General features: G+C 45.1%; 7 protein-coding genes, 1 long non-coding RNA gene and 1 pseudogene across 19 annotated transcripts in view; 5 read left to right on the top strand and 4 right to left on the bottom strand.

Annotated features, from left to right (window-relative positions):
- FKBP1A (FKBP prolyl isomerase 1A) overlaps positions 1 to 24,077 on the top strand; it is a 25,575-nt gene extending 1,498 nt beyond the window's left edge. The window contains exons 3-5 of the mRNA XM_082643755.1: positions 17,230 to 17,342; positions 20,892 to 21,056; positions 22,985 to 24,077. Coding sequence (XP_082499881.1) covers positions 17,230 to 17,342; positions 20,892 to 21,020 — 242 coding nt within the window. The 3' untranslated portion in view covers positions 21,021 to 21,056; positions 22,985 to 24,077. The remainder of the gene's footprint in view (positions 1 to 17,229; positions 17,343 to 20,891; positions 21,057 to 22,984) is intronic.
- Positions 24,078 to 52,019: 27,942 nt separating this feature from the next.
- On the top strand, positions 52,020 to 70,966 carry SDCBP2 (syndecan binding protein 2). Of its 5 annotated transcripts, XR_014295991.1 has the most exons (10): positions 52,020 to 52,077; positions 61,069 to 61,141; positions 61,809 to 61,875; positions 62,498 to 62,598; positions 66,744 to 66,902; positions 67,557 to 67,732; positions 67,812 to 67,983; positions 68,420 to 68,681; positions 70,010 to 70,101; positions 70,359 to 70,405. XR_014295991.1 is itself a non-coding variant. In XM_082643545.1 (9 exons), the coding sequence occupies exons 2-9, from the start codon at positions 61,088 to 61,090 to the stop codon at positions 70,411 to 70,413; spliced, it is 876 nt and encodes a 291-aa protein (XP_082499671.1). In that variant the 5' UTR covers positions 52,020 to 52,077; positions 61,069 to 61,087; the 3' UTR covers positions 70,414 to 70,966. The 5 variants fall into 5 exon arrangements, 2 of the variants coding, with proteins under 2 accessions (XP_082499671.1, XP_082499672.1); XR_014295990.1 differs by having other exon boundaries at positions 67,812 to 68,681; positions 68,773 to 70,101; positions 70,359 to 70,416; XR_014295992.1 differs by having other exon boundaries at positions 67,812 to 68,681.
- Positions 70,967 to 74,632: 3,666 nt separating this feature from the next.
- Positions 74,633 to 112,783, bottom strand: SNPH (syntaphilin; the record flags this gene model as incomplete). Of its 4 annotated transcripts, XM_082644741.1 has the most annotated exons (6): positions 74,633 to 75,862; positions 78,998 to 79,147; positions 83,478 to 83,585; positions 84,273 to 84,369; positions 112,404 to 112,510; positions 112,755 to 112,783. In XM_082644741.1, 4 exons carry the CDS (start codon positions 84,320 to 84,322, stop codon positions 74,674 to 74,676), a joined length of 1,497 nt encoding a protein of 498 aa, XP_082500867.1. In that variant the 3' UTR covers positions 74,633 to 74,673. The 4 variants fall into 4 exon arrangements, with proteins under 4 accessions (XP_082500867.1, XP_082500864.1, XP_082500865.1 ...); XM_082644738.1 differs by lacking the exons at positions 112,404 to 112,510; positions 112,755 to 112,783 and having other exon boundaries at positions 83,478 to 83,684; positions 84,273 to 84,454; XM_082644739.1 differs by lacking the exons at positions 112,404 to 112,510; positions 112,755 to 112,783 and having other exon boundaries at positions 84,273 to 84,454.
- A 16,637-nt stretch (positions 112,784 to 129,420) lies between these two features.
- On the bottom strand, positions 129,421 to 157,076 carry RAD21L1 (RAD21 cohesin complex component like 1; the record flags this gene model as incomplete). Of its 3 annotated transcripts, none has more annotated exons than XM_082645317.1 (13): positions 129,421 to 129,609; positions 137,470 to 137,547; positions 140,093 to 140,188; positions 142,393 to 142,517; positions 143,753 to 143,852; positions 144,085 to 144,311; positions 145,640 to 145,750; positions 146,720 to 146,815; positions 147,761 to 147,931; positions 152,171 to 152,277; positions 153,947 to 154,040; positions 155,614 to 155,743; positions 156,933 to 157,076. In XM_082645317.1, 13 exons carry the CDS (start codon positions 157,074 to 157,076, stop codon positions 129,421 to 129,423), a joined length of 1,668 nt encoding a protein of 555 aa, XP_082501443.1. The 3 variants fall into 3 exon arrangements, with proteins under 3 accessions (XP_082501443.1, XP_082501444.1, XP_082501445.1); XM_082645318.1 differs by having other exon boundaries at positions 140,093 to 140,185; XM_082645319.1 differs by lacking the exon at positions 145,640 to 145,750.
- On the top strand, positions 131,566 to 131,743 carry LOC309817207 (small ribosomal subunit protein eS27-like; annotated as a pseudogene). The gene has a single exon. The product of its transcript is annotated as a small ribosomal subunit protein eS27-like (transcript).
- A 21,074-nt stretch (positions 157,077 to 178,150) lies between the features above and the next one.
- Positions 178,151 to 180,515, bottom strand: LOC309817321 (uncharacterized protein C20orf202; the record flags this gene model as incomplete). The annotated part of the gene is made up of 2 exons (XM_082645520.1): positions 178,151 to 178,534; positions 180,450 to 180,515. The coding sequence occupies 2 exons, from the start codon at positions 180,513 to 180,515 to the stop codon at positions 178,301 to 178,303; spliced, it is 300 nt and encodes a 99-aa protein (XP_082501646.1). The 3' UTR covers positions 178,151 to 178,300.
- Positions 180,516 to 199,267: 18,752 nt separating this feature from the next.
- On the top strand, positions 199,268 to 200,087 carry TMEM74B (transmembrane protein 74B). The gene has a single exon (XM_082644737.1). The coding sequence runs from the start codon at positions 199,304 to 199,306 to the stop codon at positions 200,000 to 200,002; it is 699 nt and encodes a 232-aa protein (XP_082500863.1). The 5' UTR covers positions 199,268 to 199,303; the 3' UTR covers positions 200,003 to 200,087.
- Positions 200,088 to 213,999: 13,912 nt separating this feature from the next.
- On the bottom strand, positions 214,000 to 260,295 carry PSMF1 (proteasome inhibitor subunit 1). Of its 2 annotated transcripts, none has more exons than XM_082600355.1 (7): positions 260,020 to 260,295; positions 253,598 to 253,750; positions 251,996 to 252,078; positions 240,012 to 240,194; positions 216,826 to 216,879; positions 215,539 to 215,697; positions 214,000 to 214,996 (listed from the first exon to the last, which is right to left on the bottom strand). In XM_082600355.1, the coding sequence occupies exons 1-7, from the start codon at positions 260,146 to 260,148 to the stop codon at positions 214,945 to 214,947; spliced, it is 813 nt and encodes a 270-aa protein (XP_082456481.1). In that variant the 5' UTR covers positions 260,149 to 260,295; the 3' UTR covers positions 214,000 to 214,944. The 2 variants fall into 2 exon arrangements, with proteins under 2 accessions (XP_082456481.1, XP_082456482.1); XM_082600356.1 differs by having other exon boundaries at positions 260,134 to 260,295.
- A 105-nt stretch (positions 260,296 to 260,400) lies between these two features.
- On the top strand, positions 260,401 to 261,289 carry LOC309791532. The gene is made up of 3 exons (XR_014291517.1): positions 260,401 to 260,473; positions 260,933 to 261,027; positions 261,110 to 261,289. It is a non-coding gene; the product is annotated as an uncharacterized lncRNA (long non-coding RNA).
- Positions 261,290 to 287,870: the final 26,581 nt, after the last annotated feature.

Genomic DNA, 287,870 nt, shown 5'->3' with positions numbered 1-287,870 from the left:
CGACTAACATTCCCACCTCCTGTGTGCTTTTAGTTCTCTGGCTTTTTTATTCCTCTGGCCCTTCTCCATGTGTAGAAAAAGGGGCCGGGGGTGGAGGGAGTTAGGGACTTGAACTTCTAAAAAGGCTACCAGAGGAGGAGGAGGTACTGAAACCTGTCTTCATGGGGAACGATCTCATGCCTGCAAACGAAGCTGGAAAGTGGTTTTGATGTTTTAAATGGCTGTCTTTGTAGACCCCAGTCAGCACCTAGGAGGTCTGCTGGAGGAGAACCTGCTAGTTTGGTTGTTTTTGATCTGCAGGATGAGAAGGGTAACAGTTGCCTTTTACAGTGCTGGGTGAGTGGGCAGTTCATTCAGTTCCCACAGCCAACTGGGGCAGAGACTGGGACTCAGAGAGATGATGAGGTGACTTCTGACCCCTTCTCCTCCCAGTTTGTAGGTAGACACATTAGGATAATTGGCTACACCTGTCCCACTCCCAAGTCTGTGCCTCTTGTCCTTGGATCACCCATCTTCTGGTGCTGATGGTAGGACTGGACACCCACATATAGGCAGAACAGCATTTCACTGTGCCTCTTGGTGAAGTGTCCCCACACAGCATGTCTGGAGCCTTTTCCTAAGAGAACAGATGGTCGTGGGACCCAGAGCACCATCAGGGCTCCCAGTGCCTCTTCTCCAAGTCTGTGTTTTCCTCGAGGGCGGCACCCACCCACATGTTCCCAGAACAGCAGCAGGACCCTGGCATGCGTTAGGACAAAAGCTTTCTTTTTTATTTCATTTTGATAAGCCCTACAGAGACGCCCTGGTGAGAAGCCAGCCCTGCCTCTCATACTCACAGAATAGGCTGTTCTTGGGCAGGCGGCTTTGTTCCTGTGGGTCTTTGCCACCAGCCTCCCAGAAAGAACCCATTTGAGACCTGTGGGGGCGTGAGAGGAATGAGTAGGCGCTTTGAGATTTCATCTAGAGCAGTTATGGCTTTGAAGGCACTGGGAACAGAATCCATCTCGAGGGAACATGGTGGGGAGTATCATAAAAATCTGGGGGTCCTCAAAGGCAAGAGGCCCACTGGACCTTGAGAACGGAGAAATTCTCATGATGCTCCTACTTTTCATCTGTGTTTTCCTCTACCTGCCTGCCTCAGTAGTCTCCTGTTACAGCTTTCTGTTTTCCTGCTTCTCCCAAGTCGTAGATGGTGGACGTTCCTGCCTGCCCACCCACCCTCCTCCCACCCCTGTGCCCCGTTCCTGTCTTCTTTTGCAGAGCTAGCTCAGATTGCTTGGCTGTGTGGCTCCAGTGGTTACAGTTCCTAGGAGGGAGAATCTCATTGGTTCAGGTCGGGTGAATACTCTAGATCCAGTCCGCTCTGGCCAGGTGTCTGCTACAGCTGATTTGGGGGCAGCTTCTAAGAATTAGCATTGGAAGTAAGGAAGCCACAACCTTCTCTCGGTCACCAGAGATATGATTATCACAGACTGACTTTGACCACATGGATGTTTTAAATGCTACTGGTGGCTGCCAGTTGTATCCTGGATGCTACTCTCTGGGCTCCCTCTGGTGCCTTCTGTGGCCTCTAGCAGAGCACAGCATGAGCACCGCCCCAAAAAAGGCCTGTGCCGCCTCATCGTAGTGCCAGAAGGGAAAATGCAAACTGTACTGTCACCAGCCAAGCACCTCCTAGTAGCATGACAGGTGGGCATTGAGGTGGCAGGACGGAGGTGGAATGGTAATCTGCCACATACGTGCTTTGAGCATCACGTGGATCCTCATGGCTCTCTCCTTGCCTCCGGTAACTTCATCATCTTTATAGTTGAGCTTGTCCTGACACACAGCTAGCCTTATGTCCCTTTTACTCACATCAGCAGGCCACATGCCTGCCATTGTCAGAGCAGCCTCAAGTGGATTGAAGAATTCTTTTTTTATAGTTGACATCTTGTCCTTGGGATCGGATTTAAGTTGTCTATAGCCTGGCACTGACTGAGAAAAACCAAGGCTCTCTTGGCTCCATCTCCTCAGGAGGTCCACTTGGAGGGATGATGCAGCTCCCAGGGCAGGTGTGGTCCCTTTCCTGCAGCCCCTCTCCCCACCCCAGCCCCTTGCTTTTCTTTAGCCTCTGTCTCCCCTCTCCTCTCTGCTTTATTCCACCCACTCCCCTGCTGGGTGTTTCTTGGCTGATGATCTGATGTCTGGAGGAAGGCTCGCCCCCAGCAGAGACTGCTCAGATGGATTCCACGATGTGTGGCGGCTTCAGGCAGACAGGCTGTAACTGTTTGGGCAGGGCCACAACAGGACCCTTTTCCTTCCGATAGCAGATTGAGCAACAGCAACCAGCCAGGCGCAGGGACACGGCCAATGATCTAAACAAAGACCTGATCTGGTGGGGATGAGAGTAATAGCACGAAGGTGTGACACGTCAGGTGGTGAGAAGCTCTGTGGAGAGAGACTAAAGCAGAGGACCTGGGAAGGGGCTTTGCTGCTTTTAGTGAGGGTGGTTGGAAGAGGCCTCTGACAAAATGACATTTTAATATTTGCCCAAAGGAAGTTGGGGAGTGAGCAGTGTGGCTGTCTAGGGACCAGTGTTCCAGGCAGAGGGAGGAGCTCCAGCAGAGGCCCTGAGGCTGGAGCATGCTTGGTGTGTGAGAGGGACAGTGAGGAGGCCAGCGTGGCTGGAGTGGATTGTGTGAGGGAGAAAGTGGCAGGAGATGAGGTGATGGTGGGGCCTTGTAGGTTGTTATCAAAACACTGGCTTTCTCTCTGAGATGAACCATTAGAGGGTCATGAGCTGATTTGGACTTTTAACAGGACACACTGCATTCTGGCTACTATGTGGACTCCTGGTGGCAAGTACAGAAACAGGGCCCTGGTTGTGTCCTGGGTGTATAGCGTGTGCAGAGGTGGTACCAGGTGGACAGTGATCCCCAAAGAAGATGTGGGTCCTTTGCTGGGTTCAGATCTTAGCTTGGGCGAATTGACCTGCTTTTCTCAGCTTCCATGTGCCATCTGTAAAATGGGAGTAACAGTGCCTGCTGTGAGGAGTTGCTGGGGGCAGGTGCATTCTGGGATGGGCAGCAACAGTGACGCTGTTACTGCACACAATCTCATTAAAGGTCCCCGCGTCTTAGGCACTAAGTGGTGTATTGTCCCTGCAGTTTAGCACTGGCAGAGTTGGATAGGCTGAGACCTTATCACCCTTCCATTTCACAGATGGGGAAATAGGTAATTATAAAAAAGAGATGAATCTGAGTGAGGATTCACCTCAAAACAGGCCTACACATTGCCTACAGAATACATTGGCTAAGAAAGCTGCAGTTGTTCTCTTCAATTTGGGGACCAAGGGAGGTTTTTAGTGTTTGTTGTTGTTTCTAGGTGGGTATGAGAGGGGCAGGGTTGGGCTACACCAGCTTGGCTGTGTGAGCAAGTTAAGGTGTCAGCCCTTTTTCTCCTCAAGTTTCCTTAACATAACTGGATTTTAACATTTTGAAAATAGACCTTGCTATGGAAGCATTATTTTCTTTCCTCTGGGACTGTGATTACCAAAAAACAGAATCACACAGATGCCGAGCTCTCTTCTTCCACAGGTGAGAGCAGAAGAAGGCTCACTTGCTTTAAGTGAACCAAAGACCTCATAGTATTGTTGCATCTATGTGCAACTCTTATTTGTGAAGTTGTCAGACATAGAGAAAAATCAAAAAAGAATAATAGGGCTTCCCTGGTGGCGCAGTGGTTGGGAGCCTGCCGATGCAGGGGACGTGGGTTCGTGCCCCGGTCAGGGAAGATCCCACATGCCGTGGAGCGGCTGGGCCCGTGAGCCATGGCCGCTGGGCCTGCGCATCCGGAGCCTGTGTTCCACAATGGGAGAGGCCACAACAGTGAGAGACCCGTGTACCGCAAAAAAAAAAAAAAAAAAAGAATAAATACCATGTGCTCACTACCTAGATTCCACGATGGTTGACATTTTGTCATATTTGCCATTTCTCTCTACTTATAGGTATATGTAGGTAGATATCTATGTCGGGTTTTTTGCTGAGCCATGTAATTTGCAGACATCATGATACTTCTCCGCTAAGTTCCTGAGCATGCTGTAAGAATGAGAGTATTCTCCCTATCCTGCTACTGGTCACATCTGAGAAAATTTTAAATGATTCAGTAGTATCTAAAGCCAAATTCATATTGAATCTACCCCAGTTGTCTTCACAGTGAAAACCAGATTTCAGTTGAGGTTCAGTTGGGTATTATGTCTATAGTAACAATCTAGAAGAGTCTTCACACCTCACACTGCTTTTCCAAAGAGAGAAGGCTTATTATCTTATAGAATACCCCATGTCTGTCTCATTGTTTTCTCTTGGTTGTTGTCTAACTCCTTCCACTGCCTTGATTTCCAGTAAACTAGGAGTTGAAATGTCTAACTAGTTTCTGGTTAAAACATTTTAATGTGAAGACTTCTTACAGAATGTTGTGCACTTTGTACTCAGCACACCGTGGGGAACATCACTATTTGTAATGCTAAATTTGATCTTTTTTGTGAAGGTGCATTTTACCCTTTGCAATTAGTGGGCTGTCTGTGAAGTGCTTGGACATCCTCCACGTTCTCTGCTCCTCATCAACCTTTCACCTACTGGTTTTTACATCAGTTGATGATTCTTACCAGAAGAAACTATTTCATTGGCATTTACAAAGTGGTAATTTAAATTTTTTTTCATATCTTCTACATTTATTAACTACCATTCTACTATTACACAGAGTAAAACTTAATTCTTTAATCACCAATCACCAAGGTCAGGAATTGGCTTTATAGTCATCCCGCATGGTGACAAGGGACTTTCCCCCCCCCCCATCTATTTATTTGTTTGTTTTTAGTATACTAGGAACTCACATATTTTACTTGGAGCCTTAAAATCATAGATATTCATTATTCTTTTTGATACTCACATTGTCCCAAAATTGGCCAGTAGGAGCCTCTTCAGGCAGGCTCCAGTACCTTTTTGACATGCTCCCACTATTTTTTTTTTTTTTTTTTTTTTTGCGGTACGCGGGCCTCTCACTGTTGTGGCCTCTCGCGTTGCGGAGCACAGGCTCCGGACGCGCAGCACCAGCGGCCATGGCTCACGGGCCCAGCTGCTCCGCGGCATGTGGGATCCTCCCGGACCGGGGCACGAACCCGCGTCCCCTGCATTGGCAGGTGGACTCGCAACCACTGCGCCACCAGGGAAGCCTGCTTCCACTATTTTTAATCATTTCCTTGTTTTACTTCTCTGATACTGGCATCAGTCACCTCTCCAAAGAGCTCTGGTTCCTTTCAGTGGGTCTCATAGACTTTTCTTTTTTTTTTTTTCCATTAACAACTTTATTGGCTATAACTTATACCATAAAAATTTTAACTTGAACGTGTTTGGTGGTTAAAAACTGACTTTTGTAAAGTACTGATTGAGTTCATTGTATCTATAAACTCATTTGTCTGCCTTGGAGTTTTCTCTAAAAATAGTATTGTCACCTGCTATTTCCCATGGAAAAGGCCAGGGGTGTTTTGGATAACTTAGGCATGTATTATCCATTTCTCCCTTTGGTGCTCATGGCAGTACTTGTTGATTCATATTTCTGTTTTTCCTATTTTTTTTTTTTACCTACTGAGGAACTCAAGTGAGTCCTTGCAGTTCTTCCCTCAGGCCCCTTTAACTCTGGCCCGATAAACTCTAGCAGTATAAAGAGCAGGAGGAGGAAAGGGAGAGAAAGGGGGATAATCAGCTCCTGGATGCTGCTATCTCTGCTCTCATTGCCTTTACTTTTCCCTTCCCAGGAGCTCAGGCCACCCTGGCCTGCATTCAGTTCCCCAAACACACCAAGCTTTCCCCCCAGGAAGGTCTCTGCCCCTGTGCTTAGGTGCAGCCACACTGCCCCCGCTTCCCACCACATGGCAGGCTCTTCTTGCAGCTTAAATGACACCCCCTCAGTGGGTCTCCCCTGACCCTTGACTAAAGTGTGTCTTCGCACATGCACACACACTCACGCCTCTGTCTCCAACAAGGCTCCCGTCCTTTGCTTTCCTCACAGTCAGGCTGTGTGTAGTTACATCTACCCTTTCCCCAGGAGACTGCAGGCTGCAGGAGGCCAGACCCACACAAGTGGTGTTCTCCAGGTTCTCTCCCCGTTGGTGCCTGGCATGGAGTAGGTACTCAGTGACCATTTTGAGTGGTCAGTTAGGACCTGGCATTACACTCCAGCTGGAGTGTGGAAAGCCCACATTCCTGTTATGATTGGTATCCTACTTCTGTTGCCTTTGGGTTAGAATAAGAAAGAGAATATTTACAACATTTTGGACTTTGCCCAGTCCCTGTGGATTGATAAAGTTGTAACCACTCCTTCCTCTCTCACCCACACACACAGGTCAGCACACCAAACCTTTCCCTCAGTCATTCAACAAATGTGTTAGGAGCTGGGCAGGGCAGGGAAGCCTCAGCCTTGCCCTGGAGGTGCCTACCTTGTAGGGAGTGCCTTCCCTTGTGCTTAACATTATAAGGGAAGTGCCTTGAGCAGCCCACACTTGGGGCTAGAAGTACGACATGGTCTTGGATGTGTGTGGCTCAGTCAGGGGCTTGCCAGGTGTGTGCAAGGCCTGGTGGGGGCAAAGGTGCCTTTGATTTTTCTACAAGTGTTGTTGACCATCTGTTATATGCAAGGCACTGTTCTGGGAACCAGGAATACAGGCGTGAAGAAGACAGAGTCCCTGCCTTCATAGATCTTAAACTGTAATGGGAAAGACAGATGATAAATAGGATTAATAAGCAAACATTAGACATTAGCCAATAGTGCTGAGGGAACAGGAACAGTTGAAACTTTAGATAGAACAATGAAGGTGACATTTGAACAAAGACCTGAAGGAGGTAAGGGAGTAATCCGTGTGACTGGGTAAGAGCATTTTAGGCAGAGGGAACAGCAAGGTCAGAGGCCCTATGGTGGGAGTATTCCTGGTGTGTGTATACAGAACATAAGAAAACAGTGTTCTTGAGTGGAGAAGTGTGAGAGGAATCAGAGATGAAGTCAGAGAGGTGGTGCTGTGGGGTGGCAGCTCTTACAGGGCCTTGTAGGCCGTTGTAAGGACTTCAGCTTCTCTTCTGAGTGAAATGAAGAACTAGGGGAGGGTTTTGAACACAAGGGTAATAGGGTCTGACCTGTGTTTTAAAAGAATGTCACTCTGGCTGCCATGTCAAATTTATTTATTTGTTTGTTTGTTTGTTTGTTTGCGGTACACGGGCCCCTCACTGCTGTGGCCTCTCCCGCCACAGAGCACGGGCTCCGGATGCGCAGGCTCAGCGGCCATGGCTCACGGGCCCAGCCGCTCTGCAGCATGTGGGATCCTCCCGGACCGGGGCACGAACCCGTGTCCCCTGCATCGGCAGGTGGACTCCCAACCACTGCGCCACCAGGGAGGCCCTGCCATGTCAAATTTAAACTGTAGGAGAGCAAGGGCAGAAACAGGGAGACCAGCAGGGACTTACTGTAATAATCTGGAGCCAACCTCCAGGATTCATGCCTTTAACCATTATACCTGACAGCTCCTGCCTCTGTGTTTTCTGGAAAACAGAAAAAAGAAAAAATTCAAGATCATGCATATTTCTACCATTTCCAGATAGCCACTGTTAAGTAGTGTTTCCTTTTGTGCATCTCTTCCCTACCCCCATGAGACATAATGTGGCAGTCTTCTTATATTGTGATAAAATAGAAAATGGAAAGGCATGCCCACCAGAGCTTGCATTCTGGTTTGCATCCTGCAATTCTGCGCATGGGCCTTCCTTTGAAAATATACTTTTGGTCATAGAACCTAAAGGAATTTAACCAAAGGTTAGAAGCATTTTCAGAAAACAGATAAGAAATGTTCTTGCACTTTGTGTGAAGGGGAAGCAGAAGCTGGTTCTCTCTTTGGGTCGGAATTTGACTCGTGATCATAGCATGTGCATGGGGTTCTCAGAATTCTAGTTCAGGAAGGCTACCCTGAGTTCAACTGCAGAGGCCCGGAAGTGGAACAAAGACATAAGCTTTGAATTAATGCCTCATTGTGTAGAATCTCACCCATCATGATTGGGACAAGGGGATAGTTGATATGTTAATCATAAAAGTGACTTGGTTTCTCTAAACATTTTATTTAAATCCAAACATAAATCATTTACTAAAGGGCAGGGTCTTTCTTTTAGGGTGGGTCTTCTGGTGGAGTTTCCTATCAAGGTTCTTGCAAAAACTAATTTTGGCTTCTTTAAAGTAGAGCAAGGACTGTTGTGAGGTCACCTAAGTGCCAAACCTTTCCAGGTTTTTAAGACTTCTTTCTCCGAACATACATTTGGTCTCATCCACACACAGTTATTCACTAGCAATATTTTTTAGTGAATTGCCTTATTGAGTATTTCCAAAATATCAGCTAGGACTGCTCTTTTTCTGTTCACACTCATATTTCATTTATTTATATTATCTATCTTCAGTAAGTATAACTGACATAAATGGATTTGGGAATAAACATAGCTGATTGACCCTTGGAAAGCATAAAACTCGCGTGGGAAAGATGGAGTGAGGATGAGCTAGAGACTGGGGCACGAAGGAGCTTTCACAGCCCGAGGCTGTGCAGGCTGTGGTTTCTATAAGAGTCTCTGGCCAGGCAGCTCAGTAAACGGTAGTTGAGAGAGCTTCTGTATATAGTAAGGAGGAAGGGAGGCAGCTCAGCCTAGGTCAGTGTGCCCATCTGTGCCTAGGTCAGTACATCCATTTGGGGATGTTCCAAGTGGCTTCAAAGGCAAATCTTCAGAAAAATTGGTGATTTTCAGTTTGGTTCCCCTACCACCATTCAACCATTGCACTTTTTGTACTCAAGAAACTACCTGGTATTGAGTTAAAAGTAGAAATCCTTTCTCCTCCCAACTGTAAATGGCAAGAATTTTAATATAGTTTTGAAAGTTTGGGGTTTGGGATATTCTGTTTTGTTGTTGTTGTCATTGTCTGGTTTAGGTTTGGGTTTTTTGTTTTTTAGTTTTAAAACTTGCCATATTTAGGGCCCTGTAGAATGCTGCCTGTGAAAACCACCTGCAAAGATTCATCAGCTACTGAAAACCACATTGTGAGTCATGAGCTTTAACTACAAGTGGTGAGGCCATAGCTTCAGTGCCTTCTCAAGTCATCTTCCTTTACCCGGTAGAGGGTATTTGCGGACTCTGCCTTCTACAAAGCAGGGTGCCCTAGAGGTGGCTCCTTTTCTGTTGGATTGTAAATGAAATGATAAGCCAGGGGTGCTCCTTGGGTCTTGTGGGGTTTTTTTAAGATTTTTTTGTTTATTTTATTTATTTATTTATTTTTAAATTTTAAATTTTTTTTCTACTTTTTGGCTGTGCAGCATGTGGGATATTAGTTCCCTGATCAGGGATCGAACCGGGGCCCTTGGCAATGAGAGACATAAGGACTTCACCTTCTATTCTGAGTGAAATGAAGAACTAGGGGAGGGTTTTGAACACAAGGGTAATAGGGTCTGACCTGTATTTTAAAAGAATGTCACTCTGGCTGCCATGTCACATTTAAACTGTAGGAGAGCAAGGGCAGAAACAGAGAGACCAGCAGGGACTTACTGTAATAATCTGGAGCCAGCCTCCAGGATTCATGCCTTTAACCATTATACCTGACAGCTCCTGCCACTGTGTTTTCTGGAAAACAGAAGAAATAGGATTAATAAGCAAACATTGGACATGAATAGGAGAGCAATGAGAGCATGGAGTCCTAACCACTGGACAGGCAGGGAATTCCCTGGCCTTGGGTCTTAACCACTGCTTCTATGACATGGGCTGAGCATCAGAGACACAGTCCGAGGGACCTTTGCACAGCAGCTGCTGGCCAAGTCTGCCTCTGCTGGTTCATTTGGAGCAAGAAAGAACCCTCCCTAACAGATGAGCAGCAGAAAGAGCCTAAAGAGCCAAGCTGTGGGAGGAATGCTGCCGGGGAGAGGACCTGGAGACTTCCCCACACTCATGCGCGCGCTCTCTCTGTTTTTTTAAAGCCCTCCTGCTCCCTCTCCAGGGATTTGAGTCTGGTTCTTCCCCCAAAGAACAGCTAAAACAGTTTGGGAGGAGACCCAGGCGAAGGTGATGTCAACTGCCTTCCAGCCAGAGGCTGCTTTAACAGTCCCTCAGGCAGCCATAGCTTTCACTCTTTTCATGGCCTTGTGCTTTTAACTGGAGACCCCCCAAATTTTCACATTTTTCTTACTGACTAGTAATTTAAAAGTGCCAAAAGTAAAATCTGCCATTCTGGGACTATCCCTCAGATTCTTCTTACCATATAGGGAAGAGGTCCAGAAATGGAAGCCTCATGCTTGTCCTGCTCATTCTTAAAAATCATGCAAATGAAGCAAATCGAAAAGTGCTCATGAGTGCCAGTGTTGTGAGTGCCAGGGGCTGAGCTGAGTGCCACAGGGACATAGAACTCTGAGTCCAGGTCTGTGACCTTGAGCTGCGTTCAGGAGAGACGAGAATTAATTCTTGAAATCGAGAATACTTGGCTATCCTAGGCAATTTCTGGGTCATGAGGTATATAGATTTGTGTGGAATCAGAAGTGGAATCAGTCAGTTCTGCAGATAGAAGGTCATGCTGGTGATCCAGGTTTTTGCTAAGAGTGGCTGTCATGTCTGAACTGTAACCTCAGTTGCCTTCTCTCAGCAGAGCGTGCTTTCTCTAGGAAATTACAGTACTAACTTGGCAGGTGGTTTCGCTGTTCAAGGGCTCCAGGTCCTGGCACGGAGATGTCCAGAGTTAAAATGGGAGCAACTGCTGAGGCTTGACTTGCTGCCTGCTTTACCTGCTCCTTCCCAGACAGAGGAAGCACCTGCCATCCACTGCCAGGTTGGGTGAAGGAGGTAAACATACGTAGGATTTTAGTAAATCTCACTTGTTTCCCTTTCTCCCCGTTTTTTTAAAATAACAGTTTTACAGAGGCATAATTGACATGCAGTAAACTGCTGCTACTTAGCGTGTACAGCTTCATAAGTTTGGGTATGTTTCTTTGTTCCTCTTTGAAACCTCCCCCTTCTTCCCATCGCCAGCAACCCCTGATATGCTTTCTGTCAGCATAGGTCAGTTTGCATTTTTCTGAAGTTTTTTATAAGTGGAATCATATAGTATGTACTGTTTTGTCTGGCTTCTTCCACTCAGCATAATTATGTTGAGATTATGTTGTTCCATGTGTCGATAATTCATTCGTTTTTATTGCCAAATAATTTTCTATTGTATGGATATATTTGGTTATCTGTTCACCAGTTGGCAGATGTTTGGGTTGTTCCAGTTATTGGCTATTACAGGTAAGTCTGCTGTGAACGTTTGTGTATATAAGTCTTTTTGTATAGCCATAAGTGTCATTTCTCTAAATATCCAGGAGTAGAATGGCTGGGTCAAATGGGAGGTGTATGTTTAACTTAAACGGCCAAACTTTTCCAAAGTGCTTGTTCTGTTTTAAGTTGCCACCAGCCATGTGTGGGAATTCCAGTTCCTCGATATCCTCACCAGTACATACGTAATATGATGAGTCTTTTTAGTTGTGCTCATTCTAATCGGTAGTAGTTAAACCACTCCTAGTGGTTTTAACTTGCATTTTTGTAATGATGATAAGGTTGAACATCTTCATGTGCTTACTTGCCATTTTTTAATCTTTTTCAGTGAAATCTATTCAAATCTTTTGCCCTTTTTTTTTTTTTCTGCGGTACACGGGCCTCTCACCGTTGCGGCCTCTCCCATTGCGGAGCACAGGCTCTGGACGCACAGGCTCAGCGGCCATGGCTCACGGGCCCAGGCGCTCCGCGGCATGCGGGATCCCCCCGGACCAGGGCACGAACCCGTGTCCCCTGCACCAGCAGGCGGACTCCCAACCACTGCGCCACCAGGGAAGCCCTGCCCTTTTTTAATTAAGTTGTTTTCTTGTTGAGTTTTGAGGGCTTTTTATGTATTCTGGACACAAGTCCTTTATGAGATATATGCTTCTTAAAGATTTTCTCCCAGTCTGTGGCTTGACTTTTCATTCTCTTAAAAGTATTTTTTAAAGTGCAGAAGTTTTCATTTTTGATGAAGTTCATTTTATCCTTTATGGATTGTGCTTTTTAACCTCATAATCTAAGAACTCTTTGCCTAACCCACAGTCACCAAGATTATTTCCCTATGTTTTCGTCTAGAAGTTTTATAGTGTTCATTTAGAGTTGATTTTTAGTTGATATTTGATTATGATGTGAAGTATAGATCCAGGTTTTTACTTTTTGCCTACGGATATCCAGTTGTTCTAAAAGCCCACTGTATTTTTCATCTCGGGCATTGTAGTTTTCATCCCTGGAAGTTTGACTTAAATCTTATTGTCCTTCTCTGCTAATTCTAACCTCTGTATCAGTTCTGAGTTGTTTTCAATTGATTGATTAGTTGCATTGTGGGTTGTGTTTTCCTGCCTCTTTGCATGCTTGGTCATCTTTGGATGCTAGACGTTGTGAATTCTATGTTTTGGGGTGCTGGATATTTTTATTCCTAAAAATATTCTTGAGCTTTGTACTGGGAAGCACTTAAGTTACTTGGAAATAGTTTGATCCTTTAGGGTCCTGCTTTTTTTTTTTTTAATTTTAATTCTTCCTTTCTTCCTTCATTTTTTAGCCGCACCACGCGGCATGCGGGATCTTAGTTCCCCATCAGGGATCAAACTCACGCCCCCTTCAGTGGAAGCAGGGAGTCTTAATCACTGGCCTGTCAGGGAAGTCCCTGGGGTCTTGCTTTTACGATTTGCTAGGAGGGTCCCGAGCAGTGCTCAGTTTGGGGCTGATTATTCCTCACTGCTGAGGCAAGATCTTCCTGGGTTTCCTATCCAGTGCCTCATGAACCATGACTTTCTTCAGTCTGGCTGATGGGAACAGGCACTGACCCCAGCCCTGTGTAAGCTCTGAGCACTGTTTCTTCTAAACCTTTTGGATGCTCTTCCAGGCCTTGAGAAGCTTCCTCAAACACATGCATTGATTAGTACTGTACTGAATACCCAAGGGGGACCTTCTGTATACCTCTCGGGGTCTTCCTCTACAGCTCTCTCCTCCCTGGTACTTGTCTTGTGGACTTGAGCTCCGTCCCACTTTCTTCTCCCTGGAAACTCCCAAGGATATAAGCTGGGGCAGTCATAGGGCTCGCCTTGTTAGTTTCCCATCTCTCAGGGATCACAGTTTTTCATTGCAGTGTCCAGTGTCTTAAGTGTTTTAACTATTGTCTGGGTTGTTTCTCTCTCTTCTTTTCATTTCATTTCGTTTCTTTTCTTTTGTTAGTTTGTTGTTTTTTGTTTTTGTTTTAATTTTTGGTTGTTTAGTTAGGAGGGTAAATCTGATCCCTTTTCCTCCATCTTGGCCGAAACTACTGGTTTTGATGTCACAGCTTCTCTTATGTTCTGCATTCAGTACCGACAAACCTAATTCCAACTCCAGAAAGCCTTGTATGCACATTCATTCCTGCTTCTTAATGGACATTGCTTCCTCTCTTGCATCACCTCCTTCCTCACCCTGCAAATTATAGCCATATAGAAGGTGGTCTCTTCCTCTGCATTGGAGAAGCCTTTTTTCTAGCACCTCCTGGCCCCTTTAGCCTGTGCCAGTTGTGTGACATCCTGCTCAGATCTTTGGATATCGTTTACCCTTTGGACTTAGATTATAGGAAATTCCCTCCTCACATGTAAGGAACGCATTACCAACGCCACCACCTAACCGTCCCTGTGAAGATTTCTTCTCCGAGGAAGTAGGTGAGATTGACAGAGGATGACCATGCTCTCAAGTTCTGGAATGAGGCTCATGTCCTCTTCCCAGGGACAACAGCTCATCCGAAATAGGGTAGGAGAATAAGGATCCTTGGCAAAGCTCCTGCTTAAAGCCCCTTTACTTAGAAATCCTGTATCTTGGCTTTTATGGTTTCTTTTTGCCCCTCAGTGTCCCAGAAAAGCTTAAGGGGGACATTTTCCCAGACCCACAGTCTCTGCACTGAAGAGCATCCACTTCTCCAGTTTGGCTCAGCAGCAGGTAGAGGCTGAGTCTCACCTGTGCCCCCAGCCTGGTACCAGTCAGACAGTTGAAACATCTCACCTTCAGGCAAAGCAGGATGGATGCATGTAACATCTAGAAGTTGCTTGGCAATGCATTTGATCAGGAATAAAAGGAAAGTGTAGGGAGTCTGTCTCAGTACCCAGTGGTTTTTATTGCAATCAAAATACGATCTTGGGCTTCCCTGGTGGCACAGTGGTTTAGAATCTGACTGTCAGTGCAGGGGACACAGGTTCGAGCCCTGGTCTGGGAAGATCCCACATGCCGTGGAGCAGCTGGGCCCGTGAACCACAACTACTGAGCCTGCGCATCTGGAGCCCGTGCTCCGCAACAGGAGAGGCCCGCGCACCGCAATGAAGAGCGGCCCCCGCTCGCTGCAACTAGAGGAAGCCCTTGCACAGAAACGAAGACCCAACACAGCCAAAAATAAATAAATAAATAAATAAAATTCAAAATACGATCTTGCTCTGATTAGGCACATGTTCAAATTTGGTAGGAAATAGTATAATTCTTTTGTAGGTATACTGTATTTTTTTAAACTGTGAGTTGCAACCCATTAATGTATCATGAAATAAATCTAGGGAGTCAAAATCAGCAGTCTTTTTAGAAATGAGAAGTGTGTCCCACATAGTAACTGTTACATGTAAATTTTGCTTCATTTATACACATTTATGTGTGTACTGGGTCCTGACATAACACACTGGTCTGTCGTCACAGTGATAGCTCTTACTGATGTGGGTTGTTGAGTTCCATTTCTTTGTTACTTCTCTCATGGCAGCGCTACAGTGGGGTGTACTAAGTAAATGTCAAATAAAATATTTACCTCATTCCAATTAGGTTACTTTCAGTTGCAAGTAACTGGAAATCTGACTTAAGGCAAAGCAGATTTTTAATCACCTCAGAATGCACGTCTTAAAGGAGGTGGTTTGGGGCTGGTTCAGAGCAATGGGACTACCATTCTGGGGTTCCTGGCTGACTTTGTGGATACAAGGTGGCTGCCATGGCTCCAGACATCACATCCTTACATGACAGCATGCAACAGGAAGGGAGGGCAGGAACTTTCTTCCTGGATGTGTTTCTTTTTTTTTACCAGTGAGGCAGGTCTTTCCTGCAAGATTCCAGTAGACTTCACAGTTGGTCCAAGTGCCCAAACTGGCCCATACGGCCACCTCACACCAACTCTGGCATAGGAGGAAGGCTTGGATTGATTCCAGTTCGTCTCCTGGGCCAGGCTGTTGCTGCTCCTGGAAATTTGATGTTAGGATGGGGGGTGGGGGCGCTGGGTCTGGGTTTTCCAAGGGTCTGGAATGTGCTACAGCCTGTGTTTCAGGTGCCCCTCTGGGCAGGTTTTCTCTTTGAGTTTGTCCAGCCAGCTTTGCAGATAGTCAGGACTTAGAGGCCAGGGACCACCCTCCCATCCTTGGCTCTTTCCCACGTGGCTTCCTCACCTAGTAGTTACCTGTCTACCGTGGCTGCTCAGGAAGCCCTGGGGCTCTACTCAGGATCTGCTCTAAAGAGCATAGACCAGGAAGAGGCTAGTTCTGGTCTTCAGTCTCCTCTCACCCTTAATGCTGAGTTCAGTTGGGGTGGGGTCAGTGTATGAAGAACTTGAAATGGGTTAAAGGGAATGTCCGTAGTATTATGGAAAGTGGAGACCTGGTCTTCTCCCAGTTTCTCATTTATAAAAAACTATTCAAGTCCTGCCGTTTGTCATTCCTTTTATCAGGTAGTGATTGTGTTCTGGTAAAGGAGGAGCTACATGTACACCCCAGCTTGTTAGTTCTGGGGTGCCAGTTCCTGGCTCTGCACTGACTTGGCAGGGGTAGATCTCCATCCTCCTGTCTCCCTCTCAGTCCTCAGCTCCAGGCTTCAGGCAGTGCCAGCACCCACTCTGCACCCAGGACATCTGTCTCCCCTCCTATTCTGTTAGGACGGCAGTTCCTTCCCCCCTCCCCCACCCCATTTCCTATTTTGTCAAAATACAGAAAGTCTGGTAGCTGTGATAAAGCTGTCAATTGAGCTCTGCTTCCCCATTCCACCTACCAGTGTTGACATTGTTTTTTAGGCTGGGATTTCCCTCCACCTCTGAAAACATACAAACACAACAGACTTCTGTGTTTTGCTGGGTCTTCTGAGTGTTGCTTAATTTAGAACCATGGTGGCTGCCCAATCTCTGTCTCCAATGAAATCAGCTTTGTGTTAGTTACATGTCAGCAACTGGCTGGCCCCTTCCAGTCTAGGATCCTGGTGTGAGTTTTCAGGACCTCAGTGACAGCTATCACAATTGGCTGATACTGGCTTCCAGAGAAACCAATGTGATGGTCTTTTTTGAGCAAGGAGTTGCAGGTGTCTATTCATCTTTTGTCGTGGCACTCACCCACTGGCATCTCCATCTCTGGAATGCCCCCTTTTAGTTGAGGTTGACATTATGGGTTGTCTCGCTTCTGGGAAACTGGAATAGTAGAATGAACTTGGTTTTTGGATTTATAGCCTAGCTTAACAAGTTCACTTCTCTCTGCCTCAGTTCTGTGAAACGGGGACAGTGCTGTGGGAAGGATTGAATAAGTTCATATGTGGAGAGTGCCTAGCCCAGTCTCTTACTCGTAGTGGAAACACTGCCCACAGTTTAGCGTCATTAGCAGTTCACTGGTGAAAAGTTTTTGGTGTCTTCCAATGCCACTTCTCCGATTCTCTGATTCTGCGACACCAACTGGTATCCTACAGTTCAGTTAAGTTCTGACACTACCCACATTTCTGTAAAAGATGACTAATGAATTGAGGAAGGAATATGGCTTCTTGCACATGGAGTGACTTTGAGCTGTTGTGTATGCCTAAAGGGCCCACAGTTACTCTCTCTGGGAGGAAACCCACAGGGTGCTGGGAATTCCTGCTAGGAGTGTGTCCACTTCCCCATTCTCCAGAACAAGGTAGACTGCTGCCTGCCTCTGTATCAACTTACTGCTTGGAGCTGGGGAAGAGCGTTCACAAGCCTGGAGTAGAGGGACTACCCCAGCTCCTCAGAGGCCCACTGAGGACACAGGAAATCCTCCTAGGACACCCTGCCAGGCCCTCCAGTGCTGGCCCATGGGACCGGCACTCTGCTGCTGACTCTGACTTGCCTCATGTCATTACTCCTCGTTGCTCATGTTACAACTGCCCTTTTCCACAGGGATGCTTGAAGATGGAAAGAAATTCGATTCCTCCCGGGACAGAAACAAGCCCTTTAAGTTTGTGCTGGGTAAGCAGGAGGTGATCCGAGGCTGGGAAGAAGGGGTTGCCCAGGTATGCTCTCCGTTGTTTCGTTGTGTTTCCTAGTGTCTACTTCTTAAATTACGTTTATAGGTAGGAAAATTTTCACTCCTACCTCTCTCACCCAAATAACTCCTTTTATTAATGTGTCTTGTAGAATTTCTTTAAGTGCCCCCCCTTTTTCTTTTAGACCCACACACACATTGTTCTGTGCTTTGCTTTTTCACTTAATCCATCTCTGATACTTTATATACCAGGACATAAAAGAGGAGGAAGCTCTCCTCCTCATAGAGCTACATAGTGTAGGCAGACCTCAGAGATATTGCAGGTTCGGTTCCAGACCACCACAATAAAGCAAATCTTGCAATAAAACAAGTCACGTGAAGTTTTTGGTTTCCGAGGGCATATTAAAGTTATGTTCATACCGTACTGTAGTCTGTTAAGTGTGCAATAGCATCATGTCTAAAAACACAACGGACAGTTTACCCTTGAACAATGTGGGGGTAGGGGCATCCCTCCCCCACCCCCTGAACAGTTGAACATCCACGTATAACTTTACAGTCGGCCCTCTGTGTCTACAGTTCTTCATCCAGGGATTCAACCAACCACGGATCACGTGGTATTTAGTATTGAAAAAAATTCACGTTTAAGTGGACCCACGCAGTTCAAACCCGTGTTGTTCAAGGGTCAACTGTACATACCTTAATTAAAAAATATTTTATCGCAAAGAAATGCTAACCATCATCTGAGCCTTCAACAAGTCATAATCTTTTTGCAGTAGTAACATCAAAGATCACAGATTGCCATCCAAATAATAATAATGAAAAGGTTGGAAATACTGAGTGAATTACCAAAATGTGGCAGACATGAAGCGAGCAAATGCTATGGGAAAAATGGCACCGGTAGATTTACTCAACACAGGGTTGCCACAAACCTTCAATTTGTAAAAAACACAGTATCTGTGAGGCACAGTAAAATGAGGTATGCCTGTATTCCCTGTATTCCCTTGGGTGTGCTGTAATTTATTTGACCAGTACCCTGTTGATGGCCATTTGGGTCATTTCCAGTATTTTGATATTGTAAACAATACTGCAGTGACTCATCTTGAATGGACTTTATTTTACGTTTGTGCAAGTGTTGCCAAAGGCAAATTCTTAAAAGTGGAGTGAGTGGTTCAGTGGCTGTGTGCACTGGATTTTGACATACTGCCAGGTTGCCATCTGTGGGGATTACTCTGAGTTGCCACCAGCGGGCTGTGAAGGTGCCTGCTCCTCCCAGGCCCTCCAGCACGGTGTGTTGTTAAAAACTTTTGGCTTCAGGACAATATAATGAGTGAAAAATGTTATCTCGGTATCATTTTAATTTGTGTTTGTCTTATTGTTGACCATGTTGTGTAGGACCACTTCTGCGAGGTCAGACTCATGGAGAAAGTCATTGTGCTTGTTTTAAGTGTGTTTCTTCACCTCTCACCTCTCACCTCCAAAGTTGTGTAAACAGCTTTTGTTCTGCCAACTCTTCAAAATTCCAAGTAGATAGTAGGGGACCCAGGGTTGCCAAATTTCAGTTGGATTTTATCCTTCCACTAAGCCCAGGAATTTTCTTCTTGGCACTAGCCAGGTGAAGGGATGTTTACGGTGGCCTGAGACCCAGCGAGCTTTATAATAGGCCCTGCCACGATGGACAAATTATCTATTTCCTCTCACCAAAGAGAATTGGAGATTTAACCAGTGTGGAGAGAAGGATTTGTCTTTCTCTTTTCCAGAATACACTTTGCTCTACTTCCTCTATAAAATATCACTGATTTATCTCCAAATAAACTGCTGAACTTTCAGAAACTTTAAGCTATCCCATTCCCAGGTGTCTAGATTTTTGTTCCAGCATGACTGAGGGTTGGCAGTACAAAAAGGAGAGGATCTTTGTGGCTTACTTCCCTTTGGAAACCTCTTCAACTATACCTTTCTGTCCCGTCCTGTTCCCACCCCAGAAGTCTGGCAGGCTCTTGGGTCTGTAGCCCATCCCCCATCTCCCGTGCCAACCGTTGTCCACCCCACAACTCATCTTCTGTGGCTGTTCCAGCACTGGAACAATCATTGTGTTGTGTGTTCCAGGAGCCATAGCTGCCACCAAGATAGTGTTACCAGTCTATTTCACATCCCAGGCTTGGTGAGGCATGGTGGGGTGTTGGGGAGATGCCCAGTCTCTCCCTGCACCCAGGGTTCTTTGGGTCAGTCACAGCTCTGTTACTTGTGAGAAGTCTGGGTGGTCTGAGACCTACATAGAGCATCTTCTTTTAAACTCCTCTGTAGAATATTTATTTAACAACTAAGTTAAAAGCACAGGAAGAAGGGGGGTTGTCTTGTGCCCCTTTTCCTATTCTTTTGATATTGTGTTCTGGTTTTCTGTGTTTACAGGTCTGCAATCCTGCCACATGTACTATTTTGGCAGCTTGCTTTTTTCATCTAACGATGTGTCTTGGACATCTTTCCATGTTAGTATAATTAAGGCCACTGTATTCTTTCTGTTGGCTAACCCGTGGTGCACATGTGCTGTGAAACCACTCCCCTTGCAGTGGGCATTTGGGTTGCTAGCAGATTCTGGAAGTGGAATTGCTGGGTAAAAGGATATGATTGTTTTGAATTTTATTAGATTAAGCCATATGCTTTCAACTGTCCTTACTACCTTGGTCCAACATGTCCCAGTTTCTGAGGGGAGCTGTAGGAAGTAAGCCTGCAGCTTTCTCTTCAGTCACCATCTCTTGTTCTGGGTCAGAGAGCCAGGAACGCACACATGGAGACTTAAAAAAGATAGGTAAAGGGTGGGAATAGAGCAGAGAACCTGCTCACTATTCAGAAAATAAATATTTAAGCTTGTGTATTTGATTAGAAAAATGAAAAACTACAAATACATTTTAATAAGTGAAAATTTTCCCTCCACCCTCTGTTCTCCCCATAGAGAAATGGTGGTATTATTTGTGTCCTTCCAAAGATGTTTTCTATTTATACAGGCAGGTATAAATATATACTTTCCTCTTTTTCACACAGTTGGTAGCATGCTGCTTTGTACAGTGTAGTTTGTACCCCAGAATATCATACTGTCTTTTTTAGTTTTTCTGTATTTCTGAGTACAAGTATAAATCTAGAAAGTATAGAAAAGTAGACTGCCTCAAATATTACTTTCTGTGTGTTTTCTTTTAAAGCAAAGTTTTGATCAAAGCACTCCTTTTTGAAGAGCATAGATGCCTCTAGTGACAGGCCACTGAAGGATTAGGTGGTGACACTTCTAGAGTGATGGCTGCCCAGAGTCAGATCAGTGAGGCCTGGACAGAAAGCTTGAGAGCCTGATGGTTCTGGAGTCGAGAGGGATTTTCATCTGCTGTCGGCTACCTTGGAGCCAGATATAGGGCTCATCCAGCCTGATCGCCTACCTCCACATCCCATAGAGGGTGTGCCCGCTGCCCAGGCAGCCGTGCAGTCACTGGAATGTCCTAGTCACACCGTCCTGGCAGGTAACCACAGCTCTGCTTCTTAAGGAGACATTTGGGGGGTGCCTCAGCTCATTCATTCTACCTTGCTCTTTTCACAGATGAGCGTGGGTCAGAGAGCCAAGCTGACTATCTCCCCAGACTATGCCTATGGCGCCACTGGGCACCCAGGCATCATCCCACCAAATGCCACTCTCGTCTTTGATGTGGAGCTTCTAAAACTGGAATGACAGGAATGGCCTCCTCCCTGAGCTCCCCATTCTTGGGTAAGGAACTTTGTGCTGAAGGACCTTCCTTTAACTCCCTTTGCTCCTCCCACGTCACGCACAGTGTTTGATGAGCATCAGAGAGAACCAAAAATGCCATGGTTTTTTTTTTTCCGTTTACATTCTTCCTCTATTGGCTATCCTTTCAGTTTTAAGTGTACACCTTGGAAAGGGACGGCATGTGCTCTTGAAAGAACTCGTGGGGATGGGGCAGCTGATGGTAGCTGTTTAAGTATTTTTATATGTAGCCTGTAAACTAAAACTGAGTTGGGAACTGGAAATATAGGCCAAATTTTTAGTGCCAGCATTTTAGTTCTTTAGAGGTAAGATTGGGATGACTGACTTTGCTTGCCCTGCCTAGTCTCTGCAGCTCCCTCATCCATACAGTCTGTGGTTACTGCCTGTTAGAGGATATGAGAGAGGCATTACCACCTGGGCCACCTGCCTCGGGGAGCAAGCCCAGGACACACGAGGACAGACAGCAGGCCAGCTTGTTATCAGTGGGTTGAAAGGTGAGGCCTAAGGATGCTTGTGAAGTGTAAAGGATGCTCTCAGTCTAGGAGAGGCTCTTAGGGACCTAAGTCAGCGTTTCTGTGCAACAAGTGAGGAGACTGAGGCCCAGAGAGAGAGGCCTTACTCAAGGTCACATCCAGACAGTGGCAAATTAGGACAGAACCCTTTCCTGCATCTCCTTCCTGGACCTTTTTTTCCTTCCTCTACCCTCATTTCTAGGCAACCAAACTCAATATCCTAATGGCACCTAACTTTTCGTGTGGGTATTAGAATCATAAAACACATGAATGTTTGTCATCTTCTTTCCACATGGCCCCAGACCTCTGCATTTGCTCCCCTCCCGCCCCTGGAACCAGAGGGCCACAGCCAGGGGCTGGGTGAGAATGCTTTTGTTTGAAAATGGTAGCAAGTGGCAGCCAGCCTGTTATGGAGTACCTTTGTCCTACTATGGACTTTTTTAAATAGAGGAGCCTTTTTTATTATTAGCTGTTTCCTCCCAGTGGTTTGATCCCTAAACACCTGGGTCATCCAGGCCTGGTCAGGTTTGAGGACTCTGGCTACTCCACTTGTCATTCCAGCCGGGAGGGAATTCTGACACTTTACAGAGCCTCTCTCTGCCCAGAGGTCTACACCTAGTCCCCACCCTGGAAAGCTGAGTCCTTTGAACATAATATACTTGAGGAAGCCTTGGAGTTACCCTGATTTGGGAACAGGCTTTCTGGAAATCTGGAAGGACAGGGGAAGGGGAGAAAGAGGGGAGAGAGGGCTGAATGGCTATGAGTCACCCTGGCCTAAGCCTCCCCACACACTGCCGAAGCACAGCTCAGAGCTTCTCGAAAGGGTCTTGAGGGAAAGCCCAAGGGCAAACCCAGAAGGTTACAGGTTCGAGTGAGTGAATGAAGACTGCAGACGTTTTCTCAGTCTGTTCAACATGAGGAAAACCAGCTTCGGGCTGTGCACATTAAAGCCCCTGGGAAGCTTTAAAGACTCTCTTGATGCCCAGGCCACCCCCCAGACCAGTTAACCGCCACCACTGGGAGTGGGGTCCAAGTGTTCAGGTTTTTTAAAGCCCCCAGGTGATTCCTATATGCAGCCAGGTTGGAGACTCATTGATAATGGGAAACTGTATTGTCAGCTGCATTGGTGGGCTTTGCCTCTCCTGCTATCCTCAGCAACAGAAATGTGACCTTAGGTTTAAAAAAACACAACCAAGGTGAGCAGGAAGGAGGCTGCTCACCTGGGAAACCAGCCCGAGCCCAGTGGGCCCTCCCCAGCTGGAGCAGAAGGGGCGAGGGCCAAGTCAGACCTCACAGCTGTTAGGGAGGGGACTTGGTGTGGCAGCAGCCTGTGGCTGTCCCTACTGCACCCAAAAAGCATTGAGTTGCTGGAACTCACCAACTTTCTGTCCCCAACAGATGTGCCATGGAAGGATCTGGCGCCTCCAGATGCGCACAGCGAGTCCGTACGGAGCTTTTCCTGATGTTCCACTACACTCTTTGTATAAACATCTTCCCTGACTGAATGTGTTCTGTCACCGGCTTTGCTCTTCCCCTTTCTCCTCGTATGTGTGTTGACCTGAACTATATGCCATAAACCTCAAGTTACCCATTTTAGTTTGTTTTCGTTTTGGGGTGAAGATTGAGTTTCAGTCCTTTGGATCTAGGTTTCCAGTTAAGTACTAGTCAAGTATTAACAGCACAAATAATGGGTTAACTTTAGAGTAGGAATTGGTGTTGGGGGGAGTGCAAGAATCTTTATTTTATTTTATTTTTTTTTGGATGAAAGTTTTATCTATTATATATTAAACATTCTTGCTGCTGCGCTGCAAAGCCATAGCAGATTTGAGGCGCTTTTGAGGGCCGAATTATTCTCCAAGTTGAGAGATGTCCTCGGGTTGAATTAAAAGCCCTACCCAAAACTAAAGTGGGAAGGGGAGAGCCTTTGCCTCCACTGTCCCACTCCCACCCTCCCCTTAACCCTCTGCCTTTTGAACGCAGATCATTTTCACTGAGATGTTGGACACTACAGGTGTGTGTCACCAGGCCAGCAGGGACCTCTGAAGCCTTCTTCATGGCCTGGCTTTTTTTTTTTTTTTCCATCCTGTGGTTTTTCTAATGGATATTCAGGACTTTTGTAATCTCATAGCGATCCAGGCTCCACTTCCTAAATTTTAAGAACTTTAATCGAAAGTTAAATTGAAGGTGCTGTTTGTAGACACTTAACACCCATGAAAGCCCAGCCATCATGACAAATCCTTGAATGTTGTCTTAAGAAAATGATGCTGGTCATCACAGCTTCAGCATCTCCTGTTTTTTGATGCTCAGCTCCCCCTGCTGATCTCAGAGTTTCCTGGCTTCTCCTTCTTCCCTCTCACCCTCTGCTGTCCTGTGTAGTGATTTGGTGAGAGAAATTGCTGCCTACTCGCCCACCCCCACCCCACCCCCTGCACTACATATGAGTTTCAAGTTTTATTATTGCAATAAAAGTGCTTTATGCTGGCTTTTCTCAGCTCTGCGTGATGGTGGTTACTTTTAGGTGCCTCCCCCTGCCCTTTGGTGCAAGGGGATGGGGTTGGGGTGTGGCAGTGGGGGTGCAGTGCTGGAGGCTGTGTCTTAGCAGAAGAACTGCAGCAGGAACATCCTTCCCCGTTGCCCTCTTGGGAGATGGGATGGGGGGCAGTAGATCTGCATCTTCACCCATGGAGGGAACTTTGTGGAGGTCAGGCTGGGGTCCTCAGGGAGCCCCACCCCCTTGGTCAGGCTGGGGTCCTCAGGGAGCCCCACCCCCTTTCCCATATTCAGATGTTCATTAAATGTGTGGTCTGGGTAGAGTTCTATGCTGGGTTCCCTGGGGTTGCCAAGAAGTCAGGGATGCAACCAGCAGAAGAACTAAGCCACCACCCATTTGGAGATGTGCTACCAGCAAATTGATGAAATGTTACGAAGGGAAGATTTGGGTTTTAAATAGGTGTTCCTTGGTGACACTTGGTGTGGAGGCTTTTTGTCACGTGGACAGTCTGGTTGCAGTAGCTTCCCTGGCCCTACCCTGTATATGCTAGTAATATTCCCCTCCTCTGGTCATGGACACCAAAAATTGTGGTGTCCCACACCTTTCTAGACACCTTCCACAATTTCCCTGGTTGAGAGCCTTTGATTTTAAATAAAGAGATGGTTTAAAGACTTGCTTAATGCTTTTCCAAATCCATCCTTTTATTAATTTAAGTCACCAGAGTATCATTTCAGGGTTATGTCTTATTTTCCCCAAAATTCTCTTATAAAAATTGCCAAACAACAAATAAAAGATTTTTCCCGTGAATATCCATATACCCACCGCCTAGATTCTGCCATAAACATGTTACTCTGTACCTATTTATCACATATTTATTCATCCCTCTGTTAGTCTGTCCCTTTATGTCACATTTCAGAATAAACAGACATCGCTACAATTTACCCTAAATAGGTATCATTAGAATTTAATGTTTGTCTACACTTTTGTACCCTAAAACCCTATCAAAATACAGAAAATCATCTCAGAAAGTTCCCTTATGCCCTTTCCCAGTCAGTCCCCACCCCACTCCCAGAGGCAACAGTTGTTTTGTTTTTTCTACCATAGTGTTGCCTGTTACAGAATTAAATTTCAGTATGATCTTAAATGCTATGTCTTCCTGCACTCAGACACATAGGGAAGCTTTTAGTTCTCACTGAACTTAAAAGTTCAAAGAAATCATCTGGATCAGGGTCAGGTATCTGTGACAGGCAGAACTCACGGCACTCAGACATATAGGGAAGCTTTTAGTTCTCACCGAACTTAAAAGTTCAAAGAAATCATCTGGATCAGGGTCAGGTATCTGTGACAGGCAGAACTCATGGCCCCAAAGATGCACACATCCTGATTCCCAGAGCCTGTGAGTACCTTACATGGCAAAAGGGATTTTGCAGATGTGATTACATTAAGGGCCTTGGTGTGGGGAGACTGTCACAGATTACATTGGTGGGTCTAGTGTAATCACAGGGGTCCTTAAATGAGTCAGAGATGTGAGGACGGAAAGACATCTGAAGATGCCATGCTGCTGCCTTTGAAGATGGAGGAAGGGGCCACAAGCCAAGGAATGCTGGCAGTCTCTAGGAGCTGGAAAAGGTGAGGAGAAGAATCCTCCCCTAGGACCTGAAAGAACCAACCCTGCCAACACTTGGATTTTAACCCTGTGAGACCCATTTTGGACTTCTGACCTCCAGAACTGTAAGATGATAAATCTGTGTTATTTTAAGCCACTAAGTTTGTGGTGATTTGTTACAGTGGCAGTTTGAGCAAGAGGAAACTCATACAGGGTCTTTGTTTCTTTTAATGTATAACAGAACAGAATAATAACAAATCAGGATTTTTAAAAAATCTCCAGGATGCTACAGCTCTAACAAATCAGACTTCAGTTTTCTTTCCTTCTTCCCCTCTAGTTCTTGCCCTAGGCACCTGCCATTTTTAGTTCTAGTCACACAGCCTAGTATAAATTTTGCATTCTGGTTTTTTCTCCACTGAATGTTTTTGATTAAGAATATTTGTTCTTGTTGCTGTAAGGTCTTTATAACTATTTTAAGAGGGCTATAAATAAAATCAAATGAATACACTAAATTTAACTGCCTTTTTTTTTTTTTTTTTTTTTTTGTCCACGGCTTGCAGGATCTTAGTTCCTCGACCAGGGTTTGAACCTGGGCCCCGGCAGTGAAAGCACCAAGTCCTAACCACTGGTCCGCCAGGGAATTTCCCTTAACCACCTTGTTAAAGGACAAATGTTTTTAGGAAGTAAAATCATGACTCAAATACAAAATGAACATGTGAAAGATTTTAGTTAACTCATTAATTAATGAGAGAACCGGTAAGACGTTTTAATAATAAGCCCAGTAGGAATGCTGAAATGAATTTGCTTAATAGATACAAAACTGGCAAAATTGGCCAGTATCCACACACAATGAGTTAAATTCCACTGGATGAAATCTGCATTTCTCTGCACAAGAATCATCTGCATTATCAAGTTTCCCTCAATGTACATCATTGTAAAGTAGCTTAAAGAGAGTGAAAGGTGGAGACAACCCAGAAGCGGGTGGAGGGTGGATGGATAAATAGAACACCCAGTAACTGGGGAGGGAGGGAAGCTCTTTCAAAGTCTTTCACATTTCCTGACACCCTACTGTTGGTTACTTAGGTTATTTCCAATCTTCTGCTTTTATTAAAACGAAAGGTCAATATACATCTTTAAACATGTAGTTTTTTTCTTTCCTAAATATCTTGATTCTATAGGATAAAACACTAGAAGGAGGACTGTAGGGTCAAAAGAGATTTTTATGACTTTCAGTTTGTGTTGCCAAGTTGTATAAGCCTTTTCCCACACACCGAAAACAAACCCCACCTACGTTGCATGGCAGAAAATGGGTTGTCCCTCCCATGGTCTCCTTAAAAAACAAGTACTTTCTTTTTCGAGACACCCACCCACCCACCCACCCACTTTTCCCTCATGTTCCTTGGTCAGAATTAAATCTGTGGAGAATTGACTGATCTGGACCAGAGACACATCACCCCTTCCCCAGTGCTGGCTCCCCTGAAGCCCAGAGCCTCTGAGCCCCACCCAGAACAGTATCCAGGATCTTCTGACTTTATTTTCCTTTTCTTCATTTTTGTTTTATTTTTGAGAAGCATGACGGTTATATTCACAGTTCTAAGATTCAGGAGAACTCTAATTCTGCTTCTGACCTTTCCTACAGCTTAGACACTGAACTACCCTGTGTCTGAGTGTTTCCATTTGTTGAATGGATTCAGGGTGGGGGCTGGGGCATGCATGGTAGGTCAGAGTGACCAGGTGAACTTTAAGATAACTTCCAACTCTAAAACTGTAATTATCATTTGGCCACACACTCCCCCGCCCCCTAATAACCAGGATGACAGTTCTGAATATAAAAAAGCATTCTACTGACCCCTATTTGTTCCAGGAAAGGGCTGGCCACACACCCTCTCCCCTTATTTGAAATGTCCCCAAACTGCCTGGCCCCTTGCAGCTAACCGAGGATGGCCAAATGTACTTGACTGGTTAGTCTGTCCCTCGTTCCACAAATCCTGCCTTAGGGAACGTTTTCCAATGAGATACTGCGTCAGTATTTCCTTTTTATTCAATAAAATATACTCCCTGACACCTTTGAACCGCTGCTGAAGCAAAGGTGACAGCAAGAGTTCCCATGCTGCAAGTTTCTGAATAAACAGGCTTTATTAACTTTATCTTGGACTTACTTAGATTTGTCTTTGACACATGTGGGATGTGTGTCTGTAAGAATTCTGCCCTCAGCATGCACCTGCTTCCTGGATAAATGTGGGTTCACTTTGGTTGACAGCCTTGGACTGAACCGTGTTCTTAGGAACCACCGAGAAAGCAGAGTTTAGGGATTCTTGTTCAGCTCTCTAATTAAATTCAGTGAATTAATAAGAGACAGCTGACACCAAAAATGCATTAAAATTAAAATGCCAAGGGCAGCACTCCCCTGGCTTCTGCCCAGAGTGGGTCTTCTGAGTTCCCCGAGTTCCCTACATGCATCGGGCAGATTGATTACAGACCATCAGAAGCCAGGCTTTGCAGCAGCTGCCCTATAGAGTACACGGGAAAACAGCTGTCAGCTTTTATTAGGAAGGTGGAAATATTTGCTAGTCAGTATGTAGGTCTGATATATTGTTGGATCTGTCTGCCAAATGCCACTGTAGTTTTTCCTAGTTGAGAATTAATTTGTATATTTCTCAAAGCAATAGATGCCCAAGATTTAGGGAAATAAATTCAGTTAATCACAGAGTATATTTATGGTATGCCATCCCTGTGATCAGTGCTGTTCTAGGTGTTAGAAGTGAGTACAGGATAGGAAAGAGAAAGGTGCCACCTGCAAGGACCTTCCATTCTAGTGGAGTTCCAGAACATGAACAAATAAATAATGTCAGGTATCCAGAGTGTGACAGTGAGGAGAGTGGTGAAGTAGCCAGCTGAAGGCTGGGAGGAAAACTGTTCCAGGATAATGGAACAGCAAGTACAGAGGCTCTGAGGGGTGGTGAACTAGGGGTGCCGGGAAAACAGTAAGACCTTTTGAGGAGAGCAGAGGTGTGAGGGGAGGAGTTGGGCAAGGGCCAGGTAAGGCAGGGTGTTATGTTACAGGTTTATATAGTGAGCATGGTGGTGGCACTCGTGGATTTCAGCCGGGGAGTGATGTCTTTGTTTTTAGAAGATGTCTCTGGAAACTGGAAAATTGAAGGAGGTCATGGTAGCTGGTCTCCACAGACGGCCCCCAGTGATTCCTATACTCCCCCTGATTCTGGGCTGGCCTCGTGACTGCTTTCACCATTAGCAGGCAGTGGAAGGGATGTTCTGGGACTTCCAACCCCAGACCTTAATAGGACTGCCAGCTTCCACTTCCTTCCTCTTGGAAGCTACACGGAAAGGCCAAATGGAGGAGAATTGAGGCCTGCAGCCCACAGTCCCAGCTGGTGACCCAGCCAACTTCCAGCACCAACTGCCAGCCAGGTTGAGTGAGCCACACCTAGACATTCCACCCAGCCAAGGCCCCAGCAACAGCACGTAAACGATCAACCACCTCAGCTCAGGGAAACCACAGAACCGTGAGACTTAAGACCCGGTTTCAAAGTGGTTTATTTCACAGCCATGGATAATTGAAACGGGGTTAAGGAGGGAAGCACACACCAAGGAGCTGGCTGTTGGGGTTGCTTCGGCCAGAGATGAAGGAGGCCTTGACCCGACTGGTAGGAGCGAGGGTAGTAAGGAAGCGGTCAGGTTCAGGACACACTTTATCAGTGTGACTTTCAGGCTGGACTGTGAGGGAAGGAGTTCTCCTTTCCTGCCTGGCCCTTACTCCAGCCAATCCATAGAGACAACTAGTTCAAACTCCTCACTGTCTCTTCTACAGTTACCACCATGTTGCACCAATTGCTTATATTGTTGTTGTTGAAGAATATAAGATTAAAGTAAATCTTTAGAAAGAGCCTGCTTAATCAAGAAACAGAATCTCAGAGACATAAGGGAAATTACTGATAGATGTGACCACCTAAAAATGAAATAAAGAACAAAAGTTCTGTATCACAAATACCATAAGCAAGAGAGCCATAATGGAGAGAAAATTTTTGCAAAATACAACAAAAATCTCATACCCTAAATATATAAATAATTCTAAAGAAAAAGGCAATTTAGTAGAAAATAACATTAAGCTACTCTAAGAATTTTACATTACATTTCTGTGTCTCGACCTATCACTTTTAGATATCTTCTCATGTGGCCTCTTGTCCTCCAGTAGACATGCCCAGGCCTCTTCACAGCATGGTGGTCTCAGCTTCACCCTGCACTAATGTGATCAGGGTGGGGGGGCAGGGGGACACCCCTGCCGCCCCACACACACTCCACAGTGTGCTATGGACAGCGCAGGGTGGAGCCCTGTCATTCTCCTTGCTCTGCACTAAGCAAAGGTGACAAAGGGGCAGCACCCACCCCCTCACAGCCAGAGTGTGTGGGGAGGGTTACAGAGAAGGGGGAGCTGCAGAAAGATTCTTTCAGTTTGTGTATGAAGTCCTGGGCACACACTCAAGTGTCCTATGCGTGAAACCCACCAGAATTAACATACAAAAATCGTTGAGAACTGAACTGTGAAGTGGAATACTGCATGGTTTCAGATTGGCCTCTGGGTAGCGCACAAGCGAGGCAGACCAAAATAGCCCTGAATTTGGAACTAAATTGACATTCAAACACACAGACCACAAAAGTGAGCCATGATGTGCATTCTGAACTGAAACAGGTTGAATGCATGCTAAAATGGAAGGTTTTAAAAGGGAACAGAGTCTTGTAACATAATACCCAAAGAAGTCCAGGATAAAATCAAATATTACCAGTCTGAACTGGAATGAGAAAAGGCAATCAACAGATGCCAATATCAAGATGACACAGATGTTGGGATCATCTGACAAGGATTTTAAAGCAGCCATCATAAGAAAAAAGGAAGAGGGGAGGGGGAGAAAGGAAAAGGATCAACAAGCAACTATTAACACCCTTGAAACACAGAAATACAAGATATAAAGGAAAACCAAATGGAAATTTTAGAACTAAAAAATACAAAAATAAAAAACTCGTTGGATGGACACAGTGGCAGAATAGAGATAACAGAGGAAAGAAGCAGTGAACCTGAAGATGTACCAATACAAATTATATAACCTGAACAAAGAAACAATAGATGAGAAAAACAAACAGAACTTTAGGAGCCTGTGGGACAATACCCAATCCGCCAATACTTATGTCATTGGAGTCCCAGAGGAGAGGAGAAAGAGTGCAGTGCAGAAAATATACAAACAAATAATAACAGGAAAATCCCCAAATTTGGCAAAAGAACATAATAAACCTTCAGATTTAAGAAGCTGAGTGAACCCCAAACTGAGAAGACATAACAGTCCTAAAATAGTATGCACTAAAAGCCAAATTCATAGAGACAGACAGTAGAATGGTGGATTCCAGGGGCTGGAGATGGAAGAAACTGGGAGGTATTGGTCAAAGGGTACAAACTTCCAGTTGTAAGATGAATAAATTTTGAGATCTAAAGTACTGCATGGTGACTATAGTTAACAATACTGTATTATGTACTTGAAAGTTACTAAGAATGTTTTCACCACAAAAAAAGAAATGGTAGTTATGTGAAGTGATGGAGGTATTATCTAATGCTACTGTGGTAATCATTTTGCAATACATAAGTGTATCAAATGGTCACATTGTATACCTTAAACTTACACAATGTTATACATCAACTATATCTCAATAAAGCTGGAAAAAATGCAAAGTGGAAAAAAAATCTAGAACAGAATATCTATGAATTGTGGGACATTTACAAAAGATATAACATACACATAATGAGAAAATGAGAAGGAGAAGAGAGAAAGAAGCAGAAGACATATCTGAAGTAGTAATGACTTACAATTTTCCAAAATTAATGATAGACACCAGACTACAAATCCAGGAAGCTCAAAAATACCAAAGCAGGATAAATACCAAAAAATATACAATTAAGCATATCATATTCAAACTACAGGAAACCAAAGACAAGAGAAAATCTTGAAAGAAACCATAGGGTCGGGGGGACATCTTACTAACAGAGGAACAAGGATGAAAATTACACTGGACTTTCTCATCAGAAACCATGCAAGCAAGAAGAGAGTGGAGTGAGATATCCAAGTGCTGAAAGAAAATAACCACCAACCTAGAATGTTGTATCCAGCAAAATTATCATTCAAAAATGGAAAAGCAAACCCTTTCTCAGACAAAAAAGTGAAGGAATTTGTGCCAAGTAGACCTGCCCTGCAAGAAATGTTAAAAGAAGTTCTTCAGAGAGAAGGAAAATGATACAAGTTGGAAACTCAGATCTACATAAGGAAGGAAGAGTATCAGAGAAGGAAGACATGAAGGTAAAATAAAATCTTTGCTCCTAATCTTTGCTCCTAGTCTTAGAGATAATTATTTGTCCAAAGTAATAATAGCAAGAATGAACTGGGTGATTATAGCATATGGAAAGTGAAATGAATGGCAGCAATGTTACAAGGGATGAGAGGGAGGAATTGGGAATACACTGTTATAAGGCACCTGTACTGTATACCCATGAAGTGGTATAGTGTTATTTGAAAGTGGACTTATAAACAAATATCAAATCATTATGTTATACACCTTTCAGGTAATATAATGTTATATGTCAGTTGTATCAATAATTAAAAACATAAAAGAAAGTGGACTTAGATTAGTTGCAAACATATATTGCACACTCTATGGAAACCGTTAACAACTTTTTTAAAGAAGTAATTGAGAGAAGAGAGAAAATGGAATCATAAAATTAAAACCCAGAGAAAGTCAGGAAAAGAGGGGAAAATTTTAAAAGAAAAAGCAGAATGAATACAAAACAGTTACAAAACAGTAATAGCAATAATTACTTTAAATGTGAATGGTTTAAATACACTAACTAAAAGATCAATTCAAATCCATTGTCAGCGTGGATGAAAGAACAAGACTCAGCTATATGTTTTCTACAGGAAACCCACTTTATAAAGACACACATGGATTAAAAAGTAAAGGGATGGAGAAGGATATACCATGCCAACATCAATCAAAGGAAATCTGGAGTAGCTATATTAATTTCAGACAAAGCAGACCAGAGCAAGAAAAATTATCAGGGATAGAGAGGGGCATTACATAATGATGGAGTCATTCTATAAGAAGCAATAAAAATCCTTAATTTGTATGCACTTAACAACAGAGCAAAAAAGAATATGCAAGGCAAAAACTGATAGGACTGTAAAGAGAAACAAATGAGTCCACTGTTAGAGTTGGAGATATCAACACCTCTCAATCAGTAATTGACAGATCCAGCCGGCAAAAAATCAGTAAGGATATAATTGAACTGAATAGCACCAATGATCAACTAGATCTTACTGATGTTTACAAAATACTTAACAGCAGCTAAACTCACATTCTTGTGAAGTTCACATGGAACATTCACCAAGACAGACTACATTCTGGGCCATAAACACACCTTAAAATTTTGAAAGAATAGAAATCATACAAAGGTTGCTTATAGACCACAATGGAATTAGTTAGAAATCAATAACAGAAAGACAACTAGAAAATCTCAAACTATTTAGAGACTAAACAACACACTTCTAAATCGCACATGGCTCAAAGAAGCCTTGAGAAATTTTAAAATATTTTGAGCTAAACGAAAGTGAAAATACAACTTATCAAATTTGGGGGATGCAGTAAAAGCAGTGCTTAGGGGGAAATTTATAACATTAAATACATACTTTAGAAAAGACTATTGATTAATCTTTTTGCTTAATTATTGATTAAGCAATTATCTGAGCTTCCACCTCAATAAATGAAAGAAGAGTAATATAGGCAGAAGAAAAGAGATAATAAAAAATTAGACTAGAAATCAATGAAATTGAAAACAGGAAATCAACAGAGATCAATGAAACCAAAACTGGTTCTTTGAAAAAAAATCAAGAAAAAAAGAAAGAAAACACAAATTACAAATATCAGAAATGAAGGAGGGGTCACGTTTATTGATCGTGTGGACATTGAAAGGATAGTAAAGGAATATTATGAATAGCTTTATGCCTACAAATTTGATAACGGGTGAAATGGACCAATTCCTTAAAAAACAAAAACTACCAAAACTTATAAAAAGAGAAATAGATAATCTGAATAGACCTATATCTATTAAAGAAATTGAATCGATGATTAATAACCTCGCAAAACAAAAAGCACAAGGCACAGATGGTTTCACTGGCTAATTCTACCAGACATTTAAGGAATAAATGATATCAGTTCTCTATAATCTCTTCCAGAAAATACTTATAGAAGCAGAGGTAATACTTCCTAACTCATTCTGTGAGGCCAGTGTTACCCCAATACTAAAAGCAGATTAAGACATTTATAAGAAAGGAATATGACAGACCCATATCTCTCATAAACACAGATGCAAAGATCCTCAAAAAAATCAGCAAATTGAATCCAACAATGTATAGGAAATTATACAGCATGACCAAGTGAGATTTATTCTAGGTATGGAAATCTGGTTCACCGTTCAAAAATCAGTTATTATAATCCCTCACATCGATAGGCTGAAGGAGAAAAATCATACGATCGTATCAATAGATGCAGAAAAAGCACTTGACAAAATTTAACACCCATTAATGATAAAAACTCAACGACCTAGGAATAATAGGGAACGTTCTCAAACATTGATAAAGGGCATTTACAATAATCCTACAGTTAGCATCATACTTAGTGGTGAGAAATTGGATGCTTTCCTCCTAAGGTTAGGAAATGCAAAGATGTCCTCTCTCACCACTCCTATTCAGCATCATACTGGACATCCTAGCTAATGCAATAAGTAAAAGAAAGGTATACAGATTGGCAAGAAAGAAATAAAACTGTCTGTGGACAGATGACATGATTATCTATTTATAAAATCATAAAGACCAAAAAAAACTAGAACTAATAAATGATTATAGCAAGGTCACAGGATATAAAATTAATATGTAAAAATTGATTGCTTTCCTATACACCAGCAATGAACAGTTGGAATTTGAAATTAGAAACACAATACCACTTACATTAGCACCAAAAGTGATTAAATACCTAGGCATAAATCTAACAAAATATGTACAGGGCCTACATGAGGAAAGTTATAAAACTCTGATGAAAGAAATAAATAAATGGAGAGATATTCCCTGTACATGGATAAAAAGATTCAATATTTCTAAGGTGTAAGTTCTCCCCAGTTCAATCTATAGATTCAACACAATCTGAATAAAAACCCCAGTAAAGGGCTTCCCTGGTGGCGCAGTGGTTGAGAGTCCGCCTGCCGATGCAGGGGACACGGGTTCGTACCCCGATCCCGGAAGATCCCACATGCCGCGGAGCGGCTGGGCCCGCGAGCCATGGCCGCGGAGCCTGTGTGTCCGGAGCCTGTGCTCCGCAACGGGAGAGGCCACAGCAGTGAGAGGCCCGCGTACAGCAAAAAAAAAAAAAAAAAAAAAAAACCCCAGTAAATTTTTTTGTTGACATTGACAAACTGATTCTAAGTATATATGAAAAGGCAGAAGATCCAGAACGGCCAGCACAATACTAAAGAAAAGTCAGAGGATTGACACCACCTGACTTTGAAGCCTTATTATAAAGCCACAGTAATTAAGACAGTGTGGTATTGGTGAAGGAATAGACAGATTGATCTATGAAACAGAATAAATAGCCCAGAAATAGACCCACACAAATATAGTCAACTGATCGTTGACAAAGGAGCAAAGGCAATTCAATAAGGGAAAGGATAGTCTTTTTAACAAATGGTGCTAGAAGTCTTTTTAACAAATGGTGCTAGAATAATTTGACATCCATAGGCAAAAAAAGTGAAGCTAGACATAGCCTTTACATTTACTGCAGAAGTAAATTAAAAATGGATCTTAGACCTAAATGTAAAATGCAACACTATAAAACTTATAGAAGATAAATTTGAGCAAATCCAAGTGAACTTGGGTTTGATGATGAATTTTAAATTCAGCACCAAAAGCACGATCCATAGAAGAAAAATTGATTACACTGGACTTTATTAAAAGTAAAAACTTCTGCTCTGTGTTAGAATGTTAAGAGAATGAAGAGGTAAGTCACAGATTGGGAGAAGATATTTGCAAAACACATATCTGATAAAGGACTGGTATCCAAAATATACAAAGAACATTTTAAACTCAACAGTAAGAAAACAAACAACCCAATTCAAAAATGGGCAAAAGATCTGAACAGACACCTCACCAAAGAAAATGTACAGGTGCAAAATAAGCATGTGAAAAAATGCTCAACATCATATGTCATTAGGGGATTGCAAATTAAAATGAGATATCACTCCATACCTTTTGGAATGGCTAAAATCCACCAAACTGACAATACTAAATGCTGACAAGGATACAGACCAAAAAGAACACTTATTCACTGCTGATGCAACTGCAAAACAGTACAGCCACTTTGGAAGACGATTAGCAGTTTCTTACAAAACTAACATATTCTTACCATACGATCCAGCAATTGTGCTCCTAGGTATTACCCAACTGAATGGAAAACATGTCTACACAAAAAACTGCACATGCATGTTTATAGCAGCTTTATTCATAATCTCCAAAAACTGGAAGCAACCAAAATGTCCTTCCGTTGGTGAAAGGATAAACAAACTTTAGTAACAAACCTTGGTAACCATTCCTTTTGGGGAACTACCTATATTACTATATTGGTTCTCCTGGAATTCGAGGGAATGTGAATGTGAAAGACCTTGTGGCATAGCAAGCACTCAGCCTTTTTCTCTGCTCTGGAAGGATCCTACCCACTCAGAGAAAGTAGCAACAACTGCCAGGTCCTACAGGGAAAGGGAGAAGCCCAGCCACCACCTGCTGCATCTGCTCTTGCCCCTGTGGTCACCTTGCTTCCATGAGATCTGTACCCTTGGCTAAATCCTTTTGATATTAGGGTGTGCATTTGAGTGTGTATTCTCTTCCAGGCAGCCTGGTGTCCCCACAGCCATCAGATTAAAAGTGGAAAGGGAGCAGATGTTCGGAGCAGGGAATGAGGCTGCCTCTTAACCAACCTCCCCTGCAGCACAGCCTACAAGAAAGCAGACGGCCGAGTGACAGGATTGAAAGAGGAGGTCTTTTGGGGCCCCAGTCCGGGGCTGTGGGGCCTCTGCAACAGCTGGACACTGGGAGGACATTTCTGTACAGGCTGGGAAAGAGGTGGCCACAGTGGCAACCATGTGGCAACTCCAGTGGCAGGGGTCACTGGCAGTTGGGGGCATCCAGGGCACTGGAGATCAGCCCCTTCACGTGGCGGGGGGCATTAAAGGCCTACGGATAGCTAGGCAGCTGAAGCAGGACGGGTAACAGCAAGCGAGGCTGTGCCAGCGTGGGTTCGACTCCTAGAGAGGTGTCCAGGGTTGGAGCAGGCATGCATTTGTCACTTGCTTCTGCCCCTAGGCCCGACCTCTCCATCACCCAGGCTGAGTAAAGCAGGGGAGGGATAACCCATCCCGTTGGAAGCACAGAGAGGGTGTGACTTCTTAAAGACACACAGCTTGTTATAATGAGTCAGGCCTGGGACTCAAGAGGCGATGGCTCCCTGTTCTGGGCTCCCTCCCTGGGGATGCCCAATGGTTAAAGCTTGCGTTGATCATCAAAATGACACTTACCAGGGAATGAGCACAGTGGAGGGCCAAGGGTGGGCAAAGGCAGGCTGCGCAGTGCAGGCAATGAGCGGGGTGTTATCTGTAGAGAGTTCAGAAGCAATAATGAAAGCACTGAAAGTTGCCTGCTTTTTGTTATCACCCTGCACTGGCAATTCTAACCGAAGTCAGTGATTAAATTTCTCCTCCTGGTAAAAATTTTTTGTTAGTCTAGGTTCTAAATAGTCACTGTAGTTACTGTTAAGTTTTAATAATAGGCTATTAGCACATTTTAAAACTACTTTTCCTGTAATAAACACTGTGTTCTGCATGGAAGCTAATGCAGAGAACTTCATCATACACTTGGCTCCCAACACACCCAGATTCAACTACAGGCATCTGTTTCAAGTTTGGTAACATTTTGTAACGGTTAAACTCAACTCCAGACACAGCTGGTGCACCCTCCGGTGTTCTGCACACCCCTGCACCTGAACAGCAAGTGAATAAGCAGTGACAGCGCTGTGACCGTGAGGGGCAGAAACAGAGCCCGAATGACCTCACACCATCGCTCCATGTGCAGATCACACTCCAAACTTCTCGGATTCACTTTTTTGGAAGCATTTCTTAATGTGTTGTTTTTTGTAAAAACAACAGCAACAAAAAAACACATTAATATGACTTAAAAGTATTAATTCATTACTGTTTTCCTTTTTTTTGTACTATAATACTGTATTTGTTGATTTAGTTCATTTTTTCACTGCCACAATTATATAAATGTGAAGTCTAATAAAAGAACATTTTCACACTGAATTTCTTTTCTGTACATTATTCTTATTATTTATTTTATTTTGTGATCATTAATGACAATAACTATGTTGCATACAGGAGCGGGTAGTGAGAAAACAGCTGATCATGAAGGCTAATTACTAGTCAGGCTGTGCTCAGCCCTGACCTCAGCCGAAATTTTACATCGACCCCATGAGATGGGCTTTTGTAGCCCATTTTACAGGTGAGGAAACTGAGGTTCAGAGAGCGGGGGGAAAGAACCCAGGATTACACAGGTAATAAGTGGCAAGAAGAGGATTCAAATCCAAGCTTGGCCTGACTCCAGAGGCCATGTCTGAAATGCCAGCAAGTATTGAGACCCTGCCAGAGAAATGAACAGGGACATGGACTAGGGTGGTCAGGGAGGGCTTCTTGGAGGACGTGGTGCCAGGAGGGTCTATAGGGAGCAGTGAAGCATGAGGACCATGTGAGGAGTCAGAGAACAGGGGTTCCAGCCTGAACCCAGGTCACTCCCTGGCCATATGGCCTTGGACAAGTCCCTGGACCTTGGTGTTTCCTCTCTGGAGTTTACAAAGGCCCAGGATTCATGAATCAGGCTGAGACAGTGGTCTGGGCAGTGAGCTTGGCTGGTGAGCGAGTATGATCTTTCCCTGCCCCGGCTAAGAACTGGACCCACAAGCCCTCCCTGGCCCACCCCACCCCAAACCTCTGGGGTTAGGAGCCCCGCTCCTGGCTGGAAGTCCAGGTGGCATTAGTTACAAACATAAGGCTGGGGACTGGACAGGCCTGGCTTTGAGTCCCAGATCCACCACCTCCTTCTCAGATGAGTGACCCTGGACTTGACACTTCTTGTCCCTGTTCTTAGTGTCCTAAACCTTAAAGTAGATCATATTGCTCTCAAAGAGCAGTTGTGAGAATGAAACAAAATGATAAGACCTGATATTTATTGGGCAATTCTGATATGCCAAAACTGCTCTAAGAGTTTTACATTGATTTTTCTCATTAAATCTTCCCAACGACCCTGTGAAACTATTATTCTCATTTACAGATGTGGCAGTTGTGGAAGAGTGATGTTACTTGTCCAAGGTCCCACCTCATTCTGCTTAGCTCAGTGCCTGTCCCACAGCAAATGTCTCATAGTTATGATCGTAACTACAGTAGTTCTGACACATGGGTCCCACACACACATTTCACCGGTTCTGGAATGAGGAGGTGTCCCACAACTGATGTCCAAGGAACATGACAGCCAGCAGGCAGAGAGGGAGTTTGGTGTCCTCACTGTCTGCTTCCAGTTGCTCGGGTGGCTGAAATCCAAGCCTGATGGAATTTTACCAGATTGGATCCTTAATTATCACTTAAAGTGACTTCTGAAGTGATGCCACATGGAAATAAAAGGTTACTGAGTGTTCAAAAGGCTATCATCAGCCAGGAAAAATAAGAATTGTGGAATTCATCCAAAGAATGTGAAGAAGTTTGATCAAGTCACCAAAGAGACTTGATGTGCAATTTTAGAAATAAAAACATACTACTGTCCATTTTTAAAGGGCACACCTAATATGCTTCTTTTTTTTACCAAGAAGTTATTAAATACTGTAGATATATTTTTCTTAAAAAAAAAATCTTACAGTTGATGGTGTCATAGAATCAAGTAAACCCCAAAATGGTCATGATTCTTTAGGTTGTGAGCACCAGAAAACCCACTTCAAAAGGGCTTAAGTGGAAAAGGTATTTTATTGGCTCTTGGACAAGGAAAACCTAAGGGTAGGCAGTAGGCTTCTGGCACAGCTGGACTGGAGGGATGAGGCTACAGCGCCAAGCCCTGACGCCCCAGTCCCCAGCTCTGCCTGCTCTGCAAAGGCTCCATTCCCAGCAGAGGCAACTCCAGCCGCCAGCCCTCCCAGGTTTGATGCTTCCATTCTTCTCAACATTTGGGACAAGTCCTAAGCCCGACTGCTGGTGACTGGACCAGGGCTGCATGACTACCCCCTGGACAGTTCACCAGAGCCTCGGGGAATGGAACTCGGATGCCGGCCTGGCCTGGTCACTCTTGTCCCCTTGTAGTCAGGGATAGACTCAACTCCACCCACTGCATGAGGCTGAGGTGGGAGGAGGAAGGCTTCCCCTGAAGAAAATTGGGGGTTGATACCATAAGAAGGGGAAGTGGATGCTGGGTGACCCCCAAATTACAGCCATGTTTGGAAGATAATAATTGGTGATGAAAGGAAGATTCAGAGAGGTGACTTGTACCAGATCATACACCTGGGCAGCTCAGGTGGCCCCAGAAAGGGAAAGTGCTGTTGTCAGACCACCTGTCAGAGTGGGAAGAGTCCTTGGAGGTTCCTGGTGTGGTAGGGATGGGAAGCTAGAGGCCCAGAGAGGGAGAATGACTGGTCCAAGGCCATACAGCAGCCCCCAGAGGGGATAAAACCAGAACACAGATCTCAGGTATCCTGGTTCCCCATCCAGTGCTCCCAGCTGACCTTGTGAGGGCAAGAAGGCTTCGGGAGGGGGGCCTCCAGCTGGTTCATCATTTTTGGAGGAGAAGCCCCATCAGCCTCTTTGGGAAAAGGGCTTTCTCCCAGCAGATGTAGTGGAGTGGCTTTAACAATCCCCCGCCTCATCCCTGCTGCACGTGGGGATCCCAGTCTGTCTCTGTTGGGAGTAAGAGGTGCCCTAGATTCTCACGTGCCCTCCCAGTCGTTGGCGGTGCCAATTTGACGCCTTTATCTTGTATAAAGTGCAAGCCCCAGCCCAGCGCCTCTACCCGCTCCAGCTACCCAGGCCTTCTGGAGATTCTGGAGCCACCACCGCTGGCCAGGCTGGGTCTTCCTGTGTCTCCCACGGCTCTGGGAAGGGCCGGTCTTCACCCAACCGGATCCTAAGAAACCTGCAGTGTTTCCTCACCTTGTGTTCAAAGCTGGGAACCGGGCAAGCACGAACCCACCAGCCTGCTGTCTCCGGAAATTCTCTGTGGGAGGAGCTTGGGTGCAGCAGTCTAATTGGAGTGGGAAGGAGGCGGGTCTTAAAGTTTCATTTGCGTAATAAACACGTCATTTTATCTAGATGGTGCGTCTTTTTAGGTGGTGAAGGTGCTTCTGATGGAGATTAGGAGGTTCTTAAGCACCCACGAGCCCACCCCTGGGTGCCACCAATTTAAGTTAGAGGAACCAAACCTAACTCAATGATAGGGCACCAGTGGTGGAAATCCAGGCGCCTCAAATGGTGGGAAAGACGTAGGGGGTGGGGGCAGGACGCATGGACAACATCTCCCCAGAATGTTAGGACTTTAAACAAGGCTAACTGAGGACTATATTTATGACATAGAAAGCTGTTAATGCTTTAAGTGAAAAAAGGAAATTTACGAGAAAATGTGGGGGTCGGGTGGGGTAGGGTGTATAGTTTATGGTGGTTAAAAGCATAGGATTTGGAGCCACACTGACTAGGTTCAAATCTCGCTTTCACCTCTTACTTACCTTGGGCATTTTATTTAAACTCTCTGTGCCTCAATTTCTTCATCTGTAAAATGGGGCTAAATAGGGATAAGGTGTGGATCCCTCTAAAGGGTTGAAGGCAGGTCCTGGCATACAGTGAGTGCTGAAAAGATGTTAGTCGTTAATCTCATTAGTCTCCTGCTCAGGGATCTCGTTCCCACAGTCTTTGTGGCCGCCAGGCCCCAGCCCGCCCCACCCCTGCTCCGGAAACCAGCAGCCCCGCTGCAGCCGCGGCCCATTGTTCCCACCTTCCTGCTCAGCCCTGCTCTGGGAACCCGGCGGAGCAGCTCCAGCCGGCTGAGGGCGCATCCGGGATGAGGGGCCCGGCCCCGCGCCCCGCCCCGTGTGGCGCTCCGCCAGGCCCCTCCCGCGTTGAGCGCCGTGGGTTGGAGCACTGGACTGCGAGTCCCGAGGCCTTGGTCATACTCACCATAGTTTCCTCTCTGGAAAAATCGAAAAGAGCGGAGGTGCTCAACTCACAGGGTCGCCTGAGGGTTCAGTGAGATCACACGTGCAGAAGACCGAGCCCCAGGCCTGGCTTCCCACCCTGAGCACAGCTGTCCTCGCAGGTACTGTCTCTCTGGGGTCGGCTCGCCAGGATGCAAGGGGGACCGGTTCAGTCCTAGTGTCTGGACCTGAGTGGAGTTCTTAGATCACGCTGCCTCTCCTCATCCCACCCGCTCCACCTCTCCCCCAGCACAGGCCAAAAGTGGGTGAAAGGGCTGGGCAGCTTTCCCAGGCTGGCAGCCAGAACAGATAGGACCTGGAGTCCCTGCATCCTGTCTCTGCTATGGAATTGCTGTGTGACCTTGGGCAAGGCCTTCCCCTCTCTGTGCTCCAGTTTCTATCCTCCAATGGCTGTAGACCCCTGGCTGTACCACTGGCTGGCCGGGTTACTGTGGGAAAGCGGGGCCCTCCAGGACTCCGTTTGTCCTATCTGCCACATGGCCTGCACACCTAGATTAACGGGATAACTCCAGATCTCGGGAAGTTTCTTTCTTGTCTTTCTGCCACCCTGTCCCCCATTTCTCCGCTCAGAGGAGGAGCTGTGCCACCACACTGGGGCTGGCCATTTGAGGCTTCTGGAAGTGTACGTACAAGCCTTATCGACGTGTCTCTCTGTGCTGGGCAGGACCAGGATCCCGTTTTTGATATGCTTTCTCACCATCCTCTGCCCAGGAAGCAGAGCAGGCCTCCATGTCCAGCGGTTGGCTTTGATGTGACATGGACAACACAAAGCAGCATGTTGAGTGACCACTGTGCAGGAGTGAGCCTCCTGTCATCAGAAGGAGTTTGCTCAAAGCCTGAGGAGTGGGAAGGAACTGGGGCTTACATCACATCTCACCTTCAAAGCCTCACCCTATTCTGAGAGTAGCCTCCTGCTGCCTTCATGCACCCAGAGGACTCCCCTGGCGGTTATGTACACGCCACCCTCTGTCATCACGCTGCCTTCCCTCTCCTGCTCCCCTCTTTTTGCTCCCCCATCTTGTGGACTGCCTCAGGAACTCCCAAATCTTCTCTTCCTGTTATCCAGAACAATTGATCTGTTCCCAATTTCGATAGGGGCAGTTGTGGGAGCTTGGATGCCCCCATAATCTCCATCAACTCCCCCCAAACCATCCCATATAAACAAGGTCACCCCCAAAGAAATCTTAGGAATATTTTGTGCTTTTTAAGCACAGTTTTTAAAATAAGCCCCTTCCAACCTGCCTCCCGCAAGCTCCATTTTGCCAAGCTCCTGCTCTCAGATTTCCCCACAAGAGTTCATCAAAGGGCTCAGAGGGCAGAGGGTCTTCCACTGAAAAGTTCTTTCCTTCCGTGGAAGGCTGCTGGGAGTATAAAGGCACATTTCCCCATGTTACTCATGTATTTTAATTAATCTTCACTAAAATCTGCCGGATGGGAAATACTATTCCAATTTTGCAGAAGAGGAACCTGCCTCCTGGCTGGATTGGAAGGCCTGTCTGGCATGACAACCCCAGGCTCTGGGGTGTCAGATGTCTTTCATCTCTTCAGCCCCCTCACGCCGGGTGGGTCCCCGCTGGGCTCAGTGCAGCACCGCCCCACCCCCAAGACAGAGCTGCTCCCTCTGCCCCTGCACAGGTGACCACAGCTGCCTGGCACACACCCCAGACAGAGGCCTGAGGTGGTCCTTACTGTCATTCTCCATATTATTTCCCAGGCTCTGCCCTCCAGGCATGTGAGTAGGTGGCACTTCCTGTCCCCTTGTGATCGAGTGGGGTCATATGTCCAGCCCTGGCCGATGAGGTGTGAGTAGAAGTGACTTGTGTCACGTCAGGCTGGAGCATTCAATTGCCAGGTGGAGACCCTCTTCCTCCGCTGTGGCTTCGCACAGCCTTTGATGTGGTGGCTGCTCCATCGCCTGGGCCCTGGGGGGAGCCCCGCCAGCCCTCCGTCGACGTGCAGGTGCCTGGGAAATAACTTCATGTTGGGAGCCTCTAAGACTTGGGTTATTTGTTATTATTGCAGTACGACCTCGCCTACTTTGACTAGTACAGATCTCTGGAAAGGAAAACCAAGATGGAGCTGAGAAATGGCGTGGAGGACTTCTGTCTCTGGAGACGTATTCTTTTATGAGATGGCCCATCAGCTGCGGCCACAGAGGAGACAGAGGAGAGGCTCAGGAAAACAAAGGTTCTTCTACGCACAGGTCCTAGAGATAGGAGGCACGCGTGCCACATGTGGAAAAACCCAGGGTGCTCAGGAGGGGCAGGGGAGAATGCTTAGGCCACAGCCTTTATTGGGGTTTCCATGGGAAAGACAAGACAGGGCAGGGTGAACAGTTTGGGCTAGACTGGTCTGAATAATTATAGTGGGCTCTGGGCTGTAGGGGTCTTTAGCTGCTGGGCCCCTGGCCCTGGGGTGTTTAAGGCAGAGGAGTATGGCCTCCTGGGGTGCACGGCCTGATAGAGGTCTGGCTCAGCATGTGTGATGCCAAAAGCCAAGGCTGGATACCTATGGTGTCTCGGCCCAGCAGGGACCAGGTGATGCTGAGTTGGCCCTTTGTTGGGTCTTAGCACATCTTGACATGAGTGATTGAGGTTGCTTGTTGCCTACCCAGTACCCATGCTTCCGTTGTCCTTTGTAACAGAGCCCCAATATTATCTGGCAACATGCCCCGCCTCGCATGCCACTGCGTGGCCGCGTGATTAGATTCTTGCCGCCTAAGTAAGTTGAAGTCCACGTGGACTTCTTGGTGGGCTTCCTACGGGGGCTGACTCGGCTGGAGGTCCTTCCGCCTCCTCCTTCCTGCTACTGGAAACAGAGCTGTCGAGGCTGCAGCCCCAGCAGCTGTCTTGGGTGGTGCAGGCGGTAGACGGTGAGCGTGAAAATTGTGAAGACTGGGAAGACGTGTCAATATCTAATGAAGGCGTCATAAAATCTCCTATAAAAATTGACTGTCCCGGAAGATGGGCCACAATTCCCATGTGGCTTTGTACCCAGCTAGCAAAGCCCTACTGTATCAAGTATGTCACAGAAGGGGCTGGAAGAGATATCTCTGGGTGGGCTGAAGGCACTGGGGACATTTCTCCAGCCCTGGAGGAGGGCAATTCTTTGGCAGAGCAACTCAAACAACTGGAGAAGCAGGGCTTTGAACGTACATTCTAGGGCTCTCTTCACCTTCCTTCTCCGGCCCAAGTTGCACCAGGGCCTCCGTACTCCCACCCCACAGCCTCCCCCAGAAGCTGGCTCTCTGCCAGGCAAAGGTAGGGGGGAGGGGTGTTCCCAGCTGGCTCTCCAAGCCGCCTTCAGAAGAGCAGCTGGCCCTCCCCAGGAAATGGGGCAGAGAGTAAGTGAGAGAAGGCCGGTGTGGGGAGACCCCAGACCTACAATGACTGCTTCCTGGTCTAGACAAATCCCTTCCCCCAACTTAGGTTCCTTATCTATAAAATGGGATAATAGTACTCACCCTGCCTCCCTCCCAGGGATGCTGAGGGGTCAGCCTGCTGAGCTAGGAGGCACGCAGGAGGCAGGTGAAAGGCAGGTGTGCAGTCTGGAGGGGTGGGGGGCTGGTCCCAGTCACAGGAAGCAGAAAGCAATGACGTATGTCCTGGTGGTCCCCAGCCCTGGCTCAGGTGTCTGATGGACCCAGCCTCAATAGCATGACCTGTCACTCATGCATCTTATGATCCTGGACCTGAGCTTTCTCATCTGTAAACTGGGCATTATTTCTGTAGCTAAAGATTGAAGCTAACAGATGTGAACCCCTTGGCACAGTGCCTGGTTCATGGCAGCCCTCAGCAACTGGTGGGTCTTTGACCACCCGTTCCTGGTCTCAGTTGGACATCTGCATTCTTACTGGATGCCCTGTTTGCAAGCCACCTTCCCATGTCTGGTGAATGCCCCACCTAATGACACTTCCGACAGAGCTGCCTCAATTTACCAGCACGCTTTGTATAAGGGCTGAGCACAGGACCTAGACTCCCCCACTCACACCCCCCAGCACAGAGCTTTGAGGGAATCCATGGCCACAGAGGCAGGGGCACACAGACCCACTTTGGCAGTGCCTACATCCAGTGTCTGGAGTCACCAGGGACAGAGGTTCTGCAGGAACTGGCCAAGGTCTGGGTGTCAGCGGGACAGGCTGCCATGTCAGTGCCTCATGGTGGGGGGCTGAGGGGTGATCTGGCCATGGGACCCCCAGGTTGGGCTCACTGAGTCTCTCAGAGGTTATGGGCTCCCCAGTAACCTTTAAGGGAACCTTAAGTTCCCTTCCTGCTTAAGTAACCCACAGCCGGTTTCTGTTGATGGGTGATCACAAACCCCAGCTGACTCCCCTCCTCAGGCCCAAATGCTGACACTTTCCCTACCCCAAGTTGCCCGTGTATATTTAGATGCTCCTCCTGTGCCTCTGGCCAAGAAGCTTGGCTGTAGCAACCAGCTTTCACCAGCAAATTACAGTTAGACCCCGGCCCAGACTAATGAGGGTACTCAGTCACAGCCACATTTATGGGAGAGCAGCATTTGCAAGGGGAAAGCGGACAGATTCTGGGTTCAAATCCCAGTTCCACGGCTTACCACATGTGATCATGGGCCCACAGCATACCTCTCTGAGCCTCAGTTTCTTTATCTGTCACAACACCCCAATGGTCATTTTTTGTATGTTTTAGGGGTTTAAAGGAGGTAAGGGATGGAAAGCCCCTTGCCTCATGCTTAGCTCACTGTAGGCATTGGATCTGAGAAGAAACTGGGTCAGGAAGGAGCAAGACATCCGTTCTCACGTTATAGTTCACATCTCAGTCACCTGGAAAGGTAAGTCAAATGCAGAGCCGGATGCAGCAAGCCTGGCTGTGCCCCTGGGATCTGTATTTTTAGCAAGTGTTCCCTGCCCAGAGGTGTTTGTTGCAGGTGGCTGGGGTCAGTACACTTGGAGAAATACAGGATCCAAGGGCAAGAACAGAGGAGGGGAGGGCGCAGATAGCTGGGCCACCACAGCAGTGGGGCCTCTGAGGACCTTAGCTTCCCTCTTGCTGGAAGCTTCTACAGTGACCGTCTCAGGGAGGATCCAACCTGGATTTATGTTCCAGAAAGGATCCAAGTAATTTCTGTTTGTTTGATCTTTGATCACATTTAGAACAGTAGTGGATACATTTTTCTCACCTGGATAATGCAAAAATCCAATAATGTGCATATTATAATAGTTCAAATTTAGCTGGCTCTTCCCATGAGCCCCACAGTACTTTGTCTGTGCTAATACATACAAAGTGAAATCATTCTCCCCATCTCACAGGTGAGGAAACTGAGGCCCAGAGAGGCAAAGTGACCTGCCCAAGGTCACATAGCCTAAGTGTAGGGAATTAAGCCCAGGCAGGCTGGGATTCCACAGCCATACAATATGCTGTGGCCCCTTTAGGATATCACTTTGGGGTACTGTAAGGGTATTATAGGTTGTGGTCTCTGGCAGGTGCCTGTGCTTCCAAGCAAGGGGCTGGGGTCCTGGGCAGGACTAAGTGGGGTGAAGTGTGAGGGGGTCTGCCCCCCGCCAGGCCTCTGAGTCACCAGGGCCCTTGGCCACCACCTGGGAAATCCATAACTCAGCTGCGTGGGGATGGGAAAGGCTCCCGGAGCCCCAGTGGCTCCATTCAGTTCACAGCCAAGGCCTGTTCACACACTCAGGCTGTGTGACCTTGGGCAAGGTGCTCCACTCTCTGAATCTGGGGGCTGCTGGGAACAGTGTGAGACCGGGTTCTACCCCATGCCCAGCAGAGTGCCCAGCATGCAGACAGAGCACTTCCTGCTGTCATTCAGTTACCATGTAACTTGGGTTTTCTACACCATATGCCGATTCCATGCAGAGGGTGGAGGTGCATAGCTGGTGCTTCTCTCTGCCCAGCAGCCGTTCCCCCTTCTTCCCCAAAAAGCACCCCCGTTTTCACTTGAACTGATGACTTTTGTTTCTGTAACTTGTAGCTGGACTCACTCCAAGAGGAAGTTGGAAACTTACATTTATTGAGTGCCAGCTATGTCCTAGGCACTGCGCATGATTCATTTAATCCACAGGACAAGCCTGTAAAGCAGGTACCAATACTCCATTTGTACATGTGGAAACCGAAGCTCAGAGAGGTTTAATAACTTGTGCAATGTCACAGATCTGGGACACAGATCTGATGCCCCAGCCCAACCCATATTTTATTTATTTATTTTTATTTTATTTTTTTTAAGTTTATTTATTTATTAATTTATTGGCTGTGTTGGGTCTTCGTTGCTGTGCGCGGGCTTTCTCTAGTTGCGGCAAGCGGGGGCTTGCAGAGCACGGGCTCTAGGCGCACAGGCTTCAGAAGTTGCAGCATGCAGACTCAGTAGTCATGGCTCACGGGCTCTAGAGCACGGGCTCAGTAGTTGTGGCACACGGGCTTAGCTGTTCCGCGGCATGTAGGATCTTCCCAGGGCAGGGCTCAAACCCGTGTCTCCTGCGTCAGCAGGCAGATTCTTAACCATTGTGCCACCAGGGAAGTCCTTCAACCCATATTTTAAATGTTAGCCATTACATTTATAACTGTGATTGACTTTTCTAGGAGGGGCATTCATTCACTCAGTAGATACTTACTGAGAGCCTGCTATGTGCCAGGCATGATGCTAGGCCCTATGGTTAAGAACCCCACAGACAAGTCCCTGCCCTCAGGGAGTGCCCATTCCAGATGGCACAGAGGTTTCATCTCACAGGCCAAATCCAGGTGGCACTAGCTACCTGCAACATTACTGTGAGAGAATTCTGAGCCGCCTCTGGGCTCAGCAGGAAGGGGTGAAGTGGCTGATTACTCAGATCTGTGAAGGGTGCTGTTAGAGAGTTTCCAAGTATATGGTCCATATTGGATACCCATGGTTTAGACTTTTGAAGACTGTTCATACAAATGTATAACAAAGCAGAAACATATCCTGGTCAGAGCACAGGTTCCAGTTTTCATTTTGAAAATAGCCACTGTAGATCTAATAACTAGGCCATACCCTCAAGGAACTTAGGGTCTAATTTGTAGCCTAAGACAGATGAACAATACAAGATGATTACTATGAAAGAACGGAACGGAACAGCACAGTCTGATCCAGCGCTCAGAGGCGGGACAGGCCACGTGGATGGGGGTGACAGGGAGACTTCCCGGAAGACGAGCTCAGTGGATTTGGCTAGGTGGAATGGGGGCGGGGGAAGGCATTCCAGGAGAAGCAGCAGCACAGGCAAAGGTATGGAAGTGTGAGGTGGGAGTGGAGAGGATTGTGGCTTGGCTGGGGTAGAAGCACTGGGGGAACAAGGCTGAAATGGTAATGTTGGGGCTGGACCGTGAGTGTCAATGTCAGGCCCGGGAATTTAGTCCTGATCCTCACCCTCCCTCCTTCCCCCTTTAGTAGGAAGCCACTGAAGACTTTGAGCAAGGGCATGCCAACAGAAAGTACTTCTTGGGGCTTCCCTGGTGGCGCAGTGGTTGAGGGTCCGCCTGCCGATGCAGGGGACACGGGTTCGTGCCCCGGTCCGGGAGGATCCCACATGCCGCGGAGCGGCTGGGCCCGTGAGCCATGGCCGCTGAGCCTGCGCATCCGGAGCCTGTGCTCCACAAGGGGAGAGGCCTCAAGAATGAGAGGCCCGTGTACCGCAAAAAAAAAGTACTTCTTGTTGGCTGGAACAGGGGAGAAGTCAGAGGTGGAGGTGGCTGTAACACCAGGGCATGGAGTGAGTGCCCCTGCACGTAGGTGGAGGTGAGGGGATGTGGGTTCTAGTCCCAGATCTGTGCCAATGTGCTGTGTGACCGCGGGCAAGTTCCATACCCTTCTGGAAAAGGCCCCTTTTAGACCTCGGCTGAGTGAACTGAGGTATGTATGGGGGAAGGGGGTGTCACTTGGTTCAGTTAGGGTCTCTATTTTCTACTTTTCTTTGGTCTTTGGAGACCTGACCTAAGGTGGGTCCATCACTCATGGTTTACTACATGCTTCAGGACCATATGGCTCAGCCCTTGGGTGTGTCCACACCTCAGCTGCAAGTGCATTTGTCTCACAGAAGAGAAAACAGAACCTTGGAGGCACTCTGCAGCGGTGTTACTTGAGAGAGGGACTTTGCCTCTCACCTGCTTCACAGGGATGGCAGGAGCCGCTGACATAATGACTGTGAAGCACCTGGGGCAGGCCATGAGGGCTCCATCATTGGCCACTGCCTTTCTTGCTATTGTTCCTGTTTCTTGCTGTTGTCTCCAGCGTGGGCCTCTTGGCTGTAAGCCCCTGAGGCTGGCAGTGTCTCCTGCATGGGCTGAACACCAGCTGGGCCCCGGTCGGGATCTGACGCCCAAGGCTAGTGCCCCTCTGCCCAGGATCGTCCCGGGGACTGTGACGTGGGCCCGCCTGGCCTGCCGAGCAGCCCCGATGCTCACCCCACCCTGGGCGGCTGCCCTGCGTCATTCCTCCCGGGACCACCCAGCACAGGGGGTGCGGCCCTCCCCAGGCACCAGGTGTGACAGGCATCTCTATACCACCAGACCCACCAGGACCTCAACTAAATTCCTCCCCCTTTTCTGTTTAATTTTATATGATCATTTGGGGGGATAGTCAAAAGAAAATTTTTTCAAAAATTAAAAGGCACCAAAAAGTGCGCTATTCAAAAATCCCCTCCCACCTCAGCACACAGCCCCCTAGTTCTCCTTCCTGGAGACAATGCATCTAAATTCCTTTTTAAAACAATTAACCTGGGCTTCCCTGGTGGCGCAGTGGTTGAGAGTTCGCCTGCCGATGCAGGGCACACGGGTTCGTGCCCCGGTCCTGGAAAATCCCACATGCCGCGGAGCGGCTGGGCCCGTGAGCCACGGCCGCTGAGCCTGCGCGTCCGGAACCTGTGCTCCGCAACGGGAGAGGCCGCAACAGGGAGAGGCCCGCGTACCGCAAAAAAAAAAAAACCCCAAAAAACCAAAACAATTAACCTTAATTTGATCCCCCCGATTACAAAAATCATAAACATTCAAAGCAAAAACTAACTTCAAAAGAAAACAAAACAAACCCCCACCACCTTGAAACAGACACAAAAGTACAAACCAAAACCCCACCCACAACCCCACCATCCGGATTTCCAGCGTTTTAGGATATGCCCTCCCAGACTGTTTTCAGTGCATACTCACTTTTCAAAAAATGAAGACAAAACACAAGATGGTTATCACAATATTGATTTTTCAATATCTTGCCGGAACATTTCCTCATGGCTTCTTCCTTAAATGACGTTGATAGCTTTGTGATCTTCCACAGATGCTGCCTTATTTAACTGACCCTAGCGATGGGCATTTGGGGATTTCTAGATTTCTCTGTTATAAGAAACACGGTGATGGGCCCTGAGACCTCACTGCCTACTTGTGTATTTTCTTGTAACAAATTCCTAGAAGAGGAAACGCCGGGTCACAAGGTACGGCCATTTTTTTTGTTGTTGTTGTTGCGGTACGCGGGCCTCTCACTGTTGTGGCCCCTCCCACCGCGGAGCACAGGCTCCGGACGCGCAGGCTCAGCGGCCATGGCTCACGGGCCCAGCCGCTCCGCGGCATGTGGGATCTTCCCGGACAGGGGCACGAGCCCGTGTCCCCTGCATCGGCAGGCGGACTCTCAACCACTGCGCCACCAGGGAAGCCCAGGTACGGCCATTTTTTAAGACCCATCAAACTGCCCTCAATGAGTTCAGCAGGACTGGTTGTCCAATCCAAATCCGATTTCCTCAAAGCCAAGAAGTCTTGGTTCATAGCCCTCTCAACAGGAGCTGTGAGCCCCTAACCCCACCTCCACATCCAGACTAAGGCCAAAGCCCTCCTCTGAGCCCAGTGACCTAGGGGCAGGCTGACTCAGCTGCAGGTCCTTACCTGGGCCCATCCTAGTCCTGGGTGAGTCAGCTGACCAGGGAGCAGGAACCCAGCTGGGACAAGGGCCACCACCTTCCAGGGAGGGGACCAGACTCCGTCAGCAGTGGCTAGAGGACGGGCAGCAGCACCTGGCCTGCAGGTAAGAGCGGGGCAAGGGGCCCCTAGAGGTGGGGACAGGGATAAGGGAGACCTGCTCTCACCTGTCTTCTTCCCTCCCTGTCCTGACCCTTCTGGGACTTCCAGGCCTTTTTCTCTCAAGGTGCTTTTCTCTGGCAGTGAAATGTGAACTGGGGTTTCCTCTTCCGAGCCCAGCCCTGGGCCAGGTTCGAGGGCTGGGTGATATTTATCCAGACATCACTAGGGCTCCAGGCTCCTCCTCACTGCCTGGGTCAGTTCTCACGGAGATGGGACCCACACTTTGCTCCTTGAAATGGGCCCCTGGAAAGCCAAAGAGCAACTCCTACAAGGAACTGAGTGCGGGCCTCAGTTTCTGTCACTTACTTCTCTGCCTGAAGCTGCTTCCATTAACAAGCTCCCTCCCACGGGCAAGGAGAACCTGCTGGGGGAACTCAGCCAGTGGCCTGACCTGAACACTGGTTTCCTCCTGTGGGGACTCCCATGCAGTCAGGGGAACTGAATGAGGTAATGGATATAAGGGGCTGGAACATGCCCTCCACACAACAAGCCTCAGAAAAGGGTGCTTAAGATGGGGCTGCTGTGTGCTGGGCCAGCACTGCGCTGGCTGCTGTACATACGGTGGCCCCAGCTACTAACAGCTGCACCGCCATCACTTCTCGCCTGGGCTCCCTGTCCACCCGTGCCCCCCAGTCTATCCTCCAGATGAAAGTCAGACCATGTTACTCTGCTGCTCACAATTCTCCAGGGGCTCCCATCTCATCAGGGTAAATGCCAAGCCCTCAGCATGACCCACAGGCCCCACAGGATCTAGTCCCTCTCGCTACCTCTCCAATCTCCTCTCCTGCTACTTCCCCTATGAACAACTGGCTTCAGTCTCACTGGTCAGATGTTCCCTAAACAGAGGGCAGTGGCTTGTCCTCAGCCTCAATGCTTCTCCCTCCCCACTTAGGCTTTTACTCAAAAGCCACCTGTCACCCCCCCACCCACCCCCTGGCAGTGAGGCTCTTCCAGACCTCCAGGCTCTACCCTCCACTCTGCTTTATCTTTCTCCCCATCACTTCCCACCACCTAACATGGCATAAGCGCTTATTTAATCCAGCTAGAAAGTGACACTCAAGGACAGGTTTTTCTTTTGTTCCCTGCCTTATTACTGGTACTTAGAACAGTACTGGGACTTAGGTGCCCAGTAAATGTACTGAATGAACAATAGCTAACAATTATTGCATGCCCCTTACGTACTAGTGCTTTCTGTACATACCTCTTTTATTTAAGAATCTTTTAATTAATCTCCACAATAACTCTGTGATACAAGTATTGTTACCCATATTACAAAGGAATAAATGACATGCCAAAGGGACTTGTCCGTGCTTGGGCTCCTGAGTCAGAGGCAGCAGTCTGAACCCATCCTGCCTGCCTCCAAGGTCCTCGGCTCCCACTCTGCCTCTCCTGGGCCTGAGTTCAGGAGTGTCCGCACTCCTTGAAGAAGTCCACAGCTTTTCTCCAGCAGGTAGTACAGCCTGAGAGAGGGAGGGGAGTGTATGCTGGTGGCTTAGCAACAGCCTCTTCCTTTCCTACTCACCACATCCCTGGGCTAATTTGGCCTTCCAGGAGCTATTCCTCTGACACTCTAACCCACGCTTCCCTCCCGCACACTGTCTTCTGAAGGATGGATGAGCTGTCCACAGGAACAAGTGGGCGTCCCGTAGTTTCAGCTCTTTGGAACAAAGTGTTCCAAAGGAGTGTTCTCATTCCGAAGTCCAAAGATGGGGGCTGGCGACCCCTTTTCAATCCTGCCGGTCCAGCCCTGCTGGACCTGATTGCTGCTTTGTTGTGGGAGTTGTTATTGCTCAGAACATTACAAAGTACATCAGCTCAGGGATGGAAATCCTGGAAAATGCAGTGGGAGAGGAAAATTTCTCTGGGTGAGATAGGTTAGATGGGTTCCTTTCTTTTCAGAGGAGCCAGTTAATTTCGGGAAGTCATCAGCACCGAACTGAGCAAACTCTTCCATTGTCAGACTGCAGGAGCCAGCCTTTCAATCTGCCTCATCAGGGCACCGTTTTTACTCCCCTTCTAGGCCAGGGTTTTTCTTCAAAGGACTTTTTGGGGCTTTCTCTTTTGGGTCTGCTTTTCTACTTCTTTAAGGAACAGTAACTGGATGCCTGCTGTGTAGCAGGCAGTGGGCACAGCACTGGGGCTTCAGAAATGAGTGACATTCCTGACCAAAGAGGGAGACAGGCAAACAAATACAGCTCAGTGGAAATCCAACCCAGGAAATGCAGAAGACCTTGCTCACAGCGGGTGCTTAATAAACAGTAGTGGGATGAATGATGAATACGCGAATATGAGATTCTGTGGTCTACAGAAGGGAGGCTTGCCTAACTCTGTGTTTGGTTTTGGGGATTTGGGGGGGGAAAAGAAGAGGAGTTCACCAGATGAACAAGGTGGTGGTGGCTGGGGGGAGGTGTGAATGGCATTCAAGACAGAGGGAACAGCACCTGTAAAAGCACAGAGGCATGAACTAGCAGGGTGAGCTTTAGGATCAGCAAGCAGTCTGGAATGAATGAAATGCAGGGTGAGTGTGCAAGAGTGAGGAGGTCACCAGGAGTCAGTGGAGAAGGTACCAGGAGTCACGTCCTAGAGACTGGAATGTCAAGTTGAAGTCCCATCATATTTTCTCCTGAGGGCAAGAGCTGGGTATGGCTGGAGAGCAGGAGCTAAGGACAACTCCCAGATTTCTGGCTCAGACCATGAGGTGCATTTCGTGGTGTCACTGTAGAGGGGCAGCAAAGCTGGGGAAAAATGAATGCAGTTTGAATAAACTGCAGGAGGTAGTAAAGATCTGGACTCTTGGGCCCGGGCCTCCTTATCCCTGGAGTAACATACTCCACTCTCACCCTGCTGAACCTCCATCCTTCACGGTCCACTCGGCGTCTCCTACCTTCCTCCAGGCCTTCCCCGTTGCCCTAGACTTTTATCCTGCACCCCGCAAACCCAACTGCCTGTATCTCTAAAAATGTGCAGTGGGTCCATTGTTGCTGTGGAAAGTGATCTGCCTGGCCGAGCCCAAGACCTCTATCTACCCTGGGGGTCAGGCAGTCATTCCTGGGTGGGATCCCAGAGTAAATCTTCGTGGAGTGGGGCGGGGCACGTGCAGCTCAGCACTAGGACTGGAAGTCAGGGCCGGGCAAGAAACCTGGGACGGTGGGAAGGACGGTGACGTCACAACGGTAGGGCATACTCGGGATCCAAGGAGCTGCCTCTTCATTATGAGCAACAGGCAGCCCGCAGCGCAGGCGTGTCAACTTTGCCCTCCTCCCTCCCACAGCTGCCTTATAATGGAATCTTATCAGCCAGCAGGGGGCGGCTCAACCGCACCCTCGCCCCTTCGGGAAGCCGTTAATGCACCAGGGGTCGGGGGCGTGGGGAGGCGAAGGGACACTCGCCCCTTTAAAGCGCGATTTGATCCGCGTAGACTCCAGGCGCGTAAAGAGCGGACGCGGACCCTGACCGAGACTTCCCATCTCTTACTCTGCTGCTTTACCTGATTTTGTGTGTGTGTGTGTGTGTGTGCGCGCGCGCGCGCCAGCCACGAGCGCCTGGAAAAAGCAAGAGGCCGGGTGAGTTTAGCCGGCCAGCAACCCGCGGGGCACGGAGACCGCCATTTGCCATCCCGCAATCGCGGGATACTCTGGGAAACGCCGGTAGCCACGCGCAGCCCTGTGTGGGTGACACGCATGCGCCCTAGCGGCCGCAGCGCGTTCTAGCGGCTTGGCGGGGTTTCTGCGCAGGCGCCGTAACCCATAGCAACCAGGAGACGTCGCCTCAAGCGGACTGTGGAGCTCCCGGAGCGTCAGGGTGGGGAGTCGTTTGGAGAGCTTTGATCCAAGATCGTTGGACAGATTGGGAAACTGAGGCCTGGGGTGAAGAACAGGCCCTAGGAACCGTTGGGGCTTTCTCCGGTGCCCGAGTGCTCGGAGTTTTGTGCCTGGCTGCATCAAAAAGCGGGAAATTAAGGCTGAGGGAGGGGGCGGGTTCGTCTTGAGTGGTGGTTCAGTGTGCCCCCCACCCCGGGTTAAAAAAAAATCAACGTGATGCCCTCTCTGTACTATAAAGGAGAAATGAGAGCAATGAAAGTAATTTATAATAAATGAATATGCCCTACACTATGTAAAAGCTCAGACTGGATGACACCCGGTCACGTCTGTACCTAACTTAAAATGAGAAAGTTTGGATTTAATAGATAGTATTCAACTAAATTTTGCCAAAGTTTACATTCGGCATCTTTTTTGTTTGTTTGTTTGTTTGGCTGCGTGGGGTATTAGTTCCCCGACCAGGGATGGAATCTTCCCTGCGTTGGAAGGCGGATTCTTTACCACTGGACCACTAGGGAAGTCCCTATATGTGGCATCTTGAGTCAAAGGTTAAATGTATTTGTATACAGGCGTGCCGTCACTGTGACAGCTACAAACGCAGACACACATGGGTGCGTTCTGGTGACTCACCTGTTCTCGGAAGGATTGACAGTGATTTTCCACAATGGTGAACAAAACAAAGAATAACTTCCTCGGTTAAGCTGGTGTATACATTTCTGGATAATATATTGTATATTAAAACCAGGGAAAGTTTCATTGTATTTGTATATAAAACAGGTTATAAACAGGTTTTTTGCCTCCATGAAGGTTTGGCAGGGTATTGGAAAGTTGTGCAGGACAGCTTTGTCGTGTGACACCCAAAAATGCCCCCATATATTTCCAATCTGTTCCTTGGAAAACCACTGATTTATTCAGTCGAATCCCAATTTTTGCCGGCATCCATGTGCTGGGTGCTGTTTTGGTGGGGAGGCACAGGGTGGTGAACAGGACACAGTCCCCACCCTTCTGAGTTGGGGCCCAGTATGAGGAAATACCCAGATAATAATCATACAATATGATAAATAACTTGACAATAGGGGTAGTACAAGTCAGTTTGGGAACACATGAAGACCCGGCCAACAAGCAGGGGGTCCCATGGTCTGAAAAAGCCAACCAGAGAAGAAACTTTTGAGCTGAGCCTTGAAAGAGCACCACGCAGAGAAGGGTGGTGTGCCAAGCAGAGGGATTAGCATAACTGAAACAGATCCAGTGTTGCTAGCACGCGGTGGACACCTAAATGTTGTCAATGAGTAGATGCATGACTGAATGAGACACGCATACTTGCTGGCAGGGAGCCATTCCCCACTGTATCATGAACCGCTAAATGGCAGGGGAATACCTGCCTCTTGATTCCACCCAGAGCCCAAACCTTAGTTGAGACCCAGAGTAGATGGCAATGGTGAAAGGGTCCCAGACACAGAGGAAGGGTTGTGTGGTCTTAGCCTGGGAGTGATTTCCAGGAAGTAGATCTCTGATTCTGCTCTCCCAGAGGGCAGCTGCTAAAGCTATAACCGGCTCTGCTGCTTCAGTGTTTGAAAAAGCAGGGCAGGGGTGCCTCTTATTTTCACACCTGTCGTTCATGTGTGATCCTGGTAGCAGGGCATGTTTTTGGCACATGGTACCTCCTGAGGACTGTCCCGAGATAAAAGTCTCCCAGAGTGTGTGCACAGTGGGGAAGACCACAGACAAAGTGGTCTCTTCCCCCAGCTGATTTAAAGGAGGTCAGGGCCAGTCTCTCCCCCTAGGACAGTCCCTGTCCTCTTGAGATGATCATTCCTGCCCCAAAGGCTAAGGCAAAGATCTGCAGCTGCCTGCCTGCAGGAGCCAAGCAGGCAGCGTAAGTCAGCTGGATGGGCACTTCGGGAAACAAGGAGGTGCGTGCAGCCCCATGTTATGGCAGGCTGCGACTTGGGCCTGGCTGACTGTTGCCGTGTATGATTCCTGCTCTTGCATTGCCAAATAGTGTGATTTTTCTTTTCTGTACAAGTTAGAAGTGAAGAATTTTATATTTCCAGATTTTAAAATGTTGGCACTAATTCAAATGAAAATAAAAAACAAGGCTGTGAGAGGCGAACAAAACCTGTTTGGGACCTCTCATCCCTGTTTCCATCCTAGGAAGGTGCATGTCCATAGGATGTCAGAGCTTTACTTTACAAGGAGAAAAGTGGGAGCCCGGGCAGAATGCATTGCTTCTGGAAATATTATTGCGTTGGTGTCCATGCTAGGGGCTAGGAGTTCCATAGCAAATTAGAAGGTCCAGTTCCTGCCCTTCTGGAACTCCCAATAGGTAGACAAAGAGGCAACTACAGGAGTAGTGAATGATCAACAGAGTAAGAACATGAGTTGGGTGAGGAGGGGGGTTTGGGGGCGGGGGGAGCACAAATCAAGGCAAGCTTCCTAAAAGAAGAGCCCTCTGGTCTGGGACTTGAAAATAATTGGGAGTTAGCTAGGTAGGGAGTGGAGGGGGTAGAAAGGTATTCCAAATAGAGGGAATAATAATATGTGCAAAGGCCTGGGGACATGAGAAAATTCGATTAATTCCAGGATCTGAAAGCAGCTCATTATGGCTGAAGCTGAGGGTGGGGGTTGGGAAAAGGACATGTGGAAAGAAAGAAAGCAGGAGAATTAGGCAGGGGGGTGCAAGCAAATGTCTATATGGTCTCAGTGCCAGTGAGTAAAGCGGTCTTGATGTAAGAGACAGCGGAGGCTGGTGGGGTCTGGGGCGCCCGGGAGTCAGCTGCGACTCAGCTGTAGCCACTCAGCAGCGGTCCAGGGTTGCCAGAGTGTCCTGTTTTTCAGGAGCAATGTGAAGTTAGATTATTAAAAACAGCGTCTTGGACTTCCCTGTTGGAGCAGTGGTTGGGAATCTGCCTGCCAATGCAGGGGACATGGGTTCGAGCCCTGGTCCAGGAAGATCCCACAGGCCTCGGAGCAACTAAGCCCGTGCGCCACAACTACTGAGCCTGCGCTCTAGAGCCCCTGAGCCACAACTACGGTGCCCGCGTGCCTAGAGCCCGTGCTCCGCAACAAGAGAAGCCACCGCAATGAGAAGCCTGCGCACCACAATGAAAAGCAGACCCTACTCGCCGCAACTAGAGAAAGCCTGCGTGCAGCAATGAAGACCCAACACAGCCAAAAATAAAATTAATTAATTAATTAATTAATTAAAAAAGCGTCTTGGGCCTCCCTGGTGGCGCAGTGGTTGAGAGTCCGCCTGCCGATGCAGGGGATACGGGTTCGTGCCCCGGTCTGGGAGGATCCCATATGCCGCGGAGCGGCTGGGCCCGTGAGCCATGGCCGCTGGGCCTGCGCATCCGGAGCCTGTGCTCCGCAACGGGAGAGGCCACAACAGTGAGAGGCCCGCATACAGCAAAAAGAAAAAAAAAAAAAAAAAAAAAAGCGTCTTGAGTTCTGCATTTGGGGGCTACTTTGAATGTATAAAGCACTTGGCAACAGATTTTTTTTAAAAACATCTTTATTGGAGTATAACTGCTTTACAATGTTTGCATCTGGCCTTTGAGCCACCTGTTCCAATCTTTGGAGGAAACGTAAAGGGAACGTGGGCTCGATTCTGAGAGCGTGGAGCCACTGGGGGCTTTCAGCAGGGCGTGACATTCCAGGCTCATGCAGAAAGGGCCTGTTGGCTGGAGAACAACAATAGAGGAGCTAGGACTCACTGGAGATGTTGTGGTACCTGCAGAAGGGCGGGGAGATGGTGGAGGTCTGCAGACAGCATGGGGATTAGGGATGGGTTGTGGGAGAGATGGGATTTGACGGCAGATTAGGAGGGATGGGGGAGGTCGTTGGGGAGTGTTAAGGTTGATACAAGGGTCAAGGCAGCAGGTACAGGGGAAGGACGAGGAACAGTGATGGATGAAGATGACCTCAGCCCCTGTGGGTCACTCAGGGGAGATGCCCAGAGGATCTGGACCTGGTGCAGAGAATGTGGGCCCAGTGGGGTGAATAGGACACCCCTTGACCCCAAGGAACTGCAGTTCAGGTGGGAAGAGAGACTGAGGATGATTGAAGAGTCCAGGGCCGGAGGCCGGCCCAGAGTCTCTTCTGAGGGCAGGGCCCTTGGGAGCAGCAGTGACCTCATTGTCTGAGGAGCCAGGGTGGGAGGGCGGGGCAGAGACACCAGCTAGTGACGACTGGCCCAACAAAGGCCCGGAGATGTGACAGAGACAATGTGTTAGTGTGTAAATGGAAAAGATTCCAGAAAGACAAACTGTTCCTTCCTCACATTTCAACTAGGAAGGAAATAAAGCATTTCTGTGAGGTAATTTCTTTGCATTTCTTTTGGTACCTTGCTCCGAGGTCCTACTGGTTCTCCTCTGGGCAGGTAGAAGGCGTTCAGTAAATGTTTATCGTGCTTCCCCCCATTTCCTTCTCCCTCTGCAGCAATACTCTGCTGAGTGTATAAATTCTGCTAGTTTGTGTGCATGTTTTTAAGAGTTTCCTTTGGTCTTACCTCACTGTGGTCAAGATCAAGAGTCACCAGCAAGACTGGAAATGGCTGGTATGCAGTAGGAGCTCAAATGCCCAGAGATGGAGAGGTGTGTGGGGGGCTGGAGAGGACTTCTAAAGTGCCTGCTGCCTTTCTGTTGTAATCTTAAGTCCCCGCCCACTTGACAGTGGGCTGAATCCTGCGTAGTTGTGGGATGATGCTGTGCAAACCCTTAACGGTGGCCGGGTATACAGCAGGTGCTCACTACCCACCAGCTGGACTGGATTTAGGTCTTGTGTGATCAGACCTCATAAGCCTGTCTGACCTTTGAAACAGGACAGGGAAGGACATGGCCCCCAGTCCTGCTTTGCCTGGTCAGCATGTGCTAGGTGACCCCGGGTCTCAGGTTCTAAAGCCTAGAGTCAGCTGAACACGGTGGGATGGGATTTTTGCGGGGTTGAGAGCACGGGCTGGGGAACCAAACAGACTTTGGGTCAAATCCCAGCTCCCCCATCTCTAAAATGGGGATAATAATACCTTTGTGACGTCTTTCTCGTCCCGAGAGTGCTGAGTGGCACACATCCGTGCCTCCTCTCAGCCCTCAGCCCTCCTCACCCTCTGTGCCCTGCAGGGTGTTCCAAAGAGCAGCCATGTCCACCCTGTACCCATCTCTGGAGGACCTGAAGGTGGACCAAGCCATGCAGGTAAACTGCCAGGCTATCAGCCTGGGGTCCCCTGACGGGGTCTTCTGGATTACGTCACGGTAGCTAAGGGAGGCTAGTCTTGGGTCAAGTGTTGGGGACCCCTGGGAGTTCCTGACTGGCCCTAGGGCATGCAGGTCCCCACTGCAGGGCCTGCTGGGCAGAGCAGGTGTCCAGAGGCCAAGGCAATGGAATTACAGCAGGTGGAGAAGACCAAGCAGCTGCAGACCGGCCCGTCTGGTGCCTGCTCTATCCCAGTGCTTCCTCCATCCGGGTTCGTGTAGAACCCATGCTCTAGGACAAGCTTCCAGAGTAAACCCCGTGGCCGTGGCGTTTGGCCTACTCAGCCCCCAGAAGCCCTTTTCTCCTTCCATCCCGCATGAGGTCCTAGTGGGTTTTGAGAATTGGGGGCTTTTTGACTGGAAATTTGCCTTAGCTGCCTCAGGTAGTAAACGAGTTGTGACATTTGGTGGGTCGCGGGCCCCTGGGAGAACCTGCCTCCAGAAGCGTGGACATCTGCAGAGGCCACATTTACTCCAAGGGTCATGGACACCCCCCCTCAGGCCGCCAGCATACCTAATGCCCTGAGCCCCAGCCTCAAGGAGCCCCAGGCCTCAAGGGCTCTGGGGCTCATGGCCACAGCTGACCGGCACTCCCCATCCATCCCCAGGCCGAGGCCAGAGCCGTACCCAGGAAGCCCGCCCTGCCGGGACAGGGAACAGACTCCCAGCCTTCAGGTGAGTGAATGGACTGCGGTTCTCCTGGCTAAGAGTGACCTCTGCTGGACATTTCCAAGAGCCTGCCTCCTTCCTGCCTCTGAGCTGTGGGCACTATGTAGGCTGACCCTCCCTAGAACCCTTTGAGGGGGACACTGAGAAAGCTGCCCTTTGTGAGGGCACTGACTGCCCTGACTTGGGGCCACCAAGGAAGGCTGGAGACCAGGATGTGTGTGGTGGCCCTGGAGCTGCTCGTGGCCCTCTTGATTCAGGCCCTGTGGTAGCAAACTTGAACTCAGGCCCAGCTCTTCTCCTCACCGTGCAGTTCCCCAGAGCTGCCCTCGGGTCTGGCCGATGCCAAATAAAGTCAGTTAAATTGAACACCAAAGTGATACACGAGGTACTCGGTGTCCCAGGCTGCTCCTGGAGAAAGCAGACCGTCTGAGGGGAGGACCCACAGTGCCAGTGAGCGTTCCTGGGAGTGCAGAGCCATCTCAGGGGTATACTACATTCTTGGGAGTAAACAGCATCCCCAGGCCCTGTTTCTTAATAAAAATGAGTGACCACCTGGGAGCCAGGCAGGTGTGGCTAATCTCAGGCCCGGAGTAACACCTTTCTTCTTCCTTCCTTCCCTTCCCATCAGTTTTGTACCCAAACCTGGCGGAATTGGAAGGTTATATGGGTCTTTCGTTCTCCAGCCACGAAGTCCAGCAGAACCTGCCTCAGATTCCAGAAGGTGCCAGTGTAGGTATTTGTCTCTTGCCTGATGTGGGTCCTCCTTCTTGGTCTTACCATTTAAACAGACTTGAATCTCCTCTTTCCCCAGCGTTGCTGCGCCTCTGTTTTTTGATGGCACTTTGTATTTTCAGCCTTCATTAAAAGTGCTGTGAGGGGCTTCCCTGGTGGCTCAGTGGTTGAGAGTCCGCCTGCCGATGCAGGGGACTCGGGTTCATGCCCCGGTCCAGGAAGATCCCACATGCCACGGAGCGGCTAGGCCCATGAGCCATGGCTGCTGAGCCTGCGCGTCCGGAGCCTGTGCTCCGCAACGGGAGAGGCCACAGCAGTGAGAGGCCCGCGTATCGCAAAAAAAAAAAAAAAAAAAAAAAAGTGCTGTGGGGTTTCGTGGTTTCCCGCGGGCCTTGGGGCTGAAGGGCCACTGCCTGTTGACCTCTGACCTGCTGGCCTGAGCCTTCTGGATGAGAAGGGAGGACATTAAACCCGGCCTGAGCCTGGGCGCTTCTAATGAAGGGCTGCCTGTGACTTGACAGCAGCTGCATGGTTAGGCAGAGCTCAGTGGGGAGGAGCTTGTCATCCAGCCCCACTCCCCAAATTAAACAGTAATGCTTGATTCCTGCTCCCCATGGCTTCAGAGAGCAAAGGAAATCGTAACAGAGAAATATTCACTCCTGAAAATGTATTCACCTATAGAATCAGTCCCAAACCCTCTCCCAATCAGCTCCAGCCTCCCCGCGGGCCATCTGTCAGTTGTCCTTGTCTGCCAGCCCCTCCCTGGTCCAGTGCAAATCGATTGCAGAGTGCAAATGCAAATCTTACTAAGGCTGCAGGATTTCATGAAATTGATGGAAATGAGGGTGAGAACTGCCACACTGACAAATGAGGATTTCATAGGAAAAATCAGAAAGGATGAGGACATGTGGGACCCTGAGAAAAACTGGGGACACCCTGGGGTGTTTCTCCAAAATGACCCTCTTGACAGTCATGTAGGGAAGTACACACATGAAGCAAAGTAGGTCATGTTGTAGATAGTCCAATTTTAATCTATCGACTTAATCCCTCTTTGGTCCAATAATTAGGACAACCTAAATTTTGATAAAAAATGACAGATAATGCATTTTTATAATTAAAAGTTTTAAATTATTTTTCTTTCATTTAAACTTTTTATTTTTAAGTAATCATAAATTCATAGGAAGTTGTGAAGATAGAGAAGTCCTTTGTACTCTTCACTCAGTTTTCCCAGTGGTTCCATTTTATGTAGCTACACTATAACGTCAAAACCGGGCATTTTACATTGGTACAATGTGTGTCTGTGGTTCAATGTCATTTTATCACCTGCAATCACCAGCGCAATCAAGATAGAGAACTATGTCATCACCACAAAGGTATCTCTAGTGTTGCCCCTTCATAATCGTTCCCAGCCTCCCCCTCACCATCCGCAGCCCCTTGGCAACCACTAGCGTGTTTTTGTCCCTATAACTTTGCCATTTCAGAAGGTTATGTAAGTGGAATCACACGGTGTGTGACTTTTTCAGGTGGACTCTACACTCAGCATCATGCCCTGGAGATCCTTCGAGGCTGTTGCCTGTATCAACAGTTCATTCCTTTTTATCGCTGGGTTGTGTTCCATGGTGTGTCTGTACCCCCAGTTTGTTTAACCTCTTGAAGGACATTTTAGTTGTTTCCAGTTTTTGTCTGTTATAAACTAAGCTATTATGGATGTTTGTGTACAGATCGGATATAAGTTTTTGTTTCTCTGGGATAAACGCCCAGGAGTGCAATTCCTAGGTAGTGTTATAAATGTATGGTTAATTTTTTTTTTTTTGGCGGTACGCGGGCCTCTCACTGTTGTGGCCTCTCCCGTTGCGGAGCACGGGCTCTGGACGCGCAGGCTCAGCGGCCATGGCTCACGGGCCCAGCCGCTCCGCAGCATGTGGGATCTTCCCGGACCGGGGCACAAACCCGTGTCCCCTGCATCGGCAGGTGGACTCTCAACCACTGCCCCACCAGGGAAGCCGCATGTATGGTTAATTTTTTAAAAAAGAAACTGCCAAACTATTTCCAGAATGGCCGTACTATTTTATTTTCCTGCCAGCAATGCATGAGTGTTTTCAGTTTTTTCACATCCTTGCCAGCATTTGGTATTATCACTATTTTAAATTTTAATCATTATGGTAGGTGTGTAGCAATGCTTTATCATTGTCTTAATTTGCATTTCCCTAATGCTAGTGATGCTGAACATCTTTTCATGTGCTCATTTACCAGCTGTATATTCTTTTCGGTAAAATGTTCCTTCATATCTTTTGCTCATTTTCTAAATGGATTGTTTTTTTAAGTCAACTTTTGAGACTTTATTCTAGAGTCCTTTGTCAGGTATTTGGTTTGTAAATATTTTCTCCCACTGTGTAGCTTCTCCTTTCATCATATTAAAAGGGTTTCTTGCAGAGCAAAAAGTTTTTAGTTTTGATGAGGTCCAATTTATTGATTTTTTTCTTTTGTGGATTATGCTTTGGTGTCCTAAGAAATTTCACTGAGCCCTGGTTCCTAAAGATTGTCCCTTTTACTTTCTTCTAAAACTGCTATAGTTTTATGTTTAAATTTATGATTGAATTTGAGTTAATTTTTTGTATAAGGTGTGAAGTCAGTGCTCATACTTTGCCCACGGATGTTCAATTGCTCCCACACCATTTGTTGAAAAAACTCTTCTTTCTCCAATGAATTGCTCTTGCACCTCTGTTAAGAAGCAGTTGCCCCTCCTTGTGTGAGGCTATTTCTGGATTCTCTCTTCTGCTCCATGATCCATGTCTGTCGCTCCCCAATACCACACTGTCTTAATTACTGTAGCTATATAATAAATCTGGAAATTTGGTAGAGTTATTTCTCCTGTTTTATTCTTTTTATCAGAATAGTTTTAGCTATTCTAGTTCCTTTGTCTTTTCATATAAAGTTTAGATTAACCTTGCATGTATCTACAAAACATCTTGTAGAGATTGTGAAAGGAATTGCATTAAATCTGTATATCAATCTGGGGGCAGTTGACAGCTTTACTATGTTTTCCCAATCCATGAATACAGAATATCTCTCTATTTATTTAGATCTTCTTTGATATCTTTTATCAGTGGTTTTTCATTTCCAGCATACAATTCCTGAATATGTCTGATTAGATTTACACCTAAGTATTTCTTTTTTTTTTTTGAGTGATTGTAAGTGGTATTGTATTTTTAATTTTAGCTTCTACATGTTCATTGTTAGTACTTAGAAGTACAATTGAGGCTTCCCTGGTGGCGCAGTGGTTGAGAGTCTGCCTGCCAATGCAGGGGACATGGGTTCGTACCCCGGTCCGGGAAGATCCCACATGCCGCGGAGCGGCTAGGCCCGTGAGCCATGGCTGCTGAGCCTGCACGTCCGGAGCCTGTGCTCCACAACGGGAGAGGCCACAACAGTGAGAGGCCCGCGTACTGCAAAAAAAAAAAAAAGTACAAATGATTTTTTTGTATATGTTGGTCTTGTATCCTGTGACCTTGTTGAACTCACTTATGAGTTCTAGGAGTTTACTTGTAGATTCCTTGGAATTTTCTAGTGAAGTATCATCTCATCTGCAAATAGAGACCATTTTATGTCTTCTTTTCCAATCTATATGCCTTTTATTTCCTTTTCTTGCCTTATTGCTCTGGCTAGTTCTTCCATTACTGTATTTAATAGTAGTGGTACGAGTGGACATCCTGTCCTTGTTCCAGATCTTAGGGGGGAAAGCACTCACTCATTTTGGTACTTTTACCTTATTTTTTTTCAAGGCAGAGATCAAATTGAGCCCATTTCCCCCCATCGTTCACTATTTTCTGTGGAACTTTTATTTTTAAGTGGATTTGAAAGGGCTCTTCTCCTGACACCAGTTTCCCTTTCCTATTTACCTGTCCTCTCTTCTCGCCCTACTTTCCTGGCTGTTTTTCAGGGGTGTGGACTTTGACGCCCCCTAGTGGCATCATTGAGCCATGTTCCCTCTCGTCCGCATGCGGAAAAGTGTGTGGGCTGGGGTGGACTGCGGCCCAGGGTCCACTCCATTCTCCTTACCCCCTCCCTGCTCCCACCCCGGGGACTCTTGTGGCACGAGGCCCCAGGCGCTGGCTGACCGCCTGCTCTCCTGATGTCCGCAGGCAGCGGTCTCGGGACCCTCACCGGACCAGGTGGTGGCGCTGGTGTCCGGGAACAGCTTGGGCGTGCTGCCTGGGGAGGTGAAGCCCGGGGTGCGCGAGATCCACCTGTGCAAGGACGAGCGCGGCAAGACGGGGCTGCGGCTGCGGGCCATCGACAAGGTGGGGCTGGGGGTCGGGGGGGAGAGGAGGGGCCCCGCGGAGGAGGGCGAGCCCGCGTGCTGGACAGCGCCCGCCCGCAGCCCGAGCTGTCCGCCCTCCTCCGCGCGCCTCTGGGGTTCTGGCCGCCTCGTCCACCAGCGGGAGAGGAGGCAGCGCGGGGAGCCCCATCCACAGTAAGGAAGGGGCTGCGCGGGCTGGGAGCCGAGGCCCACCTGACCCCTAGGCCAGGCTCTTCTTCTCAATCCCCTCCTACAAGGCCCTAGGGCTGGCTCTGGGTTGTGCCAGGGGTCCTCTACCTGCCCCTCCGTGGGCTCCTTGCATCCTTGCCCCCCAGTCAAAGGGATCTGGCTTCTGGGCAGCTGTCTGCAGACTGTGGAAGCCGGGGGCCCTGGATGCCAGTGTGAGAGGCCTTGTAGTCCAGTGGTTGGGGGTGCAGCCTCCAGTTGGGGTTGAATTCCTGACCCCGTTGCTTCCTAGCTGTGTGGCCTGGAGCGTTTCCTCTCCAGGAAAATGGGATTGCCTGTGTGTGCTGCACAGAGCTGCAGTCCCAGTGCCCTGCAGGCTCCGAGGATCCGGAGGCAAACAGCAGCTTGGAGGAGGGACCTGGGCTCATGGTGGGCGGGGAGAACTGACTGTGGGGACTGCCTCCCCCAGGGGCTCTTTGTGCAGCTGGTCCAGGCCAACACCCCCGCGTCCCTGGTGGGGCTGCGCTTTGGGGACCAGATCCGACAGATTGACGGGCGCAACTGTGTCGGGTGGAGCACAGACAAAGCCCACCGGGTGGTGAAGAAGGCGTCAGCTGAGAAGATTGTCATGGTTATTCGGGACAGGTGAGTAGTTGGGTCCCAGGAGCCTCTCTGTCCACCCCCAGCCACGCCCCAGGCCCAGCTCACTGTCCCTCCCTGCCAGGCCATTCCAGCGGACCGTCACCATGCACAAGGACAGCACAGGCCACGTCGGCTTCGTCATCAGGAAGGGGAAGATCATCTCTTTGGTCAAAGGGAGTTCTGCGGCCCGCAACGGCCTCCTCATCAACCACTACGTGTGCGAGGTGAACGGGCAGAACGTCGTTGGGCTGAAGGTAAGCAGCGGCTCTGTCCCGGGACATCGGGGGCTGGGACACGCCAGGTGGTGGGCAGGTTCGTGTCTGCGGGTGGGCTGCTGCCCCCACCCCAGCCTCAGTTCCTCATCCTAAGGCTGCTACAGGGATTCAAAGTGACAAGGTACCCAGAGCTTCGAGCGCAGTGCAGGCACAAAGTAAGTGCTCAGTAAATATAAGCTATTGTTACTTACACATGGAGGCCAGAGGTGTGACTGGGAGCTGGGGGGTGTGTGGGGGTAGGGGTTAATGACCTGTGTAAGGACATAGGTGCCCAGGTGGCTCCTGGCTGCATGGACACCTCCTTACTCTGTGTGGCACTTCTGTTTGTATCCTGGATCTTGTTCAGTAATAGGAATATTTTAGAAAATTGCTCTTCAGAAGTCCATTTCTTACCTCTTTTTTTTGCCCTCCCAAGGGGATCTGCGTGGCGAGTTTTATCTTTAAATACAAGAAGGAGCAAGTGGTCTAGGCCCAGTGCTGTGACCTGGACTCGGGGATGGGTGCTTTTGGGGAATGGACCCCGGCGGAGGATGAGTCACGCCGCTTCTGGTCCCTGGATAAGCGAGAGTGGTTTATCCCGACTTGATGCCACCAGGACCGAGAGTGCTTCTCAATCCCAGCTGTGATCTAGAGTGAGGGTCCCTGCCCTCCTGCAGCCAGGGCTTCGGGGCTCGCAGGTAGGGCTCCCGGGTAGAGGTGGCTTGGGCGGTGGCTTCTCACTCCACAGGTGGCACCGTCTTTTAAGCCAGTTCTCCTCCCCTTCACAAGGGCCACCACCATCGCCATCCCTGTCGCACATCGTCCTCTCTGTGCCTCACGGTCTCCCCACCTTCCCTGGAGGCTTATTCTGCTGCCTCATGAGCACTGTGATCAGCAAGTTCTTCCTAACGTCTGTCTGACGTCCCTCCTGCTGCATCTCTCCCCTTCCTTGGGGATCAGGCATGACAATCCAAAGGGAATCCATTGTAGCTAAAAAGCTGAGTACGGTAATACCAGTTCTGAGTGGCTGGCTCTACTGGGTGTCAGGGAACTCACTCCTTCCAAAGCATGACCGTTGCTTGATCTTAACTGTTCTGGAGAGCAGTCATCTGCTTGATCTTAACTGTTCTGGAGAGCAGTCATCTGCTGCAGATTCTCTCGTCCTCACTGATGGCTCAAGGCTTCACTATGAACCTATCAGTTATCCTACCAAACAATGGTGTAAGGCTCTAAGGACTGGGCCTGACCCTTTGCTGAATGGCCCCAGAGAGCTATGCTTCTTGAGCTCACTTATCTTCTCAAAGGTCTGTCTATTTCTACTCCGTGGCCATCACTACTCCCACCTCGCACATCTTCTCCCATTTATCCTGGAACAGCTAAGAAAACACATACCTGGGTTAGACATCTGTGTAAAGTAAAGATCATGGTGTCTGAGTAAGGGCCAGAGGCTCTTCTAATGGCCATAGCGTTTGTCTTTGGACTGTTTGGCGCACTTTGTGTGGATGCCTTTTGTTTCTTGTTCTCCCCATGATCTGAATGGCTTCTGCGGGCCTCTCTTTTCACTAGTCGACAAGATGTAAGAGGAAGAAGTACCATACGGGCTCGGCTCAGGCTGACAGGCGCCCAGTGAAGGGGGTGGGGGGGAGCCCCTGCTGTCCCCCCACCGCACGGTTATTCTCTTTGTGCTTTGGGTCCAGAACCCGAGTGTGACGGGGTCCTGGGAAACGGCATACATGTGTGCTTGGTGAGATTCCCAGGGCTCTTTGGGCGAAGTCACGTTTGTGAGGCCCTGTTAGGTGTCAAGCCCAGACAGGCCCTCGAGCTGAGGGTGGGAGGGGCACGCTCATTTTACTGACAGGGCCTCAGGTGGGAGGCCCACGTTCTTGCTCACCTGAGGGGCAGCCCTGTCCCTGACGTCAGAATGTCAGTGGCATCCTTCAGCGGGGGCCGTGCTGACCTCTCCACAGAGATGCCTTCAGAGTTGCCCCTGGCCCCCAGGTTGACCGCTCACTCACCCCTTCTCCAGGACAAAGAAGTCACGGAGATTCTGGCCACAGCTGGGAACGTCATCAACCTGGCCATCATCCCCACTGTGATCTATGAGCAGATGGTCAGAAAGTAAGGCTGGTCCCCTCCTGCCTCCCCCTTCACCTCCCCACCTCCCGTCCACCCCGGCTTCCTCAAGGCTCTTGCAGAGCCCAGACCAGCCTGCCCTCTGCTCTCCTGCCCTTGCCTCCCTTCACGCTAGCCAGTGGCTTCTGGTGATTTGAAAGTCTTAGACTCGGAAGTGAGGGCCTACAAGGCATGCACAGGCTTTGCGGGGAGGGGGAGAATGTGCTGCCAGTGTTGGCGACTGTCCTTGTTGCTGTATCTAGGTTGTCCCCAGCCCTGCTCCACCACACCATGGACCACTCCATTCCTGACACCTGAAGCCACGGGAGAGCAGCTCAGCCCTCTCATCCTTCAGCAGGAAAGGGAAAGTCCTCAGGGGACAGGCTGTGGAGGCCTCTGCCTGGGGGCAGGGCTGTCTCTCGAGGTGGGCGTGTTCTGGGTGGGGCAACATTGGATCACATGGGCCTGTCATTTATACACACTGGCCTCCTTGGAGCCTCAGCCTCTTAACTGGGCTAAGGCAGGGGCAGGGCCCACAGGCAGTGATTCTCTGAGCCGATTTAAATGCTGGGCACGTAGGCAGGCCGACTAAACACTTCCTAAAGTTGCAGCTGGGTCCCTTTCAAACTTTTGCCTCTACCAGTAAAACATTTCCACGGTTTGAGAGAACAAATACATTTTTGGGGGAGAACTGTTTCTTTTTCCTTTACTTGTTCTTTGTCACAAACTGTATTTAGTTATAACCCGTCACTGTCTTTTGAATAAAGATTTGGTTTTACATAAAATCCCTTCCTCGTAAGTAACTGAAATTCCAGAATCTTCTGTCTCGTGACATGCCAGAGCTGGTTTTCTTTTAAGCAGTGGTGAGACCAAGGCCTTTGCTATGTATTGCCTCTGAGAGCAATGACTGTGCTTTGCCACCGTCACATGCCGCCGGTCTGGGACATGGATGACTAGAGGGGGACGGTGTGGGGCCCTGGAAGGGGGCCCTCGCTTTCGCGCACCCCCTGCTCAGCGACTGCAGCTGGCTTCCTTATGTGCAGAACGGGCGTGAGGACCACTTCAAGGGTGCTGGAGAGGATGGAACACGTGCACTTACAGGGCCCCGCGGGTCTGACGGGAGGGCGTGGGGTGCGCCAAGTGACCCCCTGGAGGGGAGTCAGAAGCACGGCAGAGCTGAGCCAGCACGCAGCTCTCTGGTTCCCTCAACCTCAGGAAAGATCTCTGTCTGCTCAGCTTTTCCCAGGATGCGTGTTATGATGCCCGTGCAGGTGGGGACAGGTGTGAGCCCCCTTTATCCCCCTCGCCCCCACCCCCAAAAGACACAGTATAAAGAAAACAGGCCAAGGATCTTGTGTTTTCATGCTTTAATTCAGAGCTGTCTGCTGTAGGTACAACTCTGTCTGACCAAAAGGACAAAGAAGACAAAAGTGAAGACCCCTCCCCACCTCCCCCCTTCCTGTGTCCCCTGAATTCTCTGTCAAGGGCATGGCTGAATGTGGCAGTGCACCGTGACTTGTGTGCACTGATTCCTAGGTCAGAGGGGGTCATGATTTCCCTGGGCAGAGGCCCCTCTGTAGGCCTTTACCCCAGAACCTTGTCATCTGCCCCCACCCCACCCCCCAAGGTGCTGCCAGATACCCCTGTGCTAGTGGCGACTGGGAAGGGTATTCAGTGAAAAGCTAAGTTATCCCCTTGGGAGATATTGGGGATAAACTCCATTTGAGGCCAGCTCTCTGAGCAGAGTCCCGGCCCCAGACTGATTTCTGCTTTGAGCCTGGACAAGAGGAGCAGCAAAGCAGCTCTGGCCTGGACCCTATAACTTAGGAGAAGCCACTTCTGGAGGTGGGACCCCAAGGGACCAGCAGTTCCAGAAGGTGGTTCCTAAGAACACGGTCCCTTAGGATCTAATCAGCTCTGGCCAGAGGCTGGGGAGAGGGGAGACCCCAAAGATTTCTGCTGCAGAAGCAGAGGGCAGGAGGGAAAGGTCACAGCCCAGCAGGAGGTGGTATTAAGCAGGAAGGAAAAGGGGAGCCTTGGAGGATGAGCACTCAGCGGGAGGCCCCCGGGCCCTGGCCTTGCTTCATGGTCCCACATCCTGTGTCCTGCAGTCAGGGCTTGGAGCCTGAGCCCGTGGGCCGCTGCGCCTTCCGCCTCCGCCCTGGGAGCTGCCTCTTTTGCATAGATGCAGGATACCGAGCACACACACGCACACACACACAAGCCGGGGCCTGGCTGACACGGTCCCAGCATCTGTCCCAGGCCTGGGCCAGAGAGCTGCCTCCTCCACCGACAAGAGGCAAAGCCCGTCAAGGTCCCACAAGACCCCCCAAAAGAGAGGCACCCCCAACACTGTGGGCTGGAGCCCCTCTGACCAGACAGGCAGGTCTTGAGCCATAGCAGGAGCAGAGGGTGGCGCCAGCTCCGCTCAGCTTGTCCACAGTCCTCGGTCCACGCTCTTCACGAGTGGCTCCTGCAGCATCAGGGACAGAACGGACCACAGCCCCGGCCCTGACCACGTCCATCAAAACACAAGACACAGTAGGAAGGCCACAGACAGCAAGACGCAGACCGGAGCACAGGGGCTACGCAGCTCGACTAGATTCCAGTGGAGAAAAATATATAGATTTTATGTTGTCAAATATAACAGTCATTTATTTTCTCAGCAAAGCTTTTGACTATTTCTAAGGAGACACCACGCAGCTCCGTGAGTACGCGGCACGGGAGGCGGGGTCCGCAGCCAGTCCTGGCTTGGCTTTGGATTGGGTTTGTCCACTGCCCCTCCACGTCACGACCCCCCAGGTCCTGTGGGGCAGCCCAGCCCGGCCCCCAGAGTTTGGGTTTGGTTCGACTGGGGTGGAGGGGTGCTCCACAAAGGATGGCAGGTGTGAGGCCCAGAGCGAGGAAGGGGAGCTTTGGAGGCACAAAGCGCGTGGCAGAGGGGCTCTCCCCACGACGGCTGGGCCGGCTGCCCACCCCCAGTGCATGCAGGCATCCCCCCTCCAGCAGGGGGCACAGAGAGGAAGGGCAGAGCCCCTGCGTCAGGCAACAGCTGTCGGAGCAGCGGGGGTGGGCAAGCAAACTTGCCAGAACCAGAGTGGCCCCTAGGCCCGAGGGGTGAGTGAGACACAGGGTCCCACCAACACCCCCCTCCTCCACTGCAATTTAGGGCCTAACTCTGAAGAGTGGGTGGGATGACGAGATAGGTATAAGCCCTGCAGAGGAAGAGGAATGGGTTTACTCTGTAAAATAATAATGCAAATAAAATGTCAGCAGCTTTGCAGGGGGACCTAGATGTGGTCCCGGGGAAGGAGGGGGGCCAGTGAATCTTCCCAGGCTGACTGGGCTTGGGCTGGGAGCCCCACTCCACCCCCTACCTGGGAAACATCCCAGGACATGCTTAGGCCTGGACGGACATCATGGCTTCAAAACCTCATCTTGCCATTCATCCTGCTGGAATTCCCCTCAGAGGCAGAAAGGTGTAAGATCTAGGAATCCTCATCCTAGAAAGCAAGCAGCCACCTCACAGGAGACCCTGGGATGCGTGAGAAGCAAGCCCCAAAGTGAACACAGTGCAAAGCAGAAGTTGGTCCTAAGGTCCCCGGGAAAACGAGGGCAAGCTCCAGGGCAGTCAAACCTGGAGCGGTCGCTGGCGGTTGCTGAGTCCAGCCCTGCCTCCCAGGCTGCAGGGCCCTGTCTCAGAAGGCCGGAGGTGCCCCCTTAAGCTGCCAGCCCCCGCCGCCTCCTTTCCTGCTGGCAGCGTCTCCAGACAGGAGCTGGGCTCAGGCCAGCGTTCACACCCCGGCACTCGCCTGTCTGGCTCTCACAAAATTATGTGACACACTCAGAAGCGCCAGGAGGAAAACAGATGTGGGGAAGCTCTGGGATGAACAGACAGACACAGAACCCACATTGCCCTCTGCCCATCACCATCTTTCCTCCAGCCCATGGCCTTGACTGTGCTCCCGAATCCCAAAGTGGGGAGCAGCCTGAAGGGGATGGAACTCAGCCCAGGCCAAGTGGTTCCAGACCCACTCGGAGGCCCGGTCAGTTGCCTGTACTTTGGGTCGCAGCTGCCTCCACATGAGGAGGTAATACCGGCCCAGAAGCCTGGGCTGAGGGCAAGGGGTGGCTTGGGAGAGAAGGCTTGGGGTGAACAGGGAACTGGACAGGACATGGGGGTGGGGGACGGGGGAGGCTTGGCAGACAAGTCAAGCCCGGCCTCCCCAGATCAGCACACCAGAGACTTCCTGAGCAGGGGCTGCCCTGTGTGAGAGGCCAGGTGGGCTGGCGGGGGGGCCAGGCTGGGGGCCTCACCACCTTCTTTCTCTGCAGTGTGTCCCATGCCTGTGCCTCCCTGCCCTGGGTCTCTCTTCCCTTCTCTCCTGTTGAAGTTTTGGGACACCTTCCCCCAACCCCCACTCCCAGCCCCTGACACTGTTACCATTCTGAAAACACCACCTCCAAACCCAAAACTAAATAAATAAGATGATGCCCCAAGGGAAGGTGCGAGAGGGAGGACGGCACCCCTACAATCGGTAGTCAGGCCGCCGGAGCCCGGGCCGGGATGGGGCCTCCTCAGAGCTGGGAGCTGCCGCCTGCAGCAGTGCTGGCGCTTGGGCCCTGCTGGCTCAGCGAGCGACAGCTGATCCTGCGGATGGAGTGCAAGGCCACGGTGCAGCAGCCCCGCAGCAGGGAGCTGATGTTGTAGATGGGCTGGCCCTGGCGCCGCTGGGAGCGGCAGAGCCAGGCCACCGTGGGCACGGCCGGCACCACCACCGCCAGCAGATCCACGATGTAGTGGCGGCTCCAGTAGCTCTTGGGCTCCTTCTCGGCTGCGGCCGCCTCCTCCTCCTCTTCCACGGGGCACGCCACGCTCACCGACGGGCTGGGGTTGGGGTTGGCACCAGGGTGGTGTGGGGTGGGCCCCCGCGTGATGGGCTCTGGGGCCTCGAGCTCGTCACCCACCATCACCACCACTGCAGAGTTGGGGTCTCTGGGCCCCAGGGGGTGGGGATCCGACTCCGGGCACCTGTCCCCTGACTTGGGGACTGTCCCGCAGACCTGGGCCTTGGTCACTTTCTCCAGGATGGTGTCCAGGTCCGGCTGGTACTGCACGAAGTCCGTCTGGATGGCGCGCTCCTGCATGCAGCTGGCCTGCACGCCGGCCTCCGTGCCGCACAGCAGCTTCTCGTAGGTGTTGCTGGCGGGGAAGCGGGGGCCCAGGCTGAAGGAGCCGTGCAGCGAGGAGCCCTCCTCGGGGCCGCAGTCCACCCCCGAAGACAGCAGGCTGCTGGCCTCCAGTGCATCCGTCCGGCTCAGAGTGTCATCGGTCACCACGAAGCCACTGTCAGCCCCGTCCTCCACAGAGGTGCCTGGGTGGTCACCTGGCAGGCGGTCGCCGCAGACAGCGGGGTCACTCAGCTTTGTGTAGGTGGAGCTACGGGTAAGGGAGCGGGCGGGGGACCCGCCGGCCGACTCGGCGGCGCCGTCCTCCTTGGCGAAGCCGTTCTGGGCCACCTCCATGCTGTGCAGCAGCGTCTCCAGCTTCTTGTTCTGGATGTTGATGTCCACAAAGTACTTCTGCAGCCCCTTGTCCTTGTCAATCAGGTTGTTCTTGACGGTGTCGATGACCTGCTTGAGCTGCTTGATCTCCTTGCGGGCCTCCTTCAGGGCCAGCTGGGCCTCCACGCGGTGGCACTCCTCCTCGATCCAGTCCTCCTGCATGCGCGACAGCTGCATCTTCAGGTCATCGATCTCCGTGTCCCTGTGAGCAGATGAGACACACGTGCTCACCGCCTGGCCTGTCACTGCCACCAAGGACAGACAAGGAGGGGGCTGTGCCCAAGGACACAGGCCTGTGCTTCTGCCCCTCAGAGCTGAAAACAAAGGAAAGACTCAGAGCTCCTTCCTCACCCTCCTTATTCCATCGGGGAAGCAGTGGGGACAGGAGAGGGGCCAGGGCTCAGGACACGAGAGGCCTCCTCTTCAGGGACAAGAATGAGCCACCACCTCATTCCCACCCCCTAGAGCCAAAATGTAGACGACTGTCCACATTGACATCCACTACCCAAAGAAGACAGCAGACGATAAAGATTCTCAGTTTAAAGATGCTACCGCTATAAAAACTTAATACATCCATTTAAAAATCTTAACATAAAACAACAAGAACTAAACCTAAAATCTCTGCAGAAAGGGATGTTGCCTCCTACAAAAGCAGGTGGTGGAAATTTTCAGTGGAGGGCTATTTGGCCAGAGACCAGGGGGAGAGGGTGATGAGCCACTTTGTTTTTATGAGAGAAATTACTGCCTTGAATGTAGCTGATAATTTTACATCTTCCCTCAAGTGGAGGGATGAGAAGTGGTGGATGAATCAGAGGAGAATGATGAGAACAGAGTGGCTGTCTTTTATCCATGCTAGATGTTTCCTCTCTGTATCTACTGTAGAGAGGGAAGACCCAGAAGATTGCCGAAAAAGGCACAGAGCTATTCCCGAAAGAAGAGGCAAGAGCAGGCAAACTAGATGGTCAGAGGACGCTTGTCCAGAAACTCTCAGGCTTTTAAAATCCCTGAGGCATAGATGAATCCGGGGGGTGCAGGGGAAGGAGGTGAAGTAGAAAATGATGCCATCGAGTCCAGAGGTAAAGCCAGGGTGAGACTGAACAGGATGGACCAAAAGCAGTTAGAAAGGAGGAGACTCATTCATGGGACTGAACTCCCACCCTGGGTGTTCCTCCTTCAGCAAACGTCTTAGTGATCCGGCCCACACGCAGCCACTCAGCCCAAACCCTACATTCACGTAAATAAAATCCAAAATGGCACGACCATCACTTTGGATTTTATGAGTCCAGCAGAGCAACCGACCCAGATCAAGCACCATGCACTTTTCAAAGTCAAATTAGAAATTCAGGAAATGGGCCCAGGAATCTCACTCCACAAAACACTGAAGGGACTGGGCCTGCGGGGCTGCAGTGGCCACAAGGTCAGCAATGGCATCAACTGGAAGGGGAAGGAGGGGAAGGGCTGCCCAACAGGATACAGCTTGGTGATGGACGTGGGATGGCAGCAGGGACCTGGAGCTGCTCAAGAGCCACGATAACAGACATCCCCACAGGTGTGGGGATAATGTTCATTCCTCCTGCTTCAGGGTGGGGGGCTCATTCTAGGATAACCCTCCTCACTGACTCTGAGCCCTGGCAGGAAGACTGAGTTTGAAAGGAGGGACTGGGCATGCTCAGCTCAGCTGGGCCCCACTCCTCCTGGGAGCCAGCAGGACCCCAGAGCTATGGCTTCCCAGCCCTGCCTAGGTCTCAGGGGGCTGCAGATGTTACATTTGAACTGGGTCTTATAGGATGAGTTTTCCAAGGAAGCAAGATGAGAGAAAGGGTATCTTAGAAGTGGGGACACAATATATGAAAGCACAGAGTGTAAAAGCAGAGCTCCTTCTTTGAGGAGGAAGTAGGCTACTGCGGGAATGAGAGGCATCAGACTGAATGTTCAGAACCTGTGAGGAGGTTGACAATACAGCAAGTACAGAACGGCCACAGGTACTGCAAGAGTATCAGGCGGAGAGGCCGGGGAGCTGAGGTGCAGGCGTGTCCACTACAGGGCATCCTGCCTAAACCACACAGGGCAGACTGTCTGCTCTGAGCCACAGGGCGGCCCTAGAAAGGAAGCAGGGAGATGGGCTGTCTGCTTCCTGAGGACATCAGTGTAAATGGCCAAGCAGACGCAGGGCATCAGTGAGAAGACAGTGGGAAATATAAATAGAAATCCTAGCTCTACAGACAAGGAGGTCCACAGAATGCCACCTCTACCCTCCCCAAGTTCAAAAGCACAACAGATACAAACTGGACCAGCTACCTGGCAGAGCTCTGGTCAAGAAAGACACAGTCACGCTCACTGTGTGCTCCAGTTTACATGGAATATAATAGACAAATCCACAGAGGCAGAAAGATTAGTGGTTGCCAGGGACGGGGTGGCTGGGGAGAGATGGAGCGTGATTGTTACTGGGAACAGGGTTTCTTTCTGGAGTGATGGAACTGTTCTAGAATTAGATACTGTTGATGGTTGTACCGTTCTGTGAATAGACTAAAAATCACTGAATTGTTTACTTTAGATAGGTGAATTGTATGGTATGTGAATCATATCTCAATAAAGCAATTATATTACAAAGAAAGAAAGAAAAGATGAAGGCAGGCGTGGTAGCGGTGGGCTCCCCGCCTGCCCTCCAGCGCCCTGCACGGCACCCTGTCCAGCTCACAGTCGGCTGCGTATCCGAATTGACACAGTCTGGAGAAGACGGGTAGGTGATGAAGAGATCAGAGGGCAGCCCTGAAGCTTCGACCATAAAGATGAAGCCACCAGCCTGGAAAAGGGGAGGCCAGGAGGATCAGGTCTGGAGAATGAGCTCAGACGGGCCCACGGGGGCTCCTGGGAGACCCCTGGGCTGGGTGGGAGCTCAGAGGAAGGTTTCTCACGATCTTACATCATCTATACGTGGATGAGGAGGAAGGCTTCTGGGGCCTGAACTGGTGGGTCACGAGCCCCTGGTGACCCCCTGGGAGGAAACAAAGGAGGGCTAAGGGGTTGTTTCTCCCCCACAGAGACAGGTCAGCCAGGAAGAATGCCCTGTGCTGCTCTTCCCCAGGTAGAAAGGAGCCAGGGCATGAGAAGTGGCCAAAAGGGGCTGCCAGGCTACAACTGGGAGAGCACTGCCGCGGGTGGGAGGCCCGATAGACCTTCACAGGGGAAACTGCTCCCAGCCTGGCCCCAAGCAGCTACCTGATGCTTCGAGGAGCAGCTGAGGGGAGGGCAGGGACAGCTGAGGCTTTGCTGACAGAGGAGCCCCCAGCCACGCCTTCCTCCCAGAGATACTGCAGGGCCCTGGCCACCCGCTTACCGGTCCTGGAGCCGGTCCTGCGTGTCCTTCAGCCGGGCCTTCAGATGCCGGATGCACACCTCCTTCTGCTGCAGGGGGGTCAGGTACTGCTCCGGGGTGGGGGGCTTGATGCCATGGTTGTCACTGCACAGTGTGTACTTCATGGCGCGCCTGCCGGGGACGCTCGTCAGCAGGGAGGGAGGAAGGGGCCTGGCGAGGCGCTGTGCCTCCAGGAGCTAGGGGCCCCGCCTACCCATCGTGGTCCCCTGGCCACTGGAGCGCTGCAGGCCAGGCCTCCCCCACGGGGCCCCTGTGGGCACGAGAACACGCAGCCCCTTTGGGAGGTAGGTTTTATTAAGGCTCTTTCGAGCACAGCGTCAGGGTGGGGAGCTCAGGGCTCCTCTAGCTCGGGCTGGGGAGACACGTCACAGAACGCGTGCACCAGCCTGGCACCATCCGGGGCGGTGCCCCCTCCGCCAGCCCAGTCCCGGCGCCGCAGCCCAGAGCTCAGGTGTCCACTCCCCCAACCCAGAGACCAAGGCTGAGGGTGGGAGAGGTCTCCCCCTCCATGTAATTATCCTGGGGCCTGCATGGTGGGCCAGGATTTATCTGCTGTGTATGTGTATGAGTGATTGTGTGTGAAAATCTAGTAACTGTATGGCAGCAACCGTTTGAGCCTTTTCTGTGTTGTCATCATCACCACCACCTCAGCATTCATCGTGTAGAACACTGTGTGCAAGATTGGTCCTAAAGTGGCAGCCTGTCCTTACACTGGCATAAGGTGGGTGATAGTTGATATAAAATTAATAATGCGTTCGTTTTCTTAGTGTTCTACAACTTTGCTTTCAAAGAATCACATTACCCTATAGTATGCCTTTCTCTCCCAATTGGAGAAAATGCCTATCAGCCTATCATCACAGGTAAGAGGTTTTTAGAAAAATGTAACAATGTTTCTAATACCATATTTTGAATATGACTGTAATACTGTATGCCATAAAAATTTTATAATGATTCATTCATTAGATAAGCTAGGCAACCATTGCTAGCTTCTCTGTTATCAATGCATGCACACTATACCTGTAAATAAATACAAATTCCTTTTTCACATGATCTTTTCATTTTTTGATGCCTAGTCTTAGTAATACATGTAACGGCTACAGTGTTTTGTATCTTGTAAGACAATATTGATGTACCGATAGATGATTCATTTTAAAAACAATGTAAACTTACAGTATCAATAAATACAGTATATTGCTGTAAATGTATTTTCTCTTCCTTATAATTTTCTTAACATTTTCTTTTCTCTAGCTTACTTTATTGTAAGAATACAGTAAGTCCCCTACATATGAACCTTCAAGTTGCAAACTTTCAAAGATGAACGTGTGTTCCCATGTCCAATCACATAAGTTAGTTCACATGGCTGGTGTACTTTTCCAGGTACTATACTGTAAGATTAAAAATGTTTTCTTTATTTTTTGTGTTTGTTTGTTTTTATGTATTATTTGTGTGAAAAGTGTTATAAACCTATTACAGTACAGTACTATATAGCCAATTGTGTTAGTTGGGTACCTAGGCTAACTTTGTGGGACTTATGAACAAATTGGACTTAACGAATGCGCTCTTGGAACAGAACTCGTTTGTATGTAGGGGGCTTACTGTATAGTTTATAATACATATAACACACCAAATACATGTCAGTCAACTAATTACTTAATCAGGAAGGCTTCTGGCCAACAGTAGGATATTAGCAGTTACATTTTGCAGGAGTAAGAAGTTATACGCGGATTTTCAACTGCATGAGGGATCAGTACCCCAACCCCCTTGTTGGTTCAGGGTCAACTGCTCTAGGACACCAGCCCATGAACACGCTCACACAAACGCAGGCAGACCCTTTCCATCTGCATGTGCACGCTCTGAGGGCACACGTGAGCACACATGGGAACACTGGCTGTCTCTGGCATCGCCCTGTTCACAGCTGTACCCTGCAGCCACAAACACCCTAGCACAGGGTGGTGCAGATGTGTGTGTGTGTGTGTGTGTGTGTGTGTGTGTGTGTGTGTGTGTAGTGAGCACGCCCTGGTCCCACCAGGGCCGAGGAGGAGGAATTCCCACCCAGTGGAGGAGGGAGGGCCGAGGCTTTCACCCAGGGAAGGGGAGCACCCCAATGCCACCAGCAGACCACGGCCAGGCCACCTCAACTCACAGCTTCCTGCCGGCTGTTCTGTTTGGGAAGAAACCTCCTTGGATTTTGGCTTAAACACCTGGGCGTGTTCTCACACAATTTGGCAGAGGCCTTGCTGCCATCCAACTCTGTTCCTTTAGGGGACGGGGAGTCCCAGGTCTAGCAAGAGGCAATCACATTTTATGGGTGTAGAAAAGACAGGCCCTGGTGGGGCCCATTTGCTGAAGGAGCCAAGTTGGAGGCAGTTTTAAAAGTTTTGGGGAAGCTGTCTAACGTTTACCGAGGAAAAAGTATTTGTAAATCGCAAACTGTTGAAGAGAAAGTGTGGACAGAAGTGGAGGGAAAGAGAAATGATTCTCTTCTCCTCACACAGCTCCTGGCCTCTAAGTTTAACTCAAGTCAAGTCACACACTGGCTTGTTTTCTGCGTGGCAAGGGGCAGAGAGGTGCAGTATCGGGTGGGACCTTGGGGTCCCCTCTGATGGGCTCTAAGAAATCTCCTTCCAAAAGAGAGGAAGCCAGCAAGGGCCCTGAGCCCCACGTGTTAGGCCAGTAGACATCCTGGTGCCCTGCAAAGGTTTTGGCGAGAGGGACCCAGAGCTGTGGTGAGAAAAAGAGGCCTTTTCCCTGTGCCGGGGTGGAGGAACCAGGATTACTTAAACTAGTAAGAGCTGAGGATTATAAAGGAAGTAACTATTTTAACTTTTTTCCATACGCTTTCACGAGTTTTCCTTCTCAATATAACATTTAACACTCACATATTTTTAGTCACTAGCTCTTTGTGGGAAAAAATATTTTTTAATATAGTATATATTTACATATATACTATACGTACCTGAGAAGAGAAGTATAATACAATTCATGTCCCTCAGCTATTCACACCTTGGAACACGTGGCTACTTATAGTGAGGCCAGAGCCGAGGCACTGCTCACCAGCAACTCTGATGGTGGCAAGGAGACCCTTGCAGGGAAGCAGCTCTCAGCCTCAGGGTTGGGACTGCCCCCATGGGCTGCAGTTATGACATGTGTGGCAAAAATCTGCTACCAATAAAAAAGTATTAAAGTTGCCAATTATACACTTTTCAAAAGGTAAATTAATGCATCATCGATCTCACTCACACACCACCCCACCCCCCATTCTGGGGGCAGTTACAGACAGGATGCTGGGGCATGGGTCCAGCACATGTGTGTCACCCATCATGCGTGTCATGGTGGAAAACTCAGAACTAATGCCTCAGTGTGATCTGGTCACACAAATGACACTCACTCAAGACAAGCCTTCCCAGGAGGAGCTCTGGCCATGGGAGCTGCAGACCAGAGTCTCCTGGCCTTCTCTTGCCTACGATTCTCAAGTTGAACCAAAGTCCTAATGAGAGCGGTTACGCGTTACGGGCCAGCAGCAGTGTGTGGTGGGTGCAGATATCAACTCCCTGAAGCCTCCGGGTTGTAAGCTCCACTTTACAGATGAGGGAGTGGAGACTCAGACTGAATCACACCCTAAGCCCGTGCTCCCCCCTCGCGCTCCTTGTATTTCAACGCAGGGAAGCAGGGTGGGCGCTGCCATCACAGCCTGCACGTCCTGGTCTCTGAGGACCCACTGTTCTCCTTACCCGTCTCCCCAGCCCGATCCTGCCTTTCCTCTTTGCTGAGAGCCCAAAGCACATGCTGCGCTCGTGACACGCTTCACATTCTGAACCGACTCCACTCTGCCACCCTCACGGTGTACCGCCCAGAAGAGCAGGCTGGCGGACGCCATGAGTTGCCTCCCAATATCCGTTCTTGCCTTTTCTCCAACAGAACTCCCAGTTTGCTTGGGTGGCCCTACACTGGGAACCACTAGCTCCCCCTGTAGCCAGTCATACCTGGCACCAGCCAGCACAGTATAGACAGAATTTCCTGGGCAATGTGTCCTGACTCAAAAACACGAGTCTCTGGGGGTTCAGGGGCTTTGGCCTTTCTACCTTCTTCCTTCCTGGATGCTGACCTGATGCCTGGAGGTGTAGGAGCCAGCTGTACACCAAGGATGGTGGAGATGGGGTCCCTGACACTTCGGGGAGCTGCCCGCCTCTGGCCCCTTGTTCTGAAAGCATCATCCCCAGTTTGTCTCAACTACTGACTTTGGTTACGTGCAGCTGGGTATGATCATACCCATCTTACAGATGGGAACGGAGGCTCAGAGAGAAGTGACCTGCTCACGGTCACACAGCAGGGAAGTGTGCTAGAGTTGGGGATGGTTAGAACGCCCACCTCCCCCGAGCCCCAGGGCACTCAGGGTCCCAGCCAGCTCGGCCGGGCCGGGTGGGAGGGAGTGGCTGGTTACCTGGGCGTGGGGCTGCTGTCGCTGCCCTTGCAGGAGCCCGAGTTACTGCTGCTGCTGAGGGAAGAGGTGCCGTGGGCATCCCGCACGCTCACGGGGGGAGAGGTGCGCCTGGAGGCAGGAAGAAGAGGCAGGTGCTCGTTCTGGCTGGTGGGCAGCTGCGGACACTGGGCGAACACCGCCAGGCCGCTGCGGCCCAAAGGGCCCCCACTTCAGGGTCACCGCCGGGGAGAGAAGCGTGGCAGGGGGATGCACAGACAGGGGTGACAGAACAGACAGTGCAAATCAAGGTGGAAAACCAGAAGGAGGCCGGACCTCGGGACTCCCCAGAAGGCTGAGCAGGGCTGCGGGCCAAGGGTGGGGTCCCATCTACCCCTACCAAGGGTCCTCAACTTCCAGGGTCCCCCAAGCCCCAGAGGGAAAGGTCCCTGCACGGACTGGAACAGAGGTGGAGAGGAATGGGGCAGGCAGCAGGAGGGACAGAAGGAGGGGCACACGGGGAGGCCAGGGGAGCCTGGGTGGAAGGCTGCATGCCGTCCCTGCAGTAACTGTGAAGATCGAACAACAGTACTGGTGACGGTAGGGATCCAGTGGTTTAAGTCTTCAGAGAACTTTTATACCCACTGTGTCATTTGAGCCCATAAATAGTTCCTGAGGCCAGTGTCAGCAAGCCCATTTTAAAGATGGCAAAACTGGGGCAATGACTTGCTCAAAAACAAGCCGGTGGTGGACTGGAGACAGAGACCCTCCCTGCCCCCACCTTCAGAGGCCAAGGCTCCGGGCATTGGGGAGACTCACCTGCGGGATCCAGCAGAGGCCCGTCTACTGCCTGGCAGGGACATGGCCATGAGGCTGTGGGTCCGGGTGAGGGGCGGGATGGGCGGTGTCCCCGGGGCTGAGGAGAGAGGGCGGGTTGGGGGGGCCGCGGGGGTGGCCGGGCCCGGCCACGTCATCCTCTCGCTGGGGTCGCTGCCCGGCATGGCTTCTCCTCTCACCCTTCGGCAGGACACCCAGGACCAAGTGGGGGGCTGGCAGGCCAGGCTCTGGCCACAGCTGCCTCCACCGACAAATTTAGCAGGCTTTCACCCCACCACCCGACTTAAAATCATGATCATCAGAGCCTCAGGGCGGGCAGAAATCATCAGTCCAACCCCGTGTCCTCCACATGAGTGAATGTGCCCCAGAGAGAACAAAGGCCTCGCCCAAGGTCACTGACACTGGGGCAGGGCCTCCTAATTGGCTCGGTCCAGCACTGAGTCCTCTATGCTATAAGCCAGGCCCCCAGACCCCTGACTCTTGGACCCCCACCCCCACGCTGGTCAATCCTCCCTCGGCGGGGGCTGCAGACTGGAAGACTCCCGGAGCAGGACCAGGAACCCCAGATTAGGTTGCGCTAGTCTCGATGTCACCTTCCCAGAGTGCCTGCTGGCGCGTGGCTCGGGGCTTCCCGTCTACAGGGGAGACAAGACAGACCAACACACCACACACGTGTAGAAAGACATATGGATACACGCGAATATGAAAAGGTACCACGTCCCCTCCATTCCAAGGCATGCCACACATGGCTCATGCTCAGGGGGCCTGCCCACAATGCAGGACATGCAGCCCTCACCTGCCCCGACCCCCCACTGCCCACATGCTGCACACAGGCATGCCCGCACCCATCCATGCAAAAGCTCGTGCTCATTTTGGGGTGCACCAGGAACTCAGGGCACAGGCTCAAAGCAAATGAGGAAGGAGACAGATGGGAGATGAAGACTCCTCCCTGTTCCCAGGGGGTGTCTCTGTAGGCCGGACCCAGTAGGAAGTGACCATGCCTGCAGAGATCCATCCTTGGCCCTCTTGACAAATCAGTAGAGAGACTCAGACCTGGCCTCCTGCCCAGGAATCCCAAGGCCCCTTTCCTGGGTAGAGGTTTGGACTCCAAGGGCAGCCAGCCCTTCAGAAGTTTAAGGAGGGGAGAGGCCCCATCCTGGGCTGGTGTTGGCTGCTGTGGAAGGGAGGCCTGCACTGGGCATTAGCCCAGAGCTCCTGGAGTCCGAGGTGGAGAGGCCTGGGCTCTTTGCAGCCAACATGCTAGTGCTGTGCCAGCTCCAGAGACCCTAGTCCACTCCTTCCACGGTCAGAGCAAGAACTAAGGACAGTAGCCTGGGTTACAGGAGACTCAGCCAAGGACACAGTGCGCTGGACCTTCCCCCATGCTGGCAGAGAAGCAGTGACCAAGCCCTGTTCCACACCAGACCCCGTGCCAACCACATTACGTACATTACGCCATCAACTCCTCCCAACAACCCTATGAGGAAGTGCTGTGATTAGTCCCTTTACAGATGAGGAACCCGAGAGGGAATGGACTGCCCAAGTCCCAGCCCCAGTGTGGCAGGGCCAACACCTGAACCAGGCCAACACCACATGCTGAGGGGCTGAGTCTCAAACCCCAGAGCCCCTGCCCAGGGCACCACCCCTTCCCACGTCAGGGCCTCTGGGGATCCCGGTCATCGCGGCCAGCGGCGGGGCTGCGTCCTGAGTGGACAACGGCGCTACTCAGGTGGCCTGTTTCCTGGCTGTGACACAGACGTGGCATGTTCCCTGGAGGGCTCGGACATTGCCAGCATTGTCTGCCCAGAGGTGTCAGGTGCCAGGCACAGGAGCCGCCGACACCCCACCTGTCACCTGAGCTGCTCGCCCCAGCTTGGCGATGCATCCCACCCATCATGCCCCAACCACCCAGGCCTCCTGGAACTGCAGGGCCGGCTTCCGGAGGAGGAACAGTGAGACAGGGGCTGAGGGGACAACAGTGCTACTCCACACTTGCCAGGAAGGCCACCAATGGCTCACCACCTCCTGGGCACAGGAGGGCCTCAGCTAGGAGCAGCTTGGGAGGGGCTGATAGTCCTCGCTTGTGGGTTGACGAGGGCTTCAAGGATCACCTGTCACTGATTGAACACTTCTGCGGCCAGATGACCATGCTGAGTGCTTTTATGTGCCTTGGCCCATTACTTCAAATAAAAATCCTTCAAGGCAGGATTTTTTTTATCACATTTGGGTCCAAGGTCACACAGCTGCACGTCCAACAGACCCTGGCTTCTAGCCCCAGTCGGCCTGGCTTCACTGGCCATCCTCCCATCACCACTTCTGGCTTTTGGGAGGATGCTGTGCTTTCAGGAGGACTTCTCAGCAGAGGCAGGACTCAGAGTGGAGGCAGGGCCTCGCTCTTCCAAGCCAGCTCTGGTGAGCATTGCTAAGGAGCTCAGAAAGTCTGGGTGGAGCTCTAGGCCCAGGTTCTGGGAGGCGGGCACGATGCCTGCTTTGCCTTGGACTGCGTGTGGCCTTGGTACAATGAGGGCTTTGTTGTCGCTGTCCCTGCTCCTACCTTGCTTGGCAACCCCACGCCTCCCTCCTCTCTTGCTCCCTCTTCCTTCCTCTCTGGCCAGGGGGGTGGGGGTGGGAAGGGGATGGCATTTGTACCTGGATGGAGCCGACAGTCTCCTGGGAGGCCAAAGCCAGCCATTCATCTGGGACAGAGGTGGAAGTGGCATTTCCCCTGCTGGGACGGGACCTTGCACGCTGGGGTCCCTCTGGGAGGGCAGTAGACACCCAGGCCCAAAGGGAGTTGTCTCCCCAGGATCTAGCCCAGAAGTGTCAGTGAGCACCCTGGGCTCTCTCAGGTCCTCCCTCCCCTCTGGGCCCCAGAGAGGAGGCAGAGTGCCATGGCGTTTGTCTCCATGCCACCTGCTCGGCCTGGAGTCCCGCAGGCCTGTCCCCAGGTAGCCGCTTGGAATGGAAGGTGGAAAGGAAAGCCCTAGCTGTGGGGAGCTGGGCTGACAGTTGCTTATCACCTCCACCCCAGGGTAAGCCCAGCCCCATTTCCCCATCCTGCCCGTGCCATGGCAACCATGCCGCTTCTACCCCTTTGATTAGTGACTCACACACCGAACAGTGGGGGTTCAGGAGATAGAGCAGGATCCAGGGAACAGGAGATGGAAGGAGTCAGAAATAGTCAAAGATATCTGGGCTCAAAGCCCAGCCCTGTCACCCTCCAGCTGCATGCAGTGGGCGAGTCACACCACTTCTCTGAGCCTTAGCTTCCTCATCTGTAAGTGGGGCTGTAACAGAATGCACCTCATGTGGTTACGGTGAGAATAACACAGGATCATGCATGCACAGGGCTTAGCCCAGTGCCCACCACGCAATAAACACTCGAAGATGGGAACTCCCAGGATTTTGGCACTAGATAATTGCATTGCAATGTGAGCTTCAAAACAGAAAGACTCAAGGCATAATAGTGGCTTCAGGAGGGTCAGGGAAAGCGTCTCCAAAAGGAAATTTACACTGGGTCTTAAAGGGTGAATAAGAGCTCACCAGGCAGAGAAAGTGAATGGGAGGGATGGAGAGGTGTGGGCAAAAGCCGTGAGTAATTCAATAGCATGGCTGCTCAGGAAGCTAGGGGGCCTAGTGGAGGCAGAGGCACAGTGGGCCTGAGGCTGTAAAGGAAGGTGAGGCCAGGCCACACGGAGCCATAAAAGCCAGGATCTTGTCCTGTGAGCAACAGGGAGCCATGGAAGGGCCTTAAAAGGGGGATGGACACAATCAGACTTGCGTTTTAGAAAGTCCCTGTGTAGGGGGACTTTGTGGACTATAGCTGGAAAGGGACAAGAATAGCGGCAGAGAGACCAGTTAGGAGGTTATCAAGAAATTAGAAGGGCCTGGGTCAGGGCAGCAGCAGGAGCAATGGAGAAAAGGGCCTGGAGCCTTCTCAAAATTCATCAGAGGCCCCCGATTAAGTAAAAATTAGGGCAAAACTCTTGATCCTGGCATTCAAGGCCCTCTTGTCTATACCCTTTCCAACCTGCTCTCAGCTGCTTGCTGACCCCAGGGGAAAGCCCCATTTGTTGCTCCCACATCTTTGCAAAGGCTGTTTGCCCAGCCGACAGCACCTGCCGTGCCCTGCCCTGCCCTCATGAACACATCACACTTTCTGTAAGGCTCCGCCCTACAGGACTTTCCTCTTAGGACTTCACCCGTCACTTTCTCTCTTGACCACTTAGCATACCATGCCTTAGGCTGAAACTCAGGGAACACCCCCCTCTGGGGAATTTCATAAAAATAAACACAATCAACACACAACCATTAGAAACGCAATGAGTTAAACAAGCACATTTGATAGACCAAGGGGTTGGATTAGATGGTCTCAAAGACACCTCTGGATCCAACATTCTCTGATTCTAGGGCTGTAAATGCAATAGAGTTCTAATTGATGCTTTCTTCCCTTTCAATTACTAGGACTCCTGGATTTCAGTTTCTACATCTGTAAAACTAGGAAGCTGCATTCTTCAAAGAGACGCTATGGCATTTTGCTCAATCAGCAAGTCATGGGGGAGAAACTAGGCACTAGTTTAATCTAATATTCTAGCTAAGTGAAAGTCCCTGTATGCACTATAAATTATCTCTTTTTTTGGCAAAGAATTAGCCATCAATAAGAGAAGAAAGCTATCCTAAAATCCAAAGGAACAGAACAATCTGTGTCTGATGACTCAAGCCTCTCACAATTGTGGAAAGCAGAGCAATGCAACCAATAGAACAGAACTTGGGAGGAATCTTCTCTCTGCCAAGGCAACACCAGAATGCAGAACATTCCACCCGTCAAACAGCAGAATGCCTGGTGCTCCTAGAATGCTAATGCAGAGGGAAGTGGGAGACGGAAGATGGGCCTGGGAGTGCTCCAGCCAACCTCTCTGGACCTCAGAGGATTAGTGCTATGAGGACTACTCATGGCTGAGGAGTTTGGTAAACCTTCCATTGGCTTCACGACCTCATCAGCCACTATGCTTCTCTGCACTATCAGCAAAACCAGGACCTTTCTTCCTAGACTTGGGAAGGGAGGCAGTGGTGGCATTTCTCCAGTTTGTTTCCTGTTTCCTACACAAGCTGTCCTCAGAGCTGGAACCATAGATGGAGCCACTGGACTCCTTCTCACTGTGGCAACCCTAGTACCGTGCAGGGCAAACCCACAGCTTGGCCAAATGTTGCAAGGGCTCCCAAGGCAACCAGGATGGGCGTGAGGGTTGAGGCGTCTGCTATGCAGGTAGTCTCTGGTGGTTCAACTCAGATTCCAGAGCCTGGAGGGCACCAAGAGCCAGTGGTCTTCAAACCACCTAGAGAACTTGCCTCTGGGACTATGAGGGGGTGGGCTTAGGCCTCCTTCCCCATTTCACCTCGAGAGAATCCTCTTGTACCTGTTCTACATATGGAGGGTCTGAAGTAAGACTACATTTTAAAAAAGGTTTTGCAGGTTAAAAATCTATGTAATATATATTTTCCACAATGAGATACTATTTCACATCCACTAGGACGGCTATAATCAAAAAGACAGACAATAACAAGTATAGGCGAGAATGCAGAGAAATTGAAATCCTTGTGTACTGCTGGTGGGGATGTAAAATGGTACAGCCACTGTGGAAAACAGTCTGGTAGTTCCTCAAAAAGTAAAACATTGAATTACCAAATGATCTAGCAATTCCACTAGTGGGTATACACCCCAAAGAATAGAAAATAGGTGTTCAAACAAAAACTTGTACAGGAATGTCCATAGCAGCACTATTCACAACAGCCCAAAGGGGGAAATGACCCAAATGTCCATCAACGGATGAATGGACAAACAAAATGTGGCCTATACATACGATGGAATATCATTTAGACATAAAAAGGAATAAAGTACCAATACACGCTACAACATGGATGAACCTTGACAATATTATGCTAAATGAAAGAAGCCAGACACAAAAGGCCACATATTGTGATTCCATTTATATGAAGTGGCCAGAACAGGCAAATCCGTAGAGACAGAAAGCAGATTAGCGGTTGCCAAGGGCTGGGGGAAGGAGGAAGAGGGAATGACTGTTAATGGGATTGATGAAAACGTTTTAGAATTAGATAGTGGTGACAGATACACAACTTTGTGAATATACTAAAACCCTTTGTATTGTACATCTTAAAAGGGTGGATTTTATAGTATGTGGCTATATATCAATAAAAAACAAAAATAATCTATATAATATATATTTTAAATGAACCATTGTAAAAGGACAGGCATGGTCCAGGAAGGGGAAGGGAATGGCCCAGGATGGCTTAGCAAGTAGTGACAGGACAGGAACTAGAAGCAGCCCTCCTGCCTCTACCTGACTTCAGGCAGCTGGGCCCAGGGCAGGCACTGCCCTGGTCCTCCTGACTCTGGGTCAGCCTGGAGGAGACAGGCGACTAAGACTGACCCTTTGAAGGTCTGGCATATCCCCAACCTCATCTGATCCTCACAAATTCCCTGTGGAGGGAGGTCAGGTGGAGACTGATCCATAGGCCACATGGGAAACCTGAAGCTGCGGAGCTTTCCAGATCACTCAAGGTCACACCTGGACGTCTAGGTCATGAGTGCCTGCATTTCTACTGCATCATGACTGTCTCATAGTACAAGAGAACTGGGACACATACCACTATGCTGCATGAAAAAGCAAAAATCTACTTTCCCAGGAGATTCTAAAATACCAGGGTGGAGATGCGGGGGTTACATCCCCGCATCCTGGGCTCCTCATCCTTCCATAAAAGCAGAACATCGCATGTGGATAAAAGGGAACCCTTGTATACTGTTGATGGGAATGTAAAATGGTGCAGCCTCTGAGGAAAACAGTGTGGAGGTTCCTTAATATACCGAAAATAGAACTACCATATGATCTAGCAATTTCACTCCTAGGTATATATCCAGAAAAAACACTAACTTGAAAAAGTACATGCACCCCAATGTTCAACAGCAGCACTATTTACAATAGCCGAGACATGGAAACAACCCAAGTCCCATAAACAGATGATTGGATTAAGAAGGAATGGTATATATACATACACACACACACACACACTGAATATTATTCAACCATAAAAAAGAATGAAATATTGCCATTTGCAACAATGTGGATGGACCTAGAGAATATTATGCTTAGTGAAATAAGTCAGAGAAGGACAAATATATGATATCACTGATATGTGGAATCTAAAAAATAATATAAATGAATCTATATAGAAAACAGAAATAGACTCACAGATATAGAAAACAAACATGTGGTTACCAAAGGGGAGAGGGAAGGGGGAGGGACAAATTAGAGGTATGGGATTAACAGCTACAAACTACTATATATAAAATTGATAAGCAACAAGGATATACTATAAAGCACAGGGAATTATACCCATTCTCTTGTAATAACCTAAAGGAATATAATCTGAAAAAATACTGAATCACTAAGCTGTACACCTGAAACTAACCCAATATTGTAAATCAACTATACTTCAATAAAAAGACAATAAATAAAATAATATTTTCCTGAAAAAAAGAAAGTGGACATCACAGAAACAGGAGGTTAGCAGAGCAAGGAAGATTGTTGAAAAAGAAATTCTTCACGTGTCTTCTCCCTAAACAGTGTAAGTCTCTCCATGTCCCTCCAAGAATCAGCCATGCGGGCAAAGGAGGAGCCCTCACCATGAGGACTGCTGTGTTCAACTCTTCCAACAGCTGCTGCATCCTGCTCACCAGCGCAGGTTCTGTGCGAGCCCAGCACTGAGAGACCCTCAGCTCCTCAGGCCACATCACATGGTCCCTGTCGGTGACCTTGACCTGAGTCTCAGCTGCCTCATGCGTTCAGTGGGAACCATCCTCCTGACCCTGCCTAATCCAACCAAGGCAATGAATGGAGCAACGGGGGAATTCTAGACAAATAGAGGACAGAACATTTCTTGCCTTTACTACTGCTACCACTACCTCTTAGAGGGGGTATTTTCTCCTTTTTCAGAGGTATTATTCCTTGCTTTAGGGCAAGTCCGAGCAAGCCCAGGTGGTGGCTCTGAAATTACTGGCACCCTCTGCCGGGCCGACTGCCCTGGGGTGGCTCTCCAGGCCAATGCCTGGCAAGCCTCCTACATGGGGAGGGGCAGCAGGGGCGACGCTGGTTTCCATCCCTCCACAGCTGTGCCAGAGGGGCCCTGGTGCTAGCCCCAGCTTGGCAGCTGCTTGGCAAGTGGCTCCTGGCAGGTGGAGGTCCTTCAACGACCTTGGCCACAGCATATGCTTCCCGGCTGATAGAGCTGTCAAGCCGCAGCCTGGCTCCTCTCCTGCCACCGCCTCCTCCTGAGGTTCCAGCTTTAAAGCATCATAGGATGGGGCCTCTGACCCTATGGACTCTCTCTTTTCTTCAGATCTCTGCTGTGGTTTTTAGGATCCTTGAGTCAGTGTCCACCCCTCCCCTGCATTTACCCTAAGTACCTATGGGAGCTAACACACTCACAGAATTCTAGAATGGAAAGAATCTTGGGTAGACTTTGTCATAGCCCATCGTTTTACAGAGAGAAACTGAAAGCCAGAGGGAGCATGCCATATGTCTAAAGTTGCTCAGCAAGTGGAGCACAAAGCCTGGGCTGGGAGCTCACCTCCTGACTCTAGTGACAAAGCTTCTGCACTGCAGCCCCACCCCACACCCCTGTTTGAATCCAGGCAGAAGTCTGATAAAATAAGAACAAAAGGCGGCTTTTTGAGTAAAGAAGTCATAGAAGGAAAGCCAAGGGTAAAACAGAAGTCTCACCAATTTTAAGGCAGCTCACAAATGGCACAGTAAACTATACATTGAAACCGAGGCCTGGGGAAGAAGGGAATACCACAGCCTGACCACACATGCAAACGTGGCAGCAATAACGAGGTTCAGAGTCCACTCTGAGCTTCCTGGTCATCAAAGCAAAAAGAGAAATTATGCCCAGTCTTCTTGTTCTTATAGTTAGGGGAGAGTGGGAAGCAGACTAGTTCTTCAGGAGACATAAAGCTCTCCCTAAAATGAATGCTAAAAGAAACATTATTGCATGTGATTTGCTGTAGGGATAGAGGACTGCCTATTGTGAATCTGCAAGGAGGATCCCAAGATAAAGGAAAGATGGTGGGCTCAGAGCTCAGCCAAGTTACCTGTATGTGCTGTGCTCTGCTGACATGAGATTGAAGGACCCATGGAACACAAGGACCAAAGGGCTAAAGGGATGTTCAGATGTCATCTGATCTGCCTGGGACCACAGCTCCTTTCCATGGAGATAGCCCCCACCCAATCTGAGATCAGAGAGCTCTACCTTCCTGGGAATCCAAAGCAGGGAACCACATAAACTCATGCTGTCTCTTGCATTCTCTCTCATTCTCGCTCTCTCTCCGGGCATTTCATGACAATCTAGTCCAACTGCCACATTTTCTAAGCAGAAACTGATGACTTGCCAAAGGCCACAATGTGAGCTGTAGGAACAGGGGACATGAGACTGAAGGTGGGCCAGCTGATTCCAATCCCACCAGCCACTGTGGGCATGCTGCTTCTGTTGGAAGCCAAGTCTCACCTATCTTCTTGAGGCTCCTGGGGGCTTTGTGTGGAGATACAGGCCCAGTTCACCCAACTGTTCCTGTATATCCCAGGAGCCATGCTGATCCCAAATCAGCATCCTTCACCTCTCCTCCCAGATCCCCTTTCTTTCTCCAGCTGCCAGCTTCCCTGCCACCCTCAGCAGCTGATTCCTGTCCAACTGATTTCCAGTGGCACTTCCCCCATCAAGCTGAATTCTTTTGCCTTCACTAAGATCCAGGGCCTTTGACAGCACCCAACATGGCTCACACTTGCTGAAAGAGGGCGGGTAATTATAAACCTCTCTCCCCAAAAGACCTCCTACTCTGGAGAAGCTGCTCCACCCCTTAATTTAGCTAAAGTGAGCATTTTAAAATGTTTTCAAAGGGAGACTCTGTAAAAATCTATGTCTATATTAAAATCCCTTTGTCTCAGAATGAGTTTTTCCCCTTTGCTGGGAGCCTAATTTAACAGAAAGAAACCATGGCTTTGGGCTCAAATATGCCAGGATTTGAATTCCAAAGTGCACCACCCACTATCTTTATGACAGTGGGAATACCACTTTACTTCTCTAAGCCTCAGTCTTCTTATCTGTAAAATGGAGCTAATTACAGATATTGTGCACGAGTACAGTCACGATTAGCAGTTATACATGCTAAATGCCTAGCAAGGACCTGGCATAGGGAAAGCACTCCATAAACAGTATTTATTTATTCACCTAAATAGTCTAGTTCTTAATGTTGTTCATATATGTTACAGCTTTATTTCACTCCAAAATCTTCATCTGAAATATTATAATAGTTTGTATTTCAGGGGTCTCTTTCTCCCCATGCTTTATTTTCTCCACAGTCCTTAGCAACAGCTAATATATTTATGTACTTTGTTTATTGTCTCTAGAATATAAGCTCTAGGAAGGTAAGAATATTTGCCCATTTAGTTCTTAATTTAGTTCCCAGTGCTTAGACCAGTGCCTGGCACCCCACAGGCCCTCAACAAATATTTGCTGGATGAATAAGTGGTTCTGCACTCACTTGGGTTGATATCACTCGTGCCAAGTCAAAACAGGGGCAAAAAAAGCTTTGCAGTACTTAGTTTATATTATTAGAGTCCTTCTCACACATGGCGTCCTATTTAGGTGGGCTGGTCTCTCCTGCTAGATTTGTAAGCCAGGGATTTATCCATCTCCAAATCCTTAGTATCTAGCAGGGTCTTGAGTACAAAACTCTTAAAATCTGCATCTTAAGGGAAAGCATGAGAGCACAGTTTGAAAGCTGTCATTTAATCAGCCTCTTGCCAGGCACTGTCCTGGGTGTTCCACATTTATCCTCTCAATTCACCCTCACGTTAGGGGGTGTGCCCTCCATTTTACCACCAAGGAAGCTTAGGCTCCACAGACCAGCGAACTTGCAGGAGGGCACGTGGCAAGTAGGTGGTAATACTGAGAGTGGAACTCAAACGGTTCCAGCTGCCCCTCTAAATTACATCTCCGCACTCAGAAAATCCACTTTGTTGTGTCAACAACCCCAAATCCTGACAGCAGCCCTCAGAGAAAAGTGAAAGATACAACATCACAGTGGATCCTCATGGTTTGCAGATTCTGTAGTTGTGAATCATCTACTTGTTAACATTTATTCATAAGCCCCAAATCAATACCCAGTTCCTTCGCAGTCATGGGTGGAATGCACAGTGGTGAAAAATTTCAGTTGCCTGATGCCCATGTTCCCAGCTGAGTGGAACAAGGCAACCTCTCGTTTCATTTCTTTTCTTCTTTCTTTTTTAAATAAAATTGATTTTAAAAAATAGTATTTTAAACTGAACAGTTTCCAGGAGTACACAGTTATCAAAAATGCACACACTTCACTTAGCTTGGTTCCTGTCTTATACTATAAACAAGTGTCCTTTTTGTGGTCTATTTAGAGCTATGTTTTTAGCTATGTTTTTAGCATATGTTTTAGCAAAATGCTAAAAACATAGGGCACACATTTGCTGGTGTGGGGGGGTAATTTTGCTATTTAAAATGGCCCGCAAGCATAGTGCTGAAGCGCTGTCCAGTGTTCCTAAGCTCAGGAAGGCTGTGACGTGCCTTACGGAGAAGATAAGTGTCAGATAAGGTTCGTCCAGGTGTGAGTTATAGTGCCGTTGGCATGAATTCAATGTGAATGTATCAACAATGTATATTAAAGGAGTCTTCAAACAGAAACACAAATAAATAAAACAAGGTTATGTATTGATCGGTTGATGAAAATGTTGTGACCAGAGGCTCCCAGGAGCCTAATTCTGTCTTTTCCCTCAGGAGCAATGGTTTTGTACTAATTCAGGGTTCACAGCTGGTTTATAGAACATCACTACTGCAAATAACAAGAACTGACTGTATCAAGCACAGGTGCCCGGCACCCAGATCTGCACACAACGGGTCCGGTTGTGTTCATGCACAAGTACACGTACAACCACACTCGGCTGTGTGCTCAGCTCTGTGTACTCAACGCTGCTATCCGCACCAGCACCAGCCGAGCCCTCCGGGGGCCGTGAGGACTAAATGCAGGAGCTCACGGGGTAGAGCCAAACACTCCTGGATTCAAATCCTAGCTCAGCGGGCAGCTGTGTGCCTGCAGGCCTGTCATAATCAGGGCCAGTTTCCTTACATGTACGTGAGGTTAATCATTGTCACGATGGTAAAGTGGGGCTGTGCAGGTCAAGCTGCCAAGCGCAGGGATAGGGATAGGGATGGGGCTTGGGGCAGGCAGCAGGACAGAGCCTTTTAAGCCCTTGTATCTGTACAGGGCATGTATGGGGCCCAGGAGAGCCAAGCTGAGGGCCTCCCCCTCCTTAGCAGACTGGCCTCCCTGCTCTCGCAGGCCTGGGCCTCCCTCTGCCCAGCGCTGCCTCGAGGAGCACCTGGAGGCCAGGAGGCCAGGGACCAGAAGGTCAAAGCCAGAAGGTGCTCAGAGACAGGCAACTCCAGGGGTCCCAAACTGGCAGCCCATAGGCTGTATCGTGCCTAAAGACCACAATCCTTTGGCCTGCATGTACGTGTATTTTAATTTCAGTCAACATTTATAACTTGAGAGATTTCATACTTAAAGAAACCCAGATTTTTAGCTTGTCTTAACCCCAAAGGTCCTGCAGCTCTGTGCCTGCATTCCTGCATGGCAGTGATGGGCTGAGGCTGAGGAGTGGCCCCTTTCTGCCAGTTCTTACCTGCACTTGTGCTCTTTACCTGGGCTGTTTTGTTTGTTAGCTGCCTGGCATTGGAGTTTGGAATCTCCAGTCTAGTCTAATCCCATTTTATAGAGAGAGGATCTGAGGTCAGGGGGAAGGGGTGGCACTTGCCCAAGGCCCCAGGTAAACTGGTGGAGCTGAGATCTGAACCCTTGCAGCTCTGAACCCAGGGTGCTGGACACACAGGGAGGCTGGGAACACAGAACGGGGGACTTGGGCTGAGGGGCAAATCCTGTTCAGGAAAAGGCTGCTGGCACCAAAAGGTAAAGCAGAGACCAGCAGCTCTGGCTGCGGTCAGCAAAAAGCTCTCCTTGCCACCTGTGGGCAAACACCGGCCTCCCCCACCCTGTAAGATAAACTCCTCCCCGGCTCTGTTGACACAGGGCTCTCAGGTGTCCCTCTGCCCTGCCTTTTCCCCTGAGCAGGCAAAGATCTTCGTAATCGCAGGGGCCCCCCTGAAGGTGTGCAGAGCAGGGGCTTTTCCTAGAGCAGAATCTAGCTGGAAAACCTAGGTCTCAGCAGAGGACTGACCATGGGCTTTAGCCTCCTCATCTGCAACATAGGGTTTCAACTGCGAAGATTTAATCAGATAATGCTTGTGAAGAGCCCTGGCACACACACTGCCCAATGAGCAGTAATTTCTTTCCCTTATTTTATAAACCAAGGCCCAGAAACAAGTGAATAATTCACCCCAAGGAGGTCACGGAATTAGCTCCAACTGGGTAATTTTTAAATGTTAAATATAGTTCTATTTATGAATGTTATTATTATAGCTATAAAAGTAGCACACATCTTTTTTTTCTTTTTTAAAAGCCTCCATTTTTGCTACTCAGAGATAAACCACTGATTAATTTGACTGCTGCTCCTCCTAGCTTTTTTCTAAGCATAGAAGAAAAACTACTTTGGAGGCCGGTTTTGTTATTTTTACATAGTTATAAACATGGTAGAGAGGCAACTTTATATCTTTTTAAAAAATTTAACATGGTTTATGAATTGCCCATGATATGGCATATTCTTTATAAGAAGTATTTTATAGGCTGTATAGTAGTCCATTTCATGGCTCCATCACTGTTACCTTAACATCCCCCTTTGCTGAATGTATAGACTTTTTTACTATCAAAGAGAATGCTACAACAGACATCTTCATGCATAATTATTTTTCTGTATTTAGAATTATTTCCTTAGGAAGGATCCCCAGTAGTAGATTTATAGGGTCAAAAAGTATGAATATGCTGCCAAACTGCTTTTCTAAAGGGCTGAGTTGCTAGTTGATTCTCCCCCCATAACATATGCACAGCAGCTGTGTTTCCCCTTGACAAAACCACAGGCACTTAGCCTTGCCTCCTGAAAGGCAAGGAGTTCGAGCTCAAAACAGGAATTACCAAAGATGGTCTTTCTGTGTCTCTCTGGCCTTGTGACAAGTGTCTTCACCTCACATGGCAAAGAGGGAAACTGAGGCCTCCTGGAGAGACGTAGCTCGAAAGTGGCCTAGCTCCGAGATTGGAAGCAGGTCCCCTCAAGCTTCTCCTCTCTCCTAATCAGAGTATTTCTTATCTGTGTGGCAGCTCTGGCAGGGACATTTCAGTCAATGTTTACCAAGTGTCTATGTGCGCTGGATTCTCCACGATAGTCCCAGTAATCAAAGCGTGTGTCAGGGAGGGGCTGGGCAGAGGACGGAGGGAGCCTCTCTGCAGAGCTCAGGAGCAGGCTTCTGCGGATGGATGCACAGCTGTCTGTGGAGGAGCATTCCAGCTTCAGTGCAGGGAGAGGGGGTCAACATTACAGAAACATGCAGCAGAAGGGGAGATACAAGGGGCTGGGTACACGAGACCAGACAGTGTAGGGACAAAGGGGAGCAGAGAGGAGACCAGGCACTGGGGGAGCACTTCTGAGCCTACAGACAAAGTTCTGAGCAGAGGAAGGACAAGGTCAGGTTTAGATTATAAACGATAACCCTGTACCAGCTCTGCTGAGAATGGGCTGGAAGAGATGACGAGGGGCACCAGGAAAGCCAAGACGGGAGAAGAGGACAGGAAGTGAGAGAAGTAAAGATGGCTTCGAGAGAAATTTAGGGAGTAGACAGGGACCAAAAGAGATGGGCCATGGGAAACCAGGGAGAGGGAAGAACCGTGATGATGCCCAGGCCTCTGGGTACGTGGGGTGATGCCCTCCTGTGGGGGAGATGCCCCCTTCTCCCTTAATAACAGAACCCTATTTTTTTTTTTTTTTTTTTTTTGCCGTACGCGGGCCTCTCACTGTTGTGGCCTCTCCCATTGCGGAGCACAGGCTCCGGACGCGCAGGCTCAGCGGCCATGGCTCACGGGCCCAGCCGCACCGTGGCATGTGGGATCTTCCCGGACCGGGGCATGAACCCACGTCCCCTGCATCGGCAGGCGGACTCTCAACCACCACGCCACCAGGGAAGCCCCTAGAACCCTATTTTTGTTCAGGGTCGGCAATATACCCAGCTTAAAACATACAAGTATCCAGAGTGGCGCTGGCAGTTCTGGCTTGTGCACTGTGAGCATCAGCACCGGGCTTGAGAGTCTGGCTAGTTGTCATTTAGCCTGCGAGGGCCGAAAGAGAAGTGGGCATCACGCCTTCAGTGGCTCAGTCTCCCAGGTGCCAGGAGCAGGGCAAGATTCAGAATCAAGGGCTAGCAAACACGAGCTGAAGGAAGTCAGGCAGCCAACCAGGTGATCTGGGACCTGAGAACCCCATGCACAGTCAACCTAGTACCAGGAAAATGGCCTCGAGGCCACCGTCCATCTCCCCTGGGACACAGCCCAGCATAGGAGAGAGAGCACAGAACTGGGAACCCGTATGCTCAGCTCTGCCATTGACTCACAGGCCTGAGGGCACCCTTCTTTTGAGTTGGTACCTCAGTGTCCCCATCTATAAATGGAGAGAATGCCCCCACCTCATGGAGCTGTGTGACCACCTGGCCTCTGCCATCACATCTTCCCAAATATCCTCACTGATTCACCTCATGGATTCACCATGCTTTCGCCTATGCAGTGCCCTCTACCTAGAAAGCCCTTCCAAGCTTCTTCTACCTGCTTATCTTCCAAGCTCAATTCAAGCATCGATGCCCATGTGTGGCTCCACAGGAGACAGAGTTCACAGCTCTCGCCACGGTGGCCCCATTGCACGTGCTCTTTTGTTATACCAGGTATACCAGGAGGACACAGGCTGTTTACACACATCCGCTGTGGATCACTATCTTCCACTTTTTTAGGGTTTCTAAGTCTACATACACATACACACAGACACACAGACACAGAGGTGTTTGGCTTAAGCAGCGATGTGCACTGCTGGCGAGCTGTGAAAGGGCACTGGCAGAAGAGGTAGTGATGCCCTCAACCAGGCTCCACACACCCAGAGCAGAGCAGAGAAGGTTGCCCTGCACTGTTCCAGCCAGTGCATCTCGAGCCTGGCCCAGAGTGGAGCTCAACAAACATTCCTTAATGAATATATGGCTCCTCCTCCTCTGTCTCCCAAATGCCTTTTGTGACAATAGATGGTGCTGACACGCTCCTTGTCCTTGGAGTTGAGATGGTCAGCTACAGAGCTCTGCACCTGCCTCTCACCCACAGAAAGGCAGTGCCGTGCCCACTGTACAGACAAGGTGAGGGAGAAATGTGACCTGCTTCACCAAGTGTCACCGGAATCAAAGGCATCAAGGCACCCAGCATGGGCCCTCTTCCTCTAGAGATCAGAGGTCTGTGTGGGCTCTGAAGCTACACCCCATGGTCTCAGGGACTCAGGCCCCCTGTTTGCAAAACAAAGCTGTGGAGATGTGCAAATTTTAAGTACCTCTAGGTGCTGTCCTGTGACTCCACATGATAGTAGAGAAGGACTGAATTCAGAGGCTCCAATCTCTCAGGAAGCAAGTCTCTTTCTGAGTCTCTCTCTCTCTCTCACACACACACACATACATACACATGCACGCTGAGTCTGAAACTCCCACAGGGCTCTCTGGGGCAAGACACAGATTGGGAGAAAATAGCTGCAAAATATATATTTGACAAGGAACTTGTATCGAGTATGTATAAATAACTCTTACAACTCAATAATATTAAGACCAACAGCCAAATAGTTAAATATTTAAAAGTTAGCAAAATACTTGAACAAATAATTCACCAAAGATATATGGATGGCAAATAAGCACACAAAAAGATGCTCAACATCATTAGTCATTAGGAAAATGCAAATTAAAGCCATAAGGAGATACCACTATACACCTATTGGAATGATTAAAATTAAATAGACTGATCATACCAAGTACTGTTGAGGATGCAGAGAAACCAGAGCTCTCATACGCTGCTGCTGGGAATGTAAAATGGCACAACCACTCTGGAAACACTTGGGCAGTTTTTTAAAAAGTTAAATATATATTTACCAAATGATCTAGCCACTCCACTCCACTCCTAGGTATCTACCCTAGAGAACAGGAAGGTATATCCATACAAAGACTTATACACAATTGTTCACAGCAGCTTTATTTGTAATAACAAAAAACTAGAAAAAAACCAAATTGTCCATCAACAGATGAAGGGCAAAACAAATCATGGTTTACCCCTACATACAATGGTGTACTATGTGTACTCAGAAATAAAAAGGAATAAACTACTGTACACAACAACTTGAATCTCTAAATAATCATGCCGGGTGAAAGAAGTCAGACCCCGACCGCCTCCCAAAAACTATATTCTGTATGATTCCATTTATACAAAATTCTAGAAAATGCAAAGTAATTGATAGTGACAGAAAGCAGATCAGTGGTTGCCTGGACAAGTTAGGGGAGAGGGAGGCATGAGAGGAAGGAATTACAAAGGTGCAAGAGGAAACTTTGGGGGTTGATGGGTGTGTTCATTATCTTAATTGTGGTGATGGTTTCATGGGTTACATACTACGTCAAAACTTACCAAACTGTACACTTTAAGTGTGTGCAGCTTGATGTATGTTGTCTGTACGTCAATAAAGCTGGAAGGAGGGGAAGGGGCAGGGGAAAGAGAAGAAGGCAGGGCAGCAGGAAGCAGGACGGGTCTTTCTGGGAAGCCTGGGACCTGGACACAGACACATGGACGTACATGCACTGAGTATGAAACTGCCACTTGGCCTCCAGGGGAGTCCTAAGAGTCTCTCAACTCAGGATTCCATCTGTGAGAAACACCAAGGCTACTTGCCATTTGCTCATTATTCGTCCAGAGTACTTCCTGTGTGCCTGGCTTGCGCTGGGCACTGGGGATTCAGAGATAGATCAAACACAGGCCTTGCCCTGGGCAGTTCATGCTATTAGCCATGGGGTAGCCTTCCCAAAATTCAGCCTAAACATGTAGCTTCATGCCCCAAATATACCAGCCAGGTTCCCTTCACAGGATCTATGAGAACTCTTCTTCTTGGACCCAATTTTGTTTCTAGCCTTGCCACCTCTTGGGAGAAAGCTCATAACTCCAGCAGGATTCTGTCTTGTATCTGTGCTAAGCAGACATCCAAGCTGAACCCCAACTGATTTCTAATACCTGACTAATGAGATCTGAGTCAAAGTCTTCACAGAATTGCAGAAATTCAGGGCAGGAAAGAATCTGAAGGTTTCAAAGCCCAACATCCATCTGATTGAAGCTTCACTTCTCTGAATAACATTCCTGTTCTGCAGTCACCCAGACCCAGTTTGAATACCTCCAGTGAGAGGGGAGCTCACTACCAACTGAAGATGTATTGGATCTTTGGAGAACTAGAGAAGTTATAAAGTTCTTTCCTTCTGACTGTGGATGGAAGGGCACTGGCATTTATTAAGCACCTACTGTGTGCTAAACCCTGTGCTGGGGGCTTTACACATATGGGATTTCTAATCTAGTTTAATTCTCTACCCAGCTTTGCTCCTGTCAGGCTGGGATTATGATTATGATGCCCATTTTTCCTACTGAGGAAACAAAAGGTCAGAGAAATCAAGTGACTTGCCCATGGTCACAAAGTAAGTCCATGGTCGAGACCAAAATGGCAGTCCAAGCATGTCCACCTGCAAAGTCCATGCTCTCTGTCTCGACCACTCAGAGAGCAGGGCGAGGGGTCTGAATCTGCCTAGGCTTGGATCCTGGTCTCCTTCATCTGAAGGCTAACCTCTGGGATTCCTTTCAATGGCGATCTCCTGCCAGTCCTAACAAACTCTGAAGCCCATCCTCTCCCAGGCACGGGCCCCACCCCCCTTCCTTCCAGAAGGCAGCCACAAAACAGAGAGTCGGCTCAAGGCGTCCTACAGCTCCAGGCTGGACCCTGGGTACTGCCCAGCATGGGCTGCTCTCTGCAGGGCAGGGAACAGGAGGGCATGGAGGGTCAGGTGCTCTCCGTCCTCTGAGAGTGCAGACCTTGGTCTGGTGACTAGGAGCCTGGGCTCTGGGAAGGAGCTGATGAAGAGGGACCCCTGAAAGATGGCATGTGAGCCGGGCCTTGAGACAAATGGGAACATGGGGAGATAGCAGTAGTGGTGGGAAGAAAATTTCAGGCAGAGGGAACTGGGGTGAGTAAAAGTAATTTAGGTAGAAAGGAAAGGCCCGTGGAGGGAATACTGCTGACCTGGGATAGAATGTGACCAAGGGTCCCTTAGGGACATTTCTGAAGTAACAAGATGCCTTTCTCTAGCTCTTAGGCCGGCTCACTCCAATCAGGCCCAGGGCTGGTAATCTTGCTCGTAAGAGCCCAGCTAAGGGCTGAGGAGGGACGAATGGATACTCACAGGCCTAAGAGAACAGAAATAGGGAGAGAAAGAGGATGAAAAAGCAAAGAGAGAAAAAGGGGTGGAGAGAAGGTGGGTTCTGGAATCAGATATTTGGTAGCGAGGCCGCATATAACAGACAAGTTGCTTAAATCTCTGTGACTCAGTTTCCTCTTCTATAATAATACCTTCCTCACAGAGCTGTAGGAGGATGCGCGAAGTCACACATCCCTGCACCTGGTATGTGGTGTCCCTCTTATCATTCACCTGGACAAGGGTTGGGACCCAGTGGGCAGAGAAGCGATTGAGGCCGTGCAGAAGAGGGGCATTTGTGGGGACATCTGCTGTATGCCAGGCCCTTTCAGCAGATCATCGCTCTCCTTTCAGGCAGGAATGATCGATCCCTCTTTGGTAGATGAGAACATGGCCCGGGGGTAAGACAATTTGTCTGAGGTCCCAGGCTAACAAGTAGCAGATGTAAATTTTATTTATAAATAAATTTTATTATTTAAGTAAATTTTATTTATAAATAAAAAAATAATAAATAAATAAAAAGCCCCAGAGAACAGGGGAATGCCCTTTGCTGAGAAGCACTAACCCTACAGCCCAGCTAGACTGGCGGGCTCACCGCCCTATGACTTGCTCACCTTACCCAGTCCTACTCCTCTCCCTTTTCGCAGCCCTTTAGATCCTGCTCTAGTTCCTCCTCCAGGAAGCTTTCTCAGATAGCTCCAGCCTACAGTTACGCTTTCTCCTGGGGTCGCCAGTGGTACCCACTGCTTGCATCACCTGTGACCAGTCCTATACTAGAATTCCAGATCCTCTAGATTGTAAGACTGTCAAGCACAGACATTCCAAACCCCATTACATTGCAAGAATTCCTTCTAGAACATCCAGACCTATGTGAGCTGCTCAGAGATGAGGAGCTAGCTTTCAAAACATATTGTTTCATTGCTAGATTTTTTTTTTTTTTTTTTTTTTTTTTTTTTTTTTTTGGGATACGCGGGCCTCTCACTGCTGTGGCCTCTCCTGTTGCGGAGCACAGGCTCCAGACACGCAGGCTCAGTGGCCATGGCTCACGGGCCCAGCCGCTCCGCAGCATGTGGGATCTTCCCGGATCGGGGCACGAACCCGTGTCCCCTGCATCAGCAGGCGGACTCTCAACCACTGCGCCACCAGGGAAGCCCTGCTAGATGGTTTTTCAATTTAGAATGTTCTTCCTAGAACTGAGCCAAAATTTTCCTCCCTGGCTGGCACTTGTAAGTGCTGGTCTGGGGTCTACCCCTCAGGGCATATGGAAGCCTGGGCTCTTTCTTGTGACTGAACTTTGAGTATCTGGAGACAACTATCTTTTACCCTCAATGGCTACTATTCTGTCCCAGCAGTGTGCGAAGCCATGTCCAGTATGCCTAGATTGGGGTCCCAACCCTACCACTTCCTGGTTATATAACTCTGGCCAGTTCCTTCTTTCCACTAGTCCCAGCTTCCTCAATTATAAAAACTTCTAACCTCACCAGGTGGCACTGCCTCCCCTGTCGAATGTGGTAGTTTTATTGTTTTGTTCATTAACCACTTCTTTAGAGGCAATATGGCTTAGAAGAAAGAACATAGCTTCAATGCCAAACTGACCAGCATTTAAGTGTAGGCTCTGCTACACAGCAGCTGTGTAACTCCAAACAAACGACTTCCTCTCTCTGAGCCTCAGTGTCCTCACCTATAAAATGAGGATAATATATGCTAAGTGGGCCTGAATTGTTTTGCTTCTTGTTTTCTCTGACCCATCTGTGTCTTGGCCTTTCTTCTGGATCTGCCCAGTTTTCCAAGTTAACTATAATGCAGCTACCCTTTTATTGAGCACCAGCGTGTGGCGGGCACAGTGCTGAGTGCTTCAGATGAGGATTCCATTCCATCCCAGTACCCACTCTTTAAAGCAGGTACTCTGGCTAGTATCTTTTACTCAGAAGGCACACAATTGAACAGCAGCTGTTATTAATATTTCTATGAGCCAGGCTCCATGTACCATCCATATATATTTATCAGCCTAAAAAGCTCCCGAAAGGGAGGGACCACATCTTGGGGCCTGCTTACAGAGCAGACACTCTGTACACACTGGCTGATGAATGGATGGAAATACTTCTTTGCATTCTCCCACGGCGGCCCGGATAAAGCCTGACCACAGTAGGTGCTTGATGAATATTTGATTAACTAGAGCCATAAAAATGTAAACTGTCCTCAGTGGCTTTAGTCTGAATCCCAGAATGTCCTGAAAGCATGTCAGCGGGGCCCCTCCTGCTAATTGGGAACTCCTCTGAGGTCCTTCTCTGAGAAGGCTCCAGGCTTCCTCCACACTCAGATCCCAGCTTTTCCTCGGTGGTGGCTGTGTGGCAGAGCTCTCTACAGAGAGACCACTTGCTGTCCAGACCTCATCACAACCCAGGCAGAGGGGCAGAACCAGCAGGGCTTCCAGAGAACAGGAAGCACCTCTCCCACCGAGGAGCTGCCAGAGCCTCTCCTCACGCCTGCCTCTCATGTGGCTTCTGTGCCGGCTTCACACGCCATCAGCCAAGTTCCCTCTTCTGAGGCTGCCCACCAAGTTTCCAGAGACCCTGTGATAGGGAGGCCGACTAGTGACAGCTTCAAGGGGGCTCAGAGGTGCCTGGAGGCCTCAGTCTCCAGAGGCTCCATTCTGACAGTGCTGCCAGAAGGGAAGGGGCACTAATCGGGCCTTTGAAGCTGGGGGCCCAGAAGCAGAAGATCACAAGTGGCCAAAGTAATATGTTCCCTTGCCTTGCAGACAGGGCATCCCTGGCCCAGGCCTGCACTTCCAGCCTCGTTTCCCTTCTCCGCCCTCATCCTCAGGTGACAACTATGAGCACTATGCACCTGGCATCTAACACTGTACCTCAGGGGACACAGACTGATGGCCTGACACAGACACACATTAATGCGTGTGTTGTAAAGTGTTTCCTAGTTGGCCACATTAAAAAAATCAAGAGATGTCACAAACATCCAGATTTCTTACAAATGAAAAGATCTGACAACATGAGGCCCAAGTTCTTGCATGGCAGCGGTGGCGAGAGCAGGCTAGCAGCCACCTCTTTCAAGCAGGACTCTCTAATTTGCCATCACCCCCAAAGAGCCCAACATAGACAACAGGGTTTGAGGTCCCTTGCTTTTCATGTTTTATCATGGCATGCGGACCTCCTAATGACCTTATGAGGTAGATAACATCATGTCCCCATTTTACAGATGAGGAAGCAGAGGCTCTGAGAGAAAAAGTAACTTGGCCAGGATTCGAACCCAAGCAGCCTGACTTCAGAGCCAAACACAAGGACACTGGTCTGCAGCAAAAGTATGGACAATGCAGTGAGTTTTTAATAAAGCAAAATGCATTCAGTTTGAAGGAATACTTTTTTCTGATTTTATATAACCTTCTTACTTTGGGGCTAAAGGTATTAAAATGTTCTTTCTCTCACTATATGATAGTAATAGTAAACAGAACTAGTGTCATGTGTCTTTGCCTGGCAGAATAAAAAGTTGGCCAACCTAGGATACATTCCCAAATGTACTGATCTTTTTTTTTTTTTTTTTTTTTTTGCGGTATGCAGGCCTCTCACTGTTGTGGCCTCTCCCATTGCAGAGCACAGGCTCCGGAAGCGCAGGCTCAGCGGCCATGGCCCACAGGCCCAGCCGCTCCACGGCATGTGGGATCTTCCCGGACCGGGGCACGAACCCATGTCCCCTGCATCGGCAGGCGGACTCTCAACCACTGTGCCACCAGGGAAGCCCCTGTACTGATCTTTGAAATCTACGTCTGAGGACCATTGCTCTGCTATACAGCCTTCTTATCACAGAATGATAGCATGTTTCTGCTACTCCTCCTGGTTCAAAAAAACCCCACCTCTATCTACAACTCATCCTATCTTTGAAGAGGTGGCTTTTGAACTGAGCTTTTCCCAAGCCCTCTCCCTCCAGCAAACTCACAGAGCATCTGTTCATTCCTCTTGTTATATTTATCTCATTCTTCCTCAAGTTACAGTCATCTGTATACTCTTGTACCCCCTAAAGTGGTTCTGGAACAGAGGGAAGAGTTACTGAATTATTAGCCAGTCAGCACTTGAAGAGCCCTTAGAGATCACCACCTCTGACTATCATTTTGCAGGTGGGGAAAAGCAAAGAGTCTCGCCCCAGGCCACCCAGGGAGTCCTGGCAGAGCTGAGGTGAGTCTCCCAGTCCCGCAGTGCTGGCTCTTTCCACTGCACCAGGCTGCTTCCCAGATGCTCCCTTTTGGTTGGCTCAGCACCTCAATTCAGAGGTGTTAGCATGTGACAAACACTTCATAAATATCTCTCCACTGAGCAGTAAAAAGCAGCCTGGGAACACAGGCCTCATCCTATATAAGGGCCCTCAGCTCAAGCTTCACATCACCTGCATCAAACCTCCCACCCAGTGCAAGCTGCCCATCAAATGAAGAAACAGCCCCTTAGGTCCCTGGTGACCCAGATGTAGAAAGATCCACATATGGCTCAGAAATGCAATTCCATTAGGCCAGAGTTCTGATCCCAGCCTTGCTGAGTAATCTTGGGTAAATGCCTTCATCTCTCCAGGGGTCAGGTGCTCCAGAGAGGTGAAAGAATGACATGAGAAAGAAGTTCCCAAGCCTATTGGATTGTTATAGGCACTAGACAGGCTTTCCAAGAGAAGCCTCAGAGTCCTGCCTCCAGAGGCCTCTGATGACAGGGAAGGTTCAGGCCCACCTGAGACAAATGGATGGTTCCTTTGGAACTGTGTCACAGAGTGAGTTTGGATGGTCCCTCAGACTCTGTGGCCACTTTTTGGGTTGCTGGGGTCAAGAGCCAAGAACTGTTTGGAAATGTCCTAAGTTGGGTAGAACATTTATTATTATTATTATTATTATTATTATTATTACACACAAATTCAACACAGAAAATGGCATCACCCTCACCTTCCTGACCCACTGAGTAGGAAAGGCCATCCCCCCTCCCTGTCCCATTACACCCACATCAGTATTATCACAGCTCCTAGATGGTTCATCATAACTACACATTTAGATATTTGTCTCCCTCTGTTAGCTGTGAGCTTCTTGAAACTAGGGACTGCCTCTCACTCCTTCCTTTATCCTGTGCACTTGGTCTAGGGCCTGATAAATAAATAATAAACAAAGGCTGATACATGTTTAGCTAGACAAGGAATCCCCTCCACTCCTGTGCTGGGATAAGGCAGCATTTAGGCCCCTTAGAGCCATAGATGCATCCAGCTCATTTGTGACATGCAGAAGGAAACTGGCCGATCCAAAATCACTCCGTCAGTGAGAGGGCTCAGACTAAAAGCGGCCTTTCCAACCCTCAGGACAGTGCACTTCCAGCTAAACTGTCTCGAGTTCTACCACACATTAGCTGTGTAACTCTGGGCGAGATCCTTTGCATCACTGCCCTGGCTTCCTCACCTGTAAAATGGGTAAAACTGTAGTGCCTACATTATAGGATTGTCTGAGGAGTAAGTGAACCTGTGTAAAACAGAGCACAGGACATAGGAAGAGCTCAAAAAGTGTGCCTGTCATGATTGTCATTCACTCCTGGCTGTTCTCCTTGGTAAAGGGGCCCCACCACCCATCAGCAAAGCAGAGCTCACAGTGCAAAGAAGACTTTCCAGCACTGACTTACACACTCTTCAACCCAGCAAGTCCCCTGCAACAATCCCTTTGGGGAAATGCCCGATCTTTTGTCACGAATCCTTCACAGCTTTCCCTCCTCCAACGCCCTATGCACGTGTGCAAGTGTACACACAATTCACAGTGATGACAAGGGGAGGTTGTGAAACCTTTGCAAGAGCTCACCCTTTCAAGTCGGATAGACCGGGTGTCAGATAACAAGTCTGCCACTTCGAGCTGTGCAGTCTTAGGCAAGTCACTCTCTCTAAGCCTCAGTCTCCTCATCTTTCAAAGTGGTATAATCTGTTATGAGGATTACCTGAAATATGTAATGGTCTGCTATTCCATAAATGATACTGAGAGTAATAATAGTTGTCTCATTTTTATTTAACAAAATCCACTTGACAAAATGTCAGAACCAGAAGGGGCCTTAGGGATCATGTGGTCCAGCCTTCTCGTTTTATAGCTGGAGACCCAGAGGTCTTGAGTGGAGGTGTGATTGGCCCAAGGTCACACACTGATGTGGTGGTGGAACAAGACCTGGGACCTGGGTCTCCTGATTTTTTGCTACATGTCCATTTTGGCCCGTTTGATTCTCCTTATCTGCCCCCTCCCCGAAACACAGGAAGTGGCTGGAATCACTCTTTTCCCATCCTCTTCCCTTCATGCTTATCTTTCACCAGCCAGAACCATCTGTTTGTCAACATAATCACACCCCCCAGGCACATCTAGTCCCTTCAAGCCTGACTTGAGGAGAAGGTAAAACAACTGTTGGCCCCTGGCAATAGCAATAATAACAGTAAGAGCAATAAATAATGACAGTCAACAACTGGCGCAGTACCCTACACTTTAAAATGCTTTTCCCTACACTGTCAACACATTCTCACAGTTTCTCCCTAACCTGGTTGGCTTAGGGACATAATTTCCTCCGACTTATTTGATTCAACACTTCCTGAGGACCCACTTGATGCCTAGCCATGGGCTAGAGATTAGAGACACAGAGAGGAAAAAGTCCATGCCTCTACCGGAAGGAGCTCACAATCTAATGGGGATTGAGGGCAGGTGGGGACATAACTTCTTTTGGCCCAAATGGTGCAGCAGTAAAATGCCCTGCCCCACCCTATGGGGAGGCTTCTTTATCATGCTGTCAAGTGGCAGAATGTATCTTTGAAATAAACTGGAGCAAGAAAAGATGAGTGAAAGGCTGAACAGGACAGCAGGAGGGAAGATAGAGAACAGAAAATACAGACACCAAAAACTTGACCTCCTTGTCTCATGGAGATTCCAATGAGAGATTCCTGGGAGGGCTAGGGAGCAGCAGTGGGATCCATGTGAAACCAGAAAACCACAGTCCCTGCCTCCCTGCCAGCACACAGGATTCTGATGCTTCTGTTCCCTTAGGGACTCTGCCCTCGGATGCCAAGATTTTCCAAACCCAGTGCTGGGCTATATATGCCTCCTTGGGACCATCGTTGCTGGAATGACGTCAGTGTCCTTGCAGTGGAAATGTCTGTACCTCCTGACTGCTTCCTAGGCCCCTCAGCCTGGCAGCCCAACACACTCCAGCATTCATTATCCCCTGGCAGGGAACCATCCGCAGGGATGTAAAAGAGACCGGTGGGGTGGGGGAGGTGGGAGAGAACAGGACAAAGAGCAGCCACCCCTCCTCTCTTCCTCCAGTCTATCTCCCAACTCCTGTGTCCCTGAGAACCTACTATGTGCCAGGCACAGGCACTATTTTAAGCGCTTTCATATATGTCTCATTCAATCCTTACATCAACCCTCTGAGATACGTACCCTTCTTCCCAGATTTACAGATGAGGAAACTGAAGCTTGGGGAAGGGAGGTAACTTGACAAAGGTCATCCCAGTGATGGCGCAGAGATGACAATATAGGACTGTCTGATACCTCCAGTTCCACGAGGCCCACACAGTTAATGTTTCACTTGAGAAGTCTCGAGTTGAAAAAGATCAACTGAGGAAACCCCAATTATTTCATAGACCCAAGTTTAAATTCTGGGTTGCTTTAATAGGGATGTCCCCCTGACAGGTAAGAGCTGCTTGAATGGCATATTAAAATTGTACGGACCATCTAATCCAACGCCTGAATTTAACAGATTAATAGACACCCACGCCTACAGAATTTTAAGATGGCTACTTGTGGCCTACGAGCAAGCTAAAGGACTAGAACCCCAATCTCTGGCACTTTCCCTACCCGACCGTTCCTGCAGAGATCACCTTTTTCTGGGAAGCAACTCCAGCCCATCCCACCTCCAGATGAGCAGAGAAGGCAGAGGAAACAGGCAGTGTGTTGCCAGGCCTCTCCTCAATCTGCTGGGTTGAGTAAGGGAATATGGGTGCTTCCCAGGCTAGGAGGTGTTCCCAACAGCCCAGCTCCCTGCCAAGGATCAGAAGGAGAAACCATCACAGCCTGTGGAGAATCCATGGAGACTGAGGCTTAGATCTCCTACTCTAGGGGTCATGGACATTTTTTTCTTCTCAGGGGAGAATAAGGGAAGGAAGCAGTCATTGGCACTTGACCTTGGGCTGGGTGTGGGGTTCCCTGCTTCCCCCACCCCCAGGTACTCTTGCTCCTCCTCCAAGAAAGAAAGAGGCTTAAATGTTTGCCAAATGCTGTAAGAGGAAAACAAATAGGAATGGGGTGATCCCTAAAATCCTCCAAATAGCCCACTTCGGGCATCTTCTCTGCTGCCACCAGCATCCTCTAATTAGTGAATTTCTAGGTGGTGGTGGTGGGGCGCTTCGAGGGATGTAGGGGAATGAAGGGATGGTAAGAATGAGTCACAGTTAACCCCTCCTCGGCTGGTGCCCTCTGAGGGATTCTACCGCAGAGAGCAGCCCCCGCCCGCCGCCCGCCGCGGTGCAGCGCAGGCCCCCATCCCTGCTCCGCCAAGGCCTCCTCACCTGAGTCCACTCGCCCTCCGCAGCCCCGCCGCCTCTCACCACTCCGGCCCGGCTTGGCGCAGCGCCTCTGCAGTCGCTGCTGCAGCTGCCTGGCCCAGATCAGCAACCTGCGGCGGTGGGGAAAACAGACAGACAGGGGCGGGTGAGCGCGGGCGGGGACAGCGGGCAGCCGAGTCCCCGGCCGCTGACAGCTGGGCCGCCGCGGTCGGAAAGCCTGGAGGGCCGGCTGCCCGCCGGGCGCTCCGGCCGCTCCCCTGCGGGGCCCGCGCCTCCCCTCCCCCAACCCCGCACTTGGCACTCTGGGCTGCGGCGGCACAGCTGAGCGGCGGGCCCGGAGGTTCCTGTCATCACCTGCGGAGGCTTCCATGGCTTCGGCTGCCCTGCCCAGGCCGCTGAACTGCTCTCCGGAGCCCCTGCTGGAGGCGGCTAGCTGGGTGCTCGCCGGGGCTGGGGCTGCCGGGAGGGAGGGAGGGAGGGGAAGGGAGGGTGAGGTGGATGGAGGGGACCAGCCAGTCGGCGGCTCGCCGGCAGCTGCGTAAGCGGCCCGCTTCACTTTCCTTCTTAAAGAGATAGTTAGTGTCTTGCTCCAGAGAGCGCAGGAGGAGACGCCAGCATGCGTGGAGTAGGGGCCTCTCCCACCTCCACACCGGCCTGTACTTAGAGCTGGGCGGCGGGGCCTGGCGGAGAGCACGTTGGCCCACTGACAGGTCGTGTGACCCTGGGCAAGCCCCTTCACCTCTATGGGCCTCAGCTTTCTCATCTGTAACATCGGATGATGATAACAGTCTTACTCCCTGTCACACGGTTGGCTTAAATAGTAATTTGATCCGAATTCCTCTGAGAACATTTTTCACTCCTCAAATCAAGTACCTCTGAGTATTTAATGCAAACAGCACTCAGACTACTTAGAAAAATGATAGCAAGAATCATAAATAAGTGAAAACAAAAATGTTTTTCCTTGAGGTATTAAGATGGTCAATCATTGGAAAGATGGAAAGATATGCAGTCACAACCTAAAGTAAGTGTTTATTATACACCTTTCCCCTCTGTGTCTGTCTTCCACCCACTATCACAGGGGAAGAAGAGGAAAAACAAGTGGGAAAAGTAAAGAAAACTGGACTCTCTGCCTAGCGTTTCCACTTCTAGCCCTGCAACTTTAGATAAGTTAACTCACTCTCTGGGCCTGGTTTCTTATCTGCTCCATGTGTGGGAAGTGGGGCTCAATGGGAAGGGGCTCCCTCCTTCTGAACGAGCCCTAACTATCTGATTTGTCATTCCTCTGCTCAAACCATCTGTCACTTCTTCCAGATCTCTGCTCAAATGTCACTGTCCCAGGGAGGCCTTCCTTGACCACCCAAAATAAAATAGTGATTCCCTCCTCCCTCACTTCCTCTGCCCTGGTTTTGCTGTATTTCACCACCAGATTGTATTTTTACTATTTGTAGTCTTTCATTATTACCCCCACTAGAATGTACACTCCATGAAGGAAGGGACTTTGTTTTGTCTCCTGCCATATCCCCAGTGCTTACAGTGGTGCCTAACACATATCAGGTGCTCAATAAATATTGACTAAGTGAATGAGAGAGCAGGCATGCATTGTGCCAGGCCCTAGTCTTCTATAAGAACACAAGGCCAGATGCTATCTTCATCTCTTAAGACTTTTAAGTCCTAAAGTCTCTGTCTACTTTTGGCAAGGCTGTACTTGGTACCCTCCACCCTAAACTGAATTTTCCAAGAGAAGTATTTGTAAAGTGACTTCACTGACTTCATATCATGACTCTGCAACACTGGCCTGATGAGAAATAGTTAATATTTATAATGTACATGAAAAAAATAATTATTTTAAATTAACTGTTACTTTTCAAAGTTAAATCTTTTTTGTAGCTCTGATTTGTGGTAAATCCATCACTCTATAACAATACATATAATTTTGCAACAAATGCCTATAAGTTTTTTTTACATTGGTAATATTTTTCCCTCATTCAATTAAACTGAATTCTCCTATCAGATGGCCATCATTATATTATGCTTTGTGGAAAAACATGACAGCAATCGTGGCAGAAATAGGAAATTGTAGTTGAAAAAGCCATGTGAAATAAGGCCTTCTGTCTAAAAACAAACAAACAAACAAAAAACTAATACTAAATTAGCAAGTTAATTGCTGAAATGTTTTATCTGCCCTAAGGCCCACCTAAATTATATAAGTGACTTATTTACACTTAAAGCAAAACCAAAGGAAGCCATGTAATTGTTGTTTGTTTATCAGGAGATAATTTCTGAGATCCTTATTTAAAAAATATTTTTTGTTTGTCCTCAGGTTTTTTCCCTTGGTACTTAGAAGACTACATTTCCCAGAAATATCCACAAGGAACTTCACCCCACAAAAAGAGAGGGGACCTCTATCCACATTACTCCCATCTGGGATGGTGTTAAGAATCTCTCCTCAGCAACATAAAGCGTGTGATTGAGAAGAAGAGAACCAATGTTTAGTTACAACATAAATTGTAACAAGTGAGGATTTTAAGCATAAAACAAATTATTCTAAAGAAATTAGTAGTTTTTGTTTTGTACACATTGGGAAATACTTAAATTTGTTTAGTTTCAACAGCAATTTTGGTTCCAATTCTGGGTAAGCACATTCCTCCCACTGAATGCCGCAATAAACCTGAACAAAATGTATGTAGCAGCTACTTGAGGACTCTGAAAATACTAGCAGGAAATTGCGGAAGAAGGATAGAATCTGACATACCACTGACTAGTGAATTTACCAGTTTTTCTTCCTCTGGTATCCCCCAGCCTGGTCTGAAGGAAGCCCAAAACCTGGACTTGGGGAATCAACACAGAGAGAGTGCCCATGAATCTCCCTAGTTCTGACTTTAGGGTTAGGAAAGGAGACCCCTAATGCTCAGGGTGAGAGGGGGAAATAATTTTTCTTTTATTTTTTAACCTTTTCTCCATTATCTCATGCCCCAGCTCCCAGGGAATCCTGCAGTGGTGGCTGTGACATCAGGGACCCACAGATCCCTAAAACTCTGAGGGAAGAAAAACTTCTCCAATCAAGTATCTGTAGTCCTAAGAGAGTGTGAGCCTCTGCTGGTTTTTTGTTTTTATTTTTATTTATTTATTTTCTTTTGTCTCTTTCCATCCTCCTACCATTTGGCTCCAGATGCAGGTGCAATTGTGGGGAGAAGGCAGCAAAACAGAGCAGAGTAAATAAAGCTACAAGCTTCAGCTTTCTGGTGAACCCCAAAGAGGATAAACCAAATCATAATAATGATAATAATAGAAAAATAATGATTCCAGTTACTATTGAAGACTAAAAATAAAGAAAAAATCTTGCAAGCAATCAGAGAAAAATGATGTGTTAATTACATAGGAATAAAGATTTGAATAACTGTGAATTTCTCAACTGAAACCATGAAGGGCAGGAGAAAAATGGAACAAGAATTTTAAATTGCCAACAGAAAAGAGCAGTCAACCAGTATTCTACACCCAGCAAAAATATCTATCAGGAATAAAAGTAAAATAAAGACATTCTTAGATAAAGGTAAGTTAAGAAAATTCATTGTCAGCAGACCTGCTCTGAAAGAACTGTTAAAGGAAATTCTTCAGACAGAAGGGAAATTGTATTAGAAGGAAATTTAGAATATCAGGAAGGAAAGAAGGACAATAAAAATGGTAAATATTTGGGTAAACTTAATAGACTGTCCTCCTCTTGAATTCTTTAAAATATGTTTGACAGTTGAAAGCAAAAATCATAACACTGTCTGATGGGGTTTCAACATAGGTAGATGTAATATATGACAATTTTGATTACAATATAAAGCAGGAAGTATGAAGGAACTTATATGGTACAAGGTTTCTACACTCCACTTGAAGTGGTAAAATACTGATTCTAAGTAGACTATGAAAAGTTAAGTATTTATTTTGTAATCCTTAAAGAAACCATTTTAAAATATCTATAACAAAAGATATAGTAAAAAACAACAGATAGGGGCTTCCCTGGTGGCGCAGTGGTTGAGAGTCCGCCTGCCAATGCAGGGGTCACAGGTTCGTGCCCCGGTCCGGGAAGATCCCACATGCCACGGAGTGGCTGGGCCCGTGAGCCATGGCCACTGAGCCTGTGCGTCCAGAGCCTGTGCTCTGCAATGGGAGAGGCCACAACAGTGAGAGGCCCGCGTACCGCACCCCCCCAAAAAAAAAAGATAAAATAAATGGAATTCTAAAAAAAATGTTCAAATATTCCAAAAGAGGGCAAGAAAGGAGGAAACAGAGGAATGAAAAATAGAGGAAACAAACAGTAAACAAATAATAAAATGGTAGATCTAAATCCAAACATATCAATATTTACATTAAATGTATAAACATCAATTAAACAGAGATTTTCAGGATGGATAAAAAATGACTTAATTAGATGCTTTCTACAAAAAACTCACTTTAAATATAATGATATAGGTAAGCTAAAAGTAAAAGATGGGGAAAGATATACCATAATATGAATTAAAGGAGAGCTGGAATGGCTTAATATGAGAAAAAGTAGACTTCAAAGCAAAGAAAATTACCAGAGATAAAGAGAATCATTATATAAAAATAAAAGGGTCACTTCACAAGGAAGACATAATAATTGTAAATAATTGTAGAAGAGCTTCAAAATACATGAAGCAAAACTTGTCAGAACTGAAAGAAGAAATAGATTCACAATTATAGTTGCAGACATGAACACTCCTTTCTCTGTAATCAATAGAACTAGTAGACAGAAAATAAGCCAGGATATAGAAGAACTGAATAGCGCTAACAAACAACTAGGTTCAATTGACATTTATAGAACATTCCACCTAACAACTGCAGAATATATTCAAGTGCCATCCATCAAGACAGACCCTACACTAGGTCATAAAACAAACCTTAATAAATTTAAAAGAATCAAAATTGTTTAAAGTATGTTCTCTGACCATAATGAATTAGACTAGAAAATAATTGCAGAAAGGTAACAGGAAACTCTCCCTTGAAAATTAAACAACATACTCCTAAATAACCCACAGGTCAAAGTGGAAGTCTCAAGGGAAATTAGAAAATATTTTGAACTGAACAAAAATGAAAATACAACATGTCAAAATTTGTGCAATGCAGCTAAAGCAGTGCTTGGAGGGAAATATATAGCATTAACTGTTTAAAGAAGGTCTCAAATCAATTAAGCTTCCACCTTAATAAAACTAAAAAATAAGAGCAAAATAAATTCAAAACAAGCTGCAGGAAGGAAGCAATAAATACCACACCAGAAATCAATGAAATTGAAAAAGAAAAGCAAAGGAGAAAATCAGTGAAACCAAAAGCTGGTTCTTTGAAAAGACCAATAAAATTAATAAGCCTCTAATATGATTTAAAAGAAAAAAGAGAGGAGATACAAATTAATACATGAAATGAAAGAGGGGTTATTACTATGGACCCTGCAGATATTAAAAGGATAATTAGGGAACACTCTAAACAACTCTACACACATAATCACCAATTTAGATGAGATGGAACAATTCCTTGAAAACCACAAACTACTAAAACTCACCCAAAATGAAATAGATAACTGCATAGCCTTACAACTATTTTAAAAATTGAATTCATAGTTTAAAACATTCCAAAATATAAATCTCCAGATCCAGATGGTTTCATGGGTGAATTCTACCAAACACTTAAAGAAGAAATAGTACCAGCTCTACACAGTCTTTTCACAGAAAAATAAAATAGGAGGAAACACTTTCCAAGTTATTTTTATGAGGTCAGTACTTCCCTGATACCAAGATCAGAAAAAGGCAGTACAAGAAAAGACAAATACAGACCAATATCCCTCATGAACACAGATGCAAAAATCCTAAACAAAATACTAGCAAATCTATGTGAAAAGATGATCAACATCATTAGTTATTAGGAAAATGCAAATCAAAACCATGAGATATTACTTTATACTTACTAGGATAGCTATAATCAAAAAGGGGCAATAACAAGTGTTGGCAAAGATATAGAGAAATTGGAAATCTCATAAATTGTTGGTAGAAATTTAAAATGGCACAGGTACTTTGGAAAACAGCTTGACGATTCCTTAAAAAGTTAAACATAGAATTATCATATGACCCAGCAATTCCACCCCTACATATACATCCAGGAAAGATGAAAACATGTATACACAAAAAATTATAAACTATTGTTCACAGCAACATTATTCATTATAGTTAAAAAATGGAAACAACTCATATGTCTACCAACAGATGAATGGATAAACAAAATGCATATCCATATAATGGAATATTAATTTGGCCATTAAAAGGAATGATGTACAGATACATTCTACAACATAAGTGAACATTATGCTAAGTGAAAAAAAGCCAGAAACAAAAAGCCATATATTATACGAGTGACAGAAAGTGGATTACTTGTTGCCAGGAGCTGTGGGGAAGGAGGGAGTGAAGAGTCGTTGCTTAAGAGTATGGGGTTGCTATATGAATGATTAAAATGTTCTAAAATGAGATAATGGTATTGGTTGCATAATACTGTGAATATATGAAAAACCATGAATTTAACACTTTATAAAAAGGGTTTTTTAATACTTTAAAACTTTTATCATATGTGAATTATATCTCAATAAAGCTGTTAAACTATATTAGCAAATTGAATCCAATGATACCTAAAAGAAATAATATACCATGACCAAGTAGAGTTTATCCTGGATATGTAAAGCTGGTTAAAAATTCAAAACTTGGTTGGTGGGCTTCCCTGGTGGTGCAGTGGTTAAGAATCTGCCTGCCAATGCAGGGGACACAGGTTCGAGCCCTGGCCCAGGAAGATCCCACATGCCGCGGAGCAACAAAGTCTACTCACCACAACTACTGAGACTGCGCTCTAGGGCCCAAGAGCAACAACTATTGAGCCTGCGTACCACAACTACTGAAGCCCGCACACCTAGAGCCTGTGCTCTGCAACACGAGAAGCCACGACAATGAGAAGTCTGTGCACTGCAACGAAGAGTAGCCACCACTTGCCACAGCTAGAGAAAGCCCACGCACAGCAACGAAGACCCAACACAGCCAAACAAACAAACAAACAAAAAAACTTGGTTGGTGTAATATTTAATAGTCTAGAGAAAAACCTCAGGATCTAATTGTAAGGCCAACTGGCCTGAGGCAGGGGAACGCAATCAGATTCACAGGTTGCATCAGACCGAAACTCTCCGGACCACCCAGTTCCAGAAACTGACCTGGAGACATTCCGGACCACCCAGTTCCAGGAACTGACCTGGGGGCTTCCACCCGGCCCAGCCTTCCCGCCTTTCGAGGGGTGGGACTAGCCATCCCAAGACTGATGTAACTGGCACCAGATATTGCCACGATACCCCAAGAGACCACCAAATAAGGAATACCCTGTGCCCTCCCAGATTTACCACACCCCTTTCCCTTCTTCCCCTATAAAATCTTGCCCAACCCTCGCCCGGGTGCGACTTCTCTGGCCCCTTTCTCTTGGACCAGTGAACCTCGCCCGGGAGCGCCCCCTAATAAAGCTCACTTGAAGCTTTCCTCTGTTTCACCATTCCGTTTGTTAAGATCCGACCTTACACTAATCAATTCAGAAAAAGCATTTAACAAGTTTCAACATACACTCATTAAAAAATATATAAAACCGGACTCCCTCTTGCAAGAGCACTGGAATCACAACTAACTGCTGAACAATCATTGACAGGAAGACACTGGAACTCACCAACAAAGATGCCCCATATCCAAAGACAAAGGTGGAGCCACAATGAGATGGTAGGAGGGGTGCAATCACAATAAAATCAATTCCCATAACTACTGGGTGGTTGACTCGCAAACTGGAGAACACATATACCACAGAAGTCCACCCACTGGAGTGAAGGTTCTGAGCCCCACATCAGGCTTCCCAACCTGGGGGTCCAGCAAAGGGAGGAGGATCAGACTTTGAAGCCTAGCGGTATTTGCTTGCAGGACTTCGACAGGACTGGGGGAAACAGAGACTCCACTCTTGGAGGACACACACAAAGTAGCGTGCACATTGGGACCCAGGGGAAGGAGCAGTAACCCCATAGGAGGCCGAACCAAACCTACCTACTAGTGTTGGAGGGTCTCCTGCAGAGGCAGGGGGTGGCTGTGGCTCACCGTGGGGACAAGGAAACTGGCAGCAGAACTTCTGGGAAGTATTCCTTGGTGTGAGCCCTCCCAGAGTTCGCCATTAGCCCCAACAAAGAGCCCAGGTAGGCTTCAGTGTTGGGTCGCCTCAGGCCAAACAACCAACAGGGAGGGAACCCAGCCCCACCCACCAGCAGACAAGCGGATTAAAGTTTTACTGAGCACTGCCCAACAGGGCAACACCCAGCTCTACCCACAACCAGTCCATCCCATCAGAAAATCTGCACAAGCCTCTTAGATAGCCTCATCCACCAGAGGGCAGACAGTAGAAGCAAGAAGAACTATAATCTTGCAGCCTGTGGAACAAAAACCACATTCACAGAAAGATAGACAAGATGAAAAGGCAGAGGGTTATGTACCAGATGAAGGAACAAGATAAAACCCCACAAAAACAACTAAATGAAGTGGACATAGGCAGTCTTCCAGAAAAAGAATTCAGAATAATGATAGTGAAGATGATCCAGGACCTCGGAAAAAGAATGGAGGCAAACATCAAGAAGATGCAAGAAATGTTTAACAAAAACCTAGAAGAATAAAGAACAAACACATAGTAGAATTAAAGAACAAACAGACAGAGATGAACAATAGAATAACTGAAATGAAAAACAGACTAGAAGGAAGCAACAGCAGAATAACTGAGGCAGAAGAATGGATAAGTGACCTGGAAGACAGAATGGTGGAATTCACTGTCGTGGAACACAATAAAGAAAAAAGAATGAAAAGAAATGAAGACTGCCTTAGGGACCTCTGGGACAACGTTAAACGCAACAACATTCGCCTTATAGGGGTCCCAGAAGGAGAAGAGAGAGAGAAAGGACCTGAGAAAATATTTGAAGAGATTGTAGTTCAAAACTTCCTGACATGGGAAAGGAAATAGCCACCCAAGTCCAGGAAGCTCAGAGAATCCCAGGCAGGATAAACCCAAGGGGAAACACACCAAGACATATAGTAATCAAATTAGCAAAAATTAAAGACAAAGAAAACTTACTGAAACCAGCAAGGGAAAAATGACAAATAACATACAAGAGAACTCGCATAAGGTTAACAGTTGATTTCTCAGCAGAAACTCTACAAGGCAGAAGGGATTGGCATGATAATATTTAAAGTGATGAAAGGGAAGAACCTACAACCAAAATTACTCTACCCAGCAAGGATCTCATTCAGATTCAACAGAGAAATCAAAAGCTTTACAGACAAGCAAAAGCTAAGAGAATTCAGCACCACCAAACCAGCTCTACAAAAAAATGCTAAAGGAACTTCACTAAGCAGGAAACACAAGAGAAGAAAAGGACCTACAAAAACAAACCCCTAACAATTAAGAAAATTGTAATAGGAACATACATATCGATAATTACCTTAAACGTGAATAGATTAAATGCTCCAAGCAAAAGACACAGGCTCCCTGAATGGATACAAAAACAAGACCCATATATATGCTGTCTACAAGAGACCCACTTCAGACCTACATACACAAACACACTGAAAGTGAGGAGATGGAAAAAAATATTCCATGCAAATGGAAATCAAAAGAAAGCTGGGGGCTTCCCTGGTGGCGCAGTGGTTGAGAGTCTGCCTGCCAATGCAGGGGACACGGGTTCGAGCCCTGGTCTGGGAGGATCCCACATGCCGCGGAGCAAATGGGCCCGTGAGCCACAACTACTGAGCCCGCGCGTCTGGAGCCTGTGCTCCGCAGCAAGAGAGGCCGCGATAGTGAGAGGCCTGCGCACCGCAATGAAGAGTGGTCCCCGCTTGCCGCAACTAGAGAAAGCCCTCGCACAGAAATGAAGACCCAACACAGCTAAAAATAAATAAATAAATTAATTAATTAATTAAAAAAAAAAAAAGAAAGAAAGCTGGAGTAGCAATACTCATATCAGATAAAATAGACTTTAAAATAAAGAATGTTACAAGAGACAAGGAAGGACACTACATATTGATCAAGGGATCAATCCAAGAAGAAGATATAACAATTATAAATATATATGCACCCAACATAGGAGCACCTCAATACATAAGGCAACTGCTAACAGCTATAAAAGAGGAAATCAACGGTAACACAATAATAGTGGGGGACTTTAACACCTCACTTACATCAATGGACAGATCATCCAAACAGAAAATAAATAAGGAAACACAAGCTTTAAATGACACAATAGACCAGATAGATTTAATTGATATTTATAGGACATTCCATCCAAAACCAGCAGATTACACTTTCTTCTCAAGTGCACACAGAACATTCTCCAGGATAGATCACGTCGTGGGTCACAAATCAAGCCTCAGTAAATTTTAAAAAATTGAAATCATATCAAGCATCATTTCTGACCATAGGACTATGAGATTAGAAATCAATTACAGGGAAAAAAATGCAAAAACCGCACAAACACATGGAGGCTAAACACTACATTACTAAATAACCAAGAGATCACTGAAAAAATCAAACAGGAAATAAAAAAATACCTACAGACAAATGACAACAAAAACACAATGATCCAAAACCTATGGGATGCAGTAAAAGCAGTTCTAAGAGGGAAGTTTATAGCAATACAAGCCTACCTGAAGAAACAAGAAACATCTCAAATAAACAATCTAACTTTACACCTAAAGGAACTAGAGAAAGAAGAACAAACAAAACCCAAAGTTAGTAGGAGGAAGAAATCATAAATATCAGAGCAGAAATAAATGAAATAGAAACAAAGAAAACAGTAGCAAAGATCAATAAAACTAAAAGCTGGCTCTTTGAGAAGATAAACAAAATTGATCAAACATTAGCCAGACTCATCAAGACAAAGAGGGAGAGTACTCAAATCAATAAAATTAGAAATGAAAAGGGAGAAGTTACAACAGACACCACAGAAATACAAAACATCCTAAGAGACTACTACAAGAAACTCTATGCCAATAAAATGGACAACTTGAAAGAAATGGACAAGTTCTTAGAAAGGTATAACCTTCCAAGACGGAACCAGGAAGAAATAGAAAATGTGAACAGACCAACCAATCATAAGTAATGAAATTGAAACTGTGATTAAAAATCTTCCAACAAACAAAACTCCAGCACCAAATGGCTTCACAGGTGAAATCTATCAAACATTTAGAGAAGAGCTAACACCCATCCTTCTCAAATTCTTCCAAAAAATTGCAGAGGAAGGAACACTCCCAAACTCATTCTATGAGGCTACCATCACCTGATAGCAAAACCAGACAAAGATACTACAAAAAAACAAAATTACAGACCAATATTACTGATGAATATAGATGCAAAAATCCTCAACGAAATACTAGCAAACAGAATCCAACAACACATTAAAAGGGTCATACACCATGATCAAGTGAGATTTATCCCAAAGATGCAAGGATTCTTCAATATACGCAAATCAATCAATGTGATACACCATATTAACAAACTGAAGAATAAAAACCACATGATCATCTCAATAGATGCAGAAAAAGCTTTTGACAAAATTCAACACCAATTTATGATAAAAACTCTCCAGAAAGTGAGCATAGAGGGAACCTACCTCAACATAATAAAGGCCATATATGACAAACCCACAGCAAACATCATTCTCAATGGTGAAAAACTGAAAGCATTTCCTCTAAGATCAGGAACAAGACAAGGATGTCCTCTCTCGCCACTATTATTCAACATAGCTTTGGAAGTCCTAGCCACAGCAATCAGAGAAGAAAAAGTAATAAAAGGAATACAAATTGGAAAAGAAGAAGTAAAACTGTCACTGTTTGAAGATGACATGACACTACATAATGAATCCTAAAGATGCCACCAGAAAACTACTAGAGGTAATGAATGAATTTGGTAAAGGTGTAGTATACATAATTAATACACAGAAATCTCTTGCATTCCTATACACTAATAATGAAAAATCTGAAAGAGAAATTAAGGAAACACTCCCATTTACCACTGCAACAAAAAGAATAAACTACCTAGGAATAAAATTACCTAAGGAAACAAAAGACCTGTATGCAGAAAACTATAAGACACTGATGAAAGAAATTAAAGATGATACCAACAGATGGAGAGATATACCATGTTCTTGGATTGGAAGAATCAATATTGTGAAAATGACTATAGTACCCAAAGCAATCTACAGATTCAATGCAATCCCTACCAAATTACCAATGGCATTTTTTTACTGAACTAGAACAAAAAATCTTAAAATTTGTATGGAGATACTAAAGACCCCAAGTAGCCAAAGCAGTCTTGAGAGAAAAAAATGGAGCTGGAGGAATCAGACTCCCTGACTTCAGACTATACTACAAAGCTACAGTAATCAAGACAATATGGTACTGGCACAAAAACAGAAATATAGATCAATGGAACAGGATAGAAAGCCCAGAGATAAACCCACGCACCTATGGTCAACTAATCTATGACAAAGGAAGCAAGGATATACAATGGAGAAAATACAGTCTCTTCAATAAGTGCTGCTGGGAAAACTGGACAGCTAATTGTAAAAGAATGAAATTAGAACACTCCCTAACACCATACACAAATATAAACTTTAAATAGATTAAAGACCTAAATGTAAGACCAGACACTATAAAACTCTTAGAGGAAAACATAGGAAGAACACTCTTTGACATAAATCACAGCAAGATCTTTTTTGATCCACCTGCTAGAGTAATGGATATAAAAAAAAATAAACAAATGGGACCTAATGAAACTTAAAAGCTTTTTCAAAGCAAAGGAAACTACAAAGAAGATGAAAAGACAACCCTCAGAATGGGAGAAAATATTTGCAAACGAATCAATGGACAAAGGATTAATCTCAAAAATATATAAACAGCTCATGCAGCTGAATATTAAAAAAAAAACCAGCCCAATCCAAAAATGGGCAGAAGACCTAAATGGACATTTCTCCAAAGAAGACATACAGATGGCCAAGAAGAATATGAAAAGCTGCTCAACATCACTAATTATTAGAGAACTGAAAATCAAAACTACAATGAGGTATCACCTCATACCAGTTAGAATGGGCATCATTAGAAAATCTACAAACAACAAATGCTGGAGAGGGTGTGGAGAAAAGGGAACCTTCATACACTGTTGGTGGGAATGTAAATTGATAGAGCCACTATGGAGAACAGTATGGAGGTTCCTTAAAAACCTAAAAATAGAATTACCATATGACCCAGAAATCCCAATACTGGGCATATATCCTGAGAAAACCATAATTCGAAAAGACACATGCATCCCAATGTTCATTGCAGCACTATTTACAAAACCAGGTCATGGAAGCAACCTAAATGCCCATCAACAGACGAATGTATAAAAAGGTGTGATACATATATACAATGGAATATTACTCAGCCGTAAAAATGAATGAAATTGGGTCATTTGTAGAGACGTGGATGGACCTAGAGACTGTCATACACAGTGAAGTAAGGCAGAAAGAGAAAAACAAATATTGTATATTAACGCATATATGTGGAACCTAGAAAACTGGTACAGATGAACCGGTTTGCAGGGCAGAAATAGAGACACAGATATAGAGAACAAATTTATGGACACCAAGGGGGGAAAGTGGTGGGGCGGGGTGGTGGTGGTGGTGTGATGAATTGTGAGGTTGGGATTGACATATATACAGTAATATGTGTAAAATGGGTAAGTAATAAGAACTTGCTGTATAAAAAAGTAATAAAATTCTAAAATTAAAAAGAAAAAACTACAATGAGGTATCACCTCACACCAGTCAGAATGGCCACCATCAAAAAATCTACAAACAATAAATGCTGGAGAGGGTGTGGAGAAAAGGGAACCCTCTTGCACTCTTGCTGGGAATGAAAATTGATATGGCCACTGTGCAGAACAGTATGGAGGTTCCTTAAAAAACTAAAAATAGAACTGCCATATGACCCAGCAATCCCACTACTGGGCATATACCCTGAGAAAACCATAATTCAAAAAGAGTCATGTACCACAATGTTCACTGCAGCTCTATTTACAATAGCCAGGACATGGAAGCAACCTAAGTGTCCATCAACAGATGAATGGATAAAGAAGATGTGGCACATATATACAATGGAATATTACTCAGCCATAAAAAGAAACGAAATTGAGTTGTTTGTAGTGAGGTGGATGGACCTAGAGTCTGTCATACAGAGTGAAGTAAGTCAGAAAGAGAAAAACAAATACCGTATGCTAACACATATATATGGAATCTAAGGGGAAAAAATTGGTTATGAAGATCCTAGGGGCAGGACTGGAATAAAGATGCAGACATAGAGAATGGACTTTAGGACATGGAGGGGGGAAGTGTAAGCTGGGACGAAGTGAGAGAGTGGCATGGACACATATGCACTACCAAATGTAAAATAGATAGCTAGTGGGAAGCAGCAGTATAGCACAGGGAAATCAGCTGGGTGCTTTGTGACCACCTAGAGGGGTGGGATAGGGAGGGTGGGAGGGAGACACAAGAGGGAGGGGATATGGTGATATATGTGTATGTATAGCTGATTCACTTTGTTATAAAGCAGAAACTAACACACCATTGTAAAGCAATTATATTCCAATAAAGATGGTAAAAAAATAAACCAACAAACCAACAAAAAAATCTACAAACAATAAATGCTGGAGAGGGTGTGAAGAAAAGGGAACCCTCATGCATTGTTGGTGGAAATGTAAATTGATAGAGCCACTATGGAGAACAGTATGGAGGTTCCTTAAAAAAGTAAAAATAGGGCTTCCTTGGTGGCGCAGTGGTTGAGAGTCTGCCTGCTGATGCAGGGGACACAGGTTCGTGCCCCGGTCTGGGAGGATCCCACGTGCCGTGGAGCGGATGGGCCCGTGAGCCATGGCCGCTGGGCCTGCGCATCCGGAGCCTGTGCTCTGCGGCAGAAGAGGCCACAGCAGTGAGAGGCCCGTGTACCAAAAAAAAAAAAAAAAAAGTAAAAATAGAAATACCATATGACCTAGCAATCCCTCTACTGGGCATATACCCAGAGAAAACCATAATTCAAAGACACATGTTCCCCAATGTTCATTGCAGCACTATTTACAATAGGCAGGACATGGAAAACAACCTAAATGTCCATCAACCGAGGAATGGATAAAGAAGATGGAATATTACTCAGCCATAAAAAGGAACGAAATTGGGTCATTTGTAGAGACATGGATGGATCTAGAGACTGTCATACAGAGTGAAGTTAGTCAGAAAGAGAAAAACAAGTATCGTATATTAACACAAATACGTGGAATCTGAAAAAATTGGTATAGACGACCTTATTTACAAAGCAGAAATACAGACACAGATGTAGAGAACAAATGTATGGATACCAAGGGGGAAGGGGGGGATGGGATGAACTGGGAGATGGGGATTGGCATATATACACTATTGATACTATGTATAAAATAGATGGCTAATGAGAACCTACTGTATAGCACAGAGAACTCTAGTCAGTGCTCTGTGGTGACCTAAATGAGAAGGAAATCCAAAAAAGAGGGGATATATGTATATGTATAGCTAATTCACTTTGCTGTACAGTAAAAACTAACACAGTATTGTAAAGCAATTATACTCCAATTATAAAAACAAAAACCATGCACTTATCATATGACCCAGGCCTAGATATTTACCTTAGAGAAGAAACTTATATTCACACAAAAACTATACACAGGTATATGTAGCATATTTATTTATAATTGTCAAAAGCTGGAAACTTTAATGTCCTTCAGGGGGTAAATGGATAAATAAACTGTGGTATATCCAGACAACAGAACACTACTCAGCAATACATAGGATTGAACCACTGATGCTTGCTACAATTTGTACTAAGCTCAAAGACACACCCAGTGAAAGAAGCCAGTCTCAAAAAGGTTACATACTATGTAATTCCATTTGTATGACATTCTTAAAAAGCTAAAACTATAGTCGTGTAGAAGAGTACTTGCCAGGAGTTAGAATGGAGGAAGGGTGTGACTACTAAGGGATAGTACAACATAGTTTTTTTGTATTCTAGTTCTGGTGGTGGTTACAGGAAGCTATACATGTAAAATTCATAGAACTGTGCACCAAAATTAAAAAGTCAATTTTTTCTGTGTGCTGATTAAAAATTTAAGGAAATTTTAAATGTAATTTTTAATTTAATTTTTAATGTCAAAAATACTCAGTAAACACCACATAAAGAACATTTATTTTAGTGATCTTTACTTGAATTGTAGCTGCAGACAACATGCTGAATGAGTATCCATTAATTTTTTTAATGTTAAGAAGCAGTTTTGCTGATACATAAATAATGGTCATAATAATCATTAAATAGTATATAAATAGGTTGAATGATACATTATTAGACTAAAGCCACTCAGATAATTAAAAACTAAGGTGAATTTTATAACTCTTCAATTAAGATATTAGATTAAAAGCCGGGGCACATCAAATCAAGAATGATATGCATTAGAATCAAATAAATTATTGTCTGTGGGGAAATAAGAAAGTGTTAATTATTAATTAATTCCATAAAATTTAAGTAAATAATCCAATTTTTAAAAAATCCTTGAATGTTTCTTGAAGGCATATAGTATTTTAAAAATGTATTCTAAATGCAACATTCAAGTCAGGGAAATGGTAAATGATATGCATTCAAGTCAGCTAAGTTAAAATATTACTTAGCTATAGTTAAGTATTTCTGAAAGCATATAGGTTTCCAATTCTAGCTATGGTTATTCTGAGCTTACAAAGAGGAAATAGGAGATCGACCTATCTATGAAATGGGTCAGACCTTCAGCTGCTTCCAGACAGCTTTGGCATTAAACTGAACAATCTATAAAGAAATTCCAATGGTGACATAAATCTGCATGTTCTGGATTTCCTTCACATTTTATGGAACATTGGTCCCACTGTAGCTATAATATCTGCATAGGGAGCACTCTGGCTCAGCTCAATAGCCCGCTGTTTTTTTAGGACAAGAAAACTATAAAATTTGGCTGCAGCTTGTTTTCGGTCATTATTTCTGCAGAGCTTCATCAGACTAAAGTACTGCATTCCCATCTTGTTGGATTCCTGGGGAAACAATTATAAAAGAAGAAAGGAAAGGGAAACAAGATGATTAGAAATAAAGCAGGCTGTGGATGCATAATGAACAAAAAAATATTGATATTTTTGATAAGTGACTGTGAAATTCTTAAATGGAGAAATGCAAATGACTCATTAGGAAACATAAAAAACATCATAGGTCATTGAGCACAGCTTGGTTCATTGAGAAAACACATGCAAAAGAACTCTAAAGTGTTCACAAATTTCTAATGTGTTATACAAATGTTAGGTCTTTTAAAAAATTGATGTTAACATAAATGGCTCCTGGAGAAAGTGCAAATTAATTTAGACTTGCAGGCAGAAAAAAGTCCACAGGACCTTGGGAATCTTCAAAATCAATGAAAATTATCAGCCTATCAGGCTTGTTTTCTTTAAAGGTACTGCAGGATGGGGGTGACTAAACAACTCTAGTGGTAAATGTAATGGCAGGGGAATATGACTAAATACATCTCTCAGTTTCTTTGCACAGATTAAAAAGATGCTGGATTCACTCTAGGACACCTGTGAATCTACTAGAAAAAACTGAGGTACAATAACGTATTTAATCAGACTATGTACTTGGAATCAGATTTCTAGAACAGGAGTATTGTTTTTTAGTTAGAAATACTGTGGTGAATACTGGTCAGTATCCCTGTGAGTACTGTATTCATTTGATAGCTGTGAAGCATTTTTTAAAAAAATAACATATACAAGGGTTTTTTTGTTTTGTTTTGTTTTGTTTTTTTGCCAGTCCATAACATTTAACAAATTAATAAGTTAAATAATTTATCATACTTTATCTCAACCAAAGGAGCAGCCCAGTGTCAGCAACCTTTCAGAGATGGCATGCCAAGCCTTCATGTATCCCCCGCTCTTGAGGAGACAAAATGTGGACCGGGTGGCTTTTTCCCCAGGGAGAGAGCAGGGACAGCCTTCTCAATTCCAAGAATCCTTTTGAAAAACATCCTGAGAGGATTATTCTGTTTCCTCCAGAAACTCCTCTAAAATGAAGGTAAAGGAATAAAGGAAGGAGAGAAATACAAAGTGGAAGACTATCAGACTTAGAGAAAGCCGAACCCTACATGCCAGCAGAGAGGAAAGCCAGCAAAAAGCAAGCCAACTTGAGATACAGAAATTTGACCCTGTTTGAGGAAAGTCTTTTAGGAACTTATTTGGAGAAAAAGGATTTTTGAGGAATGCACTAACCATTCTGCCTCTAGACTGAGTTTCTTGCTGTGTTCTAATCTATAGATCCCAGACTTGAACTGCAACATCCAATTGGATTTTCAGCCTCCAGCTAGCCCTGCTCACTTCTGACTAGCCAGACCCTACAATCTGAATTGGCTTGAGCCAATTCCTTAATCTATCTTGTTGCTACTGCTTCTCATGACTAATAGGGGTTTTGTACAATTCAGTGGTTTTTGTATACTGACCCAAAAAACTACTTAGTTTGTCTAAAGTCTGAAGTCAAGGGGAGATTCTGTCAGCAAGCAAGGACCTCTCAGTTCAGTCCTGAATGGGCTTTTCCTCTAACTGCAACCTAAAGCTTTACATCTGTCTTCCTGTCCCTATAGAGTTTACTTGTGCCACTAATTGTGTAAATGTATATAGACAGAATGTTACTACCCCCAGATTCTCTAATTATTTAATATATTCTACAGTGTCTAATATATCACATCCTTAAGGCCATCCGTCCGTTTATCTTTACATTTCAAAAATCTGGACATAAGGCCAGCATGTACTTCTGCTCAGTATTTAATGGTGAAATTTAAGTACAATAAAACATGAAAACTGTAAAAAAAAAAAAAAAAAAAAAAGCATTTCCAGCAGTGACAGCCTCCCCATGAGTACGTGCCTCTTGCAAAGGATCTCCTTCATCCCTCTCCAAAAGAGAAGAGGAAACATGAGAAGAAGCACCTGGTCCAGAGCCCCAATTCCTACTCCATGGTTATGAAACACCCAGGATGCCATAAAATCACTACCATCTCTAACCATGCACAAACAGTAGTTTTGTGTGTTGGTTGCTCCTTGTTCTTGCCAACCTACAGGAATAAGAGCAAGGCTTACAGAAGGATGCTCCTTCAGACAGAAGCAGCACTAAAAGCATCCTGAATCAAGATGAGAGGGATACCATCCCTATAAACACACTTGAATAGAACAAAAACCAAAACCCCAAAGTGAAGCAAAACCTGGGAAAAGCTCAGGAATTGTAGGTAGCAGTATGTCATAAGCTGGAAATGAGTGGTGAAGCTAAAAACATGAGAGTCCCTTAAAAGGCTACTTGGGAACAGTTAGATCCTCAGGTCTACTCCAGCACCTCACAGAATCTGAAGACCAGACCACTACTCCCATACCTAGCAGGAAGCAGGAAGTTGTCTTTCTGGAGATATCAACCAGTGAGGCTCTAGACTTGGAATAACAGGCACTGTGAATGGTGGAGGGGAAGTGTTACAGACTGGGGGAATAGGGGAAATTCTAATGTCTAAACAGTGAGACTGCAGCCTCTCCCTTACTCCCTTTGGTTCCTGAACCACGGTATATCTCCTAGGCAGTAGATCTGAAGATTAAGCTGGGAAAGTGAACATTCCAAGGAAAAAAATCCTATAGATAATGACATTTGTGTGTGTGTGTATTGGGGGGGCACCACCCAATTATCTCACTATAAAGACCACAAGTCTACAAGCCCCATCCATGCTTATCTAACCTCCAATCAGCTTTTTGGTGTCTCACTCTTTAAAAAAAAAAAAAGAGATCTAACAGACATTTGGATAAAATTTCTAACATTCTAGAGCAGAAAAGAATGCATTCAAGAGAATCACTAAGGAAGCAGACAATACACAATACAGGCAACTGAAGAAAACTATAACCCCTGAAAATTAAGAGAAGATACTGCATCCACAAAAAATGATTAGGATGATATTGAGAGAAAGCATCAGTGGTTGTTTGGGGATGGGGGAGGGGGACAAGTGGGAGAGATGGGACAAGGGATTATCAAGAGACACAAGGAAACTTCTGGAGGCTGTAGATATGTTCACTGTCTTGATTTTGGTGATAGTTTCACAGCTATATACATACATCAAAATTTATCTAACTGTATATCTTAAATAGGTACAGTTTATAGTTGTGTTAATCATACCTCAATAAAGCTGTTAAAATAAATAAATAAAAAGATTAGGATGTTATAAAATAAAAGAATAATTAATAACTAAGAAAAAAGTCTTGGAAAACAAACAAAAAAAAGCAATAAAGATGAAGTTGAAGAAATCTCTTAGAGAGCAGAAAAATAAAAAGACAAAATTAACACAGGGGGTAAAAGATTTTTTAAAAAGTAAAGGTGCGGGCTTCCCTGGTGGCGCAGTGGTTGAGAGTCTGCCTGCCAATGCAGGGGACATGGGTTCGTGCCCCGGTCTGGGAAGATCCCACATGCCGTGGAGCAGCTAGGCCCGTGAGCCATAGCCGCTGAGCCTGCACGTCCGGAGCCTGTGCTCCGCAACAGGAGAAGCCGCAACAGTGAGAGGCCCGCATACCGCAGAAAAAAAAAACCCCAGAAGATCCAACATCTGACCCATAGGTAGTGCAGAAAAAGAGACTAGATTAACAAGGAGGAAATCCAAGAAATACAAAACAATTTCCAATGCAAGAACATGAACTCTCAGAATAAAGAATCTATTACATGTTTAGCACAATAAATGAAAAAGACCCATACCAGAGCACATCATCATGAAATTTCAGGCCACTGGGGATAAAGAAAAGATCTAAAAGCTTCCAGAGAGAAAATAAAGGTCACCTACAAAAGACCACCAACCAAGCAGCATCTGACTTTTCAATAACAACACAGATGCCTAGAAATGTTACAAAGCCTTCAAGATCTGAGAGGTATTATTTTCAAACTATGTTCAGATACATCCAATAAAGTTAAAGGTAAAATAAAGACATTTTCAGACTTGTATGTAGGGTCTCTATCTCTTATGAACTCTTTTTTTAAAAATTAATTAATTAATTAATTAATTAATTAATTAATTAAATTTTTATTTATGGCTGTGTTGGGTCTTCATTGCTGCGCGTGGGCTTTCTCTAGTTGTGGTGAGCGGGGGCTACTCTTTGTTGTGGTGCGCGGGCTTCTCACTGTGGTGGCTTCTCTTGTTGCAGAGCACGGGCACTAGGCGCGCAGGCTTCAGTAGTTGTGGCACACAGGCTTAGTAGTTGCGGTGCATGGACTTCCTTGCTCCATGGCATGTGGGATCTTCCTGGACCAGGGCTCGAACCTGTGTCCCCTGAATTGGCAGGCGGATTCTTAACCACTGCGCCACCAGGGAAGCCCTCTTTTTTAAAAAATTAAATTAAATTAATTTATTTTTTATACAGCAGGTTCTTGTTATCTATTTTATACATATTAGTGTATACATGTCAATCCCAATCTCCCAATTCATACCACCACCCGTCCCCCGCCCCCCACCACTTTCCCCCCTTGGTGTCCATCTTTTTTTTTTTTTTTTTTTTTTTTTTTTTTTTTTTCTTTTTGCGTATGCGGGCCTCTCACTGCTGTGGCCTCTCCCGTTGCGGAGCACAGGCTCCGGACGCGCAGGCTCCGGATGCGCAGGCTCAGCGGCCATGGCTCACGGGCCCAGCCGCTCCGCGGCATATGGGATCCTCCCAGACCGGGGCACGAACCCGCGTCCCCTGCATCGGCAGGCGGACTCTCAACCACTGCGCCACCAGGGAGGCCCTTGGTGTCCATCTTTGTTCTCTACATCTGTGTCTCTATTTCTGCCCTGCAAACTGGTTCATCTGTACCAGTTTTCTAGGTTCCACATATATGTGTTAATATACGATATTTGTTTTTCTCTTTCTCACTTACTTCACTCTGTATGACAGTCTCTAGGTCCATCCACGTCTGTACAAATGACCAAATTTCGTTCCTTTTTATGGCTGAGTAATATTCCATGGTATATATGTACCACGTCTTCTTTATCCATTAGTCTGTCAATGGGCATTTAGGTTGCTTCTATGACCTGGCTATTGTAAATAGTGCTGCAGTGAACATTGGGATGCATGTGTCTTTTCGAATTATGGTTTTCTCTGGATATATGCCCAGTATTGGGATTTCTGGGTCATATGGTAATTCTATTTTTAGTTTTTTAAGGAACCTCCATACTGTTCTCCATAGTGGCTGTATCAATTTACATTCCCACCCACAGTGCATGAGGGTTCCCTTTCCTCCACACCCTCTCCAGCATTTGTTGTTTGTAGATTTTCTGATGATGCCCATTCTAACCAGTGTGAGGTGATACCTCATTGTAGTTTTGATATGCATTTCTCTAATAATTAGTGATGTTGAGCAGCTTTTCATGTGTTTCTTGGCCATCTGTATGTCTTTGGAGAAATGTCTACTTAGGTCTTCTGCCTATTTTTGGATTGGTTTGTTTGTTTTTTTAATATTGAGCTGCAGGGGCTGTTTATATATCTTGGAAATTAATCCTTTGTCCATTGATTCATTTGCAAATATTTTCTCCCATTCGGAAGGTTGCCTTTTCGTCTTATTTATAGTTTCCTTTGCTGTGCAAAAGCTTTGAAGTTTCATTAGGTCCCATTTGTTTATTTTTGTTTTTATTTCCATTACTCTAGGAGGTGGGTCAAAAAAGATCTTGCTGTGATTTATGTCAAAGAGTGTTCTTCCTATGTTTTCCTCTAAGAGTTTTATAGCATCCGGTCTTACATTTAAGTCTTTAATCCATTTGGAGTTTATTCTTTTTTTTTTTTTGTGGTATGTGGGCCTCTCACTGTTGTGGCCTCTCCCGTTGCAGAGCACAGGCTCCGGACGCACAGGCCCAGTGGCCATGGCTCACGGGCCCAGCCGCTCTGCGGCATGTGGGATCTTCCCAGACGGGGGCACGAACCCATTTCCCCTGCATCAGCAGGCGGACTCTCAACCACTGCGCCACCAGGGAAGCCCTGGAGTTTATTCTTGTATATGGTGTTAGGGAGTGTTCTGATCTCATTTTTCTACATGTAGCTGTCCAGTTTTCCCAGCAGCACTTATTGAAGAGACTGTCTTTTCTCCACTGTATATCCTTGCCTCCTTTGTCATAGATTAGTTGACCTCCTATGCACTCTTTGTCTCAGGAAATTATGAGAGGATGTTAACCACCAAAAAAATTCAAGATAAAGATCAAAGCACCAAAAATAGAGGAACTAACATAGGAAAGAGACAAAGGAATTCTCATGTTATGGTAAAGGAATGTCCCAAGACAAAAACTGTGGAGCAGACCTAGAGAGCAACTCGTCTAGATTAGAACAAGAGGAGGATGAGCTCTGGGAAGGATATTTTCAAGAAAAAAAAAAAAGGAACTGATGAATCAATTGATGTAATTGACCATACTAAAAGGGGTTTTATTTTATTGTCAGAGAGTTTTGGAAAAGAATTAAGGATGGGTATATAGATACTAAGCAAATGGGAAAAATGAGGTAAAGATTAACGCCAAAATAAAAAACCCATAAAGTTGACAAGAAATGTAATTATGCTTATGAAGCCTCAATTTAAACTAATTTTTACATAGTGGTGGCAACTGATGGTCGTCCCTTAATATCCATTCTCTTCTTCCTCCATAGTAATAGAATTACTAGCTGGTCCCATGGTTGCCAGGTAAGGACTATATTTCCCAGTTAGATGTGGCAAGGTGATTAAGTGCTGGTCAGTTAAATGTGAAAAGTGATACATACAATTTCTGGGATGTACCCTTAAAGGAAACTTTGCTGCTGATTGGAATGCAGACATGGTGAATAGTTAGCCATTTTGGATCCCAAGAATAAAGAAAATGAGATAAAGGGAACCTGGGCCTCTGACAACTTTGTGAACATAGCTGCCATACCAGATAGTACTCTACCTGACAGAGAAATAAACTTCTACCTTTTAAAGCCACTGACATTTTGGCTCTGTGTCACAATCAAACCTGCATCATGACTATTCTAATTATAACATTGTAAGCATTGAATACTGTGCTGAAAATAGACTGGGGTTGGGGAGATATAACTAAGCTAAATTTTCATTTTCTTCTAAAAGAAGTCAACAGATAAAATATAAAGCTGAAATATTAGGAAAGAGCAGTAAGAACATGTAATTAGAAACATAGATATAAATACTAAAAGAAACACTTTATATAGTTTCCTCTGGTAAGCAGAAGTTAGGAATAAGGAGGGGTGGGACAAAAGACTTGTGTGTTTCCCTTTCGGCCTTAAGCATAGTACTACTGAACTTTCAAAATTATATACATGTATTATTTTGATAAAAATATAAGTTAAATTTTAAAATTATCTGTTTTATTCTTTTTTTTGTTGCAGTACGTGGGCCTCTCACTGTTGTGGCCTCTCTCGTTGTGGAGCACAGGCTCTGGACGCGCAGGCTCAGCGGCCATGGCTCATGGGCCCAGCCACTCCGTGGCATGTGGGAACTTCCTGGACCAGGGCTCAAACCCATGTCCCCTGCATCGGCAGGCGGACTCTCAACCACTGCGCCACCAGGGAAGCCCTGTTTCATTCTTAAACTGTTATAAATTTAGTTTCACATTGAGAATTAGTTGACAGATTACTAAACACAAGAATGGGACATAGAATAGATGTCTAGGGACGTGAAAATAGGTAAGAATTGATTAGAACATGTAGGCACTAAAAACAAACTCACATTTAGCCTCGGGTATATAGCTTAAAAATCATTTCACTCTAGTGTAATTTGGCTTCAACGAAAACACAATGAAAATTGTTTTATTTTTATTAATATTTAGAAGGTTGAATTCAACATTTTACTTATTTTTAAAAATAAAAATAGGGTTGACAAACCCTACTAAGTCTTACCCGCAAGCTATGTAACATCTGAAGTATTCTTCGATTCCATCTCTCCACCTCAATATTTTGTTCACTCCCCAACGACTCCTGTTTGAATAATTGATATAATATTTCATTTAACCAGATTTTACCGAATGTTTATTATTTGCCAACCATAGTGTTAGCTGCCGCAAGAAACACAACTGTAACACTGGGTCCTGCCAAATAAGGAGCTTATAGTCTGATAATTGAGAGAATAAGACTAACATACAAATATAGCTCAGTCTTTACAGGATTATATCTATACTCCCAGGCTATCTTCTGACAAGGGGTTCCAGAGTTGGAGATTCTGCCATCTCTATTGGTGATGCATCCCAGGCATTGTGCACTTACTTTTAAAAGTAAAGATGACCACTTTTGGCTAGGACTGTCCCAGCTCTGGTCAATCTGAACTCAGATGACGGGAGTAAACAAAAAGCTATAGAAGAACTATCTTGTAAAGGCCTTTATATGAATTTATCTGGTGATATAAAAGCTGTAGCAATACCTGATGTTTAGTATGTACAATTGGGTTAGGAATCTTACGAATTTCAAGGATGCCTTGTCCAAAAAAGATCAACCCACGGCCTTTCATGTTATTTGAATAGATTCAATCTTTTCAGTTTTTAGCCACTTTCAGAAACACCTTAATATTTTAAAATTGTAGAGTTGAAATCCCTTCATAGGAACTCATTCTAAGCCCTTACCAACTAACACCTTATAAGTTGAGAACAGAACTGGGCATAGGAAAGGTGTTGATGAGTCTGATAAAAAAGCAAGCCTACAGAGCTTCCCTGGTGGCGCAGTGGTTGAGAGTCTGCCTGCCGATGCAGGGGACACGGGTTCGTGCCCTGGTCTGGGAAGATCCCACTTGCCGCAGAGCGGCTGGGCCCGTGAGCCATGGCCACTGAGCCTGCGTGTCCGGAGCTTGTGCTCCACAACGGAAGAGTCCACAACAGGGAGAGGCCCGTGTTAACGCAAAAAAAAAAAAAAAAAAAGCAAGCCTATAGAGGGTTGGGGGAGGCAAGTGGCACAGATCTGACCTACTTTATAATTTTCCCAATGCTATCTCTGACCATGAAACCTAACAGCTTCTGTGTCACCCTTATCACAGCTCCACTGTTTGTCAAGCTTTCGTGTATACCTCTGGAGCCCAGACACTTCTTACAATTGCATTCAATTTCATGAACTCCGAGATGATTTCAGAGAGCTTCAGAATATCCTGTATGATATTTTAAATCTTTTGAGGCTAAGGGGACTGCCAAGTCCCCATTCTTGCCAGCTGTACTGGCTTCCTGGTTTTGCCTATACAGCATCCTTTCTTACATTCCAAAGATAGTGATCTGAAAACATGGTCAATTTTATTCTGAAGAGTTTTCTAAATTCCTCCAGGTAAAATTTATGTTTATTCCTTTCTGGTTTATTCTGGGATAAACTAGTTCACCCAATTACTAACGTTTATTTTATTGTTAAATACACAAATATATTTTTCAAATGTAAAAAGCAATGGCCCAACTCTTTGTTAAAGATCCATGAGACTGCAGCTTCACCTATATTGCACAACTAAACCAATCAGGAAAAGGCTCAGAAAAAAATAGCCTGTGCATTTTGCTGAAGCCTTGATCTATCCACTTGATCTATCTGGACACCCTACAGCTGAGTCCATTGTGTGGAAAGCCCCGTGGATTATTAAAACAGCTGAATTGTGCTGTGTTGTGGTTTTCTTGACCATGTATGAAAATAACCTGTGTCTAGAAGCAAAGAGAAAGGTGAAAGTGACTCAGCTCTCTTCTGGCTCAGCTGTTTGGATGTTTCAGGTAAAAATTTCATGTATTTTTTCTGTCCTAGATTATCCAGAGAAGTCAGTCATATGAAAAAACAATTTAATAGTCTTGGAACTCATTGTAAAGATAATTTATTTAAAAACAAACTAACATTAGACATTAGTAGGTGTTTTGATATTATTTAACTAAGAAACTTTTGTTAAAATTCATTACAATCTTAAAAAATGCCTTCAGCACTATGGGACAAGGACTAGAGAAATAAGACAGTAATCTATATGGAGTCAGGTGAGTCACATGTTAGCTCTGGCTTTGCTATTGACTTGTGGTCCTCTGTGCAGACCATTCCCTTTTTCTGATCTCTAAAAGTCTTGAGTCAGACCTTGGTCTATATCAGCCAAGGTCTTGGTACAGACCGTGAGTCATTGTTTTGGGAAATAATGCCCATACATTTTTCTTTAAATAAAATAAAATTTCAAATGCTCTAGGACATAGCCATAATATAGCTCTGCTTCTTTACAGATGTTATAAGAATAACTTAAAACAATGATTCTCAACATTTTAAACCCATGACTACCTTTGATAAGCATAAAAATCCCATACATTTCTTTAAAATTACTTAAAGTTTCAAAATAAGTTAAATAATAAAAGATCAAAGGAATTCTGAATATGTTTTATCAAGCTACTCATACACATCTTTGTTAAGAACACAAATTTAAATTGTAATTTTAGAGAGTAACATGACAGCTAAAAACAATTTTTAGGTAAATAAGGTGTTAACTATTTAGGAACAAAGTTTTAAACAACGTTCTTAAGACTATACATCTATTTACCAATTCAATTGGACAACTTTCAATTTCTTGTGCTAAGATGGCATTCATTAAAGATGATTCCTCAGCAGCTGAAGATACCATTTCAGCAATACCCTGCTAAAGCAAATTAGGGAAATATAGGTAAGTTATCACAGTAGTAGTAGTCATCACAGGAACAATCTCATTTTGTTAAATGCTTTAATCACATGGATGTTCATTTCTAAAACTAATTTAAAATACTACCTGCATTCTCAAGATATTATTTCTGAAATATCCCAAATAGGCAATCCCTGACTTAAATATTCCTGTTTTCTTTATGCTTCTCGCAATGAAGAACTTGCATGTTCTGCCCTCCTTGCTACCTATCTTTTCCCTTCCTATTTCCCTCAACACTACAGATGTCATATTAAAAGTCTCTGCTGCTGCACAGCTGAGACCACTTTCTTTGAAGCAGTTTGTCTTTGCCCCAGTCCCCTACCTCTATTCTCATGCCAGAACCAGGTGGCAGAGGAAGAGGAACTGTAAGCAGAGGGAATGAGAATGGTGGAAGGGATATTAATATCCCTACCTAGAGCCATGACAGGATTCTTGCCACTGCTGCTGGAGCTGCCACTAGCAAGAGGGAAGAAAAACTGTGTCCTCTGGAAGGGGAGCGAAGACATAAAGGAAGATGGAAAAAGAGAAGTTCTCCATTCACCAACGCCCTCCTTTCTCATTGCTATGGAAGCTTTTGGCCCCTTTTTCATCTTCAGCCTGTCTCCAAGCTTCATTCCCCAGCTGTTATCTGTGGTTGTGATTAAGTGAGAAGCTTCCCACAACATAGCTTACTTGATTTTTCATTTTAGCTTTTAAAAATTTTCATGAGTATGAGGTTGCATTTTATTCTTTAATATACATGTTTGTGGAGCCCTATCATGTTTTTTCCCTTTTAATTTCTATGAATAGTCTACATTTTAGATACTCTCAATTGTGCAGTTATTTTACAAAAAATGGTTTGAATTTTGGAAAGATTTGAAAATGATTATCAGAATCAATATTTTTCTGTCCATTTAAATTGACTGTGCTTCCATTACTGACTATATTTCATATCTGTTCAACATTTTTGGAAGCAGAATAAGAATGGAATTGAAGGTTAAAGCATAAGTATAGGGCAAAGGAGTAAAAGGTTCAAAAGAAGTAGTGCAACAGTCTTTCCTTCACTGCAAGCACCAAAATTTTGTCACTAAGTCAAAAAATAATAAACTAAACAAATTTGCCTAATCATAATTTCAGTAGGCGCATTCTAAGAAATGTCTGAATCCAAATAAGGAAGAGAGTAGTACTGGCAACCCAGTATCTCAATATCCAGTATATGATCAAATTAAAACACATTCTGTTTTAATGTATTATGAAATTGTCTTTCCTTCCAAGGGCATTCAGTTTCAATGTGGATTGACTCTCAATTCCCTGAGTGGTTATCAAAATTCAGTGATGATGGAACAAACCAGAAAAGCACTGGTTTATTTTTATCTGGTGTGGTATATTTACACTTGTGCAAGTCAATAAAGTGACATTGGGAAAATATTTTACAGCACACTGTTTCCAACTACATTTTTTTTTTTTTTTTTTTTTTGCGGTACGCGGGCCTCTCAGTGCTGTGGCCTCTCCCGTTGTGGAGCACAGGCTCCGGACGCGCAGGCTCAGCAGCCATGGCTCACGGGCCCAGCTGCTCCGCGGCATGCGGGATCTTCCCAGACTGGGGCACAAACCCATGTCCCCTGCATTGGCAGGCGGACTCTCAACCACTGTGCCACCAGGGAAGCCCCTACATTTTTTTAATAACTGTTTTTCAAATAAAAATTATGTCTTCAAGTAAAAATTAAAAAAAAAATTTTGGGTCATGGATTTTTAGTCTTTCAGATTCAAGGCTAAGATAATTGGTGGGTCTAACACATATTATTTTTAGAGTTAAGAAGGGTGAACTTATGATCAGAAGCAAAACATAGGTGTATTTTCTAGAGTCCTAAAGGATATATTGAATGTGAGACCTCAGCATATAACCAGATTCAGGTATAATAATTTATTCAGTGTACCATGCAAAATACTATTTCAGTATGAAACTACTTATCTTGTGATTTACTATCCTAAACTTCTAGAAAATACTGTTCTGCAGATGAAAATTATGTTTTACCCTGTAGTACTGCTACATACTAAAGTTATAGAATACCATAAGATGAAATATAAACTATAAATATAAGACGATATACCAGAGTATCAATGTTCCTTCACTGTATGTGACAGGAAGATAATAATATTTTTATTACTCTCTTTGGTTAACTTACATCAGAGTTAATATTTTTATTGGTATCCTCACAAGAGCTACACTTAGATCCATCAGTCACTTCCTTCCAAGTTTTGGATTGACTTAACTCTTGCAGGGAATTTGGCTCTTCCATCATGGAGGTCTCTGAATTATTAAGGAAGCAAAAAAGATTTCACTAAAATATCTTTCAAACTTAAAATTGGGATATGGTTATTACAAAAGAAAACTTCTGACAGACAACTTAGGATCCAAGAATTTAAGGGTGCACAAACTTTCTTATAGCACCCCAAGTCTCACATATTTATCTTCCCTTTTCCTTCATCTGCCTCTTTATCACCTCTATTCCCCATGTTCCACCACCTATCTCCTCCACACTCGTTCCCACACATTTAACTCACAAGACAACATGCATATACCAAGCCCATCTTAGTATATTGCTCAGCAGATTTTAATGCCTTCAGTAAGCAGAGGTTCACTCACCACATAAGTTGGCTTTATTATTCCTTTATAATAGTCACAATAATAATTCATTATTAATATTATTAAAATTTCATGTATCCTCTAGGTGGATAGATATATTTATATCTCAGGTTAACTGTATTGTTTAAATGCTATTCTTATCACTAAGTGATTTTTCATGTTAGTTGTCTTAAAGTGAAACATTATCCTACGAGATATAAAATTCTCTTTGTTGAAGGCTTGCGAGTACTGCCTTTGCGGGTGGAGGAGGTGGGAAAGAGTGAGATTAAGAATAGTCCACATAGTATATATACTTCATCTTTTTTTAAAAAATTTTATTCAATACATATTATTTGAGAGACAGCATAGTATCTTTTTTTTTAAGACACCAATTGTACTTGAACATTTGTTACTTTTTTTTTAAAATTTATTTATTTACTTTTGGTTGTGTCGGGTCTTCGTTTCTGTGCGAGGGCTTTCTCTAGTTGTGGCAAGCGGGGGCCACTCTTCATCGCGGTGTGTGGGCCTCTCACTATCACAGCCTCTCTTGCTGCGGAGCACAGGCTCCAGATGCGCAGGCTCAGTAGTTGTGGCTCACGGGTCTAGGTGCTCCGCGGCATGTGGGATCTTCCCAGACCAGGGCTCGAACCCATGTCCCCTGCATTAGCAGGCAGATTCTCAACCACTGCACCACCAGAGAAGCCCTACTTCATCTTTTTAAGGTAGTTTGTTGGACAAAAATTAATCCACATAGAAGAATGCAAGGCTGATCTAACAATTTCTTTTAAGTTCAAGTACTCTTCTAAGAGCATTTATACTTGGGAATATGTAATTGGATCCCATCTTAATTTTGAAATGTAAAATCAAATTTTTGTTTCTACAACAATCCCCTCAACACCAACAGAATTAGGATGTCTCACCTACTATGTTTTCGCTTCTCATTTCTTCCCTTACTGACTCCTTCTGCATCAATTTTCTTCCATGTTTAAAGCCAGAGGACACAAAGCATTTTGTAAACAACTGTAAAAATATACATTTTTGTTTCTCACTTTTGTACAAGTAAAGCAATTCAACAAAATACAAGCATATATGCTAAAAAGTTAAAACTATTATTCATGCACACACATCCAGCAAATTAATTCAAAAGGGGGTATTTTTTTCACAAGTTTAAATTCCGTTGTATATATGAATATAAATATGTATTTATTTATCACCAAACATTGCACCCATGTAAAAGAATAGAAACTATTACCATTTTCAGTTCAGCATGAGTCAGATCCTGGGCAGCAGTTGACAGAAGTGTGTCTGCTCCTCCCCTCTGCTTCCACATCATCAACCTTTGGGTAGGAGGTGCAAGTTCCAAAACCATGAGTGTGTCCGTAAAGGTAGTAAGCTGTCTATGCATAATTTTGCTACTGATCTCCTTGACTGGATCTATGAGCAGTTTCCTCTTCTTGCCTTTTCTTTTTTCAGCAATGTCTAAATATAATAAATACATACAAATGTGATAGATTGTACAACTTTGTATAATGATATTCTAGGCACTGCATATCTAAGAAATGTCTACCACAATACAACCTACAGAGTTGACTTGGGAAGAAAATCCCCTTCTCTCTACTGAAAATTATGTTTTATATGGTTTTTGCACAGCTAGTGTGTCTCAGCAGCCAAGGGTTAACACATTTTGTAAAGTGCTTAGGAGGCAGGCACCCTGTTGATCTACTAAGTGGACAACTGAGAAGTGTGGAGCAGAGAGTATATTGAGAGGGAAGTCACTCAGTTCTGAAGTTCCTTAAAATATCTACCTAACAGGATAACTTTTTAAATAATTAATTTTTATTTGTCCAGTGTATTTTTCTCTCCCCCATTGAAATTCATATACAAATTCCAAGTAGGTAGTTAGGGCCATGGGATTTTGCTCCTTTAACTAATTTGGCCAGGTAGAAAGTAGAAGTCAAGATTTTCCTTAGTAAAGATGCAAAAGGGGAGTGGGGGGCAGTTAGATTTTCTGGAATGGGTGGAGATCTGAGATCAGATGGAGCCAAAGGAACTTGCTTGCTGATGTGCCTCAGTAAAATCTTGGGAATATGACAAGATTCCAAAGGGGCTGGCTATGTGATGACTCCAGAGGTTATGTAGGCTGGGACACTGGGTATCACACGGTGGTGTGGCTGATGACCAGAGGTTCCCTTCCACCTGCTGTACCCCTCCCCCAAACTTTGATACTATACATGGCTCAGGGCAGATAGGGGAGGTTTGCAGATTGCATTTCTTGCCAACCAAGTGGGATAGAGGCTCAGAGTTGAATTTCGCAAAGAAAAAGTTGAATGCTTTATTCTTTGCATGCCTGAGTTTATAAACCGAAATATCAATTATACTACTTAAAACTAGGACATTCTTAAAAGATCTAGTTATATATTAGATTCATATTCAGTGCCTCTATTCCGATCCTTTTACTCTGTCTTATTTTATATCGCATGCTTATTTATCTCCTGATCAGACTGTAAGCTTCTTAAAAGCAGGAACTATGTCTTCATTTCTGTGCCCAGAATAATGGCTTGATAACTATTGGAACTGAACTCTGTTTTACATTTTCCAACTTCCCAAGCTGGATAGATGGTTTGACTAGGACTGAATACAATGAAAGGACCATCCCAAATTTTCTTCACACCTTTCCCTTATTGTATTATAAATGTTATTACTAGATTGACTACCTCCTATAATATTTTAAGAATTATTAAAATATCTCAGGGTAAACAAGATAGTAGTGCATCAAAACTAAAAATAAAAACATGAATGACTCTGACCTGAAGTAACAATTGGGTCAAGGGTAAATCCTTCCTCTTCATTTGATAATGTGGTTTCATCCATTTTTTCATTTTCAGGTGGACATACACACTCTGGATTATCTGGTTCTACTAATCAGCGTTGCCATAAAAGGATTTATTAAAAAAAATAATGGTTATGTTGCGAACTAGAGGACTGTATGAGAATTAAAGTGAAAGATAAACTAACTGTAGATTTATATTGCTAACTGGAGCCACATCTGAATTCTTAGAATCATGTATTTAATAGAGCTGAAGAGACTCAGAGATTATACAGTCTGGGGCCCGCAGTGTTCAGGTGAGTCAAGTAGTATCACCCTCTTTTGCACCTGTCACATCTAAGGCTGGGCTACAGTCACATCAAAAGTGAAAACAGAGATAGGAACCACAATAAATGATTGACATAAATTTGGCAATATGTCTGCTAAAGAATTTGTGTTCTGTTAATGATTAGTTGACCCATAAAGAACCACACATAACTAAATTTTTATTGCCTCTTTTTACATTTAAAATTTCTACTACTGTGTTAGAAAGCAAATGTAACATCAAAAAGAGTGAAAAATCAAAATGGGGCTAATCATTCTTTTAATTCTTAAGAAAAATCAGACTACAAGACTTCAAATCATCTGAGGTACTTTCACATCAATTTCAAGTAGAAAATATCCCCAAATTTATCATTTCTATCAAATTATATATAGATTGTCAAGCTATATTAATATTAATGTGATATTAATAATTAATAACCATGTTAGTGTCAGACATTAATGATGCTTTTACTATGTAACATATATTATTTTAATGATTCAAAAGCAGGGTATTTTGGCAGAGTATTTAAATGTGCTCTCATAACAAATAAACCCAATCCCGATTAAATACCCATCATTGTACTTTTCCCAGAACTTAGTTTTCTATTCTATATTATCTAAAGTCAGACTAAGAGTTTGAGGGACAACACTCTTTATTATCTTTCACTATACTATACTGCTACTTAAACCCATATGTTTTGAGGCTTAATTTGAATATTAGTATCTGTTCACATTCTACACAAAAGAAACAACATACCCACTATAGTATCAGGAGGCTCAGGAAGCACAGAAATTTCTCTATTTAAATGCATGTCTTCTAACAGGATATTCTGATCATCTTGCAATAGATTGTCTTGAAAACATGATAAACACTTTGGTTATACAGAGCTGAATCTGTCATTTGTTCACTAAACACTTGACAGTATTGCATGCAAGGAGTTGTGATGGGATACAAAAATGAGCGAACCCTACTTAATTAGATTTGACTGGTTATATAGACTACCACATTTCATGCAGTATGACATAGAATTTTATATATTTAATTTCCTTTCCTTTATTAAAAGTCTATTTATAAACAGTTATTTCAGGAAATATTTACTAAACTACCAAGATAGTAGCCTTGTTACAAAGCCAGGTTTAGACTTCAAATTAAGAAGTAAAAGTTTTCAAACTCCTTTGGTAGAGATCTAAGGTAGAGCCACTATTTTTTGTAGTTTTCAAATTTCAAAAAGTTTGCCATAACCAGCCTTTTACTATAAACTAGAGAATTAAAAAAAAGATTTGATATATAATGGTCAGTATCTTTAAAATTAAGTGCATTTCGATTTCCAAGTTTTCTCTATCCTATTTCTATGATGACTTTATAATAATATCATAATATAAATATAAAATAATAATATAAAATGCTGGACAGATCCTTTAGAATAGCTGTCCCACAATTTCTGCTAAAGAAAACAATGTTTTCTAGTATACAATCTAGTATATTTTGTGAGGAATATATTTACCTCACTTCTTCCCCTCTAAAGACTAGAAATTTATAAAAATAAAAACAAGAACCTGTATGATAAATGTGTTTCACAACCTATATGATAAATGTGTTTAAACAGAAAGCTATTTACTTGGAACTAGCCTAAATTTTTAAATATACCATAGGCTTTGAAACATGTGTAAAAAAATGTGTTGACCTATATGACACAGAAGCATATCTGAAATTTTAGTTTGATGGAATATAACTTCCAGTATGTTATGTAATTTGACTGAAACAAATATCCAATTTCTATATGACCAGATAGCATACCAATCATATCTCCTGCAGTCCCTTCATCTCCAAATCCATCTCCATTGTCATAGAACAGAAATATTTCTGCAGTGACGTTTCCAGAACTATGTTCAACTAAAGGACCACTGGAATTTAGCAATATGTTGTCATCAAAGAAGCTATGTCTTCTGAGAATTTCAGGTTCCTCCTCTAAATAAATACATATAATTAATATTGAGTTAGTCATAGAAACACAGAATTTTAGGGTTAGAAGCTAGAATTTAGATATCATTTTGAATAGCTCCTTTCATTTTACAGATGAGAAAAATGAGAGCTAAAAATTTATTTGAATTATTCAAAGAAGACATACAGATGGCTAGTAGGCATATGAAAAGATGCTTAACTTCACTAATTATTAGATAAATGCAAATCAAAACTACAATGAGGTACCTCCTCACACTGGTCAGAATGGCCATCATTAACAAGTCTACGAATAATAAATGGTGGAGAGAGTGTAGAGAAAAGGGAATCCTCTTGCATTGTTGGTGGGAATGTAAGCTGGTGCAACCACTATGGAAAACACTATGGAGGTTCCTCAGAAAACTAAGAATAGAATTACCATATGATCCAGAAATCCCATTCTTGGCATACACCTGGACAAAACTATAATTCAAAAAGATACATGCACCCCTATGTTCATAGCGGCACTATTCACAATAGCCAAAACATGGAAACAACCTAAATGGCCATCAACAGATGAATGAATAAGATGTAGTATATATATATATATATATATATATATATATATATATACACAATGGAATACTACTCAGCCATAAAAAAGAACAAAATAATGCCATTTGCAGCAACATGGATGGACCTAGAGATGATCATACTATGTGAAGTAAGTCAGAGAGAAAAAAACAAATACCATATGATATCACTTTTATGTGGAACCTAAATTATGGCACAAATGAACCTATCTACAAAGCAGAAACAGGCTCAAAGACATAGAGATCAGACTTGTGGTTGTCAAGGGGGAGTGGAGGAGGGAGACAGATGGACTGGAAATTTGGGGTTGGTAGATAAACAACAAGGTCCTACTGTATAGCACAGGAAACTATATCCAATCTCCTGGGATAAACCATAATGGAAAAGAATATTTAAAAAAAGAATGTATATATGTATAAAACTGAGTCACTTTGCTGTACAGTAGAGATCAGCACAACATGGTAAATTAACTATACTTAAATTAAAAAAAGAGAAAGGAAAAAAAATTATTTGAATTATTCAAGTCATTCTGCTAATCAGTGGAGACTGGATTTCTAGTCTAACGCTTTTTCCAATACAATAAGCAAAAATTGCCAAAATATCAGGATAGAGTTTTTAGTGGTTGTACAGTTTAATACTTCCCAGAAGGTTATTATTGGCAGTCGAATGATTTCTTCTACCTTAGGTGGGTCATATCCCACTTGATCGAGTATTATTTCATATTATTTCATGGACAGTTGCTTGAGTTTTTTGTCCATAAGGAGGGATTGGAAAATAAGGAGTATGTCTGCCTTCTAAGTAATGGAAAGGTAGGTAAAATATTAAAGAATGGGCTTATAACATTTGTTCAATAGATATTTATTGAATGACTGGGTATTAGGCAATATGCTAGGGGTTGGCTACAGCAGTAAAAAAGATAAAACCTGGTCAGCTAACAAACTGAGTGGTTACTATGTGCATTGTATTATGTAGTAGAGGATACTATTATAATCCTCATTGTACAGACAAGGAAACATCCACAGAAAGGTTTCATAACTTGCACACACTCACACCCTAATAAATGATAGAGCCAGGATCTGAAGGCAGCAAAGATCGTCTTAGTAACGGTGTTAGAATTCTGTCAAAATGGATACTAATGAGAGAAAACTCCTAAGACACTGACAGCAGCAGATAAAATGAACTCCCTGCTTCAAACTGACCTGCTTCCGGATTGGCTGTCAGTACATGCATATTCTTTCCCTTCCTTGGGTTTGAATCTTTGGGTCCAGAAGTCTGAAACCCCAGAGGTCAGAGTCTAGAAGTCTGAAATCTCAGAGGTCAGAGGTTGGTCCTCTCTTTCCTTCCTCTAGCAACCCACGTCACTGCTAGTCAGTAAAGAAACTCATGAAGTATTGCTCACTGGAAATTTTTCTACAGGCCTACATCTTCTAGAAAGAAAGAGCTAAAAAAGGCAACCTTCATTGTATTGGACTAAAGATTTGCTCAGTAGAAAAGATTAACTTTTTCAAAAGAACTAAAAATATTGTTCACATCTTCCAGGTGCACCTTGATAGCTCCCAAAAGAAAAATCAGTCTTGGTCAATAAGATAATAACATTTATGAACAGACAGTATATTCTGAGCACTGAACATCATGAGAACCTGAGAGTACACCAAAAAATTAAAGAAATAATCTTTGCTTTCACTCTTATACTATAATCCAGAATAGGCTGGATTAACATTAAATATTTCTTAGAGGACATTAGGTTTGAACTAGTTTTTGAAGGAGAGAAAATCCCTTATTGGTAGAGAGTAATAAAGGAGAGAATACGGGAAATAACTGTGATGTTGCTAGTAATATCCCGATTTTACATATAGGGCAGTAAGGCTCAGAGAAGCTAGGTGATCTGCCCAGTATCACACAGCAAATCAACAGAGGAAGCCCAGATTCAAACCCAGGTCTGTCAGTCTACTCAGGACATGTTCTCCCCACCTTCTTGAATTGTAGTAGACAGAACTGAGAACAACTAAATTGTATTGGTTGACTGGTAAGACATTTGCTTGACTAGAGCAAAAAGTCTATATTAAGGTAAAACAAAGTTAATAAAGATGGTGATAAATTGGTAGAGGGCCTTGAGGAGAGGCAGGAGTATCTATCAGTAAGTTATAGGGACCCAAGGCACTTAAGAAGAGAAATGTGATGTGGAAAAAAAAAGGAATTTAAGGACAATTCCTCTTGCAGAGCTGTATAAAATGTGGGGCCTGGAAGAAAGGGTGTAGGAGGGTATACAGCACTTCAGCACTTTAGTACTGGTGAACTAAATATATATATATATTTAGTACTGGTGGCTAGGGAAACAGAAAGAATACCTAAGAGACATTTCCAATTTTTTTTTAATTAGCACTGGTATGAAGCTTATAGAAAGCATAGTTAAAAGTGATCCTAAAGTTTCAGGGCTGAAGAAGAGCAGTAGCATTTACAGGGAAATGTGTAAAGAGTATCTTGGGCAGTAGGAAATATGATTAACTTTTTACCAATGTGTTACATTTCAAGGTTTGGGGTAAAAGCCAGTAAGAGATGTGTGCTACTCAAAGTAGGGTCTGTGGACGGTGTTGGTCCACAACAGAGTAAATACACAAATTAGAGGTCAATGTTTACAAAGGTTTAATATAACGTCGCAGAGTAATTTTATACATGTTGGATCTAATAACAAAAACTTGAGGCTTACATGTTGATTTTTAAGTAAGTTTTTAAATTTTTCTAGTAATTAATTCTTATTATATTTTACAAAAGTATCATTCCACGACAGATAGGAAATTGACAAAAATTATAAAACTGGTCCTCCACCACAGATCATTTGAGAAACACAGCTATAGATCATAAGAGTTATGGAAGGAGAGTCAGGATGAGAAGTGGAGGTTACAAGGTAGCTCAAGCATTACTGATGCTTGATCACCCTCCTCTACCTAAGACAAATTTAGGCCAGACTTCTCCTATGCTCACTGCTTTGGGCACTATAAGAAAGTCAAAGATGAATGTGACACAGATCTTACCCTCATGGAGTTTTCAGAACAATACAGACCAATACAATAAATATCATGATACAAATCAGAGAGTGGTAAACACCATAAAAAAACCCAAATACTATATAGTTAAATTACACCATATAGCTTTAATTCTAAAATACATTAAACAGTTTCTGTTTCCCGATCAATGTGTATTTAGTGTGTATTTCCTCCTCACTCCCAAGCTATTTTAAAATCTGTTATTGATATCATATTTAGAGGAAATATATTTTGAAGGCTCTGTATGCAGCACATGTGTAAAACCTTGTGTATATGTTAACTACAGCAACTGTTTATTTATATGTCTCTCTCCCAGCCTGAAGCTCCTTGAGAGCAGGAAATGCTTCTTTAAACTGTGTATTGCCCATGCCTGTGATAGCACCTGACATATAGTAGATATTTAATAAACGGTTGTACACTGAGAAGGGAAGCGTAGGCTAAGCCTGAGTCTCGGCACTGACACCTAGAGTAGAAAAAGGCAAGAATAAACTTATTGGGGGGTTATATTTATACATAAAAAATTCATTCTAAAGATATTTCTACTGGCATAGAAATAGCTTTGGCATTGTTTTAATACAAAAATGCAAATATAATTGATTATGACTTGTAATTTGAATTTCTCAAATATTCTCACCAAAGCTCCCAGTGTGGAAAAGTAGATCATTGTCATAATCTTCTCTAAGTGTGATTTCTTCTGGTTTGCTTTGGTTCTGAGTAAAGTGTTCTGAAACATCAATAGCACTATGGAGAAATATAAGATTGAGGAAAACATGTGAACACAATGATTTTGCAGTATACTGCAAAACAAACAAACACCCTTAAACAAAAACCATGTTTTATTATAAAAACAAAGGAGAATTTTATTTTCTCAATAGTATTCCTTACAAACACTAGTTCATTATACATATGATATAATGAACTATGATCTCCAGGCTGTCAAATCCAATGGGCAATTCTCAGTCCTTATCTTACTTACCATACCCAACAGCATTTGAAATTGATGTTCACTCCCTTCCTCATGGAACACATTCTCTTCTTGGCCTCTGCAATACTACTGTCTCTTGATTTTCTTCCTACCTCACTAGCTGTTCCTTTTTCATCTCCTTTATTAGTTCTTCCTTATCTCCCAGATTATTAACTATTAGGAATGACCCAACATGCAGTCCTCAGACCTCTCTCTCTCTCAAATCTACACTCATTCCCTCAGGGATTTCTTATGACTCATGGTTGAAGTTCTGTCTACATACTCACAACTCTCAAATTTATATAGCCCATCAAACATCTTTCCTGGATTTCAGACCCAGATATTCAACTACCTACCTACTCCCCTTGGATGTGTAACAGTCATCTCAAAACCTATATCCAAAACCTAATTTACTTCCTTTACCTTGCCCTCTTTAAACTTGCCATGCTCTAGTTATCCTAATCTCATTAAACTGGTAACTCCATTCTCATGCCAAAACTCATATAGTCAACCTTCACTTCTCTCTTTCTCTGTCAGCTCTGCCTTCAAAATATATCCATAATTTGACTGCTACCACCTTGATAAAATGAAGACTGAGAACTGATCACAGAGACTATCATCTCTTGTCTGGACTTCTTACTGCAATAATCTTCTCACAGGCTCTCTGCTTCCTTCCTTTCCCCCTTATAGTATGTAGCCAGAGGAAGCATGTTGAAGTCAAGTCAGATCCAGTCACTTTCCTATTCAAAACCCTCCTGTGCTCCCTATCTGAGTAAAAGAAAAGTCCTCATTATAGCCTATGACACCCTCCATCATCTGCACCCCAGCTACTTCTCTGACCTCATCTCCTACCACTGGGCCCTTCATTTACTCCAATCCAGTCTCACTTGCCTCCTTGCTGTTCTTTGAATAGGTCCAACATGCTCTGACTTAGAGCCTTTCCATTTGCTTTACATGGAACATTCTTCCCCACATTACTGAATGATTTGTTCCTTCATTTCCTTTAGATTTCTGTTTGGACCTTATTAGAAAAGCCTTTTCTGATCTCTCTATTATTTTATTTTCTATTTCTCTTCATAATGCTCATCATCTCCTAGCATACTATATATTTACTTGTTTGTTTATTACCTGTCTTCCCCAACTAAAATATAAGATTCATGCGGCCAGGAGCTACCTCCTTAGTGCCTAGAACAGTGCTTGGCATATGGCAGGCACCCAACAAATATTGAATGAATGAATATACTGTCAATATTGCAAACTACTTTCAGCAAATATAATGATACATTTTTGGTTTTGTACTTCAAAATTTCACACTAAATTTAAGTCTTTGTCAACTGCATGTGTATTTCAGTTGTTAACTATGTTCCATCTGCATTCATGAAATCTGAAAATGTAAAACAACAAAATATCAGGAAAATCAAATTGAAAGAAAATAAAATAATTTACTTCACATTTTGGGGGTCAAAATCATGAAATTCTTCTGGCAATGTGATTGCATTGTAAGCTGCTTCGAGATTCTCTTTTGGAAGGTCAACCAGTCCTGAAAAGGATAAAATACCACATTCAATAAGCCATGATATATAAAATCAACTTCCCACTAACTCTCTACTTTCTCTCACTGGACTAACTGTTTAGTCTCCTAACTGGTTTCCCTGTATCCACTCCTGCTCCTCTTCAGTCTATTCTCTACAAAACAGCCAGAGTGATATTTTAAATATGCAGTTAGATCAGATCACCCCCATACATAAAATGACTCAGGGACTTCCCTAGTGCACTTAAATAAAATCCAAATTTCTAATCAGGGCCCTGTATCCCTACAAAACCTATAGGCATCATCTAACAACACCTTCCCGTACTCACTCTACTCCAACCGTACTGGTCTTTTTGCTCTCTGAATGAGTCAAGCACTTTACCACCTCAAGACCTTTGCTCTTGCAGTTCCCTCTGCCCAGAATGCTATTCCCTCATGGACTTCTTACATGGCTGGATACTTCTCATTCTTCAAGTCTGAGCTTAAATTCTATCCTCTCAGAAAGGCTTTTCCCAATTAGCCTAACTAAAATACACTCCTCTCTTATTTTCTGTAGTAGTACTCTTTTTATATTCCTTCATAGCACAATCTATAATTATTATAATAATTTTTTTAGAAAACCTTTTTCATTATCTGATTTTCTAACCAGGCTCAAAGGGACCTTATTTGTCTTGTTTGTCCTTGTATCCCAGAGCCTAACATAGTGTTTCACACAAAGTATGAGATCAATAAATATTTATGGAATATATAAGTGAAATAATGAACAAATTTATTTCACTGAACCATATTTGATATAATTATAAATCTACTAAGAGATTCTGCAGATATTTTAAATAAAGAAAAAAAACCCTTGTCAATCCTGATTCACCCATATTAATTGAGGGAACAGTATGTGCAAGGCACTGAGACAAGCACTATAAGAGATTCAGAAAATAAGTATGACGAAGATGTTGCCGTCAGGGAGCTTGCAGAGTAGTGTGAAAGGCAAGGTCTGTACCTAGATAAACATAATACAAGGTAGAAAAGGACTAAAGTCTTAAAACTAAAATTAAAATTAAATAAAAATTTGAAAGCGTTCTATTTATGACACATGTAAACCTCTAGCACTTTGGAATGCCTAGAGATTTTCTATAATATTTCATAAATAGCATACTATTGTACTTAGAGTCTTGAGAATTGTGAAAACAATGACAATTACTGATATCTAGGTTTTGTCAATCACACTATTTCTAATTTATCTCATAAAGGCAAAAACAGATATGGCAAACCAAGTGACCCATTAAAACTGAATATCAGAGTTTCTTACACAAGTGTGGTAGCATTAAGTATATTTCTTGTGTAAATATGCAGGAACATTCCAAGTTTTTGAAAGCATAACCTCTTCCTGCAAACACAGGAAAAGAGCAAGGAAAATAATATAATTTGTTCTTAACCATGGAAACTTAGATTCAGTCAGAAGGAAGTTTACATTCACCATACTCACACTGGAACTACAGAGTGCTGCCAATTAAAAGAGCCCACCCAAAATAAAAATGCAAAAGGGAACAAAGACGAGTGAGACAAATCAATATTGCATGTATACCTGGGCGAAATGTCATCTTCATTTTCAGCAATGCTTCATTGCAATCTGCCAAAAGATATTTTGCCTTCCTATCATAGATTCGAACAACTCCCAAAAGAAGGTGTCCTGAAGTTCGAAGTGCAATTTTCACCTTTCAAAAATTTTTTAAAGTATTAGAATATTAAAAATTAGATTCATAAACTCTGTTCTTTGAAAATTATAAAATAATAAGAATGTCTTCTCTTTAAAAAGCAGACATTTTGTATTCTTATTTAAGGTGAATCACTTAACTTTTACCTCACCTTGTAAAATGATTAACTTTTTTATTCAGTGAAGATAATCTAATGTGACATTTAAGTGAAGTATGCTATTATTGGTTTTATGGGAAGTATATAACCTTTGCAGTCGGGCAGACTTGGGGTCAAGCCTTGGCTCAGTTGCTGAGGCTGAGTCATTTAACCTTCCTGAACTTCAATTTATTAATAATGGCTACAATTTATTATATACTTATTTTGTGCCAGGCATTGTCCTAAGAGCTTTTTATACACTAATTTATTTAATTTTGACAACAACCTCTATTTACAGAAGAAAAAACTGAGACTCAGACATGATAAGCAGCATGCCCAAAGTAACAAAAATATTAAGTGATAGAGGAGGAATTAAATTTAAATTTGACCAACTCAGAAGTTCATGCTCTTAATTACCACACTTCACTGAGGCTAAAAGAAGCCTATCTCATAGGGTTATTGTGAAGATTAAGTAAACTAATGAACATACATAACGTCTAGCCCAGTGCCTGACACATGGTAAATTTTCAATTATAATTCATCCTTCTCTCAAGAAGAAAACTACTTAACCTATAAAAATATTAAAATGATATTTTAATGCAAATTCTAATAGCTTGTTATAGTGTTTTATAATGAACATAGTACCTTGCTTATGAAGTGACTTCATATATATTTTGATTTATACTCAATCCTCCTTTCTTTCTACTCTCCCTATTCATTCACCCATTATTTTTCTAAGAAATACTCATTTGGTACCTACTATGTATACAGTATTTTGTTAGGGAATAAGAAACAATCACAAAATATGTATAAAACATGGCCTCTATCCTTCAGGATCCAATCAATTTATGATAAACATATAAGAGTTAATTACCAACAGAAATCAATATATGTTTATGTCCAGAAAATAAATGCTATAGGAAATAAAAAAGAGAAGACCATTTAAGAAGTAAAGCTTCCTTGGAAATATATTTCATGATATAATGTATTTTAATTCCTTTCCTCTCCATAAGTCATAGCAAATACATACTATAATTTTAATGAATAACATACCTTAGGTGAAAGAATTTTTTCAATGGTTATTTCTAGATTACATTCAAATACATGGGCCTTTGTGAGTTTCTTCTCCCAGTGAGCTGCAAGCCAGATTTTGGCCAATGGCCCTCGCTTACTCATAAGCACTTGTGTGTAGAACATGGTGCCTGTATTCCTTAGTAGTATTTAATGAACTACAGAGAACATTAAAAGACATTTAGATTTTGATACAAAAATCTTTCAGTGCTATTTTACAGCAAGCAAAACCATTTTTCATTAATTCTATAAAATAGATTATCTTCTAATTCAATACATTATTCAATTCAAATTATTTTCTTATAAAAAGAAACTTTTATTTAAAATACAAAGCTATATTGGGCTTCCCTGGTGGCACAGTGGTTAAGAATCCGCCTGCCAATGCAGGGGACACGGGTTCAAGCCCTGGTCCGGGAAGATCCCACATGCCGCGGAGCAACTAAGTCCATGCGCCACAACTACTGAGCCTGCGCTCTAGAGCCTGTGAGCCACAACAGCTGAGCCCGTGTGCCACAGCTACTGAAGTCCACGCGCCTAGAGCCCGTGCTCCACAACGAGAAGCCATCGCAATGAGAAGCCCACACACTGCAACGAAACGAAGAGTAACCCCCGCTCGCCGCAACTAGAGAAAGCCCGCGCGCAGCAACGAAGACCCAACACAGCCAAAAAATAAATTAATTAATTAATTTTAAAAAAAGAAACCATAGGAAAAGAATCAGAGGAAGGGAAGGAAAAAAAGAATCAAATTTAATGTTTTGAAATAATAATGGTAAAAGAAAACCTTCACTTAAAGACAAAATAATTATGCACATTTCCACAAATTGTACTATTCTCAATAACATCATAAGGCTCCAGTATTAGGCAAAGGGATGTCATAACGCTTTGGCTGACTTCTAGAGAAGAATCAAGTCATTGTTTACATATAGGTAATCTTAAACTGCCACTAGAGAACCATTTTTTAACTTCTTTCCTACTTAAAGTTCTGATAAAAGAGAAAACTGAACCAAAGCGAAAACAAAAAAATCAGCCACGGAATTAAAAACTTAGATGACCTTTGATCAATGCCCATTTCCACCCCAAGAATCAAATCATTGGGCCCAAAATAAAGGTTATGCAATCTACCGAACCACATTCCTCAATGGGACAGCTAGAGATTTTAATGTGTATGGCCTATGCCTGCCTTGGCTCCATTTTCTTCCTTTCTCCTCTGTGTGTCTGGTATTTTAGAATAAAGTCCAATTTGTCTTTTTCAGTTGCTCCCAGGTGTATGATTACTAGTAAACTTTAAGAAAAAACAACCCTGTGATTTAGTATTCCTGAGCACTTTGATTTTCCTGAGACGTTGATTTTCCTACCTCACCTCACAAAAAAATCCCCCACAGAAGCCCCATTGTCCTGTGAGTTATTTCTAGGTTGAATTGACTTCATGCAAAGTAAAGCTAAGGATAGTACATGGACCTAGGAGCCAGGGAGGAGGCTTAATTCGTGGAAAAGGGTCCCAGTGAGGAGAGTGAGGGCGGTGGGCGAAGGGGAGCAGAGGGCGGGAGGAAGGGCCAGAAAGCGGACCCTGGTGGGGGGGCGTCGGGGGGTGGAGAGAGCCACAGAGGGCATTCCTTCCAGGGAGAGAGAAGGGGGCAGGGGCGAGGAATGGAAGGTGCTGGGGTCGGGGAGCGGGGCAGGGCTGTGAGGAGACGACGGCGAGAGCCAAGGGCTCGGACGCCTAGGGCTCCCTCCACACGACTCCTCAGAGTTGAAGGCCGGGTTCTCAGAGAGGGACACCGAGGCTGAGGAGTGACCGCAAGCGCCCGCTGCCTCCCCTCAGGCGGGGTCCCTCAGGGCTCGTGCCGGTGAAGAGCCCGGCGGGGCACGTGTGGGGATGAGGGTGGCCGCGGCGCCCGTGATCCAGCCCGCCTCCAGTTCCAGGGTCCCGCCCGTCGCCCTACTTCCAGCGCCGGGTCTGAAGCGAGGCGTATCCGAACAGGGGCTGGAGGAGGAGTCGCCAGATGCGCGCGTTGGATCTCTGCCGCTCCGCTCCCTGAGCTGCTGGGCGTCTGGGAGTGCGCGGCCGGGCGACAGGGCGGGGCGGGGCGGGGCAGTGGACCGGGGCGGGGCGGGGCAGTGGGCCGGTAACAGGGCGGGGCGGCAGGGTGGGCGGGGCTAAGGGCCGGCGGCATGGGTGGGTGGGGCAAAGGGCGGGGCAGGGGATAGGGACCCGGACAGGGGCGGAGATGAGGGGCACTGAGAGCAGTTCCCCGCGTGGTGCTTGCTCGAGGAGTTTATCTGTTCAGCGACCCGGTCACTAGTCACTGCAAAACAATTGTGAAGTGTGGTAATGTCTGACCCCTCTGCTTGGCCTCTGAACATCACCAGGATGATGTCTCATCTTTTGCACTTAGAGTGAGGAGGTCCCTGGAGAGTTATTAAATCTCTTTAACCTTAGTTTTTCTCATCTGTAAAGTGGAAATGATGATAATAAAAGTACCTGTGCCATAGGGTATTGTAAGAGATGAGTGAGATGAAGCATGTCAAGAGTCTAGCAATAATAAATGCTCAATAAATATTAGCTATCATTATTGTTGTAGCTAAAAAGATCATTCACGTTGACCAGCACTTTAGGGACAGCAAACATTTTCCTGCCTGGAATATCACAGCTTTCAATAGCTAAAGCCAACTGCTACAACATAAGAAAAATCATACAAAAGCATATGGATCAAAGGCTGGTTTCCTCCCTTGAACTTCATAGTAAACACTGATAAATCTTGGGATAACAATGGCATCCAATATATAGGTTATTGATAAGGTCCCAGGCTCCTTGCTGATGGGTTGTCTTATTTACTCTTCAAACAACCTCACAAGGTAGTTAGTAATTTCCCTCCTTTTGAGATGAGGAAATGGCCTGGAGGGAGAAGCCACCTGTCCAGGGTCACATAGTTGGGGATATTAGAGACAGAATTCAGCTCGGGTTTAGCTCCCCTTTTCCCACCTCAGGGAATGGTGTCATAGTGACCACTCAGGCAGACATCTGGGAGATGCCCTTGATGCCAACCTCACCTCTGCCTTAATGTCACTCCATAAACAAGCCCATCACTCCACCTTCAAATAGGACTTTATCCACTTCTCACTGCCTCTACCCTCTCCACCCTGGTCTAAGCTACTTCCCTCCTGCAAAAGCTCCAACAGCTTTCTCAGCAATCTCCCTCATGTCACTTGCCTTCCTTGAGCCCATTGTCCACACTGAAGCCAGAAGTGTCTCCCCCCTTTAAAGCCCTCTAAGTCCTCCTGTTTCTCTTAGACTAAAAACAAACTCCCTCCTAACAATTACAGGGTCCTGCATAGTCTCCCCCTTACTTATTATTCTAGCTTCATGTCCTATTGGTGGATTTATCCTGACCACAATGAATCTTCAGTTTCAGGGCCCTTGCTTGCATGGGCCCCTCCAAGGCCCTGGGAGAAACATAGCAGTGTGTTCACCTGGGTGTGTGTTTTTGTAAACATTGCAGAAGTAAGACATTTAACTGTAATCCTTTAAGATCGATGTCTTTCAACTCTCCCTTTATCATACTGTATTGTGACAATGGAGTACCTGAAGGATGCAGCTAAGGCAGAGTTGAGTTAGGTGTACATTAATTTAGGTTCAGAGGTGTTATGGATTGAATGTTTGTGTCCCCCCAAATTCATATGTTGAAATCCTAATCCCCAATGTGATGGTACTGGGAGATGGGACCTTTGGGAGGTAATTAGGTCATGAAGGCTCCACCCTGATGGGTTAATAATATGGGATTAGTGCCCTTATAAAGGAGACCTTTCAACCTTTCTGCCTTGTGAAAACACAGCAAGAAGATAGCTGTCTGTGAACTAGAAAGCAGGTTCTCACCGGACACCAAACCTGCTGGCAACTTGATCTTGGACTTCCCAGCCTCCAGAACCGTGAGAAACAAATGTTTGTTGTTTAGCCACCCCGTCTATGGTAGTTTGTTATAGCAGCCTGAACAGATTAGAACAAGAAGGATCAATTTATACGGTTCACAGCCCCTTTCATCTTTAGTTGTGTCATTGCTGTCCGTCTCACTGTAGGAATGGCTTCCAGGAATACCTCTATTGTCCACTGTGCTGACTCACCCTGCACTTTGACAGGAAGGTGCAGGGCCACATGTTGTATCAGTGCCCAGCATCAGTGCAAAATGGATGGAAAACAAGATTTGGAACATACAGTGCCAGAGCTAGTCTACAGAAAATTCTTCTGATCATCAGATGTATTAAACTATATGCAGAGGATTTGGTTCCCCGCAAAGCCTGGTTACAAGCAGAAGTATATTTGGCAGTGCAGCCTATACAATTATAAATGCACTGCACGTTTTTTCTTCCTTTCTAATAGTAATTGCACAAACTAGAAGATATCAAAGTCCTATGTTTGTAGAGATATGGCGAACTGTAAACAGTGAGTATGTCCATGAGGGAATTTGAGTGTTGTATGATCTCATTGTGTTGGGTCATGCCTTACTTAGCATTTCTGCCCTAGCAATGTCTTACAGAAGAAATGACCTGTAGATGGTAACAAAAGTAGTATAGTAGGCCCTCCATATCCACAGGTTCCGCATCCGTGGTTTCAACCAACCTCAGCAAAAATATTTGAAAAAAATTTCCAGAAATTTCCAAAAAGCGAAACTTAAATTTGCCACACAGTGGCAACTATTTACATAGCATTTACACTGCATTAGGTATTATAAGTAATCTAGAGATGATTTAAAGTATGGGGAGGGTGTGAGTAAGTTATATGCAAATACTATGTCATTTTACATAAGGGACTTGAGCATCCATGGATTTTGGTATTTGTGGGAGAATAATTGCCCCGCAGATACCAAAGGACAACGGTAATTCATTAAGAGGAATAGATACATTTCAAATCAGAGTAATGAATACACTTGTAGATTGTTGTGATAATCTAATTAATTAAAAGGAGTGAATTATATAAATACATTTGGGGAAAGATTCAAATATCTCACTTATTTGACATGAAATACTGATATGGATGAAGATAATGTAGAATTCATATTATGCCACCACATGGGGATGCTGACAATAAAACTAGTTAATGTGCTGTCAACCCAAAAAGTATTTAAGCTTAGTCACTATATAAATAGAATTACAGCTCATGTATGAAAGAAATTTAGAGGTTTTCTCAAATTTGACAATAATCCTAAGAATTTACATGGCATTAAGCTCTACAACTTAAAGAAAATTGTTTAAACTATCCACCAAAAAAGTTAATCAATCTTGTAAACACTAAATTATCATCTTCATATTTTTATAAAAAGACAACAAAATCATTGTCTTATGAGTATATGGTCAAAGAATATACAGCAAAAAATGTAGAGAAAAAATTATTTTAGAACCATATCATGGTGGCTAATTAATAAAATATTATGCTATGTTTCCAGATTTTATGATTTTATGATTGTCAGCTTTTAACGTTTTATACTTTGTTGTTATTTCTTCTGTCATTCTAGAAACAATTTCCCTTTCTAACCTAGTTCTGTATTTATGACTTTATTCTTTTTCTTTAAGAAAAGAATACTCGGGCTACCCTGGTGGCACAGTGGTTGAGAGTCCGCCTGCCTTGCAGGGGACACGGGTTCGAGCCCTGGTCTGGGAGGATCCCACATGCCACGGAGCAACTAAGCCCGTGGGCTACAGCTACTGAGCCTGCGCGTCTGGAGCCTGTGCTCCGCAACAAGAGAGGCCGTGATAGTGAGAGTCCCGCGCACCGCGAAGAAGAGTGGCCCCTCCTTGTCACAACTAGAGAAAGTCCTCGCACAGAAACGAAGACCCAACACAGCAAAAATAATTAATTAATTAATAAACTCCTACCCCCAACATCTTCTTTAAAAAAAAAAAAAGAATACTCTACATTTATAAGCTTCAGGCCCCATAAAACCTGGCGCTGTCCCTGCCCAACCCTGTGCTCTTGCTCCCTGTGCTCTAGCCATATTGGATCCCCTCTATGCCCACTGCTTAGGAAATTGCCTGGCCCACAGTGGTACCAGAAAACTATTTGTAGATAAATGAATGAATGAATGAACGAATGAATGAATGATTCAGAAACCAGAATGTTAGAATGTTAACTCCACGGAAACATGAATTTTGTCTGTTTTATTTGTTCTTACATTCCCACATCCAGAACAGTGCCTTGAATACAGCAGGTGCACAATAAGTATTTTTCTAAATGAATCCAGACCTGTTTTATTGCAGATAATGCTTCTTTTCATTGCCTCCAGTTATTCCATTTACAAAGTACTTTCCCAAGATCTCTCCATAACTCTCAGAGATGTCATTTTCATTTTAGAGTTAAAGTTCAGAAGAGGAGAAGTGACTTGCCCCAGGTCATTCAGTCAGTGGCAGAGCTGAACTTCAAACCTAGATCTCCAGGGCCAGAAAGCCTCAATGTCCACAGCACTCCCAATAACCTGTCCCACAGTAGGAAAGCAGTGAAGAAGCCAGTCCCACAACGCAGAGCAGGACGGTTCCCAGAAGTTACTCTGCATGGACACCAGGTGGCGCGATCCACCGAGTAGTTACCCTAGTCTTTGATGGCAACTTGATAAGGTCAAAAAAGTTTATCAGAAACCAAAGTTTGAACTGCCTGTTTCATTTGCTTTCTAGTGCCCTGCTTTTCCTTCATTGACCACTTGCTCTTTGGGTCTCAGTTTCCTTTCTGTCAAATGGGAATATTAACAGGTACTTCCTAACCAGGCGATACGTTATTGTGCCCATGCACGGCCCATATTCAACAAACATACATCCTACTTCTTCCGATAGGGCCGACGGTAATCTCCAGCTGTACAAAATTCTTCTTAGCCCTGCACATTGCCAGAGAATGATTTCCAGCAGGAATGAGAAGGAAATTCCTCTTTGTTGATCACCTACTGTGGTAGGTGGAAAAATGACCCCTACATCCTAATCCCTGGAGCTTGTGAATGTTACTTTATGTGGCAAAGGGAGGGTGGGGGGGTCCTCCTTTGCAGATGTGATTAAATTAAGGATCTTGAGATGGGGAGATTATCCTGGATTATCAGGTGGACCCTAAATACAATCGCATGTATCCCCAGTAAGAGGAAGACAAAGGGAGATTTTACACAGACAGAGCAGAAGGCATAGGTGTGGCTTCAAATCAAAGAATACCAGCAGCCACCAGAAGCTAAACAAGGTCAAGAACAGATTATCCCCTAGAGCTTCCAAAGGGAGTGCAGCCTGGCCCACACCTTGATTTTGGTCCAGTGAAACAGGAGCAGAACTGCGACCATGGGGCAGATGCAGGGCAGAAATCCCACCTATGAACTGGGTTCAAGGTATGCTGGCGGCAGGGAAGGGGGCACACTACTGGGGACACCCAGACTCTAGGTCTCCTCACCAACCATGGTGATTCCAGAGGGTGTTGTCTAGAGATGTCTTTGAGTTCCTTTCATACATACAGAGACTGTCTTGCCCCAGACTCTGCCAGAAGAGGTGGAGGGGTTGGTAGGGGGACATGTGAACCCAGCATCTCTGCATCCTCTTTCCCACGGCACCCCTCCCTCCACTGCTGCTGATGGGAAGAGCACCATGATGCTGTGGGTCGGAGGTCTGCTTAGGCAGAAGATAGATCTGAGATTTACTCAGTGTGTTATTTTGGGCCACTTAGCTCCACTAAAACTCAGTTCCTTCATCCGTTAAATGGAGATGTAATATCACCCTTGCAGAGCTGTTGAGTGGGTTCACAGCAACAGTATCTTTACAGTGTTTCATATGGTGCTGGTAGTTAGGGTAGATAATTGATAATAAAAATGAATAGTTTACATGGCACACACACAGCCCTATTAGATGGCAGGCACTGTTGTAAACATTTTGTATGTATTTTTTTTAATGGGACTAGAAAAGAGTTTTATTTGAGTCAAACTGAGGACTATAGCCAAGGAGACAGTCTCTCAGATAGCTCTGAGGCACTGTTCCAAAGAAGCATGGTTTTTAGCACAGCTTTGTATCTTGTCAGAGCAAAGAACATCAAACATTACAGTATACATTCCTACAAAATTCCAAAGAAGACAGATGAGCACGTGCACAGCAAATCAGCCTGGCCTTGGCGCCTGCAATGAGAGTCTTATCATCAAAGGAGTATTAGCATTGATGCTCCAGGAAGGGAGGTATTTATCTCTATCTTCAAAACAGACATTCTTTACTTCTGGACAATACACACTTTTATTTAATAGTTAGAGCAGATGTACAGTGTATGCTTTTTTTTCTTGGTGTAAGCAATATTTTTTTTTTTTTTACTCACATCACTCTGTTATTGGTCAAATCAGTCATACAATCAACTGGGTCATTCCATCGTCAGATGACTTGAATAATATATATATATACATATATATATTTTTATACAGCAGGTTCTTATTAGTCATCAATTTTATACACATCAGTGTATACATGTCAGTCTCAATCTCCCAATTCATCACACCACCACCACCAACCCCCCGTGGCTTTCCCTGCTTGGTGTCCATACGTTTGTTCTCTACATCTGTGTCTCAATTTCTGCTCCACAAACCAGTTCATCTGTACCATTTTTCTAGGTTCCACATATATGTGTTAATATACGATATTTGTTTTCCTCTTTCTCACTTACTTCACTCTGTATGACAGTCTCTAGCTCCATCCACGCCTCAACAAATGACCCAATTTCGTTCCTTTTTATGGCTGAGTAATATTCCATTGTATATATGTACCACATCTTCCTTATCCATTCGTCTGTCAATAGGCATTTAGGTTGCTTCCATGACCTGGCTATTGTAAATAGTGCTGCAGTGAACATTGGGGTGCATGTGTCTTTTTGAATTATGGTTTTCTCTGGGCATATGCCCAGTACTGGGATTGCTAGGTCATATGGTAGTTCTTTTTTTAGCTTTTTGAGGAACCTCCATACTGTTCTCCATAGTGGCTGTATCAATTTACATTCCCACCCACAGTGCAAGAGGGCTCCCTTTTCTCCACACCCTCTCCAGCATTTGTTGTTGTAGATCTTCTGATGATGCCCATTCTAACCAGTGTGAGGTGATACCTTATTGTAGTTTTGATTTTCATTTCTCTAATAATTAGTGATGTTGAGCAGCTTTTCATGTGCTTCTTGGCCATCTGTATGTCTTCTTTGGAGAAATGTCTATTTAGGTCTTCTGCCCATTTTTGGATTAGGTTATCTGTTTTTTTAATATTGAGCTGCATGAGCTGTTTCTATATTTTGGAGATTAATCCTTTGTCCATTGATTCATTTGCAAATATTTTCTCCCATTCTGAGGATTGGCTTTTTGTCTTGTTTATGGTTTCCTTTGCTGTGTAAAAGCTTTGAAGTTTCATTAGGTCCCATTTGTTTATTTTTGTTTTTATTTCCGTTACTCTAGGAGGTGGATCAAAAAAGATCTTGCTGTGATTTATGTCAAAGAGTGTTCTTCTTATGTTTTCCTCTAAGAGTTTTATAGTGTCTGGTCTTACATTTAGGTCTCGAATCCATTTTGAGTTTATTTTTCTGTATGGTGTTAGGGAGTGTTCTAATTTCATTCTTTTACATGTAGCTGTCCAGTTTTCCCAGCAGCACTTATTGAAGAGACTGTCTTTTCTCCATTGTATATCCTTGCCTCCTTTGTCATAGATTAGTTGACCATAGGTGCGTGGGTTTATCACTGCGCTTGCTATCTGTTTCCATTGATCTATGTTTCTGTTTTGGTGCCAGTACCACATTGTCTTGATTACTGTAGCTTTGTAGTATAGTCTGAAGTCAGGGAGTCTGATTCCTCCAGCTCCGTTTTTTTTCCCTCAAGACTGCTTTGGATATTTGGGGTCTTTTGTGTCTCCATACAAATTTTAAGATTTTTTTGTTCTAGTTCAGTAAAAAATGCCATTGGTAATTTGGTAGGGATTGCGTTGAATCTGTAGATTGCTTTGGGTACTATAGTCATTTTCACAATATTGATTCTTCCAATCCAAGAACATGGTATATCTCTCCATCTGTTGGTATCATCTTTAATTTCTTTCATCAGTGTCTTGTAGTTTTCTACATACAGGTCTTTCATCTCCTTAGGTAGGTTTATTCCTAGGAATTTTACTTTTTTGTTGCAATGGTATGGGAGTGTTTCCCTAATTTATCTTTCAGATTTTTCATCATTAGTTTATAGGAATGCAAGAGTTTTCAGTGCATTAATTTTGTATACTGCAACTTCACCAAATTCATTGATTAGCTCTAGTAGTTTCCTGGTGGCATCTTTAGGATTCTCTATGTATAGTATCATGGCATCTGCAAACAGTGACAGTTTTACTTCTTCTTTTCCAATTTATGTTCTTTTTATTTCTTTTTCTTCTATGATTGCTGTGGCTAGGACTTCCAAAATTATATTGAATAATAGTGGCGAGAGTGAACATCCTTGTCTTGTTCCTGAACTTAGAGGAAATGCTTTCAGTTTTTCACCATTAAGAATGATGTTTGCTGTGGGTTTGTCATATATGGCCTTTATTATGTTGAGGTAGGTTCCCCCTATGCCCACTTTCTGGAGAGTTTTTATCATAAATGGGTGTTGAATTTTGTCAAAAGCTTTTTCTGCATCTATTGAGATGATCATGTGGTTTTTATTCTTCAATTTGTTAATATGGTTATCACATTGATTGATTTGTATATACTGAAGAATCCTTGCATCCCTGGGATAAATCCCACTTGGTCATGGTGTATGATCCTTTTAATATGTTGTTGGATCCTGTGTGCTAGTATTTTGTTGAGGATTTTTGCATCTCTATTCATCAGTGATATTGCTCTGTACTTTTCTTTTTTTGTAGTATCTTTGTCTGGTTTTGGTATCAGGATGATGGTGGCCTCATAGAATGAGTTTGGAAGTGTTCCTTCCTCTACAATTTTTTGGAAGAGTTTGAGAAGGATGGGTGTTAGCTCTTCTCTAAATGTTTGATAGAATTTACCTGTGAAGCCATCTGGTCCTGGACTTTTGTTTGTTGGAAGATTTTTAATCACAGTTTCAATTTCATTACTTGTGACTGGTCTGTTCATATTATCTATTTCTTCCTGGTTCAGTCTTGGGAGGTTATATCTTTCTAAGAATTTATCCATTTCTTCCAGGTTGTCCACTTTATTGGCATACAGTTACTTGTAGTAATCTCTTAGGATGCTTTGTATTTCTGCAGTGTCTGTTGTGACTTCTCCTTTTTCATTTCTAATTTTAGTGATTTCAGTACTCTCCCTCTTTTTCTTGAGGAGTCTGACTAATGCTTTGTCAATTTTGTTTATCTTCTCAAAGAACCAGCTTTTAGTTTTATTGATCTTTGCTATTGTTTTCTTAGTTTCTATTTCATTTATTTCTGCTCTGATCTTTATGATTCTTTCCTTCTGCTAACTTTGGGTTTTGTTTGTTCTTCTTTGTCTAGTTCCTTTAGCTGTAAGGTTAGATTGTTTATTTGAGATTTTTCTTGTTTCTTGAGGTGGGCTTGTATAGCTATAAACTTCCCTCTTAGAACTGCTTTTGCTGCATCCCATAGGTTTTGGATTGTCGTATTTTCATTGTCATTTGTCTCTAGGTATTTTTGATTTCCTCTTTGATTTCTTCAGTGATCTCTTGGTTATTTAGTAATGTAGTGTTTAGTCTCCATGTGTTTGTGTTTTTTACATTTTTTTTCCTGTAATTCATTTCTAATCTCATAGCGTTGTGGTCAGAAAAGATACTTGATATGATTTCAATTTTTTAAAATTTACTGAGGCTTGATTTGTGACCCAAGATGTGATCTACCCTGAAGAATGTTTGGGCGCACTTGAGAGTGTAATCTGCTGTTTTTGGATGGAATGTCCTATAAATATCAATTAAATCTATCTGGTCTTTTGTGTCATTTAAAGCTGCTGTTTCCTTATTTATTTTCTGTTTGGATGATCTGTCCATCAGTGTAAGTGAGGTATTAAAGCCCCCCACTATTTTTTTGTTACTGTCAATTTCCTCTTTTATAGTTTTTAGCAGTTGCCTTATGTATTGAGGTGCTCTTATGTTGGGTGCATATATATTTATAATTGTTATATCTTCTTCTTGGATTGATCCCCTGTTCATTATGTAGTGTCCTTCCTTGTCTCTTGTAACATTCTTTATTTTAAAGTCTATTTTATCTGATATGAGTATTGCTACTCCAGCTTTCTTTTGATTTCCATTTGCATGGAATATCTTTTTCCATGCCCTCACTTTCAGTCTGAATGTGTCCCTAGGTCTGAAGTGGGTCTCTTGTAGACAGCATATATATGGGTCTTGTTTTTGTATCCATTCAGCAAGGCTGTGTCTTTTGGTTGGAGCAATTAATCTATTCACTTTTAGGGTAATTATCAATATGTGTGTTCCTATGACCATTTTCTTAATTGTTTTGGGCTTGTTTTTGTAGGTCCTTTTCTTCTCTTGTGTTTCCCACTTAGAGAAGTTCCTTTAGCATTTGTTGTAGAGCTGGTTTGGTGGTGCTGAATTCTCTTAGCTTTTGCTTGTCTGTAAAGCTTTTGATTTTTCCATAGAATCTGAATGAGATCCTTGCCGGGTAGAGTAATTTTGGTTGTAGGTTCTTCCCTTTCATCACTTTAAGTATATCATGCCACTCCCTTCTGGCTTGTAGAGTTTCTGCTGAGAAATCAGCTGTTAACCTTATGGGAGTTCCCTTGTATGTTATTTGTCGTTTTTCCCTTGCTGCTTTTAATAATCTTTCTTTGTCTTCAATTTTTGCTAATTTGATTACTATGTGTCTCAGTGTGTTTCTCCTTGGGTTTATCCTGTATGGGACTCTCTGCGCTTCCTGGACTTGGGTGGCTATTTCCTTTCCCATGTTAGGGAAGTTTTCGACTATAATCTCCTCAAACATTTTCTCTGGTCCTTTCTCTCTCTCTTCTCCTTCTGGGACCTCTATAATGAGAATGTTGTTGCGTTTAATGTTGTCCCAGAGGTCTCTTAGGCTGTCCTCATTTCTTTACATTCCTTTTTCTTTATTTTGTTCTGCAGCAGTGAATTCCACCATTCTGTCTTCCAGGTCACTTATCCATTCTTCTGCCTCAGTTATTCTGATTCTTTCCAGTGTAGTTTTCATTTCAGTTATCGTATTGTTCATCTCTGTTTGTTTGTTCTTTAACTCTTCTAGATATTTGTTAAACATTTCTTGCGTCTTCTCGATCTTTGTCTCCATTCTTTTTCCGAGGTCCTGGATCATCTTCACTATCATTATTCTGAATTCTTTTTCTGGAAGGTTGCCTATCTCCACTTCATTTAGTTGTTTTTCTGGGGGTTTATCTTGTTCTTTCATCTGGTATCTTGTTCCTTCATCTGTTCCTCCCTCTGCCTTTTTATCTTGTCTATCTTTCTGTGAATGTGGTTTTTTTTCCATAGGCTGCAGGATTGTAGTTCTTCTTGTTTCTGCTGTCTGCCCTCTGGTGGATGAAGCTGTCTAAGAGGCTTATGCAAGTTTCCTGATGGGAGGGACTGGTGGTGGGTAGAGCTGACTGTTGCTCTGGTGGGCGGAGTTCAGTAAAACTTTAATCCGCTTGACTGCTGATGGCTGGGGCTGGGTTCCCCACCCTGGTTGTTTGGTTGGTTGTTTGGCCTGAGGCAACCCGACACTGGAGCCTACCTGGGCTCTTTGGTGGAGCTAATGGTGGACTCCTGGAGGGCTCATGCCAAGGAGTACTTCCCAGAAGTTCTGCTGCCAGTTTCCTTGTCCCCATGGTGGACCACAGCCAACCCCCGCCTCTGCCGGAGACCCTCCAACACTAGCAGGTAGGTGTGGTTCATTCTCTCCCCTGGGGTCACTGTTCCTTCCCGTGGGTCCCAATGTGCACACTACTTTGTGTGTGTCCTTCAAGAGTGGAGTCTCTGTTTCCCCCAGTCCTGTCAAAGTCCTGCAAGCAAATACCGCTAGCCTTCAAAGTCTGATCCTCTAGGAATTCCTCCTCCCGTTGCCAGACCCCCACGTTGGGAAGCCTGAAGTTGGGCTCAGAAACTTCACTCCAGTGGGTGAACATCTGTGGTATAAGTGTTCTCCAGTTTGTGAGTCACTCACCCAGTAGTTATGGGACTTGATTTTACTGTGATTGTGCCCCTCCTATCATCTCACTGTGGCTTCTCCTTTGTCCTTGGATGTGGGGTATCTTTTTTGGTGAGTTCCAGTGTCTTCCTGTTGTTGATTGTCCAGCAGCTAGTTGTGATCCTGGTGCTCTTGCAAGAGGGAGCGAGAGCATGTCCTTCTACTCCGCCATCTTGGTTCCAATCACGTTTTGCATGTATTAACTCATTGTTCTTCACATTGTCCTCAGGAGGTAGGTATATTATTATTCCCATTCTATATATGGTGAAACTGAGGCACAGAGAGTTTAATGACTTGCCCAAACCCACACAATGAGTAAATGGTAGAGCTGGAATTTGAACACTGGCAGTGAGACTCCAAGCTGTACTTACAGCCACTACACTATCCTGAGCTTTAAAATGGTATCTGTTATTATTAATTATAATAGCTAAGATTGATGTGCCAGGACCATGTTGACTCACTGCATTTGCTCAATAGCTGTATGAGGTAATTTCTGTTGTATCCCTGCTTTATGGAGGAGCAAACAGAGGCAAGAAAAGTTATGTTATTTGCTTAACGTCACAGAGCTAATAAGTAGCAGACCTGGGATTCAAACCCAGGCAGCCTGGTGTCAAGGCCCTCACTCTTAATCACTGCATTGTATTACCTGTGTATTGACGATGATGATGAAGGAGAAGAGGTAGAAGAAGAGGAGGGGGAGGAGAAAACAAACTTACCTTATACCAACCACCTCTGATGTGTTCAGATGTCAAAGGCTGAGCTGATCCATCAGATTCCTTCTCTCTAGCCTTATATTTTTTTGAATTTTGTTTTACTTATTTTTTTATACAGCAGGTTCTTATTAGTCATCAATTTTATACACATCAGTGTTTACATGTCAATCCCAATCGCCCAATTCATCACACCACCACCATCACCACCCTGCCGCTTACCCCCCTTGGTGTCCATACATTTGTTCTCTGCATCTGTGTCTCTATTTCTGCCCTGCAAACTGGTTCATCTGTACCATTTTCTAGGTTCCACATATATGCGTTAATATACGATATTTGTTTTTCTCTTTCTCACTTACTTCACTCTGTATGAGTCTGTAGATTTATCCACGTCTCTACAAATGACCCACTTTCATTCCTTTTTATGGCTGAGTGATATTCCATTGTATTTACGTACCACATCTTCCTTATCCATTCGTCTGTCAATGGGCATTTAGGTTGCTTCCATGACCTGGCTATTGTAAATAGTGCTGCAGTGAACATTGGGGTGCATGTGTCTTTTTGAATTATGGTTTTCTCTGGGCATATGCCCAGTACTGGGATTGCTAGGTCATATGGTAGTTCTTTTTTTAGCTTTTTGAGGAACCTCCATACTGTTCTCCATAGTGGCTGTATCAATTTACATTCCCACCCACAGTGCAAGAGGGCTCCCTTTTCTCCACACCCTCTCCAGCATTTGTTGTTTGTAGACCTCACTCTAGACTTTGACAGAGAGAAACAGCAGGAGAGTGCTGTCTTTAGCAGTGGGAGTGGACAGCGAAAATATGCAGAAAGAAGACAAAGTAAAGCCCAGACATAGTTAAAAGAAACTGAAGCCAAGAGCTAAGACAGACGCAGAACAGCCCCCGGCCCCGGTTCTCAGCCTTCACTTGGGGGAGTGGGAGCTGTGGAAACTCAATCCTCCGACCCCAACTCAGAGGCTCTGGTTCAGCAGGCCTGGGTGGGCCTGGGGGTCCTCAATCCTAGTGCACACAGTGGTGGAGACTGATGAGGACTCACTCTGACACACTGAGGACGCCGGTCTGTTGAGAGAGAATGGAGGATGTGTCTGACATGGGGGTGCTCGCCAGACTCTCCATCCACTCCTCACATTTCCCGGCCCCCATGCTGGGACAGACCACGTGACTAACTCTAGCCAATGGGCTGTGGGCAGAAGGGACACATTTCACTGCCTGGCTAAAGTGTGGAAGAGACAGTGTGTGACTCTCCTTATGTATCTTCCCTGCTGTAGCATCTGGTGACAGCGCAGATGGTGGCTGGGTCCCCGAGCAGGAGCCCCCTCCCCGCACCCCCCCGCCATAATAGGGCCATAGGACATGTAGTGTGAGCCAGGAATGGACCTTGGTCGTGTTGAGGCCTTGAGATCTCAAAGTTCATTTGTCACAGCAGCAGAGCTGAGCCCACCTCTCAGTAACACACTGAAACACAGTAATGCTGGAGTGATGGAGTGAACTCTTGTAGATCCAGACCTATCCTTCACCTCCTGGAGTTCCTGCTCATGGATTTTGATGAGATTCTGTCTTATCACTCTGCCTGAGGTTACAAAGTGTCGGGTGCCTATTCCTTGCAGCTGATGTGCCACACTGGAAATCCATCCAGTCTTACATGGTGTGGTGGCTTTAAAACATGTCTGCAAGTTCTCTGATGCTCCTCCCATCGAGAGGTAGTCTAATTCTCTTCCCCTTGAATGTGAGCTGGGCTTGGTGCCTGGCTTCTACTGTATAAGATGCAATGGATGTGACACTGTGTGACCTCCAAGACTGAGTCATAAAGGCTATACAGCTTCCTCTTGGCTCTCTTCAGATGCTTGTTCTTGGCACCAGCCACTATGCTATGAGGTAGCCCGGGCCACAGGGAGGAGTCATGGGTAGGTGTTTCAGCTGACAGCATCAGCTAAGGTCCCAGGTAACAGCCAGCGTCCACTGCCAGACATGTGAATAAGCCTTTGAGATGAATCAAGCTGGACACCATCTGACTGTAGCCACTCGAGAGACCAAAGCAAGAACCACTCAGCTGAACCCAGTCAATCCCCAGGACCATGGGAAGTGTGATTTACTGCAATGATGAATCGTTGTTTCAATAATAAAGTGACTGCTGTTGTTTTAAGTTTGGGAGCATTTTGTTACACACCAGCCAGAACACTTGGGCTCTGTAAGACATCAAGTCTGGCCCAGGGCTGGACGCTGGCCTCAGGTAAACGTGAGCCTCTGATCCTTTCTGGTTAGTCACAGGGTGAGTCCTGAACTGCCGGCCCTGACAATAGGTATCACATCTTGAACTGTTCTTCTTCTGCTCCTAATGTTTTAGCTTCTGACCCCCATCAGTCCTTTCCCCACCTGTGTCCCCTTCTCTCTTCACCCTTGGATGGGAGGCTTGGGTGTACAGTCCTCTTTTTGCTGCCTCAGCAGAGAAAACCCCAGATCTTCCTTTGTGACCATGATCCACAGGCTCCCCCTGGTGCTCACTTGCTCTCATGGATGAACATGATTTATAACCCAGCCCTCTAGGAACCCATACTGAGGATGTCATTGCCAATCCAACCCCCTTGTCCCCCAGCATCTGGACTCAGACTGAGTTTGTTCTGACCTGGGATCAGGAACTGAACATTGGTTCCAGAGGTGGGGTCTGGAGAACAACACATACCGGAGCGGAGGGTCAGGTTTAGCTTTGCAGATTGATAGAGGGGGGATTGGCAGATGTTTTTGGTCTGGCGGCCCAGCTGTGGGAAGCTGGGCAAGGCAGAGGGTGCTGGGTGTTGGCTTTGGGCATGGAAAACCAATGTCATTGTTACTTTGCATGACCAGGAAGATATCTCTCCTAATGATGGTGGCTAACAAGCTTGTCTACTTGTAATAGTCATAGTTTCACAAATCAATATATTTGTGATTACACAGCAATAATAACAAGGTGTCATGTATTAGCCTTTACAATGCTCAGTGCCGTGTAAAGTGAGTTATATGCATTCTCCTATACAATATAAATAGTAATCCTATGAGGTAGATATTATTATCCCTTCTTTTACAGATGAGGCTCAGAGAGGTTGAGTAATTCATCTAAGATCAAAAAGTAAGTAAATGGTGGAGGTGGAATTAAAACTCAGGTTAACCACCACATTTGTAGGAATATGCAAGTTAAGATCACAGTGTAATACCATTTTGCACTCATTATATTGGCAAAAATTAAGAAGACTGATAATACCAAGTGTTGGCGAGAATGTTGAGCAACAGGAACTCTTGGACATGGCTTGTGGGACTTTAAGTGAATACCCCACTTTGGAAAACACGCTTCTTGTAAACTTGAGTATTCACACACATACTTCCAGTTCAAGACTCTTTGCTCTACAGGTATCCGTTGTTTTCCGAAAGTTCACTTTATGCCACTTTGCTTTCATGAAAGAGCTACATTAGTATCTGTTTTCGTGAACTGAAAGAAAGCCAAAGATGATTTTCACTTTTACAAAAACAGGTGGAAATGGTGTTCAGTGTTTGATCTGGGGTGAGCCGTTACAGAGGCAGCAAGCACCCTGGGGGGGAGTGGCACTGCCAAGCTACTTCCCCAGGAACGGCACTCAGCATTTCTGCACCAAGCCACCATAGTTTTGACCTGGCTTTGACCTGTGTCTATGAGCATCTGTGCTTTATCTCAATTTATTTTGGGCCTCTGTTAGCAAGATGTGTCCTAAGGTAATTGCTTCTTCACTATACACAATGTTGGCTTGTGAAAGGTTCCATAGGAATGCTCTACTTTCAGATAGCGGGGGAAAACCTGTATATCCTAGGGGCACTGGGCTTGTGCACCGGGGCACATGAACAAAAGTGATCACAACAGCATTGTTAATCATAGCCAAAAACTGAATTATTTTAACAGAGAGAATTTAATATAAAGAGTTGCTAACTAGGTATAAAGTTGTAAACTGGATAACCGAAAGGTTATAAAAAGAACTCTTAGAATGAAGGTAGCACTTGCAGGAAGCATCTACCACTCCCAGGGCTGAGGGAGCAAAGACAGGAGACTGAAATTATTAAAGCTTTCAGCCTTGCAGAGCTCCACTTCAGGTATCTGAGAAGGGAGCTCTGCTCAGCTGGGCTCAAGTCTCAGAGAGCAGAGAGGGGACAGGGACTGAGACTTCGGGGGAGGAGATGCTGGCCGTCTGGAGCTGGTGTCTCTGAGGTAGGGGGAAGGGTCCCCCACGGCTGTCACCTACAGCCTTGAGAAGGGGGTCCTGGCTGGTGCCACAGGGAGGAATTGCTGCTTTGAGGTGAAGGAGCATTGCTGGGTGATGCTCATGAGAGTAGGAAGGCCACAGGAAGCTACAAAGAACAAAGATGAAGAAGCAAGTCTTTTCTCTCTCCTCCAGCCCTGTGGTGTCCCTCGAGCCCCACCCTGCTTATTGGCAAAGTCTAACCCGGAGCAGCTAGTAATGTAGAAATGGGGTTTGTGGGGTTCCAACCCCAGCATCACAGAACAGGTAATTTTAAAATTTAAAGTATTTATTTTTAATTGTGGTAAAATATAACATATGATAAATATTACCATTTTAACCATTTTAAAGTGTATCAAGTACATCACGTTGTTATACTACCATCACCACCATCCATCCACAGAACTTTTGCCATCTTGCAACACTGAAACTCTGCACCCCTTAAATGATCCCCCAACCCCCTACTCCCTGCCCCCAAACTCCTGACAACCAGAACTACTTTCTGTCTCCATGAATTTGACTCCTCTAACTATCTCGTATGAGTGGAATCATATCATATTTGTCCTTTTGTGACTGGCTTATTTCTCTTAGCACAGTGTCTTCAAAGTCCATCCATCTTGTGGCATGTGTGAGGATTATCTTCCTTTTTAAGGCTGAATGATATTCCATTTTATGTATATATCACATTTTGTTTATCCATTCAGCCATTGATGGAGAACTATTTTTTATATTTTCAAATATTATATAGAAACCCCAGATTAGTCTGACCATAACCATCGTACATATAATGCAACCCCCCCACCCTTTGCCTCTGTATGCAATGGATTTACTTTTTCAAGGCCGTTAAAAGCAATATCCTAGCAACATGCAAGAAGATTTTCAAAAATAAAAAGGCCTGACGATAATCGGACCATGTTAACACCAGGACTTTATTTTCACCTGTTCCATTTATGTCTTTCTTATAGGCAGATATAATTTTTCAAAGTTATGACTCCTGCACCCCATACAATTGAGGGTTCTGCCACAACATACACCTTGTTGCCTGCCTGCCAAACTCGGTTGTCAGAAATGCCATTTTTTTCATGATTTCTCTTCTTTGCTTCTTTGACCATCCGGACTGTTTTGGTTGCAAATAAGGGAAACCTTATTCAAACCAGCTTAAGCAAAAACAAACTGGTGTGTGCCTTTGTGGGTGGTGGTGGTAGAATTTACTGGCTTCTGCTCTGGAAAGACAGCAGGAGTAACTCACAGAATTAGGGTCTGAAACCAGGAACTAAAAAGAGCCAGCACCCTTCCTCTCTGCCCATCTCTTGTGTGGTCCTCTCTCTGCTTCTCTTTGAAGATTAGCCTCTTTCTTTCCTACTGCCAGCAGGCCTCCCTCACCTGACAGCAATCACGGCCACTGGCAGCCCCAGGTTTGCGACCGCAGTAGAACAAGAATCAAGAGGGCAATACCAGACACGGGCTGTGATTGGCTCTGTTGAGCCACATGCCCACTCATTGGGCCAATCATGTTGTTAGGATGACCATGAATTGTAATGGGCCAGGCCTGGTTACATGCCCATCCCTATGGCCAGGCTGGTTGTAGGACCTGTTGCTTTCAGATAAAGGGGAATAAGAAGGCCTGCTGGGAAGACAGAAAACAACCATCAAGTCACTGCACGGGGTTCTGTATTTTTGCCATGGCAACACTAGATAAACATCCTGGCACATTGAGCTCTTTCTTTGTTTTTGTTTTTGTTTTTTGCGGTACGCAGGCCTCTCACTGTTGTGGCCTCTCCCGTTGCAGAGCACAGGCTCCGGACGCGCAGGCTCAGCGGCCATGGCTCACGGGCCCAGCTGCTCCGCGGCATGTGGGATCTTCCCGGACCCGGGGCACGAACACGTGTCCCCTGCATTGGCAGGCGGACTCTCAACCACTGCGCCACCCGGGAAGCCCTCTTTCTTTGTTTTAACAATCACCTTGTGGGAAATTCCTAAGAATAGGATTACCACCATGGTGCTTGCCAGAAGCCATGTAACATGTTTGCGTTTTCCAAATGTGTTCACATCTGATACTTTATTTGTGCAAAAACCCTGAGAAGTGACAGGAGAGGAAAGAGTGACAAGGAGAAGCTGAGTGACAGGTCCGGGGACACACAGTGAATGAGGGCAGGGGTGAATCCAGAGACCGGCCTTCCTGACTCCCATTCCAGTGCTTTCTCTCATCACAATCAAAGTTTAGACTAGTGGGGGGAGGGTTTAAAGTCAGGGTCATCTCTGGCCTGTTAAGGGAGGGAGCTTCGTCTGCTGTCTACCCCTTGGAGGAGCTGGGCCAGGCCCCTGGAGGAAAAGGGCTGGTGGCCCCTGCCTTCAGAGCCTGCTCGAGGTCTGACGGGGGAGGTCCCGCCACTGGATCTGGCCTCCTCCCAGTGGGCACTCTCTGCACGCAGCTCCTCCAGGACACCGTGAAGATGCTTCAGCATGAGCAGAAGTCTCTGGTCTTGGACCTGCATCTCAGCCTAGGAGAAAGAAGGAGTCTGTGAGGGGGCGGCCAGAGTGCTGGATGTTCCCCCAGAAAGCCTGCTCCTATCATTGTCTCATTGGAGACAAGCCCACAGCCTCATAGAAGCCATGTCCACCGAAGCCTCAGTTTCTTCATTTGCAAACTAGAAAGCAAGTTACTTGCCTTTCAAGGCTCTCTCCCCTGTTTTAGATTCCACCAGGACTTTGGGGGCTTATATAATCCCAGGAAAGGAGGGAGAGCACCAGACTTTCCTCAGTGCTCATCAGTGGTAGCTGCTGGTGTTACTGACTTGTTCCTTCTGCTGCATAAAGTGACTGACATACTTCACTGATGGTCAAGTGGGGCTTCTTGGCTGGGCTCCAGAGGGGAGCCCTTGTGATGTCATGTAAATTCCCCGTGATGGAGGTCAAAAACACACTTGACTGAGAAATTTGCAAGTCAGGGACCAGCAAGTGGAGACTCAAGGCTCATCTCTTGGCATATGTGGAGGCAGAGGACGTTTGGCCCTGGGAGGCCGTGCCCCGGATAGGCTTTCCCCCACCCCTACCTGTTCTCCCTCCTCATGGGTAGGAGAGAAGAGAGGTACTTTATCAAGTGGAAACTGGTACTTTGGGTTCAGGCACTAAGCAGTCTCAGCATAGTGTCTAGTGTTTAGGGGAAGCACGGGGTGGGGCTGCCACCAGCCTCTAGGTCCCTGAGGACTGTAAGAGGCTGCAGTTCCTGCTGCTGGAGTCCCCTGGGCCCATGAGAAGCCCTACTGGGTCAGCCCCTCCCACGGAGGTGAGGACAGGGTTGGTTCCCAGCTAGTCTGTTGCCTGGCAACCCAGACAGGTCATTTTTGGACAATCCTCTCTGTCCCTCCCCAGAAGAAGAAGCTGGCGTATTGGAATACAAACTTTGGGTGCCTTCTGTGGTTCCCCAAACCACCTCCTTCTCTCTCTGGGCTGGTGTCCCCACATACTTTGGGGCTCCCCTCTGTTTTTGGACTTGGAGAAAACATCACAAGGAGAGGCATAAGGCCTGGCTTCCTGAGCAGCCACTGAGGGGCCAAGTGACACAGCTCATAAGTTCAGGTGAGTTAGTGCCCCATGGGGTGGAGCCTTACAGACAGGAAATGGGAGACAGGAGTGAGCTGGGCAGATAAACTTCCTCTTCTTCTCTGCACCCCCAGGGTGCAGATCCTCCTTCAACCTCTGCAGAGAATCCCGCAGCCAGGTAAACCGGCTGCTGAGAGGGCCTCTGGGCCTCCTTAGGGCTCCTTTCTAAGTGGCAGCCAGCTTGGTAACACAAGGCATCTCCTCAAATAGCATTGGCCTTTGCCTCCACTCCCTGTTTCCCTCACTCTCACCACTCTGGGCTTGTACCTCCAAATAAAGGGTTAATACCCCAATCCTTGCAAGCCTCTGCTTTCTAGAAGACCCAGGCTAAGACAGCTGATGTACTCCATACCCAGCTGGGTCAGGATTGTAACAGCCAACGACGTAGATGTGCCACGCAGGCACTAAGTGAATTACACCATCTCCTCACCAAATTCTTACAATAACCCTTGCGATGCTGGTACCATTGTTATCGCCACTTTACAATAAGGAGACTGAAGTTCAAAGAGGTAAAGCCACTTGCTAGAGGCCACACAGCTGCAGAGCTGGGCACATACCAGGACTCAGTGTAATTCTAAAACCAGTCAGGCAAGTACCGCACCCAGAGCCTCCTATGTAGGCCACGACCTACTTATCCCAGCACCTGAGGTGGTGCTTGTACACTGTGTGGCTGGTCCCAGAGGGGTGCCTGCAGGGCCTACACCCCAACCTGAAGCTCTGCCCCAGCCTAGGGGGCACCTGGGAGTGGGGAACGAGGGAACCTTGGAATTTATGTTGTGAAAGCACCAGGTAAAAAGAGATGTAAAGACTTACCAGCTCCTTTCTTAGCCACTCCAGGGTCTGCCCGAGACTTGAGGTTGGCTCTTCTGCTGTTTTCATCTCAGCGTCCTTGGGAGAGACCTTGATGCTGACCTGGTGATGGGCCTGAGGGACCTTTGACTTGGACAGTCTGCTCTCTGCTTCAGGCCAGGAGCAGAGTCTGGCTAAGTCACTGAGGATGCAGTTAATGAGAGCAGGAAGTGGCTGACACTGGAAAATGTAGTGTGTGTGTGTTTTTTTTAAAGGGCTTCAGTGCTCTGAATAGAACAAGGGGCGGGGGGAGGGAGATCACTGGGGTATGGGTGCCTCAGTGCCTGTGGGCTCCAGAATCCAAATCTGATGCCAACAGGATCACAGAGACTATAAAGCTTTAAATGATAAAATTAATAATTATTATGAAAATAGGTGTCCCCTTTCTGAGGGCTTGTTTTGCTCTAAATGCTTTGTTATATATATATATATATATGTATACACAGATATATAAAACCTCCTTTGGGGCAGATGGCACACCTGTGTCCCCAGTCCTCTTCCTCCCTCCCTCACCTATCTATAGAGTCTATAGATAAGGGAAATGCTCACTTTCCAAGTCCCCTTTCTTCTGCATGCCCATGCGCCCCATTTCTAGCAAATGAGATCAAAGCAGAAATTTGCTGTTAGACTTCTAGGAAAATGTTACCTACATGGTAAGGAAAAAAGTCAGTGATGCTCCCCCTTTACTCTTACTTTCTTCTACTTCCTTCTGCCTTGAATGTGGATGTGATGCCTGGAGCTACAGTAACCATCTTGCAACCCTAAGACAAAGGCCAAGAACACTGCAGAGTCATTGAATCCCCAACATCATCTGCCTGTTATATGAGACAAGAAACCCAAGTTTTAATTGGGCAAGCACAGTTCTAACTGACGCCCCATTTATTCTTTTTTTTTTTTTTTTTTTTCGGTACGCGGGCCTCTCACTGTTGTGGCCTCTCCCGTTGCGAAGCACAGGCTCCGGACGCGCAGGCTCAGCGGCCATGGTTCATGGGCCCAGCTGCTCCACGGCACGTGGGATCTTCCTGGACCGGGGCATGAACCCGTGTCCCCTGCATCGGCAGGCGGACTCCCAACCACTGCGCCACCAGGGAAGCCCCCCCATTTATTCTTCACAACACACTGTGAAGTGGGCATCCTTTAATTCTCTCTTTCAACAAATACTTTCTGAGTGCCTACTGTGTTTAAAATTCTGCTGCAGGCAGATAGAGCAGTAGAGCCCAAAATCAGAGAGACAAAGGCTGGAGCTGACAACCTAGTGTGTGGAAACAAACTATAAGCAAGTTAATATTATGACGCCAATAAATGGGATCTATTCTCACGCAGGCTTTAAAAAAATGTATTCTATCCACTTGAACTAGGAACCCCAAACTCAGAATTAACATAGTGAGCCCAGGTAAGGAGCTGAGGTGACCAGCAAAGCAAACTTAACCTGTGTTGGAGGGACTTGCCCTCAACTGGGCTACACAAGCTGTCCACAGATAAAGCTCCACTGAAGGTGAACTCTTAGCCCCAAATTACAAACCACACAAGGAAACCATCCGCCATAAGTGAGAGTCAGCAGACACCAGCAACAGCAGGATTAGACCCCACTTCCCCTAAGAACTTCAGGTGAGATTAAAAAAATAAAAAGTATTTTGAAAAGAATTAAAGTCATACAAAAGAATTCAAAAACATAAGAAAAAAGACACTATTTTAAAAGTCAGGGCTTCCCTGGTGGCGCAGTGGTTGAGAGTCTGCCTGCCAATGCAGGGGACACGGGTTCGTGTCCCGGTCCGGGAAGATCCCACATGCCGCGGAGCGGCTGGGCCCGTGAGCCATGGCCGCTGAGCCTGCGCGTCCGGAGCCTGTGCTCTGCAACGGGAGAGGCCACAACAGTAGGAGGCCCGCGTACCGCAAAAAAAAAAAAAAAAAAAAAGTAAAAAGGCAGATGTGAAAAATAATTAAATAGAATTTATAGAAGTAAAAATTATAGTAAATGTTTATAAATTAAAGAAAAAAGAGTGTACATTCAAGCATAGTGCCAGAAGACAGAGTTAGGGCAGGTGATACAGGACACAGGGAGGCAGATTAGGACTCAGTAGGAGGAAAGTGTTGCTTAGAATTCTTCCAAGCAGTGGGCACTCGGCCAGTGGAGTGGGGAAGCACAGCCCAGACGATCAGGGAGGCTGGAGAAGGGGCTCCACTGGCTCAGAGACGGGACCTGCAGCATCCTTCCAAGTGTGAGACTGACTGCGCAGGGAAGGGGGCCAGGACACTGAATAGGAAGCCAGGACACCTGGGTTCTAACCCGGTTGTACCAAATTTTCTATGTGAGCTTGAGCCTCATCCTTTCCATCTTAAGTATAATGAGGCTCAAAATAGTTACAAAAATGAGTTGTAAGAAACATCACGTTTCTTATACCGTGGAGTTTACAGCTTAAGTTGCATTCTGACTGCCACATGCAGAGAAAATTTTATGTGTAACTTCTCTTAGTTTAGCTATCACTCTTTAGAACCAAAGAGGATCCAAGAATCTCCTGCTTGCCACACTCACACCCCTTCTGAACACAAGGGCCAGAAATGATTGCTTCCAGGCAGGTCACCAGGCTTTGTGTCACTTGACCATGTAATTATGGGACAACTGCTTGGATGAGAAATGGGTGTACCAGGGCTTCCTTGGTGGTGCAGTGGTTGAGAATCTGCCTGCCAATGCAGGGGACACGGGTTCGAGCCCTGGTCTGGGAGGACCCCACATGCCACGGAGCAACTGGGCCCGTGAGCCACAACTACTGAACCTGCGCGTCTGGAGCCTGTGCTCCGCAACAGGAGAGGCCGCGACGGTGAGAGGCCCGCGCACCACGATGAAGAGTGGCCCCCGCTTGCCGCAACTGGAGAAAGCCCTCGCGCAGAAACGAAGACCCAACAGAGCCAAAAATAAATAAATAAATAAATAAATAAATTTAGAAATGGTGTCCCAGCCCAAGGCAGCCACCTGCAGACTGGACAGGAGGGAGACCCTCGGCTCGTGGGTGATGGTGTGAAGGCAGCTATGTTCTGGGTGGTGAGCAAATGATCCAATCAGACCTTCTCTCAGAGAATTTGAATTTGCCACAGTTAGAGGGGTTGGATTGTCCCAAGACTACTGTGTAATGAAACTCTCCAAAACTCCATACCTTCAAACAACAACTGTTTATTTTTGCTCTTGAATTTGTGGTTTGGCTAAGGTGGTCTGCATCGGTCTTCAGGTCTGCAGATCTGAGCCTTCGCCATGGGTCTCTTGTCCTCCTCCTAGAATCACTGGGCTACTGGGGCAAGTTCTTCTCTTGGCAATGGCAGAGGATAGAGAGCAAGTGGAACCATGTGAGGCCTCTTGAGACTTAGGCTCAGAATAATCAAGCTGTCGCTTTTGCCATGTAAGCAAAGTGAGTCACACAGCCAAGCCCCAAATTAAGAGGCCAGAATGTATACTCCACCTATGAAGAGATTGTGCCACGTGTTGAGTTAGGGAAGAATGAAGAAGGGGGGCTGGCGATTCTATGCGAGAAGGAAGTTAGTTCAGAAGCAGGGCCACAGGCCCCGAGGGGTCCAGAGGGAAGGCGGCAAGCAGAAACAATGAGATGGCAGGAGCTGGAGTCAGGAAGAGTTGCTGGGTGGCAGCGGCAGGAGACACAGAAAAGACTGGAGAGACTGGAAGATGATTTAGGACAATTAACACTTACTGCTCTCTGACTCCCGACCAGGCATTGTGATAAGTCCTTGACAACACAACCTCATTTCATCCTCAAAACCTTGTGACTGCAGTTCCCAAACTGAGTGCCAAGGCACCCAGAGGCACTTCAGAAAACTCACAGGGGCACTGCAAAATATTTTTAAAATTTGAGGGAAATACAATAATATCTGTTGGATACCGTACAAACTACTATTAAGTTGTTTGAACCTAATTTAACAAACAACTGTTAGACATTTCTTCGGGCCTGGTGCACTGTGAAAAAATTACAGAGATGATAAGGATGCCATGAACTGAGAACATTTGGGAACCTCTGCCTACGAGGTAGGTACCATTGTTATCTGCATTTGATAGTTGATTAAGAGACTATTATTAACCCTTTTTTACAGGTGAGGAAACTGAGGCTCAAAGAGGTATAGATTTTCCTAGGATCACCCCAGCAGGTAAGCAACAGGGTTGGAATTAGAACCTGTTCTCCCTGACCTGTGTGGGAGGGTCTTGCCTGTTGTCTTGCAGGGGTGGAGGGTTAAGCGGGGGCTCAGGCTAGGCCATCTGCTGCCATCCTGGGCAGCCCTGCAGGTTCTCTGCCTGACACAGGAGTGGTGTTGATAGGAGTGCTTGGCTATTAGAGTCTGATGCTCTGTCCTTGGCCTCCAGTGCCAACACTGAATTATCGTGGGAAGACATTGCTTGTGGTTAACTTGTTCTGACACACTTTCATTTATTTTTAATCCCACTCTCACGATTCTGGCTCAGAGAACATTTTATTTCATAGGCTTGGAAAGCCTTGGCACATGGGGAGAAGGGGAGGTGGAGCCAGAAGGCCTAGGAAAGGAAAGAACTTAAACTCCTCAGCGAGGAAAAATGTCCTCACCAATTATCAAAGCCAGAATGGCCAACCATGCATCATCCATGGGCAGCTGGTAATATGGCTTCCATGTGCCAGACGAGACTCTGCCCTGGATGCCAGAGGTATGGCAGTGAGTAAAAAGACCTCACACCTGACCTCACAGGGCTTATGGTCCAGCTAGTAGGAGAATTCATTAGCAATCAAGTGGTTCAAAAATCGTACTTTATATCACAAGCCTGGAATATATATATGAATGAATGAATATATGAATGAATGGATGAATGAATAAATTTGCAAATGAAGAAATCATGGCTCAGATGGTGATGTGAGTTGCCCAAACAAGTCAGCAGCTGTGGCAAAAATTGCAGGTTGTTCCTCAATATCCCTTCTCCCATTCACACATGGCAAAAGACTATCCCTAGGACTTCCCTGGTGGCGCAGTGGTTGAGAGTCCGCCTGCCGATGCAGGGGAGACGGGTTCGTGCCCCGGTCTGGGAGGATCCCACGTGCCGCGGAGCGGCTGGGCCCGTGAGTCACGGGCGCTGAGCCTGCGCGTCCGGAGCCTGTGCTTCGCAACGGGAGAGGCCACAACAGTGAGAGGCCCGCATACCACTAAAAAAAAAAAAAAAAAAAGACTATCCCTAGACTCCCCGGCAGGGAAGTGTGGTTCAGATGATTAAATCCTGGTCAGTGGGATATGAATGGACGTGATGTGTGCAATTTCTGGGCTGTGCCTTTAAAAGGAGGGAGGAGGGTTCCTGCCCCTCCCCCTGCTTCTCCTTCTGCTTACTGGAATATACTCATAAGGGCTGGAGGTGGAGCAGCCATCTTGGACCACCAGGTGGAGGACGGCAGAGCAACACGATAGAAAGAACTGAGGTCTCCTATGACTTGTGAAGCCACCGTATCAGCCTTAACTGCTGTGTATGCTTTTACATGAAAGAGAAATGAATTCTGTTTTATTAAATGCACTATCATTTTGGGCCTCTTTATTACAGGAGTCAAACCAATATCCTAAAAGTATAGAAGCAGAGCTAGAGGGAGAAGCCAGGTTCCTTGATTTCCCCCACTCAGGCCCTTCCATAATCCCCCCACCTATATATTTTATTCTCTTCCAAGTGGCTTCTTGTTTGTGACCTGATCTGCTCCTCACAGCAGCTCTGTGAAGTCCATAGCAGGGAGAGGACTTCCGTGATGCTCACTGGACAGACAGGGAACCCAAGGTGCAAGAGTAGTAGGTGACCTGCCCTGAGACACATGGGCAGAGTTATTTCCGTCTCTCGGATGGGGCAAGTGGGCTCAGTGATGTCACTGAGCTCCGCCTCCGTGTCTAACTCCTAATCTAGGGCCCTACCCACCCTTGAGGGCGGTCCCTCTTTTATCCTGGGCACCTTCACCCTCATCCCCACTTTGTAAAATACAAATAAGGTGGAAGTTTAGCAGAGAGAAGCTTCCACATTGTGAGAGCCCTTAAGCCCACCTTTCTTACCACGCAAGCACATGCCATCACAGCAGCCAGCTGGAGCACACGGATGGAGGACCAGTTGACTTGGGGGTCCCAACGCTGCCTCTTCTTCTGTGCTATTTCCCCCCTCCCAGCAGGCCCTCCCTTCACCCCAGACAGCAAGGCTGGTAATCTGATCATTTATCTTCTGCCTGTGCCCTTTATCTGTGTACTCATGGGTCCTGAACATGCCCTGCACCTCTGTGTCCTGTAGCAAATGCTTCCAGAGCTCCACCCACATCCCCCTGACATTCCCCTTCTCCATATGTGCCCCGGGCTTCCTACTGCAAAGCACATCTGACTCTCTGCTTAAGGAACGTGCTTGACCTGTGCAGAGGACAGGCTGGAAGTGCTGGCAAAAAGAAGTTGGTAGATAAATACCTCCCTTCCCTCAGCTCTCAGGTGGGACAATACTCAGTCCAGCAGGACTGAGTCCCAGTTGCCTGCAGCAGCCATGTGCTTGCTCACCGGTACATCGGAAGCCTTCCCTTCCGTTCCGTGTCTAACTTCCCCACTCCTCTGCAGTGCTTCCTGGAACCACCTCCCAGATAAACCACTTGCCCTCAAATTCTTGTCTCAGGTTTGCTTCTGGGGGAACTCAACCTATGACACATCCTATCCGTGTGTGCCCTTGTACACATGAGTCCCGTGCACCTCTTCTGTGCATGAGTGTCCTGTATACGGGTAATCTAGCCCTTCTGCTCTGTACACAGGCACCCTGTGTACGTGTATCCTATACACACCTGTCCCATGCCCAGGTACCCAGTACACAACCCTATGTCCTTATGTCAGGGAAGCACAGCCTCTCACCCTGACGAGGTGGTGGAGACTCTGGAAGCAGAGTGGAACTGTGGGAAAAGTGTTTCTTGGCCGCAACTAGCCTTGGGTGTGACTCTGAGGCAAGTTGCCCAGTTGATTTGAGTCCCAGTTCCCTCCCCAGGTGAATGAGTGGGAGATAAAACTGAATGGGATAGGGAGAGTAGGCATGTGGCCAATCAGCCCTGGGACTTTAGGTCTATCTGAGGTTCCCAAATCCATCTGGAAGTCAAGGCCCTTGGTTCTGGTTGTACTTCTACTACCCCTCAGTGTGGCTACAGAGCAATCTCCTCTCTTTGGCATTCAATTTTCCTAAATGTAAAAAAGAGGATTAGGAATTCCCTGGCGGTCCAGTGGTTAAGACTCGGCGCTTTCACTGCGGTGGCCTGGGTTCAATCCCTGGTTGGGGAACTAAGATCCTGCAAGCCTTGTGGCTCGGCCAAAAAAAAAAGGGGTGGGGTGGGGAGAATAACATTAATAGCTCAGGAATTTTGCACATGCTTTGAAAATTATGATGGAAGTCAGCATAGTGACTATCAGCACTTAGTTGGGGTCTGGATTTGAATCCCAGAAATGTCGTAAACCGGCTGTGTGACCTTGGGCCAGTTATTAACCACTCGCCTCCACTTCCTCATCTTAAAATGGAGATAATCATAGCACCTGCATGATAAGGTGGTTACGATAATTAAGTGAGTTAATGTTTGTAAAGCACTTAGAATATTGCCTGGCATATGGACATATGCCTGGCATACATAAGTGTTTGTCAATTAAAATAAACACACAAGTAAGTCATTACTATTACTTCATCCCTGAGCCTGTTAAGAGTTATTCCCTCCTCCAGGAATACTTTTCCTTTCTCCCCCTTTCTTCCCCTAGTGAAACTTTAAGTTTGCCTGGGTTATTCTTTCATATCACCCTTTTGGACACACTGAAGGCTGTATTCAGAGTTTTCTCACCTGGAGCACAGGAGGTCAGATTGGATCTGTATTTTTCAAACTTCAGCTACTCACATACCTCCTTCTCGGTTTTGCCTACCACCTCTACTTTGACTTACTTGTATTTGTCTTTAAGCCGATCATATTAGATGGGAATAGCTCTTCTGAGTGACAGAAAATTCCAGGTAATAGTAGCTTATACAAGAGTTTATTTCTCTAACAAATAGAAGTGTGGGAAACTATCCCAGGCTGGTGTTTCCATGGTCGTCTGGGATCTAGATTCCTTCAATTTTTTTGCTCCCGCATCCTAACATGCTTCCAGCTCATGGTCCAAGACTACTGCTCCAGCTCCAGCCATCAGGTCTGCATCCTGGCAGCAGGAATGACAGAAGGGGAGAAGGAGGGCATATCCCCTTCCTTTAAGAACACTTAATACATTTTGCCCACACCTTCTCCTCTGATGATGAATAATGGCTTATTGCCTACTTGGTCCTACATAACTGCAAGGGAGGCTGGGAAATGGAATCCTTATTCTGAGTGCACTGTGCTAGCTATCGGTCAACAAGTCTATCCCAGTGGGAGAAAAGGAGAGTGGATAGTGGGGGAAACCAGCAGAATATGTTGCTCCAACTTCATATAGACTCATAGATTTTTCTGTCCTCATTCTAAGCAATATTATCCATGATATCTTTAGTTTCATGAGCTAGTTATCTATTTTTCTAAAACACATTAGAATAAAATAAATACCTAGCCATTAAAATGAATACATACACATATGGGTGTGTGTGTATACAGATACAGGATAGATGGTGGGAGACTGTTACTGCCTCCAGTGATCCATGCCTCTCAGTATTCATACACTTATGTAGACCCCTCCCCTTGACTCTGGGCTGGACTGTGACCTTCACTAAAGCAATAGAATGCAGCAGAAGTGACATTGTGACTGTTCCCTCAGCTTTAGGAAGCTCCAACAGCTTCTGTTTTTGTACTCTGGGAAAGTTGAGCACCATAAAAAACTCTGACTACCTTGAGACCACCATTGTATAAGGAAGCCCACGCTAGCCACCTGGAGAGTGTGGTAGATAATAGAAAAACCCACAGCCAGTTCCCAGCTGTTTGTATCACCCCAGCTGACACCATGTAGAGAAGAATTGAGCGGTCCCCATCAAATCCAGCCCAAACTGCAAAACTGAGCAAATAAATAATTTTCTTCTAAGCTGATAAATTTTAGAGTGCAGCCATAGATAACCAAACACATTTATCTATATAACACCAAAAAGGTCATGTCATGTACCACTACCCTTTGGAAAATTCTGGATTAAGTGATATTCTAATATTCTACAAGAACATTCTCTGACAGACCCACACGTCTCATAGATACATAACTGCAGTGAATTGATTGAGGACTTATCACATGCCAACATGACCACAATAACCTCCTGATGGTCTCTGCTTTCTCTCTTGTCCCCTCGCACCTGGGAGCAGCCAGAGGGAGAATGTTTTCAAAATGCAAATCTGATCACGTCATCCCCCTGCTTATCACCCACTGCAATGTCCACAAGGAGTCTCCTTAGGTTCAACTACACACTCAGACTCAACAGATGACCATAAGCCATACTTGGCATTGACATACTCTGATGGATATAAGACAGGAACCTCAGCTTGCTAGAATGGCACTCAATGCTAGCATCAGCACTCAACTCTCCCTCTCAGCGGGGGAGTCCTTGCTGCATGTGTACCAGAGCAGTACAGCACAGGTTCAAGGAAATGAACCCCCATCTGGTGGGTGCATCCTGGCTTAAAAGCTTCATGTCCCCTGGGAGCCGATACCTTTGTACCTGCCCAATTACATGAGTCACCATGCTCATGAGGCCCAAAATATGATTTCCCACCAGGTATTTATAGTTCCTCTCATCCCAGATGCAATTTACCAATCAGGGATCTTTAAGAAAAAAAAACCCTTTAGTTTTTAGAACAGCTTTAGATTTACAGAAAAATTGGGAAGATAGCACAAAGAGTTCCCATATACCCATACCCAATTTCTTCTATTATTAACACCTTATATTAGTATGATAAATTTGTTATAATTAATGAACCAATATTGATCCATTATTATTAGCTAAAGTCCACACTTTATTCAGATTTCCTTAGTATTTACCTAATGTCCCTTCTTCCTATTCCAGGATCTCATCCAGGACACCATAGTACATTTAGCCATCATGCATCTTTAAGGCTCCTCTAGGCTGTGACAGTTTCTCAGACTTTCCTTGTTTTGACAGTTCTGAGGTCAGGTATTTTGTAAAATTTCCCTCAGTTGGGATTTGTGTGATGTTTATCTCATGGTTAGACTGGGGTTATGGGTTTTGTGAGAGAGATCACAGAGGTAGAGTGCCATTCCCATCACATCATATCAAGGATACATACTATTAACATAATTTGACTGTTGATGTTGACTTTGATCCCCTGGCTGAGGTAATCAGGTTTGTCAGTTTCTCCACTATAAAATTATCTCCACCCCCACTTCCATACTGCACTCTCTGAAAGGCACTATGCTCAGCCCACACTTAAGAATTGAGGAGTTATGCACAAATAATAGAGAATAAACTGGTGGTTACCAGTGGGGAGGAGGGAGGGACAATACAGAGGTGGGGGGTGGGAGGTACAAACTATTGTGTGTAAGATAGGCTACAAGAATGTATTGTACAACCCGAGGGAATATAGCCAATATTTTGTAATAACTGTAAATGGAATGTAACATTTTAAAATTGTATAAAACAATCTCTACACAGGAGTCTAAAAAAAAAAGAATTGGGGCGTTATGTTGCTCTTCCTTGAGGATGGAATATTTGGAATTCTGCATCAGAGATTTATCTTTTCCTCCCATTTTTTTCATTTATCATATTTTAGGTTACAATCCAATATTTATTTTTTTGATCAAATTTTTCTAACTTTGGCTATTAGGAGCTCTTTTAGTCAGCCCCTATGTCCTTTGACATACCCCCATCATTGTGTGTGTGTGTGCGTGTGTGTGTGCGTGTGTGCGTGTGGTTTGTTCCTTCCTTACTTTCTGGCACTATCAGATGCTCCAGGCTTGTCTTGTACATTTCCTGCTCCAGTCCTAGAATCAGCCATTTCTCCCTGGTTCCTTTTATTGGAGAGTGGTATTAGAAACCAAGATATGGGAACCAGGTGCGCTTGTTGCTATGCAGTGTCATGCAGCTAGGTCCTCTCAGCTGACAGAGAAAGGAAATATAGTGTATACTGACTTGTGTATATATACATTTATAGTTAGCTATCATAAATATGTACTCATCTGTATCAATATTATGCTAAACATGAGTTCATGCTGATATCTCCAATTCTAATCCATTACCACGTGGATCATTCTAGGCTCCTCCTTGGGGTCATTTTTATCATAGCAATGTTGCCTAGTAACAGAGTGATATATGTTTATCTGTTTCCAAGGAAACAGAGCTAGACAGTTAACCAAAGGTCAAATTCGCATGCAGAAGAGGAAAAGTTTGTTAACTCTTTACTCACACTGATCAATGACTCCCCACTGCTCTGGGGATAAAGAACCAACAGCTTGGCTTACAAGGACTCTCAGTGACCTGGCTCACTGATAGTCCAGCCCCATCTCCAACGTTCCTTACTGAGCCCTTCAGGGCAACCACCCTGGTCTCCGTCAAGCCTCACACTCACCATATTCTCTTCTACCCCAGGGCCCTTGCCCATGCCAGTCCCTCTGCTGGGCCTCTCTTCCTGCTGTCTTTACCTAGTTGCCTCCTATTCATCCTTTCAATCTCGGCTCAGTCTTCACTTCTGCAGGGGAGCCAGGAGCCATCCCCATCTCCCAGACTAGGTCAGCACCTTGCTGAAAGTTTGAACAGCACTATGTACCTTTGCTCTGTGGCAGTGTTACATTTACTTATCCTTTTCTCCCACTGGAATACAAACTTCTAGAGGGTAGGGATGAAGTCTACCTAATTAATCAGTATATAATAGGAGCTCAATAAATATTTGCTCATTTTCTCCATTCTTTATTCAATAAATATTTATCAAGGGCCTCCTATGTGTTGGCTCCTTTTCTAGTGTCTGGGGATACAGGAGGGAGGGAAACAGGCAAAGCTTCTGCCTCTGGACACATATTTTAGTGGTGGTGACAATAAAGAAAGAAATAAGCAACTGTCAGGAGTTGATAAATGCTATGGAGAAAAATTCAGAGTTAAGGAGTAAAGGGTGCTGGGGCACTGCTAGTTTTAAAAGGATGATGTAGGAAGGTGTCTCTGAGAAGGTGACATTTGAGCAAAGACGTGAAGGAAGTGAGGGCGAGCTCTGGGGGTCTCAGGAAGAAGAGTGTCCCAGGCAGAAGGAACAGCAAAGGCAAAGGCTCTGAGGCAGGGCTGAGGGAGGGAACTGCGTGCTTTACAGGGAGTATCTCATCTAATCCCTATAACCCTTACTAAGTCCATTAAACAGATGAGGAAACTGAGCTCTGAGAGGGGACAAGGCCACACACCCATGAATGGTGGAGCTGGGATTCTCTCGGGGAGTCTGGTGCCACAGCCAGCTCCTTTTGAAGTCCCTAACAATAGGCCAGGCTTCTGGAAGGCAGGAAGAGACTGAAGCCCTCCCATCCCCGGAGGTCTCTCTCACACTGGCCTCAAAGACCTGGGCACCTGGCCTCCAGGGTGGCCTCCACTGTCCTGCTTGTCAAGGATGGCACAGGCCTTTGGAGCAGGACATGTCAGGTTCTCACATGAGGTGGCTGAGGAGCCAGGACAGGGCATCCCCATCTGCCTGTCCTTCCAGATGGTTGACCTCTGCTGACCCTCCCAAAGCTCCTGGAGTCTGCATTTTCATGATTCCATTGGCAGAGGCAAACAGTGAGGCTCAGAGAGGCGGGAGGACTTACCAGAGGCCACGAAAGTGAGCTGGCCACGGAGACTTCCGGAAACACCATGATCTTCAGACCAAACTCCTCTTTGGGCTTGACCTGGGCCCCTCAAAGAGGGAGAGTCTCCTTAACTTTTGTGCTTTAGGCATCTCACTTGATTCACCTTAATCTCAGCGCTTTAAAGGAGAGAGATAGTGAAATCTGCCCTACTCACCACCTGTTCACCCAAACCCACCGCTGGGCTCTGGGGGGGATCAGACAGGGGCCCTATTCTCCAGGAGGTGCCTCCAGATCTGATGAGGGATGCTGGCACTTACTGAAAATCACAACCCTCAGAAATAAGGACAACAATGCAGGCAAAGAGCGCAGCTGTAGGGGCCCCTGGGGCGAGGGAGTGTGTGGGGCAGCGAGCTAGGCTTCCCAGGGGAGGGGGCACTACAGCTGGGCCCTGGAGGAAGTAGGCGTGTGTGGCTATTGGTAATCCTCCAAGATAACACCCGTCTTGGGCTGTGTACCTCAGTGTCCCACAAAAAAAGAAGAGCAGGGAAAAAGGAGGAGCGCGCGCGCGCGCTTGTGTGTGTGTTTGGGGGTGAGGGGTGGTCTTCAGAGGCTTCCTTTCAGCCTTCAGGTGGCGCCCTTGAGCCACGGAGCCGCAAACGCCAGAGAAGACTATCCCGACCTAAGGACCTCGGAGAGGACCCTGGGTCCTACGTGAGGGCTGTGTGTGTGGGAGGGGGTGAGGAACGGAGGAAGAGTGGGGGCTTGGCGCAGCAGGGGCTCCCCAGCCTAGGGGCGAGGCCGGCGCCCGAGGGAGGGGTCTCTTTCAGCACTCACCCCCGCGCCTCGCCCCTGCGCCCAGGCACCACGGGCTGAAGGCTTCAGTTTCCTAAGCCCAGGTGCTGGCGAAACAGATCTGCCCCAAGGGGTGGGGAGGGGAGGAGGATGGATCCGTGTCCCCCCACTCTCACCCTAGTCCGTTACCCTCCTCCCAGTGCCTCCCCGCGCTAACTCTCCCGGCGCCCGCGCCGGCCGCGGGCGGAGCTCGATCCGCTGCGCTCGGCGATCCCCGGCTCCCGCCCCTTCCCCGTCCCTCCCTCCCCGGAGCCCTCAGAGGCCGTGGCCGCCTCGGTACAGCCCCGCGCGGAGCGAGCAGGTAAGTGCGCCGCGGCAGCGTCTCCGGGCCGGGCCCGGCCGGGAAGGGGGCGGGAGCCGGGGAGGGCGAGGAGGAGGCGGCGGCCGGGCCCGCCGGGCTGCGCCGCAGCACAGGCACCGGCAGGCGGGCACCGGCTGCGGGGAGGCGCACTGGGAGGACGCGCCCTCGCCGTTGCCCGGCGCCCTCGCCTCCCGCGTGGGGAGGCAGTGAGGGAGGCCCGGCACAGGTACGCACGCGAAAAGGGGACTGCGAGGGGCGGCGGGAGACCGAGGGCCCGAGGCGGGGAGGGGCGGCCAAGGAGAGCTAGCCTGACCTCGCGGCCCGGCCGAAGGACACGAGGCGAGGGGACCCGGGCGCACGCCTGTCCTCGCAGATCCTGGCCTTCGTGGGCCGCCTGGCCGCCTGGCTACCGGCGCCGCTCGGCCCGGTCCGGCCTGGCCCGGCCCGGCCCAGCGGCGTTTGTGGTCAAGGGCAGGAGCAGGGGGTGTGAGCTGCGGGCTGGCGGGCGCGCGGGTGCGGTGGGCAGTCGGGGTGCTGGGGCTTTCTGCGCGGAACTTTGGGTATAACAGCGTGGACATATCTGAGCGCCCGAGGCTTTGTGTACAACTCGTGCGTGTGTCTATCGATTGGGTTTTGTGAAGCTTACCCACTCCCGCTGTGCGTCTGTCTCCCCGCGTGTTAGTGCACACCAGTGGGTGGGGTGCTGGGCCTGGGGGGGATCTTGGTGGATGTTAACAGTCCTGAGGGTAGTAAACTCGTGTGTGTGTGTGTGTGTGTGTGTGTGTGTGTGTGTGTGTGTGTGTAACCAGCTCTGTCCCTTGCTGGGGTGTGGGTACCAATGTGGTCTATGGATCTGTGGCTCACACTGCGTGGCTTCCCATGTCTGTGAATGTTGCATGTGGAAAAGGCCCCTGGGGGTATGAGTGTGGAACTGGGGTGTGCTTTTCAGGTCCTGTTGGACTGCAGATGAAACTGGACTGTTACTGGTACAGTTGTGGGGTGTGAGCAGTGGACACCAGCATCATTGTCAGCTTGTCTGTTTCTGCTTATGTTTTGGATAATTGACTGGGCATGCCCTTGTAAGCGGTGGGCATCTCTGAACCTGTGTGTCAGATACATAGCAACTCTAGGTAAGAGGGAACCTCCTTTTCCTGCACCCTCTTCCTAACTCTGCTGGCATCCTATGGAAAAAGTTTTGGGTTCCTGCCAAGTGAAAGAGACCTGCTCCAAGAATTTGGGTGTCCTGGGTTTTTTCTGCGATATGGAAGCATTAATGTGTTGGTCTGGGAAGGGGGTTCCTGGGCCACTCCAGGGGCTGAGTTCTGTGGAGGATGCTTAAGACATGGGTGGGGGACCACATCTGGACACCAACTGGGCAGTAGTGGTCACTGCCAGTCCCTGTTACTGGCTGGGCACTCAGGAAAATGCTTTTGGTGCCAAAAGTAAAAAAAGCCAATGAACACACCTCTCCTCTTGGTTTACTGGAAAGTGGGAGCAGTCTGGGCAGAGCCTGGCCCTGAGTAGGCACTCCCCACCCTGTGTGTGGGAAGGATTGTCTGCCTGGGCAGGTTGCCAAACCACTCCTGAGGGCTGGCTGTGTTCCAAGCCCTGTGCAGGGGGCTGCGGACCCAGACATATCCCTGCCCTCAAGCTGCTCGTGGTTGATGTTAAACAGTGGGATAAAGTAGAGAATCTATAAATGAGGCCTGGAAGGCCAGGGAAGGAGGGCCGAATGATGCCACTGGTACAAGAGTATGTGGGTTTGCAGGCTTTTAAGTGATAACAATTCTTGGGGAACCTGCTTTCAACTCCTGGCCCCCACATGCATGCCGTGGGATCTTGGCCACATTTTGTAAAATGGAGATAGTAATAACTGCTCGTGGGGCTCGTGGGGGTTATACACAATACTCCTGAGTGAAGTGCCCGCAGTAGGGCCCAGCAGGGAGTGTAGGTGCTCAGTAAACATTTATTACATTGGAACTCAGGAAAAAGGGACATGGTCATAGAGATGGATTGTAAGTGGAAACAGGCTTTGTACTCAGATGAAAGGCCCTGTGTGTGCTAAGAGGAGGTGTCTGATGCGAGCCCATGTTGGAAGGAAGATCAGAAAGATCGAGCCTTCCTGCCCTGAGGCTCTTTATATTTCATTCATTTTCACTTCATTCATTTGCTTATATCCACTCTCTCTCTCTCTCTCTCTCTCTCTCTCTCTCTCTCTCACACACACACACACACACACACACTGAAGCACAGAGAACTGGGGAATAAATTCAGGCACACGAATGCAGAGAAAGGTCTAGAGTCCTGTGTACGTGTGTAGATACACTAGGGCATATGAGCCACTCTGCACCTGGGGGTCTCTGTGCAGTGTGGAGACTTGGGTCTGTGGTGTATGTGCCCACAGTACATCAGTGTGCAGGGGGAACGGGGTAGTTCTGCTGTGCGATCAGGAGTTCTACATGCCAGGTGGGGCTTGTCGGGGGAGCACCAGATCTGCCTGAGGGAGGACTCCATCATCAGCTCCAGCTGAGTGTGGCTGTGAGGGAATGGGGGCTAGGGTGGTCAGATTCTTTCCTTTTGCAAGAGAAACCAGACATCCAAGGTTTAAAGTGTAAAATGTTCATTGCAGCACTATTTACAATAGCCAGGACATGGGATCAACCTAAATGTCCACTGACAGATGAATGGATAAAGAAGATGTGGCACATATATACAATGGAATATTACTCAGCCATAAAAAGAAATGAAATTGAGTTATTTGTAGTGAGGTGCATGGACCTAGAGTCTGTCATACAGAGTGAAGTAAGTCAGAAAGAGAAAAACAAATACCATATGCTAACGCATATATATGGAATCTAAAAGAAAAAAAAGGGGGGTGGGCTTCCCTGGTGGCGCAGTGGTTAAGAATCCGCCTGCCAATGCAGGGGACACGGGTTCGAGCCCTGGTCTGGGAAGATCCTGCATGCCGTGGAGCAACTAAGCCCATGTGCCACAACTACTGAGCCTGTGCTCTAGAGCCTGCGAGCCACAACTGCTGAAGCCCGCGCGCCTAGAGCCCACGCTCCACAACAAGATAAGCCACCGCAATGAGCAGCCTGCGCACCACAACAAAGAGTAGCCCCTGCTCACTGCAACTAGAGAAAGCCCACGCACAGCAGTGAAGACTCAACGCAGCCAAAAATAGATAAATTTATTTTAAAAAAAGGGGGGGGCGGGTACTGATGAACCTAGTTGTAGGGCAGGAATAAAGAGGTAGACATAGAGAATGGACTTGAGGACATGGGGTGGGAGGGCGAAGCTGGGACGAAGTGAGAGTAGCATTGACACATATACACTAAATGTAAAATAGTTGGCTGGTGGGAAGCAGGAGCATAGCACAGGGAGATCAGTTTGGTGCTTTGTGATGACCTACAGGGGTAGCATAGGGAGGGTGGGAGGGAGGCTCAAGAGGGAGGGGATATGGGGATATATGTATGCATATGGCTGATTCGCTTTGTTGTGCAACAGAAACTAACACAGTATAGTAAAGCAATTATACTCCAATAAAGATCTATTTTAAAAAATAAATAAATAAATAAAGTGTAAAATCTTTTGCTTTTTATATATTGGCAACTGCTTCACCAAAAACCAGATGAACAGACCAGAAACAAAAAGAGGCAAAATTTCTATGAGCCAAATATGGCCCATGGGCTGTAAACTGGTATCCTTTGGCACATGTGCTGTCTGTCTGTCTGTGTGGGTGTGTATTCAGGTACTTGGGTAGGGTGTCTCCTCTTTGAGCAGAGAGTACCCCCTTACCCGCTCCTCTCCCAGCTCCCCTTCTGTAGTCTGCATCCAGGTCCTCCCATCTTCTATTTACATAAAGGCATTTGGCCTTGACCTCAGTCATGGCTCTCAGATATGCTCCTTTCTCTTTGCCCTCTCAGCTTCCATGCCTCCCCTGACCACACTGGGTTCCTCCATGGACCCCTGGCCTCCACTGTCTTCCTTCCCCATCCTGTCTGTCCTTCATGCAGCAGCCAGAGAGAGCTTTCCAAAACCTAGGCGATGTTAGCCCTCCCATCCCCAACGCCTCGCCTCCCTGGCTCCTTGGCCTGGTTTTCAGAGTCCTTAGCGAGCTGGTCCCAGCTGACCTCAAGGCACCCCTTCTCCCTCTCCAGAATGCCCTTGTCCCCTCTCAGTGCTGGGGGATTTCCCACTCGTCCTCCAGGGTTTGGCTCAAATGCCACCGACTCTTAGAAGCTTCCCTGACTTTCTCCTTTTGTTCTTACGACCACCTTCATCTCTACCCCTTCCCCTGCCCCGTGATTCTCACTTCATCACAACAGTGTCCATTGATTGAACTAGCAGGGGCCTTAAATGCCTTATGTTATGAAATCCTCACATCATCCCTATGAGGGAGACATTTGGCTTATTCACATTTAACAGATGAGAAAACTAAGTCTGGAAAGGTTACCTCACTTGCCTAAGCTCAAGTGATGACGCTGGGATGAGATCCTATCTACTGTATTTAAATTCCCTCCATCATAATAATAGCTCATTGCTGATACTTACTGAGTACTTACTATTCTGAGCACTTTACATGGATTAACTCAATCCCTATATCAGCCCTGTTAAGTAGGGAGTGGTAGTATGACTGTCATTTAATATAGAGGGAAACAGGCCCAGAGAGGATACGGGAATTGCCCAAAGCCACATGCCCGCCAGTGGTGAAGCAGGATCCTAGCACGGATTGGGTCTCAGTGCCCTGTCATTGTCTTATCCCCTGCCTCCCCCTCTGGCTGGCGGGCTCCCCCCTGGTGGAAACTGGGCCTGACTCACCTTCACATCTCTTGGGGCCTTCTGTGATGTCTGGCACCAGCCGGCTCTCGGTAGAGATTTGCTAAATTCCACTGACTTTCTGTTTTCTCTTCTAGCTGCCAAGTGGCCAAGGGATGAGCTGGGGCCCGCCTTCCCAATGGCATCTCTCCCTGGTCTGGAACTGAAGACACTGAGCAATGGTCCCCAGGCCCAAAGGAGACCAGCTCCTCTGGGTCCAGCGGCCCCACGCAGGGAGGGTGTGGAGAATGCCTGCTTCTTTTCGGAGGAGCACGAGACTCATTTCCAGAACCCTAGGGATGCCAGACTGGGCAGCTCCCCCAGCCCCCCTGAGGGCGTCCCCTCATGGCCCCGATCCCAGAGGGACGACCTGTCCCTACGTTCAGAAGACGGGCCAGGCCTGGAGCCAGTGAGCCGCCCGGTGGATTACGGCTTCGTTTCCGCTCTGGTTTTCCTGGTGAGCGGGATCCTCCTGGTGGTGACTGCGTACGCCATCCCCCGAGAGGCCCGTGTCAACCCGGACACAGTGTCAGCACGGGAGATGGAACGACTAGAAATGTACTATGCGCGCCTGGGCTCACACCTGGACAAGTGCATCATTGCAGGCCTGGGGCTGCTCACAGTGGGCGGCATGCTCTTGTCCGTGCTGCTGATGGTCTCCCTGTGCAAGGGAGAGCTGTACCGCCGGCCGAACTTTGTCCCTGGCAGGGGCTCCAGGAAGACCTACGGCTCCATTAACCTGCGCATGAGACAGCTCAGTGGGGATGGGAGCCAGGCCCTGGTGGAGAACGAAGTCGTCCAGGTCTCGGAGACCAGCCGCACCCTCCAGGGGTCTTAAGTAAGAGCCCACCCTATCTGGCTGCTTCAGCTTCAGGGCTACAAGGCCCCCGAGTCTGGGGTTTCGGACTGAGCTCCACATAGGGCCCCGTGGAAGGAGTCCTGGGTGCTGGAGGGGGAGCCTGGCCCAGGCTTTACTTGGGAGAGCTGCCCCCCGATCTGTTTTGTAGCTTGAGGTTTTGCATAACGTTTTGTTTGAAGGATGGCTTCTGCTGCTAAAAATACAAAAGTTTGGAAACTGCTGCCCTTGGAGGATGAGTTTCTTGGCCTGCCCGAGGATCGAGAGCTGTCTGAAAGGCTGCCCATCCTGTTCCCCGTGCTTTGGGGAATTCCGGGTTCTCTGCTGTCCTCATCAGCCATGTATGGGTGTTGGGCAAACTTGGCTTTGAGCCCTGACTGTCTAAGGTGGGAGGTGGCTTCATGATGAGGGGAGAAGTCAGCCCTGGGACGACCTCCCCACTCCAGGCCTCAGTCCCCCTGACTGTGAGGTGAGAGGGATGGCCCCTCCAGTTCTGCCCTAGGAATTCCTATATGGAATGGGAGCCCTGTTTCTGCATCTGGCCCCTCCTTCAGGGGACGAGAGTGTCTGGCAGGTGTTGACCATTCTCTGTGCCATTTTCTGACCCAGTGTTGGTGACCACCCCTGTCACACAGCCAGCATCTCACTCGGTCCTGTTAAAGGACCTCCTAAGTCGTCAGGTTAGACTGGGCTAAATCCAGAGTTTGCTACAGCCTGGTCTTGGTCTTGGGATTCAATTACCTGCTGTGACTAGATCTTAGCACACATTTTACAAAGTCATGTGCACAGTTTTCACTAACTCCCTGGACAAGGGTGGGGGGAATCTTTCAAACAGGAAAGGGTAGGGGCTTTGTTGTATTTCTGTGGACACAGTGTGGGCCTTCATTACCTCCCCTTCCTCAATAGTATGTCTCTTAGGCCTGACCTTATTCGGGTAACAGAAAAAAAAATTTTTTTTTAATGCTGAATTTGTAACTTCCTTCCCCAACTCCCCTAGCTGTAAAGTGCAGCCCCAATTTATTTGGGGAGAAATCAGGCACATTCTGGTGGCCTGAAAATTCTAGCCACATTGATCACGTTTGTTCTGTTTCTCTTGTCGAGTGTTTCCAGGCTCTGTCCAGATTCTCTTTAAACTACTGACAAAGAGGGCTTCCCTGGTGGCGCAGTGGTTGAGAGTCCGCCTGCCGATGCAGGGGACACAGGTTCGTGCCCTGGTCTGGGAAGATCCCACATGCCACGGAGCGGCTGGGCCCATGAGCCATGGCCGCTGGGCCTGCACATCTGGAGCCTGTGCTCCGCAATGGGAGAGGCCACAACAGTGAGAGGCCCGCGAACCGCCAAAAAAAAATTAAAAAAAACAAAAAAAAAACTACTGACAAAGAAAGGAAGTGGGCCCTAGCAGGCAAGGAGATAAAGGTGTTTGAGCACTGGGGGAGGGCATCGCCCATCCTGAAAAGCCCTAGAGGGCTTTGAGAGTATGTGCCTTCTAGGCCACTGGTGTGAAGACTCTAAAGGGGTCATTTCTGTGAGCCTCCGACCCATGCAGGTCCTACGTACTCCATCTCAGTTGGCCATGTGGGACATTGATCCTAACTGACTCTTCAGGGTGGGAGGATAGGGCGGGCATGGGGTCTGTAGGCTAGAGCAGCCCTGATTATCTGTAACCTGAGCCTTCAGTCTGGTGAGTTGAACATCTGGGCAGTGTAACATCATAGCTTCTATGACGGATCAAATATCTGCTCCTGCTGGCAGGTTTTGCCAGGAGTAGGGGGCTGGGGGAGGGCTGCAGGGGACAAAGCCTATTCAGCTCGGCCTGCCAGGTTCTGTTCCTGGTGTTTAAGAGGTGGTTGGAAAAGGACAAAGCCTCAAGATGGTGAAAGATTCACAAGTCAAGGCTCCAAGCGAGGAGTGGAGGCAGAAAGTGGCATGAGCCGTTCTAGGTAGTCGAATTGCACATCCCAAATGATGGGCCTTTCATATCCATAATGATAATAATAAAAATATCAATCCAAGCCAAATGGATTATTGTGAGATATTGTCAGTTTAAATGCAATGGCTTGATTTTAGGGGCTAAATCTGTTAGAAGATTAAATCTAGATTAAATCAGGAATCTCAGGTTTTCTCTAAGTCAGAGAAACCAGCTTTGCATCCTAATACAGAAACTCCTTTAGGAAATGTGTAAAATGGATGGAGGCAGTCATTACTTTGTCAATGTGTTAAGAAAACTTGAGCGATGCCGAAAACATTTCCCCAAGATTGCAGCTGAGATCTCCCAGCCAGTGGATCAGAAACAGGGTCAGGAGGGAGCATGGCATAGGGTGCCGAGAACTTTCTTTGCAGGTTTTTTGGGGGTAGGTGTGAAGTGGTCCCAAGGGACCCTGTGGTAGCCGAATAGTGCCTTATCTTCAGGAACTCCCTCTCCCACCCGACAGTCTACTAGGGTCCCCAAACCTTGCTTTTCCTGGTGTATGAGAACAGATAACTGATTTTGGAGTCGGTAAAACCTGGGTTTGAATCCAGGGTCTGCCATTTATTGGCTGTGTGGCCTTGGGCAAGGTACTCTGTCTCTCTGAGTACCCTGAGTATTGTTTTCTTCGTGAAGTGGGAGGAATGAAACTTCGGCCTCAGCCTCCTTGCGGGGAGAGGGGGGTTGGTGAAAATCATAGAGAAGTTAGAGGCCTGAGTGTATGAGGTCCAGTTACCATGATCACGCTCCTTCCCCACCCCAGTTGGAGATAACTGGATTAGGCCTAAAACCTCAGGGTCAACCCTTCTGACTTCTCTCGGGCCTCCCATTCTACCCATCAGCAGATCTTGTTGGTTCCACCTTTGGAATCTGACCCCTGCCCGCCCCTCAGCCATAACTGCCTGGTTCAGTGTCCTAATTCCTCTACTCTGCCCCAGTTCATGTTCCACTCTGCAGCCAGGCAGATCCTATTCAAAGGTTAATTCGGTCAGGCAGCTCCTCTGTTCGAAACTGTCCTATGGCTCCCTCTCATTCCAGGCAAAAGCCACCTTTCTCGCCAGTCAAGGGTAGATTTACCATCCAGGCCCCTCACTTGCCCAGTCTCCTTCCAAGGCCCTGAGTCAAACTTTTATTTGTAATTTTGATTTTTTAAAAAAGGACAGCTCCCTAAATTGCATAAGCTTCAGGTCCATCCCTCACAGTTGCCTATAAAAGGCCTACACAATCTGGGCCCTGTGCCTCTCTGAACTTATCTCCCACCCTAGCCTCTGCTCACTCCACGGCAGCCATGCTTGCCTCCTTGCAGGCACACTCAACATGCCAGGCACACTCCCACCTCAGGGCCTTTGCACTTGCTACTCCTGGAAGGCACCCCTTCCCCGTGGGCCTTTGGGCAAACTATTCTACCTCTCTGGTCTTCCAGAGTGAGACTAGAAACCTTCCCACTCTGCCTTGTCTGGGGACTGAGGGGATCAGGAAACACAAGAAGAGGGCTTTCCAAAGTTAAGACCATGGTACCATGTCTGGAGAGCTTTGGAAGGGCAAGAGGAGGGCGAGGAAATGAGGCATTATGAAGAAGCCACGGGAGGCAGGGCTCTAAGGGTTCTGTGGGAGGAAAGGGGAGGGTCAGTGGAGATGCCCTCCAGTTGCGTCTGTTGGTTTCTCCCGAGAGAGTGGGCTCCTCTTGATGTCACCAAGGAGGTGAGTTTCAGCTAAGGGAAGGAGAAGCTTGCTGAGATCTTGCCTGGGTTGGAGTGATAGGGAGGTCCTTGTCAGTGGAGGTACGTTAGCATTTACTGGTCAGATGTTGGGTGTCTTCAGGGAGAAGGCATAGTGGAGTTGGGTAGGATTTAGTCACGAGGCTCCCCACGGTCCCAAACCCCTCCTTGGAGGAGAGCCTGTGCCCCAATGGCCAGAGCCTGGCTACAGACAGTAGCAACCCTGGCCCTCTGTGTCTTCTTTTCTTTGGCCCCAACACCCTCTTCCCAAGATCAACCCTCTTCTTGGGTCGGGTTGTCCTTGAACAAATGGGCAGGCCCAGGAGATCTGAATGGTGCAGAGGGCGGCAGGATTACTGCCTTCCTCCTCCAAGGGGACCAAGCGCTTCTGAGCTTCCTCCCTACTCCAATCTCAGAGGGATTGGGGGCAGAGCCCCTTATGGAGAGAGTCCAGTGAGGAGCGCCCATCATGTAATAGTATAAGGGTACTGGCTCTGGGGTCGGATTGCCTGGATGCTTAGCGGATGTCTAATTCCTCTGAGCTGCTGTTTCTTCATCAGTTAAATGATAGCGCCTTCCCCATAAGGCATAGTGAGCAGTAAATGAAATACCTGTAAAGCACTTAGCATAGTGCCTGGCACTTCATAATTCACTCAATAATGTTAACTATTCATTTGTTCATTCATTCACTCCTATCTGTATTCTTCCCTGGGTGGGGCACTACAGGGACACATGGGTCCTGCCCCTGGGGAAACAGGACAGTGCCCAGAGGACTGTGTATGTGTGGCCAGGTGGGGGGGGGGGTTGGCACAGAGTGGGTATCTGATTAAGTTGGGGTCAGAAAAGGCTTTCCTGGAAGGGGTGATGTCTAATAGGATTCTTAAACAATGAGGCAGTGTCCAGTGTGGGGTGAGAATGGGGAGCAGGAAAGGTATTCCGGGCAGAGAGGAAGAGCATGAGCAGAGGCTCAGAGGCATAAAACAGCCTGGTGTGTACTGGGGAGGGGCAGGGGTGGGCGGGAGGTCTGCGGGTTCTGGGCTGGAGTGTTGAGATGAGGCATGCTAAAGAGCAGGGGTATCATAGTGGGGGCTTGCATTTCATCATCTACAGACTGGGGGCAACCACAGTCCTTAACTCACAGGGTTGTTATGAGGACTCGGAGTTCATACTGGTATAGCACATACCTAGGGGCCTGGTACGTGGGGAGAACTCACTGTCAGCCATATGATTGCTTATAGATGTGTGTGGCAGGAAGACTCTTTTTTTAAATTAACTTATTTATTTTTGGCTGCGTTGGGTCTTCGTTGCTGCGTGCGGGCTTTCTCTAGTTGCGGTGAGCAGCGGCTACTCTTTGTTGTGGTGCGAGGGCTTCTCATTGCAGTGGCTTCTCTTGTTGCGGAGCACGGGCTCTAGGCGCCTGGGCTTCAGTAGTTGTGGCACATGGGCTCAGTAGTTGTGGCTCACGGGCTCTAGAGCGCAGGCTCAGTAGTTGCAGCGCATGGGCTTAGTTACTCCACGGCATGTGGGATCTTCCTGGACCAGGGCTCGAATCTGTGTCCCCTGCATTGGCAGGCGGATTCTTAACTACTGCACCACCAAGGAAGCCCCAGGAAGACTCTTCTGAGGGCAGGTGCATTGTAGGGGTGACGCTGGCATTGGGGAGGTCAGTCCATGGGACTGTCCAACTACAGCCAGAGGACATAACCTTGAACTCCAGGCCTCCATCTCTGCAGCCTGTCCCTTCTCAGCCTCTGAGCTGCCAAGGTCGAGGTGAAGGCTGCTGTTCTCCTGGGCCTGGGGAAAGGTTAGTGAGTGAAAGGATCTTCTGGCAGGAAAGCTGGCCCCAGGGGAGCAGGGAGGACAGGGGAACAAGGCGGCTGCCATGCCAACCTTTTCCCGGGTGGCAGGGCATCGGAGCCAATAATGACTTAGGGTAAAGGGCATTCAGAAAAGGCCATCTCTCTCCCTCTCCCAATTCTCTTCAACCAGTCTCTCCCTATCCTCCTCTTTTTTATTTCTCTGTGTCTGCATCTCCTTTCACTAAAGCCACTCCTGGGGGTTAGGCACCCACAGGTGAGTTGCTACTATTGCTGACTCACCTGCCAGCCATCTGGTTCTCCTCCTGGGAGTCTCCACCCTCCCCCACCAAAGGTGAAAGAAGGGGCCCAAATGCAAATGCCTGTACAGCTTGGCAGGTGACATTCCCGAATGAAGCAGGTGGCGGTGAACAGCAGTGGCAGGATTAAAGGGGTGCCTGCTTCAGCTGGCTGGCTGTTGCCCTGGTGGATGGGCTCAGGGTTGCCAGAGCTCCTGATTTTTCAAGAGCAGCTGGACATCTGGACCTTTGCGTGGGTAAAAGGATGCTGAAAGGGATTATCCCACTGCCTGAGAGTTGTGACAGGCCAGAACTGAGGACAAGGGAGTGTCCAATGAGATGCCACCTGCTGGGGCCAGACATCCACCCCCTCCCTGGCCCAGGGCTTACTGAGTCACTTGAGGGGCACCCTCAAGAAGTGGACTAGACTGCCTCCCAGCTGGAGGCTCACTGAGCTACAAGAGTCACTTGAGTGTTTCCCATCCAAGATCCTTCATTCTTTCAACAAAGACTTAAGCACCATCCTGTGCTAAGTTTTGAGGTGTAGCACCAAACAGATGGAAAAGGTTAGGGAAGTATTCTTGTTTGTTTGTTTGTTTTGTTTCTTCTTCTTCTCCTTTTTTTTTTTTTTTTGATCAGCAGCTAAGTTTACCATCAGTTTTATTTTCTTTTCCCCATTTTTGGCTTGATTGTGTCTTTTGGCTGGATACCCATCAAGAGGCAAACCCAGTTTACAGGTGATAAAATTAATTTCATAGGTTTTTTTACTGTTATAATGTGGCTACTAGAAAAAATTTAATTATATATGTGGTTGTCATTTTATGCCTATTGGACAGCACTGCTGTATATGTTTCAGCCAAGTATTATATGTATATACATGTATGTGCACATAATATATCTATAATATGGCTTATAATATATCATCTTTCCATAGCATCTATCACCGTCTTATTACCAGACACTTAGAACTGTTCAATGTCAAAATGAGTGCCAGCCTTTCAACGTCAGCTGAAAGGGCTGCCCCCATCACCTGAAGTATCCACTTCCAAAGCAGAGAGTACCTGTTGACTCAGTCTGATTCATCTGCCTGACTGACCTTAGTCTGATGTTGCAGAGCCTTGGCAGAGATGACAAACCTCTTGGGAATGTTTTTATATTTTTCTCTTAACCTTATTCGTTCAGAAAGGATTATAACCATCCTGCCAACGGGTATGCACTCCAAATGGCCACACATCCTGGATTAGGCAGGAAATGACTAGGAAAGTATTCTTGAGAGGGCTTGACAAGTATCTTCTGGAGCTCGTGAATTAGTGTGAACATGGAGATGAGGTCCATTTCTGACCTGGAGAATTTCTGATGTGGGAGGCCCAGGCAAACAGCCCACGCTGGCTTGAAGGGATGATGGTGCTGGGAATCAGGGAGGAATAAGGGTAGTCCTGCATCCCCTCCCAGTGTTCTGAGGCCCTTGAAGGTAGGTGGAGGACCCCAGTGTTCAAGGGCTCCAAGTGTTGATGTAGGCAGGTGAGGGGAGGCTGGAGCTGTGGGGTGGCACAGGTGGCTATGCAGCCCAGCATACTACTTCAAGAAGCAGAGGGGCTAAGAACCTCTTACGGACTGACAGAGACCCTCACTACTCTCTGAGAGTCCAGGATAAAGCTCTCAACACCCCCCCAAATTTGGCATGTTGTCTACTGAAGCCTCCAGCATCAAAAGCAAACAAAACCCCAGCATGAGTTAGAGTAAGAGCACCTCCCCCGGCCCATCATCACGGCTAGTGAAGAGATACTTCATTTTTCTCCCTTCTTCCTCCCCATCCCAACACAGTGGCGGAGCAAGGGTTCAAATGGGGTCAGAGGAGACCTCTTGGAACTGGATATAAGTTGGAAAGTTTTAAACTGGACTGGACTGAATTTGAAAATCAAAGTGACCAGTTAGTTATTGGTTGGGCCCTAGATGCTGAGACGAGAAAGGGGGATTTGATAGAGGTTAGTTGGATAAAAGAAAACACTTCATGTTTCTACATTTCAGTGAACCCGTTATGCATTATACACATTAGACCAAATATAGTGCTCTTTCTGTGCCAGGCACTCTTCTAAGTCTTTACATCTACTAGATCACTTAAACCTCACAACCATCTTGGAGAGTGGGTGCTCTCATTACTTCCATTTTACAGATGAGAAAGCTGAGGCACAGTCAGGCTAAGTGACTTTCCCAAGGTCACACAGCTGGTAAATAGCAGAGTCAAGACTCAAATTTAATAGCACGCGGGCCAGTCAGAGCATGTTTGTGGATCTGGGTTGTGGGCTGCCACTTTGAGGCTCGTGGTTTAGACATGCATTGGGAAGCTCTGTGGGGGAGAGGAGGGGACAGTTGGGGGAGCACTGAACTCGGGCAGGCGCATGGCCTACTTAAATCATGGAATCTCACAGGTGAGCAGGATCTTGGAGGTAGTCAAGCCCACCTTTATCCCCATTTTACTACTGGGGAAAACCAAAAAGGGGGGTGGAACTTGCCCAGGGGCCCCATGGCTCAGGCCGCCTCTCTTCTTCCTAGGCTTCTCATGTGAATTTTTATCCTAGGAATCAAGAAGCCTACAGGACGAAACTGTGCTCCTGTGGCTCTAATCTGAAGGAGAGAGGGAAGGCGGGGCTCTGTCTTGGAGGCAGGATACCTAGGTTCAGGTCTCCTTCTCTTAGGGACGCCTGCCTGTCCCCAGGGGGGAGGGCCATCCTGGATTGGGGAGCAGCAGACACAAGCTTACCCTGGCCCAAAGGCCACCTCTTGCAGCTGTGCATAGTTGGGTGCTGACCAGGGTGCTGAACCTGTATGGCTCCTTCCTCTTACAGCCTCACTGAGGGGAGAAAAGGAAGAGAGAGGGAAGGGGATTCTCCTATTTTTGTCCCTCAGAGACCAACATGACTGTTTTGGGTAGTGTTTAGTAGGAAAGCCTTGGCCTAGGATTTCTGTGGTCTTTGTGGCATAGGGAAGGTCACTCAACTGCTCTGGACCTGCTTTTTCATCTGTCCAATGGGGAGAGTAGCTCCCATCCTACCAAACTCAGAAGGCTGGGGCGAGCATCACTTGCGGTCAGAGCACAGAGTCCAGGGCCATTTCTGGGGCCCAGTGAAGCCTCTCAGGAGGTCACCCTTACAGAGAGGCTTTGTGGGCCTGTTTCTTCCTCTGTGGGATAGGGTTTGGGCTGGGTGTTTTCAGATGCTCCTAACCTGGGTGCTTGGGTGCTGTGGCTATAGGTGGAAGTGCTCAGAAACGTGAGATACAGTTTGCAAACAGGACTGACTTAGGACTCTTAGACCATCTTGGGAATTATGCAGCATTGTTCCTTTCTCATACAAGACCTGACTTGTTTTCCAGCTTCAGGAGTGGGTTTTGCCCATACTCCTCGTCTGGACAAGATGTGAGGCCTAGGTACAGCAGTTTTACTAAAAAGAGCACTGGTTTTAGAACCAGCTGACTCAGGTCCCCATCGTGGTTCTGCCACCCCTAAAAGAGCAAACCCAGCACCAGTTCAACTAATGCTGCTCAGTGTTTACTTTGGGGGCAGCCAGGTGTACTACACGAGACAAGGAAAAGCCTAGCACACTGGGGGCACCAGACACAAGCTTGTTTTCTTTGTTGGCTAGCAGCCTAAGGCTCCCTTCCTCTTGTCAATGACCCTCAGTCTTATCTACCCATGTGGCTTCAGTAATGATAGCTGGTAGCCACTGAGCTCCTGCTGTTTATAAGACACATTATTTGGTTGGACCCTGCAACAATCCTGAAGGTAGAGGTGATGCTCATTTTGCAGATAAAGCCACATACCAGCAAAGGGAGGGCTGGAAGTCGCACCCACTCCTGCTTGATTCTGAGAGCCCTGCTTGGCTTTGAGCAAATTACTAGACCTTTCCAAACCCTCTTTTTCTGGCCTAGGAAATGGGGATAGTATTTCATTAGGGTTGTTATGATTTGAAGATATAATGTATGCTATTTCACAAGGGTACATGCATATTTTAAAACATATATGAAACAGATTTGAGCGATATGGGAGAAAAGAATGGAGAGGTTACAGGGGGTAAAACGAAAAACACTTAAAATGAGGAGGTTCTTGCATGCATTGGTCATAGTTTGCCATGAACTGAGAAGAGTGACTTGATTCTTTTCACCTGATATCCAGGTAAAGGAAAAAGATATAAGGTCTGTACACTAGAGAGTTTCAAACTTCAAAGTGCACACGAATCATCTGGGCAACTTGTTAAACGGCAGATCCTCATTTAATCAGCCTGGGTGGGGCCTGAGATTCCCCATTTCTGGCCAGTTTGTAGGTGATACAGTTGGTGCTGCTGGTTTGAGTAGCAAGGATGTAGCCTTCCCTCCTCAGGAATTCCCAAACCGGTCTCGTCACGTGAATCACCTGAGGAACTTGTCAAAAATGGACTTAAAGGCCCTTGCCTAGTGATTTGGGTCCAGGTCTGGGTTGGGGCCCAGGATGTTCTGTGTCCTTCAACCAAGCATCTTAGGAGACTGGTAGGCCTGGGCAAGCTGGAGAAGCATGGCTGTGGTGCTCATCTCTATCAAGGCCCATGCTGTAGACAGACATGAGACTGGCTCATCAGACCTCTGTTCCAAATGTGCCTTCCTGAAGGGACAGGGAGGAAAAGCAAACAAGAACATTTTCCCAGGCTCCCTTGCAGCTATGGTTTGAGAGGTGATGTCGGTTCCAACTATCAGATGCATGCAGTTGAGCCTTGCACTTGGAACTGAGCTGAGAGCGAGGGCGGTCAAGGTGGCAGGATGAGGGGATTTACTTTCGGGCACAGATCTAGGCAGTTGCTGTGAGGCTCTGGAGTTTCCTGATCCCCAGATCAAGGCAATGATGATGTGATCTTGCTGGTGCCTGCATCCAAATCTTCTTGTTTAAAAAAGCTAAAGTAGTTTCTGTTTCCTGCAGCCCTCCCACTGTTTCCTCTCTCAGAACCCGTCATACTCACAACACTCACTTTACGTGGCTAATATGGAACACGGCCTTTCCTCATGGTCATCCAATCTCCTCTATTAGGCTGCACTATCAGCCTAAGCAGAGACAGGCCCTGCCACTAGTGAGGAGTTCCAACCTCATGTCATTGCTGCTCTCTGCACTCTAGGGTCTATCTTTAGTCACCTGGGTCTTGCCACTCCTCTCTGGCCACCACCCTCACTGCCTGCCACTTCTACTTGTGACACACCCTCTGGGTCAGGTTCAGGGTCCAGCACAGCTGGAGTGACTTAGTGTGTGCCTTGTGGTATCCCAAGGACAAACAAGAGCTGGGGGCTTGGATGCCTGCCTTTGAATCTCTCTTTTGGTGCAAAAAGTCAATAGTGGTCCATAAGCATGTTAAGTTTGATAAAAGACAAAGCTGAGGATATGCACCTGAGGGATCTTTCCTCTCCTGGTGGTGGGACCTGTCTCATTGGAACTGCCCAAAGTAGACAAGATTAGAAGCTGACAGATATTCACTGCTCCACAGATTCTAATTTTTCTTCTGTGAAGAGGCATGGATCAGTAATAGAATGTCATTAATGAGAGTAGAAAGGGAGGCCATGAAGGAAGCTGGATTTCAAAGAATGAGGTTGTTATGGGGCTTGCTACCCACTTTCTAACTACATGTCAACAGGTACTGACCATCCAGCACAGGAATATAAAATCTCCGTTTTGAACATAACGCATTCTTAGAGTCAGGGTCTTGAGACCAATGATTTCACCATGGAGGCTGACAGAAGCTCATGACTAAGTAGATAAATGCAATGCAATGAGAAACACAGCCAGCTCTAAGAATTAGGAGAGACAAGGCAAGGAAGAGAAGGTGGGAATGTAGGGGCTGCCAGAGATGGTACACATGGTCTATGGCACTTCACTAAAAGACAAAGATTTAGAACCAGACCTTTATTTTACTTGTAAGCCACTGGATCAACAAAGAAATTTCAAACCAAGCAAAAGTGATGCCATGAATCACGCTAGACCCAGAAAGGTCATGGCAACTTCCCTACAGACAGGACCTTTCCTGTATCGCATCCAGCCCTGGAACTTCCCCAAAAGTCAAACCCAAACTCCTCTGTGGCTCACCAGCTGTGGTCATCCCTAGGTGGCTATTACCAAAGCCATAGTCTGCTCCCCAGGGGTGACTGTCTCTGGTCTCTGTTTTGCTTGACCTAGGTCAAAATTCTTTGTTTAAAAAAGCTAAAGTAGTTTCTATGGAGAAACCAGAACCCTCACACTCTGCTGGTGGGAATGTAAAATGGTGCAGTCACTTTGGGAAACAGTCTGGCAGTTTCTCAAAAAAATTAGTTATCGTATGATCCGGCAACTCCACTCCTAAGTGATATACCCAAGAGAACTGAAAACATATGACCACACAAAAACTTGTACATAAATGTTCAGAGAAGCCTTATTCATAATAGCCAAAAAGTGGGAACCACCTGTCCATCAGCTGGTAAATGGATAAAGAAAATGTGGAATATTATTTAGCCATTAAAAGGAATGAATTACTGATACATGCTACATGGATGAACCCTGAAAACATTAAGTGAAAGAAGCCAGACATGAAAGACCACATAATGTGTGATTTCCACATGTAAGAACTGTCCAAAATAGGCACATCTTTAGAGACAGAATATAGACTAGTGGTTACCTGGGGCTGGGAGGAGGGAATGGGGAGTGACTGTTAATGGATACAGGTTTTCTTTTTGGGGTGATGAAAATGTCCAGGAATCAGATATGGTGATGGATGCACAACACTGTGAATATACTAAAAACACTGAATTGCACACTTTAAAAACCGTGAACTTTATGAGTATGTGAATCGTATCTCAATAAAGCTGTATTTTTAAAAAAGAGGAACAGGTTATTAAGTACTGATATTTATTGCTAAGGCTCCAACCTTCTGGGTTCCACAAAACATATACCTGAACCATTCCCTTTGGCTGCTTGGCTGGAAGGAGGGAAGTGGCCCAGAAATACAACACATACCAACAGCCTGACTTGGAAGTTCCTGAAGGGCCCATTCACCTTCCCCCACATAACTAAGACATAGTCTGTGTTCCTCACTGTCCCTGATGCAAGGAGACCCACTAAAAACCCTGCTGATTCTGCAGGTGGATCACTCAAGTTTCTACGTTCAGAAAACAGAATTATATTTATGGCTATCCTTTCCACTTTTGCTATTAGAAAATCTAAGTGGCCAATTTATTGTTTCTATCTTTTCCTTTCCATGAATCAGGGTTCTAAAAGTTATCTACTTCTCCCACTTGTCTGATGTTCCTTTAAATGCTTCGTTTTATAATAAAAGATGCTTTTATGAGCAAATTGCCCCAAGTCCTTCTGGTTGAAGGTACGATCCAGTTTCAAAACAAAAACGTTCCACCCATTAGCTGGCTCTTGAGGAAGACGACTATTAATGACTGCATTTGTAGCTCTGCCTGACCTCTGGGTCTTTCTCCAGAGCAGAGCTGTTCTAAAACCTTCAAGGTGGTCTTTTATTAAATCAGTGCTTGAAATGGGGTCTGCCAGAAATGCCCAGGAAGCCGACTCATGCTAGCCTCCCCTAGTCCCAGCCTCCATCTTGGATTGACCCTGGGCACATATGCCTGTTTAGTTTACTCCTAACCCACTCTCAGGCACAGCACACAGGCCATTCAGGCTACAGTGTATTAGCAGATGCCTCAGGAAGGCTCTGGTGGCCCTCTGCCCACAGATAAATAATACATCCTAATTTAGGGGAAGGAATCCAAGGAGCTGAGAAGTTTAAGGACCTACCCATGGCTTAAATGCTAGTTAGGGAGTGAAAGTGACTAGTGCCTTGATCTCTTGCCTCCGAGTCTGGTGCTCTAGAGAGCTCTTTCCACTCCAGCACAGGGGTTCATCACTGACCACATCTGTCAGGCCTCAGGCTGAAAAGGATCTGGAGAACACCAACGGTCAGGTGGGCCTGGACAGAGGGTACAGGTTTCCAGAGGCTGGGGCTCCCTGGGGGTGAAATGCCTTCCTGGGTTGTTTCTTGCGTCACTAGCTCCTTCATTCACCCTTATCACACACTCCCCCCAACCCGCCCCCTGCCACCGGCTTTCAGAGACCAGGCTCCCTGCTTGTCCCGAAGTTCAGCACCACGCTGCTATGCTTGTGTCTGGGCCGCAAGAGGGGTGAGGGGCACACAGTTGCGGACTCTGTAGGTAAGTACCACACAAAGCCTTGAACCTTTATTCTTTCCCTTTTGCCCCAGTTCCCAGGGGTCATCAGACATAGAAGCAGACACCAGAATGTTTTAGAGCAAGAAAGGCACACCTCAGATTTCGTAGGTAGACACGATGGCCCTGGGAGGGGAAGGGACCTGCTTAGGGTCGCTCAGTAAGTTAGTGGCAAAAAAGAGATTAGCCTTCAGGTCTGTTTATTCCTCTGTTCATAGGCTGCCATTGCCCAGGCATAGAGGGACCCAGAGGACTGGCTCAGACAAGCAGAACTGGAAGATTTTTGCCCTTTTCAGAATGATGCAGTCTTTCCACAATGTGCCTGTCCTTGAGAAAGTCATCCTTGTGGCCTATGGGGTTTCCAGTCACTCATTTTCATCCATGAAGCCAGACTGGGACCCATCTTAGTGGTGTTAGGAGCAAGAGCAATTTATGAAAGGAAGGTGCCTGAGAAGCAAGAACAGGCCCTGGGTAGGAGAAAAGAGTCATTTAGCCCCTCAAACATTCAAACTCTCAAGTCTCATAAATGGAAGGAACTGAGCAGCAAAGAAGAGTGGGAGACTGGCAACACGATTTCTGTATTGACATTTGGTTCTTAATAATAACATCCAAAATGTGTTCTGTTCTTACAGTGCTGCAACTGGGACTGCATCGGGTCGAGGGTATATGTTGCCGGAGTCTCCCCTGGGGAGTGGGGAGGAGCTGGTGGTGAGAGACACTGATTTCTCTTTAGGACCCACATGCAGCCAGGTGGACAGCTACAGCAGGTACCTTGGCCCTGGTAGGGGGTGGGGAGGCAATCCCAGCTGGCCTGTAAACACATGGGCAGAGTCCGTGCCCCCAGTCCACAAGAAAACGGTTGTTGATGGGGCCAGCAGTGGCAGCTCCAGGAGAGTAGAGGGAAGGATGGGATGTTACATTCTTGAGGTCTTCACAGGTACATGTCATCATAGCCCGGCGGGCGGAGATGGTCTGGGTTAGGTCTGGAATGGAAAGAGGGGCTGGTGAGTTGGGGCGATGGAGAGCCAGGGGCACACAGGCACACAGGGGCCTGAATGGAGGGAGCCTGCCTCCAGAATGATGTGGTGGCTTGTGCAGTTCAAGAGCATGCACTCTAGAGTTGGGTCTGAATTCTTATTCTCCCACCTTGGATAAGTTACTTCATCTTTCAGGGCCTTGCTTTCTGCATCTGTGAAACATGGACAGTAATATCTACCCACAAGTGTTGACATAAGGATCCAATGAGTTCCTGACACATACAAAAAGTCCATTAAGTGTGAGTAGCAACCCCTCCTCTGAGTCCTCCCTGACGGGAGCTGGGGAAGGGAGGCACTGAGGAATGGGAAGCTCCTGGAAGGCTCCAGGGAGGCATCAGGCAGGTGCCTGGATGAGGCTCCACTCTCTTGGCAGCAGGGGACAGCGTTAGTGGTGACTCTGCGCCTGGCGTCAGACGCCTTCATTCCTGCAATGCTGAGCTGAGCTGCCATCAGGTCCTACTTCTAAGCATACCTAAGTGAATACCTACCCAGATGGGTTGGTCCCAATGGGTCCAAAGGGGTCAAAGCGTGCTCCCGGGGGCACAGCGCCTGGAGGAAGGCGGTTTGGGAGGCCCGATGATGGGTCAATAAGTGCTCTTGGGAAGCCAGATCTCAGGGGATCCACGATCATGCCACCTCTCCGACACCTGAGGCAAGAAGGAACAACGGGTAAGCAAATGTGGCAAGCAGCTGTTGGAGAAGGAGTGAAGGTGGTGAGAATGGACTAAAACTGACTGGGACATCAGCTCCGGATGGTTCAAGCAGACACACATGGATGGTTGCCTGAGTGCCAGCACGAAGTGGGCAAGAGCAACAACACAAAGAGCAGCCCTTCTCTGGCAATCATGGCCTGTACTTTCAGCTCTACAGGCTCCCTGAACGCACAAAATTGAGATCCCTGCCATCTCCTGCACCCAAGGGGGACAATTTGATAAAGAACATGTGCCAGAACTTGTCAAGGTCAGTGCAGAACCATCACAAGGCTCTGCAGGCTACTACTTTAGGTCTAAGGACTAATGAATTGAGACATTCACGATGCTAGCTTTTGTGCTCCGTTTCCTTAAAGGGTCTCAGGGCAATCCATAATTTGGTTGCCCAAGTCTGGCTCTGGACAGCATCTGTCCCTCATGGAATTCCATGGATCCGACCTCATGGCCCAAACTAGGATGAATAAGCTGATGTTCCCCAAACTTTGAAGTCACTGTTCAAGCTTAACTGCAGACTTATATGATTTCCCCATGGTCTAAAAGTGAGACACTCAAGCTGGGGACACTTTGCAGCAGAGGTTGAAATCTAAAAGCATTCAGAGAAGACAGTGCCTAGCTGAAGCTGAAATAACTTTGTTGGGGACTTGACAAGAACCACACCAGAGTCTAACGGGGATCAGAGACTCCCCTTACCAAGTGAGGTGACCTCTGAATAGCCCTGAACTGCCCTCAGGTCTGGAGCCCACTGTGTGGGCTGCACCTGATAGATCCCCATGGTATCCTTCCATCCAAGGGACAGCTGTGTCTTTCACCAAAACAAGCAGGGCCAGAAGACAGAGGAGCTGCCCACTGGGCTTGCTCAGCCCCTCCCCGACACTCGGAGCCCTCCTGCACTGCTCCAGGTACGGCAGAGCAGAGCGGTGCTAATGCTTTCTCAGCCACTCAGCAACAGCTGCTTCCTTCACCCCAAAGGAAGACCGATGAACAGCTCTAAGATTAGAAGACGAGCTTGGGCTGAAAGGCCGTAAGAGCAAGTCGTGTTGCTGTCACCTCCCCAGCAGTACTCACCCAAAGGGGTCTAGGTCCTCTCCCCCGACAGCAAACGGGCCCAGGGGGTCACACCTGAAACAAGCAAGGGACAATTACTGAAAGTCCCAGAGCAGCCTGGCGCCTGGGCTCCCAGAGGTCCAAACCTGATGCCTTTGGGGACACAAATGTTCTCCCAGGCATGGGGCACAGGGGAAGCCCCTGCATGAGACCAGAACACAAGGGATATTTCAAAGTGGTCCTTGGCACAGACTAACACTGAAATTATTACAACGGCAATTACGCGAAAAGAGCTGGACATAAAACTAGAAACATGGAGGATCCCAATAATGTAGAAAGATAAAAATATGAACAGTGGTAACCAGATAAATTTTATTTTATTCATACCTTTCTCAGGCTCCTAAAGTTTGTACAAAGAACCAAGAACATTTAGATCAGAAAAATACTATTCTAAAACCCCAAACCAAAAGCTCAGATTTAAAAGCTTCGAAGGGTGGAGTGAGATGGGTGCTCATATACAACTAGAACTGTGCTTCTCAACCTTTTTCTCATTATGGCCCCTGCATGAAATGTTAACATCACAGATACTGCACTGGATAGCCACAAACCATTGTAATTTCTAAGATTCTTTTCACCCCCCAACCAAGAACCAATTTTTGCCCACACTGAGACTGTAGGAGCCAGGAGCATAAATTAGTGCATGCTTTGTGGAGACCAAGTCTATACTAACATATATATACATGTAAAATATATCTGCCTCTCAAAAGCCTTCTGTATCTTTACATTCTGTGATCTGATAATTTTATGCCTAGGTATCCATCTTAAAAAAATAATACATAATTCAAATGAAAATATCATCATAAACACTTTAACCAAGGGAACAGGATTGGCTGTAAATGGGGACCAGTTAGGCAGATCATGGTAATGCAGCCATGGAAACAATGTTCTTAGAATGTTTTAAAATGATGTGGAAAAATGTTTATGCTCCAGTGTTAACTGTGGGAGAAAAGGGGATTATCAATAGCCTAGGAAATCAACTATGAAAAATGTGTGTGTGTGTGTGTGTGTGTGTGTGTGTGTGTGTATAAATAAAACTAGAAAGAAGCATAACTGAAAATATAAACAGTGACAGTTACACCTGGGAGAAATTTCTTTATACTTTCCTCTTTTTCTATATAGGATATGGCTATGGATATAATAAAACAAAGAAGATTTGGTATTTGAAAAAGCGTGCTTTGGAATCTGCTTTGAGCCCCGGTGAGCAATACAAACCTGACCGTTCTGGGGCATGGGAGACCTCAGAAAAGCCTGGTAAATAGCAGCTAATCAAAGCTTACAGGTAAGAAGCCATTAATTAAGCAACTAGGAAAATAATCCAAAAGTAGGTGCTTCTCCAGGCAGTTCTATCTTATGAGCTGGAAAGGACACCATGATTTAGGTGGACGTGGCTTCCAAGGGAAGCAATTTTTCCTGACCTAGGTTATTGTTTCCAAGCCATGGTTCATGGAGCTGGCAGTTAAAACTTTCTGGTGGCCTCCCAACAACCTGCCTCACTGGACAGACCAAGTGGTGCAGAGGGCAGCAAGCATTTTACACTTATCTCCACAAACTGCCCCCTACAGAGCAGCAAACAGAAGGAGCTTCTAGTGGCTATAAAAATGACTGGGAAAACAGAGCCTTGATGGCTCCTGAAACATGGAGCCATCTCTGTTTTTCTCTCCTAGGCCACAGAGCGTGGGGAGGAAAGAAGAGATAGAGCACAATGGAGGCTAGAAAGGCAGCTGCCAGGCCCACCCCAACAATCTGCATTCTTGCAATTGTCACGGCATATCCTTTAGGCTCACACTCAACACAGTCTAACTGCAACACATGCACGCTTCTGTGAGCTCATTATATACACGCCCAGATCCTATTATAAAATAGTCTCAGTACTGGATATGCTGAATGAGGCTCTCGGGATTAAAAAAAAAAAAAAGCAGCTAATTTTTGTAAATGGTCTCTAGAATCAAGCCCCTAAAGCTTCATCTGGTAATCAACTGAAAGAGAGTGCTGTACACTAAATGCTGTAGGCGCAACTGCCTAGCTGGGCCCACTGGACAGTAAGGCCTAGCTTCAAAAGGGGTCCTTTGGGATTGGGGCCCTTTGAAGGCCCTTTGGGATTTGGGGGTGATCCTGACCGCACACAATTCCTCCTTATGTGCTCTCCTCTCCTCTTAGATAAAAGCAACACGCCTCTCTTGGGCATACAAATCCTGTTGATGCCATTCTTATGGCTGAGGTGGTCTGGTGAACAGGAAAAACCTCAGGACTCTGGGTGGGGGACTGTCTGGCTGGTTGGCAAGGGTCTGTCACAAAACCTTTGCACCTCAGTCTTTTACGATGGAAAATCTAAGTAGTAATACTCAAAGAGTCTGCTGTCGTGGTGAAACATAGTATTGGACATGAACAGGTTTGTTGACAGGAAAGCCCTGGAAGAATGGAATAATAGCAGCTGCCGATATTTACTGACAGCTTGCTTTGTGTCAGGCACCATGCTAAATTTAGTTTTTAAAATTTAATTTTCTGAATAGGTAATGCCTTCACCAGTTTCAAAATTCAAAACAATACACAGATTTAATTCAAAATTCAAAGGATACATAGATCCATAATCTTAGGCTGGATGTGTTCTGGAATTCACAATTTTTCATGTTTCAGAAAGGTCAGATGAATATACCTAACATATTATTGTGTAGTACCCTATGACCAATACCCTAATATTTCTGCAAAATGAATAAGAATTCACACAAAATGAACATATAAGGAGCTTCATGCCACTTCAGTTCAGGTTTTGCTACCAAACAAGGTGTGGCACCAATCTTATGAAAAAAAACAAAACAAAATAAAACAAAAAGATCAACAACACCTGGTTTTCAGAGCTCTTTCGATTTCAGAGTTGTAAGATAAGATTGTGGACCTGTACAAGTAAAAAAAATCTCCCTCTTAGCCCTGTCCTCCAGGCTACCCACAGACAACTAATGACATCAGTTTCTTGTATGTTCTTCTGAAGATACTTTGCATATATGAGCAAATATGCATTTCCCCTACTTTTTAAACAGCTGGATGTGCTGAGCTCCTTATAAATATTACCTTATTTTATATTTGCAATAGCCCTCTGAGAAAGTACAATTTTTTTCCTATTTTACAAGTGAGGAAACTGAGGCTCAGAGAAGCAAGTGTTCTTACACAAGGCCAGATGGGTAGTAAGTGGCCAAGAATGAATTCACACTAGGTTTACCCAACTTCAAAAGCCATGACCTGGGCTTCCCTGGTGGCGCAGTGGTTGAGAGTCTGCCTGCCGATGCAGGGGACACGGGTTCATGCCCCAGTCCGGGAAGATCCCACATGCCGCAGAGCGGCTGGGCCTGTGAACCAAGGCCGCTGAGCCTGCGCGTCCGGAGCCTGTGCTCCGCAACGGGAGAGGCCACAACAGTGAGATGCCCGCGTACCGCAAAAAAAAAAAAAAAAAAAAAAAAAAAAAAAAGCCATGACCTTTTAATTGGTGTGTTGAGACCATTTACATTTAATGTGATATGTTTAGATTTAGATCTGCCATTTTATCATTGCTTTTCCAATTGTTCTCTCTTTTTCTTTCCTCTATTTTCTCTCTTTTTAATTCAACCAGAGTTTTTGACCAGATCTCTTTGTAGTTTTTTCAGTGGTTGCTTGAGGGATTACAATAAACAGATGGAACTTTTCACAGTCTACTGAGAAATAGTATATCACCATTTCAAGTAGAAGGTAAAAACCTTATCAGCATAAGTAAGTCCTTTCATTCACCTTCCTTGTCTTATATAACATACAGTATTGTCATATTATATGACATATGTAACTACAATGAATTTGTTCTAATTTTTGCTTTCAATTATAAAACATGTTTTAGAGAATTCAAGAGAACAGTCTATTATATTTATCTAGATATTTACCATTCTTATTGCTCTTCCTTTATTCCTGATGTTCCCAGTGTCTATCTGATATCCCTTCCCTTCTGTCTGAAGAACTTTCGTTAGCAATTCCTTCTGAGAAGATCTGTTGACTATGAATTCTCTTCGTATCCTTTTACTAATATCTTAAAATCCTTCAGAAATAAAGATGACGTATTTGCTGGACATAGAATTCTGGGTCTGACAATCCTTTTTTCTCCATACTTTAAGAATGGTGGTCTACTTATGTCTGGTTTCCATGTATTCTGATGAGAAATCCATAATCATTCAAATTCTTATTCCTCTATAAGCAATGTGTATTTTTCTCTAGTTGCTTTCATGACTTTCAGTTTTAGCAATTTGATTATGTTTAAGCATGGACTTCTTTGGGTTTATCCTACTTAGGATTTGCTGAGCTTTTTAAATCTGTAGGTTTATGTCTTTTGCCAAATCTGAGAAGTTTTCAGCCGTTATTTTCTTCAAATAATTTTTCTGTACTACACTCTTTCTCCTCTCCTCCTAAGACTTTCATGACTGCAGTGTCAGCTCTTCTATAATTGTCCCACAGGTTCTTGAAACTTTATTTTAAAATATTTTTTCTATTGTTCAGATGATTTCTACTGATCTACTTCAAGTATTTAATCTCTCCTCTGTTATCTCTATTCTGCTGATTCATCCAGTGAAATTATTTTGATTACTGCATTATTATTTTTCAGTTCTAAAATTTCCATTGGGTTCTTTTTTGTACCTTGTTTCTTTGCTGAGATTTTCTATCATTCCATTTGTTTCTAGACTGCCCTCACTTCTCTAAGCATTTTTATAATAGCTGCTTTATATCTCTGTCACATAATTATTCCAACATTCGCATCACATTGGAATATTGGCATCTGTTGATTGTCTTTTTGTGAGCTGAAATTTTCTTGATTCTTTGTATGCCCAATAATTTTGAACATTTTGTTATGAGGTTTGGGGAGAATCCTGGTATTTTTGTCTTAGCAGGCAATCGACCCAGCTGGGTTTGGGATCCAAGTTCAGGTTTCAATGTCAGTTCTGTTTGGAAAGCCTTTGCAGTGCTACCCAGTTGTGTACCACGTATGTGCTAACCAGTGGTCAGTCTGAGACCTGGCAGTGGGCTCTCCTGTAGTTCTGTTCTCAAAGGTCTTTGGTGTGCTATTTACAATCAGATCCACTTATGTACAGTTTGCAGGTAAGGCCTGGAGTCCATAACTTTATGGAGTTGCTTTCTGAACTCTTCCATTTCTGTGATCTATCTCCCCGATACCTTCCAGTTCCCTGGGGCTCCTCTTTTGGTCCTCTGGCCAGAAAGCTGGGACATTGCTTACCTTGCTCTGCCATGTACTGCCCCTGACAGTGCCTGTGTTCACATGCCTGTATCAAATGGAGGGAGAACAAAGAAAGAAAAAAAAGCAACAGTGGTTCACTCCATACTCTTGACACAAGTCTTATTGGAAAGGAAGGGTCTTCTCCCTCAGTTTTAAGTTTGTGGACTGTCACATGCTGGGGTATAAAACAATGGAGAAAAGGAAGAAGAAATACGGGAGATTTTCCTCATTCTCTCTTGAGCACTAGACCCCATTCCCACTCCTTTAGCCAGAATGGAGGGCTGTCCTGGAGTGCTCTCTTTCCATGCCAATATCTAATTCCTTGCTTTGGGCTTCCTTGAGTTCATACTGGAGGCCAGTATGGTGGTATTTCAACCTCTGGTCTTCTTTCCCAGTCTATCTGCTACTACTTTTCAGCATCCTCAAATAATTGCTCCATGCATTCTATATAGCTGCAGTCAATGGGAAAGTCAGCAAGGAGTGTGCTTATTCCAGAACCAGAGTCTTCCAAACCTAGGCTCTTAACCGGTACAGAACATCAATATGGCTGCTTTCAACACAGCTGCTGGTCTGCACCCACCGGTGATCACCAGGCGTGAACGCAAAGCTCTCCATCTGCACATCAGAGTTCTTTAGGAGTGCCAGCTGCGCTTTCACAGTGCATCCAGCAGCAATTACCTGAAGATTTCCAGACCCTGATCCCTGAGTCGGTTTTCATGGCATCGTTTGAACCACCTAGGCCAGTTCTGTTCAAGTTGTAATGTGCACATGAATCAGTGGGAGAATCTTGCTAAAATGTAGGTTTTAATTCAGAAGATCAGGGATGGGACCTGAGATCCTTCATTTTCTGAAAGCTCCCACATGATCTGGCATTGCTGGTCTGGGGACCACCAATGGCTAGGCTGCTTCCCAGCGAGGGTACAAGCTGGGGAATTCTTGTGGTCTGGGTTTATTTGCCTTGTCCTGCCAAGTGTGGAAACTTAGGACTGGGAAAATGGAAATGCTGATAGCTACAGACAGCAGTGTGTGCACATAGACAAGGAGAGCACCAGTTATATGCTCTGAGCAAGCAGGGCACTACACCTTTCCTTTTCCCCACTCCTCAATGAACTCATAGGATAGGATATCCTATGGGTTCAAAGGTGAACTGGGGACTGAGAATGGTTGGAAAATACTGCATTTAGGCTAAGTGAACAAAGATTTTCAAAAGAGAAAGAAAACATATGCATATACTAAAAAATTACAAGAAAAATGTCACCTATCATCTGACTCTAACACAATGACTATTTTTGCTATTCTTTCCTAGTCTTTTTATAAGCATATTTTTAGACAATTATATTATAATAAATATAATTTTAGATCTCACTGTTTTCCTCCACTTGTGTCCTATATTCCTCATGTTGTTTGTCTTTGCTATTAACATTTTTAATGGCCAAATAATAGTCACTCAAGTGAAGCAAATTTTTAAAATTTACTTAATCTTCTACTGTAGGTATTGGTGTATTGCTTCTGGTGTGTGTAACTATAAATAATACTGTAATTAATAACTTCCATGCTCATATTTTTTTCCAGGTTAGAAATTGATAACTGTTATTCTTTGCCCATCCGACCACTGTATGATGGGAACAGACAACCTATTTCTCTGGTCAAGAGACAGAAAGCAGTTGTACTCAGGAGCTTCAACTGTACCTGATTTAGATGATTTAGAAGGTTAGATTTAGGTCCTTTAAGCTGATGAGATTTAGACAAGATTTTAGGCTGAGCTGATACAGTAACGGCAAAAGACTCCTCAGAACCCTGGGGGAGGGGAAATGTATTTTGCCTTTGGTAGAAATGTCCCCCTCTCAAGATTCCACATCCCTTAATCCCCAGAATCTGTGAGTGTGATGAGAAATCACTCCTGCATTTATGTTTTATGGCACAGTTGACCTCAAAAAGGGGGGATTATCTGGGTGGGCTAATCTAATCATATGGACCTTTAAAAGCAGAGAACTTTCTCTAGCTGGTGGCAGAAGTAAAGGTAGAAAGGAAGATTTGAAGCATGAGAAGAACCTGACACACTGCTGTTGGCTTTAAATATGGAGGCAGCCACGTGAGAAGAAATGCAATAGGTTTAAGGAAGTGAGAGAGAGGCCTCCAGCCAATAGCCAGCAAGGAATGGGGTAACAAGAAACTGAATTTGGGTTCAGTTAGCTTACAAATGTTATGGGGATGATGCCTCTCTAAATACTTTAAAAGAAAAAGGAGACTAACTCCAGCAGTGAAAAGGATGCGGAAATGACACCAGAATATAGGGGGAATGCGAATTAATACCACTGTTTAGGGAGGCAACTGGGTAATACGTCTCAAAATCTTTAAAAAGAGGCTTAGTCCTTAATATATTAATTCTACTGTCAGGAATGCATGCTAAGGAAATATTCAGATGTGTTCTAAGTTGCATGCAAAATGTTCCCTGAAGCATTACCTATGATAGCCCCAAATTAGAAATGACTTAGGCTAAAAAAAAAAAAAAACCTCCTTGCATCATCCTTGCTTTTTCTTCCCATCATCAGGCCAACTCATAAGCAAGTCCTATATAATATACTTCCAAATATATCCCAGATCATCTACATATCTGCCACCACCTACCATCTACCACCTACCATCACTATTTCTTGCCTGGGTGCCTGTGTCAGCCCCTTACCTAGTCTTTCTGTTTCTACTCTTGTCCCTCTCTAATCCATTCTCTACAAAGGAGCCAGAAGAATTAAAAAAAAAAAAAAAAGTAAATAATACCAAGTCCCTCTCTTGCTAAATACACCTAGTGGCTTCCCACTGCTCCTGACAATGACCCCAAGGCTCTACACAAACTGTCCTTTGCTTACCCCTACAGTGTCACCTCCCATCATTCTTCCGCACCATGCTCCAACCATACTAGCTTTCTCTTTGTTCTTAGAATAATCCAAGGCAAGACAGTTTCTTTTGAAGCAACTGCTGATATAGATGCCAAAAGGAGAAAATACCCCTTTGAATCCCACACCAATGTTTATGAGCTGTGTTTCTTTGGGCAAGGTGAATAACCTCTCTGTGTCTCAGTTTTCTTTTCTATAAAATGGGGATAACACTAGCACCTATCTCTCATTCTCTTGTTAATGAAGGTTAAAAGAGGTTATACTTTATACTTAACGTAATAGCTCAGCACACAGTAAAGGCTCAATAAATATTACCTATGTTAGTTGCCAGAATCTAAGTGGGATTCCTTAAAAAAAAAAAAAAAAGTCAATGGTTAAAGGGGTCCCAAATGGATCACTTTCTAACCAAAACATTTTGATGGCTTCTATTACCCCAGGATCAAACCCAGCTCCTTAGTACATAAGGCCCCTTGTGATGTGGCCCCCAGGTTCACCTATTCTCCCTTCACATGCCAGCACAAGTAATATATAACCCCGATCCCTCCCCTGCCTACACACACACACACACACACATACACACACACACACAATGATAAGATGATTTCGTAGCCCCATTTGTACCCACTGTTCCCTTGGCCACAAATGCTAATTACTCCCAATACTACAGAATTTTTATTAGTCCTTTAAAATTTAGTTCATCATGCATTATCTCAGTGAAGCTCTTCCTTCTATATCCTATCTCAACTCAGTCCTTCATAATAATCAACCTTTTCTGAGCAGAAGACCTCAGACATACTTCTTTCATGATTTTAAAAACAGTTACGGTCTGGAATAAAAGGGGCAATCAGCCCTAATCGACTGTGAACTCCTTGAAAGTTAGGTCCATACCTCTTCATGTATTCCCAGTGCCTAGCACAGTATCTGACACATAATTGACACTTAGACCCACTTGGGGCTAAGAAATTGTGTAGAGGATAAAAGCAAAGGTTTCAGAGTTAGACCCAAGTTCAAATTCTGGCTTCACCATTTAACAGCTGTCTGACCTAGGGAAAATCATGAAATCTCTAAGCCTTAGTTTTCTCCCCTGTAAAATACAGACAATAGTATCTATTTCTCAGGGTTGTTATAAGGATTAAATGAGAATGTTTACAAAAGCTTAGCACCTGGTACACAATAAAGAGTTTAATAAGTAGTATCCAATATTCTATTATTATAACACAACTTCTTCTCCTGAATGGTTGTGGTCAAGTTACTTACACATGAACCTCAGTTTCACGTAAACTGTAAAAGGGGGATAGCCCTTACTGATCTCATGGGGTTGAGAGGATTAAATAGAAGCATGTGGATGAAATGACTAGTATGTTGTCTGCAATAGCTGGCATTCAATAAAAAGTAGCCATATAAATATTACTGAACTAGCTTTGCCATCCATGGGAAAAAGATCAAAGGGATAAAGATTTCTTCCATTCCAAGGAAAAGAATGAGGGCAACTATTATTGTTTCACAAGTAATGAAAAATGAAAATTATTAAGGTGGCATAGGTAGAGGATAATTCTTTTCAAAATATGGTGCTAGATCAAAGCTAAAATATGACTCTATCTCACAACACACATAAGAATTAATTTCAAATGGATTATCTTAATATAAAAGGTGAAACAACAAAGCTTCTAGAAAATATGAGAAATTCTACATGACCTTGGGGTAGGGCAAAAATTTCTCAAACAGATCAAAAAGGCATCACATATAAAGGGAAAGTACTGATAAGCCAAACTACATAAAATATTAAGAATGTTTTAATTAAAAAAACACCATTAACAGAATGAAAAGACAAACTGCAAGAGGGAAGATATTTGTAATACATGTATCTGACAAAGGACTTAAATACAGACTATATAAACAATGCCTCAAATCATAAATAGACAAGACAACCCAACAGAAAAATAAGCAAGAGACTTGAATAGATTCTTTGCAAAAGAGTAAATTCAAATGGGCCTGTAAACATTAAAAAAAAAAGATTCAAAATGTGGTCCATGGAGCCCTGGGGGGGTTCCTGAGACTCTCATTTCAGCGGGGGTCCATGAGGTCTAAACTATTTCATCTTAGAAGCTATATCTGCTTTTTGTACCGTGTTGGTACTTCCACTGATGGTGCAAAAGCAATGGTGGGTAAAACAGTTGATGCCTCAGCATGAATCAAAGCAGAAGCATTCAACTAGCAGTCACTGTAACCTCCCTCACCAGCCACTCCGACCACTCCCACCCCCGTCCAGTTTTGCTTCAGAATGTCCTTAAAGAATCGTTAAAAATTACCAAGTGTTCTAAACTCTCTCTCTTTGAATACACCTCTTTTTAATATTCTGTGTGATGAAATGGGAAAGATGCATGAAGTACTTCTGTTGCATGTAGAAATACAACGGTTGTCTCAAAGAGAAGCACCCGTGCAGTTGTTTAAGTTGCTAGCTGAAGCAGCCGTTTTTTCATGGAAAACCATTTTTATACAAAACAATGACCGACAGACAAACAAACCATGGTTATTCAGACTGGGCTACACAGTTGATACTTTCTTGAAAACCATGTGAACCTGTTACTTCAAGGAAAATAACTGACAGTATATGTTGCCAATGATAAAATTCAAGCTTTCAAGTGAAAATTAGCAATTTGGAAATTTGTATTCACCACTAGCTTGATGGCTCTCCCATACTGATGCTGATGAGATCGGTAATATTGATGAATGTGATTTTTAAAATACTGTGTAATAAAATGTGTCAACATTTAGCGAACCTGCACATCTCAGTGGACCAACCAATCCATGATCTCCCAATAGTATGCACTGGTAAAAGATCCATTAAAAGGGCATGATAGAGCAGTGGATTTTAATGTAATAATGTACAAAAAGTTCACTGATATAGATTCACATTCTACATTGCAACTAACCCTTTGTGAAAATTAATAAAGGGAAACTAACTAAAATGGAATCAAGAGACCAGGAGGGAGAGCAGAGCCTTCATGCACGAATCACTTGACATCAACGCAGACGCCAGCAGGAAGAGAGTACCTTCCATCTCCCGCAGGAAGGGATACTACTTTACTACTGCCAGGAAGAGGAAGAAAGATTTTCTCCTCGTCTGGCAACAGCTCAGCCAATGAAAGAATCTCACAACTCAGCCAATGAAAAGCCACTATACTGCAAACTCCCAGTTTTCTCCAATGGACTTTAGGTTTATAGCAGCCCCGCCCAACTTCCCCTTATTTTCTATAAAAGAACTTCTCCTTTGCGTTACCAGACTTGCATGTGGTGAACCACAGCTGCATGTCCCAAACTGCAATTCTTTGCTGCTCCTGTATAAACCTGTTTTGTTGGTAATAACTGGCTATTTTATTGTTTTACCTTAACACCTTAAAGAAACTATCACTTATCAAGTTTTGGTGTAATGCAAAGAATATCCACAATTACTACTACTCTCTTTTCCAACAACCTGTGTTAAGGCTTAAACAAAAACATTATCACCTACAGACTAAATGCAGAAGCAGAAATGAGAATCTAGCTGCCTTCTATGCCAGTATTAAAGAGATCTGCAACAATGAAAACAATGTCACTCTTCTCATGAAGTTTTTGATTTGGAAAATAGTTATTTTCATAAAATCTGTTACTTAGGTTAACACACAACAGGTTTATTATTTTTTTAATGAATGAATAAATGTATATTTAAATTTTGATTTTTTAATTAAAAATTTCAGCTATAATTCATAATATGGTAAATATTGATAGATGCAACTCAAACAAACAAGAGCTCTTTTGGGGTCCTAAATAATTTGGGGAATGCAAGAGAGTTCCTGAGACAAAAAACCTTGAGATCTGCCAGCACAGAAAATATAACTCCAGGAAACAAAAGAAAAAATTTATATACAGATGTTCACAGTGTACTATTTAAAATGAAAAATTGGACATTCTTGAAATTCCCTGTGGAGGTTAGGCAAACTACAGCATATATTAGTAGAGTAAAATATCAGACACTAAAAAATATATGCTTACCACCTTAGTAAACAAAATACAAAATTTTAAAAAGAATATGTGGAACACAAATATTGGCAACATTTAGAAAATATGTAAAGATAAAGACTGAATGGGATTAAAAATAAATTCTGAATGACATAAATAAGAGCTTTATATCTAAGGATTAGTTTTAGCAAAGCTGGTTAAGCATAGGAAATTTTGATTTTTCAAAACAAAGAACAAGATTTGGGGCATACAGTCTCCTGACTGAGGACAGATGGAGCAAAGGGAAATGGGTTAGAATTGTAATGACAACAACAACAAAAAGTTAGGCTTAGATGAAAAAAACTTCCCTTAGAGATGGCTTGTTTTCAGTATTTCTTCCCTAGAGATCTCAGGAGTAGAACAGACCTACTTTTCACCCTCAATTCTCTATCATAATGGAATGTCCTCTCCCTCTATACCAGCATCACACCAGTGGCCTCTGACAAGGTCTGGACACACATCACCACACACTTAGTGAAGCAAGACATCCCAACTTCAGTTAGCATCTGGAGGTTTCCAGGTGCGGGACAGGCAATACGGTGTGGAAAGTGAGGGGTGAGACCCAGAACTGTATCCTATGGGAAGGGGCAGAGGCTGTTGTTTCCCACTCAGGATATAAGCCAAGGCTGTTCAGTGATGGGGCAATTAACAACCTGCAGCAGCCAGATGGGCCCTCTGCTCTCCTTTCCCTTCTTCCTGCCCTAAGGCCCCACCCTTAAATCTGGCATTTGTGGGAAAAACAAAAAGGTGAAAGTATGAGTGGCTGGTTGCCCAGCAACATGGTAGTGATGGGGCTCTCACAAAGAAGTCATCATTATAGGCATCTGTGCTGACAGAGGAAGGGGGCTGGCAATGGGTGGGGGTGGAGAGGGAAGGGGACTACAGAGGCAAGACCTGTCAATTCGCTAGTGGCTGATAAAAAGCCATCTAAACATTCCGCCTCCTCTTCTAGTTCAGTGTCCCAGTCCCGGGAGATAAGCTTGCCTAAGAAAGATCTAACTGAGGGGGGTTAGGGGATGGATTTTTCTCCATAATCAGTGTGCACTCACTACACTGAACTTGTACATAAATTGATTACATGAACTAACACTGAAGGGTGCAATGGGGAAAGCATAAGCTTCTGAGTTCCATGTAGGGGCAAACCCCAGTCTTCACCCTCCCAGTTAGATAATTCTGGGAAGTTATGCTACCTCCCTTATCCACTGTATACCCCTCTGTAAAAAGTAGGGATGCTGCTGATTTCCGTGTAGGACCGCCTGGAAGATGAGCAACGATAAACGGAAACACTTGGTATGGTGGTCAACACATGGTGGACAGCCAAGAAATGGCAGTTTCTCCTATCCTGGATAAGTGGTGGCCAACGTGATGACAGAGGAAACCATGTCCATAAAGGTCCTGGGCCTAAATGTAGTTGCCCAGCACACCCTCTGGGTCGATACTCTCCCATCTAAGTGGTTCCACATCATCAAATCCTTTTCTAGGAGGAACAGACTATGTATTTAAAAAAAATAAAAGAAGGTTCTCTCTTTCGGGGAACCCTCTAGTCATTACACCTTCAGTCTTGTTCTCATCTCTGCTTGCTACCTGAATAGGATCCATGGAGTATTTCTTGAGCATCTACTATATTTTGAGCAATGAGCTCAATATGTGATGTCATCATATTCCATGCGAAGAAACCTGAGACATGTATAATAATTCCCAAGGTGCAGATGAGAAAACCAAGGCTAACTGTGCTCACTGAGAGACAGGCAAAGCTCCAAGGCCAGGGTTTGAACCCAGCTGATCAACCTCCAAGGCCTGTGCTGCTAACTGCCATGTAATACTCTCTTCCTGCCATGGGAGGTGGGTGAGGTAGCAGACAGAAGGGGAACAAGTCCCATCTGCTCAGACTGGTTTACAGGAGTGATGAGGCTTGGCCCTCTGCCCCACTCCAATCCACCAGGATCCGGAGCCAAAGACACTAACGCCCTCTCTCATCAGCATCCTTCAATGGTGTCCAACTGCCCATGGGGGAAGATTCAAGTAATTGGCATCAGGGTCCTTTCCTTCACAGCTGTTATATCCTAGGATTCTGACATGAATTCTTTCTCTAGACAAAATTCAGGGACAGTCCCATGCCTTCAGACCTTGATGCCTCTGGCCTGCTGGTCTCACAACCTGGAACAACCTCCCCACGAAAGGAATCTTAGGAAATAATGCAGACACATGAAAAGGAAAAAAGAAAAGGAGCTTAAGGAATAGTTCTCCTCTTCCCCGTGAAGACACAGCTCAGGCAGCATCTCCCCCAAGAAGCCTTTCCTAGGTTACCTATGAAGGATCTCTGTGCTAACCTCTGCAATGGCACTCTTATTTCCTCACCTGTCTCCCACGTCAGAGGGAGAGCACATGCCTCAAGAGTAGGAGCCCAGGCTCAGGGATCGCTGAACCCAGAGGAGAACAGTTGCTGAACATAGAATTCACCAAAAATGTGCAAGGCCCAGGTCCGGGTGATGGAGATACAAAGAGGTGAAAAAGTAGAGCAAGGGGGATATGCACTTGAAAAAAGCCAATAATGTTGCAATTAGACAAAAAATAACTGAGTGGTAGTATTGTCAAAGATGGGGTGAATGCCAGGGCTAGGGGGCCAGGAGTTTTAGCCAACCAAAGGAACACGAAGGAGGATGGGGCAAGACTGGCTGTGCCTGCAGCAGGCCTGTGCTTGGCTGGCACTATTCCCAGCCTCTATTTTCCCATCTTCGAGGCCTAGAACAGTGCCCACATATGTCCCAAGGCCTTTCTCAACCCGAAGACTTAGAGCCTTGACACAGTAAAGGTTCCCAGAACTAAGGCCCCAAACCACTCGCTGGGTAGAAAGTACTGTACCCTTCCCCTCCCCACTAAGTGGGGAAGCCTGCCCTGGGCTCAGCAACCGACTCAGCACCACCACTGTACCCCTGCCCGGCTCTAACCACACCACCTGTCCTTCCAGGGCTCTGCACAGGACAGGCTTTCAGGCTGGAGCACCCATTCTACCCTACTCTTTGCCTGGCTAACATCTCCTCCTGCTTGGAGGTGAGTCCCTTCTTAGGGAAGCCTTCCCTGAACACCAAGTGTGGTGCAGGTTCCTCTTCCTACGTGCTCCCAAGTATCCTGTTCATCCCCATAAGATGAGGTAAGAGCAGGAGCATGAATGGCATCACTGGCCTTTGTGAAGCACCCAGAGGGAGATCTAGTGCCCGGCATATAGTGAGCTCAGTAAATACAGTGGACTTAAGAACCTACGTGACTCCTCAGCATGTAAACTTTAAAATATTTTACCTTGAAATAATTAAAGATTCACAGGAAGTTGGAAAAGTAGTAGAGAAATCCTGTGTACCCTTACCCAGTTTTCCCCAATAGTTACACCACCACAAAGATCTCCCTCATGCTATCCCCGTATTAACACACCCACAGCTCTGTCCCATCCATAACCTCTGGTAACACTAGTCTGTTTAGTACCTCTATAATTTTGTTATTGCAAAAAATATTATATAAATGGAATCATACAGTACGTGACCTTGTGGAATTGGCTTTTTTCACTCAGCCTGATGACCTTGAGATCCATCTAACTGTTGTGTGTATCAACAATTCATCCCTTTATATTGCTGAGTTGTATTCCACGGAATGGATGTTTGTTTAATCATTCACCAATTGAAGGACATCCAGGTTGTTTCCAGTTTTTGGCTATTACAGATAAAGCTGCTTATGAACACTTGTGGATAGGTTTTTGTGTGGCATAATTTTTATATCTGATAAATGCCCAGGAGTGTGATTCCTGGGTCTTACCATTAAGTGTATGTTTAGTTTAAAAAACTGCCAAACAATTTTCCAGAGTAGCTGTACCATTTTATGTTCCACCAGCAATGTATGAGAGATGCCAGTTCTCTGCACCCTCTCCAGCATTTGGTATCATTACTTTCATTTCAGCTTTTCTAAAAGGTGTGAAGTATCTCACAGTGGTTTAATTTACATTTCCCCAATGGCCAGTAATGCTGAACACATTTTCCTGTGCTTATTTGCCATCTGTATATCCTTTACAGTGTAACATCTCTTCATATCCTTTGCTCATTTTCTAATTGGATTGTTCGTTTTTTTAACCTGTTGAGTTTTAAGATTATCTTTCTAGATACAATTCCTTTGCCAGATATGTGGTTTGCAAACATTCTTTCCCAATCTGTAGGTTATGTTTTTATTCTAACAGGGTCTTTCACAGAATAAAAGTTTTTAATTTTGATGAAGTCCAATTTATCGATTTTTTTTTCTGTTACAGATTGTGCTTTTATAGTCATATCTAAGAACTCTTCACCAAGCCTTGGACCCTTAAGATTTTCTCCTTTGACTTCTTCTAAAAGTGTTGCAATATTAAGTTTTACATTTAAATCTATGATCCAATTTGAGTTAAACTGTATTTAAGGTGTGAGGTTTAGGCTCTTATTCTTGCTTGTGACTATCCAATTGCTCCATTGATTTGCTTGTGCACCCTAGTCAAAAGTCAACTGGCTATACGTCTGTGGGCCTATTTCTGGGTTCTCTATTCTGTTCTATTGATCTATGAGTCCATCCATCTAATGTAGCTATATAATAAGCCTGAACATTGGGTAGAGTGATTTCTCCCTCTTTATTCATTTTCAAAATTGTTTTAGCTACTCCAAATTCCTTTGCCTTTCCAGATAACTTCTGGAATAATCTTGCTCTATCTACAGAAATTTTTGTTGGGATTTTGATAGGAATTCAATTAAACTAGTAAGTCAATTTGTGGAATATTTGACATCTTTACTATGTTGAGTCTTCCATCCTTGAACATGTTATGTCTCTCCACTTATTTAGGTCTTCTTTGATTATAGTTTTCAGCATAAAAGTCTTAAACAGGTTTTGTTAGATTTACACCTAAGTATTTTTTTCAGTGATTGTAAATGGTATTGTATCTTAAATGTCTGTTTCCACGTGTTTACTGATAATACAGTGAAATATAATTGACTTCTGAATGTTGAACTGGCATCCTGCAACCTTGCTATTATTTTTTTGGGTAGATTCCTTGAGATTTTCCATATAGACCATTATGTCATCTGTGAATATAAACTTTTATTTTTTCCTTTCTTACCTATATGCCTTTTCTTTTTCTTGCCTTAAGAAAGACAAAGACAAATGCAAAACTTTCAGTACTATGCTGAATAAGACTGGAGAGAGTGGATATCCTTGCCTTGTTTCTTAGGGGGCAAGAATTCTTTTGCTAGTATAATGTTGGTCCCATAAAATATTGTTTAGGTATTACCAAACCACTCTCTAGTTGAAGGAAAAATACAAAAGTCTCAATCATGGGCGATTATTATCAGTTCTCTTATAGTTTGATCCTGGGAGCCTCATTTCTATTGTTATATATTCACATTTCCAATTAAGCCAAGGTTAGGACCTTTTAATTTTTTTTTTACATCTTTATTGGGATATTTCATGTATCATAAAATTCAGCCACTTAACAATGGTTTTTAGATGTTCACAGTGTGCAATTATTCTAATTTTAGAACACTTTCTGCACCCTAAAAAGATACCTTGTATCCATTAGTCATTCCCCATTCATGCTCTCTAATCCCTCGACCTCAGCTCCCGGCAACCACTAATCTACTTTCTGTTTCTATGGACCTGCCTATTCTGGACATTTCACATAAATGGCTTTTTTCACTTAGCATAATGTTTTCAAGGTTCACACATGTTGTGACGTGTATCAGTATCAGTACTTCATCCTTTTATATTGCTGAAATATTCCATCGTATGCGTATATCACATGTCTTTATCCATTCATCAGTTGATGGACATTTAGGTTGTTTCCACTTTTTGGCTATTATGAATAATGCTGCTATGAACATTCATGTACAAAAGTTGTACATGAACATGTGCACAACCAAGTAGTATATCATTGTAGTTTGGATTTCCACTTCCTTAATGATTAATGATGAACATCTTTTCACATGTTTATAGGCCACCTGTATATATTACTTGGAGAAATGTCTATTCAAATCCTTGAACCTTTTTAAAATTGGAGTGTCTTTTCATTACTGAGATGCAAGAGTTCTCTATGTATTCTGGATACAAGTCTCTTGTCAGACATATGATTTGTAAATGCTTTCTCCTATTCTGTGGGCCCTCTTTTCACTTTCTTGATACCGTTCTTTGATGCAACAAAAGGTTTTATTTTTGATGAAGTCCAATTCATCTATGTTTTCTTTTGTAGCTTGTGCTTTGGGTGTTGTATCTAAGAAACCACAAGGTGTTGTATCTAAGAAAATACAAGGTCATTGAAGATTTATTCTTAAGTTTTCTTCTAGGAGTTTTATAGTTCTATCTAGCTCTTACACTTAGGTCTATGATCTATTTTGAGTCAATTTTTGTGTATAGTTTGAAGAATGGGTCCAACTTCATTCTTTTTCATGTGGATATCCAGTGTCCCAGCACCATTTGAAAAGACTACTGTTTCCCCAATGAACTGTCTTGGCAGCCTTGTTGAAATCAATTGCCCACGAATGTATGGGTTATTTCTGGACTCTCAATTCTACTCCCTTGCTTTACATATCCTTATGCCAATAGCACACTGTCTTAATTACAGTAGCTTTGTAATAAGTTTTGAAGTTGGGAACTGTGAGTCCTCCAACTTTGTTTTTTTAAGATTGTTTTAGTTATTCTGGTTCCCTTGCATTTCCATATGAATTTTAGGATCAGCCTGCCAATTTCTACCAGAAAACCCCACAAAAAACCCACACGCACAAGCCTCCCCCAACCCCCCTACCCCATACCAAACAAAAAAACTCTGGGATTTTGATTGGGATTGCACTGAGTATGCAGATCAAACTGGGGAGTATTGCCAAATGCCATCTCCCTATCTATGAAACACTGGATATCTTTTTCTTTAAATCTTCCTACTTCTTTCAGCAACATTTTGTAGTTTTCGGTATACAAGTCTTGTACTTCTTAAGTTTATTCTTAAGTGTTTTATACCTTTAGGGGTTATTACAAATAAGATTATTTCCTTAATTTCATTTTCAGATTGTTCACTACTGGTGTATAGAAAATGCAATTGATTTTTGTTTACTGATCTTATATCATGTCACGCTGCTGAACTCATTCATTAGCTCTAGAAGGTTTTTAAAAAGGATTCCTTAGGATTTTCTATATACAGGATCCCATGTCATTGGCAAATAACGATTGCTTTCCTTCTAACTTCCTCATCAGGATACCTTTAATTTCTTTTTCTTGAGTGATTACGCTGGCTAGAATTTCAAGTACCGTGTTGTAGAAAAGTAGCAATAGCAGATATCCTTATCTTGTTCCTGAACTTACGGGGAAAGCATTCCATCTTTCTCCATTAAGTAGGATGTTAGCTGTGTGCTTTGGGAGTTGAGAAAGTCTCCTTCTATTGTTGAATGCTTTTATTATGAAAGGGTGTTGGATTTTGTCAAATGCTTTTTCTCTATTGAGATGAACATGTGTTTTTCATCTATTGTTCTATTAATATGATTTAAGATGTTAAACCAAACATTCCTGGAATAAATTTCATTTGGTCATGGTATATAACCCTTTTTATATGTTGCTGGATTTCTTTTGCTAGTATTTTGTTGAGGATTTTTACATTTATATTCATACGGGATACTGGTTTGTACTTTTCTTGTGATGTCTTTGGTTTTGGTATCAGGGTAATACTGGCCTCACAGAATGAGTTGGGAAGTGCTCCTCCCTCTTCTATCGCGGGCCTCTCACTGTTGTGGCCTCTCCCACTGCGAAGCACAGGCTCTGGACGCGCAGGCTCAGAGGCCATGGCTCACGGACCCAGCCACTCCGCGGCATGTGGGATCCTCCTGGACCGAGGCACGAACCCGTGTCCCCTGAATCGGAAGGCGGACTCTCAACCACTGCGCCACCAGAGAAGCCCCCTCTTCTATTTTTTGGAAGAATTTTTGAAGGATTGGTTTCAATAAAAGACTCATTATTAAGGAAATTTTCAAAGGGACCAAAAAATAGTACAAAGTCTAATTTATGAACACCCATGTACCTTTCCATTCAGTTTCAACAATTATCAATATTCTACCATTCTGGGCTTCCCTGGTGGCACAGTCGTTAAGAATCCACCTGCCAATGCAGGGGACACAGGTTCGAGCCCTGGCCCAGGAAGATTCCACGTGCTGCGGAGCAACTAAGCCCATGCACCACAACTACTGAGCCCACGAGCCACAATTACTGAGCCTGTGTACCACAACTACTGAAGCCCACGTGCCTAGAGACTGTGCTCTGCAACAATAGAAGCCACCATGATGAGAAGCCCATGCACCGCACCGAAGAGTAGCCCCCGCTTGCTGCAACTAGAGAAAGCTGTGCACAGCAAAGAAGAACCAAAGCAGCCAAAAATAAATAAATAAAATAAATAAATTAAAAAACAAAATATTCTACCATTCTTATTTCACCTATACTCATTTCCCAATGTCTCACTCTTTTAGGGGGTGAAATTATTTTAAAGCAAATCCCAGACATATCATTTCACCCTTAAATATTTCAGTTAATAAAATTATATATATATAATAGACAAAGACTTTTTTTAAACATAACCAGAATTTAATTATGTCACCTAAAAAATTAGCAGTAACATTATCAAATACCTGGTCCCTGTTCAAATTTCCCCCAATATCTCAAAAATAATTTTAGAATTAGTTTATTTGAATCAAGATCAAAACAAAGTCCAACACTGGATTTAGTTGATAAGACTCTAATTAACAAGCCCCCTCTCCCTTTTCTCCCCATGCCATTATTTAATGAAAAAAAACAAGATCAATTAATCCTGTAAAAATTTTTCATGTTCCATACATTGGCTGGAACCCATGTATCCTCATGAGTCTCTTTAACTCATTCTTCTACCTCTCATGCTTCTTTTAAGCTGGGAGTTCAATCTAGATTCATGTTGTTGTGAACCTACTATTGCATTATATTAGAATACACAAAGTCTGGCTATCCCACTTTTAGTGTTAAGATTGACCTATGGGTTCAGGTGCTATCAGTCTGATTCATCCATTATAAAGTTGCCCATCAACCTTTTACCTAATGGTTTTAGCAACCATTGACAATTTGTGCCTAGTCACTACATTATTTCAGTAGAAGCTGCAATATGGTGATTTTCTCATTCTTTCTGTTCTTCCAAGGCTAGGATTTCTTACCTTCATAATTCCAGATTCAGGTCTATGAGTCCCAATTAGGATAGCAGAGTCTCCAGGTGCCCTGGAGGTGTTTTTGTGTAAGCCCCAGGGGTGTTTTTGTTTGTCACGGTGATTGGAGAGTGCTTATAGTATTTATAGGCAAAGAACAGAGATGCTTCATGCTCTATAATCCACAGTAGAGCTCCACATAATGAATAATCTACATCCTACACAACTTGTCAAAGTCTTGTTAGACATTCATAGAAATGTAAAGCCTACATAAAATTACCTACCATAAGTTAGTCTAAGGCCATTTTATATGTGAACACAAAGTATTTTTATACTGTTTCAATAAAAATTTTTCCAGAAATGTAATTATAACATAGCACGTGCCTGCTTTTGTTACTGTCAAATTCAAAATAATTCCATATACAAGTGCAAATGCCTATCTTTTCCAGTGTAATCATGCTCAGGCATCTACACAATGAAATACATATTATCTTATTAATTACTCACTTTTTATTTCTCATTTATATTATAGTCAGGACTTTATACTGATCCTTTTTGAAACTGTCCATTTGGTAAGTTAGATGATCTATGAATTCCATTTTGAGACAGTGAAGGAGACTTCAGAGAATATTTGTTTTGAAATAGGAAGTGAATCTGAGAGACCTGAGAATTACTATTACTTAAGGTCTAAAAGTCTCCCCCAATTTGATTGCTGTCCAGGGCTTATCCTTAAATCTTCCCACCATATTCTGGTTGCATCACAACAGAGCACTGTGCTGGAGTGAGGACACCTAGACCCCCAGCCCTGGCTCTGTCTCTTTATTAGTGGCTGGTGACCTTAGGCAGGTCATCTTAAATAAAGAGGTTAGATCAGACAAGCTGTTCCCAACCTTTCAACCACTTTTTATTATCCTCCACTCTCCCCACAGAACCCAATATTTCCAAAGGTTGCCAGAGACTTGCCAATTATTATTTATTATAGTAATTAAACAAATTTCCTATTTATTTAATTAACCAAAGGTATATAATTGCAAAACAGAGTCATTTTTAACAACGGCAGCTAACACTTATTGAGTGCTTATTATGGCCGCACAGTGAGCCCTCCCCCACAACCCCGCCAACCCCACCATTACTATCACACTGTGGACTCCAAACTGGGACATGCCATCTCAGCTAGAGACTAAGGTGTCCCTGGGTCCTTGTCTTCTCCCTCAGAGCAGAAGTCTCCAGTCCTAAATGCTGCCATCCTAATCTGCAAAGACCTTGTATGTGACTTGCTCATACCTCATGCTGTTTTGGCAAAGTTTTCAAGTTGTAAAAGAGATCAGGGGACTACAATGAAGTGAAAGGCAAAGAAAGGGAACATTGGGAACATATTCCCTCCAGGAACTTCCAGTATTTCTACATTTTCCCCAAAAGCCTGGTCCAGGGTCCTGCACAGACAAATAGCTCTGGAATAAAGAACTGAACTACCTGGGCAGCAACTCTGGAGGACTGCACACACGCCTCAGAGGCACTGACCCTTGGGCAGACTCAGAGGCTGTGTGTGGCCTCTAGAAAGGAGGTAGGCAGCCTAAGGATGCTAGGTTGTTGGGGTGACTAGTCGCAGTACAAGAACTCACTGCTCCACTTATATCTCCACTTTCTATCTCCATATACCAAGACTCTGATAATTCTGTTGAAGACACACAGGGGCCAGAGAGGGGTCAAGTGGCAAGATGATCATGGTTGGACTCCTTCTGCAGAGGCATGGGCTGCCACTGTGGGCTCTGTACTCACCAGGGAGGCTGCCGGCTGGTATGTGGATGGTGTGGGTGAATCCGGAGTGGGTCCACCTCTCCGGCAGTGGCAGGGGGAAACTCCTGTTGGGGACTTACGCTAGCCTTGACCAAATGCTCATGGATAGGTGTGATGATCCCAGACACAAGACGAGACCGAAGTTCCTCACTCTTCTTGTAGACCCTGCAGGAAGGAGACGAGGTGTCAACTGCTTGCACCTGGTTGGCAACCCTGCGTACAGTATTTTGGCGGCGGGGGCGGCGGCGGCGGCGATGGCGGCGGTGGCCCTGATAGTTCTTGGCGTCATGCTTGGACTGTTTGCGAGGATGGGAACGGGCTTCCCGGCGGACAACAGCCTGGCGTTGTCTCCGAGATTTGGGCCTAAGCTTCTTAGGCATCTGAGTTGCCCCTCCTCGTTTACCACCCCATTAGAAAGCAGTGAGGGTGTAAGGGGCACAGGGCCTAGACTGGCTACTCCTCTGTGCCCTGCCCATCCCACCCCACCCCACCCCACCCTCAGCCTCATTGTGTGCTCATCACATGTCATGGGAAGGGTCATGGAAGGCAAAGCCTCCATGGGGAGGATGAACCAGGTTCCTAGTCCAAGTAGGCAGGGCTCTCAGGGCTTAATGTCCAATTCTGTCACTAATTCAGGGGTCCTTGGAAGGCTGCTCTAGGCCTCTTTTCTCTGCTGGTGAGAGACAAGCAATGTGAGCTATAGCTGAAGTGTTGAGGCAGACTGAGGTAACAGGGAGTGGGCAGGACTCCACAGAGTTCCTAAAAATCTGGTGTTTTAAAATGAGCCATATCCGGGGTCAAAAAGCAAACCTTATAAATCAGGGACATAGAGTGGTGGTTGCCAAGGGGGAGGGGGGTGGGAGAGGGTTGGATTGGGAGTTTGGATTAACAGATGCAAACTAGTATATATAAAATGAATAAACAAGGTCCTACTATATAGCACAGGGAACTACATTCAATATCCTGTGATAAACTATAATGGAAAAGAATATGACAAAGAATGTATATACATGTATAACCGAATCAATTTACTGTACAGCGGTAATTAACACAACACTGTAATTCAACTATATTTCAATAAAAAATAAGTTAAAAAAAAAGCAAACCTCATAAATGTAAAAAAAAACTGAAATCATACAGAGTATGTTCTTCGACCATATGGAATCATACTAAGCATCAAAACTGGAAGGAAGTCTCTAAGTACATGGTGTTAAGCAATACAATCCTAGATAATCCATGGATCAAAGAGGAAGTCTTGAAAAAAAATACAAAGTACTGAATAATAATAAAAGTACAACATATTAAATTATGTGAGATTATAGCTAAACAGTGTTGAGAGGAAACTTTATAGCACTAAATGTTTACATTGGAAAAAAGGAAAGAAATCAACAATTTAAATTCTAACCTCAAAAACCTAGAAAAAGAAGAGCAAATTAAACCAAAAGCAAGCAGAAATAAGGAAATAATAAAGAATAAAAATAAATAAATGAGAAAACAGAAAAACAAGAGAAAATTAAAAAAACAAAAAACTGGTTCTTCCAAAAAATGAACAAAACTGATAAACTTCCAGCAAGAGCAGCAAACATAAAAAGAGAGAAGACACAAATCATCAGTATCAAGAATGCAATGGGATATTATAACAAATCTGTTGCCATTGATAGGATAAGAGAATACTAATAACAGCATAATTGAACAACTTAGAATAGACTAATTCTTCAAAAATCACGAACTGTAACAACTTAGGCAAAATGAAATAGATAATCTGAATAGTTCTATTAAAGTAACACAATTCCTACTTAAGCACCCCCCAAAAGAAATATCCAGGTCCAGATGATTTCAGTGGAGAAGCCTACCAAACATTTAAAGAATTAACACCAATTTACAGTCACTTCCAGAAAATTCTAGAGAAGGGAACATTTCCCAATTCATTTTTATGAGCCCAGTACTATGCTGATATCAAATCCAGACAGACAGTACAAAAAAAAGAAAACTACAGGGCTTCCCCAGTAGCGCAGTGGTTGAGAATCTGCCTGCCAATGCAGGGGACACGGGTTCGAGCCCTGGTCTGGGAAGATCCCACATGCCGTGGAGCAACTAGGCCCGTGAGCCACAACTACAGAGCCTGCACGTCTGGAGCTTGTGCTCCGCAACAAGAGAGGCTGCGACAGTGAGAGGCCTGCACACCACGATGAAGAGTGGCCCCCGCTCGCCGCAACTAGAGAAAGCCCACGCACAGAAATGAAGACCCAACACAGCCAAAAAACAAAACAAAACAAAACAAAAAAAACCTACAGATCACTATTTCCCATGAACTTGGATGCAAAAATGCTCAACAAAATATTAACAAATTAAATTCAAAAATATATAAAAGAATTACATACCATAGGATTTATTGTATGTACACAAGGCTGGTTCAATAGTTACAAATCCCTACCATATCAATAAGCTAAGAAAAATGATATGGTTATATCAATTGATACAGAAAAGGTATTTGACAAAATCCAAAACGATAAATCCATTCATGATAAAAACTCTCAACAAACCAGGAACAGAAGAGAAATTCCTCAACATGATACAGAGCATCTACAAAAAAAACTACAGCTAACAATATACTTAGTAATGAAAGACTGAGTACTTTGTCTTTAAGACTGGGAACAAGGTAAGGATGTTCTCTCTAACCACTCTTATTTAACATAATACTGGAAGTTCCAGCCACTTCAGTAAGGCAAGACAAAGAAAATGCACACAGATTAGAAAACAAGGAATGAAACTGCTTCTATCTGCAGATGACATGCCAGTCTACCTTGAAATTCCCAAGGAATTTACCAAAAAAACCCCTCCAAGAACACTACAAATTCAGCAAGGTGACAGGATATAAGATCAACACACAAAAATAAACTGCATTTCTATATACTAACAATGGACATTTGAAAATCAAAACCAAGAACGGAACACCGTTTATAATCACCTCTCACACCCCAAAAGAGCAAAAAACATGTCCAGGACCTATATGCTGAAAATTATAAAATGATGATGAAAGAAATAGAGCAAGAGCTAAATAAATGGAGAGACATACCACATTCATAGTAAAAATGTCAACTTTTCCCATTTTAGGTTTAATGATCTGTAAGCTTCATGCAAATCCTATCAAAATCCCAGCAAGGTTTTTCATGGACAAAGAGAAGTTTACTCTAAAGTTTATACAGAAAGGCATAGACTCAAGAATAGTGAAAACTATCTTGACAAAGAAGAATTGGGCGATCTTGAATCACTCTACTCAATATTCAGGCATACTACTGATACATAGTTACAATAATAGACACTATGTGACACTGGCAGAAGAACAGACACAAAGATCAATGGAAAAAAAAAAAAAAGAGAACCCAGAAATAAACCAACACAAGTACAGACAACTGATTTTTGACACAGTTGCAAAAGCAATTCAATGACAAATGGTGTTGGAGCAACTGGACATCCACAGGCAAGAAAATGAACCTCTCCCTAAACCACACAACTTATACAAAACTTACTTTAAAATAGACCACAGGCTTAAATGTAAAATTTTTTTAGGAAAAAAAATAGGAGAAAAGCTTTGAGATCTAGAACTAGGCAAAGAGTTCTTACACTTGACGCCAAAAGCTTGACCCATAAAAGCAAAAATTTATCAAATAGCTATTATCAATTAAAAACTTATGCTTTGCAAAAGACCTTGTTAAGTGAATGAAAAAACAAACTACAGGCTGGGAGAAAACATTTATAAACCAACATCCAACAAAGGAATTGCATCTGAAATATACAAGGAACTGTCATTAGCCATCAGGGAAATGTAAATTGAAACCACAATGCAATACTACTATACATCAGAATAACTAAAATGAAAAATAGTGATAACACCAGAAACTGGTGAAGATACAGAGAAACTTGCACTCATACACTGGTGGTGGATATGTAAAATGGTACAGACACTATGGAAAACTGTTTGGCAGTTTCTTAAAAAACTAAACATGCAATTACCATTGAACTCTTGGCATTTATTGTAGAGAAATAAATAATGTCCACACAAAAGCCTGTACATGTATGTTCATAGCACCTTTATTCGTAATAGCAAAAAATGAAACAACTCAGATGTCCTTCAACTAGTGAATGGTTAAACAAACTGTGAAATGCCATGCCTACCATACCATGAAATACTACTCAGCAAGACAAAGGGACAAACCATTGATGCATGCAACAACTCAGATGGATCACAAGGGTATTATGCTGAGTGAGAAAGGCCAATCCCGAAAGTTACATACTGTATGATTCCATTTACATAACATTTTTGAACACTCCCTAACACCATACATGAAAACAAACTCAAAATGGAATAAAGACCTAAACGTAAGGCCGGATACTATAAAACGCTTAGAGGAAAACATAGGCAGAACACACTCTGACATAAATTGCAGCAACATCTTTTTTGATCCACCTCCTAGAGTAATAAAAATAAAAACAAAAATAAACAAGTAGGACCTTATTAAACTTAAAAGCTTTTCCACAGTAAAGGAATCATAAACAAAACAAAAAGACAACCCTCAAAATGGGAGAAAATATTTGCAAATGAATAGACGACCAAGGATTTAATCTCCAAAGTATACAAACAGCTCATGCAGCTCAATATCAAAAAAAAACCTCAATCAAAAAAGGGGTGGAAGATCTAAACAGACATTTCTCCAAAGAAGACATACAGATGGCTAAAAAGCACATGAAGAGATGCTCAACATCACTAATCATTACAGAAACACAAATCAAAAGTACAATGAGGTTATCACCTCACACGGGTCAGAATGGCCATCATCAAAAAATCTACAAACAATAAATGCTGGAAAGGGTGTGGAGAAAAGGGAACCCTCCTACGCTGTTGGTGTGAATGTAAATTGTTATAGCCACTACGGAGAACAGTATGGAACTTCCTTAAAAAACTAAAAATAGAGCTACCATATGATCCAGCCATCCCTCTGTGGGTATCTATCCAGAGAAAACCATAATTCAAAAAGATACATGCACCCCTATGTTCACTGCAGCACTATTTACAATAGCCAGGACATGGAAGCAACCTAAATGTCAATCGACAGAGAAATGGATAAAGAAGATGTGGCACATATATACAATAGAATATTACTCAGCCATAAAAAAGAACGAAATAATGCCATTTGCAGCAACATGGATGGACCTAGAGATTGTCATACTGAGTGAAGTAAGTCAGACAAAGACAAATAATCATATGATATCACTTATATGTGGAATCTAAAAAAATGGTACAAATGAACTTATCTACAAAACAGAAGTAGAGTCACAGATGTAGAAAACAAACTTATGGTTATCGGGGGAGGGGGGAGGGATAAATTGGGAGATTGGGAGTGACATATACACACTACTACATATAAAATAGATAACTAATAAGGACCTACTATATAGCACAGGGAACTCTACTCAATACTCTGTAATGACCTATATGGAAAAGAATCTAAGAGTGGTATATATATATATATATATATATATATATATATAACTGATTCACTTTGCTGTACACTTAAAACTAACACAACATTGTAAATCAACTATACTCCAATAAAAATTCTTTTAAAAAAGACAAAATTTTAGAAATGGAGAATAAATGATGGTTGCCAAGGGGGTGAGGGGTGGGGAGGGGGAGTGGGTGTGGCTATAAAAAAGCATCAGGAAGGATACTTGTGGTGATGGAAATACTTACTGTCAGTGTATCAATGTCAATATCCTCACTGTAATATTTAAGGTAGTTTTATACAATGTTATAATTGAGGTGAAATGTATAAAGGTAAAATGTACAAAGGATACAAGTCTCTCTGTATTATACCTTACAACTTACAACTGCATGTAAGTCTACAGTTATCTCAAAATAAAAAGTTTAATTAAAAAATCACTTATTGGGCTTCCCTGGTGGCGCAGTGGTTGAGAGTCCGCCTGTCGATGCAGGGGACATGGGTGCATGCCCCGGACTGGGAATATCCCACATGCCGCAGAGCGGCTGGGCCCGTGAGCCATGGCCGCTGAGCCTTCACGCCTGGAGCCTGTGCTCCGCAACGGGAGAGGCCACAACAGTGAGAGGCCCGCGTACCGCAAAAAAAAAAAAAAAAAAAAAAAATCACTTATTACATAACCATAAAATCACTGAGATTAGACTAGATCAGTGGTTTCAGGGCTTCTCTGGCATGGAAGGGGGCCCAGGAAGGGCAATGGAGAAAGCCAAGTGGATAGGGCACAAGGACCTCCATTTGCTGTCCCTACTCTTTCCTCCAGAATCCTAAAGAACATGAAGAGATAATTGTGCACCCATGTTCAAAGAAGCATTATTCAAAGTAGCCAAAAAGTGGAAGCAACGTAAGTGGCCATGAATACCTAGGACAGATGAACGGATAAACAAAATATGGTCAATACAGACGACGGAATATTACGCGTGCTTGAATAAAGAGTTCCATGACTAAAAAGTGTAACACCTGCAATGGTTTAGAAGTTCTAAGGGCCTGTGGTCCATACATCCCTACAAAGATCACGTTCCTAATTAGAACACAGAACTTTGTACACCATGCTGCTTCCCTGACCAAGTTGGGTAGCGGGGATAAATCTAACTCCTCTTTCCTTTCAGTCAGATGAGCTGTGTGTGATACAGGTGGAAGCCCTCTGATCTCCCTATGCAAAAGGTTTACCTGTAGAACTCAGGTCTGATTAAAAAACTACTAAGTCCCGAAGGAGAAGTTCTCACATGATTTCTAAGCCTTGGGAGAACTGCCATTTTGGTAGTAGCAAAAGACAGCCTGTCATCCTAACATAGTAGAGGCACGACAGAAAGGAACAGGTTTATACTCCTTAGCAAATCAGTTTGCTCAACTAGGGGCACAGATTTCTACCTAGAACAGACATGACATGCCATGACGACCTAACAAGGAGGGCCAGATGGTGGAAGGGGGCCAGAAGCAGGCAGCTCAGTGCTGCTGCCAGAAAGGCAGAGGAGAGACGGAGGGCCTTATGATCAGGAGAGAGATCCAGACCCCAGCTCTCTGAGCCTCAGTTTCCATGGAGATGATTCCTTGTGATCAGATTTCTTCCATTTGCATATTCATGAAGGGCTGGGACCAGTACTAAGCACTCTGCGCTGACATCTCATCTCATTCTCAGAACACTCTGAGGTAGTCCTACTATGTCATTTTACAGCAATCAAAACACGCCCCCCCCAAACACACATAAAACTCCAACAACAAATGTTATTTTTAAAAAAACAAAATGGAGATATTATCACTGTTTCTCTCTCAGAATTGCTGAGGGGACTAAATGCTCTCAGGAGCATGAACAGCCTGGTGTACAGGCCCGGGTTTTTCCAGAGGTTTTGTCAATTTCTCTCCCAATGGAATTCCAGAACGAAAAAGTCAAGAGAGAGACCACACTCTCAGTGTCCTTCCCTTTACCCTCTTAAGGGGTGAGGTAGGGTCATGGTGTGGGCAGCGCCCAGAAGAGCAGCTCTGCCAAGGCCAGGCCTGGCCTCACTTCACTCCTTCATTCCTTTGTCTACTGTGTGAAAAAGACCCAGATCCTGCCCTCAAGGAGATCACAGGCTAGTAGGCAGTTAATCATAAAATACCCACTTATTAAATGCTTAAAAGGTTCAAACATGGGGGGAGCAGGGGAGGCTTCTCTCAGGCGCTGATGTTTAAATGCAAACTGAAGGAAGAAGAGTAGCTGGCTGTGGGAAGAGGCTAGGGAGAGCACTCTCGGCCAAGGGGAGAGCTCTGAAGAGGGAGGAGGCACATGGCACCACAGCTGAGACACAGGAGCTAAGTGGGAAGTGGCAAAGGATGAGGTTAGAGGGGCTGGGCCCTAGGCTTTAGGCCTCATCAAGGATTTCGTTCTTCATCCTTGGAGAAATGAACACTCACTGAAGGGTTTGGGGTTTCTTTTTTAGATTTAATTTGTAAGAAGTTTACCAGCTCTGTAACCAGTTTAAGTGTACGGTTCAGTAGTATTAAGTAATTCACGTTGTTGTGCTATCACCACCACCACCTATCTTCAAAACGCTTCCTCTTACAAAACTGAAACTCTGTACCCATTAAACAATAATTCCCTATTCTCCCCTCTTCCAATCCCTGGCAACCACTATTTTACTTTCTGTCTCTATGAGTTTGACTATTCTAGGTACCTCTTATACGTAGAATCATATAGAATTTGTCTTGTGATTGGCTTATTTTGCTTAGCACAATATCCTCAAGGTTTATCCATGCTGAAGCATTTGTTAGCATTTCCTTCCTTTTTAAAGCTGAGTAATATTCTATTGTCTGTATATACCACATTTTGTTTATCTGTTCATCTGTCCTAGGTATTCATGGGCACTTACACTGCTTCCACCTTTTGGCTACTATGAAAAATGCTTCTATGAACGTGGGTGCATAATTATCTCTTTGAGACCCTGCTTTCAGTTCTACTGGGTATATATCTAGAAGTGGAATTGCTGGATCATATGGTAATTAATTTTCTGAGGAACCACCACACCATTTTTCATAGTTGCTGTACCATTTTACATTTTCACCAACAGTGTACAAGGGTTCCAATTTCTCCACATCCTTACTAATTGTTATTTTGGTTTTTTGATAGTAGCCATCCTAACATGTGTGAGGTGGTATCACTGAGGGATTGCAAGCAAGACTTTTAATCATAACCTGATCTGTGTTTCAAAAATGCTGGTCCAACTGCTGTGTGGGAAACTGACTGGAGGGTGATGACCAGGAGTGGAAGTTGGGATTTCCTCACATAGAGGATACATGAAAGAAGGATGGAGACAAAGAGGGGTGGCCAGAACGATGTGGGCAGGTTGTCTGAAGTCTGAGAGAAGTGGAGCGGGTTAAAGATGGTTATCGCTGATTAGATGCAATTAAATCCAACAGGGTTTCTAGGCAGTTCTCACGACTGAATTTATAGTGATGCCAAGCTTCCTCCAAAACCCTGAAGAGGTCAATGAGGATGGGGACAAAGTCCCCAAAATGGAATAAAGTGGAAACAAATGCACCCAACTATCTATCAAACAGATAATTTCATTACACTGATGGACCAACAAGCATTAAATCTAAGTACATTTTGAACACAATACTCTGACGATATATATGCTCAGTGGGACACAGTCAAAGGACAAAAAGAACTGGAAAGAAATTGTATTTGTGACTTTACTTAGTAGATCTGTTCTTGGTCGGCACTGATGTAGCAGTTCAAAAACTATCTGTGTGTATTTTAGAATCAAACAAATGAGTATTCTGAGGCTGTTGGGCATCAGGGTTCTCAACACAGAAGGGAGTTACAAGTACAGAATAAGAGAATACAAATCCTGCAGTGTTAGATTAAAAATAAAAGTATCAGTTTGAAATGTTAAGGAAAAAAAAAAAAAAAAAAAACTCCAGGAAAGTTTCCTAGCGCTGTTCTCTGAAAAAGCCTGAAAGCAATGACATCCTTCATATTAATGAGCACACTCAGGGCCCAGATTTTGGAAACTTATTACCCACCAACAGAAATCATGTTTCCTTAGAAAAATCCCTGGTTTCAAGGCAGGGGCAAGTAAAGTACAAAGTGAGGGCAGAACACCTTATTGTGCCAGGAAGTGTGAAAACGCTCTGACACGGTGACATGCCAAAAAGACAGGTGAGGTAGCTTGAGGGAATTCCTACTGGTCAACTCTGGAACAAGTTGAACATTCAAAGAATGACAGAAATGGAATATAACTTTGAATAAAAAATAACCCAGGAGTCTATTTTGATATTTTAAAAATAAAAATAGGGACTTCCCTGGTGGTGCAGTGGTTAAGAATCCACCTGCCAACTCAAGTGACGTGGGTTCGAGCTTGGTCTGGGAAGATCCCACATGCCGCGGAGCAACTAAGCCCGTGCGCCGCAACTACAGAAGCCCGCGTGCCTAGAGCCCGTGCTCTGCAACAAGAGAAGCCACCGCAATGAGAAGCCCGTGCACCACAACAAAGAGTAGCCCCTGCTTGCCTCAAGTAGAGAAAGCTCACGTGCAGCAATGAAGACCCAATGCAGCCAAAAATAAATTAAAAAATTTTTTTAATTAAAAATAAGGGTGACGGAGAACAGAAGGCTTTTAATTAAAAAATCTAACTAATAAATGTAGAAAGAATTATAAACATAGAAAATTACTGTTTTATAATCATCACAGTAATAGTTGATTCATGCAAGAATCATCAACAGATGCTAAAATCACTAGGTAAAAGACTGTTGGGAGGCAGAATATTCACAGGCTGCTAATATAATACCACAGATCACTTATTAAACACAAGGGAAAACAGATGCCTTTACTGGAGAGAAAGGTGGCAGATACTGTCATAACCAAATGATCAAACTGAACAAAATCAACAGTAAGATAGATGTCACGTGCCTGATGTAAAACACTTAGGAGAACACAGCTTCCCTTACATAGTGTTCTTGTTGAAAATGTTCAACCTGAATCAAAGGATGAGGAAACAATCTGAATGTTCTACACAACAACTGACCTCAAGTCTTCAACTGACCTCAAGTCCTCAAAAATACCAATGCTAAGAACAACAAAAGTCTAGGAAACTGTTCTAGATGAAAGGTAATTGAAAAGACATGAAAATAAATGCAATGTGTGATATTTGGTTGGATAAGAAACAAAATACCTCAAATCTAAAACCAAAAGACTAGCTAAAAAGGACACTGCTGGGATGACTACAGAAATCTGAACATGGACTGTGTATTAAATGACATTAATGCATCAATCCTACATTTCCTGATTGTGGTAACAGGAGGATGTCTGTGTAAGAACAAGGAGATACATGATGTAATATTTAGGGGTTAAGGTTTATAAAGTCTGGAAATAATTCTCAGATGGTTCAAGAACAAAAAAGCATACAGAAAAACTAAGCAAAAGTGGCAAAATGTTAAAAATTGGTGAACCTAGGTGACAGATATATGGGTGTTCATTGTAATATTTTTGCAAACCCTCTTTTCTGTGGGGTTGCAAATTTCAAAATAAAGTCAAGACAAGTCAGACTCGAAGAAAATACTTGCAAAACACATATATGATTAATGACTGTTACCCCAAATATACAAAGAACTCCTAAAACTCAACCATAAGAAAACAACTCGATTAAAAAATGGGCCAAAGACCTGGACACCTCACCAAAGAAGATACATAGATGGCAAATAAGCATATGAAAAGATGCTCAACATCATATGTCATCAGGGAACTGCAAATTAAAACAAAAATGAGATACCACTACACACCTATTAGAATGGCCCAAATCTGAAACACTGACAAGGATGTGGAGCAACGGGGAGCTCTCATTCATTGCTGGTGGGAATGCAAAATGGTACAGCCACTTTGGAAGACAGTTTGGCAGTTTCTTACAAAAGTAAACACATGCCAACACCACCAAGAATGGAATCTGGGTGATAATGTGTGCCAGTGTAGGTTCATCAACTATAACAAATGCACTACTCTGGTGCAGGACTGTGAGAGTGCGGGGCAGGGGGGAGGTTCAAGCAAACTCTCTGCACTTACCACTCAATTTTGCTGTGAACCTAAAACTGCTGTAAAAAATGAAGTCTATTTTAAAAATTGGGGGATGGAGTGTACCAGATTAGGCACACTTTTTCCTCCTAGGAACTCACTCCGACTGACTCCACTGGCTAGGCCCCATCTCCACCCTGTAGACTTGTGGACTCTTGATTGCATCATTTTATTTCAAGTGGCATTTCCTACGTGAATCTTCTCTTCAAATAAACAGAGAAGAGAAATGAGAAGTGACTGTGCCCAAGAGAGAAAGATCCTTCTGTTAACCCTCCTCCATTCTCTGACACCTCAAGTCCATTCCTTATATCTGGCCACTGGTTCTCTCTTCTTTTTCCCAGGGAAAGGCCAACCCTTAGAAATACCTGTTGAAGTCAACCAGGTGTTCTGAATCGATATAATCATTCAGGTTCAGGGTCAAGTCTGACACTTGCTGTGAGCCATGTTCCTAGAAAAATGAAAATAGAAAATGAGAGACTGGGGTATTTCTGGTCTAATGAGTAAGTGGCGGGGCAGCGGGGGGAGAGGAACAATTTAATACTCAACCTAAAGAAATACATATGGGCACAAAGAGACATATATAAGGACTGTTTGTAATAGACGAAATACATCTCTCATGCTTGGGGACTTCTCTGATCTAGGAATAATGCCTTTCTGAGGCAGAGCCCAGAAAAACCTACTTCACAGGCTCTTTTGCAGCTTGGACACAGGCATGTAACTGAGGTGCTAAATGGATGCACAACTTCAACTTGGAGGTGAGCACCATGGATAAACAGGCTGAGTAAGGGGCAGACGTCTTGCTATCGAGGGTAGCAGCAGAGGCAGCAGGGGTCACAACATCAGTGGCTCCTGAGAAGGGGCACCTGGGTTGGCAGTCAGCCAGTACCTAATGCCCTGGGGTGGTGGCAGCAGCAGTGGTTTCCGTGGCATGGTCTGGAGCAATGCCCTGGAAGCCCAGCCTTGGAACTGTTTCTCCAGCCCTCCCAACAATTCAGTGAGTTATCCCAGTTCTGTTAATAAACCTGACTGTTGAAACAAACCTGAGGGGATTCTGTTGTTAACTAAGAACCCTGTGTGATACAAAATCTAAATGTTCATCAAAAGGGAGAGGGATAAACAAATTATGGTATTACGGAACACTACATAGTGGCTAAAATGAATAAGGTATAGCTATATGCATTCCCATGTAAAGACCTCCAAAACATATTGAGGGAAAAAAAGCAAAGTCCAGTACAATACAGACTGCATGATACTTTTGTAAAAATACAGACAACCAGGCCAAAATTAAAAAAAGAGTCACTGCCCTCAGGGTGCTTATAGTCTATGTTACATAGACTACAGAATATTCTGCTATAGTGGTAGAATACAAATATTACACCAAAGCATAAATAAGTGCACTAATTACAAACTGTGCTAAGTACCAGGCAGGAAAATAAAATGATGAAGCAGAGGCATAATTTAGATTTTTCTGGCAGACGAGAATAAGTAGTCAGGACTGAACTTTCTGAGTAAGTGAAAAACAAGAGGGAGTCAGTCATGCTAAAGGAAGGGTGGATGGTGTGTATCTATGTGAGGCGGCAATGGTACAGAGGAAGAGCTTTCCAGCATAGGAAACAAGAAGTATACAGGCTCCAAGGCAGCAGAAAGCTAAGCTTATCTAAAGAACTAAAAGTAGCCCCTGGGGCTACAATAAGCTTTTTTCTCCCAAGCTGTCCCTGAATGGATTTCCCTTATTTACTTAACTATTCCTCTGTGATGGAAAGTCCCTCCTCTTACAGTAACAGGCAGGGAACATCTCTGAACCCAAAGCATTTCTACATTTAGGGTCCTGGCCTCAGACTAAAGTTCTGGAAGTAGGATCACCGGGTAAAGTCTTCACGAACACTGAGGGTTCTTAATTGGGTTTCAAAAAGGCGATCCCAAGGTCTACTCCCACCAGCAGACCCCTCTGTGTCCTAGGGACTCACCAGAACATTGATGACCATGCTGTTCTCCACAGTGACAGCCTTCACAAGGAGCTTTCTGGACCCATCCTTTGACTCATACCGGAGGACATACAGGTCTTTATTGTCGTTCCATTCCGCTGGCAGCAGTTCCGATTTCTTATCATTGGGACCCGGCTGAGAAGACACCAGAGATGAGAGGTGAAAGATCATGACCTCAGGTCTAAAAAGGACCTTACAGATAATCTAATCCCACTCCCTCACTTCACTGATGAAGACACGGAGGTCAGGAGAAGTAAAATGTCCAAGGTCCTACAGCAAGTTAGAGGTCTGGGGTCTCTGGACTCCTGCTCTAGTGATCCTCCCTCATACCTGACTGCCTTTGTGACACAGCACTGGAACCTGTCAAGAATCTGTAGCCTTGGTTTAACAATCTCTTCTCTATCCCCCTGTCAAGAATAAGGCCAGTCACCTAAAGGGATACTGTGAAATTCTAAGACAGTGTTTCTCGAAGTTTGGAATTCAGGCCATCTGCAAAGGGATCACAAAAGTGTTGACTAAAACTGCAGATTCTAATGTACACCTCTCCAGACTACTGCAGTGTCTTAACAAATATTGTGAACAACTTTCATACAAACAAAATATAGCAGACGTACAAGACAAAAAAAGAATTATAAAATAGACACCTATGTCTCTACAGCCAGCTTAAGAAACAGAACGTGGCCAATCCTGCTCAAGCCTTGAGTAGCGTATCCCCAATGAATCTCCCTCCTCCTTCCTCATGGGTAATCACTAAGCTGTTTTTAAAATTTCTTTACTTTTCCTTATAGTTGTGTTACTATACACAAATCCTAAAAATATATTGTTTCAAATGTTTTTGAATTTTATATAAACAGCGTCACTTTTTTCATCTGCCATTTTCAATCAATATTGTTTTGAGATTCATCCATGTCAGTGCACTTAACTATAGCTGACTCACTGTACAGCGCTCCATTTTTGCTATATAGTTCACAACCATATAGCCCATCATTGCATGAATATGCTGCAAGTTACAAACTCACTTGCTGATGGATATTTGGAGTGCTTCCAGTTTATTTGTTTTGCTATTATAAACAACGCTATGAACATTCTTGTACACATCTCCTAGTACACATATGGATGAACTCCTATAGAGTATCTCTAGGGGAAGAACTTTTAATTTATAAGATAAAGTCAAATTGTTTTCAAAAGAAGTATGGATTTACACTCCCATGAACAATGTATGTATGACAGCTCTTGTTCCACGTGGTCAGCAACATTGCTATTGTCCAATTTAAAATTTTTTGCCAACCTAATGGGTATAAAAATGCATCACTGTGAGTTGTGATGGCCTCATTTCTTTAAAAAAAAAAATCCTAGGACTTTCTTTTTACATACTAACGTTTGAGAAATAGTTCTCAAACTACCTCTATAGTAAAAACTAATACAGTGATTTCCAGGTGGGGAAAGATTTCTTAAATGAGTCCACAAAAGAAAAAAAGTGCTGTCTTTGACACAGCTCATAATTTAAAGCTCCAGATCAACAACAGATACTACAGACAAAGTTAACAGGCAGTCACGGGCTAGGATGAGCTATGTGCTGTGGCTGTAAAAGAAAAGAATTAATAACTAGTACAAAAAGGGAATGCCTGGAAAACGAACAATAAAAATTGGGAACCCACTTGAAAAAGGTATGAACAAGCAAAAGATAAGAGCAGCTAACAGTGCATAAAGGATCATTCAACTTTACTAGCACTCAGATACACGTAGGCTAAAATATGAGATACCAGGATCCACCCATCAGACTGCTGTTATCTGTTTTTCTATTTTTTTGCCAGTGTTTGTGTGGGTGTGGGGACAATGGCAACCTCCAGGTGCTGCTGGTGGCCGTTCACACTCTAACAACCCTTTTGGAGAGCAATCTGGTAATATTCAGTGCAATGACGTAAGCCGACACCCCGTGACCCAAAACCTTCACTCCTGGAAGAAATTCTGTGCACAGAGGCACAGGGAATATGACAAGGGATCTTCATCACAACGCTGTTGGAGGAACCGAATGGGAGTTAAAATGCAAAATATGTTCACAGTGGAATACTGTACAGCAGTTAGAAGGAACAAACTAGATCTAATTGCAGTATTATAGATAAAAGTAAACAATGTGACAAAGAAAAGTTTTTTTAAAATGAGATTTACAGCCAGGTACCACTTATGTAAAAAATTTTACAACACACAAAGAATCTATATATTGTTTTCATAGAAGCATAGTTCTACAGCTAAACACGCAGCAAGCGGACTGGTAAGATCTGTATTCATGAGACTACGGTGGGAGGGAGTGCGACCAAAGATGAAAAACAACAAGACAAAGATCCAGCAACACAGACCTCAGACCTCACCGAGGACAACGGAAGGCCAAGAATGGAGATCGTGGGCCTCTCCGCTTTGGTCACCTCTGGGGCTCAGGAATCAAGCTGCAAAGTGGTCCCAAATAAAATTCAAGACATTGCAACTGGCATGGTTTCAAACCTGGCTAAATGACAAGGAAACTCACAGGCCTGAAGCAGAGAAATGAGAGTGACAGAAAACAAAAGTGAAACTCATCAGCCCAGTCTGCTAAGAGAAACTATCCCCTCACCCTCAACTGGGTAAACTTCCTACAACATGTTTAGTGTCCTGGATTTAAGGTTTACTTTGGAAGCCAAGAATTTGATGACATGTCTTGTCTTTGTTCTATCAAGGGCCTTTGAATTTATATTTATACCCTCCATGTACAGCATTCAACCCACCAGAATTTCTTATTATTTATTCTAAATAATTCAGCCTGCTCACTCTCCCATAACCTCAGGCTTCCAGAGCAAGAGAGAATCCTAGGGCCTAGTGAGGCTGATACCTCTCACTGCAGTGGAACCAATGTTCCCCAGCTCAAGTGCTGCCCTGATATGGGAAAACAGGTGGGAATCAAAGAGACTGGCCTTGGTGATATCAAGCCAAACATGGCAATCAACTGCCCTCTACAGTGGGACATCAAATATCAGACCTTCCAAAGAGCTACGATTGGAAAGCAGCCAAAGTACATGGTTGTGTAGTTTAACTCGTTCGGATGAAAAAAAATCTAACGGGGGCTGAAAACTGCCCAAGGTCATGGTAAGTCAAGTGCAGAGCTGGGTTTGGCATTCAGAGCTCCTGACTGCCCACACTATGGCTGGAGATTTTCCCAGCCAGGTCCCCTAGATGGGCCACCCAAAAGTAAAGATAGTTGTCCCCTTAGGCAAAATCCTGAGGCTGGAAATATTCTTTAATGGCCATGAGTTCATTCCAGTGTCTCTGGGCTAAAATGCACCCAAAGAAGATCATGTGGGGCATTTTCTCTCTTTTGTCATAATCTTTAGATTCCTACAACAGAAAACAATATTCTCAAAATTAAGTCTATGGCCGTCTCTATTCCCTTGCTACTTAAACCACCTGACACAGTTGTAAAGCTCTTATGAGGAGCGGTGCCAACTTCAAGAAAGAAATACAAATTCAAATATTGAATTTTTTATTGAAGTTGTATTGCTCTTCTAATCAAGTTTTATGTACACAATTCCCCTGTACTAGAGGACACAAAACCAAAGAGAAAAGCAGACAATTTAGCTTTCTATTTAACTGTCAACATATTAAATGATCAAGTACACAATTTCAGGACCTTCCTCTCTCTTATCACCCCCAGAAGGGTGGGAAGCAGAAGGTGGCTGGAGAGGCAACATAAACATCCTCTGAACTTGGCAAATACTACTGGTCTCAGCTGAGACTGTTGGCCCCACGCTGGAAAACTAAAACCTCTCTTAAATAAACTAATAGGAAAGATGCGCCTCCAAAAGGTTTCTACTCTGAATGAAAGTAAACTCAGCAGAAGTGAGAGGAGGACAAGTGCAACCTGAATTCCAGTGGCACTTAAGGGGCAGAGAGAAGCAAAACCACACCATGTTCTAGTGTGAACAAATGCCCACCCCCCCCCCATGGGGGAACATGCTTGATTTAGCACTGGGGTGGACAGATGGACAGTGGGCAATGCCTTCTAAACCCCCATCTGCACTCCCCCGGGCCTCCCCTAAGATGTCTGGAGCCAACATCTTTTTCTGGCTTGCATGAACTCGACATGTGGCATCATAAACGGAGTGGAATTAGATGGACCTTTGGGATTCAGCTAAGTATCTCTTATTTATTTTTTTAGACCAGTATTGAAATGAGATTGTGTTCTTTCTGAAAATTTGGAAGCCTGGAGTACATGGCAAGGGGATGGTGCCAGTTAGGAGGAGGCAATGACCTACATGAACTGATGTCCCTAAGCTGTCAAAGTGACTCACACAGAGTTGCTGACAGGATTTGTGAGGGGACGAGTGGTGGGAGCAGATCTGCAGCGTTGATACGTGTGTGTGGAAGGGGAAGAAGAGAAGGGAGTCACACAGGCTCTCTGTAACAAGTTCCTGCTCCTGGGGGGAGAGGTTCTAACAGTGTGTCAGGGCAGCAGTAGCTAGCTGAGAGTAAAATACAGAGAGTGAGGTATATGAGGAGGGGAGAAAGCAGGGCAAACCTGTTAGATCTGAAGGACAGGGCAAGGGGCAGGGAGGGGTGTGGGGGCAGCGCTGAGAGTCCATAGGGGAGCCCCAAGGTCAGGAACAAGTCTTACCTCCCTCTCCAATTCCACTGTCCCCTGCACCATCCTACACATCAGCTTTCTGGGAGAATGTCCCAGGAAAAGGTGAAATGAAATGCCTGGGGCAAGTGAAAGAGCTGTTAAAGATTAGAAAGCTGGAATGAGGCAAGCCAGGAGACGTAAGGTTTCTTTTGGGGTGATTACATACTGAAAGTGAAAACCTGACACTCATGATTCTGGGCCCTGCCTCTACCTGATCCCAAGGTCTGAAATGTTGAAAGGCAAGTAAGTGGAATGAAGCAAAAGGTGAACAGAAAGGCCAGGAACAAAGGCATCTGGGAGGGAGAATGGTTCCTGCTTCCAGGGTGTGTGGGTGTGTGTGGGTGTGTCTGTGTGTGTCTGTGTGTAAAGCTGGTCCTTCTTTTCCCGTGAGGCTGGAGGTGGTGGTGAAGTTTACTGTGTGTATCTGGGGTCCCAATGAGACACTTGAGGTCTGAGGGCGGGGGGGGAAAGCCAGAAATCCATGACAGTTCTTGTGTTTCTTATTCCTGTTGGTGAGGGTAAAGCATGAGGGGGTGTGATAGTCTTGGTCACGAGTTCTAAGGGAGAGAGAAATGGAGCAGTGGGGGTGGGGGGGCGAACCTATCTCTAGGAGCCCAGGATGTGTAAACTGTGTCTGAGGAGGGATCCCTAAAGCTCTGTGTCAGAAGAGGAAAGATTAAGACGCTGGATGTATACCTGAGAAACTAAAAAAGGATTAGGGAATTTGAGAACTAAAGCAGTTAGAAATGAGAGTGAGGTTAAAATCTCACCGTAAGATGAAAGGAGTGAAGCGCCCTGCTCCCCAGAGCCGGTCTAGGTTCTGAGAGTGAGAAGAGAGTGACAGTGAGGCGCAGGCAGCGAGTCCTGAGCGTGTGTATGGGAGGATATTTTCTCGGATGGAGCAGAAGGGAAATGAAGGGGCAGTAAGGGGCCCAGGCCCAGTTCTCACAGGAAGCTGGTGTGTACAATGATGTACAGGGGGAGAGTCACAGGGAAGGGGCAGGGAAGACGGGAGAATGCTACGGCAAAGAATTAGTGAGGCCGGCTGGGCCCGCCAGTCCTGGGGCTCTCTGGGGATGACCACAGGGCCCCCTGCTGTAAGAGGCAGAGCCTGAGGATGGGACAGCTGTTGGGGAGGAAACTTACTTGGCCCTACACCCAGGGTGCATGTCTGTACGTGTGTGGGAGGTGGTTGTTCCCCCGGAGCCGGAGTGAAGACCGTAACGGTGAGTGGGCTGCACCAGGTCCTTCAGTAAAGCGTGAAGGGTGTCTGAGCTCTAGGGGCCCTTGACTGGAGCTGAGTCGGCCCAACCTCCCCACATACCTGTGCCTGGATCCAGATATCTGGTGTGCACTCAACTACAGTATGAGGAGGGTAGTACTGGGTACAGCCCCACCCCACCCAGCAGCGTGGGAAGGAGCTTGGCGGAGCACGGGTAGGTGAGGAGTACTCAGGAGAGTAACCCCTGTCTCGCTGCCAGATCCGCACAATCCCGGCCTCGGAGACTGCCAGCCTGTGCTGCAGTGAGTTTCTGTCCTTGGGTTTTCAAATCGTGTTGTGCCAGCTAGGCTAGGACAAGAGAGCACCTCCCCGACCCGCAGACTAAAGGTACCAATGGTGTCATGACTCCTAGGACCCAGACCTGGGAGGAGGGAAGGTCAGGCACTTTGGACCGAGCCTCCGGTCCTCTGGGTTTGGGCAGAAGACACCTTACCCCCTCCACACTGGCCCCGGGCCGGCTCCGTGGCGTACCTGGTCGCCGGCACCCAAGCCGTAGTAGCCATGCGTGACCACCTCCCAGTGCAGGAAGCAGACGAGCGCGTCCTGCGCGCAGGTGATGGACGGCGCCGCCGACGCGAATAGTACCTCCAAGCCCGCCATGAGAGAGCCCCCGGCTTCTGCGGGCGGAGGAAGGAAGGGAGAAAGTGCGGTGAGCCGATTCGGCCCTCACACTTCCGCTGACTCCGCTCCGCTACTCCGCTAGTTCTCGCCGAGTCTCCACCTGCGCGGCCAAAATGGAGACGCTCGGCGTTGGGGTGTGACCGCCGGAAGTAACTTCCTGCTCCGGCGCTGCTGCGCCAGCGCGCCCGGCTGGAAACAGAAGGGAGACGCTAAAAGGTTCCGACAGGCAGCGCGTTGTCGGGACAGGACCCCTGGGGACAAGGTCCTTCAAAGCTGGAATCTCCGTCTTCCCCGCAGCGGGCAGGTACGCTACACGTAGGTTGTGGCATCGTTTGAAGAGAGGTTACCTTGTTCTGAGCCACAGACCTCCCATCTGCAGAATAGGGTGGACGTATGCTGGTGGGAGAAGAGGTAATGAAATAGGGCTATAATCAGAATAATAATTGACACATGCGGTGCTTGCTCCATGGAACATTATTCTAAATGCTTTACTTGTATTCATTTATTTAATCCTCACCACCCAACCCCATAAAGTTGGTATTTGATAGCTCCATTTTACCATTTTGATGGGTAAACAGACACACAGAGGGGTAAATCTCACAAAGATGAGTGAGTGGCAGAGATGGTACAGCAATCTAGCAGTCTGGCTCCTTGGATAACATTTATTAAATGTTTACTGTGTGCTAGGTCCTGTGTCAAAACATTCACATCACCCTATCAAAAACTCTATGAGGTATGTTCCATTATCATTCCCATTTTGCAGATTTGTCACCAGCTTGGAGAATGGAAGCCGCTTCCCCCAAGAAGACGCAGCTGCTGACTGGAGAGCTGGCGCTCCTGATCCACTACCAAATGTCAGTGATTTATTTGTCTATCTCCTTCATGATTTTTACCACTTACTGTTTTTACTCAAATAAATTTAGTTTTCCCATCCCGTCAGCACCCTGCAAGCCATCATCATCTCTCGCTTGGATGTCTGCACCAAGCTCTAAACTGCCATACTCCATCTCTGTCTCCCTAAAGTCTGTTCTACACTCTGCAACTAGAGATGCTGTTAGAACATGCCAGATCACATCCCTTCTCTACTCAAAACCCTCCCAGGTCTTCCATCACACTCAAAAGAAAAGTAAGTCCTTCCCATGGTCTGCAGGAACCTTCCTGTGGTCTGTGCTCCCCGCCCCAATGTCTCTCTCTAACATTACCTCCTCCAATTTCCCTGCACTCTTGACTGCAATAACCTTGACTCCCCTCTTCTTTCACACCCACATCTGATCCAACAGCAAAGCTAGTCAACTTAACCCTCAAAATATATTCTGAATTGGACCACTTCCACCCACCTCCACTGCCTCCACCCTGGTCTGAGCCTCTGGCATCTCATACTTGGACTATTGCAGAAGCTTCCTAATCAGTCTCCCTCTTTCACATGTTCTATTCTCTAGGCCTTTGCATATACTCCCTCTGCCTGGATTGCTCTTTCCCCAAACATCTGCATGGTTTGCTCTTTCATTTTAAATGACTCCTTCCCTCACCTCCTATCAGTCTCAGCAGAGGGCTTCCCTGACATCCCATCCAAAATAACCTTCTGTTCTTAACCCCTTACCTTGCTTTCTTTCCTGCAAAGCATTACTCATAAGCTGACACTATATTAGATATTTATTTGCTTAATTATTTAATGACTGTCTTCCCACTAAACTGTGACAAGGGAGAAGGGACCATGTCTGTCTTGTGCACAGGTATATACCTGAATGCCTTCCTGGCTCAATATATACTTATTGAATGAATGAATGCTGAATGAATGAATTAATGGCCTGGGCTCAGGCCAATTGGGCCAGTCTCACCGCTTTGCAGTCCACCACTCACTTTGTTAGCTGGCCCTGTACTTTTCCAAATTTTGTGTTCTTGGGGTTCCCCTGGGATGCCCAGATTCTTGAACCCCATCTGCAGAGATTCTGGCTGAGCATTTCTGAGGTGGAGTGCAGGTATGTTGACCACACTCTGGGTGATGCTAAAGCTGGTGGCTATGGAACTCCTGAGATGTACTGCCTGTGACATAAAGCTATTTGCCCCTTCCACTGAGGAGCTTTGCACTTACAAGCTTCCTACTTTTGCTTGCTCTGTCCCTTCTGCTTGCAATGTCTTTCCCCACTTATTGAAAGTTCTCACCTATTCATTCATTCATTCACTAATTCACTAAACCTCCATAGGCTGGGTTGCCATGGATAGTGATGCAGGCTGTGCACTGCACAAAAGTACCCACCCAGTAGCAGCCCCGTTCCTAAGTGTCTACTATGAGCAAGGCCCAGGTGACCAAGCCGTAGTTCCTGCCTCTATGGAGCTCACTGTCTAGTGGTTAAAAAAAAATTACAGATAGAGGTAACCTAGTGAAAACTGCCATGGCAGAGGGGCACTTGGAGGACTGTACCAGGCAGCTGGTACTGGGTGATTAGAAGGTCACTGCTACAAACTGAGGCCTTCCCCTATCTCCTCTGCCCACAATGACTCTCTCCTCAGTGCAGCTGGCCTCAGTGGAGTGCCAAGGAGCGGGCATGGGACAGTGAGATCTATCAGCTTCAGTAGGGAGGGGAATTTTATCACTGAAGTTGGTTAGAATGACTGGTTCATGGTGATAATAAAAAGTAGACTGGCTGTTGGTCCATGTTATTACTGCTTTTAAGTTTTTAAAGACAATGTCCCCCCTACCACTATTGCCTGCCCTGGGCAGACAGCTCCCCTTGGTTCAGCCACTGCTTTGCGTGCAATCGGTTAGAGCTCGCATCTCACAGAACTTTGGTTCCTTGTTATACATCATCCCTGTTAGCTTGGGTTCCCTCAGAAGCTAATTTGAGATGAGGATTTGAGTGGTTTATTGGGGAGCTGATTCCAGGAGTAGCAATAAGGGAGTAGAGAAGCGAGATGGGATGAAAGGCAGCCAATGTATGTTATGTGCTCAAGCCAGGAGCTCTGGGCACCTGGAGCTCAGTCCTGCCAGGCAACTCTGGCAAACAGTGTAGGACATGTCTCAGAGTTGTTTCAATTGAAGGCAAGGGAACTGGTGTGTTTTGTTCACTGACTCCCATCTGCCACAGGTCAAGGGCTGCTTCTGGGGGCATGAAAAGCCCTCAGGCAGAGAATCACAAAGTTTAAAGGAAGAAGCCTGTGGTTCTTAGAGGTGCCTGCTGAGGAGTGAGTGGGGCACCATGGAGTCTGCTGTGTGCCTCATCCCCTGCACCCTGGTCTGTGGGTCAGCAGCCAGCATGGAGTAGGCACTAGCATCTGGGTATTGAAAGAATGAAGTGAGCTCTGTCTCTTGCACTAGGCTGTGAGTCCCTTGAGATCAGGACTGTGTTCCATCCACACTGGACCCCAGGGTCCTCCAGGGTCCTCCATGGATGGAAGCAAATGGGAGAATCCTCTGGGGCTGGAGGTTGTCTGTGTCCTGCCTGCAGTCCATCTAGCACTTTCTGTGGACTCTCCTCCATCAACAAGAGTCTCAGTTGTCCCTGTGAGGCCTGTGAGTGGCTGAGAGGAAAGCAGGTGGAAGGTGCCTCCCTAGCTGGGCCCCCAGTGCCTGGGCTGTGCAGAGCCTATGCCGGAGATGAGGGCCCAGGATGATGGAAAGAATGTGGCAGTTTGCTGCAGCTACCAGTACTTGGTTGCCACGTGACAGCAACATGGGTATTCCAAGTTCTCTGGAAACTATCTCCCTGGAAACTGTGAAGCAGTGAGCTGAGAAGCAGGATCCAAATGAACACTGAGGTGGAATCATTCACCACTGGAATCCTGCCCCTTTGGCCTAGCATCAGCCCAACCACTACACCTCCTCCGAGAAGCCCTCCGTGATTAATACTGTTCAATAGTATCTGAACTTCCCATTCCCCTTGTCGATGGGGTGCCCAGCATATTTGACACCTGGAGGAGATAACTCTTTAAAAAATTATATATATATATATATATATATATATATATATATATAATTTTAATATAACAGTTTTTTGAAAGTCTTTTACTGTGGTAAAATACACATGACAAAATTTAACTATCTTAATGATTTAGAAGTGTACAGTTCAGTGATATTAAGTACATACATATTGTTGTGCAATCTCCAACATTTATCTTCAGAACTCATTTTATCTTGCAAAACTGAAACTTTGTATCTATTAAACCTTAACTCCCCATTCCCCTCTCTTCCCAATCCCTGACGATCATCATTCTACTTTCTGTAGAATGATGTCTCTGAGGATCTGACTACTCTAGATCCCTCATTTAAATGGAATCATACAGGATTGTCTTCTTGTAACTGGCTTATTTCACAGCTTAATGTCTTCAAGGTTCATCCATGTTGTAGCGTGTCTCAGAATTTCTTTCCTTTTTAAGGCTGAATAATATTCCATGTATATATCTGTATCATAGATATATATCTATATATTTATCTATCTATGTATCTAATGGAATATCTATACCTATCACATTTTGCTTATCCACTCATCTGTTGGTGGACACTTAGGTTACTTCCATCTTTTGGCTATTATGAATAATGCTTCTATGAACGTGTGTGTACAAATATTTCTTTAAGACCTTGATTTCAATTGTTTTGAATATATACCCAGGAGTAGAATTGCTGAACCAATGGTAATTCTATTTTTAATTTTATTGGGAATTGCCATACTGTTTTCCACTGAGGCTATAACATTTTACATTTCCAACAGTGCACAGCAGTTCACATTTCTCTACATCATTGACAATGCTTGTTGTTTTTGATAGTGGCCATCCTAATGGGTATGAGGCAGTATCTCATTGTGGTTTTGATTTGCATTTCCCTAATGATTAGTGACGTTGAGCATCTATCCACGTGCTTATGGGCCATTTGTATATCTTCTTTGAAGAACTGTCTGTGCAAGTCCTTTGCCCATTTTTGAATTAGGTTGTTTTCAAATAGGCATTATTTTTAGAGCAGTTTCATATTCACAGCAAAAACTGGGAGGAAGGACAGAGATTTCCCACATACCCTCTCCCCCAACACATGCACAGCCTCTCCCTTTATCAATATCCCCCACAGAGTAGTACATTTTTTATAATTGGTGAACTTACATTGACACATCATTATTACCACAGTTCATAGTTTACATTAGGGTTCACTCTAGGTGTTGAACATTCTATGGGTTTGGACAAATGTATAATGACATGTTTCCACCATTATAGTTTCATACAGAGAAATTTAATTTCACTGCCCTAAAAGTCCTCTGCTCTCCACCTATTCACCCCTTCCTTCCTCCTAATCCTTGGTAAGCACCGTTCTTTTTAGTCTTCATAGTTTTGCCTTTTCCAAAATATCATAGAGCTGGAATCATACAGTATGTAGTCTTTTCAGACTGGCTTCTTTCACTTAGTAATACGCATTTATGATTCTTCCGTATGTTTCATGGCTTGATAGCTTCTTTTTTTTGGTCTGTTTTTTTGTTTTTAAGCATTGCATAACATTCCACTATCTGGATGTACCACAGTTTACCCATTCACCTACTGAAGGACATCTTGGTTGTTTCCAAGTTTTAGCAATTATAAGTAAAGCTGTTATAAACATACATGTGCAGGCGTTTGTGTGATTATAAGTTTTCAGTTCCTTTGGGTAAATACCAAGGAACATAATTCCTGAATAGTATGGTAAGAGTACGTTTGGTTTTGTAAGAAACTGCCAAATTGTCTTCCAAAGTTGCTGTACCATTTTGCATTCCCACAAGCAATGAGTTCCTGTTGCTTCATATTCTCACCAGCATTTCATGTTGTCTGTGTTCAGAATTTTGGCCATTCTAATAGGTGTACAGTGGTATCTCATTGCTTTCATTTGCATTTCCCTGATGATATATGATGTGGGGCATCTTTTTGTATGCTTATTTGCCATCTATGTATCTTCTTTGATGAGGTGTCTGTTCAGGTCTTTGGCCCAATTTTTAATCAGGTTATTTTCTTATTGTTGAACAACTCTTATTGTTGTTAAGAATTCTTTGTATATTTTGGATTAAAGTCCTTGATCAGATATGACTTTTGCAAATATTTTCTCCCAGTCTATGGCTTGTCATTTTATTCTCTTGACAGTGTCTTTAGCAGAGGAGACTTTTTAAATTTTAATGAAATCCAGCTTATTGATTCTTTCATGAAGTGTGCCTTTGGTATTGTATCTAAATACTTATTGCCAGACTGTAGGTCATCTAGATCAGGGGTTCCCAACCCCCAGGCCACGAACCGATACCGGTTCGTGGCCTGCTAGGAACGGGCCCACACAGAAGGAGGTGAGCGGCGGGTGAGCCAGCAAAGTTTCATCTGTATTTACAGCCGCTCCCCATCGCTCGCATTACTGCCCGAGCTCTGCCTCCTGTCAGATCAGCGGCAGCATTAGATTCTCCTAGGAGCGCGAACTCTACTGTGAACTGTGCATACGAGGTATCTAGGTTGCATGCTCCTTATGAGAATCTAATGCCTGATGATCTGAGGTGGGGCTGAGGCAATGAGTGCTGGGGAGTGGCTTCAAACACAGATTATCATTAGCAGAGAGGTGTGACTGCACAGAGACCATAATAAATCAATTGCTTGCAGACTCATATCAAAACCTTATCAGTGAGTGGCAAGTGACAAGCTGCATCTGGTGGCAGGCTTTAAAGTGGCAAGTGAGTTGATGTACTTCAATTGTACAGCTGCATCTGGTGGCAGGTTTTTAAGACAGAATCCGACACTTATGTTAGTCTGCATGGGACCCCCCGCCCATTATTTTATTTACCACTTCTGTCCGTGCCTCTTTCCCGCACTGCGTACTTGTCTCAGTCACGGTTTTGGTGAGCCCACAAGCTAACTCTAGCCAAAATGAGTAAAAAGCAAGCATCGCTGGAGAGCTTCTTTGAAAAGGGGGAAAGACCCAATGATGAGACAGCAGAAGACTCTAAGACTGCCAACAAAAAGAAAGCTGCATTTAAAAGAAAATACCAAGAGTCCTACTTAAATTATGGGTTCATTGCAACAGGCGATTCACATTCTCCAAGCCCGCTTTGTATAATATGTGGAGACCAGCGATCCAACGAAGCCGTGAAACCTTCAAAACGGCTTCACTACATGGAGACCAAGCACCCTGCATGAAAAGACAAGCCTTTGGAGTTTTTCAAAAGAAAAAATGTGAACATGAGGAGCAGAAGCAATTATTGAAGGCCACCACTTCATCAAATGCGTCTGCACTGAGAGTATCATTCTTAGTGGCTAACCGCATTGCTAAAGCTAAGAAGCCCTTAACTATTGGTGAAGAGTTGATCCTGCCTGCTGCTAAGGACATTTGTCGTGAAATATTAGGATAGGCTGCAGTTCAATAGTGGCACGTGTTCCTCTTTTGGCTAGCACCGTAACTAGACGAATTGATGAGATAGCAGAGGATAATGAAGCACAATTGTTAGAGAGGATTAATGAGTCACCATGGTATGCAATCCAGGTTGATGAGTCTACCGATGTTGACCACAAGGCAACGATGCTTGTTTTTGTGAGATACATTTTTCAGGAGGATATGCATGAGGCTATGTTATGTGCACTTTTGTTGCCAGGGAACACCACAGCTGCATAACTATTCAAGTATTTGAATGATTACATATCAGGAAAACTGAATTGGTCATTTTGGGCTGGTATATGTGTGATGGAGCAGCTGCCATGACTGCACGGCTTTCTGGTTTCACTGCTCGGGTCAAAGAGGTTGCTTCTGAATGTGAGTCTATGCACTGTGTCATCCAAAGAGAAATGCTGGCTAGCTGAAAACTATCACCTGAACTTAACAACGTTTTGCAGGATGTGATTAAAGTTATCACCCACATTAAAGTACATGCTCTTAACTCACGTCTGTTCACGCAGCTCTGTGAGGAGCTGGACGCAGAGCACACACGTCTACTCTGATACACAGAAGTGAGATGGCTTTCTAAAGGGAGATCACTGGCCAGAGTTTCTGAGTTAACGAGAGCTGCTCCAGAAATTTCTTTTAGAAAAACAGTCACCACTGGCAGCACATTTCAGTGACACAGAATGGGTCGCAAAACTTGCTTACTTTTGTGTGACATACTCAACCTGCTCCATGAACTCAGTCTGTCACTTCAGGGGGTAACGACAGCTATGTTCAAGTTGGCATATAAAGTGGATGCATTCAAAGCCAAACTGGAATTATGGGAGTGATGAGTGAGCATTGGGATTTTGGACATGTTTCAAACATTAGCAGAGCTTTTGAAAGAGACTGAGCCAGGGCCTTCTTTCTCCCAGCTGGTGCATGATCACCTATCTCAGCTTTCAAAAGAGTCTGAGCATTACTTTCCAACCACAAGGACCCCCGAAGTGGGAAGGAATGGATTCGCGACCCATTTGTGAATAAGCCAGGTGAATCAGTTGAAAGTTTTGTCTGTGCTAGAAGAGGATAAACTGCTTGAGATCGCAAATGACGGTGGCCTTAAGAGTATGTTTGAGAGAACTTCAGATCTCCGTATGTTCTGGATTAAAGTCAAGGCAGAATATCCTGAGATTGCTACAAAAGCACTGAAAAGCCTGCTTCCATTTCCAGCATCCTATCTTTGGGAAGCAGGGTTTTCTGCAGCAACAGCAACCAAAATGAGATTACAGAGTAGACTGGACATAAGCAACACACTTCGGGTGTCACTGTCTCCCATCACTCCGAGATGGGACCGTCTAGTTGCAGGAAAACAAGCTCAGGGCTCCCACTGATTCTGCATTATGGTGAGTTGTATAATTATTTCATTATATATTACAATAATAATAGAAATAAAGTGCACAATAAATTTAATGCATTTGAATCATCCCCAAACCATCCCCCCCACCCCCAGTCTGTGGAAAAATTGTCTTCCACAAAACCAGTCCCTGGTGCCAAAAAAAGGTTGGGGACCGCTGATCTAGATAGCATCTCCTATGTTATCTTCTAGGAGTTTTATAGTTTTGCATTTTAGATTTAGGTCTGCGATTCATTTTGAGTTAATTTTTGTGAAGGATGTAAGGTCAGTGTCCAGATTCTTTTGTTTGTTTGCATGTAGATGTCCAGCCGTTCCAGGACCATTTGTTGAAAAGTCTATCATTTTTCCATTATATTGCCTTTACTCCTTTGTGAAAGATCGGTTGACTATATCTATTTGGGTCTATTTCTAAGCTCTCTTTTATGTTCCACTGATCTATCTATTTGTCTGTTCTTTCACCAATGCCACTGTCTTGATTACTGTAGCTTTATAGTAAGTCTTGAAGTCGGGTAATTGTTCTCCTTCATACAGTGTTCACTATGCTGGGGTTTTTGCCTCTCTACATAAACTTTAGAATAAGTTGATATCCACAAAGTAGCTTGTTGGGGTTTTGATTGGGACTGCCTTGAATCTATAGATAAAGTTTGAAAGACCTGACGTCTTAATAATATGGAGTCTTCCTATCTGTGAACATGGACTATCTCTCTATTTAGTTCTTCTTTGATTTGTTTCATCAGAGTTGTTTGTAGTTTCCCTGATATAGATCTTGAAATGGGATTTTGTGTGTGTGTGTGTGTGTGTGTGTGTGTGGTAGAATTTTTTAAACTCTTTATATTTTCTGGATATTAATCCCTTATCAGGCACATAATTTGCAGATATCTTTCTCTCATTCTGTGGGTTGCTTTTTGCTCTGTTGATAGTGTCTTTGAATATACAAAAGTTTTAAATTCTCATGAAGTCCAATTTGTTTATTTTTGTTGTTGTTGCCTGTGCTTTTGGTATCAGATCCAGGAAATCATTGCCAAATCCAATATCATGAAGCTTTTACCCTGTTTTCTTCTAAGAGTTTTATAGTTTCAGGTCTTACATTTAGGACTTTGATCCATTTTGAGTTAATTTTTGTGTATAGTGTGAGGTAGGGGTTCATCTTCATTCTTTTGCATATGGATATCCGGTTTTCCTAGCACGATTTGTTATAAAGACTGTACTTCCCCTGTGAATGAATGGTCTTGGCACCCTTGTCAAAAATCATTTGACCATATATGCAAGGGTTTATTTCTGGGCTCTCTATTCTGTTCCATTGGGCTATATGTCTGTCTTTATGCCTGTACTACACTCTTTTGATTACTGTAGATTTGTAGTAATTTTTGAAATCAGGAAGTGTGCTTCCTCCAATGGAGCATTCCCCCCCCCATACATATCATCACTTGAGATAATCAGTAAAAATTATTTTCCTGATTCATTCTTTTTTTTCATGAAAGTATAACTCATACATAATACAAATCCTCCTTTTTAGTGTACAAGTCTATGTTTTGACAAATGTGCACAGTCCTATAACCAGCACACACACTCTAGATATTTCTCGGAAGCAGAGATTAAAAAAAAAATCCTTATTGAAATATAATTTGTATACAATAAAATCACTGATTTAATTGTACACTTCAGTGAGTTTTGACAAATGTATACACCAGTGTAACCACCATGATAATCAAGATATACAACATTTACATTAGTCCAAAAAGTTTCCTCATGCCCCTCTGCAGTCTGTCTCTCCAACCCCTGGCTCAGGCAACTACTGATCCACTTTCTGTCTCTACAGATTAATTTGGCCCCTCTTAAAATTTCATGAAAAAGAATGTCAGTTTGGGGTCCTGGGAAGCAGATGTCAGAATGGAGTTAGTGGTTCTAGAGATTTACTGCAGATAGGGCTTGTGAAAGAAAAAGGAGAACAGGAACAGGAGTAGGTGAGAAGGATTTTCATACTATGATGCAGGTCTAACACCTGTGAAAGAGGGAGAAGAAATGAAAACTGGACAGGAGGAGCCTCAGGCTTCGGTGCAGTTCTTAGAAAATCTCAACCAGCCCAGAACGAAGATTCCCATAGAGTCCCATGTTGGGCTGAAACAGTCGGGCATCCCTCTGTACTCCCTCTGTGACCTGTCACTGGGTGAGCTGCCGTGAAGAGCATGGCCTCAGCATTATCAAAGTTGCTACAGCTGTGGGCTATTGGAGAACTTCACTCCTCACAGCTGATTGGCAGTTTCTTTCTTGAAGAGAGGCTGGCACACATCCATGGCTGACACATAAAATATACACTATTTTGTGCCTGGCTTTTCTTCACTCATCATGTCTGACGTTCATCCATGTTCTATGTATCAGTTCCTTCCTTTTTATTTCTGAATAATATTCTGCTCTATGGCTGTACCACAGTTTATCTTATTGATGGATGTTTTGATTATTTCCATGTTGGAGTAATTATGAATAATGCTACTATTAACATTCACGTACAGGTCCTGGTGTGGACATAGGTTTTCATTAGTCTTGGGTATATTCCTAGAGTGGGATTGCTGGGTCATGTGGTAGTAGTGTATGTTATAAGAAACTGCCAAATGGATTTCCAAGGTGGGTGTGCCATACTATACTTCCAGAACAATGAATGAGAGCCCTAGTTGCTCTGCATCCAGCAGGAATGGATTTAATATGAAAAACTGGGAGCTTACAAAACCATTAGATGGCTTAAAATATAAAGATTAGGCTGGAGACAGCTTTCAGAGAGTCTGGAAGTTGCGGGAACTGCAGGAAACCACTGGCAATGATCACAGCTGCCTCCTATCCTGAGGCTGTGTTCAGGGAAAAAGCCTGCGGAGGTGTCTGTAAAACTGAATCCCAAAACTAGAGATTCTCCTACTGCTGTTGGAGAAGGAATAATGTGCCTTTGCTGCCTCCCATTGGCTGAATCTAACCTGGAACTCTGATGGCAAGTCAGGCTTCAGGCCCCTGCAATATATGGGAGAGGCATAGCATTTGTTTGTGTGTGTGTGTGTGTGTGTGTGTGTAGAACAGAAATGGTACTGTGGCTTTAACAGATAAATTGGCCAATGAGTATTATCGGATTTAATTCTCATAGCTCTTTAAGGTAGAAACTATTATGATCTTCTTTTTTTTTTTTTTTTTTTTTTTGCGGTACGCGGGCCTCTCACTGTTGTGGCCTCTCCCGTTGCATAGCACAGGCTCCGGACGTGCAGGCTCAGTGGCCATGGCTCATGGGCCCAGCCGCTCCACAGCATGTGGGATCTTCCTGGACCGGGGCACGAACCCGTGTCCCCTGCATCGGAAGGCGGACTCTCAACCACAGCGCCACCAGGGGAGACCTGATCTTCATTTTTAAAATGAGAAAAGTAAGACCCAGCAAGGCTGTACAATTGCTCCTAAGTGATGGATACAGTCAGGATTTGAACCAAATGGTGTGCCTATGTGCTACACCACCACATGGCTGTGCCCACTGATAGCATCAAAGGGCTTGCAGGCACCCAATTTTGTGTTCCAAGGTCTATGCAGTAAAAGATGAGAAAAATGAGTAAGTTTTTCAGGCCTCAGCTGGAGGCAGGAAAAGCTGGGAATAGGGGAAAGGGTCCAGGCTGGAAACAGAGAAATGGTCTAGGCACGGGCAGCTCCTCCAACCACAGGGACACATGAAGGGTCCATGCATAGACAAGGGAAGCCACAAGAGGGCGCCTGGGCCCACCCAAATATCCACCGAAGGCAGCCGTGCAGAGTGAGGTGTTATCACCTTCATTCTGATTCTTTCTACCTGGAGGTTTGGGGAGCCCCAGATTGAGGGCCCCAAAGCAGGCTCTGTGCACAGTGTAGTCAGAGTCTTCATGCATGGAAATACCTGCTTGTAGCTCTGGGCATTGTTGAACTCAGAGAAAAAACAGTCCTCAGGGAATCGAAGTCCCAGGGGCACTGAGGTTCTGCTCTGTTGTTTCTGAGACCATTCCCCACTTCTCTCAGCAGACAGCTTTGTATTCATCTTTTCATAGTTTTGGTCCTGATCCTTTCCCCTGCCCACTACCCTAGCCATGTCCAGCTCCAACTCCAATGTCCCATCAGGTACTTGCCCTGCCTTGGTCAAGCAGGTGGGATGGGTGACCAGCCTCACCTTGAAAGGCCAGAAGCTTTTCTTGATGCTCCTGTAACTAGAACGTCGGTTTCATGAGCACAGGGATTTGTTTCTGTTTGGTTCACTGCTGTATCTCTACCTCCTAGAACCGTGCCTTGCATACATAGTAGATGCCCAATAAATACTTGTTGAATCAAATGAATTAATGAATGCATAGAGTGGAAAAGTGTCTAGGTCTTGGAGTCAGGCAACCTGGTTTATATCTCAACCTTATTGCTTACTCTCTGTGTAACTTTGGGCAAATGGCATCAAATTGTCAAATAGGGATCACCATAGTCACTCCCCAAGGGTTGTTGGGACAATTCCTGGAGATGATGTCACCAAAGCACCTCCCACAGTGCCTGGCACATGGCAGGGGTCCTAAGTGGTGGCTCATTATTTGAGATAATGAGGCCTTGGGAAATAGCACTATTTATTGAGGATTTACCATGTTTCTGGCACTTGGCTTACATTATGTAATTCAGTTATCTTAACTACTTCATGAGAGGTTAAGTAGCTCAGAGAGGTTAAATAACTTGCCCAGGGTCACACACTGCTGAGAAGAAAAAACTTGGGCTTAAGTCCAGGTCTTGCAGCATGCAAGGTTGGACTTCCTGGGTTCAAGTCTAGGCTCCAACATTTACAAACTGTTCGACCTTGGGCAACCTTCTCAGTGGGGAGACATAGGAAGGGACAGAGGGGGCCACCACAGAGGCCTGGACTGTTCTTCAGGATTTGGAGGGGTCAAAGGCACGGCCAACTGTAACACTGCAGCCTCATTCCCTTGAGATTGAGCGACCTGCCAAGGCCTCTGGAAGCTGCTATTTTAACAGCATCACCTGGCCCCCATCACACACCACACCATTTCCAAATGTATTCTTTGGACTCCACCTGGAGCTGGATTCACAATCTAGTCAAGGAGGCAGGACACACATGCACACACGCATACACACACACACACACACACACACACAGCTCCAGAAGGAGAAATTGCTGGCCTTAGCTGTGTAACCTTGGCTAAGTTGCTTTGCCTCTCTGAGCCCTAATTTCCTCATTTGTAAACTGAAGGGTGATAAGTAGCATCCTATATGAGGATTATCTAGAAAATACACATGAAAGGGCTGAGTCTGGAGCACTGGAGGTGAGCAAGGGAGAACAGGAGAGTTGATTTCCAGGACTATTGCCATAAGGATCAGGCACTGATTTCTTAGGGCTTGTTAAAAGATAACCTTCAGAAAAGGGTAAAATCATGACTCTCATACAAATCTAAAAATGATGTGTTGAAGGTTTTATTTTACTTGTTAAACAGTAAGAGAACCAGATAAATGTTATAACTGGCTCAAAGGAAAAGTTGAAAAGCACAAACTTATATGGACTAAAGGAATTGAGTTATAAATAGAGGCAAAGTTAGTTTTTCCACAAAGGAGAGAGAAGTCAATTCTACCAGACAAGACAGAGTTTGCACATTCATCAGTTACCTATGGTTTACAGAGGTGCAAAATAGCTCAAAGACAATGAACACGGCTAGAATCAGACAGCAAGGGTGTGCTGTGGTTTCCAAGAAGGGGTACATCTTGGTAGGAACAATCCAGGCTTCTCATCCTGGGGAAGTGTAGCACATCTCAACTTTTTGGGGTTTCAGTTTCCTCATCTGTAAAATGGGGTTACTAATTCTATTACGTCCCAGGATTGTTGTGAAGGTGGAATGAGCTGGTGGAGTAGTGCATTTAGGATGGGGTCTCCTCTTTTGGGGGCTCCAGAGTTATTCTTAGGGGGAGTCACCACCTGCTGATGGACTGTGGGGGTCAGGCCCCTCCTGTTTGTATGGATGCCTCATTTCATCCTGCTCACAACCCAGTACAAGAGAGACTGTTCTGACCTTTGATTAGGGAACTGAGGCTCACAAAGGTGGTGGAACTTGCCCAAAGCCTCTCTGAAATTAAGCAAAGGCTGGGTTAAAACCCAGATTGGTCTGGTCTCACAAGCCCTGGGCTTTTGTTGAACGTCTGTGTGACCCTGGGCGGGTTTCCTCCCCTCACTGGCCTCAGTCTTCCCATCTCCAGGAGGGTTGCATCAGCTGGCCTCTGAATGACATCTCACATTCCCTCCACTCTCTGGGGCGCTCCACAGCTGCTGAGCTGGCCAGGCCAGAGCAACTCTGGGAATGGCCTGGTGGGTAGGTGGCGTGGGTGTGCAGGGTCAGGGAGACTGGTTGTCAGGGACATGGCAGGGATGAGGTCCAGCCTCTAGCCGCAAACCTCAGCCTGCCCAGAAGCACCATAGTTTCAACCTTGCTCACAAGGCCCGGTGGAAAGGGCTGGCCCTTAACAAGAAAAAACGAAAAGATATTTCCCAATCACTGGGTTAAATCCTAGGTTGGCAAGGATGGGAAAGATGGGGCACAGGCCAGCTCCATCTGAATGAGTGTACTTCCTCTGCCTTATCCATGGCCCAGCTGTCATCCTACACACATCTGTTACCTTAGAGCATCTTTGTGCCAACTGCAGCCACAAGGCAGGTTGTCCTGCTTTGGGTCATGGCCTCTGATGTACCCGACTCTATGCCAAGTGCTTTGGTGAGGCTAAGGGAGGGGCCCTTATCTTTGGAGGGGTCAGCTGTCAAGTCTTCATCAAGGGCTGTAATGTTTAGGAATGCCTAGTTTGCACAGGAAGGAAAATTCAAATTAGTTGGGACAAAACCCACAATTTTTTTGCTTATGTAACAAAACTGTCTGTCCCAAGGAAAAAATGAAATGGGGAGGGGAAAGGGTGGATAAGAGTAAGGCGGGCATATTTTAACTAGGGAGGACAGGGAAGGGTCTCACTGACAAGGGACATTTGAGCACAGGCCTGAAGAAGGTAGAAATCCCAGACAGATAGAACAGCAAGTGCAAAGACCCTGAGGTCTTTGTGTCTGAGGCATGTGTGTCCAGAGCCCAGGGAGGGAGGGGAGAGGTGGGAGATGAGGTCAGAGGCATCACCTAAAGCCAAATATTAGGAAAAGACTTGGAAAATTTTTTTGGAAAAGGAAGTTCTTTAGTCCATGGCCTAACAGAAGAGTCAGGTTCCTGTAGGCTTTGGTGGAGAGGGCAGTTGACATAGGGAGAAGTGGGGGGAGAATAAGATGAAGCAAGGACCTTCCAAGCTTGGCCCTCCTTGGACTTCGGAGGACCAGACCAGGTACCAGAAGGGGAATCAGTGGCCTGGGCCCCATGGCACAGCTGATAAGGGACCCTGTCATTAGTGACAGCCCCATCAGGCAGAAACTTCCCCTAGAGTCACCTAAAGCCCCTGGACAACTAGGCTGGGCCAGAGAAGTCTGTGACAGCTGCCACCAACTCTCTATAGCAGGAGCATCCAGGCCTGCGCCCCATCTATGGGTCATAACTTCATCTGAGTGTCTGGTGGGCACTCCAGGCTTGGGTAAAACCCAAAATCTTGGGAGAGAATAGGAGATAATCAGCCAACCACTTCATTTTATATGTGGAGAAACTAAGACACACAGAGAGAAACTGGTGCATCCAGGGTCACACAATAGAATAGAAGCAAACTTAGGACTTGAATTCAGACTTCCTGACTCCAGATCCAGTGCTCCTTTCTCAATCCTGGGGAGAAAAAAGAGCCCAGTGAGGGCATATACTCTGAGAAAACCATAATTTTTTTCCCCTCCCTCCCTCCCTCTCTCTCTCTGTTTCTCTTTCTTCCTTCCTTCCTTTCCTTCCTTCCTTCCTTCCTTCCTTCCTTCTTTCTTTCTTTCTTTCTTTCTTTCTTTCTTTCTTTCTTTCTTTCTTTCTTTCTTTTTCTTTTTTTTTCACACACACATACTGTATTTTGTTTTTAGAAGACATAAATAAACGGACACCAAGCATTGTAAATGGATGACCATAACAAAAGCAACAATGATTGCAATTGCCAAACATGAAACACACTCATACTATGTCATAATATTGACATTCAGTCCAGTAATCCTCCACTGTAACAGCTCCTTTATTTTGCAGTGAAAATTGATTTGTATATTTTTTACCTCTGAGTTCTTGTGGGATTTTTTTTTATTCAAACAGAAAGTCACAAAAATTATAATCATCCTCATCAGTTCAAAAAGAGACATGTACCACAGTGTTCGTTGCAGCACTATTTCCAATAGGCAGGACATGGAAGCAACCTAAGTGTCCATCGACAGATAAATGGATAAAGAATATGTGGCACATATATACAATGGAATATTACTCAGCCATAAAAAGAAACGAAATTGAGTTATTTGTAGTGAGGTGGATGGACCTAGAGTCTGTCATACAGAGTGAAGTAAGTCAGAAAGAGAAAAACAAATACTGTATACTAACACATATATATGGAATCTAAAAGAAAAGGTTTTGAAGAACCTAGGGGCAGGACTGGAATAAAGATGCAGAAGTAGAGAATGGACTTGAGGACACGGGGAGGGAGAAGGGTAAGCTGAGATGAAGTGAGAGAGTGGCCTTGACATATATACACTACCAAATGTAAAATAGATAGCTAGTGGGAAGCAGCGGCATAGCACAGGGAGATCAGTTCGGTGCTTTGTGACCACCTAGAAGGGTGGGAGGGAGATGCAAGAGAGAGGGGATATGGGGATATATGTATATGTATAGCTGATTCACTTTGTTATACAGCAGAAACTAACACACCATTGTAAAGCAATTATACTCCAATAAAGATGTTTAAAAAAATAAAAAGAGCCTAGTGAGGTTGCCAGCCCTAGAGTTAATCTCTGCATTTGAATCCTGGCTCCAGCAGTTGTTGTCTGTGTGGCCTGGGGCTGTTCACTTTACCTCTCTGTGCCTCAGATTCCTCATTTGTAAAATAGAGGTAATGACAGTAATAATACCTACCTCATAGGGTTGTGACAAAAAAATAAGGTGATATCTGTAAAATGTTTAGAAAAGTGAAAATGGTGGAGTGGGGCTTCCAAAAATTCTTTCTTCTATAAAATCAATGACAAAATGGGCAAAAATTGTCAGAATCAATGGTTTTCAGAATTCTTGAAACTAAAGGCTTGCAGTAATCAAAGAAGAATTTATTTTACAAAGGGTTAAATCTTGGTAAGAACACTGACATTTGTGGCATTTTAACTTGCCCTATTCCCATCTTCCCACCCCCAACTCCATGGTAGACTTGAAATCCAGCAGCCTAGCAGCCACCAAAGGTGTCAGAATAGGGGTGAACCTCTTTTAAAGCCTCATTCCCAGACTATTGTCTTTAGTTGGCCTGTCTGGTGGTTCCCTGGAAGACCCCACTTGTAAGACTGTTTTTATTTGAACTGAATAGGAGCTTACCCAGCACAAAAAGCCTTTTCCCTGAGGGCATTCTTCAAAAATACTTAGAAGCAATTGTTTAACTTTGGGGATGCCTAGGCAGTGGATAATATTTGGGGAAAACAATCAGCTAACCAAAAGGCTTTAAAGGAAAAGCTGGAGAATGAGATGTCCATAGGGGCTGTGGAAAGCTTTGACATATTCCCGGAAATCTAGAAGGCCATGTGCATGTGTAGGACTGTGTGTATGCCCAGAGCTGTGCAGATGCACAGGAAAGGTCTGAGAAGATCCTAAGCTTTTACCTCTGGCTAACCTTAAGGCTCTGCACAAGTAGGAAGTGAAGGCTAAGACAGAGTTATCAACGGCCTGGCTGAGAGTTGAGGGTGCGACCCATCTTGCACAGAGAGCACCTCAGCAAAGACTGAGAGACCTGCTAGTTCTAGGAATGTAAGGAAATCTCTGCCCAACCATCTGCTGACCAGTAAGGTAACTGGACAGAGATTTCAGTGCCACACACACAAAAAAGAGTACAAACTGTACAGAATTAGTTCAGAATCATTACTAAAACAAATAACAACAACAAACAGCAATAACAACAAACCCCGGAGATAAGGGAGAATCTGATTTACAGAGTCACTACATTATATTATGTACAATGTCCACTTTTCAACAACAAAAATTATGAGACATGAAAAGAAGTAAGAAACTATAGTCCCTGCACAAGAGAAAAGCAATCAATAGAAACTGTTCCTGAGGAAGCCAGACATTAGACCCAGTAGAAAAAGACTTTAAATATTTTATTTTAAATATATTCAAAGAACTAAAAGAAACCATGTCTAAAGAAGTAAAGGAAAGTGAGAATGATGTCTCACCAAATAGAGAATTACAGTAGAGACAGAAATTACATAAAAAGAACCAAATGGAAACTTCAAAGTTGAAAAGTACAACTAAAATGAAAAATTCACTAGAGGGATGCAGCAAATTGCAGCAAGCTGATAAAGAATCAGTGAACTTGAAGTTAGGTCAAAGACTTGTGGGACATCATCAAGCATAACATTGTTTACATAGTGAGAGTCCAAGAAAGAAAAGAGAAAATCAGAACATATGAAGAAATGATTTGATGAAAAACTTTAATCTACACATCAAGCAGCCAAATGAACTCTAGACAAAGAGTTCATTTGTCTGCTTGGATCCATACCTAGACACACCATAATCAAACTGTTCAAAGTCAAAGACAAAGAAAGAATCTGGAAAACAGCAAGAGAGAAGTGACTCCTTGAATGCAAGTGATCCTCAGTGAGATTAATATCTGATTTCTGACTAGAAACCATGAGGCCAGAAGCCAGTGAAATGCCATAGTCAAAGCTCATAAAGAAAAAGACTGTCATTGAAAGATTCTACATTCCACAAAACTATCTTTAAAAATGAAAGAGAGGGCTTCCCTGGTGGCGCAGTGCTTGAGAGTCTGCCTGTCGATGCGGGGGACGCGGGTTCGTGCCCCGGTCGGGAAGGATCCCACATGCTGCAGAGCAGCTGGGCCCATGAGCCATGGCCGCTGGGCCTGCGCGTCTGGAGCCTGTGCTCCGCAACGGGAGGGGCCACAGCAGTGAGAGGCCCGCATACGGCAAAAAAAAAAAAAAAGAAAGAAAGAAAGAAAGAGAAACTAAGACATTCTCAGATAAATAAAAACTGGCATAATTTGTTGTTAGCAAATCTGCCCTTCAAGAAATATTTGTACACTGAAAACTATAAGACTTCATTGAAAGAAATTTTAAAAATCTAAGTAAATGCAAGGACATCCTGTGTTCATATATAAGACATAATATTGGCAATACTGATCAAATTGATCTACAGATTAATTGTAATCCCTATCAAAATTCCAGCTAATGATTTTGAAGATATTGATAAGCTGATCCTAAATTTCATATGGAAATGCCAGGGACCCAAAATACTCAAAATAATCTTAAAAAGAAGGACAATATTGGATGACCCACACTTTCCTATTTCAAAATCTACTACAATGCTACAACAATCAAGACTGTGGTACTAGCATAGGATAGATATGTAGATCATTGGAATAGAAAGTCCAGAAGTAAATTCATACGTTTATGGACAATTGATTTTTTTTTTTTGGCCACACTGTGCGGCCTAAGCATGGAGTCCTCACCACTGAACTGCCGGGGAATTACCATGGACAACTGATTTTTGACAAAGGTGCCAAGATAACTCAATGAGGGAAGGAATAGTCTTTTCAACAAATGGTTCTGGGACAATTGAATATCCACATGCAAAAGAATGAAGGTAGACCTCTATCTCAATATATATACATAAATTAACTAAAAATGAAAGACATATCTAAAAGCTAGCTTAGAATAAAACTTAGAAATAGTTGGATTAGGCAATGATTTCTTAGATATGATACCTAAAGTACAAGCAACCAAAGAAAAAAAAGTTAAAACTTCTTTATTCAAAGAACAGTCAAGAAAGTGAAGAAAACTTGCAAAATAGGTGAAATATTTGCAAATCATTTATCTAGTAAGGGTATAGTATCCAGAACATATACAAGACTCTTACAATTCAACAATAAACAATAAAAAAATAGCCCAATTTTAAAATGGGGAAAGGATTTAAACATTTTTCAAAAGAAGATATACAAATGGCCAATAAAAACATGAAAATATTCCTAATATCATTAATCATCAAGGTATTGCAAATCAACACCACAATTAAGTGCTAACTTAACATCCACTAGAATGGGTAAAATTTAAAAAGATGTACGATAACAACTGTTGGCAAGAATGTGGAGAAACCGGAACTCACCTATGTTGCTGGTGGAAATGTAAAGTGATGCAGCTCCTTTGGAAAATGATTTGGCAGTTCTTCAAAAAGTTAAATTTAGAGTTACCATATAACACATGAATTCCTATGCTGGGTATGTTCTCAAAAGAACCAAAAACATATTCGATTGAAAACTTGTACATGAATGTCCATAGCAACTGATAAATGGATAAATAAATGTGTGATGTCTATACAATAGAATATTATTCAATCATCGAAGAATGAAGTGCTGATACATGCTACAACATGGATGAACCTTGAAAACATTGAACTAAGTGAAAGAAGCCAGTTTGAAAAAGCCACATACTGTGTGATTCTACTTATAAGAAATACCCAGAATAGTCAAATCCTTAGAAACAGAAAGCAGATTAGTGATTGCCAGGGGCTGAGAAGAGAGGGACTGGGGAATGACTGCTAATGAGTATGGAGTGTCTTTCTTTTTCCTTTTTTGAAATAGACTGTATTTTTAGAGCAGTTTTAGGTTCACAGCAAAATTGAACAGAAGGTACAGAGATTTCCCATATACCACATGCCCCCACACACAGACAGCCTCGTTCACCATCAAAATCCCACACTAGAGTGGTACACGTGTTACAGTTAAAGAACCTACACTGACACATCATCATCACCCAAAGGCCATAGCTTACATCAGGATTCACCCTTGGTGGAGAGTTTCTTTTTAGGGTGATTTTCTGTAATTAGATAGTGGCAATGGTTGTATAAACCACAGAACTGTACACTTTAATAAGGGTGAATTTTATGATATGTGAATTATCTGTTAATTAAAAAGTTTTAGAACAGTGCCAGACACAAGGTAAGCTCATTAAATATTAGCTGTAATTATTAAAAAAAATTTACTAGGCTTAATTGGATGGGGGAATAAATTAACTATAATTTGTCCTATATTGACTTCTACTTATTAGAGAAGAAAAAGCAGGGGGAAAGAAGCAGAATAAAAATGACTCTCAAGTGTGTGCAGCCCTTTTAGTTTACAAAGTATTCCCAAATCTTTTTCCAAAGAGGCTGTCCCACCCACCACAAGGCAGTTATGACCCTTGGCCATTACTGTGATTATTTATTCATCATCTCTTTATTTTTGCCTCTTTCCCTCTCTAGGTGAGCAGATACTTTGTCTACTTTACCTGGTACTTACTGTCACACTCAATACCTGTTTGTTGTGTGAATGGATGAATGAATGAATGAATGAATGAATGAATGAATGAAAGAATACCCCCAGGATCTCACTTGAAATGGAAAACAACACTGTGAAGTTAGTCTAGGTTTATTAGCTCCACAGAGTTAGGAAACTGAGGCTCCGTGAGGGCAGGTGATGAGTCTAAAGCACTTCTGCTCTGCCGAGGTATAGGGACATGAAAAGTTCCTCTCCCTCTGCCCTCAGTGGTACTTCCTCTGGCCAAGGACATTTTTCTTCCCAAAATGACAGAGTGTAAGACTCCTTTTGCCTAGTTCTCAGCCCCTCCAGTGATCCCCAAGGAGTTATTCCTGACAGTGTGTCCCCTCAGGTGTTTGTGATCCTCCTGTTTCAGAGACGACTGGGTCACACCTCTCCATTCCGGACCTGAAATTCCATTTTCTCACCTCTAAAATAGGTATAATACATGTTCATGTTTGTTCATTGCAATGATATCAATTCTCCCTGATTTGATCTACAAATTCGATGTAATCTTAATCAAAATTCCAGGAAATTTTTCTTTCTTTCTTTCTTCCATTCTCTCTCTCTCTCTCTCTCCCCTCCCCTTTTGTTTGTGAAAAAAGTCAAGCTGATTCTAAAATTTACATGAAAATCCAAAACAGCTGAGAGTTACCACTAAAATCTTGAAGAAAGTTAGGAAAATTTACCCTAGCAAATATCAGGATGTATTATTAAACCAGTAATTAAGATGATGTAGTATTAGCAAAAAGACACAAATGGAATGGACAGAGAGGCTGGAATCAGACCCACATGTTTGTGATACTTGATTTAGGACAGAATTGACAAGGTAGTACAGTGAGGACAGGATACAATTTCCCATAAGTGGTGGTAGGACAATTGGATATCCATTTGGGGGGGAAAAAATGAATCTTGATTCCCTACCTCACACACACAAAGAAAAAAATCCAAGTGGTTTGTGAAATTAAATTTGAAAGTTAAATGTGAGAATTAAATGTGAAAATTAAAACTAAATACTAAAACAATAGGTAAATATCTTCATGGCCTTGGGTTAAGCAAAGATTCCTTAAACAGTTCAGCAAAACATTAACCATAAAGGAAAAGATTGATAAATTGAATTTACTAAAATTAGTAATGTCTGTTCATCCAAAGACACTACTCAGATAGTTAAAAGGTAAGCCACAGAGGAAGAGAAAATATTTGCTGTATGAAAAACCAATAAAGGACTTGTTAACCAGAACATATGAAGAGCACCTCCACTCATTAAGAAAAATACAAATCAACTTAAAAAAAAGGAAAACACACACAGACAAGCATTTCACAAGAGAATATTCAAATGGTGAATAAGGCACATGCTCAAGCTCACTGGTTATCAGGGAAATGAAATTTTCAGCCTAAATGAGACACCTCTACACACTCATCAGAATGGCTAAAAAGAAGAAGTTTGACACTACCAAATGTAGGCAAGGATGTGGAGCAACTCAAACTTTTCATATCTTGTTTTAAAATCGGTACAGCCACTTTCGAAAACTGATGGTGTCTAGTAAGCCAAATATATGCACACCCTATGGCCAGTAGTTTCACTCTCAGGTTTATACCCAATAGAAATTAGTCCAAATGAGTACCGGAAGATATACAAAAAGGGTTTGTAGAATTATCTGTAATAGCCCCAAACTGGGAACAATTCAAATGTCCATTGCCAGGGGAATGAATAAATAAATTATGGTATATTTATACAGTAGAAAACTAAAGAGCTATAAAAATGAATGGTTTTTACTTTATGTGACAAGATGGATGAATCTCACAATCATAATTTTGAGTGAAAGAAGACAGACACCCTAAACACATACTTCATTATTCCATGTACAAGTTCAAAACCAGGCAAAACGAGTCCATGTTGTTAGAAGTTATGAAGGTGGATACTCTTTGGAGCAGAGAAGGGGGAATGACTGAGAGGGAGCATGAGGATGACAGTTAAACAGTATGTTCACTTTGTATGTGTCATACAAAGTATGTAAGTATATGTTATACTTGAGTAAAATTGCTTATGTTCAGAAGTGATTATAATGATAGTACCTGATATTATGGGGAATAAATGGTAATAATAATAAATTGGCCAAGACTATTGAGCTCTATTTAAGTCAGGTGCTGAGTAAATGCCTCACAGAAGTATAATGAGGCTTAAAATATTGAAATATTTCCATGTACTTTTCTCCTTTCCCTTTCCTTGCACCTTACCTTCCCAGAGGCAGCCAGAGGCATCCATTTGCCTTCAGGGGGTCAGGATTCTTACAGCAGAAGCTCAAGGGAAAAAGTTGATATTCAGCTTTGGACTCTCAAAATAGGATTTCTGAGTCCCTCTCAAGGAAATAGTCTTGAAAGCCTGAATTATTCAGAGAGAAACAAGTTTTCTCAATTCCTAGGGTTTCATCAATATGTGAAAAGCCTGACCTTGACCTGATGGGCAGAAAGATGGACCTTGACCATAAACCACAGGTAGAAAAATATCTAAGTTGTTTAGGGATGTCCCTTCTGCCTAGGAAGGAAGATCAGGGACTAGAGAGAGAAGTCAGGGAAAAAGAAGTAGAGAGAGGAAGCAAGATTCCTGGGAGCTCCTTTTTTTTTTTTTTTTTTTTTTTTTTTGCGGTACGCAGGCCTCTCACTGTTGTGGCCTCTCCCGTTGCGGAGCACAGGCTCCAGACGCGCAGGCTCAGCTGCCACGGCTCACTGGCCCAGCCGCTCCGTGGCATGTGGGATCTTCCCGGACCAGGGCACGAACCCGTGTCCCCTGCATCGGCAGGTGGACTCTCAACCACTGCGCCACCAGGGAAGCCCCTGGGAGCTCCTTTTATTCACACACACACACACACACACACACACACACACACACACACACACAGTGCAACGCAAGGTGGGCTGCTATCAAACATCCAGAGCGGCAAAGAGATCAGTTAGAAAAAGCAAAGACTCCATCATTTGTGCACATCTGCTCGCCATGGTAATGTCTAACCACACACAAACATGCTCTTGTTTCATCCTCATATCTAGCTGACTAGGTATACACTATTATCGCCCCATTGATCACATGTGGAAACTGAGATAGAGAGAGTGATGTGCTTGCTTGAGGCCATAGCTTGACTGCAGAATTTTGTTCTTTTCTCTGATGCTACACTATTCCTGAAGCACGGAATGTAGCACCTAGTATGTCAAAAGGTATTACTGTTACTATCTTCCCAGTCCTTCCCAAATAAATTGTAGAGGATGCTACAATTAGGAATCAGAGGATTTGAGTTCTAGAAAAACCTAATTTAGCCAGCAGTTAATTATAAGCCCTTGAGTGAAAGGACAACTGTTTTGCTGATCATCCAGCACTTCCTGTCCAGTCTCCTGTCTGCTGCTTGCAGGGGACCTTCGGATATGACAGGCTGGGAGGTGTCAACACCATCCTGCCTTGTAGAAAAGGAAACTGAGGCACTCAAGTTGCTTGCCACAGGCTACTTAGCCGGTCAGTAAGAAGGTTTGTGATATAGTCACCACTCCTCCCTGAGCCTCAATGTCTCCATCTGTAAAGAAACGACAGAAAGTCACTTAGATTGGACAATTTTGAAATTCTTACACCTGTCTTGAAGTTTCTGGAGTGCAAGAGAAAAAGAGAAAGAGAAAGGGGAAAAGAAAGGGAGAGGAACAAAGGAAGACGAGATAGAGTGTTAAAGGCGTGGCTTAGATTTCAGCTTGTATTTTTTTAGGTCATAAGGAGAAAAGATTCAAACTAGATGCTGTCCTGGTGACTTGCAGTAGCCAAGAGTGAAGCTGTGCTGTGATGACACCACATTAGCTTGAAGCAGTATGTCTATCAACAGCCCCAGTCAGAGTAAACCAGTTGGCATTTGCACACTGGAGTTCAGTGTGTGGAAGAGTCTCAGACCCCACCTGGGTGTCTAAACTCTTCCAGGAAGAGCCCGCTCTTCCTAGGTTGTCCAGCCCCTGTCTCCCACTCACACCTCTGGGGAGAGCCTCACTCATAGGGCAAGGCTGGACTTGGCAGCACATTTGAGTCAGGCTGGGGACTCAGGGGCAGCGCAGGAGAGCCAGGCTCCGCGGGGGCCAGTGGAGCATGACCCAACAGCTCACGGGATCACAGGCCACATTGTTCTTACTTTTTAATTAAAATGGCGTCTTTCCCCCTTATTACAAAAGCCATGTCTGTTTATTTTAGCAAAATTAGACAGGCCAGACCGGGAAAAAGAAAAAATTAAAAACGACCCACGACCCAGAGAGAGCCATTGTTAATGCCCTGGTGTATTCAGGGGTCACAAAATAAATGCACAGGGGGACCAGGCAGTTAATGTAAATGTGAATTGGATGGTATTAAAATTAATAAATATGTGTGAATCAAGTGGTATTAAAATTAGTATAAATGTGTGAGGGTGAATTGATTTATATGAAAGTTAATATAAATATGTGAATTGTGATATTAAAAATGTCAGGATGTCTGAATTTTGGAGTAATTGAGAGTCTGTGGTTAGTATGAGGACATTCAAAACTCAAAGAGATTTTAAATACTGACTGAGGCACCAGAGGTCACCAGTTTGAAACTCCTGCTGTGTATCTTTCTAGATCTCTCTCGCTGTGTCTCAAATACATATATATGTATAAATATGTAGATAGGAGGGGAGAATCAAGATGGCAGAGTCTTCAGACATGGAACTCACCTCCTCTCATGAATAAACATGTAGATCTATGAAGATATACAATATGTACACATACACACATATATACAGAAAAACACACATACCTCCACTACATCCAGTGGAATTTCATGTGGATGCTCAGGATAATATTCAGACAAAAGTGGAAATGATTGGGTTGAAGGATGATTGGGGGCTAGTACTTCCACCCTTCTCCCCACCTTCTCACCCTAACAGAAGCCCCTAAATAACTCTGGGCAACATAGGAATCTGGTTTGAAAGCCAGTCATCTATTCCAGTGGTTCCTAGTCTTCAGCATTTCATGAACTAGTAAATTTCACCTTCAAAAAATTAGGGGAGACTGATCTCACGTTGCCAACTTTCTTTCCATCAAGTGTGGCAGGCATGGCTAGCTGCCCTCTAGACAGCCATTTCCTACCACCCTACCCCTTTCTTTCTTGGTTTTGTTTAAGGGGGCTGTGTACCCTGTCCTGGCAATTAATCATCAGTAGTAAACCCAACATGGAAATTCCATTTTCTTTTGCCAGATTCTTGATTTCCTAGACTCCCTTGCAGCTGAGGGTAACCCTGTGACCTAATTTAGCCAATGAAACATAAGAGGAAGTCTGCTGGAGACTTCTAGGAAAGCTTCTGCTTTCCTGTAAAAGGGAAAACATCATGACACCATCTCATCCCCACTCTTCCTACCTTGAATATACCTTGCCAAGAGCAGTGGCAGCCTTCTTGGGACCATGAGGGAAAGGGTAAGAGAATCACAGAGACCCCTACTTGCCCAGCA

The sequence above is a fragment of the Mesoplodon mirus genome, assembly GCF_964341445.2.
Source record: "Mesoplodon mirus genome assembly, chromosome: 15".
NCBI lineage: Eukaryota > Metazoa > Chordata > Mammalia > Artiodactyla > Ziphiidae > Mesoplodon > Mesoplodon mirus.
This window is presented reverse-complemented; position numbering and strand designations above follow the sequence as displayed.

Coding starts and splice junctions, on each gene's coding strand:
- SDCBP2 (XM_082643545.1), top strand. CDS start 61,088: ATGTCCACCCTGTACCCATCTCTGGAGGACCTGAAGGTGGACCAAGCC. Junction 61,142..61,808: donor AGGTGGACCAAGCCATGCAG/GTAAACTGCCAG, acceptor ATCCATCCCCAG/GCCGAGGCCAGAGCCGTACC. Junction 66,903..67,556: donor GGCTGCGGGCCATCGACAAG/GTGGGGCTGGGG, acceptor TGCCTCCCCCAG/GGGCTCTTTGTGCAGCTGGT.
- TMEM74B (XM_082644737.1), top strand. CDS start 199,304: ATGGCATCTCTCCCTGGTCTGGAACTGAAGACACTGAGCAATGGTCCC.
- PSMF1 (XM_082600355.1), bottom strand. CDS start 260,148: ATGGCGGGCTTGGAGGTACTATTCGCGTCGGCGGCGCCGTCCATCACC. Junction 253,751..260,019: donor GCTTGGGTGCCGGCGACCAG/GTACGCCACGGA, acceptor GTGTCTTCTCAG/CCGGGTCCCAATGATAAGAA. Junction 214,997..215,538: donor ATTGGGACCAACCCATCTGG/GTAGGTATTCAC, acceptor TTTCCATTCCAG/ACCTAACCCAGACCATCTCC.